General features: G+C 58.0%; 17 protein-coding genes across 32 annotated transcripts in view; 3 read left to right on the top strand and 14 right to left on the bottom strand.

Annotated features, from left to right (window-relative positions):
• The window catches only part of ABCA2 (ATP binding cassette subfamily A member 2), a 36,946-nt gene extending 12,922 nt beyond the window's left edge, over positions 1–24,024 (bottom strand). Inside the window, exons 1-27 of one of the 4 annotated variants that reach the window (XM_072882817.1) lie at positions 23,752–24,024; positions 14,864–14,957; positions 12,289–12,400; positions 11,678–11,844; positions 11,341–11,468; positions 10,921–11,025; positions 10,260–10,445; positions 9,928–10,146; positions 8,949–9,280; positions 8,487–8,646; positions 8,095–8,223; positions 7,643–7,810; positions 7,239–7,335; positions 6,655–6,828; positions 6,463–6,565; positions 5,671–5,785; positions 5,135–5,325; positions 4,746–4,896; positions 4,242–4,446; positions 3,495–3,659; positions 2,923–3,106; positions 2,418–2,630; positions 1,905–2,101; positions 1,637–1,819; positions 1,000–1,184; positions 774–894; positions 216–506 (exon numbers count right to left, since the gene is read on the bottom strand). In XM_072882817.1, the coding sequence (XP_072738918.1) occupies positions 216–506; positions 774–894; positions 1,000–1,184; positions 1,637–1,819; positions 1,905–2,101; positions 2,418–2,630; positions 2,923–3,106; positions 3,495–3,659; positions 4,242–4,446; positions 4,746–4,896; positions 5,135–5,325; positions 5,671–5,785; positions 6,463–6,565; positions 6,655–6,828; positions 7,239–7,335; positions 7,643–7,810; positions 8,095–8,223; positions 8,487–8,646; positions 8,949–9,280; positions 9,928–10,146; positions 10,260–10,445; positions 10,921–11,025; positions 11,341–11,468; positions 11,678–11,844; positions 12,289–12,400; positions 14,864–14,957; positions 23,752–23,817 (4,441 nt within the window). In that variant the 5' untranslated portion in view covers positions 23,818–24,024. Of the gene's footprint in view, positions 1–215; positions 507–773; positions 895–999; positions 1,185–1,636; positions 1,820–1,904; positions 2,102–2,417; positions 2,631–2,922; positions 3,107–3,494; positions 3,660–4,241; positions 4,447–4,745; positions 4,897–5,134; positions 5,326–5,670; positions 5,786–6,462; positions 6,566–6,654; positions 6,829–7,238; positions 7,336–7,642; positions 7,811–8,094; positions 8,224–8,486; positions 8,647–8,948; positions 9,281–9,927; positions 10,147–10,259; positions 10,446–10,920; positions 11,026–11,340; positions 11,469–11,677; positions 11,845–12,288; positions 13,589–14,863; positions 14,958–23,751 lie in introns of those variants that run through there. The other 3 variants (XM_072882819.1, XM_072882818.1, XM_072882820.1) reach the window with 3 other exon arrangements.
• A 4,871-nt stretch (positions 24,025–28,895) lies between these two features.
• FUT7 (fucosyltransferase 7) lies at positions 28,896–31,241 on the top strand. The gene is made up of 2 exons (XM_072883368.1): positions 28,896–29,034; positions 30,154–31,241. Exon 2 carries the CDS (start codon positions 30,198–30,200, stop codon positions 31,239–31,241), a length of 1,044 nt encoding a protein of 347 aa, XP_072739469.1. The 5' UTR covers positions 28,896–29,034; positions 30,154–30,197.
• Positions 31,242–34,797: 3,556 nt separating this feature from the next.
• LOC140661260 (POU domain, class 5, transcription factor 3-like) lies at positions 34,798–39,480 on the bottom strand. Its single transcript, XM_072883120.1, has 5 exons — positions 38,921–39,480; positions 36,888–36,999; positions 36,354–36,484; positions 35,691–35,855; positions 34,798–35,410 (listed from the first exon to the last, which is right to left on the bottom strand). Exons 1-5 carry the CDS (start codon positions 39,416–39,418, stop codon positions 35,159–35,161), a joined length of 1,158 nt encoding a protein of 385 aa, XP_072739221.1. The 5' UTR covers positions 39,419–39,480; the 3' UTR covers positions 34,798–35,158.
• A 5,624-nt stretch (positions 39,481–45,104) lies between these two features.
• NPDC1 (neural proliferation, differentiation and control 1) lies at positions 45,105–69,020 on the bottom strand. Its single transcript, XM_072883372.1, has 9 exons — positions 68,857–69,020; positions 54,248–54,391; positions 47,835–47,942; positions 47,513–47,692; positions 47,320–47,386; positions 46,787–46,871; positions 46,550–46,629; positions 46,340–46,436; positions 45,105–45,346 (listed from the first exon to the last, which is right to left on the bottom strand). The coding sequence occupies exons 1-9, from the start codon at positions 68,948–68,950 to the stop codon at positions 45,269–45,271; spliced, it is 933 nt and encodes a 310-aa protein (XP_072739473.1). The 5' UTR covers positions 68,951–69,020; the 3' UTR covers positions 45,105–45,268.
• Positions 69,021–79,322: 10,302 nt separating this feature from the next.
• Positions 79,323–80,357, bottom strand: LOC140661407 (olfactory receptor 1E16-like). Its single transcript, XM_072883477.1, has one exon. The coding sequence runs from the start codon at positions 80,337–80,339 to the stop codon at positions 79,323–79,325; it is 1,017 nt and encodes a 338-aa protein (XP_072739578.1). The 5' UTR covers positions 80,340–80,357.
• Positions 80,358–92,189: 11,832 nt separating this feature from the next.
• LCNL1 (lipocalin like 1) lies at positions 92,190–95,843 on the bottom strand. The gene is made up of 7 exons (XM_072883170.1): positions 95,706–95,843; positions 95,269–95,408; positions 94,627–94,697; positions 93,861–93,971; positions 93,194–93,295; positions 92,920–92,945; positions 92,190–92,337 (listed from the first exon to the last, which is right to left on the bottom strand). Exons 1-6 carry the CDS (start codon positions 95,799–95,801, stop codon positions 92,920–92,922), a joined length of 546 nt encoding a protein of 181 aa, XP_072739271.1. The 5' UTR covers positions 95,802–95,843; the 3' UTR covers positions 92,190–92,337.
• A 1,543-nt stretch (positions 95,844–97,386) lies between these two features.
• LOC140661406 (lipocalin-15-like) lies at positions 97,387–99,888 on the bottom strand. The gene is made up of 7 exons (XM_072883476.1): positions 99,609–99,888; positions 98,979–99,118; positions 98,685–98,749; positions 98,272–98,385; positions 97,664–97,780; positions 97,547–97,568; positions 97,387–97,390 (listed from the first exon to the last, which is right to left on the bottom strand). Exons 1-7 carry the CDS (start codon positions 99,702–99,704, stop codon positions 97,387–97,389), a joined length of 558 nt encoding a protein of 185 aa, XP_072739577.1. The 5' UTR covers positions 99,705–99,888.
• Positions 99,889–101,139: 1,251 nt separating this feature from the next.
• Positions 101,140–103,679, bottom strand: LOC140661355 (lipocalin-like). The gene is made up of 6 exons (XM_072883341.1): positions 103,567–103,679; positions 102,258–102,397; positions 102,035–102,111; positions 101,756–101,869; positions 101,406–101,507; positions 101,140–101,165 (listed from the first exon to the last, which is right to left on the bottom strand). The coding sequence occupies exons 1-6, from the start codon at positions 103,663–103,665 to the stop codon at positions 101,140–101,142; spliced, it is 558 nt and encodes a 185-aa protein (XP_072739442.1). The 5' UTR covers positions 103,666–103,679.
• Positions 103,680–106,615: 2,936 nt separating this feature from the next.
• C8G (complement C8 gamma chain) lies at positions 106,616–111,741 on the bottom strand. 2 transcript variants are annotated; one of them, XM_072883104.1, is made up of 7 exons: positions 111,644–111,741; positions 109,737–109,876; positions 108,596–108,666; positions 108,141–108,248; positions 107,737–107,838; positions 107,376–107,414; positions 106,616–106,873 (listed from the first exon to the last, which is right to left on the bottom strand). In XM_072883104.1, exons 2-7 carry the CDS (start codon positions 109,865–109,867, stop codon positions 106,860–106,862), a joined length of 465 nt encoding a protein of 154 aa, XP_072739205.1. In that variant the 5' UTR covers positions 109,868–109,876; positions 111,644–111,741; the 3' UTR covers positions 106,616–106,859. The 2 variants fall into 2 exon arrangements, with proteins under 2 accessions (XP_072739205.1, XP_072739204.1); XM_072883103.1 differs by lacking the exon at positions 111,644–111,741 and adding an exon at positions 110,695–111,128.
• On the top strand, positions 111,366–124,658 carry FBXW5 (F-box and WD repeat domain containing 5). Of its 3 annotated transcripts, none has more exons than XM_072883101.1 (9): positions 111,366–111,487; positions 111,660–111,873; positions 114,518–114,675; positions 115,336–115,510; positions 116,404–116,552; positions 117,905–118,385; positions 121,249–121,396; positions 121,958–122,170; positions 122,669–124,658. In XM_072883101.1, exons 2-9 carry the CDS (start codon positions 111,681–111,683, stop codon positions 122,913–122,915), a joined length of 1,764 nt encoding a protein of 587 aa, XP_072739202.1. In that variant the 5' UTR covers positions 111,366–111,487; positions 111,660–111,680; the 3' UTR covers positions 122,916–124,658. The 3 variants fall into 3 exon arrangements, with proteins under 3 accessions (XP_072739202.1, XP_072739201.1, XP_072739203.1); XM_072883100.1 differs by having other exon boundaries at positions 121,144–121,396; XM_072883102.1 differs by lacking the exons at positions 111,366–111,487; positions 111,660–111,873 and adding an exon at positions 112,623–113,294 and having other exon boundaries at positions 121,144–121,396.
• Positions 124,659–125,827: 1,169 nt separating this feature from the next.
• Positions 125,828–153,629, bottom strand: TRAF2 (TNF receptor associated factor 2). Of its 8 annotated transcripts, none has more exons than XM_072882725.1 (10): positions 153,369–153,624; positions 149,747–149,967; positions 149,062–149,140; positions 148,601–148,699; positions 138,085–138,156; positions 136,274–136,348; positions 135,196–135,555; positions 134,060–134,237; positions 130,349–130,497; positions 125,828–129,581 (listed from the first exon to the last, which is right to left on the bottom strand). In XM_072882725.1, the coding sequence occupies exons 1-10, from the start codon at positions 153,591–153,593 to the stop codon at positions 129,363–129,365; spliced, it is 1,677 nt and encodes a 558-aa protein (XP_072738826.1). In that variant the 5' UTR covers positions 153,594–153,624; the 3' UTR covers positions 125,828–129,362. The 8 variants fall into 8 exon arrangements, 7 of the variants coding, with proteins under 7 accessions (XP_072738826.1, XP_072738827.1, XP_072738831.1 ...); XM_072882726.1 differs by lacking the exon at positions 153,369–153,624 and adding an exon at positions 152,369–153,298; XM_072882730.1 differs by lacking the exon at positions 153,369–153,624 and adding an exon at positions 151,654–151,690.
• Positions 153,630–154,654: 1,025 nt separating this feature from the next.
• On the top strand, positions 154,655–158,568 carry EDF1 (endothelial differentiation related factor 1). Its single transcript, XM_072882732.1, has 5 exons — positions 154,655–154,824; positions 155,207–155,258; positions 156,526–156,686; positions 157,323–157,416; positions 158,000–158,568. Exons 1-5 carry the CDS (start codon positions 154,747–154,749, stop codon positions 158,059–158,061), a joined length of 447 nt encoding a protein of 148 aa, XP_072738833.1. The 5' UTR covers positions 154,655–154,746; the 3' UTR covers positions 158,062–158,568.
• Positions 158,569–159,812: 1,244 nt separating this feature from the next.
• MAMDC4 (MAM domain containing 4) lies at positions 159,813–170,462 on the bottom strand. The gene is made up of 28 exons (XM_072883474.1): positions 170,375–170,462; positions 169,710–169,883; positions 169,381–169,506; positions 168,945–169,090; positions 168,735–168,819; positions 168,356–168,484; positions 167,973–168,119; positions 167,626–167,720; positions 167,166–167,324; positions 166,454–166,538; positions 165,880–166,029; positions 165,623–165,733; positions 165,316–165,450; positions 164,931–165,061; positions 164,725–164,830; positions 164,345–164,461; positions 163,976–164,110; positions 163,731–163,861; positions 163,435–163,651; positions 162,881–163,018; positions 162,651–162,772; positions 162,443–162,533; positions 162,013–162,159; positions 161,577–161,711; positions 161,177–161,304; positions 160,969–161,083; positions 160,666–160,841; positions 159,813–160,081 (listed from the first exon to the last, which is right to left on the bottom strand). Exons 1-28 carry the CDS (start codon positions 170,460–170,462, stop codon positions 160,040–160,042), a joined length of 3,561 nt encoding a protein of 1,186 aa, XP_072739575.1. The 3' UTR covers positions 159,813–160,039.
• A 3,265-nt stretch (positions 170,463–173,727) lies between these two features.
• PHPT1 (phosphohistidine phosphatase 1) lies at positions 173,728–175,282 on the bottom strand. The gene is made up of 3 exons (XM_072883034.1): positions 175,109–175,282; positions 174,627–174,751; positions 173,728–174,136 (listed from the first exon to the last, which is right to left on the bottom strand). Exons 1-3 carry the CDS (start codon positions 175,257–175,259, stop codon positions 174,044–174,046), a joined length of 369 nt encoding a protein of 122 aa, XP_072739135.1. The 5' UTR covers positions 175,260–175,282; the 3' UTR covers positions 173,728–174,043.
• A 1,471-nt stretch (positions 175,283–176,753) lies between these two features.
• Positions 176,754–195,277, bottom strand: AJM1 (apical junction component 1 homolog). Of its 2 annotated transcripts, none has more exons than XM_072883134.1 (3): positions 195,080–195,277; positions 182,008–182,081; positions 176,754–180,059 (listed from the first exon to the last, which is right to left on the bottom strand). In XM_072883134.1, exon 3 carries the CDS (start codon positions 179,994–179,996, stop codon positions 176,754–176,756), a length of 3,243 nt encoding a protein of 1,080 aa, XP_072739235.1. In that variant the 5' UTR covers positions 179,997–180,059; positions 182,008–182,081; positions 195,080–195,277. The 2 variants fall into 2 exon arrangements, with proteins under 2 accessions (XP_072739235.1, XP_072739236.1); XM_072883135.1 differs by lacking the exon at positions 195,080–195,277 and adding an exon at positions 185,825–185,983.
• Positions 195,278–196,984: 1,707 nt separating this feature from the next.
• Positions 196,985–256,485, bottom strand: RABL6 (RAB, member RAS oncogene family like 6). 2 transcript variants are annotated; one of them, XM_072882683.1, is made up of 16 exons: positions 255,913–256,049; positions 251,251–251,387; positions 248,258–248,392; positions 242,591–242,638; positions 235,438–235,490; positions 233,769–233,860; positions 232,748–232,888; positions 231,502–231,607; positions 225,707–225,810; positions 215,966–216,324; positions 213,518–213,683; positions 204,601–204,819; positions 203,576–203,924; positions 201,559–201,730; positions 199,754–199,803; positions 196,985–199,130 (listed from the first exon to the last, which is right to left on the bottom strand). In XM_072882683.1, exons 6-16 carry the CDS (start codon positions 233,846–233,848, stop codon positions 198,933–198,935), a joined length of 1,944 nt encoding a protein of 647 aa, XP_072738784.1. In that variant the 5' UTR covers positions 233,849–233,860; positions 235,438–235,490; positions 242,591–242,638; positions 248,258–248,392; positions 251,251–251,387; positions 255,913–256,049; the 3' UTR covers positions 196,985–198,932. The 2 variants fall into 2 exon arrangements, with proteins under 2 accessions (XP_072738784.1, XP_072738783.1); XM_072882682.1 differs by lacking the exon at positions 251,251–251,387 and having other exon boundaries at positions 255,913–256,485.
• A 1,113-nt stretch (positions 256,486–257,598) lies between these two features.
• Positions 257,599–263,492, bottom strand: AMBP (alpha-1-microglobulin/bikunin precursor). The gene is made up of 10 exons (XM_072883243.1): positions 263,385–263,492; positions 262,571–262,713; positions 262,216–262,292; positions 261,585–261,698; positions 261,000–261,101; positions 260,390–260,427; positions 259,401–259,479; positions 259,143–259,310; positions 258,793–258,969; positions 257,599–257,630 (listed from the first exon to the last, which is right to left on the bottom strand). The coding sequence occupies exons 1-10, from the start codon at positions 263,490–263,492 to the stop codon at positions 257,599–257,601; spliced, it is 1,038 nt and encodes a 345-aa protein (XP_072739344.1).
• Positions 263,493–270,406: the final 6,914 nt, after the last annotated feature.

Raw genomic sequence — 270,406 nt, 5'->3', positions numbered from 1 at the left:
GCAGCGTCAGCAGATGCGTCACCAGACCCCCCCACAGGGTCTTGCCCCAGCAGGCACGGCCCCCCACCCCCGGCACATCCGCCTGCCCCGGCCAGGGCCAGCTCTGCCCTGCCCAGGTGCAGGGACAGGCACTGCCACTGCCCCCGCCACCCTCCATGTCCCAGCTGAGCACCTCCCCTGGCCCCTGCCGCTGGCCAGGCGCCGGCGGCACGAACCTTGCAGACTGATGTTATCGGGGTCCTGCCGGTTATCGAACAGGGGTGCGTAATCCCCAAAGAATTCGGAATAAGCCCCACCTTCGTCGCCCCGCACGGAGCCCACCGAGGAGGCTGAGCGCAGGGACGCCTGTGACTGCGCCAGCTTGGAGCAGGTCACCAGGTTGCTGAGCTCCACCTCGGGCTTCTCTGGCACGGCCGCTTCGGCCAGGGGCTCCCCGTTGGCCTCAGGCTTCGGGCCCAGCTCGGGGGCAGGTGGCCGCAGGGTGTCCTTCTTGGACTCCTTCATGTCTGAAAGCAGAAGGGGGATTGCCACCGGCCACGCCACTCTTCATCGTGGCGTAGCACGGAGCAGGGACGGATCTGCTCTGCAAACCCGGAGTGGAGCAGAGGCCGGCTGCCCTTGGCTGGGATGGGGTCTGCTGGAGACGGCTCCTCCTCTTGGGAAAGGAGACTCCTGCGGCCACGCGCAAGGGGAGAGGAGCCACCAAGCCCACACAAAGGCACACAGCCCCTCGCCAGCCCCAGCAGCACCGTGTGCCTCTCCGCCACCCGTACCCACGTCGCTGTTCTCCAGAGACTGGTCCTCCTCGGACACCTTCAGGAAGACCTCCTCCAGCGTGGTGTCCATCAGCCCGAAACTGGTGAGGTCCAGCTCTTCCAGGCTCTGCTCCAAGTGCTGTGGAGGCAAAGTCCTGTGTGAGGAGGGCAGGAGGTGCCCACAGTGCCGCGGTCCCCTGTGACCACGTGCCTCCCTACCCACGCTGCCAGCCCCCACGGTTACCTGGAAGAGCCTCTCAAAGCAGCCCTTCTTGACAGCCTCGCTGGGCAGGATGTAGGAGAGCTCCGTGTTGGTGTCAGAGATGAGGAGGCAGGAGACCACATATTTCTTGATGAACTGGGAGACGCGAGGCTCGGAACAGGGGCTGACGGAGGAGTGGGCCGGGGGGCTGTGCGGCTGGCCTGGCTCTGTGGCAGAGGGGCAGCACTGGTCGGTCACTTCTCACCCGGCCTCCCACCAGCACCCACCACGTCCACCCTACACCCCAACGCCACGGGGGCTCCTCCAACCTCCATCACAGGGTGCTGGAGGCTTCCCGGCCACCCCGCCTGGCCTGGGGACGATGCTCTGCACCATGGCCCACGCTGGACGTCTCAGTGGGCAGCCCACAGGCTGGACAGAACCAGCGCCTGGAGGCAAATGCCACCACGCAGGGTCTAACCCGGGACCCAGACCGGAGAAATCAAGGCTGAGCAATGCCACCTCCTACGCCCCTGCCCCGTCACCCTCCACGCTCCATGTGGCCTAAGGAGACTTGGGGTGTGAGCACTTGGGTGTTGAGCTCTCGTTCCTTTCCTGGGCTGAAGAAGGGCTGGTCCCACCTACTCCTCTAAACATGGGGTCCTGCTGCCCCCCAGACCTGTGCCATTCCTGGTGTCCGACTGCTTTTTCACCACTGTCAGCTTGTAGCCGTCGCCGTAGGTGCTCTTGAGGAAGAGTGGAGAACCACAGCACTTGAGCTTGCCGTGGGAGATGATGGCGATGCGGTCACCCAGTAGGTCGGCCTCATCCATGTGGTGCGTGGAGAGCAGGATGGTCCTCCCTGACGGTGGCACAGAGCCTCATCAGAGAGGCCAGGGCCACCACAGCCAGAGGAGCAATGCTGGGCTCTGCCCACCTCCACTCACCTGTCTTGTACTTGAGGATCAGATCCCAGATGGCCCTGCGTGCATACGGGTCCACACCAGCTGTAGGCTCATCCAAGATCACGGCCCGTGACCCGCCCACGAACGCAATGGCCACTGATAGCTTCCTCTTCATGCCCCCCGAGAGGGTCTGCACCAGGGAGTGGCGTTTGTTGGAGAGCTCCAGGTCCTCAATCATCCTGGGGACAGGGGAGAAGCACTAGGGATGCCGGGGCAGCCATACTGGTGCCTGATGCCTGCAGGGAGCACATGATGCCTTTTCCCTGCGTGGTACCTATGGCTCTCAGCTGCTGGGACAGCCCAGCTGCGCCAGCCTACAGAAGCATCTTCTGCTGGCTTCCACAGCCTGATACCCCAAGTTTTGGAAAACACTTGGTGGAGCTGCCCCGGGGGACATCTCTGCTCCCAGATCACCCACCACAGCACATCTGGCAGGAGGGGGACCCACTCACACAAAAGGCACAGATGGGGCAACAGGAGCTGGGGGGTGCCTACTTGTCCATCTCCTTGCGGATCTCCTCCTCCGCCATGCTCTTGAGCTGCGAGTAGAACCAAAGATGCTCCTCCACTGTCAGCCTGTCGAAGAGCACGTTGTGCTGGGGACACATGCCCAGGTTCTTCCGGATCTTGTCCATCTCTGTCCGGATATCATGGCCGTAGATGGTAGCGGAGCCCGAGGTCGGAGGGAACAAGCCAGTGAGGATGGACCTGGATGGATGGAGAAAGGCAACAATGTGAGGGACCTCCTATTCCTCCGTTTGGTCCCAATGCCAACCACCACCTCCAGGAGCACCTGCCAGGCCCCAAGCAGAGCAATGTCAGTGCAGAGCCATGTGCCTGCTGCTTGTCCCCCTTTCATGCCACCCCCCCATCCACACCACTGCCCTCTGGGCATGGCAACAGCTGCCACAGGCCCTGCAAGGACATCACACAGCACCTTCCCCACCCACCGCAGCTGGCCAGAAGGACACGGCCCATGTCCGCCCCGGCAGGCACTCACATGGTGGTGGTTTTGCCCGCACCGTTGTGCCCCAGGAAGGACACCACCTGGTTCTCATAGAGGTTGAGGCTCAGCTTGTTCAGCGCCAGCTTCTTGTCCGTCTTGTAGACCTTGGTGAGCTTGTCAATGCAGACGACCAAGGGGAGGTGGGTCGGCTCCTCCTCAATGCCCCGTGTCTCCTCTGCTGCAAGAGCAGGATGGTGAGGAGCCGGGGGGTGGCAGGGAGGCCGGGCTTGGAGCAGGGCTCCCCAGGGGATGAACCTCCCCGCCTCCATCCCGTAGTGGCTGTGCTGGCTCGTGGCCCCTTCCCCTCTGCTTCTTGCCAGCTTTCCCCCTCCTGCGCCACGGGCAGCAGCTCCCAGGCAGGCAGCAGCTCCCAGGCAGGTAGCAGCACCCAGGCAGGCAGCAGCACCCAGGCAGGCAGCAGCACCCAGGCAGGCAGCAGCACCGGCCCAGGATCCTGCCCCAACAAGGGCACAGGGGACACACTGGGGTCCCTGGCCACAGCAGGACCCTGCAGCAGAGCCAAGGCCATCCCCCGGCCACCCCCTGCCACTCCTGTCTGCCCTCACCCAGCCTCCGGCTCTCCATGGCACAGGCCTGATCCTCCTCCATGATGCTGAGGCGGGTGGTGCGGGACCAGGGCCAGGTCCACTCCCAGGTCTCCACTCGCCCATTGCCCAGCCAGTAAGACTTCTGGAAGGGGAAGTACCAGGGCCGTGGCAAGCCGAACATGCCTGCAAGCACAACCCCTGTGGAGTTAGGGACAACCCTGCACCCATGTCTGTGCAGAAGCCAGACGAGGGCCGGGGCAGAGCCTGGCACAGGTACAGGCACGGGCATGAGCCTGGAGGTTTCCCCAGCTTAGGGACATCACTGCGGGGTGGGGGCTGCAAGCGCCTTGGCCAACTGGGCTCAGGGCAATGCTGCTGGGCTGTGCAAGGAAGCAAAGTCCTTTGGGCTTTGGGGTGGGCCTGGCTCATGCTTTGGTTTTACCAAAGCAAAGGAAGCAGGTGAGACTCCTCCCCAAGCAGGCGATAAGGGGGAACAGTGCTCCAGCCATGGACACCTTGCTTTGCTACAGTTGTCCAGTGAACTGAGACACGCAACTGAAGATCTCCAAGGAAACTGCTGGTGTCACCAGTGGGTCCGGGCGTGTGGGCAGGTGTCCCCAACAGGACACACGCAGGGGACCCTGAAGGCATGTTGTGCCAAATCCCACCGTGTCAGGGCTGAGCACTGCCAGGAACCAGCAGTGTCCCCAGCGAGGAGGCTCCCGTAAGATCACAGGTGCCCTCGTGCCCCACCCCCACACGTACCCGGGTGCACAGCCTCAATGTACCACGTGAGCACCCCATACACCACGGCATCCACGATCAGCATCATCATGGACAGCAGGAGGTTGAAGTCGTCTCCTTCCACAGGTGACTGGCTGAAGGTGTGCCACTGGATGCCCACGCCGGCCACCTCATACAGCGCAAAGTACTTGGAGCCCAGCCCGAAGGCTGTGGTGGACATGAGGGACTGTGGAGAGGCAGAGGGAAGGGAAGGGGACATCAGCAGGAACTACAGGCCAGCTCCGCAGGAACAGGTTGGGGTGAATTCCTACCTGGTGCTGCCCCACCCAGCCCCGTGGAGATGCTCCGTGCCCTGCGAGGCACCAAACCCTCTGGAGATGCCTCCAAAGCCCCATGGGGAGTTGGTTCACACAGGCAGAGGTTTGCTCAGGGCTTGGTGACAGCTTGGTGGCCTGTGTACTGGACATGGGGTGCCTGGGGCAAACCTAGAGCCAAGGACCTCCCCAGCAGCCGCAGCCAACTCACCGCGATGCACTTCTCAAAGGCCGTGATCTTGTCATGCGCCACCTCCTCCCGGATGGCCACGTACATGTAGGGCACGTAGCTGAGGAAATAGATGATGCCACCGCAGGCGGAGGCCAGCTTGGCCTTGGAGTAGAGCACCGACACCAGGAAGCTGCAGGCAGGACAGCGTAACCTCAGATCCTACCGATCTGAGGATCGGCTTTCCCCAAACTGTCTGATTTTGGTGGTGTTGAGGTGATAAATTGGCCCCTCAAATCAGCTGGCTGGGGGGGACTTGTGCCCCTCCAGCAGCCCTTACCCACACAGTTCCCAGCACCCTCGCCCCATGGCACAAGGACCCCAGCGCTGCCCATGCCCCCTCACCCCACAGAGTGGACCAGACAGCTCACCAGAACATGATGGTGGCCACTGCATAGATGGCAAGAAAGAGCCAGATAATGAGGACATCGCTGTGCATCAGGACCTTGCCATACTTCAGGATGGCGGTGAGTGCCGTGACCGAGATGGAGAGCTGGACGAAGCCAGTGATGAACCAAGCCACCCAATGCACCGCATTGTTCAAGCCCATCATTTTCATCACCTGCAAGGCCAAAACCGCTCAGCAGGGCTGTCCCCTACCCTATGCATCCCTGCTGCCTCACTCACTGGGGCTGGGAGAGCAACCGAGAGGTCCCTGGGGGCTGCTGGGAGCAGGCAGGGCACAGCACCCTGTGCCAGGATGCCAACAGGCTCAGCTCCCTCCGGTGCTGGGCCGGGCTCATGCCGGGGACACTTGGAAGGACCAGCTCAGCCCAGGGATGTGGGATCTGTGCCTGCCCCAGCTCGTGCGCCCTGGAAACTTGGGGAAGGTGCCCAGGGACCCAATGCAGAACTTAGAGCTCAGAGATGCCAGCTCCTCCCCAGGGATCTCTCCCACCACCCCCACCTCTTTCAGGCGATGCTCCTTCTCCGTCACAATGTGCTGGATCATCATGGCCACTGAGTAGACCCAGGAGATCACCATGCACAGGGGCATCATGTGCTCAATGACGAAGAGGAAGCTGGTGGGGTAGAGGAAGAGAGGGAAGAGCTGGATGGTGGCACCACTGCAGAGACCTAGGGAGACCCTGGGGCACAGGGCAATGGAGTGGCTCTCCCACCACCCGGGGACAACCAGCCCTTCGGTCCAGCAGCTCCTTAGTGCCCTGAAAGAGCTTCTCCAATGAGCCCATAGGACTATCTAGTGCCCTGGCTGTCAGGTCCTGGCAAGCAGGTGGGCAGCAGCCGCAGGCTTGGGAAAGCAGCAGCCGCAGGCCCAGCCGCAGGATAGGGCCTGGTATGGGGCCCTATCCACCCTCCTTCCCCTGGAGGGCTGGTGGCTCTGCGACTTCTCCAGGTGCTTCCTCCAGACCACTGCGCTCAATAACCACCAACAGACCTATGTGCCATCCATTTACCACATTCCTCTTGTTCTCCCCAAATCTTTCAGCCTCCAAGACACCCCGCAGCCATGAATTCCTCACTTCAGCTGCGAACTGGGCACAAAATCCTTCCCCTGCTTGCCTAGCCTGGTGGTCCAAGGAACAGGGCTTAACTGGTTGCTCATCACTCCCAATGTCACCAACCTCTCTCAGGCTCCCAAACTTATCCCCTTTTCCCAGCTGAAGTGTCCTGGCCTGCAAAGGGGAAGAGGGATGGTCCTGCCCCTGCCCACGCTGCCCACACGGGTGTTACTCACTCGTCCCGGGTATAACACGGGTACGGGAACATCTGCACATAGTTGCCAGGCTCCACCACGTCATGGCCAACAAACGTGTTGATGAGAGCACGCTCCATCATGTCTGGGGAGGAGGAGGAGAGGCCAAGCTGAGCGGGCAGTGCAGACAGGGACCGGGGACATGGGCAGCTGGGGCAGGGAGCTGGCACTCACCCTGGATCCAGACGAAGCCGTAGAGGAAGTAGAAGCGGCCACCAGTGTTGGGGCCAGGCCGCCAGTACGCCCGCCGGATCTCATTGGTCTTCTCCGTGAAGCTGGAGTTCTGCCGGATCTTGTACATGACGTGGGGGGGCAGTGAGCCGTCCCTGTTGGTCTGGAAGATGACGCCTGTGTGCAGCGGGAGAGGCAGGGAGCCCGCTGGCACCACGGGAGACAGCCACACCGGCCAGCCCGCAGCAATGGGCAGGGACGTGGAGGGGTTCAGCATGTTGCAGCCAAGGACACCACGAGGGCTGCCACAGATGAGGAAGGTGGGCATGGCCCTGGCATGGGATGCGAGGGCACGTGGACAGCAGGCAGCGGCGGTGGGAGAGCCAGGACAGCGGCAGAGTGCTGCACCCGGCAGGGCTCAGCCGGGGGCAGAGGATGGGTATCACGAGATGCTCAGTCCGCCTACCCACCCAATGTATGCACCAAGGGAGCCACATCCCAAAGCCAGTGGCCCCAGCCCAGGGCACAGCTGGAGAAGGACATGGCTTCAGGGACCCCTGTGAAGGGGCTGGTTCCTGGGGACATACTGGCAAAGACTGTGACGTTGTCCTGGTAGGCCTGGTTCAGTGTGTAGTTAACGATGCTCTCCTCATCCGGGAAGCCTTTGAAGATGTCCACGCTGACCTAGTGGGAGGGAAAGGCCGGTGAGACCCCACTGCCCCTGATGGGTCTAGTACGTGGACCCTGCGCACAGTGCAGCATGTGCCACCCACAGCCACCCTGCGAGCCCCCAAACCCAACACTGGATGGGCGCCTCCACCATTGACATCTACCCTGACACTGCAGAAGCCACTATCTCCTCCAGGGCTCCCGTCCCATGGCTTTAAGGAGGTCTGAGCGGACCTGACCCCTCTTCAGCCCCACAGAGCCTGGCTGCAGGCAGTGGGTGCCGCTCCAGCACCCATATTCCCACAGGCGGGCACAACCTCACCTTGGCCATGAAGTGGACCCAGCCGCAGGCAGCATTGTCGATGGTGTCCAGCTGCTGGAGCAGGATGCTGGCGTTGGGCAGGGAGAAGTTGCTGTTGAGGAAGTTGTGGAGAACATCGCTGTCGGAGACATTCAGGATTTCTGGGTGCTTGTGGAGGTCGGCAGTGAACTGGGACAGAGAGGGAGACACAGAAGGGAGAAGTTGGGGTACGCCCCACCTCTCAGCCCCCTGTCCCCATGGACACAGACAGGACTCAACGCTCCTCCTGGGGACAGGGGGACAGTGTCCACCCTGCGCAAGGAACCAGCCCAGTCCTCGCAAGAGCAGGGTGGGCACCCAGGAGCACCTGAGAGCTTCACATGAAGCTGCAGGGTGCCTGGGGGCAGGACACTCCCTTCCATCCCCAGGGCAGTAAAGCCCAGGCAGGCTTGGTCCCCACCACACTATCCTACCTGCTGGAGCCAGCGGATGCGCCTCTGCAGCCTGCCCTCCTCCAGGTAGGCACGGATCTCGGGGGAGATGTTCAGCCACGACTTGGCGTAGTGGGTGACGTTGCCAACAAAGGCAAAAGTCTCGTTGGCCTGGGGGGGAGGAAGGTCACACAGCAGGAAGAGGCAGGGGCCCCCCTGCTCTCTGGGATGGCTAGCAGCCACGGAAATATCTGCCCGCCTCTCAGCAGGCATCGCTACCCCAACAAGGCCCAGGGCAGCTGCCTGCTTCTGGCAGCTGGCCCCTTCCTCCCTGCTCAGCCCTGGCCCCACTGAGCCCGTCTGGGCGAGGAGGTTCCTGCAGAGTGGGGCTGGTGGGAGAGGAAGGACAGGGGTCCCAGCCTCTGCACCCTCACCTTCAGGATGACCTTGTCCACTTCGGTGCCCACGGGCGCGTACAGGATTTTGGGGTTGCTGGTCATTAGATGCACGAGGAGGCCCAGGTTTCGCTGCTCCTTGCTGGTGAAGCCCAGCGAGCTCATGTTGCCCTGCTTCAGCGCCTCGGGCTCAATCGTCCTGCAAAGGGGGCTCAGGCTGCCAACTCCACTCCAGCCTCAGCACCCCTCACTGTGGGCAGCCCCCACCCCTGCCTACGAGGGGATTTCACACCGACTCCCATGCCAGTGCAGTGCTGCCCAGCACGGGAAGCTTCCCCCGGCCGCGGCACGAGGATGCAGTGCAGCATCCATCTCCCACATACTCATCAAGGGACGACCGGGGCCCTTGACTGCTGGCAGAGGCAGGGTGGGCTCTCCCGCACCCCTGTCCCAACCAGAGAGCACCTGGATCCGGCCCCCTCCGTCCCCTGGGGCTCCTACCGGTTGTTGCCGCAGAGGATGGGCTGCAGCCCGGCCCAGAGCTGCACGAATGCCGAGAACTGCCCCTGGGGGTTGTCGCCGCTGGCCGGGCCCCCCTCGGTGCCCTCCTCCTCTGCTGTGGCATTGCCAGCCGTGGAGTTGGCGCCGGCCCAGCCGGTGCTGTTGGCAGTGGGCGGCGGGCCCTTGCTGGTGCAGGCTCCCCTGGGCAGCAGCTTGGCCAGCGCTGAGAGGATGTCCACGTCACGGAGAACCTTCTCCATCTCCACCAGGTCCTCCAGGAGGGCGCGGAGGCGGTGCTGGGCGGCTGTGCTGTTCACCTCGTCCAGCTTCAGCTGCGAGGACGAGCAGGCAAGGGGTTACCCGTGGCTGGGGTGACAGGGCCCTGCTCACCAGCAGGAGGGGACCAAGGAGGACCCCAAGCAGTGGCATGTCCGCTTTCTTGGTTAAAAGGTTGGAGCTGTGCCCAGCTGGGGCCCTGGACTCATTGCCATGCATCCGTGGCAATCAGGCAGCGGGAATGCAGGCAAATGCTGGCAGGGTCTTGTTGGGGGACACGAGATGTCCCTCAGGCAGGAAGGGTGGTCCTCTGTGACCGCAAGGGACACGTCAGACTCGGGTGGGACAAGGAGGGGGACCTCAGAACCAGCCTTGAGGAGCTGTGCCACCAGGGAGATTGCCAGTCCCGGGGAGAGGAGCCTGCAGGGACATGCTTGGAGGATGCTGGGGACACCCAGCCCCATCCAGTGGGCAGCATCCGAGCGAGTGCCAGGAGGGGGAATCATCTTGGGTCCCACCATGGGGCTGGGCGGGGGGTGCCCATGTGGGATAAAGGGGTGATCAGGAGGGGCTGGGCCATGTAACAGAGCCCCCAATCCCCACACATCCCCCAGCGAGTAGGGAAACCCTGCCCAGGACTTGTCCCTGCCCCATAGCCCACCCCACAGCCAGTGGGAGGCACGTCCCGCAGCCCCGCTCTCACCCTGCTGACAATCTTGGGGGTGTCCAGCTGGTCCCGGAGCTCGGCAGCCAGCTGGGCAAAGCGCTCCCGGCGCGCAGCCCGGCTGCCATTGCAGGCCAGCGCCTGGTACGCCTGCAGCAGCGGCTGCTGCCCAGGGGCCACACGCAGGAGGCGGCGCAGCCCCCCCGGCCTCTGCTCGCACGTCAGCTGCTCCAGCACCGGCCCGGTGAAGAGGACACCCTACAGGGCAGGGAGCTGTGAGGGTGCAGCCCTGGGCACAGGGGCACTGCGACGGTGCCCGCCCTGGCAGAGCAGCTGCCCGCGTGCCCCAGTTCGCCCCACGAGGCGCTCACCTCCATCTCGGTGATGAAGGCCTGGGGGCTGTCGGAGGTGGTGGGTGCTGGGGCGGCGCTGGCGAGGCCCAGGGCCTGGGAGAGCAGGCGGAGCAGCGCCGGCCGGCGCAGGGCTGCCGCAGGGTCCCGCAGCGCCCTGTGGACCAGCCCTTCCCGCAGGCTCCTCCAGCCGCTGGGGAGGCTCTTCTGCAAGAGGACCAATGGGGGTGGCTGGTGGTGCGGGGCCTCCCTGGGGTCCCCCTCCGTGTCCCCCCCCCAGCACACATGAACGACCCCACAGCACCCACGTCCATGGTCTCCATGGGGAGGGGAAGAAAAGGGGACGTGCGGATGGGGGGATCATGGGTCCCCTGCACCCCAGCCACAGGAGGGAACAATCTCCCCTGCTCCCTCCACAGCCGCTATCCAGGTGGTGCCATCACCCATTGCAATGGGAAACCGAGGCACAGGCATTGGTGTGCCTCAAAGCATGGGGGAACCAGTGGCAGCACCGGGACAGGACCCGGCCATCCCTGCTGCTGCTTTGGCCGCCTGACAGCGTCCCGTCACATCCCCTCTGCCAGGATGGACACCCCCAGATTGCCATGTGGTGGGACATGGAGGGGACGTGGAGGACAAGCTCAGCCCCACCATGTCCCCCGCATGCAACACCACTCCTCACCTCCAGCTGCGTCATCTTCTCACCGGGGCCAAACCCATCCCACAGGTCTCGCTCATGGGTCTCATCAGGTATCAAAGGAAAGGAGCCGAAAAACAGGCGGTACACCTGCATCGGGGACGGGAGCGGGACTGCTGAGCACGCCGGGAGCGGAGGCACCCATTTGCCCAGCGATGCCCTGGCATGGGGTGGCAGGGCAGGACGAGTCCTGGCCGGGTGCCCACCGACTCCCACCCTGTGGGTCTGGTGGTCAGGGCTCAGTGTGGGTCAGGACATGCCCGTTCGCTGGGGCAGTGTGGACCCCTGCAAAGCCTGGCCCTGCAGCGCTCCCTGCGACCCCTCCCACAGGCCACCACCCACCTCCTGCAGGTTGTCACCCACCTCCTGTGGGTCGTCACCCACCTCCCGCAGGTCGTCACCCACCTCCCGCAGGTCAACACTGGAGCCCAGGAGCAGCTCGGCCGTGCTGTTGGGGAGGGACAGGTTCTGCGTCAGGAAGCGGTGCAGCTCGTCCCGGTCCTTGGCTGCCCACGCCAGTGTGAAGCCGGATCCTGGCAAGGAGCAAGGTGGGGGGGTCAGAGCAGCCCGCCAGCATGGCCCCACGCGGGGACATATCACAGCTGGCCCTGCCTGGCACACAGCGATGCGGGACAGTGGCAGGGCACTGCTACATGCCGTGACATCTCTGGGTACGTGGTGGGTGGGCATCTCCATCCCTGCCTGTGCAGGCAGTGGTGGGGACAGGCAGGGCACAGCCTACCTGCTCGGTTACTGAAGTGGGTCTCCATGGAGCTAGGCTCGCTGCTGCTGAGTGCCTCCAGGCGCCGGCGCAGCGACTCCAGCTCCTCCTCCAGCCCCGGGTGCTGTGGGTCGAAGAGGCTGCTCTGCTCCACCACTTCACTGAGGTGCTCCAGGAGCTGTGTCACCCTGCAAGAGCCCAGCACCGCCGTGGCTTCAGGGACAGGGACAGAGGGATGGGGACACCCTCCACAGAGCCCTGGAGGCGACAAGCCCCTCGGGTGCGTGGGGCGACAGCGATGCCTGCCATGGGGCACTGCTGCCCCAGGAGCTGCCCTTGCCTGTGCACCGAATCCACCGTGCCAGGGGTGCAAAGGAGAGCTCCAGTGCCTCGAGGTGTCCCTGGGAACCACCTCTGTCCTCCTCCCAGCACTGGGCACCCGGGAGCCCATGAGGGAACAGGCTGAGATGTCCCCTGCACCCCAGGGACATGGCGCTCTGCACCCAACCACTTTGGGGGACAGGGGCTCGTGCCTTGTCACTGGCAGGGCAGTGCCAGCGTGGGAAGGGGCAGGCTGTGTGCAGGTGCCTGCGGGGCAGGAGGAGGAAGCGCGTGGCAAGGGCACGACTCACGTGGAGTTGGAGTACTGCAGAAAGCCGAACTCGTCACGCTGGCCATCGGGGCACAGGGACTGCATGACGGGCAGGATCCCGGCTGAGGTGAGCGGGGCTGCCGTGTAGAAAGCTGGAGCCAGCGAGAGAGCGCAGAAGAGGCCGGGGAAGGTGCGGGCAGGGAGGGAGGAGAGGCGGGGGGAGGCAGGGGGCCACCGGAGAGACAGACACTCAGTTCAGAGAAGTGCACGCTGGGCCCTGTGAGCCCCGCAGGAGGTTGGCAGCCAAGGTCAGAAGTCTGCAGCTTTCCCACCAAGGCTATCCCTGGCTGGTGGCCCCCTGGGGCTGTGGGTGGCTGCTGCCACCCTGGCTCCTGCCCTCTTGCCCCTGCCTGCTCCCCCCTGGGTGACAGGTCCTTCCCACCCCAGTAGAATGCTGACTTCTGCCACTTGCCCCCAGGATGGCTGCCAACCTCCCCCGGCCTCTTGGCCACTCTTGTTAGTAATCTCAGAGGCACCACTGGATCTCCAGAGGAATAGGAGGAGGAGGAGGAGGAAGAATACGACAGGGAAAGTAGAGTTGTCACCCGCAGCTCCCCGAGCCCCCGGCCTCCCCCCTGCCCGGCTGCCCCGACTTGCGGCTGCTGGAGGTGGGTGGAAATGGAGACACGGTGGGGGGGAGATGGAAGAAACGAGGAGCAGCAAGGGGATGGCAAACCTTCCCCCCATCCACCGGTGCTGAGCTATCGTCCCTGCCGGGGTCTTTCCATGTCCTTCCCCAGGGCAGGGCGAGCCCAGAAGGGCCCTGCCCAAAGGGGACCAGAGGTTGTCACTGGGCAGTGCCGGGCAGGGACGCTGCTCTCGCTGCCCCGGCAGGTGGCCCTGTGGTTAGATGCAGATCAGTGCTGTTAGCACGGCCGCAATAGGCAGGGGCTGGTGAAGATGGGCTTCTGGCAGAGAAAAGGGACAGCCCAGGGCAGGGACAGGCACAGCACGGGACAGGCTAGCAGCCTGCTGGGGTGGCAGGACAGAGGGTGGTGGCCATGCCACGCTTTGGTGACAAAGCCAGCGCATGGGTGGCAACTTGCTGGCCTCCAGGCTCCTAGTAGTGCCACATCCTGGCTTGTCCCAGCCGCAATGGGCCAGGACAGGGACCCGGTGGTGGTGCAGGGGTGGGAGCCATCTCCAGCCCCTTGGGGACCAGCCTGGAGGGAGCAAGACTTTGTGACCACAGGCCACCACATGGGTGCCAGCAGCCAGCAGTGTCTGCCCCAGGAGGGAGGCAAGAAGAAAGGGTAGGACAAGCCTCCACCTGGCCTGGAGAGCCCTCTGCAGCCCAGGGGGCTGGGGACATTGCCGCCAGGAGCCCCAGCACCTGGGGAACCCGGCACCACCAACCTGGTGGGGACACCACCAGCTCAGTGAGGACACCACCACGGGCCAGTCCTGGCACGGGTCACGCTGCGCTGCCCAAGCTCATCTTCACCAGCCGTGGAGGAAGGCGACAGGGTTACAGAGGTGTGGATTAGGCCAGAGTGAGTTGATCCAAACCGGGCTCTTTCTCCCCAAAATTCGTAGCCAGCACAGGCAGGGGAAGGGGGGAAGGCGCCCACCCGGCCCACCAACTTACAGACTGGCGCATGCAGTAGAGGCATGGAGGGCAGGCAGGCAGGGGAGGTGGTGGGAAAGAAAAAAAAAAATGAGCAAAAAGAAAAACCAAACCAAAAAACCACACAACACAGAGCACACGCCAGCACCGGGGCAGGAACCAGGGCAGCGCCCGCCAATGCCCACAGCTGGACCCGCACTCGCAGCTGGGCTCTCCCTCGCCAGCACGCACTGAAACACAGGCTTGGGCCATCGTTACACCAGGTTGCCACCGCTGCCGGCTCCCAGCATCACCCCCTGGCCCCACCACGCCACCCGCGCAAGGGCACCCGCCAAGGTGGGCATCCCATGGGGTGTCCAGACTCCCCACAGAGCCCTGGCAAGCAGGCAGCTCTGCTCTGCCGCCTCCTCCCAGCAGCACAGCCCACAGGCACCGGCACCTGCAGCCCTGGCCAGAGCTCCAGCTGCACATCTCCAGGAGCCCCCAGCTCCGGTCCCACCAATTTGTCACCTTGCCAGGGCCCCAGAGTCCCCCCCATAGCCAGGCACGGCGCTCCACACAGTGCATTTCCCCCCCCAGCACAGAAGGGAGCTGGGGAGCCCTTCCCAGCACCGCCCCGGCTGCTCCTCAAGCACTCGGGGAGACAGTGGCTGTCCCAGCACCATCCAGCTCCATCTCCCCCTTCCCCCCACAAAACGTCCCTGCTGATGGCAGCCACAGGCTGGTTGGCGCTGCCACCCCCAGGGGAGCCCCCCCCAGCTGGGACTGACTCTGGCTCTCCAACCCCGCTGTGTCTGCCCCGCCAGCCCTCGGCTGCAGCCCCTGCCCAGCGCAATGTCCCCAAAAGGCCCCTCTGGGGCCCTGCCAGCTGTTGCCAGCCCCCCCCCTCCCCACCCCCAGGCTGTCCCCGGGGTGCTAGAGCAGCTCCTCAGAGTTTCGGGGTGGCCCCAAGGGTGGGTGTCCCAGGCACCACCCTGCTGGCACTCACCTTCCTTCACAGGGATGGTTGGCTTCTTCTGCCGCAGCCCCAGGAGGATGAAGAAGAGCACCAGGGGGATGAAGATCTCAAAGGCCAGCACCCACTGGGGATGACACAAAGCAGAGGGATCGTGACGCCTGGGGACAGGACCCGGCTACCAAGGAGAAGCATGGGCAGGACAGGGGTCCCCGGAGCACCGGTGCAATGTGGCACCGTGCCCATGTCTTGCAGGCAGCTGGTGGCACTGTCACAGCTCAGCCAGAGGCAAATGGGTCCCTGGGCACCCGAGGATGTCCTGTTTGCCCCTGCCTGCACCCTGCCTGCTCCATCCTGCCCGGGGCACCTCAGGACAGGAGAGGGTACCACAGAGGGGATGGACCCCTACTCCAGCAACCCAAACAGGGTGCTGAGGCTCAAGCCCAGCCTGGATGGGCCACTGCAACTGGGGGTGCCCAGGGGAGATGACCCCAAGTCCTTATGGCCGGCAAAGAGCCGCAGGCCCCCATCCTGGCAGTGCCCTCACAGCCAGCAGCTGCCAGCATGACGTCCCCCTGCCACCTGTGGCACTGCTAGGTCCCACCCGCAGGGCCATTCAGGGCGCAGACCCCAATGCTGTCAGGGCAAGGTTCGGTTCGGCCAGGCTCTGGCACCAGCTCCAGGTGCAACTGGGGGGCAACATGGGGGGTCCTGACACCCCCTCCGTGCCCCCCCAGAAGGCTATGGCTGCACGGGATTTCCACTGGCAGCATATGGTAAATCACAGCAAATCCCCAGGAATCCCTGACCCCAATTGCACAGGCGGCCCAGGCCGGGCTCTGTGCCCAGAGGCCCTGGGGATGGGCATCAGCACCTTCAGCCACCAGCAGGAGCGGGCACCCGGCACACTGCCAGCGCAGCTGCTGCCGTTTTGCACCGGGAGCGCCCAGGACACGTCACAGCCCCATTGCCCTCGCTGCCGAGTGGAGGGGAACTACTGTAGGTGGGGAAACTGAGGCACGGGGTGAGCCAGCCTCAGCTCACTTCAGGGCTGGATCAGACCCTAGGCTGGCACTGAGACCCCGCAACCTGCTGCCATCGCGGGCAGGGCAGGCCCTGGCTCTGCTGCTGGGAAGGCGTTCGGTACAGCACCAGCACCTCCCACCACACTCCCGCACCAGCCCAGTCACCTGCGGTGACCAGGTGCCAGAGGGGCAGGCCAGCAGGGTGGGAAGAGGGCTTTAACAGGACAGGGGCTGCCTGGAAGGACTTAGCTGGCAGCAGGTGACAGGGTCAGGCCATCCTGTCCCCAACAGCGTCACCTCCGCACTGGCCTCACCCAGGGGCTGCAAACGGTCTGCCAAAAAGTCACAGCAGACCAGCAAATGGTGGCAAGCAGAGGGACCCCCACCCCCCGACCCCCGCCAGCATATGGCTGCGGCACTCCTGTGGGCACCATGGTTGGCAGGGCTCTGGGACAGGCATGACTGTACCCATGGGTGCCCCCCAGTGCTGCCCTCCCCATTCCCAGAGCTGCTGATTTTTGGGGAGGCAGAGACTGGAGGAAGAAGGGCTGGAGGGGACGGGGCCAGTGGACACCCCAGGAGCGGTGCCAGGGCAAGGGGATCCCCATCGTTCTGGCACCACCAGTCCCAGCCACTGCCCCTGGTGTCACCAACCCTGTACCAGGGGGGTGGCAAGGGACACCCTGAGACACTCTGCCCACCCTGTAGCTCCTGCCCTGCCGCTCACTGCCTGCACCCGCCCCCCTGCCTGTTTACCAGGCACACAATCAGGCCTCTGTGCCCAGGCGCCTGTGGGACCGTCCGCCCACACCCATGCCGGGCCGTACCAGGCTCCCTTGGGGACTGTTGGGTCCTTGGTGGAGACAGGAGGGACCTACTTGTTGTTATTTATTTTTTTTTAAGTGGGTCATTGACCTTTTGCTCATCTCAGAGCAATCCCAGACATTCTCTGTCCTCGACCCCTCCTGCACTGCCACATACCCCGGTACCAGGGCAGGTTGTCCCCCATCACCAGCACCCGGGGTGACATGGCAATGGGCAGACATGGCGGCAGCCCATGCCTCTGGGACTGATCCTGCCCCTTTGGTCCCCAGGGCTGCCCCTGCCAGGGCTTCCCAGGCATGGGGGGCCAGGGCTGCCCCACACTCGTAGTGGGACAGAGGCACCCGCATGCAGCGGCAGGGGAAGGGATGCTGTCCTAAGGGAGCCTTGGCCCCCCTGGGGCGGCACCCAGCAGGGCCACCCAAAACTGGCACAGCCTGGGGACAGCAGGGTTGCTGCCTGTGGGTGCAGGATACTGGGGGACATTTTGGGAAAGGCCAGGATCCAGGCAGCTGGGAAGGAAACGCTGGGAGAAGGAGAGGGACAAGGAGAGGAGAAGGGCCGGTGCCTGCCAGCAGCTGGCTGGCTGGGATGGGGCCCAGCCATGCCCTGCACCAACCAGTGCAGTCTGTCCTGTCCTCTCACCCATTCCGTTCCTCGCTCCTCCCCCGGTGAGGGCTCTCGCATGTATGTCTGTGGGGGGCGCAGGTGCAGCACCCAGGGTGGGACCCGGGTCCCAGGGGCCCTTATGCCCAGGTGACAGTGGCTGAGGGGCCAGGGGCAGCTCCTGGACAGTGGCAGAGCTGGGCTGCCTCCCCATACACATGTGTGTACATCCCCCTGGCACATGCTCACCTCGACCTGCCAGAGGGGTGAGCAGGATGAGGCCATGGGTGCTGTTTGGGTTTGCATGACTGCTGGGTGCGTCTGCCTGCCACCACCACGGATGGTGGGGTACGTGTGTGCCTGCTGGGATCCCACGTTCAGCCCTGCTACCAGCTGGATGCAGGGGCAGGGGCATCCTGCCCGACTCCCCCAGCGAGGGGGAGGGTGCTGCCAGCAGGGTGCTGTCCCCAGGCAGGCAGCTCCCTGGCAGGGGGATGTTCAGCTCACCAGAGCACGGGGCCAGCAACTCCACGCCTGCTCCCACCCTCTGCCACACCAGCAGATGGGAGCTGGGGGCCACGAGGAGGACGAGCGGGGTCAGGCACAGCACAGTCCAAGCACGAGGCAGCAGCACCAGCCAGGGGCACGCAGCTCCCACGCTGCCAGGCCAAAAGAACCGACAAGCCCCGTGGGGCGCAGCGAGAGCAAACGGCCCAGCCTGGAGCAGCGGTCCCACTGTGCCCACCCTCTGGCCAGCACCAGGGGCAGCTGGGAGATGCACTGAAGCCAGGGTTAACACAGCCACAGGCGCTGGGCCATGGACTTTGGCAGGACAACTCCATCGGCATCCCCGGGTCACAGCAGTGTGTATGCCCCGACAGCCAAGCCAGGCACTCCCCATGGGGGCAGCCAGACCAGGCAGAGGCAGCTCTCTACATCCATCACCACCACCCAAAAGTCTGCTCCATTCCTCCTGCCCACTCCCAGAAATGCCCCAAAGCCCAACAGCCACCACCTTTGGCCAGCACGGCCCAGCAGAGAGGCAGCCAGGGGCTGGGGAGCCCCTGCCCAGAGACCCCCAAGCTGGCAACCCCAATGATGCCCCTGCAGCCCAAACCTGCCACATCAGCCCCCCTCTCCCCATGGCCTGGCACCTGTGAGGGGATTTACCAGTCCCAGTGCAGGTGAAGCAGCACCGTGCACAGCCTGGGGCAAGCCCAGCCTCCAAAACCCCCGTCCTGCACCCACCCACCGGAGGACAGGGCAGGGTCTGCCTGAGCTCCTCCCCGGGGAGGAAGGAGAGCTGCTGCCCGCTCCCTGAGGAGGTAGGGAGGTGGGTAGGTGCAGGCAGCAGGTGCTGGCCCGCAGGAGCCCCAAGGGATGGGGCTCAGCTCCTGGAGAATCAACACCCCAACTTTTCCAACAGCATTCTAAGGCTGGCAGAAATATCTTAAACTTTTTGATGGCTCCAGACTTTAATCTTCATTAAATACCCACGTATTTGCCCACAGCTGGGAAGTGCAGGCAGGTGAAGTCATGGTGACTGGGAAGGATGAGCAGCAGAGCCAGCACGTGAGCAAGGCCCCACGGCCGGGCAGACCCACAAGGCCAAGCCGAGCCCTCACCCCAGGCCAGTCCTGCCCCCCCCACCCTGGAGGGGACCCAAGCAGACACCCACTGGTCACCCCCCAGGTGGGCACCCGCCAGGGCTCCCTGAGGTCACCTGCCTGTGCCCTCACCCATGGGAACAGCCCAGGCCGGGCCCAGGGGCTGCCACCACCCCTGCCTCTGGTCACACTTTTGCTCAGTGCAAGTTGTGCCTGTCACCTCTTGTCCCACTGCCACCTGTCCCCAGCAAGGGCACGTTCCCACCCCTCAGACCCTGCCCTGCAGCCCTGGCATGGCAGCCTGGGGACATGCCTCAGGGAAGCTGGAGGAGGAGGAAATCCCCACTGGGGTTTGCCAACACCTCTCCTGAGCCCAGCCCCACTGTGCCAGAACTGAGAGCCCAGCGAGAGCAGAACACGTTTCTCCCCCGTGCCAGCCCCACGGTGCTGTGTCAGCTGGGTACCAGCGTGCCAGGCCGAGGGGGACACACCATCGGCAGCGCCATGTCCCAGGGCCATGCGGCAGCTCTCCTGCACCGGGACATGGCACTGGGACACGGCCGCCCTCCCACCAGCACAAGGTGCCCGGCCTGAGAGCAGGCGGGATTGTGCTGGTGGCTGCAGTGTGGAGGAAGGTGCTCGCTGCCCTGCAGCCTCTCCCCACAGGCAGGGAGCGAGGCAGAGCCCTGGACGCTCAGTGGCTCATGGCCACCTGCCCTCTGGACCACCAGTCGCTCTGCAACAGGTGCCCCCACGGCCACCCTGCGAGCAGAGATTCACAAGGACGCTGCCTGGCACCGCCACAGGGCCACCACCATGCCAAGCCTGCGCATGCCCCCCACTTCCCCCACGCCAGCTGCAAACAGCGAAGGGGCAAAGAGCACCCTGAGGCAGGGCAGCGCCAGGCCGATCGATTCCTGCTGCGGAATCCAGCACCAGCCCCCGCCCAGCACCAGGACCTGGCAGCACCTCCACAGGCATGGGGTGCCCTGTCCCCCAGGGACACGGCGTCCCAGCACAGGCACTGCTGCAGCAGGGCCCCGCTGGCCGGGTAAGCCCCCCCAATACCCCAGATTTCAGCCTTTCTTATTCTGGAGGCATCAAGATCCCCCTAGCTCTGCTCCCACCGGCCAGGAAGGAAGATCCCCCAGCTCTGCTCCCTCTGCCCCAGACCTGCCAGGACAACTCCTTTGCGTGGTAGGAGCTCCCCAGCTCTTGGCCGAGGAGCAGAAGGCACAAACCCTGCACAGCGTGAAGCAGCCACGCCGCTGCCCAGCTCTCCCCTGCCCCACATGCACCCTTCCCCCACCCTAGGGCCCATGCCACGGGAGCCCCACCAACATGCTGTGACACTGAAGCGGCACCCAGAGCCTCATCTCCTGCTCACCATTCCTCCAAAAGAGCCCCAAAATGCCAACGCTTCCCCAGGGCCAAACAAAACCCAGCAGCGCACTTCCATCACCGGCACTTCAGAGCCAGGACCTCCAGCTGCGGTCACCTTCCTGTCCCAAATGCGTGGGCACAGAGAGCCACAGGGAAGGCAGCCGAACACCCTGAACTGTGCCTGTGGCAACTTTTGAGAGATCACCTGTTAATTTTACATCCAACGTAGGTTTAACTACCTACCAAAAGTCATCAGGGAGCCCAGCGCTTAAGATACACACAGCTGAGCTCACCCCCCGTCCCAGCAGAGCCAAGGCAATGTAGATGACGGCACAGTCTGCACTGCCCAGGGGACTGTCCGTCCTCAGGCACCCACAGCCCTGGCTTCCCTCCACTGAGGGCCACTGATGCTGTTCTGCTCATATCCCCATCACCCCAGGGCTCCTGCCTGAATTTCTGCCCTGGGAGGAATAAAATCATGGCCAAACCCCAGAGCAGCCCCCAGAACAGCTCAGCCACGCTGGGCAAAGTCCAACACTCCCATGGGCTGGGCACAAGACCTTAAAGAGACGCCATGGGACAGTGCCTGGCCATCACCCTCACCAGGCTGCAGGCGAGCTCGTCTGGTGACAAAGGGAGTTACGGAAGCGGATGACATGTGGCACTGTGGGTCAGGAGCACACCTCTCAAACGCCACCCAATTGCACAGCCTCCCTGTACCCACCACCACTGCATCCTCAAGCAGGCCAGCCAAGCCCTCATCAAGTGCCTGTGGACAAAGTCTGTCCCAAAACCACTGCTGCACCTCGCTGTAACACTGCTCCCCGAACAGCCCCTGGTGCCAGGGACGATGGGGACCCCCCAGGGCCACCAGCGTTCAGGGGCAGCACAGGGGACCGGCCCCAGCTCTCTTGAGTCCCAGCCCAGCACCCTCAGCCAAACATGAGGTGTCTGCTCCCCATCCCATCCCACAGCACCGCGGCCATTGCCCTGCATATTGCTGGGAGGAAAGCGCACCATGGTGAGGCACCTACCCCAGGGCAGCACCCCGCGGCACGGGGCTGTGCCAATGGGCAGCTGCTGGCAGGGCAAGGGCAGGGCACATGCCACGCTTCCCCCATGAGACTGGGAGAAGCCCAGCAACCCCCTACTCCAACCCCACCAGGATGAACCCCCAGGAGGAGAGGGGTCTCGTGCTTACCCCCCTCCCTGCTCCAAATCCCCCAGCCTCTGCCTGCCACAGCAGGATCAGCCCCTGACGCAGCAGGATCAGCCCAGCGGAATACAGGGCTGGTTTCACTCAGTGAAACATCCAGCTCTGGATGGGGCCAGGACAGACCTGTGCTGGGGGACCCACCCACGGACAGCAAGGCACAGGCTGACGAGACTGGGCTCTGGCACAGGGCCTGACTCTGCCCTGGCTGGCCAGCGCTGACAGCTCTGCTCCCGGGCTGCTGGGAGAGGGCAGCGCTCCCCCAGGAGCGGGCAGGATGATGTCCCCTGTGCAGACGGGGAGCGTGAGGTGACCGTGGGACTTGCATGCAGCAGGAGCACGAGGAAGTAGGTGACACGCACAGGGCACACACATCCTCAGGGCATGACTGCCTCAGGGGCTGCACCAAATCCACCCATGGGCACCCTGCAGCACCAGGGGCAGCTCTCGCCCCAGCATACAGCTGGTCCTCCACACACCCCATCCACATGCGGCATCGCTGGGTGGGTGAGGAGATGCTGGTCCTTCCCCTGACACCCTGCCTGCAGCAAGCAGGGCACTCCAGTGACAGTCCCCGCACACGGGGGTGACCGGGCCTGGGCTCCTCATCCTCATCCTATGGCTGCAGCTTCCTGCACCGCACCCCCACACCACCCACGGAGCTGGGGAGGGTCAGGGAGAAACGGGTCCCCAAAAGATGTGTGCACCCCTAGTCTGTAACCTCCCCAGCCACGGCAGCCAGTTCCGGGTCAGTTGCCAAGGACTAGCAGATGCCAGGACACAGCTGTGCCAGCCGGCTCACCCTCGTGGGCAGGGGTCTCCATGGCACACCGGCACCGGGCAGCCCCTCACCACCGCCATGCAGCTCTGCTTGGGATAAGGAGCAGAGATGACTCAGCCGAAGAGCATCATCCCTCTCACCCGTCCTGGGGACACCGGGCCGCCCGTGCAGCGGGCACCTGCCTGCAACGCGGGCCTTAGCCCAGCCCAGCCCTGCCCACGCCCTCCCCTGCCTGCCCCTGTCCCCGGTGGTCTCTGGGGCGCCGGCCACCGGGATGGCAGCAGGGCCTGATGCCCGCGGGCTGCTGGCGAGGGAAAGCAGGCAGGATCAGGCCTGCAGGATATTTGGGAGGGGGAAGAGGCGAGCGCGTTGCCAGCTCGGGAGCAGCAGTTCGCTACCCTCCCCCACCCTCTAAAAATAACCGGCTCCCCCGGCGCCCAGCGCACCCATCCCCCTGCCCGCGCCGCTGCCCGGGTCCCTGCGGGCCGGGGGTCCCTCCCGCCCGCCCGGCAGGGTTTGGCAGGGAAGCCCTGCGCAGGAGCAGCCAGGCAGGAGAGGCCGGGGCAAGGTTACACCGGACCCGCGGCCCCAGCAGGGAAGGTGCCATCCTGCCTCCTCCGCCACCCCCGGGAGGGGACCGGCCCCCCGGGAACCCCGCGTTCCTCAGCCGCACGCCCAGAAAGCGGGAGCAGCTCCTCTCCAGCCCACGGAGGAGAGGCAGCTCTGACCCACATACGATTCTGAATCCTATTTATAGCCTGCGGATACCGAGGGCTTGGGGAAACCTCTCCCACCCCAGAGGGGCGGCCCTGGAGACCAGGGACAGGGCTGACAAGTGCCCGGGGCATTTGGGACACGAGAGCGGGCCGCGGCGGGGAGGGAGATGCTGCACAGGGCAGGAGGTCGGGTGGGAGACGGCATCCAGCCCACGGCCCTGGGCTCCTCCAGCGGCCACGGGGCCCGGACAGCTCCCACGGACACGGGGTGGGAGCCGGGCAGGAGACACCCAACTGTTGCTGCCCCACGAGGGGAGCCGCCGGTCTGGGCCCACGCCGGGGCAGGGGGGGCCGACGTGCCGGCAGCCGGGCACGGAGGGGCGTTCCTCGGCCGCTCCGTGGGTTCACACACAGACGACGCCCACGCTTCTTGCTTCCCGCAGCCCCACGCGAGCAGACATCGCCAGGCCTGCACCCCACGCATCGCCCGTCCCCAGGGCCCGGCCGGCGCGGGGGGGAGAGGGCAGCGGTGGGGAGGGTGGGGACCCAGGGGAGACCCTGGCCCCGCGGGGGGGCTGGCTCCGCACCCCTCCTGCACCCCCCGGCCGGCGGCTCCGCCGGCTCCCCTCCGGCCCACGCAGCCGCCCCGCGGAGCCTCCGCCGCTCGGGGGCCTCGCCCCGTCCCCCCCCGGCGGCTGCAGCTGCCCAGGGCTGCAGCGGAGCTCCAGGCCTCCCAGCCCCCGCCGGGCCCGCCGGCCCCGCGCTCACCGGGCTGCGCCGCTTCAGCGTCACGTTCTTCCAGAGCAGGAGATGGAGCTGGTGCAGGAACCCCATGGCCGGGCCGGGCCCAGCCCCGCCGCAGGGGCTCCCCCCGCTGAGCTCCGCGGATCACCCACCGCCCACCGCCATAGCCCACCGGGCCGCCACCGCCTTTGTCCGCAGCAGGCTGGGAGGGAGGGAGGGGAGCGGGCCGGCCTCCGGCCCCGGCCCCGGCCCCGGCTCCAGCTCCGGCTCCGGCTCCGCCGCGCCCGGCCCGGCCCGGCCTTGCGCAGCACCGCCCCCGGCCGGGGGCCGCCCGCCCGCCACCGCCCCTTAAAGGCACCGCCGGGCCGCGGCAGCTCCGCCCGGCCCAGCCCGGCCCGGCCCGGGGCAGGGCCTCGGGCGCCCCCGCCGCCCAGCCGGAGCCCCGCGGCCCGGCCCCGGGGCGGCTTTGACGGGCCCAGAGGGCACCGTCGTCCCGCGAGGGCCCCCGGGGATTTGCCGCCGGGAGGGCACTTGCTGGCGGATCCTGCTCCTCCCGGGGAAGCCGAGGCACGGAGCCCCCGGGGCACGGCGGGGGGGGCGGCCGCTGCGACACCCACATCTCCCCGGGTATGGCCTGTCCAGGAGCGGGGCTCCTGCCCTAGGGAGGTGCCGGGTCAGGGAAACCCTCGGTCCCCAGGAGCTGCCCCTGCTCCTCCCCAAGCCATAGACACGGAGAGGTCGCCCCCACTGAGCCTCTCCTCCGTCGTTGCCGCTGCAGGACAGACTTGCTTCAGGGGAGCTTGCTTGCTTCAGAGTCCCCACACACTGGCTGCTGCCTGCCCTGCTCAGGCCCAGCCGCCCGCAGCTCCTGCCCAGCCGGTCCCACGGACAAGTGGTGGGGTGCCCACATGTGTCCACGCAAGCAGTACCACTAGCCCAGCTGTGACTCCGAGGCTGGGAAGGATGCCCCCAACAGCAGTAAGCATTGAACCAGACCAGCTCTCTGTCTGTCCTTCCCTCCTTCCTTTCATCCTTCTATCCTTCCTTCCATCCATCCTTCCTTCCAGCCAGCCATCCTTCCTTCATTCACCCTTCCTTCCATCCTTCCTTCCATTCATCCTTCCTTCCTTGTATCCTTCTTTCCTTCCAGCCATCCTTCCTTCCATCCTTGTTTTCATCCTTCCATCCATCCATCCTTCCTTCTCTCCCTCCCTCTTTTCATTCCTCTTCTCCTCTTAATTTCACAACCTGTCCCTTCTTTGCCCCCCCAGCTCTCCATAGCCACCTCTCTCCTCTCCTCTCCTCTCCTCTCCTCTCCTCTCCTCTCCTCTCCTCTCCTCTCCTCTCCTCTCCTCTCCTCTCCTCTCCTCTCCTCTCCTCTCCTCTCCTCTCCTCTCCTCTCCTCTCCTCTCCTCTCCTCTCCTCTCCTCTCCTCTCCTCTCCTCTCCTCTCCTCTCCTTCTCCAGCTATCTTTAACCATCTCCATCTCCATGCTGCTTTCAGGGCCAAGTGCAGCCCAGAGCTGTGAATAACGCCTTTGGCTGCCCCAGCCCCAAGTGGTGTTGCTAAGGGTGACTGCATTTTGGGCAGGCTCTGTGACAGCTGCCCGGGCACTAACAAAAGCTCCCCTTGTCCTGCCACAAAGCACCATTATTCAAAAAACTTCTGGGCAAAACATTGTGCCGAGGTGAGGGAGGACAAGGGATGCCTGGGGGAACACGGTGGTGGAGAGGCACCGTGTTGCCCCGGCTCCGTGCCCTGGGGAGGGCGGCTGTTTTGGAAGGGCTGCAGCGTGTGCGGGCAGGCATGCGGGCAGCAGAGCTGCCTGGCATGGAGAAGAGCTGGGCAGGGGGTGGCCAGGGCTGGCTCAGCGCCTTTCCACCTGCGCCCCACTGGCACAAGTAACCTGGGTGCTGCTGCGCCAGGATGACCCCGAGGTTTGCTGGTGTTTCTCTGGCTTTGAAATACCGGAGAGATCCAGTGCCAAGGTAAGCTGGGCCATGGGGGTTCAGCCAATGGGCTGTCCAGCCCAGGACCTCGCTCCAGTGGTGGCTTTTACTTGGCCCCTGGGGAAGGAGGGATGCATGCACCCTTGGGTCCTCCCAAGGGTTTGCACACGCATTGTCCCCAGCCCACACTAGAAACACCTCAAAAAAACCTGCCCCGAAGCAGCGTGGGTCCCCAGCTCAGAGGGGTGCAGCGGAGAGAGTCATGAGTGGTGCCATAGGTGACGTGGGCTCAAAGGTCTTGCTGAGCTTCGCAGCTCCTCTTCTGCTTGGCATGACCATGAAACCCCATGAGGGGCCAGCAAGAGACAGACCCAGCAGCGTGCCATGGGGCAGCACAGCCCCAAGGACCCAGTGACCCATCTCCTCCATGGACCTGTGACCCTGAAGCCCCAGGGACCGGGACACAGTGGCTCATCTCTTCCGTGGACCTGGGGCCCTGAGCACCTCTCAGGGGACTTCCTTGAAGGGTGGCCAAGCTCCTCTATCTATGTGGGGTCATCTGCAGAGGGCAGCACCCACCCACACAAAGCTCCCTGCCCTGTGCTGGTGCTGTCTGGCATTACCGGATGGTCCCATGGCCTGGCCCCGGTCGCTGGGGGCTTCTGCCCAGCCCACCCAGGCAGAACTGGCCCTGGCTCCCAGCCTGGCTTTGAGCCTCCAGCACCGCGCTGCCACGTCCCTGGGCCGCAGGGGTCAGGGTGCCTGGACCCACCAGCTGCAAGGATCCCCCGGGGCATTATCCCTTCTGCTGGGGTGTCCTGGGGCAACACCTGGGGGTGACGGCTACAAGTCCCTGGGAAAAGCTCCCTCCTGCTCTGCCACCCATCCTGCATCCCCTGTGGAAACGTCGTGGCCACTGCTGTCCCTGCTGCTGTCCTCCATGGAGGGGAACGGCCCCATCCCACATGGCCCCGGTTCCCAGGGCTGGGGGAGGATGGCGGGGACAGCAGTGGGGACGATGCTGGCAGCTCTGACCGGCCAGGGAACGGTGCCTGCAGCCGGCGGGGTTGGGGCAGGCCGGGCTGGAAACGGCACCGCGCGGGCTGTGCAGCGCCTGGTATCTGGGCTCTCAATCATGCAGGGGAAGAAATGCAGAAAGGGGGTGAGAAAAGATAACAGGAAACAGGGGTCATGGCTAGGGAGGAAAAAACACCCAGCCCCAGAGCTGCAGTTGGCCTCCGAGGGCTCCCAGGGCGGCGCTGAAACCACAGAGCCCTGCTACACCCTGGCGCAGTGGCATGGCGCTGTGCCCAGCCACTGCCTGGCCCCTCACCTTGCTGCCAGTGCTGCGACCATCCTTGCTCCCAGGATCCGGGCAGCCGGCAGGAGCAAGGGTGCGGTGGGGCATGCAGACCCCAGAGGTGCTCGGGCAACCTGAAGACCCCCCGGGAGCTGTTTGGGGCCCTGCTCTGTGTGTGCCCCTGCCAGCTCCAGGGACAGCGCTGCACACCTTGGGGCTCCCATCCCTGCTGCTGCCTCAGTTTCCCCATCTCTCTTCCCCTGCCAGGGCTTTGGGGGAGACTTGGTGCCCGAACAGCAATGCCAGCAGAGAAAACAACTGGGCGCGTGGCCAGACCAGGACATGGACAGGTCCGCAGCCCGGGCATGGGAGGCAGCTCTCCATGTAGATGCCGCTGAGGCACACGTGCCCACTTCCCATTTTGGCAGAAAGCATCCCGGCCCGGGCAGGTTCCTGGGGCTTGGCAGCACCGAGGAGCTGCTGGTGCCATTTTAGCTGACGGTTTCAAGATGAGTCAGTGGGAGCCAAAGTCAGGCTGGCATCCTGTTTTGAACCAGGCTGCGGGTGGCAGATGGGAGGCACCTTGGTGAGGCTGAGGGCAGGGCCCTGCCTGCACCCATCCCAGCACAGGCGGGGTGTTCGAACCCCCGGCACATGCGCCTGGGCAAGGCGCTGGCTCCTTCTCAGCACTTGCCAGGAGAGAATCACCTGCGGCCCTGGCTGGCAGTGCCAGGCTGAGGCTCTGGGGCTGATGTCCCCCCCACCATCCCTGCCAGCTCTGCCATGGGCAGCAGCAAACACCGAGGAAGCACCTGGTTCCAGTCCAAGCCGAATGAGCTTCTCACTCTTCGGCTGCTCCTGGCTGATTTCAGAGGGAGCTGCGTGTGCCAGGGGTGTGCAGCCGGACCCAACAATCCTGCTTTCGATAATAATAACAATAACAACAACAATAATAATAATAATAATGATTATGATGATGATGTATGGTGCTCTCAGCAAAGGAGTATTTGTGAGGTGTGCTTTGGCACAAAGCTGCCAGCTAGCAGAGCTGCCCCATGGGCTCAGCACAGCCCTGCTGGGCAGCTTTACTTCCTGCATGGCCACGGCCCTGGCAGGCAAACCGGGGACAGGTACCTTGGAAAACGGCAGCCCAGCCAGGGCATCGAGGCTCTGGCTGGCAGCTGGGATGGGAGAGGCGCTTGGCAGAAAGGAGCCACGATCTGGGCTCGGTTTCAAATCTGGCACCTGGGAAACCCCTTTGGGGAACTGAAATCCCACGTGGGGCCACACGCACCTTCTCCAAGGAGCTGCAGCCTGGCTGGAGGGTGGTGGGGGAAGCACGGGGGGCTGGGGCAGGATGCGCAGGCACAGAGCTGTGAGCAGCACCTGCACCGGGAGCCTTTCCCGGGGGTGCCAGCGCACTGCCGTGGGACAGCACTTCCCATGGGGCATGCACTGGGCAACAATGTCCCACCCAGCCATGGGGCAGTCACAGGGCATGCATCAGCCACAGGCACCTACCCAGCCACGAGGCACCCACACATCTACGAGGTGCATGCTCAGCCATGTTGCAGCTGCCCAGCCATGGGACTCACACAGCCACGGGGCTCCCGCTCAGCCACAGGGCACCCACCTTGCTATGGGGCATGCATCCAGCCATGGGGCACCCTCTCAGATGTGGGACATGCACAAGCTATGAGGCACCTACCCAGCCATGAGGCACCCACCCAGCCATGGGAAGCCCACTCAGCCAGAGGGCACCCACTCAGCTGTGGGGCACCCATCCAGGCCACGGGGCATCCACCCAGCTATGGGGCACCAACCCAGCCGTGGGCACGTACCCAGCTGTGGGTCACATTGCTGCCCGCACAGCATGGGGGAAGTGCTGGGAGCGGGCTGTGCCAGCCACCGCGCATAGCAGGAAGGACCCGCTGTGGGGCCAGGACGAGGCAAAACCACAGAAAAGAGGAAGCCCTTGAGTGCTCCAGCCCAGCACTGGCGTCTGCCCGGGCAGACGCACGAAGGCACCTCGCACACCGCTGCGCCGGACCTTCCCTGGTAAGTCTGAGCTCAGCACCGCCACCCGCCGTGGGGAGAGGGGCTGAGAAATGGGTCAGCTCCTGGCACTACCGGAGCGGGGTGTCCCGCCCCAGAGCATCCTCAAAATGGGGGCGGCATCCCCGCTGCCAGAGACCGGTGGGCAGAAGGACTTGAAGCACCGGTGTGCAGTGCACAGAGCCAGCAAAGCTTTCCCAACCCTCCTCGCTTTGGATGCCAGGTTTTTCTGGAGCCTAAACTTAGCTTGTGTATTTTAGTAGGACAGACGGAGCAGGCCAAGGAAGGGAAGGGATTTTTTGCAGCAAAGCTGCAGCAGCTGAGGTGGGAAAGCAGGGCGCTGCTTTCCAGGAGGCTCCAAAATCGTGGAGGAACCGGCACAGCCCTGGCCAGCAGTAGGGCTTGGGCAGCCAACATGTTTTCAGAGGTTACCTTGAAAGGAAAACCACCTTTGGTGCTGAATGCTGTGGGCGGCCTGTGGGTGCTGAGCCCTGCCTCTGGGACCGGAACTCCCGGGTGGGCTCGAGTTGGTGGCTGGTCCCCAGCCCGGCCAAGCGTCCCCCTCGCCACCCCCGCTGCTGCTCTCCCTTTCCATCAGTGCCGTCGGTTAAAGTGCAGCACCGCTAGCGGAGGCCTGAGGCAGGCAGATGGGCACAGTGTCGGGGTGAGCATCTTGCAGCCGGGGTTCCCATGTGCCTGCAGGCTGAGCCCCACCAGCGGCAGCCCCCAATGGCCCCCTGCCCGCACTGCCCTCCCTGCCCTGCCTGCAGAGCACTGGCCATCTGTGACACCCCAAAAATAAAATACGAGTGTTTGGGGCACCAAGGCTGCGAGCTCCCAGCCTGCTGGGGCTCCCCGTGCCCTTGGTGGCTGGGGAGAGCGCCCCAATCCTGGGGAGAGCACCCTGAGCCTGGGGAGAGCCCTGCCATCACCACAGGAGGGTGCTGGAGTGAGGGGGCACTTCTCGGGCAGGACACTCCAGTCCCCCTCTGGGGGGCACTGGGGCCAGCGGCGAGACCAGGGGTGACGCTGGGGCCCAGGTTTCATGGAGAAGCCTCCCCACCACCCCTCACCCCCGGCAAGCTGAGCTGACGGCCCTTGGTGGCCTCTCTTCTCTTGCAGGTGTCAGCTCTGTCACCCAAGAAAGCGACAGCCAGCCTGGCAGCATGCCTCGGACATCACCGCTGCCACGGCCACCATGGGGCCGGCCCAGTGTGAAGGTGGTGGTCACCACTGGGGTGTTTGTAACCACCCTCTGGAATCTAAGGTGTTTCCTCAACCCCTCTGAGGTCTCTGGAGGAGCCCCCAAGCACACTGAGCCGCTGGTGGTGCTGGTGTGGGAATGGCCCTCAAAGCAGGTCCCCAATGTCAGCGGGGATGTTTGCCATGAGCTGTACAGCATTGCAGGCTGCTGGCTCACCATGGAGCGGCAGCTGCTGGGCCGGGCAGACGTTGTGGTGTTCCCCCACACCACGCTCCAGCCGGGCAGGGACAGGCTGCCCAGGGAGAGGCCGCCGGGGCAGAACTGGGTGTGGGTCTCCCTGGAGTCCCCCTCCAACACTAAAGCTCTAGCACGATGGAACCAGACCTTCAACTGGGTGATGACCTACAGACGGGACTCAGATATCTTCATGCCCTACGGCAAGCTTGTGCCCAACCGGTCGGCCACCGTGAACATCCCCACGAAGACCAACTTGGTGTCCTGGGTTATCAGCAACTACCACAGGACTCAGAAAAGAGCTGAAATCTACAAAAACCTCTCCAGGTACCTCCATGTGAACATATATGGGAAAGCAAACAAAAAGCCACTTTGCAAGGACTGCCTCTTGCCAACGACATCCAAGTCCAGGTTCTACCTGGCCTTTGAGAACTCCATCCATCAGGACTACATCACTGAAAAGCTCTGGAGGAACTCGCTGATGGCCGGCACCGTGCCCGTGGTGCTGGGGCCTCCCCGGGCCAACTACGAGCAGTTTGTTCCTGCAGACTCCTTCATTCACGTTGATGACTTCGGCTCCCTGGCAGAGCTGGCCACCTTCCTGAAGACCATGAACTCCAGCCGCTACCGCCAGTTCTTTGCCTGGCAGAAGAGGTACAGTGTGAAGCTCTTCACTGACTGGAGGGAGCGCATCTGCACCATCTGCACCGCCTACCCCAGCCTGCCCCGCGGCCGTGTCTATCCTGACCTGGAGAGCTGGTTCAACACCTAGTGTGGGGCTGGTGTGTGCTGGGACCATCAGGGATGCATCTGGGCAGAGGATACTGGGGTGGGGGGGAGCATGGGGCACCCTCCTACAGATCAGGACATGGGGCAGGGAGGGACACAGGAGTCCTGACCTCTCCTCCCAGCTTGGCTGTTGCCACACTGGAACCTTGAGTAACTCTGTGTGACTTAATTTCTTGCAAAATGGGACTAAAACCCCCCCCAGACCTGACACTGACCTACCTCACCAGGGTGCTGGCAGGATGAGAGGGTGCTTTGGAAATAAATGACACAGTGCTGCAGACTCTGCCTGTGGTGCAGGGGTTGGGCAGGGCAGGGGGCTGGCAAGGGGCTCAGGGCTCCCCAGCCTTCCCCTGCGATTGTTCTGTGCCCCCCCCAGCACCTTCTGCTGAGTGGCAAAGCCCGGGTGGCAGAGGCCCCATGGTGACATTTCTGGCTGGGGTGGAGGAGCCGAGCTCGGGGACAGCCCGGAAGGGCCCAGCACCCCACAGCAGGGATGGAGAGCACAGCCTCTGCTCCGCCACTTCCCGGCAGCACCCATTTCCCCCACCCACCCCCACTCTTGAGCTGTGGGTGTCACCATGCCGGCAAGGACCGGCAGGACACCAGATGCTCTCGAGAGCAATCTCAGCCTGCTCAGTGCCAGGCTGAGTCAGAGAGGGATGCTGTGGTTTCTCGCTCCCCTGCCAGCACGCCTGCCCTGCTGCGGCAGGAAGCCAGCAAGGTGGTGGTGCCCGGAGCCTCGCAGCGAGCCCAGAGCAAAGCCGGTCCTGTGGGCACGCTGCGGCACCGGCAGCCCGCTCCGTGTGCCCTTGGCACTGCCAAGCCCATGTGCACCCTGCACTGCGCATGCACCGCGCACCCCTGGCACTCACACTACCAGCACCCTGCAGTGCTGGACCTTGTGCCATGCACACGCCACAGTTGGCACCCTGCACCATGCACACACCCTGCACCGTGGGCACCCTGCAAGGAGAGCACCCTGCACCGTGAACACTGCACAGTGGGCACCCTGTACCACACAGTCACCCTGCACTGTGTGCACTCTGCTCCATGGGCACCCTGCAGCGCGCTCGCCCTGCACCCTGGGCTCAGGCAATGCCCAGACACCCCGAGGGGAAACACCCATCTGGGATCAGTGGCAGACGTCCGAGGTTGGGTGACAGGACCAGGGGGTGGGACATCACCGCTCAGCCCGTGCCTTCCTCCATGCCCCTCTGCTCAGTGCCATCAACCCCTGATATAAACGACTCATTTTGTCACAGGTTTCCCCCAGTTTCCTTCACTGCAGTCCCAAAGTCGCCCACCCAACCCCACCCTTGCCACCCCACAAAGCTGCCTGCTTCCCTCTGGGACCCGCTCCCCATGCCCTGTGTGCAGCGGGGCTCAGGTGTGTGGTGACACCCCCTCAGCAGAGGGGACATTCCTGCCCGGGGCTGGCGCTTTGCTGCGCCTCCGGCCCTGGCAGCTGCTCACCCAGCCTGGCCCAGCCCTTGCCGGGTTGCAGTTTGACAGGCACGCTGCGCTCTTCAGATTTCTGTGGCTTCCGATTTCCGTCTTGCTTTGTCTTCTGGGTCAACCGAAAACAGAGCAGGAGAGGCTGAGTGCCCATGGGCAGGGTGCTGGGGCAGCGGGATTTGGGGGTCCCATGGGGGGCCGGGGCTCCTGCCTGGCTGGCCTTTTGCTGGAGCAGAAAATCAGATGGTGGAAATGTGGAGAGAACCAAACCTTAGGGAGGTGACACCCTTCCCAGGCTTTCTGCTACCAACCCCACGGATTGCCAGCCTCCAGCACCCCCAGCCCACCCACCCCAAAGCGTCAGGCAGCAAAGGGCAAGCAGTGGCGGGTGGGCAGTTTCCAGCTGGTGCCATGCCTGGCTCTGCCCCCACCCTGCGGGCAGGAGGGGATGTGGGCCTGGGTACCCAGGCACTGGGGAGCAAGCAGGGACACAGGGTGAGCCAAGGGGATCCCGCCCCACAGGGCTGGCACCCAGGCTGGTGTGCACCCTGGCCCTTTGCAGGGTCCCGAGGTGCCCTGCAAGCAGCTGCCTGCAGTGACCCTGCTCCTGCCTGGCCTGCAGAGAGCAAACCCATCGTTTACTGGCAGCTGAGCTGAAAAAGGGGCTTTTCAGAAGTTTCCCTACAAGTTTGGTCATTTCATTGCTTCCGCTCAGGGGAAAAATCCCTCGGGGGTGCAGGCTGGTGGCAAGCCAGGCTGCAGAGGCCATGGCAGTGAAAAGCAAGGCGTCATCCCCCAGACACTTGCTTCTCCTGGCAGGGCTGGCACTCCTGATCCGCACCAGCTCAGCCCCTGATGCCCACCCGGACCTGCCTGGCTCGGCTGGCACCACCCGGCACAGTCACCGCGAGGCTGCCTCGGCTGGGCCACGCACATGGGAACATCCCTCGCCTACCGGTGCCACGCCAGCAGCCCTGCGGCGAGAACAGCCCAGGCTTCTGGTACCGCTCGCCTGCCCACCCCGGGGCTGGGAGCTCTGCAGCTCTGCTGCATCCTTCCCTGTCCGCAGTATCCGCTGGAGCAGCCTACAAGATGAGATCCCGCTGCGCTTCCACCGTTCCCAAAAGCAGCTATGGAAAAACGGCACCTCAAACCGGGTGGAAAGTGACCCCTGCCATGCTCCTGACCACCTCTGCTTTGGGGGGGGCACAGCCCTGACAAGCTGGTGTCCCCCAGGGCCAAGCTGCCACCACTCCTGGTCGTGGGCCAGGCTGCAGGCAGCCAAGAGCTGGGTGTTGCTGGCACAATGGGGACAGGTCAGCCCTGTTGGGTGCCCCTGCACGCAGCCAAACCCGTGCCGCTGGGCTGTCTGGCACCATGCACCTTTCCTCCCGGCAAGGAAAGGGTTAACTCGCTTTCATGCCCCAAAGAACTGAGATTTATTTCATCGCCAGAGGGAATATGATTAAGGAAAAAAAAAAAAATCATCATAAACTACAGCAGGCTCAAAGGCACAGACGGGGGTGCTAGCAGCATGGACAGGACGGTGTCGGCCCCCCTGGGCTGGGACCCCCTGGGGAAAGACGGTCCCTGGGCAGCCAGGCTGGGGCAGAGGGACAACGGCTGGAGAGTGGAGAGGGCACAGGGGACCCGGGGTGACGCTGGGCACAAGGGCCGGGGAGGACCCCCACCACTCCCCCAAAACAAGCCCTGCCAGCCTGCCCAGACGGGCAAAGCTCTCCCGTGCTGCAGGGCGAGGGGCGGCCGGGGCTGCGAGGGCTCACCTCCAGCCCCACGCTCCAGCCCTCGGCTCGCCCCGGCTGCCTGGGAGGGTGGGCAGAGCCACCAGGGACCCCGGCCCTGGGCCCAGCACCCCAGGGAGGGGTCCCACATCTACATGACAGGGAGACATGGCGGGCCCCATGTCTACATGACAGGGAGGGGGCACCTGGGAAACTAGTAATCACTACAAAGATTTTTGCTTTTTAAAAACTACAACCAAAAACCATTTAAAAAAATAATAAAACCACCCCCCTCCCCCCACCCATCCCTCAAAAAAAACCTAAAAAATACTTTTTTTCTGGGTCTTGCAGGAGATTGGCTTGGCTGGGCTGGGGCCAGGTGCAGGCAGCTCCGCTCAGCGCCCCGGGCATGCGTGGCTTCGGTGGGGTGCAGTGGGGCAGGAGCAGCCGCCCCCCCAGGAGAGGTCAGAGGGGGGGGCAGACACTGCTGGGACCAGTAAACTCACATAACTGGGAAAGGCTGGGAGCAACCACCTGCCCCTCGCGCCCCAAAAGCCCTAAGGCAGCCCAGCGAGTGCCCAGGCAGGCCCTGGGAGCAGGAGCGGGGCCGTGCCCGTGCCTTCTCAGGGCGAAGCGGAGGAAGCTGCCCCCAGAGAGCCAGCCCAGCCGCGGTGTCGGGGCGGCACTGTTGCCAGCCCCTGGTTCAGTGGCTGCTGTTGCTCATGGAGAGCCCAGGTTGCAGCGCTTGAGGGAACATCTCGGCTTTGTGGAAGGGTGGCATGTAGACAGGAGGGGAGGGTGCCAGGCTGTAGCCCTGAGATGTCACCGGGATGGGCAGGCTGGTGGGCACCAGGGACTGGTTCATGTCGTACATCACTCCCTCTGCCTCGTTGCCGAAGGGCAGCAGCAGCCGTTTGCCTTTCTGACGCCGGTTGCAGAACCAGACCCGGACCACCTGCGAGGGAGGGGAAGACAGGGAAGGGTGAGGGGGGCGAGCCCAGGCGCTGTGCGGGTGACAAGGAGACCCTTCTGCTGGTGGCATCTCCACAGCACCCCAACCCACCAGCACAGTACCCTCCCTGCCACAGCTCCTCCTGGGGCTGGGCTCGGACAGGCCAATAGTGGCTGCCAGCCCTGGCCACTCTCTCACAGCTTCCAATATCGAACTGGCCTGACGCGGGTACTCTAGAACTGCAGCCGTTTGGGCACCCACCCTGTGTACTGTCCCAACTTACATCTTTGTCCAGGTTGAGGTCCTCAGCGATCTGGGAGATCTCCTGGGGACTGGGCTTCACGCACTTGCGGAAGAAGCTCTCCAGCGTCCCCTTCACGTTGGTCTCAATGCTGGTCCTGCGCTTTCTCTTCCGGGCTTGGGCCAACACTTGCTCTGCATTGCACATCTGGAAATGAGAGACAGGCCACATGCTTGGTCACAGGGCTAGCAATGTCCCCACCAGGCTTTGGACACACGTGCAGCTGGCTGCAGAGGTCTGGGAGGGATGGGGACAGGCTTTGTCCCCGTGACTGTCCACTGAGCATAACCCCACTGCAACTGGGGCCATTCGCAGTGTCCCAGCACTGCCTGTAGCTGGTGCATCGGGGATGGATGGACACGTCTTCCTACGTCCCTCCAGGTTCCCCAAGGAGCAGCAAGCTGCACCTCCAGCTTATCCAAGATTCCAGCAGGACCTGGTTGCTCTGAGACAGGAGCTGCCACAGTTGTCACAAGGTGTCTGTGGCCCAGCTGGACCGAAGCCATGGCAGTGAGATGCTGCTATGGCATGGGACGGCTGCTGCTCCCCTCCTCTCTCCCAGAAAGCACGTGTAAAAGGGAGAAGAAGCTGCAGCTTGAGGGCTCGTTGGTGTGCAGGTACCCCCGGCCCTCCCCAGCCCCTAACCTCCTGCATGTTGTCCGTGTTCTCCGCCTCGTTGAGCCAACGCTGCAGCAGCGGCTTCAGCTTGCACATGTTCTTGAAGCTGAGCTGGAGCGCTTCAAAGCGGCAGATGGTCGTCTGGCTGAACATCTTCCCTGCACGGTCAGACAGGGTGTCACACACCGCTCCTGCCCCTGTGCCAGGGATCTTCTACCTCCAGCAGACCCCCAGGATCCCCCCTCCAGCATCCCTGGGGATGGGGGATCCGGAAAGACATTCTCCCTGCTGCTTCAGCAGGGATTTAAAGCACTGAGGCACTCTTCAATAAGCAGCTGTAGCTATTTTAAAACCAGTTCCTTGTTATCAAACCCTTCCAGCTTAAGCGAGTACTTAACCAGGGCTTGGGAGCCCCAGGAGCCCTGGGGCTGGTGCTCACCACCTCCTTCGCAGGTCGTTAAGGAGCAGAAATCTCCATTGCCCAGGTGCTCCATCCCCCTCCCAGGCCTCTCCCTTCCCCCGGGGTGTGGGGGGAGATGAGGACCCTTCCTGGACCCTTACCGTAGAGGGTGCCCAGAGCCAGCCCCACGTCAGCCTGGGTGAAGCCCAGCATGATGCGCTTGTGCTTGAGGTCCTTGGCGAACTGCTCCAGCTCTTCTGAGGTCGGCGCATCCTGGCAGGGGCAGAGATAAACTGAGAAGGGACAACTCGCGCCCAGGGGCTGCCAAGAGAGGGGTCTGTCCGTGTGTCGGGGTCAGCGTGGGACGGGGAGAGGGACAGGAGACTGCTCGGCTGAGCCCTTGGCAGCGCCGACACCCACCAGCCGCTGCCACCTGTGGGCGATGGGGTCCCTGGGGCGATGGCCTGGGTGGCAGAAGGGTTTTCCCCAAGCGCTGAACAAGGGGCTCTGCTCAGGCACCCCAAAGTGCCTCCACCCCACCCTGCCCCACGCAGCACCCCCCGACCACGGCACAGCGCCCGGCTCACACCACGCTGGCGCGGCAGAGGCCCAGGGTGGCACAAGGACTCGGGGACAGCAAGTCCCAGGAGCACCCAGAGCTCCCGCCCTGCCCCAGCACGCCCTGGGAACGTCCCCTCTGCCCCCAGGCTCTGACCCTCGTGGCCTGACCAGCGGGAGCACCGATGGGCACATTTGCTGATGGCCCCAGCATCACCCCACTCCCACGCATCCCACGACACATCCCCACGGGCTCACCTATCCCGGGGCGTGGGCACCCACTCGCCAGCCCCTCTCCCGCCTGCGCCCGGGGCAGGTGAAATGGCTCAGATGAACCTAACGCCGAAAGCGCCCATGACTCGAGTGGGATTCAAACACCCCTTTGCCACAACCAGGCTCTTCCCTTCTGGCTTCTGGAAAGCTGCTTACCCGGGCGCCTCCCTTCTTCCCGGCAGCGCAGCCCTCAACTGCTGCGGGGGCATTTTGCAATCTTTTACCCGATTTCCACATTTCCATCGCAATTTCGGGTTTTACAGACGTCCCTCCTGCCGCCAAGTCTTGGCTTTTAATTCCTGGCGTACATCGGGAGGAAGAAGCCCGGAGAAGCCGTGCCACGGGGCAATCCTCGCCCTCCCTCGGCCGGGAAAAACCAAGCCCCGTAACCCCCACCCAGCGCGACACGCTGCGACCCGCGGGACGCTCATCCCTCCGCGCTCCCATCGCGGCGGGCGTGGGAGCTCCCGGATCCCCGCGGCACGTACGCGACAGCAGCTCCGCACAAACCCAGCCAACGCACCCGCAACAGCTCGCAGGAACCTCGCAACAAACCCCGGCATCATCTGCCGCTGTACCCCCGAGGCGTGCTTGCCTGGGAGGGACAGGTTTGTATCAAGTCAAGAGTTAAAAATACGAAAAACGAACCTAAACTGCAGCTGCCGATCCTGCCGAGACCTAGCGCTACCCCCTCCCGTCCCCGGGCTGGCTCTGCCCGCGCCCCGGCAGCCGTCGGAGCCCCGGCGGGAGCGGCCGGGACAGCGGCCGCCGGCTCCGCACGGCCGAGGGCCGGAGGGGGCTGCCAGGAGCCGGGCTGCGGCGGGGCAGGGCCCGGGGGGACCGCGCTGCGGTGCCCCGAGCATCCCGCCCGAGCCGGGCCGCGGCGTCGTGTAGGAGGCACGGCCACGCAGCGCCACGCGTGAGGCGAGAGCTGCCCCCCGAGCCCCCAAAGCGCCCTTCTCACCCCGAAGCAGCCGCCCCGAGGCGCTCCGCCCGCGGAGAGGCGGACCCAGCCGGGACCAGCCCGGCGGTGGGACACGTCGGGCCGCTCTGGGGCTTCTCCCGGGGGGCAGCCGGCGGAGGGGACAGGCAGGACGGCAGCGGCGGCGTCCCCGCTTGCCCCCGCCCGGGCCGGGCCGGCGATGCCCGGGGGGGGCCAGGCAGGTCCCTGCCCCGACGGGGCGGCACGGCACCGAGCCCAGGCTCTGCTCCCTGGCTCCGCAGCGGCACCGGGGAGGGCAGGGGAGGGGAGGGGTACCCCCGGCACCACGGAGGGCAGCGCGGTACCTCCGAGGGGCGCCCAGGCTGGCCGGGCGGAGGGCAGCGCGGCAGGGCAGCCCGCCCCCGTCCCGTCGGGTCTCACCTCGTCGCCGCTGTCGCTGGAGTGCCCGCCCTCGCTGGCGGCGCCGCTGGAGCTGCCGCTACTGCCCAGCCCGGAGAGGCCGCCGGAGCCCGGCTGCAGGGCGGCGGGGCAGAGCTGGGGGCCGGGGAAGGCGGCGGCGGCGGCGGTGCCGGGGAAGGGCGGGCCGGGCAGGGCGGCGGTGGCGGCGCCGGGGGGCGCGGGCCCGGCCCAGGGCGGGGCGGGCCAGGCCGGGCCGCAGCAGGCCGCGGCGCGGGGCTCGGGCGAGGGCTGGCGGCAGGGCCGGCCCGGGCGCGCCTCCGCCTTGGCGGGCGGCCCGGCGGGCGGGGGCAGCCAGGCGCGGGCCGGCGGCGGGTCGCGGGCGGCCTCGGGCTCGGCGGCGAAGGGGAAGAAGAGCGGCTGGGCGGCCGCCCCGTCGAAGCCGCCGCGGGGGAAGGGCGGGCCGGCGTCGGGCAGGAGGCCGAAGGGGGCGGCCGGCAGCCCCCCGTCCGGGCTGAACATGCTGCCCGCCGCCCTAGGGCTCCATGCGGAGGCTGCGGGGCTCGGCCCGGCCGCCCGCCGGCCGCTGCCTCCCTGCTGCGGCGCCGCCGGGGCCTCTGAGGGCGGCGGGGCCGGGCCGGGCCGGGCCGGGCGGTATGGAAATGGGCCCCGGCCCCATTGGCCCCGCACCGGTGGGTCGGGCGTGAACTTGATCCCCCCCCCCGGGGGGGGCGAAGGGGGGGCACCCGGGGGGGAAGGTGCGACAGAAGGTGGGCTGTGGCCCGCCCGCGCCCTTCCCCTCGGGCCGCGGGGAAGAGAGGGCCGGGGCCGGCCCCGGCGGGCGAGGGACCCCAGGCCGCTGCGGGGTCTCGCCCCCCCTCTGGCCCAGCTCGCCCCCGTGGGCGGCGAAGGGCAGAGCCCCCCCCCCCCCCCCGCCCAGCTCGGGGGTGCGCGGTGGGGCCCACGTCTCCAAATGCTGGGGCAGCATCAGCCCCCGGGGCTCCCCACCCGGGAACTCCCCGGTGCCGCCGGGTCTGGGCACGGGCAGGCAACCGGGATCGCTTGGGGGAAAGGGGGCAGCCGCCACGGCGTCAGCCAAGGCTGGGGGTGCAGGCAGGGATGGCAGCCGGCCCGGGGCCGCAGCAGCCCCTTGTCCGCGGGACAAGCCCCGGGGTCGCGGCTGCCGTCGGCCGTGCTCTCTCGCCCCTCTGCGCCGCGTGGTCCCAGCGGCAGAGCCTCGCGGCTCCCTGCAGGGGATGAAGCTTCTCCCTTCGTGGGTGAAGCTGGGGCTCCCTCGCACCCCCACTGTCCCTCTCCTCTTCCTCGCCCCGCAGAGAAAGGCCGTGCGCCGGAGGGAGCGTGTCCTTCGCGCAGCCCCGGCAGGCAGAGAGGCCCCGGAGCTCTGGGTGTGCCGCCGGGGAGCTAATTGCAGCCCCGGCTATCGGGCCCATCTGCCCCACAATGGAGCGCGCTTGATATTTTCTCTATCTTAAGGGCTTTCCTCTCGCGCTGCCCTTCACAATGGAGGGCAGCTGTCGGGGCCGGCTCCAGGCATTTCCCCCTTCCCTCCCTCCTGCCCCGGCACCGGCAGCTTCCCCAGCCCTGGCGCTGCCGCCATGTCAGGCTCTGCCGGGGCCGGCCTGCCCGGGGCCGGCTCCTGGGAACAGGGCGGCACCGGCGGCACGGGCACCCCCGACCCCAGCCAGAGCGGGGCGAGGGGCGATCCTGCTGCCAGCACCGCTCCCTGTTTATTCACCCGGATTACCGGGAGCCTGCGGCCGTCTCGCACTGGAGATAGGCCGAAGAGATAGGCTGGAGGAGCCTCCCCCGCCGCGCTGGGACGGCGATGGGGCTGCTGGTGGGACTGGTGGAAAGCGCTTGATGCTGGTTATGAAGCACTTGCTTTGGCCCCCGAGAGGGCTGGCACCCAGCGGCTGGTACCCAGGGGCTGGTACCCGCAGTGCCAGCAGCAGCCCCTGGCCCAGCACATGGCACTGCCGCACGTCGGGGGGAGAGGAACAGCCCCCCCCCCCCCCTTGTAATGATATTCCTATAAGGAAAAAAAATGACCAAGAGGATGAGCTGGAATTAAAGCCCCTTCCTGACTTGGGAAGATGGCTGGGCATGTGCCAGGCTGCCCGTCCCGGCTGTGCCAGGCTGCTGTGGGGAGGGAGGGCAGCCCCAGGAAAATGACCTGAGGATACAAAAAGCCTGTCAGCGGGGACGTGGGCAACCCCGAATGAGCCCCACAGCTGAGGGACCTGCCTGGGGGGGAACCACTGCCCGGACCCGTCGAGGCACCTCTCCCTGCAGGCGCTGGATTTGGCCATGGCGAGCGGAGAGCCGGGCCCTGGGCCGTGCTGCCAGGGATGCCGGCGCCCAGGTGCCGTGCAGGCAGGCCTGCCCCGCTGCCTGCCCTCTGCCAGCGGGCAGAGGAAGTCTCGCTGCGGGACTCCAATCGCAGCCATCAGCCCTGCTCCTCCCGGGCTCCCGCTGCGGCCCAGGGTTTCAGAAGATCCGTGGCTGGGCAGTAACTCCCCTTCCCTTTGATTTATTGTTCCCGGGCTGGACCCCCTCCTCCTGCCAACCTGCTCTTTCTCTCCATCCCCCCAGGAAGCCCCCCAGCCCACCAAGGCCTCAAACGCATTCCTGCTCTCTTTCATATACAGGCAGAGGGGAAGGGAGACGTTGACTTTGAACCGGCCCCTTTGTAGGAGCTGGGCCTATTGTGGCAGTGATGGTTTTAGCTGGGGGATGTGGAGGGAGTCAGTGGGGTTTCTCGGTGCGTGCCCCCCCCCCCCATTTCAATGGGGCGATTTTGGGGGGGCTGTGTGAGGTGCCGGGTTGTTGTGCGGGGTCATTGTGCACCGATGGCCGGGGCTTGGCCATCCATCTGCTTTGGGGCAGAGCCTCCTGCCTGCTCCAGGAGGAGGAAGGATGTGTCCCTCCATCACCCCTGTGGCTGGAGCCTGCTCGTGCTTCAGGCTCGGGTCCAGCTCTGTGGTCTGTAACCCAGTCAGGTATGAATGGGATCCTGCTAGGAAAAAGGGAGAAGAAAGAAATGCATCTGTCCTCTCCAGCTCACTGAGATGGCAGCAGGTTGGCAGGGGACAGAGATGCACTTCTGCTTGTCCTCCATTTACTGGAGTGTGCTGGTTTGGCATTGGTTTGGCTTGGAGACAAGATTTTAAGAGAGTGTATGACCACAGAGTATGTTTTGTTCACTGTCAGCCCACCCTTTCTCCTGGGGCAGGTGATGGAGAAGCCGTCGGGGTTGTGCTGGATCCCCCTGAGTTTCATGCCTGAGGCAACCACACCTTGGTGGGCTGCATCCCTGCACGCGGTGGGTCAGGGCCCCATGGTCAGGAGCCAGCCACAGTCTTCACCCCAGGTCTGTCTGAGGAGGGCTGGCCAGTGGGTTCAGCTTCAGAAGCCCCGTCCCTGGGAGGAACACCAAAGCTCCTCCATGGCACCGCAGTTTGCTTGGCTGCTGGCCTGGGTGGATGGGTTGGAGGGTTGCTGCTTCCAAACCTGGCTGAGATGAAAGTCCTGGAGGATGGTTTGGTCCAGTTCTGTCTCCTCATTAAAAAGGCCTCTGTATTACAAAGCCCAAGGTGTAACTTGGGTATCACCCACATCACCACGGTGCCTGAACACACCAGCCGGTCCTCCCTGCTGTTTTACAGCTGGGGAAACTGAGGCACAGACAGGCTGGGGCTGAGCACAGACCCTGCTCCCAGCCCCAGGCTGTCCTTGGATGTCTGGGGCACAGACATGGTGTCCCAGGACAAATGACTCTTCTGTGCCCGGACATGCAGTGGGGACATGGCTTCCCAGGGGGGCCCTGAGCGAGGGGTCTTCCTGGGAGGAGCAGCCATGTTTTACTCAAAGCTAGAGCTTCCAAAAAAGCCTGGGCGTGCTCTGAGAGGCTGCTGGGCTCTGAGAGCAAAGGAAGGACGAATTTGGGGACCTCGGAGAGGGGGGTGCAAGGCTGGGTTTCCCCAGGGGTGAGTCTTGGGGTGGCCCCGGGTGATTTGGGGTGCGATGCTGCCTGCCTGGGGCTGCAGCTGGAGACCCCAGGGCCACCCATGAGCGGGGCTGAGCGAAGCATCCCCGATGGTGTCTGGGCGCTTTGGCGGTGAGTCAGCACCCACCCTCCAGGCTGCCGAAACCAGGAGATGAGATTGTATCAGCCTGATGGGGGGCTGGCGTGATCAAAGGGCCGGGAGAGGAGCTCAGGCTCCACACAATGGGGGGACAGGATAGCCCTTATCTGCCGGCCCCGCCGAGGTGCGAAGGGCCTGGCCCTGGGGGCGAGGGGTGATGGGGGCGGGTGGGCGCTGGGTGCTGCAGGGCTGGGTGCGGGCAGGCACAGCCAGGAGCTCCCACCCAACCCTTCGCTGGGGAAACCTCTCCTGGCAAACACTGAGAAGCAAGAAAATAAACTCTGATTCTTGCCGGGTCTGGGAAAACCCTTGGGAAGGGTTGGTGGCTGCTCCAGCTGCAGGAGTAGGATGGCTGCTCTCACTATTTCCCAGGGAGGGTTTTGGGATGGGGGACCCGCAGCATCCTCCACCCCTGTCCCCCCATCCCACCCTGCTCCCAAAAGGAGCACTCCGAGTCGAGGGCCCCACAGCGGGGAGCCTGGCCCCACACCACACACTCGCATGGGTCTCAAACATGGTCGTTTAATAAAATCTCCTTTTAAAAGAACTACAATCCATACAACGAGGGGTGCGGGGAGAAGGGCAGCAGCCCATGGGTAAGGGAGCAGGTTGCAGGGAAAGGATCTGTGCAGTGACGGCCTCTGCCAGCAACCCCGCCGGGGACGTTCCCACACCACCACCGCGCACCAGCACAGGGCCCTGCCGCTGCTGCCTGCCCTGCCCGTGCCTGCCTGCACGTGCAACTGCTCCTGAGCGTGCAATGGCTCCCGTGCGTGCAACAGCTCCCATGCATGCAAGAGGCCACCCGTGTGCAAGAGGTCACCCCCGTGCAAGACACCACCTGCATGCAACAGGTCACCCGTGGCCATGACAGTCCACGGCAGGGTCTGGATGTGAAGCCACATCTGTGAAAAGCAACCCAAAACTCATCCCGGGCCTTATGCTGGAGGGGTCATGGCCAATGCACCGGGGAGGTTTTGGGGAACGGCGCTGGGCTCTGAGCAAGGACTTGTTGGTGGGGGGCTGGTGAGCCCGGATGCAGGGGGTCTCTGGAGCCCGGGAGGTGCCCCGGATGGAGTGGTAGAGACTGTTCCCTGCCACGGAGGGATGCACTGAGGGAGCGCCGGGCCAGGCTCTGCAGGGATGCTGCAAAGGGCATGGGCTCCGTGGGGCAGAGAAGCAGCACGGCAAAGCCACCGTGCCTTGGCTACCCCTCCCAGTCTCCCGAGCCCCCACCAGTCTCGCTCCTTCCTCCCCCACGGCCACACAGGCTTAAAACCAAAACCCTGAGCCTCTTCTGAGCATTCACCCCATGGAGGCTTGGGGTGGGAGCCCGGCCAACACCCAGGGCTGCCGCGAGGAGATCCTCCACCTCTGCCGGCACAGCCCAGCACAGGGTGCCAGGCCACAGTGGCACCTGTGCCCCGGGGCCTCCAAGGACCAGCACCCCTAGAAGGGGATGGAGCCAGTGCAGGGGCCAGGGCAGAGCCTCTGCTCCCGGCTGGGCCCTGCGCAGGGCGGCATCTGAAGGGCCATCCCAGAGAGAGATGCCAGCGCCTGCCCGAGCCCGCTCCTGCTCCTGCCCTTGGCTCCTGGAGTAGGACCCTGCTGCCAGGGGCTGCCCAGGCTGGGGAGGAGGGGGCAAACCAGGCACCAGACCCTTTAGCGATGCCACCTGCTCCAGGGAGTGTCCGTCCCTGGCAGAGGGGCTCTGGGCAGGCTGTCAGCCCTGACGCCTTCCCCTGCAGACAGGAGTGTGCCCGGACCCACCTGGCCCCTCTCCCTCTCTCCAACCTCCTCTCCAGTCCTTTCCCAGCTGCTGTTGCATCAGCCCAGCCACAGCCGGGGCAGCAGCCCCCTCCTCAAAGCCAAATGCAAAGAGACAGTGCTGCGGGCCCCCAGTTTCTGAGCCAAGGCAGTGGCCGCCCCCCCCGCGGGGCTGGCGCGTCCCCGAGAGCAGTGAGCAAAGGGCAAGCCAGGGACGCAATCACAGCAGCAAAGAGGACAAGGACGCTGGAAACGGGGGCGATTCCCCCCTCCCATAGCTGTTAGTGGGTGTTTATTGGGCAGGCGTCGAACAGTCTGGCAGAGTGGGGTCCGCACCCCTTCACCCGGCTGCGGGTGCCCCTCTGGCGCGGCCGCCCCGCCGGGCTTCAGCGTTGGCCATACAGTCCGTAGTGAGCTCGGACGGAGGACTGGAGGGGTGTTACTGGTGCGACTTGGGGTTGGAGGGGTGTAAGGAGGAGTCGTCAAACAGCGGGTTCCTCACTTCCATTTCTCCGGTCTGCGGCGGCGGAGGGAGCAGGATGAGGGGAAGGAAAAGGCAGGAGGTCAGAAACCAGCTGGGGGTTGAGCCGCCCTGTCCCAAGGGGCTTGAATCTGAACCCCAGCCCAGCAGGGAGGAGGGAGGATGGGGGAACCTCGTGGGCTGGGATGGGGTGACACACACCAGGACCCTGCTGTCACCCCTGGAAAGGTGCTGCTTCCCCACCACGAGCGGCTGGGGATGCTGGGATGGGATGACGGTGTGTAAAACCCATGGTCCCAGATGGGATGGGACCCCATCGCCTGGCTGAGGACTCCAGCACAGGACCCCACAGCCTGGCTGGGGACCGCAGGATGGGACCCCCAGCCTGGCTGGCAGGAATGGGGTTCCTTGCCCAGACTGCCTGCCTGCCATCAAGTGCCCTTTAATGGGCCTGTAAAGACCTAATGATGACCCTTAATCTAGGCCCTGATGGCTGGGCTCCGCAGCCATTACCATGTGAAAGGCTCCTTTCGGGTCTCTTTGTGCTCTTTGTACCCAGGGCTGTTAGGAGCTGCCCTTCCCCGGGGTCCTCTGCCAGCCAGGAAAGTCCCCCCTGGCTTTGAGGGGTCACAGGTCCCCGGTCCAGGTGCTGGGGAGGCACCAGGATGAGCTCCCCGGTCCTGGTGCCCAAGAGCCTGAGGTGACCACGTCCCTGGCACCACAGGGACGGCGGGTTGGGTCTGCCAAGGGCTGCTCCGGCTCTCCACTCCTGGGCCACGGGGCAGCGCTGCCCAGGGAACAGCCCTGTGCTGGGGCACCCATACCAGGGCACCCGCTCCTGCCCACTGGAGAGCTCCAGTGGGACCTGGCGATGGCACATGGGGGAAGCAGAGGGGTCGGATCCTCTCAGGGTTTGACGAAGATATGTTTAAAAAAAGGCTCCTCACAAGGAACTGCACATCCCAGACGTGTTGGATCCCCGCCCTGCACGCACAGGGTCCCCCCCCGGCTGCCCTGCGCCCGCCGTACCGGAGCCAGCCCGGGGCACTCGTACACGGTGAAGTCTCCATCCTCATTCTCCTCATCGGATGACGCCGAGTCCGGCAGCTTGGGCTCCTCTTTATGCCTGGGGGGAGAGGATGCAGACAGGGGGTGAAGCCCAGGGGGATGATTAACGACACCCCAGTTAATGGACCCCATGGACCAGCGACCATGCTGTCTGCTCCCCAGGCTGCTTACTTCTCCATGGAGAGCATCTGCTGCTTTTGGTGCTGGTAGTGGTACATCTGGGCGCTCTGAGCCAGCGTCTTGTCCCCAGGCTGCAGAGAGAGCAAGGACGGGCATGGAGGCCGGGCTCCAGGGAGCCCCCCCAGCCCGGCTGGCGGGTGTCCCCTGCTGTGTCAGAAGCCCCTCGAGCAGAGCACGTGCCTGGCCCCAGAGCCAAACACCCTGCAAGGAGGGACACGGGTGCCTTACCGAGATCTTGTCGTAGGGCAAGGGACTGGCTGCTCGCTGTGCTGAGTAGTCTGCTTTCTGCGTCAGCCTGACCTCCTTCTGCAGCCTGCCAGGGGACAGGAGAGCGGTTGGCAGGAGCCACTGGACTGGATGACTCCATTCGGGAGTCAGCGACCCCCAGGGGGGCTCAGCCCTCCCACCCACATCCCTGTTCCCTGCAATGGCACCCATGACAGGTGGCACCCCCAGGCACAGCCACCTCCATCCCACGGGGCCTGAGCATGAGGCACCGACATGTTGGGGGTGTCAGCACCCAGTGCCACAGTGATGCCCAAATCAGCTGCCACCCGCTCCCAGGAGCCTGTGCCTGGCACGGGGGTGTCCCACCACTGTCCTCCAGCCCCGACCAGCAGATGCTGTACCTGCAGGGGGACTGGCAAGGACAGCTATTGCCTCTCCTCCAACCCCCCCCCACACCCGTGAAGGACAGGAACAAGCTCCTGTGGCCACAAGGACACCGAGGGACTGTCTGGCACCAGCAGCCCCCAGCTCACCTGCACCAGCAGACCGCAGCCACGATCAGCGCCGAGATCCCAGCCACCGTGCACACCACGATCAGCCCTGCAGAGGTGGAGCAGGACACAGAGGGACAGCGGGTGAGCCGGGCAGCACGGTGCCACCAGCCCACGCTTCCCCAGTGAGAACATGAAACCCCTTCCCACGAACTGCCCGTCCCCAGGGTCTCACCGAGCACCATGTCATCATTTGAAGGGATGGGGGATGCCTCCACTGGGTACTTCTTGACCGCGGCTGTGGTGGAGGTGGGGAGGGTGGCGGCTGCCTGTCTGCCAGCGGGACCCCGCTGCAGAAGCCCCTCTCTCAGCCCACTGGCCACGTGCTGTCTGCTGCTGGCGGGGACCGGGGTGGCTGCAGAGGAAGGCAGAGCTGTGAGCAGAGCGGCACCCAGGCAGCTCTGAAGGGCAAACCAGCCTGGGGTGCAGAGTCTGGCTGCCACGGGGTCCCTGGCACCACTGCAGAGAGCGGTGGGAGCTGGGGAGCAGGCACTTACTCCTGGGCTTGCCATCCCGCAGAAGATGGGGGCGAGGAGCCTCTTGCCTGGCCAGCACGTCCGCCAGAAGATCGATTTCTTCCTCCAAGCTGGGAATGGACGTCCGCCCTGCGTCGGGAGAGAGCGAGTGTGAGACGGGCACCCCGGGATGTGGTCACATGCCCAGCCCCAGAGCTGGACGCAGCATCCCCCCGAGACAGGGCTCGCATCCCAGCATGAGCAAATGCAGGTGGTTTGGAGTCCAAGCCCACTCGGATGCAGCCCTCCGGAACACCAGCGGTCCCAAAGCCAAGACCTGGGATCTGCACATGTCCTCGCCACTTTTGGGATGCTTTTCACCCCCGCAAACGTTGGAGGCTGCAGGAGCAACAGTAGCCACAGCCACCCCCGTGCCAGAGCCAGTGGGTCCTGCAGAGCCCCGTAAGAGCAGGCAGGCTGCCAGCACCCACTGCTCAGGACCTGCCCCGTGTCCCTGCACCTGGGGCCATACAATGGCCCTGAGCAAGGATGGACACGAGCTGGACCAGGAGAGACACCCCACAGCTGCCCTGCTGCTGCGGGGTGCGAGGAGCAGCTCTGGCAGGGCGAATCGCAGACCCGCTGCGGGCAGCAGGGCCGTTTCAAGAGCAGGCAGGGGACACCTGAACGCTGTTTTTCACCCCAAATTGTCCTGTACAGCCCAGGGGGCTGGAGCCACCCCAGAGCAGGGCTCATCCAGGGCTGTCCAGGAGCTGGTGGGATCCCTCGCTCCAGCTGAGGGGCTGGTTTCTGCCCAGCACCCGGCAGGATGCGGCCCCTTTGGGGAGGGGGTTGGGATGCCCCATGCAGCGATGACCATCATGTATCCCCAGGGGCTGGCTGGGCATTTCATGGGTGGCTGCCCCAGTCCATGCCCTAGCACGGTGCACGCCAGGGACCCACAAAGGGCTGGGTGGCCCTGTGGCATGGGGCACGGGCAGGACCCCCACCCCAGCCTGGGGGTGCCCACCCACGGGGTGACAGTGCAGAGCAGGAGTGGAGCTGCTGTCCTCAGGCTCGCCGAGCAGAGTCAAGCTCTGATGCTCACCACTCTGCTTTTAACAGGATTAAACTCAACTTCAAAGGTAGGAGAAGTCCCCGTCCCCATCCCTGCTCCCTCTGCCCCGGTGCTGCCGTATTCAGGCTGTCCCCAGCGGGAAGCCCTGGAGGGTAAATCAAGACATACAAAGGCGAGGTGGTACCAGCGGCTCGGTTCCCAGATAATTCAAGGTTATAACAATTACAGCTCCTCTGGAATCTGTCCTCGCTCTCAGTGTTTGGAAATAAACCCCAATTCCCTCCGGAGCCAGGCACAAAGGCCACTCAGCTGCCCTGTGACTCAGAGCCACACAAGCCAAAAACCCGTTTAAAAGGAGGACACTCTTGCTTTAAACAAGTGCATGAAGAGCCACTTATCCCCATGTCCCCTGTGTCCCCTGGTTCCCCCGAACTGCACCCCAGCTTCCCATCCTTGGCAGGAGCTGGAGCACCCCATGAGCCCTGGGTTTCCCCAGCTCTTTGCACCCTGTTTTTTCCACCCCCAAAGCGATTGCAAAGCAGTGCCATGTCCACATGGTGCCAGGTTTGGGGCTGTGCCACCAGCACCTTGCCCGACGGGTGAGTGCCATGGTGCCAAGTTACCAGCACGGGGCCAGGCTCTCCTGGTAGGCAGGGGAGCTGGCACGAGACTGAGTGTGACAGCCCTGTGCCTAGGAGGGGACAGCCTGGTGCCTCACGGGGACAGCCCTGCACCCGGGATGGGGACATCCTGGTGCCCAGGATGGGGACAGCCTGGCTCTAGCTCCCCACTACACTCAGGGAAAGGCCTGTCCCCATTCCCACGGGACCTAGGGGACAGCCCTGCCCATGCCCGTGTGTGTCACTGTCAGGCCTGGGGGAACCGGGCTGCGTTGGTGCTGCCACCAACGGGGCACTCAGCCCAGCCCTGCCCCACCACCCCTTGGCCTTGGGCAGACACAGCTGCAAGAGCCAACACTTCAGGAGGATGAATGTGACATGGCTGGAAAAGGAAGAAAAAAGCTGGAAAACCAGCAAGAGCAGCTCCCAGGTCACTCTGAGCCTCCCGCTGTGCGAAGCAGAACAAGGAAAACCAAGGCAGCTGTGCCGTTTGTGGTTTCTAGTGTTGCTGGCAGTGCCTGGGCCGTGCCGCTCACCTGCATTAACCAGCTTTATTGCCAAGTTCCCTTTCAGCGGCTAAAAATCCCCGCACCCCTGTTTTGTTCAGCAGCTGAGACTTCCCCCGGTGATGCCACAGCTGCCACCCCGCTACATTTTGCAGGGCAGAAGCAGCCTGGCACTGATGGCCAGTTCCTGCCGGGCACCGCAGGCGGGTGAAACGCCAGCCCAGGGCTGCTCCCCAGGGAACAGGGGGCCAGGGCTGACCCCCAATTCCTGCCTGGCTGCCCCAGAACCTGGCTCTTGCTGCAAGAGGAGCAGAGATGGGGGGACTCCCAGAGGCCCCCCAGCCCTGCTGCAGCGAGTTGGGCATGCTGGGCAGGCACAGGGAGCACGCAAGGTATGCACAGGGCACGGAGGGCGTGCACAAGGCACACGGTGCACACAGGGCATGCACAGGGCACACAGAGTGCATGCAGGGTAGGCACAAGGCATGCACAGGGCATGCAGGGTGCACACAGGGCTTGCAGAGGGCACGGGTGCCCTCTCATGGCAGGTCCCACCACCTGCCTGTGGCAGGGAGGGCACGGCCAGGCTGGCACACAGCATCCCAGCCCAGCCGCTCTCCCCTCCCCGGCCCCTCCTTGGGGCTCTCCCCTCCCCAGGGTTCCCAGGGCTCAACCCTGGGATGCACCCAGGAGTCTCGCCCCTTACCGTGACGGGTTTGGGGACAGCAGGGAGCAAGAAGGGACATGTGTCTGCCCGGGTGAAGGAAACCTGATGTTGACAGTCTCCACAGGAGGGCACAAAATTCCTACAAATCCACTTATTTCTATAGTCCTGCCCCAGGATGGCTGATGCCCTCCTGGCTGCTGGCAGCACAGCAAGCGGAGAGGGGGGAAACCCCAGGTCCACAAGCCAGGACCTCCTTTTCCCCCTCTTCCCAAAATGCTTCCCCCTGGTGGGGCTCAGCAGGGTCAAGCAGGAGCAGGGACAGGACCCTGTGCCAGCAGGGTCAAGCGGGAGCAGGGACAGGACCCACCAGCCCAAACCACATCATGCAAACCCATCGCGGCACATTCAAATGGCACACAGCACCCTGGTGCTGGCAGCGTTTTGGGGGCTCAGACCCCTGCGCAGGCAGTGCCAGCGAGGTGCAGGCAGCCGGCTGCCCGCGGGATGCACTGTGTCATGAGGTCCCACGCATTCCGTCTCACCTCTGTGCTGGTGCTGTACCGGGTATGCCAAGACACCCACGCACGCCGTCACCAATGGCAGGAATACGCCACTCACATGCATCGCCCTCCCGAGACCCCAAAGTGCTGCTTTTCACCCCAAAAAGCTGCTCTTGGCGCCTGCCTGCCTGCACGGGTACGCTGGAGGAGAGGAGCCCCGGCTGCTGCCCACGTTCCTGCCAGGAGCCGCAACCAATCGCGGGGACAGCACGGTGGCGAGCAGAGCGGCAGCTGGGATCCCGGGATCAGCTTCACCAGCAGTCGCAAGCAGCTCAAGGATGCCTAACCCTTTAAAGGGGCTGCCCACACAGCAGAGCTGTGTGGGCAGCCCCTTTAATGGGTTACGCATCCTTGAGCCACGGCAGCCCCCCTGTTTGCATTGCATCCCCCCCCAAATGCAGCTATCGCAGCCCCTCTGCATCCTCACAGGCTCCCGTGGTTGCATCAGGCAGCTCGGTGCTGCTGCCAGACCGAGGTACAGGCAGGATGCAAAAGCACCCGTGGAAAAAATTGGTGCCTCCCTGGCAAAAGGAGCTGGGTGTCCTTGGGATGCTACCACTCCCCTGCATGCTAAAATAGAGGATTTGGGAGGGGGTCCCCCTTTTTTTCCCCCCTGTACCCACACTTCTGCTGCCAGAAGGTGGTGGCATTGCTTGAGACAACAGGACAAGGCTGGGAGAGACCCTGGGATGGTCTCCATCCTCCTGGCATCCTCCCAGCATCCTCAGAGGATGCTACCACAGTCCCACATCTCCCTGACAAAGCCGGGGGAGGATGCTACCATGGTCCCAGAGAAGCTGGGCGAGGATGCTACCGCAGTCCCACATCTCTCTGCCGAAGCCGGGTGAGGATGCTACCACGGCCGCATCTCCCTGCTGAAGCTGGCACGGAGCAGGGTTGCTATGGAGATGCCAGCGCATGTACAGCCTTTCTGAGAGGGGAATTTACTCCCAAGACTTCACATTAAAAAATAAACCACAAACAACTGTTAAAGCCATTCGGTACCTGTGGATGTGGAGCCCATGGCAGGGAGCATCTGCCCACTGGACCCCTGCTCGCTGCCGAATGCCAAGCCTGGGCGCCATCCCTGTGCCATCCCCTCTCTCGTCCCCGCAAGCCATCACTCCCGTTTCAGTGCAGCCTGGCCCCTCTGCCTGAGAGCCAAATTGCTGCGCAGAGCCAGGGCCCCGCTTTGGGGTTCTCCCCTCTGATTTAAGGGGTGATCCTCCTGCCAGGAGGCTGATGGCACAAAGGGCACGATGGGCTCTGCCGTCCCCCATGTGCCTACCTGCTGCAAAGCACGGGCTGAGCCTCGGGCAAAGGGTAGCTCTGGCTGCACCCCGGCGGGACCCCAAACATGCTCAGGACATAGGAACCAGAACATGAAGCAACCCCCCCAAAAACCCAGAGGACCCCTCCATGCAGGCAGCAGCTCAGGTGCAGGGGGAGCTGCCTCTCTGGGTCCTGCCACAGCCCAGCGAGCCGGTGCTTGTCCACCCAGCCCACACCGCCCGGCATGGGACGAGCCATCCTGCGCGTTTTCGGGAGCTCCCCAGGCCTTGGGGTGGGGGCGAGGGGCTGCAGCGGGGGCCGCCGCTGCTGTGCCAGCGGGGATGCTGCCTGGTGAGCACCAGCTCAGCCCACGCTGGGGCCGGGCAACGCTGCGGGGTCCCCACCGTGGGCAGGAGCCGGGCTCCAGGAGGGACCATGGGCTCTGCCCCCTGGTGAAAAACCAACCCCCCCTTAGCAAGAGGGTTTTTGGGGCAGCGGGAGCGAAAAGCAGGCAGAGAAGGGTGGGCCGGAGGAAGAGACTGGTTGATGCCCTTTGCAGCGGGCATGGAGGCAGTTCAGAGGCACGTGAGAGCCCCCATCCCGCACCCAGGTGGTCCCCAGCAAAACCCCTGGCGTGTGAGGGCACAGCTGGGTCCCACCTCCTTTGCCACGCAGAGACTGCTCCACTTTAGTTAAAGCAAAAATAATTGGGTGGAGCTGTAATTACAGTCTTAATTCGCCTACTCGTTGAATCTGCAAGAAAAACCACGAGGCGGGGGCACAGAATCAGCTCTGCCTACAGCTTTCCAAGCTGCATGAAGAGTTGAGGGTCTTCCTAAAAAATGCCCGCGCCCAGCCACCAGCACTGCTGTGCACCCTCCATGCACCGCGGCAGCGGGTGGGAGAGCCCTGTGTGGGGTGGCACGGGTGACCACAGGCTGCTGTTACCCGGGGATGCGCTGCCCGTCTCTCCCACTGGCACAGCCCCACAGCTCCCTTGGGGAAGGAGCAGGGGAATAACACCCGGTGCAGCCCTTGGTGCCCTCGTGCGCAGCCAGGCAGGGCTCCTACCCAGCACTGCTGACTCCAGCCCTCCGGGCATGGATGCTGGGCATCACCAGAGGAGGAGATGGCAGCCCCAAACCACAGCCCAACATCTCAAACCAATGGGAACCAGGTATTGAAATCCCAAACACTGGCATGGCTCAGCCCCGGGACGGGTGAGGCCATGGGCACCCGCTTGCCTCGGCCACAGGGTCTGCACGAGTCACAGCTCTGTGCACCAAAAGCCTCTACCTTGCTCCCACAAAGCCTGGGGTCTGCGCAGCCATGTTCCCTACCCTGAACAGCCCCCACCCCAGAGCAGCCAGGCAGATCCCGGAGTGCCCTGGCAGCCACCTGGGTCCCCTCCCATCCCTGGGCTCCTGGGCACCCCTGGCTGCTGGCGGGGCCCACTGGTACACGCAGTCGAGGTCAAGTCTGTGCGCTCCCCACCAGCCCCAAAACCACCTCACAACTGCGGCAAGCCAGGGCTTGGAGTGAGAGGGAGCAGAGCTGCCGTTCCCACAGGGATACAACTGCCACGGAGAGGAGAAGCCAGAGGACAGGGAGCAGGGGTGCTGCTGGGTCGGGGGGCTGCCCCGAGGCATGGGAACCTCCTGGAACTGCAGAGGTGCAGGGCAGGTTTGCAGGCAGGTTTGCAGGCAGGACAAGGGGTTGCAGAAGGGGCCACTGCAGGGTGGGTGCACCTACCGCTGGGTGAGAGCTGCTTCTGGACGCATCGCCCGCGGTCATCCTCCTGGAAGGGGGGCAGGCAGGGGCCGCAGGCGCCCGACCCCGGCGGGCAGAACTCCCGGCGCTGCAGGGCACAGTCCAGGCTCCGGGGACACGACGCTGCTGCGGGGACAGGAGAAAACAGGTCAGGAGGAGGAGAGGGGTCAAATGCTCCCCCGGGTCTGTCTGTGGCCACTTGGCGTGGGACCCAGCCGCCCTGGGCAGCTCCTGCTGCAGTTAACGGGTGCGGATGTGCTTCACTGGAGCTGCCCCTCGGCCCCCATTTGCCTTTGCAAAGCCATTACTGACTGCAATTAAGTACGGGCTCTAATGACCTGGGAGTTGGACTCGATCTTTATGGGTCCCTTCCAACGTGACATATTCTATGATTTTATGACCTGTGCAAGGCTGTTTGCTGCATGCAGGGAAGAGCAGGCAGTGCCTGTCCTCCTGCATGGGACCCCGAGCCCCACGGTGCCGCTGTCCCCTGGGATGCCCCGAGCCCCAGGGTGCCACCATCCCACAGGACACCACAAACCCCAGGGTGTCACCATCCCATGGGACGCCCCAAGCCCCAGGGTGCTGCAGGACACCCTGAGTCCCACAGAGCTGGCAGCAACAAGGGTCTCGAGCACTCGCGTGCACCATGCAGGTAGCGGCCAAGCAGGCTGGCAGCTGAAATCCAACCAACACAAACCGACGCTCGTGCTGTCAAACAAAAAAAACCCCAAACCAACCCCCCCAAAGCCTCAGCACCGCTGTGACAGGTCATCACAGGCAGCAGCAGCTTCAGTTTCCATCCCTTTGACATCGCGATAAGGGAAAACAGAGGGACCCAGCCCTCCCCTGGTGACGCACCACGGCCCAAACCTCCCTCGTGGCTTTACGGGGCATCTTGTTTCTATGTCAGACCCGGGGACCTCTCCAGTACCTGGGGACATGAGGCCCCATGCTCCGACCTCATCCGGACCCAACATGCTCATGATGCTGTGGCAGCCTGCCATGGCCAGGAGCAGCCCTGGTCCTCACCCAGCCTGGCTCAAGCCAGTGGGACCTCCTGGGAGGACACAAAGTCCCCGGGTCCTACGCAAAGCAGAGTCCTGAGATCGGGTGATGGTGGCAAACTGTGTGCGGAGATGGAGAGAGGAACTGTGACCAGCTGGGACAGTGACACGCAGGGCCAGCTCACAGGTCTCACCTGCGGCGTGGGGCTGGGGGGACACTCTGGGGTCCCAGCTTTCAGCAACAGCAGCAGGAGCCACTGCCACGGCACAAGCACAGACGTCACTCCCTCATGAGCTGGTGGCAGTGCGGAGCTGGGTACCGCTCAGTGCGCCCGTGCCCTGGGCTGGGCACAGCTGGGTGGGGGGGCACAGCTGGACAGGGGGGTGCACACAGATGGATGGGGGTGCAGCACACAGCTGCCCTAGCCCTGCTCTTCACCTTGCCGTGCGCGGCCATGCCCACACCTTTCCCGCAGGCAGCAGCAGGCAGGAGAGCATCGCTGCGGGGCCCTCACCGGGCGCAGGGCCAGGCCTGGCCGCCCCCGACCCGGCGATGAGTCACGGCAGGAGCCGGCTCCCAGCACCATCCCACGCTCCCTGAGCCGTCCCCGTCCCCGTCAGCCCTCGCCAGCCCACGCCGACACCGCGGGCAAAGTGCCCACCGTCTGCCCGTCCCCTGTGCCCTGGGGGATGGCAGCACTGGGGACAGCCCTGGCGCAGCACGGCACCGAGCACCCCACGAGAAGGGGCACCCCAACTTTGGGGGCTTTCCTGAGCATCCCCATCCCTGCAGCACACCAGGGGTGAGGGGGGCAGCCGCTGCGAGGACAGAGCGGCCAGGACATGAAGCTCCAGGGCCACCGTGGCAGCTCTGCTCCCCAAGCAAGGGTGCAGGTGCCGAGTGGGATGCCACCCACAACAAATCCCCCTTTGCACAGCCCTATTTCACCATTAAACTGCTCACTGGAGGGTGCAACCGCTACCAATGGTCCCCAGACTGCGCCCAGACCCCTCTCCACTGCACCCCATGGGGCATCGCATTCATCACCCTCTGGCTGACAGTGCCAAAGAAGGGCAGAGCTGCCTTTGCTGCAGTGGTTTCTCTTGCGGGCAGGGTTTTCTCAGCAGCTGCAATTAGGGTGGCAATTAGGGTTGGCTGAACCCTGCGCCGGGTACAGCAGCCCAAAGGGGATTTGCTCGGGGCAGGGGGCAGAGAACCCTGTGCCCGCAGGAGCCAGGTTTGTTCCCTGGGGACAGTGTGGGGCTCAGCCAGGCAGCTGGGGGAGAATTAATGCTTAATGGGAAAACAGTCGGGCATTTAAGCACAGAAATGGGACTCGGCCGCCTGCTTCGCCTGCCCCAGGTTTGCTCTCAAGGCCGCTTTGTTTAAAAATCACAAAACAACCAAAACATGCGGCCGCTCAGGGGCAGGAGGAGGTTTTGGCACTGCATAGCCCCAGGAGTGGGGACATGCCACATGCCTGCGGGGCGCTGGGGGACACGCCAGAGACCCCCACCTGTGCCATGGACCTGTGGAAACACATCCCCCCAAAACAGGCGCTGCTGAAAGCGGTTCACTGGTGGGAGGAAGCCACCCTGGCATGGGTCACCCAGCACTTGCGGCCACCCGGCACCACGAGACCCCAGTGGGACCCTCGGAGCAGTGGGAGGGGCAAGGCAGGAGGCCGCTCTGAGCCAGTGCCCAGCAGCCGGTTAAATAAACCCCAGCCTGGAATATATAAAAGGTTGTTATCTCTGTTTGAGGAACGAGCTGTGCTTGTCCAGCTGTCATGGGCTGGGATTAGAAGCGAGACAGGCGGGCATTGATCTAATTAAGCTCCCCATGTGTAATCAATTGGTGGTTAGCAAGCAGCTATCACTGTGTAGGCACCCTGCAGGGTGAGGGGTCCTGCGGGGGCTTTGCCGCTCTCTGAGCCCACCCCAAAGCCCAGTGGCTGCTCCCCGGCTGGGCTGGTGAGAGTGGGCACCTCCATGCCAGGCTGGCACTCAGGAGCCATCGGGGCATCTCCGACTGCTGCCACCCTGGGGGGCTGCCCCCCACCCACCCCTCCCTCACTGGCCCTGCCTGCCCCAGTCCTGCACACCCACACGTGCTCAGGGTGGCCGGTGCCACCCTGCCCAGTGCTCCAGCAGGCAGGTGGTGGGGTCTAGCTCCTGTTTCAGGGTGTACCTGACCCTCCCCACCACCCCTCGCCTTCCCCAGTCCCAGCACAGCGCCCTGGCCGTGGGTCCCCCTCCTGCACACCCACCCCAATGTGGCTGCCGGGGCTGGCACAGCAGGTGGGTCCCGTTTTACCCCAGCAGTGACCGTGCCACAGCCATGCTGCCCACGTGCACTAGTGCCAGCTTGCAGGCTGCAGCCCCCCAGTCTTGCCTCTGCTCCCACGCGGCTGCTGTCGAATCTGGGAGAATTTGGGATCCACCCCACCCCAACCATGTCCCCTGCTTGGCATGAGTGCAGCCCAGCATGGCTGACCCACTGGCTGCTGGGGCAGGAGGGATGGCCTGGCCATGGGTGGGATGGGGAGGAGGGACCCAGGCTGATCCCCGGGGGACCGGGACACGATGGGACAGCACAAACCCGCCTGCAGGACACTGCAAACTAGCTGTAAGACAAAGCGAGAGGAGCATGCAATAACACGGAGTCCAAAGCCCGTGCCGGCCATGGCACAACCAGGATGCTGCTGCCCAGACGTGCTGGGGGGTGTGGAGTGGGGGGGTGCTCCATCCAACCACTGTCACCGCAGCTGCCACAATGCAAACCTCCTGTGCAGGTGGGCAGTGAGCCCAGCCCAGTGCAACCAGAGGCAACCTGTTAAACCGCGCTTTGGGCTGGGACAAGGTGCCGGTGCTGGAGAAGGAAGGGTGGCTCCCTGCAGGCAGAAATGCAGACAGGAGCTGAGCCCAAGGCCAGTGGGTGAGCGGGACACCGTGCAGCAAGCACGGAAAGACAAACAGCAGGTGAGCACAAGCCGGGGATGCGCGGGAGCGGGAACAACTGGTGTGCGAGCTCCGAGGTGTGCGCACACGCACACATGCCACCCCGGATGGGTTATCCAGGGGGGAGAGCTCAGCACAACCCCCCCAGACCCAAGGACCCATCCTGGGGAGAGCCGTGCCAGGCACCAGGGGTCCCGAGGAGAGCAGACTGCCCGCAACAGGGGTGCCCCTCTGAATGCCGTAGGGTCTGGCAGCGTCTCGCCGTGGCCGGGCAAGGCACAGAGCTGCTGGCAGTCACAGCATTGGGTGAAGCAGTTTTTCGACACTCTTGCCAAAACATACAGGTGAAAAAAAAAAAAATCCGTAACACCAGGGAGGACATCTGGGTGGCCAAGAAGGCAGGAACTGCCCCCGCTGTGTCACTGCTGCAGATAGAGAGATAAAAGTTAACGTAAGAGGATAATTAATTAGTGCTGAGCACTGGTCCGAGTGCTTACACTCCATGCACCGGCAACGCCAACGCCCAGCCTCCCGGCTAATGGGGCCCCAGTGCCAGCGGCATGAGCTGGCAGAGCCCATTGGGCATCAGCCACGGCAGACGAGCGGGCACTCGGAGCTCATGCCTGCCTGCCTGGAGCAGCCTGCCCCAGGGCCGGAGGGGTCTGGCCCCGCACGGCAGCCGGGGCACAGGGCCACACCAGGCATGGGGGGATATTGGGGTGCCTGGGGAACAGGGGTGCAGGTCTCCACTCCCATGTTGAGCCCCCACACGCTGGCGCATGGCTGCAGCCGCAGGCATGACTATGGCCAAGGGCACGACAGATCACCGGCAGCGGCGGCAGTCTGGGCCCCACAGCGGCGCGGTGTCTGCCAGCTCCACTCCAAGGTCACTCCTCCTCCTCCAGCCAGGTGACGTGGGACCTGCTGCGGGACTTGCCCGCAGCCTGCCTGCAGCCTGCCTGCCCTCCCAGCGCTTCCGCTGTGAGCTGGCACGGTCTGGGGCTCTCCTCCCAGCTCCGCAAATTGCTCCTGGCTCTGAAGGGCTGGAGCCAGCCCTGGGCCGGCAGGCAGGCAGGCGTGCTGCCCCACGACACACCCCAGCCCCCGAGGTCTCACTTCCCTCTGCCCTGCAGCCTCCCTGGGGGGGGGGGGGGGGGCAGATGCTCCTGAAAAGCCTCAGCCCCACTGCCCCTGCGCCCAGGGACACGGCCCTCGGGGTGAGCCGGGCGGTCACCACCTCGACTGCCAGCGGCCACGGTAATACAGCAAAAGCCAGGCTGGATGCTTGGGGCTGCCTGGGCGGGTGCCCCAGCCCTGGCGCCGCTCCCGCTGCACACACTGACCATGGGTGACACACACCGACGATGGAACCAACGCCACGCCGGCAGCCCTAAGCCCTGCCGGGCTCCCCGACCCCGCTGCATCCCCCCTGCCCTGCTGCTTCTTGCACCTGAAAGCAGGCAGAGGGAAGCTGGGCTTCAGGCACAGCCGTACCCCTGGAAGCGATCCCCCCTCCCTGGGCACAGCTGCTGGCACCACAGCCCTGGCCAGTGTGGCTCTGCCACCGCTCCAGCAGCCCCCATGGGAGCCCTGCCACTGCCTGCAGCCGCTCACGTCACCGCCGTGCTCCTGCCCCCAAAAATGCAGCAGACAGAGACCCCTCCTGCGTGCAGAGGTAGCAGAGCGGGGCTCTCCGCAAACGCCGACCCTGGCAAACTGGGAGCAGGGGGACGCTGGCCACGTCACGCCGCTCCTGGGGACGGAGGATGCAGCACAGCCAAGCAGCCTGCCCCCCCCCCCCCGCCCCCGCTCCTGCAGCAGCACCGGTGCGTGCCAGCGCGCCGGGGAGCACTTTGCAGCTGAAAGTGTTTGTTTGCTTTTTTGCTTCGGCAGGTTTGTCCAGGCAAAGGCCACGTGCCACAGGGCTTCCCGTCCCCGACGCCACCCCAGCCTCACGTCCCAGTTTCCAGCTTTTCTGGTTCAGACAGGTGGGTGCTGAGGTCTGGCCCAGCTGATAAAGCACACTGGCAGAGATGGTCCCAACGCGGCTTATGGCACAGCCAAGGGACAGTGCCAGCAGCCCTGCGCCACAGGCTGGGGGACAGGGGTGTCCCCGCAGGGACCCACCAGCAGCACCCCCCCTGCCTGCCCCACGTGCGCAGCAAACACCTCAGCTGCACCGTGCTCCCACCGAGGGGACAGTCTCGCAGCGTCTCCACTCAGGAACAACGGAAAATGCCACCACGGGCAGTCACCCAGCTGAAATGCCACTGCTGGCTGCTTTTGAGCCACCAGCCCCCACAGGTGCTGCGGGGAGGGCTGCCTGCACTGGAGCCCCGGTGTACAGGCAGTGCAGGCAGCGCAGTGTGCACCCAGCGCCGGGAAGAGACGGAGCAAGCGCGGGGCGGGCAGGGGCCTGCGGAGGCGGTGGGGCTGTGTGCCAGAGGAGACAGGAGCCATGCCGAGGGCAGCTGCCTGCTGCAGCCCTGAGGCCATCACGATGGGCTCCCAGAGCCTTGTCCCCCTCCAGGTTCAATGCCAAGGGGGAAACAGAGGGCCAGGAGGGGCTGAGCCAGGCTTCCCCAGAGGTGGGAGGATGCCAAACCCTCAGCAACCCCAAACACTTCACCTCCCCAACCGCCGGTGTTACCCCAGAGCCCATCCCCGCCCCTGACCTTGTCTACAAGCACCCCAAAATCTTAAGCTGCTCCTGCGATTCAGGGCTGGGGGAAGGGGGAGCACCAGGCTGCCTCCCTCTGCCAGGCCGAGGAAGTGGGATTTTGTGTCATTGCTTCTCAAACTCCTTAACCGGCCAGAAAAATCCCCGTTTCTCCACCCTGGCAACCCGCCTGGCGCACCAGGGGAAGAGAAGCTAGATTAATGGGTGCTGCGGGAAGGGGAGATGGCACCTGGACGGATGGAAATGGCTCCGGCAAACCGCAGCTCCAGACCCCAGCAGGGACTGGGCAGAGCCGGGAGGCGGCAGAGGATGCGGCCCCCTCACCAAGCTGAGCAAGGCCCCCCTGGTCCCCCGGCCCAGCCATCCCAGGGTGCTGCTGGCTCCGGCCTCGGCTCGCTGCCCCCTTCCAGCTGCTCAGGGCAGCTCCGGCCCCACAGAGGCTGTGCCACCGCCGGGAGGGTGACATGCTGCATCCCCCACCATGCCCAGGTGACCCCGCAGTGCCAGGGCTGTCTCCAGCCCCAAGTGCTTTACCTCAGATATTCAGAAAGAGAAGAAGTAATTTAAAAAAAAAAAAAAAAAAAAAAAAAGGAAAACCAGATGCCACATGCCATTTCCCCAGTGCTGCCTGCCCAAACCTGCCACTGGCTCTGCATTGCCGGCCCCAGCTTGGCTGGGTGTGCACCCACCTGTACCAGGGACCCCAGGCTGTCCCCAATGCCACCCCATGCCAAAAAGCACCTTGCTGTTCTTTGCAGCTCGAACCACCCGCTTTCAGTCTTGTTTATCAAGTTTTGCTCAAGCAAATACCAACGGGCTTCATACCTGCCCAGAGCTTGCCGGGGCTGGGGCAGGGGTTGGGTTTTTTTAAATTCTTTTTTTACTGGCTGGGCTCCGAGGTTTGGCACAGTGCGGTGGGTGAAACAGCCGGTGGTCAGGGCCAAGGTGCAGGGTGCTGCCGCAAGGGTTAGCGGGCTGCCCCGTACGAGCATGGTGCGCTAATGCCGGGTGCGCAGCACAGCAGCTCCACTGGCAACAGGGACCCCTCCTTGCATCCCCACGGTGCTCTGGGACACCCCAACGGGCAGCACGGCACAGTGCCAGACCCTCGCTGTGCCAGCATTGCAGGGGACAGGGCAGCCCTGGCACCACTGCCATGCCGGCACTGGGGCGGGCTGTGCCCTGTGGTGCAGGGGGTTTTACAGCTCTGCTCCGAGCATGGACCCACCTGAAGCCTTGAGCAGCCTCGAGGGAAGGGCTCGGGTCCAGCTCTCTCCTCCTGCGCTGGCCAGGCACTGACCGATCAGCAGGGCAGCACCCACAGAGCCCGGTCTGCCAAGGAGCCTGCCTGCCCGGTCAGCCGTGGCAGAGCAGAGCCATGGCCACCGGCAAGCTCCCCCTGCAGACCCATCACTGCCGGCGGGGAGAGAGACGCGAGCTCACCTCCCCCAGCTGAGCACCCAAGGAGCTGCCAGGCCAAGGGCCAGCATGGCCGCACCGGCACAGCTCAGCCATCTGCGAGCAGCTGCACGCTCCCACTGCCGGCTGGAAATAAAACCCCGCAGCGGCAACTCCCCGGTGAAGCACCACTCGCCCACCAGGGCCAGATGCTCTTTGGCAAAGCCAAAGCCCTCCCACACCTCACTGCCGTCCCACGCTACCAGGAGACATTTTGCAGCCTTTGGTAAAGATGCACTGGCACGATTTTGCTGATTAAACACCCTCGGGCAGCTCGGAGGTGGCGGCAGCAGCACAGGCGGCTTTGCTCGGCGTGGGGAGTCCGTCCGTTCTGCCCCACCGTCTGACCCGCACCTGGCACCGGGCTCGGCGCTCCCACCAGCTGGCCACCCTGAAATGGGGGTTTGGGGACACGGCCACTTATTGACAGGTCCCGGGGGCTATAGGGGCTGACCCTTATGGCTTTCCAATGGCCCGTGAGCAGGACCCCCTTGGGCGAGCAGCCAACATCCCGGCAGACATGCAAGGTGAGAGGTAGGCAGAAAAGTAGGGGCCACATCACCCCACCTGGGCTGTGCCCGTGCTGACTCAGCTGCCATCAGCGATAACGACCTGCAGGACATCATGTCCTGCTGGGGCAGAGAGGCCAGCAAATGGGGGACCCCCTGGGAGCCCAAAAAATGGGGGGCCCCTGGGACGCACAGCTGCATCCCAGGGGTGCTTGCGAATGCAGCATCCCAGGGCTCCTGGAAAAGGGCTACAGATGGTGCCAAAACAGCTGGACCCGGAGATTTCTTGTGGTTTTTATCCCCTGCCGCTCAGGGAAACCCTCTCCTTTCCAGCCAGGAAGCCAAGAATTACGGCCGCAGGATGGGTCACGTTACTGGCAGCTTACCGGGGCCGCCCTCTCTCCTGGCTTAGCGGGTGGCTGGGAAATAATCCCTGACAGATGCGAGACGATGAGCTCTCCGAGGCACAGCTGCTCCTCTGGCACGCAAGAGCTGCGGGCTCCCCAGGAGCGCTCCTCTACAGACCCCCAGCCAAGCCCAGGCAGCACCCATGGGTGCTATGGGTGCACAGTGAGAGCGGCGCCTTCCCCACCTTTTGCCCTCCACCTCTATCACCATCTCCTTTCTATAGGAAGGGAACAGGGGCCAGGAGCCTGGGGGACCCTTGTGCTGCGACGAGCCAGGGTCCCGCCAGCACAACAACATGTCACTTCTCACGTCACCCGCCTGAAGTGATGGGTCCCCCCCACCAAAGAGCAAACCTCCCTCCCGCAAAGGCTTTGCCCCCTTCCATCCGTGCAGGACAGACCCCAGCAACACGCCACTGGGTGTACTGGTTAGGGCAGGCAGCTGCCAGATCACGGTGCTCCAGGATGGGAAGAGGCAGGGACCGGGACCTGCTCCGGCTGCTCTTCCTTCCTCCAATTCAAAGTGCACTCCAGGCCCTTAACGGCCAGTTTCTTCCCGTTGCAATTACCATTAGCTCATGAAGCAGCTAATTACAGGCCTGCTGCCGCCATTCGGTGCTCTGGTCACCCCCACGGCAGTGGCGGTTGGTAAAGCCCAGACACGGGAGGGAGATGCCCCGGCACTGGCAGCAGTGCTGGGTCTGTGCCCTGGGGTTTTGGGGGGCAGCCACTGCACCCATCAGGGACCAGACCCAGAGCCCCCCGTGGGGATGAAGCATGAGGGCACCGCGTTTATGGGATTAATCCAGGGATGGGACCGATGGCAGCTCCTGTCTGCAGTGCCCGGGGACCCAGCGCCTTGCGCCTGGGGAGATGCCACCCTGTCACCCCCCTTGTCCCCAGCACCCCCCATCACCCCTCCTGTCCCCAGCACACTGGCCACCCCATGACCCCTCCTGTCCCTGTCACCCTTGCTACCCTGTGACCTCTCCTACCCCCAACATCCCCATCATCCCTCAAGTCCCCAGCACCATCAACCTCCCTGTCCCCTGTGCCCCTACCACGCTGTCACTCCTCCTGTCCCTAGCATCCGCACAACCCCTCCTGTCCCCAGCGCCCCCTCGTAAGCGCGCAGCAGAGCTAAGCCGATTACCTCCCTTAATACCCCCATGGCCCAGAAGAGCCGTTTCAGACAAACGTCCTGGACTCGTCTTCCCCTTCGTGCTGCAGGAAGGGCCCAGGCGCCCCTGGGGAGTGAGGGGTCCCTGGGGAGGGGAGCGGCTCTGCGGGGCCATGGCAGCCCCAGGGGAGCCCCCTCCGGGCTGCGCAGCCCTGGGATTAGGCCAGGGTCCCGCTCCAGACCCTTGAGACCTCCCACGGACCCCAAACCTGCGCCCGGAGCTGCCAGGGAAATTGCAGATCCGAAAGGCCTGACCCTGCACAGTGTAACTGCAGCATCTCCCAGGCTGCAGGACCACGGTCTCCCCACCCCAAGCTCCAGCTCTCCCTGCACCGGCACCCACAGGGTGGGCACACGTGGGTTTGTGGGTCCCCAGCAAGCTGCAGCAAAAGGAGAAGAGAGACTTTCACCACGTCTCTTCCATAAACCATAAACTCTTCCTTGATGCTGACCGCATCGGGAACTGGGATCATAGAGATCGGGGGCCTCTTTCCATCTGTTCCCCCCCGCCACGCTTGCAGACGGAGCCCTGCCCAGGTCCCTGGCGCAGGTACCAACCCGCGGAGCCCCGTGGGATGCCCATGCACTGCATCCCCAGCTCTCCCCACACCTCGCCTACCCACGAGGGCTCATTTCTCATGGTGGGAGCCAGCCAAGCAAATGTAACCCCAGAGAACATGGGGGGAACGTTATCTCCAAGAATAAAATCACACAGAAAATTAAACTCTGGAGCAACGTGCAGCTCCCAGGGGAGCAGCACCCCAGCTGCCATGTAGGAAACACTTAGTCTGCGCTGGCATGGCAGAGGACACCCCAACATGCAGCCGTGGGGGGGCTCAAAGGGATGGGGTGGCTGCATGCCACTGAGTGGAACCATTGCCCACCATTGCCCACCTCTACCGGGACTCAGATGACCTTCTCTGTCTCAAGAAAAAGCTGGGGCTGGAAATACCTGCTTTCTGCAGACCGAACCACGTGATGTTAGGGGGCTTGGGGACCACCCCCTGCTCACCCGCTGGGCAGAGCCCTGGGAAGCTCGGCAGGGCAGCCAGTCCCTTGCAAGTGCCACAGGCGCAGCACCAGGGACCGCTGCGATGCTTGGAGCTGCCCCAGCTTCAGCGTTCAGAATGATGGTTCCTGGGGACAGCCTGCCGCGCCCCGACCCCGCCGTGGCTCCCTCCCCAGCGCAGTGATTGCAAAGCAGGCAAATTAAAAGCCAAGAGGTGGACAATCCCACCGCAGGCTGAGCCATGAGGACTTCACAGGGGATGACTCCTGCCTTGCCGTGCCAGGTCTGGACCTTGAGAAGTCCCTGCACCACTGCAGAGCTGGGGCAGCCGGTATCAGCACCAGCATCCGTGCTCCCACCTGCATCCCTGAGGAGCAGCACGAGGAGGAAAGGCAGCGAGGAGCTGGCAGTTCACACGTGGCCAAATGGGTCACTTGGATTAGAAAGAACCACTCATTTTTTGCTGAACAGCTTCTCTGGGTGTTTATGATGCAAAGTGCTGGCTGCAGCAGCAGGACCAGGGTTTTCAGGGTTATTAAAAAAAGAGGTTCTCACCCGTTATCCCATTTGGAAAATCTTTCTTTGTTTATAATAATAATAGATTAAATTTGGCAAGCAAATTACTCGAGAAGGGGTGAGAAGTCCGACTCTCACTAATGCTCCAGGAAATGCAGCCAGAAAACAGGCGAGGAGGCATTTCTGCCTGACGCTGGGTGTGCTGGACAGAGACACGTGGGGAAAAAACACAACTAAGGAGCACCAACCAAAACTAAACCACCAGCTGCACCACCTCCAAAGCCAGCTGCTGCCCTTCCTCCAGCTCGGATCAGGCCCTCGGCAAGACGAGGATGTCACCGTGCCATGTGCCGCTGCGTCCTGGGAGATGGCATCTATTGCAGGCACCTCTGGGTTGCAGCACTGGCAGATGAAGGTGAGGAGGAGGAGATGCCAGCCCCTGTTTGAAGAAGCTTTGCTGAAGCACAGAGGCAGGAGGACACGGGTATGGTGGTCCGGGACCTTCTCCCCAGGCTCTCTTCTTGCCAGCAGCCAGCTTCACCGGCATGCCGCGGAGGAGGAGGTGCCCCTGGCCCTGCCACCTCCACATTGCAGCCATCCCCAGAGAAAGCCGAGCTCTGCCCCATCCACCCAGGAAGGGAAATTATAAAATGGGAAGAAACAGCCAACGTTTCCCCTGCCCCACCGTGCTCGGGGAGGAAGGCTGTGGGGACAGGACAGTGACTCCTTTTCCTGCCCAGCCATCCCAGGGATGCTCCTCCAAGTACCCCAGGCACCCCAGGGATGCTCCTTCAGGCACCCCAGGAGAAACCAGCGCAGAGCTCCCCACCACCACGTGCCGCACAAACCCGATCTCCCAGGGGTGGGATGCTGCCATTGGCATTTCGAGGCGGTACGATGACGTGACTGGAAACAGCGCAAAGAAACTGTCCCCAGCCTTTGCTTGGGGGATAGAGGCTAAGCTGTCCATTCCAACCCCGCTTGTGCCGAGAGCATGCGATAACCCAGCCGCCGGAGCAGGCTGCTGCCGGCAGAGTGAGGCCCCTCGCACTTGCCTGGTCTCCGGCATCCCCCTGGGGCTGGGAAGGGAGGGGAAGGGAAGGGGAAACTCTGCTACCTCCCCGCCGCGACAGCCCACAGGCACAGCTGCCCCAAGCAGCCCCTCGAAGGGTCCCTGCCAGCAGCACTGCCAGGCCAGCTTATCCCGCCCCAACCCCTTAAATTTGGAGGCAGCGGAGATTATGCCGGATCACCGGTGGCTGCATCAGAGCCACCTGGATCTCCTTCCTCCCATCGCAGCCTGAGGCCACCTGGCCTCGACACGCAGGAAGAGGGAGAGCGCAGGAGCATCCCCACCTCCGCCTTCAGCCCCCCAGCATGGAAAGACCCAGATGTTTTGAACTGCTGGGAGATTCAAAAACAACCCTGCACCTTCTTGTCCTCCCATAGAGCGGGCAAGACGACCGCAAGGCCGCACGGTCCTCGGCTGACAGCAGGCTGCCTGCCTGGCGTCCGGCCCTCCGGCGAGCTGGAGCAGGGAGAACAATATCGGATCCGCAAACAATGCTGGGAGCGCGGAGGCACTCCCCGGCTCCTGAGGCCAGCGAGGCGGAAAGCACCTGCCCGGAGACATGCCGTCCGCAGGCAGGGACGCCGCACCTCCCTGCTGGTGCGACCAGCCGGCGTGGGCAGAGGCGGGCAGCCCCCCCAGGTTTCCCCAGAGGCAGCAATGCTCGGGGCCGGTTGGGTTTTTGGAGGGGTGGTGTTTATGCCCATCAGGGCCCTGCGCACCCCAGCAGCGAGCACAGAGCGAGGAGACACGGCGCACGTCCAGGGCCAGACCTGCCAGGAGGGGAAATGCACTAACCTAGACCCCAAAACTAAAAAAAAACTGAAACAAAACCAAACCCTAAACCCCCAAAACAACCCTTAGGAAGACAGAAAGAAGGCCAAAGGCGGTGCTGCTGGGAGGGAAATGAAAGCCACACATTTTTTCTGCCCCGAGAGAAAGGAGAAATGCCTCCGTCACCGATTCAGCCCCGCGGCGCGACGATGCTGCTGCTGCTGCTCCCCTCGAGGGAGCGACTCCGGGCAGGTGAGCAAACAGGGCGCTCCGGGCCTGGCGCAGCCTTCGCTCTGCCCGGCCTGACGCAGCCTCCCGACGGCTCGGTCGCCTCAGCAGCTTTATTTGTTTGTTTTGGGGTTTGGTTGGTTTGTTGTTTCCCCCCCCCCCAATAAAGGTGCTTCACGAGGGCCACAGCGTAGGGCCGCTCCCGAGTCCACGCTCTCTCCCCGCTCCAGGATCGGGCCCCATATCCACGGGTACCTCCTGCCACCCCAAACCGCTGCCGGGGACCAGCCCTGCGCCGCTGCCAGGGCCCGGCCTGCAGCAGAGGCAGGAGGGCGATGGCGCTGCGCCGCCCGTCCCCGGGGAACGCTGCGGGGCCTGGCTGGGAGCCGGGTGGGCTGGGAGAAACCCCGCGGGGCTGCGTGGGGGGGAGCCCACACGGGCCGTTTCCCACCTTGCTCTCAGGCCGTGGGGATGCGTGGACCACGCTGCCGGGGGAAGGATGCTGAGCGGCCCCTAACACACGGCAGCTTCCCGGCCCCCCCGCGGACGCTGAGGCGCGGGGGGGGACACGACACACGGACACGGGAGCCGCGGTGCGGGGAGGGACCCGCTGCCCCCTCCCAGGGGACGGGGAGCCGGAGCACCCACGGCTGCTGAGCCTTCGTGGGGGTGGGGATGGGGGGGACAACCGCACCCGGTTCGCCGTGGGAGGGGCCACGCGGGTCCCTTGGGAAGGGGACACGAGCGCCCGCGGTCCTCCGCGGGGGAGGGGGGGACACGGAGACGCACTCACCGGCACGGGCGAGGCGCAGGCGGCAGGCCCCGAGGGCGGCGAGCAGCAGCAGCAGCGCTCCGCGGCGGGCGGCAGCGCCCCGGGCCGCCACCATCCTCCACCGACGCGGGCGGGCGTGGGGGCCGCGGCGGCTGCGGGCGGTGGCGGCGGGAGCGGCGGGGCGGGGCCCGGCGGCGGGGGCGGGGCCCACACGCGGGGGCCCCGCCCCGCGGGTGGGCCCCGCCCCCGCCGCCGGGCCCCGCCCCGGCGAGCCCCGCCCCTCCTGCAGCATCGCGGCTGGGCCGCTGGAGCCTTCGTCCCCGGCAGCATCCCCGCAGCGGTCCCCGTCGTCTCAGCCCGCCTTCCCCACGCACACCCCCGTGGGCCTGGGGGGGGAATCCCTCAGAGGAGGCCGGTGGGTGATGTCCACGTCCCCGCCGAGGGCCCAATTGCGGGGCGGGGGGCTGCACGCTGGGACACCAGGTCCCTTTGTAGGTGTCAAGGCCATCAGCGAGGCCGCCCAAACGGGGCTTATCCTGCCCCCCAAGCCACCCTTCTTTAAACACGAGCGCCTTCCAAAACGCTGGCATGGCACGGCCGCTCTGAGCGTTCACTAGCTTGGCGTCGTCGCTGTTTTGCGTGATGGTGTCTCTGCATGCCAGGCAGGACAGATAACATTAAATCTTGTAACCAGAAATGCAACCTGCATGCGCAGAGGTGAGGAGCACAGGGCAGCAGAGATGCTGTTTCTGCCCAGCTCCAGGAACAGAGGTCAGGGGAAGCTGGTGGATGTTGGGACCCGGTTATTGCTCAAGTCCCTCAGGAGTGGCATGAATGGGGGACGAGGGGCTAGGGAATCCCGCATGGGGGTCAGGCTGCTGCTGGGGCAATGCCCGGGCTGATGGCAGGAGGCCTCACGTCCCTGCCTGCCAGGCAGGTGTGGCACCTGACTGCAAGCGCTGAGTTTGTCAGACCTCACCTGCAGCCACCAGCCTTGGATAGAGCCGTGCAAGGCCAAAACAACCCCCTCCCGTCCCAGTCACAGCCCCATCCCCAGGTCCCTGTGGGGTGAGCTCCCTTCCGACCCCTCTTCACACACATTGGGTCAGGCTCATGTCTGTAGAGTTTGTTTTCCAACCCTGCGGTCCTACTCGAAGCACGAATGTCCCAGCCGGCTGCAGGACAGCGAGTGCTCGGTAGAGACGTGCCTTTGCAGCCACCAGCCCCGGGAATGCCCCACAGACACCCCAGTCATGCCAACCACCATGCCAGCAGTGGTCCCAGGTTATCGTCCCCAGCATCCCTGTGCGCTGCAGAGCTGCTCGGGGCTGCACAAGGTTTTCCCACACGGAAGCACAGGATACTGAGACAGGCAGCTTTGCAAAATCCATACATCCCATCTCCAGTCCCATGCTCGAGGCACAGACCCGAGACCTTGGCATGAGCAAGACGACGTGATGCTCGATGGGACCCGCTGTCCGAGATCCTGCTGGCCAACATGTGCTGCCATTTCAGTCCCTAATTCTCAGTGGAGGGATTCCCATGGCCGGCGCCCTGCCACGTGGCTGGGCTCAGCCCCAGCCAACAGCGCTCGCGGCAGGAGTCCCGTTAGAGTGTCAGCAGTGCCCTGGCAGGCTGTCAGCCTGCTCTGTGGCTTTCCAACGTTTGCCGAGAGCTAGTGGCCAGGGGTGCGGCATGCCAGGAACGCTGGGATGGGCTTTGGCAGGGGCTGCCGCCTGCCCACAGCTCTCGCTGCCACCAAGGCTGTGCAGAAAGGTGCAGGCAGAGATGGGTGACAGCACAGCATGGGGCTGGCTGTGGGACCAACACTCTTTGCAGCCTTGTCATCTGCCTCCAGCAGAATAGATATCTCTTAAAATTTTCTTTCTTCCTTAGTTTCCTTGGCCTTTTGCTCCTGCCAGCTGCCTGGGCAAGCCTGGGATTTTACTTCCAAAGGAAAGACCCCGCATTTCCTTTGCTTTCTGATTTGCTGGAGCTCTGTACTCATTAATTGGTTCTCAATTTTAACACGCACCTCTGGGACCAGCAAGCGCACCAGGCACTCGTGCTGGGAGAACTGAGGCAAATGCCCACGCCTGGGACAGTAATCACATCTGGGCCAGTAACCACATCTTTAACCTTCTGCTTTTTGTCCTACAGGAAGGTGGGGTTGGAGGGTTACTGGGGTGGATACTGGGCCAAACCAAAGGGTTACTGGAACAAACTGGTCCCATTTATGCTGATACAAATCCCTAATAAACTCAGTGATTTCAATATGCTCTGAAAGAGCTGAGCTCCTCTTCTGCCCTGTGTTGTCCCTGTCACCAAGTGACAGAGAGGCCAACCTCAGCTGGTGAGCAAAGTCCCTGCCAGGTCCTGTCTCCATGTGTCACCAGATCCAGCACCTCCATCTGCACCCAGGGGACTGGTGCTCCCGGCCATGGGTGCCCTTGTGCAGCGTGACGGTGCCATCGCATGGCCAAGGCTTGGCCAGGAGCCTTCGCCCATGGGGCTGGGGCAGGTCCCTGGGCACTGCAGCCGACCTGGCCCTGCCAGGGCTGTGCACCCTCGATGGGGTGGTTGGTGCTCCTGTCCCACTGCGGACTCTCCAGAGCCCCATAGCTGCTGGGGGTTCCCCCTCTTGGTGTCAGGGCCAGGGGCTGGCTCCTGGTGGGGGTGAGGACCACGGGGGCCAGATCTGCAGCAGTGAGGACTTATGAAGCTGACCTGGACCACAGGTCCACAGCATGGCTGTGCCCAGGAGCAACGATAAGCCACCCGTGGCAAGTGGCTGAGAACCAGCGATGGGTCTGTGCAGAGGCAAACCCAGCAAGCGCCCGGACAGCACAGGAGTGCTGGGGCCAGGGCAGCCCCCAGCAGGGGCACCTGGGTGAGGGGGTCTGCAGGGGAGGCAGGTGGGGATGGTGGTGCAACCACTTCCCCATGTGCATGTCGAGCCTGCAGCCACCTGGCCAGGTGAGAGCAGTGGGAGCAAATGGGAGGTAACTGGGGGGGCATTAGCGTGTGTCCAGGGGAGTCTGTGAGTCCTTGCAAGGTGGGGAGGAGATCCCTGCCCCATACTGCCTACCTGGACAGGGCATGTCTGAGAGCCCAAAGCACCTCTGCGAGGATCCCAGCACTCCCCAGCGCCACACCCAGCCATGGGGCAGGGTCACCATCTCTTCATTTGGGAGCAAGGGGCGGGTGGGGAGGCAGAAGGGGCCACAGGAGGCAGCCACAGGAGGCAGCCCCAAGCACGGTGGGCCTGGGGGCTGCGGAGCAGGAAGCTGAGCTGGATCCTCCAGAACTGACCCAGCGGGGCCAGCGGCGAGGTGGGACCTGCTCTCCTGGGGGAGGCAGAGAGGGACCCAGTGAAGCCACACCATCCTCACCCTCAGGGCTTGCAAGACCCCACTGGATGAAAGCTTGAGTAACCTGGGCCTTGCTGTGGCAAGGGGTTGGACTAGAGACCTCCAAAGGTCCCTTCCAGTCTGAGTTATCCCGGGATGCCCTGATCCCATTCCCCCTCTCTGGAGCAGTGCTCGCTGCTCGCCACAAGCCCAGCGCCAGCTCCAAGGGTCTGGCCTGTTGCAGATGGCTGCTGGTTCCCAGCCTCCCAAAACGCAGGCTGAGGCCACGACTCTTGCTAATGCCGAGTTTCAGATTTTACAATCTACTTTGCAGAAATAAAAAAAAAGAAAAAAGTGGCCTTTCTGGCCTTTATCTGTTGCTCAGCCTCTCCCCAGAATGGTGCTTCAGGCTGGGGATCACTTTTGGGCTGCTTTTGGGCAGCTGTACTGGCAGTCCCTGTGCCCAAGGCTCCAGCTGGGAGGGTGGGAAGATGCCGGGGCTTGTCCCAGCCACAGGATGGGAGAGCCGGAGCTCTGGGTCACCTACTCCGATGGCAGGGTGCACTCCTCTGCAAAGACAATCAGGGATGAGGCTCATCTCCTGCTCCAGAGAGGAGCCTGAGGAGTAACACAGCACTGGGGAAAGCTGCTCAGCACCCACCCAGAGGGATGTGCCAGCTAAAATCCCCCACAGACCCCAGCTGGTACCAATGGTTCTGCCTCACACCCTACGCACTGCCTGCAAGGGCTGAGCCTGTCCCAGCTCAGTGCATCCCAGGGAACCACCACCCTGGCTGTTGAGCTGTGCTCCCTGCGGTCCTCAGTGCTGCAGCCACAGGAAGGTGCCAAAATCACCCTCTACCTCTCACCACCTCTGTGCTCCATGCGAGAGACAAGTGCAGGGGACCCCTGGGCACTGAGGACCCGGGGACAGGGGGCACCGGTTGCTCTTACTGGCTTTGGGCAGCACGATCATCTGCTCCTTGGAAAGTCCCATCTGGCTCATGGTGTCTCTGAATTTCTCCAACATGCGGGGTTTCACTTCAGTGTCTGCCTTCAGGGACAGAGACATGGCTGCAGCCTGGCTGAATGTCCCCAGACCTCCTTCTCCTCCCATGGGGGTGGCACCGGGAGCACTCTGGGGGTCCCATGCAGCCCTGCCGGAGCACACGGCCCCCTGACACCCCCAGAGCAGCGGGACAAACTGTCCAGCAGCTCCCATCCTGCTGGCAGGAGCTTGTTGGAGGGTCTGCCCCCCACACCCCTCGCCTCCCTGCGCATCACTGTGGCTTCCTCTGACACTTGCTGTAGAGAAACAGCACTGAGATGGTCAGCCCCTGGTATGGCCAGTTGCTGAGGAGGATGGTGTGGCTGGCGTAGTCTGTATTGACCAGGCCACAGCTGGTGAGATCTTTCCCTGCAGGAGAAAGCGGTGGGATGATTTAGATGTGCTATGGGGAGGAGGTGAGCTCAGGACATCACCTCTCTCCGGGATGCAGGCTGAGCCTCCTCGTGCATGGGGCTCCTGGTGCTCCAGCAGCTCCCGGAGCCGCAGGCACCACTGGGCTGCCACACATTTTCTCACATCCTGCCTGCTTGGGCCTCACCCTGCACCCCTCCTCTGCACCCCCTACATCCAAACCCCTCCACCCTACACACCCTGCACCCCTCCTTAACACCTCCCACACCCTTCCCCTGCACCCAGCATCCCCTACACCCCTCCTCTACCCCCCACATATCCAGCATCCCTCCACTGCACCCCTTGCACATTTCTTACCCCTCTTCATCACCCCCTGTACACCCTGCACCTCCTGTGCCCCCCTGTGGACCCCTGACTGAGTCCTGCTGGCCTCCAGATCCCAGCTCCCCATCTGTCCCCACCGCCTCCACCTTGGCATGGTGTGGGACCTTGTCCCCAGGACCACCTGTGCCTCTCCCCTGGCTGTGGGACACGGTCACTTCCAGCCCCGCTGGCCAGGATGTCTCCCTCTCAGGGTGATCCCATGGACCTGGGACCAGCCGGGGCTGCAGCCCCCTAAAAGCCCTCAGTTCTTACTGTGCTTCTAGGAAGCACCACTTCTTTCCTCCAGACCATCATCAGGGCTCTTAAGCCCTGAAGAGCCTAAAGAAAGTAATTTATTTAATCTTGGAAACAAAGTATGCTTTTAACAGCCCAAATCTGCAAGCTTTAGGATCTTACCCCTCCATGGGAGGGGTGCCCTGCTGCAACTAAACTGCAACAAGAGAGAGGCTGGGGTCCCCCAGCACTGCATCTCACATGCTGAAGGTTGGGGCTCTCTGAGGATGCTCCTGGACAACCTCTCCTTCAATTAACCCAGCATGGACCTTCACTGATGGCTGGGCGCGCAGGTAGACCAGCACGTGCTCGCAGCCACCACACTGCCTCCCCTCTGACACCCTGTGACGTGGCCCTGTTGTGCCCCACAGGAAGGGGACCTTTCTGCCCCAGATGGCATCACCTGCAAATCCTGACCCCAGCACGCTCCACAGAGAGAGACGGAGAGCTGGGCGGGTGCGTGGGGCTGGGCTGGGCTCTGGGACAGGCATCCCTGTGCCTGGGCAGAGACGTTAACGGGGCAGCACGGTTATCTGAAGGGCCTGGTATGGGGAGCCCAGGGAGCATGGCATGGGAATCTCCAGCTCCCCATGATACACTTCATGGTAGTACATGACACTGGCACCTACACGGTGGGGAATAGCCCACATCGATGTTCATGCTATGAAGGGGTCCTGTTCTGGGGGTGGCTTAAGCCCTGCTGCTGGGTCAGGTCCCATCTTCTCCCTCATGCTCCCCTGGTACTTACGGCAGTTTGTGTATTGATCGGGTTGATCAGGTTTTTTTTAGGACCATCATCCTCTGCTCACATCCTGCAGGGCTGGAGGCCAAATAAAGACCATTGGACTCCAGCTGATGGCATACAAAGCCCTCAGCTTTCCCAATGGGCCTCCTCAAAAGCTTGAGAAGTCATTTGGGTGCTCCAGCCCAAGAAGCTTCTGGGAGAGGGATGAAGCTGCACCTGGGACTTGAGCTCAGGCAGTTCCAATTAGAGACAAGGCATAATTAACAATGTCAGGGGTGGCTGGAAGGAGCTGTCAAGGGAACTCTAAGGTTTCCATCTCTCGTCATCTTCTAACCAAGACTGGACACCTTTCTAGGAGGAACAGGGTCATCACCCAATTAATTGGGCTGAATGCAGAGGTAATGGGGTGCAGAGGTAATAGCCAGTGCTAGACAAAAGAAGAAACTAATTTTCTCATCAGGTCTTTAAAGCATGTGAAGCCACATCAGTCTTCTCCACTGAGAAGAAGCTCGGTTGATTTTTGCCTCTCTTCTCAGACACACTCCCAGAATGGGGATTGAAGACAATCCTGCACTGGTAAATGTAGATTAAATACAAAGGTGTTTCCGTCTAATTTCTGTGATTTAGTGATGCTTCTCCAGTCCCCAACGCTGCCCACTCGAAGGTTTTTTACAAACACCCAGGGATGAATTAATTCTCTGACTCCACCTGAAACCCTAAGGAGCAAACCTCCCCCAGGGGCTCCTGGCACAGTCCCTTGCTTCATTTTTGCCAAACTAGGCCGTTCCTCAAGTCTGAATTGGCAGCAGGAGCAGCTGTTGGACACCTTCTGCCTGGGCGCAGAGCTCTGGCACAGCAGCCCCTCTGGTCTCACCTCCTGAAGTCTCCAGCCACATGGCAGGTGCTCCCCTGTCCGCTGTATTTTTCTACAGCTGGTTGATCACCATTCCAGGTTGGAGGCAAGAGACCAGCTCCTGACAGCTCTGCTCTGTGCGCACAATCAGCACACATGTGTTACCAGGATGGGAAGCAACAACCCCCTGGGGACCCATGTAGCTCTTTCTGTTTTACAAAGAACTAACCGAGGTGAAGAGCAAGAAGGAGAGGAGCCCTGGGTGAAAGCCATAGCAAATGAGAAGATATGCACTGACACTTACCCAGGAATTAAACTTTTGATTATTATTTCACCATCACGGTGAAATACGGTGCTCACAGACATCTTCCCATTTTTCATGAGATCTTTGATCCAGTTGGAGGGGGAAGCTATGGCGATGGTATGCCACTTCCCAGCAAGCTAGAGAGAATGGCTCTGCACTGATTACTACAGACAGCAACGAGAGAGTCAGGGATGGAGCAGGAACCCTCCACTCCTTCCTCTGCCCAGGCTGCTGACAGAGTGGACAAGCATCTCTTCTGCGAGGCATGACAGCAGTCTGCTGTAAAGAGATAACCCAATGCAAGATCCACTTGGCCAAACCCAGGTACTCTGTGGCCCTCACTAGCCTGCTGACTGCCCCACTAAGGCATTCAAGCACCCAAACGTCATGCTGTTGAATGCCAGGAAGCCTGAGGAACTTTGAATTCCAGCAAGAACTGGGGTCCTTGCAAAAACAGGCAGGTGGGTTTTGTCTGACCTCTGCTTCTTCGGGGAGACCGTGTCCAAGCAAGGTACCTTCCCCATCCTCCACCATGGGAAAACTCCCTCCAGTGGCATTACCTTCTCTCCATCAAAATATTCTTTCAGGGGGATTTTGGCCCGGGCCCGAAGCATCAACAGAAGTACCAACTCCAGGAGCAAGAAAATGACCTTCATCTTCAGCACACGTGTGAGAAAGACAAGCTCCGCAGGCAGATCAGAGCTTTCATCCCTGCACACAGATCCTCAGGGGCAGCAGAGCAAACCCTCCCTCGTCCCCCATCTGTGCGATGGCCAGTGCTGAGATAACATCGTTAGCTGGGTTTCTCCCCCCCACAGCCAAACAGCGAGTTCCTACTGAGGTCTGAGACAGAGCGATCCCCTCAGGTCCTCTGCGAGAGGGTGGGGAGAAGGGGGCGAGAAATTTTCTACCAGCTTCAGCCCCACTGTCGGTTTCCGTAGGGTCAAAGCAAGAGGCTCCAGAGTGATGGAGAGCCCCAAACGAGCTCCTCGGCACCCTGGGGTCCATCCTGCCTGGTTGCAGGGGCGGGATATGTCCTGTCTGCATAAATGATCCTCATTTCATCCCTAAATCTTCCTTTGCTGGGGGTAAAGCTTCACTCCCCCAGACTCTTTTTTTGCTCAGATGTGATGGTGTAGAGCAGCGCTCTCCAAACTTTTTTGATTGCACACCCTTATCAGTGAAAAACTTTTGTGCATGCACCCCAATATATGTATATTTATTCATAAATTATATACATGTACATTATAAAACATACACAGTAATAGACATTTTAAAAGGACAAGATAAAGATTAAATAAACACTAGTTTTGAAATATTATTTTATTTTACTTTATTTATTAATGGTATCAAAAATACTTTCTTCCTGCACCCCAATGGATTGTCTTGGGTACCCCCTGGAGCACATGCACCCCGCTTTGGAGACCACTGCTCTAGAGAAAGCAGGGATCTTCCCTGACAGACAAGTCTGATAAAAGAGATATATGTTTCTTTTATCCCTAGTGATACTGCTGGTCTTTACGGCAAGCTCCGTTGGTCCATATCGTGGTGTGGTCTCGCCCATCAGTGTCACGAGTTGATGAAGGCTGAGCACGGAGCACACTCAAGACTTGTGGTGCCTGACCCTTCCCTGCCACAGGTGTTCTCCATCCTCTTTCCCTGCCTGTCATCTCCAGAGGTGCATACCCAGCCAAATACTAAAGTAGCTACAACTGGCAGGAGCAGTCATGAAATCACAGGTTTCCCTGTCAGTAGGGAGAGCAGAGGGGTGGCAGACAGCTCTGGCTCACCCTGTCCTGGGGACCGTGGGTGGGAAGGGATGTGAAATTCCTGTTTTATTTCCGAAGGAGCTGCTGATTTTGTAGATGTCCTAAAAACTGGGTTCCCCAACTGGCCCTGCCTTGTCCATGTGCTCTAGGCGGATGTGTTGCATCCTCACCTGAGCGGGATAAGGCACGTTGGGTTCCTACTGGCAAATCCTTGGCTCCATCAGGGAAGGGGGTGTTTCCAACCACAGGAAACCAGTTCCCATAACCAGTTCCCAAAACTCCTGCTAAGTAGGAGTCTTAGAGACTCTTACTTGTAAAGAAATCCCAACCCAGCATTCAGCCGAGGTCCAAGGAGGATGCATTTTGCTGTGCCTGTAGGCGTATCTTCTTGCACACACTGAGCAGTGGTCACAGCATCCTTTCACACACCTTTATTTACGACCACCAGGCAGCACCTTCCTGGCTCCGTGTGCCGCTGAGAGCCCCTGAACCCTTCCTGGAGGCATGTCATGAACAAGATTAATCTGCTCTCCTACCCATGCTCCTCCCTTATCGCCACCATTTTGCATGTGGAAGCAGCTCTCTGTTCCCAGGATTAACTTTGACTCCTGAAACTACAAAGATCAATCCCCTGACAATGGTTTTCCTACTTATACATATTTTATTGCATTAAGGGAAAGACATCCGGCTCTGCAGTGTCTGCAAGTCCAGCCCAGGCAAGATTATCCACCACTTAACAGGAGATGCAAACAGCTAAGCATTACTGCTGTGCTTTGCACAGTGTTTCACCTCAGAAAGGGCTCTGCTTAGGAATAAAAGCTCTTTCCAGAAAGCCTGACAAAGCCCTGGTGTAGATAAATGGTTAAAATAAGGCTTACCAAGGGCACCATCGCATCAAAGGCAGTGTGTGGACAGCCAGTACAGCTTCTCTACCTGGGCAGTACCTATTTCTTAGGAAAAAAGTTCCCAGAATTACTTATTGGGAGAACTCCCATGGCCAAGCAATTAGCAATTTTACAAAATCCCCTCCTACTCTATTCAGGTGTCCAGAGGACGTTGCGTGCCATCCTTCTGCTGCCGGTCCGAGGGGGTGAAGACCTCTGCAGTGCTCCACACTGGAAGGATGGTACTTGGCTCCTGGGATCGGATAAGACACAGCTCACCTCCCCGGGGCTGTACCTGCGTGAGTTGGGCTTTCTGAAGCTGGCACTGCAAACTCAAGCCAGCTGTGCGAGGATGCTGTGAATTAGGTACCCAGCCCCCACCAGGCAATAACGGGTCTGACCATTGGATGCGTTGGTGAGGGAGAGCGAGGAGCTGCCGGCTGTGCCCCTACTACTGCGCGGCGCCACCCGACCGGGAGCCCCAGGCCCCTTCATGTGTGTTGGGTCACCGAGAGCTGCATCCCTGCCGTGGGGAGGGGGGTTGCTCAGTGGCGATGCCTGCACCCTTGGTGGACACCTGTAACACCCCCCTGCGCAGGGCTTTCCTGATGGCCCCTTTGACCTCGCTGTTTCTCAAGCTGTAGATGATGGGGTTGAGCATGGGGGTCACGATGGCGTACAGCAGGGCGAGGACCTCGTCCATCACCTTGGAGCCGCTGGAGTGAGGCACCAGGTACGCAACGGCCCCGGCACCGAAGAACAGGGACACCACGGTCAGGTGGGAGGTGCAGGTGGCAAAGGCCCTCTGTGTCCCTGCTCCCTTCTGGAGGACGGCCCCGATGATGTGAACGTATGACACAAGAGTAAGGAGGAAAGAGCCCATTGCAATAGTCCCAGCCAAAGCATACAAGGCGACCTTGTTGAGGGGAGTGTTAGGGCTGCAGGATGCCTTCAGCAAGAAGGGCATCTCGCAGAACACATGGTCGATCGTGTTGGACCTGCAGAAGGGCAAGCGGGCTGTGAGGAAGGCCTGGATCAGAGATGAGAAGGAGCCGCTCAGCCACGAAACAGCCACTAGGCAGTGGCACATCTTCTTGCTCATGAGCGCCGGGTAGTGGAGGGGGTGGCAGATGGCCAGGTACCGATCGTAGGCCATGGCAGCCAGGAGCATGCACTCAGAACCCCCAAAGCAAAGGAAGAAGTAGATTTGCGTGATGCAGCCCACAAAGGAGATGGTCTTCTGTGGTGAGAAGGAGTCTCCAAGGATCTTAGGGAGGGTGACGGAAGAGTAGCAGATGTCCAGGAAGGAGAGGTGGCCCAGGAAGAAATACATGGGGGAGTGCAGGTGGGCGTCCAGACAGATGAGGGTCATGATGAGCAGGTTCCCCAGCACTGTCACCAGGTAAATGAGCGAGAAGCACAGGCAGAGGGTCACCTGTGCTCTGTAGGCGCTGGAAAATCCCAAGAGAAGGAACATGGTGGGGCTGCTGAGATTTCCCTGCTGCAGGGATTTGGGGCTCATCTGCAGGGAGAGCAGGAGGAGATAAGGACAGGTAGAAGGAGGGTGAGCACTCACCTCTGTGGGGGGCATCACCGGCCCTCCGCTCTGCTGTGCGGTGGGCTGAAGCCGTGCCACTGCCCTGGCACTCCTCACACCTCGCTCCAGGGGCTTGGCAGGGGGGGGGGTGGAATACGTCTGTGGGGGCATGTGGCGGGTCTCAGCCCATGGGATTTCGATCCTCAAGGCAACCCCCAACTCTGTGTCACCTGAAGGACACCAGAGAGAGCTGGGACCTCACCACTGCGGTCGATAAGGATCCCAGAGACTTAAATGAGAGCGGACGAGAGCAGCTCCTCTCCCTCCTCCAGGTTTCCTGGGCTGCAACTGGAGATTGGTCTAAAGATCCCACAAAACATGACAGGTTGGACCCTGCCTGAACAGTTGCTGCCCTTCATGGGAGCACACTGTGTTTACACCATTAGTGAAGACACAGAAAGATCTCCTGCTTCCCCTCTCCATCACAGACTGTGGGAGCAGATCTCAAAAAAAAAGAGAAATCTTTAAACGTTACAGACAAAGAAGGTGTCCGCTTGCAAATACTGCACTGCAGATGTTAGCCTCATGTTCACACCTAGAAAGCAATGCAAGGGAGGGACCTCTCAGAGTCTGAGAGATCATAGGACGACCAGAAAGGCATCTGAAGGTGACTGTGTAGTCCAAACAGTCTTGAGGGTGGCAAGGAAAAACAGACACTAGCCTGCAGGAAAAGGGAAGGACTCTGAATCTGAGGAGAAACTGAAGCTCAGGGATAAGTGGAGATGAGATACAGAAGATTTTGAGTGTGAACCTAAAACTACTGAATCCACAGGAAGAGCAGTCAGGAGATGACTGGAGATTCGCGCAAGCCCTCAAGAAGCTGTTGGTACTCACAGAGCTGTCACCAGGTCCTTCCAGAGAGAAGTGTGGGAGCATCTGCCAGGAGTGAAGAGGAGGTGGGTGCCAGGCTGAGAAGACATTGCAAGCTCCCTCCAAGAGGGAACAAGGACAACCCCACCATGCTGGGGATGTGCTCCACAACACAGAGATTCAGGAATGGGCTGTGGATTTGTCCTGGTGCCCAGCAGTCGGGGTGCATGTGTGAGCAGGGAGGGAGAGAGGAGCAGGCAGCTCAAAGCTGGCTGCCACGGGAAGGGCTGGGGTGCTTGAGCAGCTGGGAGCTTCCACGGACACACTCTTCTTAATGCAAGGAGGCATGCCAGCAGGATGGGAGAAGCCTTCAGGGATCTGATGCCAGGCTGTGAACATGAAGGGAACGGAGGTCGAAGGAGAGGCGTGTACTCTCCATGCTGGTTTGGGTTGTGCTGGAAGAGGAGGAGCTGGTAAACGAGGGCGTAACCACAGAGGGAAGGGAAGCACCTGTAGGGATAAGAGCAGCTGGGAGAGGTACGGGCAGCAAAAGGCTGGTGTCTCCTCTGGCTCGGGAAGAGCAGATGGTCCATAGGAAATAACACAAATGATTGTGGCCTCACGCAAAGCTGGTGTGGAGGAACTCAAATTACTACATGGAGCCGCCCATGGCAGCAGATGTTCCCGGGGTCAGAGAAATAGCTGGTGCGACCAGAACAAAGGCAATGGAGGACACAGGAGGAGAGAGTAAGAACAGGAGGCGAGGAGGAAGGGCAGCACAGCACAAGACGTTGAAAGACACAATCAAAAGATCTTCCTGGATCTAAATTGCCTTGGGAAGGAGGGAAAGGAAGGTCTGCCCAGATGGTGCTAGGAGCCTGTCAGAGATCCCCAAGCCAGACTGGGGCAAACAAAAAGCCCCCAGGAGAGAAATTCTTCCAGGAAGAGTAACTCTTTGTAGTGGTGGTGGTGTTATAAATCACAGCCTTGTCTGTAATAGTCATTCCAGGTACCCTTGGATATGACATCTCATATATCTCTTCACCAGGTCACAGCATGAAGTGAGCTGACAGGCTTTTTTTGTACCTGTTCCTGAAAAATAGGCTGTTTTTAGAAGAGCTATCTGAGAAAATAACTTCAGCTAGAGTAGGCATGAGTCAATGCCATTTTGCGTAAATGGGAAGATCAATAGGAGCAGATTGGTGGCTGTGGCTGTGAACAAGCACAAATCAGGACAAGTGAGGAGAGCTCGTTACTGCAGCTGGGCAGACTTGGGAAGTCGAGCATGCAAACGTAGAAAAGAGCTGGGATTTCATGAAAGCAAAGGTGCAAAACCCAGCTAAAAGCTCCCTCCTGAGCACAAGGGAGAGGCTGGTGGAGCAGGGCTGCTCCCCTAGCAAACAAGCAATGTAGGTACTCCGAGGAGAATATTTGGAAAGAGTGGAAAGTCTGCAAGGAAAGAAAAGATCCTGAAAAGAGGTATGCAAAGTCTGCACTGAAAGATGAAGGAGTGCAGGGAGACTGTGAAAATTGCTCGTAGTGCTATGAGATTAATATCTGTCCTTCAGCCATGTAGTTGAAGGACAGGCAGCCCCGCAGTGCTTCTCAGTTCAGTGCTCTGGAAGTCAGACATCGCCCACTCCCAGTTTTCCAGGAGCACAATGACGATTTATGGCAAAGGTAGGGTGGCCAGTGACCACGTGAGGGCACAGGGACAGCAGCATCAAGGAGGGAGGAGAGTCTTCAGAGGTTTGCTGCGTGTCAGCAGGGCTGTGGGAGGGGAGCACGGCTGCACCTGAATTCAGGAAGAATGAGTGCTGTTTCTCCTGCAGTGAGGGTGCAAAGCGTCTTTGTGATGGGGGCTATGTCCATTGGGAGAAGAGGAATCCAGCACCAGGTATTTGCAAGGCTTTAGGGGAAAGAAAAAGAAAGAAAACTAGGTGGGCACAGGAGCCCTGGGACTACAGAGCAGTCTGCCTGCCTACAGGGCCTTGGCTGGAGACTCAGTGGTCTGGTCAGCCCAGGGTAGTCATGAGTTGTGAGTGTGGCACAGGATGCCAAACTGGCCACGGGGACAGTGGAAAGGTTTCCAGTCCATGTGGGAAAATACTGATGCTACAGTACATTAGTGAGACCTTGCCGGGTGGTGCACAGGGAGCAGGGAGCCCACTTGAGGAGCAGGAAGCTGGGCCAGGCTGCCAGGATGCCTGGAGAGGGGAGAGTCCATCGGAGAGGACACAGTGCAACGTGGTCAGCTCGGAGAAGCAAAGCCAAGCAGGGAGATGGCTGCAGCATCGGAGAGTAGAGCCCTTCCCTCGAGCATGCTGCTGTGGGTAACCCTGGCACAGGCAAGCCTGCAAGAACTAGCAGCTTAAACCCAATTTCAAAAATTACTTTGACCCAGGAGTCATCTCTTTAGACCTAATGCACCAGGGTTTGGACAAGGAGCCGAGGTCTCACATGGTGCCTTCTCAGGAGGTTTGGCGCCCAAAGTGCTCGCATCATGGGGCAAAGGCAGGAGGAGGTTTGGTTCCTAAATCTCTTTGTCACCACTGAACACTTTTCCCTTTACCTAAAATAAACCTGTTCTAAGTATAAGTAGGTGTCCACAGAGTGTTTGCATTGGTTTAATGAAGCAGAGGTGGAAAAGTACGTGCCCGGTTCACCAGGAACATGGCACACAGACAAACGCGGCGTAAGACCCCTGGGGAGGGCGCCCACCCCCAGCTTCCTCCCTGTGCCCTGTGGCCTCCCCAGAACCGGGGCATACCAAGCATCTAGTGCCTCCAGAGCGCTGCCACAGTCTGGGCTACCAGAAAACCCGCTTGGCTTCTCTGGCACCAGTTGCCTCACGGAGAGGTGGAGGGGGTGGAAGGGATGAGGCACGGCAGACCGTGTGTGTCCCCCAGAGGTGCCCTCCAGCCCACGAGCCAGGGAAGGAGGAGGTGTCAAAGGCATTGTGCAACCGGGATGCAAGTGGCATTTTCATTTCATTTTCCAATAACTGTAGGGGTTTGCAATTACATCTGCTGATCTGATAGTCATTAGTTGGATGATCAGCCAATCATTGAAAGTGTCTGTTTGCCTTTCTACTAATTAAATTGCATTTGATTTGCAATCAAATCTAATATGAGACAAGTGAGCTCGAGGTAGACTTGGGAGCAGCTGATGGGTGCTGCTCTGTGTGAAGCACAGGCCAACACCACAGTCTCACTGGGTTTGTAGAGCCGCATGCTGGGCAGACTGGGAACACCGATGGGAAACAGGCTGTGGCACAGGTGAACGACGGACACATCTGCAGCCGGGCAGCGCCGTGTTTGCAGTAGGGGCAGGGCTCCTGCCGTGCTGCGAGCAGGTGACCTGCAGTGCTGCGAACTTTGAGATGTGTGCCAGGCACCCAGGTACTCATCTGGCTGCTGGGCCATGAGAGCGACAGCAAAGACACCCACGTCTGCTGGTTGGGGGAGAGGGGCACAGAGCAGGACAGAGCTGGCCTTGCAGGACCCTGGCATGGGGTTGACTCTCCCCTCCTCGATCCTACAGCTGTCCTGCCCTCAAGCACTCACACCGCACAGAAGTCGGGGACACCAGTGACCCAGTGCTTGCACGGCTTACCTTGAGAAGATGCTTTCTCTCTTCACACCAGGTGTGTCTAGCAGCACCAGCAGTTTGGGACACCGGAGCAATTTCAATATATCCTGGGAGGCACCTGGGAAAATATCCCCTGTTACAGCAGAGTCCATAATTGCTCCGCACAGCCCCTCAGGCACGGTGCTTTGGGATGCTGTGGGAGCAGGGGAGCACACTGCGAGGGAATACGGTGTGCTGAGTCCTGTGCTCAGTGCCCGACCACGGACATTCCCCTGCGGGGTGCTCCAGCAGCATCCCCACGAAGAGGGCCCCAAACCTCCAGGGGCCTGGACTGGGGGGCAGGTCTGAAGTTGTCTTTGAACTTCTTAGCAGCTAGAGACACACAGAGGGGTGGTCCTGCGGTGGAGCTGGAGTAGCATGGCAGGCTCTGCAGCCAAGGTGGCTCAGAGACACCCTTAAGCAAGAGCCTGAGTCCAGGAGTATGTCAGAGTTTGGCTCTTCAGCCTGTGCTTTCCTTTTCTAGCTTGTTTTCCACACTTTTGCAACTGAGAATGTACCTCCTTGGTTTCTTCTAGACAAGCTTATCTAGATTTCAGAGTGACTTAACGGGCTCTAGCAAGTGTGAGGTGTGTTGTTTCTTTGAACTGCTGCTCGGAGACCTTCCACCTCTGAGAAGTTTGGGAATCTGGAAGGGAAGTTTCCCCCTAGATGCACCAATCTGCAAAGGTCAGGGTGGGGCCTGAGAGCATCCACATCTTTGGGGAGGGGTGAGTGATGGAGATGCTAGCCAGAAATAGGAGCAGCTCTCCCTGATGCAGCACTTCTCCCTGCCCCTCCAACTCAACCCTTCTTCCCACTTTCAGCGCACACAAGCGTATTTTGGAGCCTAAAGTCTCCCTCCTTCTGTTTCACCATAGCAGCCTCGGCTTTTCCCTGCTCTGCCCGCAGGTGTCTGGCAGCAGCAGGCAGCTGGCGGCAGCCAGCAGTGCAGGGGAAGGCCACAGGGGCAGAGGAGGGAGGTCTGGGAGCACGCCGAGACCACGCGTGTTAGGAGTGGGCATCTTCCCTGGTATTGGCCACAATTATAATTAATATACGGGTGGTCAATAATGAATAAATTATTTCTATGATCGTTTGGTGCTCAAGTGGCTGCGTTCAGCTGGGTTCCTTGTTATCAGTCCCGTTTGCATATGTCCATGGCGTGGGGAGCCACAGGAGGATTTCAGTTGGAAGGCACCTCAGGGGTCTCTGGTCCTGCCCCTGCTCAGAGCAGGGCCAACTTTAAAGTTAGATCAGGTTTCTCAAGGACTTGCACTTCAGTTTGCATACCTCCAAGGATGGGGAGGTACTCAACCACGTTTCTGGATGTGCTTTAGTGCAGGACCACCTTAATGATAAAAAACTTTCTCCTTTTGTCCTGCTGGAATTTGCCATGTTGCAGCTCGTGCCCATTGCCCTTCATCCTACCACTGAGCACTCTGGGAAGAGCCTGGCTGTGTCTTCTCCAGATCCTCCCCTGAGGCAGCTGGAGACAGCAGCCTGATGTCTCCTTTGCCTTCTCTTCTGAAGGAAGGCTGGACCACCCTGCCTCTCTCAGTCTCTCCTCGTACATGCTCTGCTCCGGGCCCTGACCAGCTTCGTGTCCTCCACTGGGCTCTCTGAGGTTTGTCAGGACCTTTCTTGCACTGGGGAGCCCTAAACTGGACCCAGCTCTCCCAACGTGGTCTCACAAGTGCTCCCTCGAGCTGATGGCTGCCCTTCGCTAACCCAGACCAGGATGCATCTGTCTGCCTTTGCTGCAAAGGCACTCTGCTGACTGATGTTCAGCTTGTTGCCCGCTGGACATGCAGGGCTTTTCCTGCAATGCTGCCATCTCCCTGCAGGCCCAGCCTGCCCAGTTGCACGGGGTTAGCCCAGCCCAGAGGCAGGACTTTGCGTTTGCCTTGGCTGAACATCAGGAGGTTTGTGCCACCGCATGCTGGGGGCTTCTGTGGCCTCTCTGAATGGCAGCTCCAGCGTAACAACCTGTCCCCAAAGCTTGCACTTTGTCACTGACATGCAACCCGTTGGGGGTGCTGGTTGACAGCTGGCTGAACATGAGCCAGCAGTGTGCCCAGGTGGCCAAGAAAGCCAACAGCATCCTGGCTTGTATCAGGAATAGTGTGGCCAGCAGGAGTAGGGCAGTGATCGTGCCCCTGTACTCGGCACTGGTGAGGCCGCACCTCGAATGCTGTGTTCAGTTTTGGGCCCCTCACTCCAAGAGAGACATTGAGGGGCTGGAGCGTGTCCAGAGAAGGGCAACGAAGCTGGGGAAGGGTCTGGAGCACAAGGCTGATGGGGAGCAGCTGAGGGACCTGGGGTTGTTCAGCCTGGAGAAAAGGAGGCTGAGGGGAGACCTCATCGCTCTCTACAACTGCCTGAAAGGAGGGTGTAGAGAGGTGGGGTCGGTCTCTTCTCCCAGGTAACAAGTGGTAGGACGAGAGGAAATGGCCTCAAGTTGTGCCAGGGGAGGTTTAGACTGGATATTAGGAAAAATTTCTTTACTGAAAAGGTGGTCAAACATTGGAACAGGCTGCCCAGAGAGGTGGTGGAGTCACCATCCCTGGAGGAGTTCAAAAAACGTGTAGATGTGGCACTTCAGGACATGGTTTAGTAGGCATGAAGGTGTTGGGGTGACGGTTGGACTAGATGATCTTAGAGGTCTTTTCCAACCTAAATGATGCTATGATTCTGTGATATCAGGCATTGCTGGGACTGATGCATCTTCATGCATTTTAGGAGGTGCTGACCCTGGCAGCTTAGGAAGTCCCCAGCCACTTTGCTTCCCACCTTCAGGCCACCAGACATTTCCCATCAACTGAGTTGGGTGAGCCAGTCATGGAGCCAGGCTATAAAACCGTGTCCTGAGATGATCCAGGTTGAAAATAGCCACACGCTTTCAACAGCTTTCAACACCTGGAGGAAGCAGGAATGTCCGAAGCCAGTTGCGTTTTGGGTGCCAGTGCCTCGTGAAGCTGTGGCCTGAAAGGGCACGTTACTGCCCCAGCAGCACTAAGGTTTTTTCCTCACTTTTAATGGGTCTCAGTTGTGTCATTAAAAGTTTCTGAACTTCTGCAGTCTTAACTTCTGAAAAGGCTCCAGGGGGCTTGTTGTGCCACTGCAATGCCTGGGGACAGGAGCTATATTTGCCCCTTCCCAAACCAGGGAGTAAAACCAGTGTGTATTCCTCTCTGGGGCTCAGACCAGCACAGCGGTGTCCACAAGTGGTAATTGGCAATTTAGAGGTGACTCACTCCTGACCCGAGGGAGTTCAAATTTGTGCTGTCAAGAGCCGATGCCCATCGCCCAGATCCTGGCGGGGGCTGGCCCCAAGGCTGGAGGGTGGGGAAAGGCTCAGCTGGGCTGGCACCCGCCAGGTCCCATGTCCAGTGACACCTGGGGAACACCACGGTCTCACTCTGCACCGTCCGAGACAGACAGACAAGACCTGATGACTACATGTTGTTGGAGTGACTCCTGCTGTGGTGACCATACTGCCAGCTGGTGATGGTGGTGCTGGCGCCCATCACATGCCAAGGGACATCCAGGAGGCTCTAACACATGGTTGCTCCAGGCAGGTTGGATGGGCACCCATGAGCTCAGGTTTTTGGGATGGCCAAGAGCCCACAGGTCCTGAGCAGCAAGCAGGACCTGGCTTATGGACTGAAATCAAAACACTATTCTCGTGACAGCCAGTGCTATGCTTAGAACCAGAGACGATCTGGTACAGCTGCATTTTATTTTTAAAAGGGAAAAAAATGGAAAGTCAAGAGGATTAAATATCACATAAGGCACAGAGATTGTCTGGAAAGACCAGCTTAGCTTCACTCTGAGCTCTTAAGCTGATATTAGCAAATACAAACCCTAAACAATGTTATAAAGGGAAAGCCTAAATGGAAGTCAGCATGATTAAATCAATTTAAAGAAGCTGATCAGAAATAAGATAAATGTTCTTAAACTTGCTGAAGCTGCATCCACATGAAGACGGTAAAATGACCCCTGGTAAGTTAACTGGCAACAACATAAGACAGACAATGAAGACACCGAATTTATCCCCTTGCTCCTCTACTCTGAGAAATGACATCTGCACTTACATATATTCCTTTCTTCAAAGGCACTGGGAGAATTTAACACTAGAAAATGTTTGGCCAATAGCCAGTCAAATTCAGAGTGAGTATTCAAAGAAAATAAGCTGATAGAAAAGTGAAGGAACTCTGTATCTGCCTTGGCTGAGGAGGAGCTTTGGTGGATCCCCAGGCTAGACGATGTCCTTTGCTAACACATGAAAGGGTCTGTCCTACTAATATAGAAGTACAAGTGAGTAGTAAGACAGAGGAGGTGACATCTCCAGTCAAAGTAAATCAGGTATGAAAATCAAACTTTTCACTGCAGCATGTCATCTGCTGCTTGGACTCACCTTTGCTACCTCTAGTTTTCACCAGAAGACTAGAAGAAGCAAATACGCTGGCTTTTAAAGAGGTTGTCGGAGGTAAAGAGACTACAGACAAGTAGATCTACTATGCAATGTGGGCAGATACTCACAAAAGCTGTAATAAATGGCAGACCTGGTTAATGTATGGACAAATTATGTCACAGGGGAGACTGAATACAACTTTTGCCTAGGAAAAAATCACACTTCAGAAATACAGTTTCTGGAGGAGTCAACAAGATGTGGGTGTTGGACATCCCCTGGTCAGCTGAGAAGGGTCTTCATCAAAGCTTGCAGGGGACAAGCTGCCATAGGCTAGCGAGGAAGATCCTCACTTGGATAAATGAGTGGCTGAGAGAGGGAAAAAGGGAGGAAGATCACCCAGGGAGCTCACTGTGTTGACAGATATCTTGTAAAACATCTCATCAACATGCAGCAAGTGCCAAAGGTGGCAGCTGCAGCATGAGGAGAAGTTAGGAGAAGATCGGGGAACAGGACAAGGCACCAGCTAAATCTGAGCTGCACCCACACCTTGTCAGCTGGGTGGAGGTCCAGGTCTGGTCACCCAGCCCCAGCAGGGACATGGCCTAAGCAGGGAGGGAGAGAGGATGCGAGGCACAGCTGGGAGAGCAAGGAGACTTGTTAAAGATTTAAGATCTGGAACAGCATGAAGAGGATGAATAGAGAAGATGAGTCTTACATCACCAGCAAGCACCACAGTCATCAGCTGTGAATCTCCAAATTGCTCCTCACACATCAAAGGCTGGTCCAGCACCACCCTTGCCCCAACACCCCTCTGCTCTCTCCAGCAGCCGGTTGGGACCTGGGTGCCTGGGCTGATCTCCGCTGCACCAACCTGGTCCCTGCCAGCCCGTCTCACCAGTGTGCTCCCACAGTGCCCGGCCAAGGAGCCGCAAGTGAAACCACTGCAACAAGTGAAAGGGAGTGCAGAGACGGGTGGTGAAGCTCCTCGCTGCAGGTTGCCACCAGTGCCGAGAAGGTGCCTCACCCCAGGAAGCCCTTAGAAACATTCAAGGAAGTAAAGTCCCATGTCATTAAATATACAATGACATCTGGGCAGGTTTGCTGGGGGGATAAAAGGGGGGCGGGTACAACCCTCTTTTTGCGCTGTCCCTACGTGCTTCTCCTTGCCCCTGTACCTGCCTGTTGTTGAAGGCAGGGTGCTGGGAGAGGGGCTGCGTGGTCTGATGAGCGTTGGATGAGCAGCAGGGACAGGCTTGATGGGAGGGCTGAGGGATCGTGGGGGCCTGTGGTGGGGACCCCCCACCTGCTCTGCACGGAGGGGAGTCACACCCAGAAAAGAGCTGAAATTGCAGTCTGTGTGCATCCTGCTCTGTGGCACAGGGAGAAAACAGAGGGACAAAAGGAGGAGTGGAAAATGCCGGTGGCAAAGAGAAATGATCTCACCACTGTCTGGCAGGGTGATGCCTGCACACGGCAGGAAGGAAATATTTGGCTGGAACACAATGTGGAGACACAGGGACTCCCCGTCACACAAAGCCCTTGGCGAAGGGCGTTGCTGGCAGCAGGATGTTTTCATCTGCATCAATACATGTACCGAAAACAAGCCTCGAGGCAAAGCTGTGTGTGGGCCCGGTGCTCTTGCGAGTGAGGCAAACGCTGAACTGTTCCAGTCCAAACTGCCGGGGAGGAATCCTGCTGGAAATGCTGGGCTCCTTCCAAAGAGGGTGGAGATGATGCTGGGTTGGGAAGTCCCAGTGAGGTCCCTTGCCCTGCCGCTGCCGAGATGTGTCCAGCTCTCGTGATCCTCGAGATCAGGAGGGGCAGTTTCCCAAATATATTTTCCCGGTCCCTGGGAGGAAGAAGGAGCACCTGGGAACATCCCGAGGCACTCAGCTGCTGGAACGACACCTTCCTGGGGTACTTGCTATCATCACACAGCAGCAAGGCAGATCCCAGGCTGAAACGAATGCCTGGGTGACTGGCCAGGGATGGACAGGGTGGAAAGGCCAGCAGAGAGGATTTTGGAGGAACTTCCTTTTCCAGGAGAGGCACGAGCTGCCTCACACCCTGCCATATCTCAGTGCCTGCGAGCACTGGCTGAGCCCTGGAGATGAGCATGCATGAGGTGCTAGGGCTTCGCTGGAGACATGGGTTACCCTGGATAGGCTGTGGTTTCTCCTGGGTGTATCTGAGGAGCTGAACAGAGCAGGAAGGGAAGGAAGGAGTGGGATTTCAGAAATATAAACTCAAAGGAAGACAGTCTCTGGAGGCAGATGTCCACCACCACCAGATAATCTGACTCCAGTGGGGGCTTTCTCTGAGTGGTGCCTGGGGCAGAGACCACGTGCAGCCCTGTACCAGCTTTCTGGGTTTGGGTCTGGAGGATTCAGACACCCACCTTCTACCTTCCGCTTTCCACCTTCCACCAGCCCTGCAGCACCACAGGGCTGAGAGGTCCCAAAGCTGAGTCTTGCCCCTGCCTTGGCCCAGTCTGAGCTGGTGGATGAGCAGGGCTCCAGGGGAGCGGAGAACTGCAATCGCAGCAGGGCGAGTAGAGGGAAGGTGAGTTGGATGGTGGTGGTGGTCACAGCCCTCCAAACTCCAACCTCCCTTTCTGTGGCCAAATCCCGGCCTTTCTCCACCCAGTCCCTCATGCCCACGGGATTTCCAGCCTCACTGCACCCCTTGCTTCACCTCTGCCTGGCCGTCGTCCTGCCCTGTGGGAGTCACCCAGGAGGGAAAATCCTGGTGGGCTCCAAAAATGCCCTCACTTAGGCGAGCTCAGCCCAGCATCACCCCTGGCTGTTCACCATCCACAGATCCCTGGAGGACAACAGAAGGGACCACACACCCAAGCACCCCAGGTTCTCCCCAGACAGCTAAACCAAGCCTCATGGTGAGTTTCTGTTTATTTGGCAAAAAGGAGGGACTGGGCACTGGAGCAGCAGGAGGTGTGTCAGAGCCTTGACTTCTGAGCTCGGAAGAGGGATGGCGGAGCAGCAGCCTGGAGCTTTGGAGCGTGGGTCTTGCATCACTCAGCAGGAGCATCCACCAGCCAGCCCACACCTCCTAGAAAACAGCCGGGAGAGGTGGGCTAAGTATTTGAGGTGAGGAGGCCAACAGAGCTCTCCATCAGGATCAGTGTGTTCTCTTCCAGTTCTCCCCAGCTCTGTAGGGTGAGCCATCCCCAGAAATGGATTTCTAGCTAACGCCTACAACTGAACGTGTACCGGTGTGGCGGGAAATCACGTGCCAGGGTGGGCCAACAACAACCACCTTTTTGCATGGTGAGACACCAACCCAATTTCTGGCCAGTTTTGCCGGTCCACAACCCCAAGGTCCCTTTGGCAAGAGCCGGTGTCCCGGCCCTCATGACTGGATGAGCTCTGTAGCTGTTTCTCCACTGAACTGGTGGTTTTGGTTCAAGCATCCTTGCTCACTGCTGGGCAGCTGCACCCTGGGGGTCCCCACTGCAGAGCAGCTCCAAAGGGAATGGTCCTACCTGGGTGTGAGCTCCAGCACAGGTTCGAACAACTCGGCCCCCAGATTAAGTCAAGGAGTTCATGGTGGCCCTTGCTGGGGCACCAAGGTGGGGGGCACATTTTCCAGCTGAGGACATTGCAAACACCGTGTTGCACTGCAGCAACTCACCTACGCTTCATCGAGCCTGCATTCCTCTGTGAAAATAAAGAGAAAGGCTGAGTCCGGGGCTGTGGTCTGGCTAGTCCCATTTAGCACCCAAAATAGACAACCCAGGAATGAACTTGAGCAAGGCGAAAGCCACGATGTGCCAAGCCAGAGCGCTTTCTCCCGTCAGCTCAGACCACAAAGCGGTGGCAGTGATGGGCTGAGCTGGTCCCTGCCAGCGTGTCCTGGCTCCCCGTATCGACCGAGCCAGCCCGACACGGTGCTGGGCAGTGCTCACCCTGGCTGGGCAGCATCTTGATCATTTCAGCGGTGAAGCTCTTCTCCCTCGCAAGCTTCTTGAACAGCGCTCTGATTCTGGGGCTCGCCTCCCGGGTTCTGCCTAAAGGCAAAGACACAAGTTAGCTCCAGGCTGTGGCCTGTCCCTGCCTCTCCTGGGCAGCTGGTGAGCGCGCCCAGGCAAGGATGAGATGGATGATGGTCCCTGGGAGAAGGCTGGAGGCAGTGGTGGACATCCTGGAGGGCGGTGATGGCCAGGCACAGGAGACACCCCTCCCAGGGGACAAGACAAAGCGGATGTCCCGGCACCAGCACAGTGGCTCCTCTCTTGGTTCCCATCCCCACTGTTTCTGCCCCGCTTGCAGCAGGAGCCCCGCTTTTCACCCCATTTCACCAAGCGACTTACCCGAGGCCATGGACCCCCAGCACAGTGCAGAAGCCTGAGCCCCAGCCTCCCCTGCCAGCCCTAAACCTCTGCCCCGTCCCTGCCGTGCAGGGGACATGCAGCAGCCCCAGCCCCGCTCCTGCACCCCGCCCAGGGCAGGAGGGCAGCGGTGAGAAGCGGGTCTCTCCCGCAGGCCCCCTGGCTCCCGGCCTCTCGGGACACCACGCAGCACCCCAACACCTCCCAGCTGTTCCCCCCGCTCAGACCGCCACTGGCTACGCACTGTAGAGCCTCAGCATGTGCAAGGTCTTCCCATCCTTCACTCTGGAGGCAAAGATAATTGCGTATGTCTTGCCGTCGGTATCCACCACCTGCGCCGTTTTATTGCCTCTCTCTGCAAAAGGACGTGGAGGAAAGCAAAAAATTAATTACTTGCTCCTGAGAACTCCCACACTGCGTAAGGGCTGTAAGAATGTGAATCAGGATGCCAGGGGCCAGGCCCACCCAGCCCGTCTTTCTTCTGTGTCTCCCCCTCCTGGTTTTTCCTCTTGCTAAGGCTCCTCTGAAAGCCTGGGGGAGCCCACAGACCACAGCAGAGCAGAAGGGCTGGAACGTGAACACGGGAGGGTCTGGGGATGGTCACTGCAGACAGCAGAGCAGCCTGGCCAGTGTTAGACTAACACCTGGGCTTGGGAGGGTGGGAAACCACTCTTGCTTCATCCCTTGGGAACATCCATCCACAGCCCCTTTGCAGAACAAACCTGCTTTTCCCCAGGGTTTAAACTTGGTCTGAACGTGTCTTATCCCAGAGCAGCTTCCCAGAGGGAGGGAGCGGGGGGTCCACCACACTGGTGGGACACCAGCCCTGACATGGACCAACCCTGGGGTGCAGCTGGCAACCAGCCGCAGAGGGATGCCCCACCCAGGACCTCAGGGGAGGCAGGCAGGCACCCCTGAGGGCCAGGTACCCCGGGACAACCTGCTGCTTCAGACAGGGATGATGGGAAGCCCCTCCACCCCATCCCGGGGGCCAGGCTCCCCCCACTCACCAGAGCTGTAGTATTCACCAGGGATGCCTGTGTGCCTGTAGATCGCCTGCGATTTCTTACATCCCTCCGGGCTGCAAAATAGCGAAGAATGCTCTGGCTGGGGTGACGTGACCCTCCCTCCCCTCCCCTGCGGACGCTGGCTCCGGGGTCGTGACACCAAACGTGGGACTTGCTGTTCAGGGATGGGATGGTGTGGCCAGGGCAGGGGGGGACAGATGCCACCCTTGGAGCAATGGGTGCCTGGGTCAGCAGGGCAGGGCACTGGCACCACACAGCTGTTCCCTTGCTCATGCTCTGAGCTTCTGGGATGAGGCTGGTCCTGCTGGGAAAGCTTTAATCATAGGGTCCCTTATCACCCTGCTGCATCCCTGCTGGGAGCAGCAGAGTGTCTCAGCCTCTGTGGTGGGACTGCTCCTGGCTGGTGCTGCCCTGAGCCTGCCTGGCCTCCCTTGAAGAAGGGGTCCCCACGATGCAGCTCTCCCGAGCCCCTGTTTTAAACCACGGGGCTGGTGGTCCTGCCTCACACCCTGCCCAGGTCTTTGGTGGGTGCTGGGTGGAGGCACCCAGGTGGAGACCCACCAGTGAAGGTCCAGGGAGGGGGCTGGTCAGTGAAGCCCATGGAGAAAAGCACTCGGTACTTACGTGGGAATGGCAAAGGAGACCTTCAGGTTGCCCTCCCCCAGGACCGTGATGGTGGCCATCGCCATCTTCAGCTCGTCCTTCTTTTGGAGGTAGCTCTCGGAGTCAGAGGCCAGGGCAATGATGTGCCATTTCCCTGCAATCTGGCAGCAAGGGCAGGCTGTGAGTCCAGAGGAGCAGGGAGGGGTTGTCCCCTCCCTGGGGACCAAGCCAGGACACCCTCAGGCCATGGGACACCCGCATCCCCTCCGGGCACCGAAATCCCCGCTGGGGCACCTGCGCTGGAGCTGGGTGACTGCCCTCACCCAGGTGTGACAGCGGAGCCAGTGGTGGCTGTGGTGTCCCCAGCTGTCCCCAGTACCAAAACACCTCTCCAGTCCCCACCTTGGTGACTGGAGGCCACACTCCCACATTCCCTTCCCCGAGATGCTGCGGATCACCTTGCTCTTGTCCAGCCCCGCAGCCCCAAGGCCCTCAGCCTCCGCGCGCAGCAAGCAGAGCAGGGCCAGCCCCAGGCTCAGCCCCACAGTCCTCATCTCGCCGCAGCCTCCTCCGGCTTCGCCAGCAGGATGGAGAGCAGCGCCAGGGCTGCCGGCTTTATAGCCCCGTGCTCTCCCTCCCTCCGCCCACCCCGGCGCTGCTGCGTGCAGAGCTGCACAGATAACGCTGTTGGCTTGGGCAAGGTGGTGGTTTCGAAGGGCTGAAGTCACCCCAGAGTAAACAGCCTCCTGTCCTGAAGGGACAGGAAAGGAACTGCCTGCAAGCCCCAGGAAGGGGCTGAGAAGCAGGGTTGCAGGACCTGTTGCACCAGCGCTGAAATTTAGGATTTTCTCGGTTTCTTTAGTCACTTGTGAAAGAACAAAAAGGGCTTTTGTTCCCCAGCTGGCTGCCGGAGGGCTGCTGGGAGGAGCAGGGAGGTCCTTCCCGGCATGGGCCATGACGGCACCATCACGCAGTGACCCATCAGGAAGCGGCTCGGTGACTCGTCCCTCTGGCCAGGCTGGCATCTGCCCCAAGGCTGCTGCTGGGATGGAGCCCCAGCCCAGGTGCCCGCATGCTGCCAGCATGACCAGACCCCATGGTGCCCACACAGGCTCACCCACCCGCTCTGGGGCACTCAGGGTCTGCAAAGCGGGATGCACCCAGAGCAGGGCAAGCAGAGGGTGGAGTTCATGTCACTGTGGGAGTGTGTCCCCTCTTTCCCAGGATGTGTTGTCCCCTGTCCCCTGAGCCCTGGCTCTGGCTCTGGCAGGCTCCTGGGGTCACAGTCCCGAAAGGGTCTGTGCTGTTTCCTTGCAGCCCCATGCCTGGCTGGGCACGGAGGGGCCCTTGCTCTGGGGCCAGGGACAGTGGGGGGGACCAGGGGCTGCCTCTGCTCCACAGGAGGTGGAAGGGGATGGAGGAAGGGCGCTGGCTGCCCTTGGGGCTCATTGCAGCATGGTCCTACCTTGGTCAGTGGGCAGATGGAGGCACCAAGGGGGCCGGGAGACAGGCGTGGGGGTCGCAGTCCTGCCATGCATTTACCCTGGGCAGCCACGGCGCAGCCCCACTCCTGCCTGGGTGGCCCTGGGGGTGAGGGCTGACCAGGGAGCGGGGTGTCCTGGGGATGAGCTGCCTGCTGGGACCCAGAGCCTGTGCAGGCAGGGCTGGGAAGCTTGACTGCTTAACCCTGCCTGCCCAGACCTGCTGCCCACCCAGCCGAGCTGCGTGAACCCCTGTTCATGCCAGCTCGATTCTCCCCTGCCTGCATCCCCAGCGGCTGCCGCACTGCACCTTCCCCATCCTTTGCTCCCCATCCTCCCCATGCTGGGCGCAGCAAACAACGCAGCAAAGGAGCCCCCCAACACCCCTGGGGTGCTGACAGGAAGGGTTGGATCCAGGACCGCTGGGCTCAGGGTGCCTGGGGACCCTGGCAGCACCCCTGCTCCCACCAACAAAAGCACCAAGCTCTGGGGCAGCTTCTGCACCTATTTATTTAGGAGGGTGAGGTGTGATTCTGGCACGGGGCAGCAGGTCCGGCAGAGCCTGGCCAGGGAGGATGGGAAGGGGCACCACAGAGGAGGGAGCAGAGCCTGGTTTCCACCAGGTCTGGAGGACACACAGCCCTGGCGTTGGCCCCCTTCAGCTGCAGGGAGGCAGGACAGACGGACGAGCCATTAGAGCAGGGGAAAGCCGATGTGACACAGAGCCCCGAGGCGGGGGGCTCCCTGGGGGGCTGCGAGTCCCTGCTCAGCCCAGGCCATGCTGGGAGGGAGACCCGGCTTCCCCTGGCCACACTCACCTGATGGCCTTGGTGCACTGATCTGTTGAAAAGCAGAGGGGTGAGCATGCCACGGGCAGTGCCCTGAGCCCCCATACATCATCCCCATGCAGAGGGGCTGTGCGTGCCACTCCGCACCTTCCTGGCACTCACCCGACTTGGGCAGGACAGCCAGCATGTCCTTGGTCAGGCCCACGGTGGGGATGAGCTCTTTGAACTTCTGCAGGAGCTGGGGGCTCGCGTCCTGCTCCCTCGCTGCAGCCAGACACCCAAAGCGGGGGCTGGTGAGTGTGGGGGACCCGGCAGCGAGCCCCACGCTGGGGGTCTGGTGCCCGCAGGGCAGTGATGGGACCCCAGGGAAGGGCAAAGGCGAAGCCATGAAGGTGCAGGGTGGACACCGGGCATCCCACGGCTGCCCTGGGCTGGCAGCAAAGGGGCACAAGCCCCTTGGGATGGGCGACCCACCCACCTGGGGTGGTATGGGGCAGCTGGTGGGGCTGGGGGTCCACAGCTGGACTGGCACACTGCAGGGGTCTTTGATTCAAACTGCAATAAACCGGGAATATTTTTGGTGCAAGGTTTCATTCACCCCAAAATGAATTCCCTGGGTGTGCCTGGGTGCCACCATGTTGGGTGCCAAAGTGGTGGCCAGCGGCAGCAGTGGGGAGCTCAGCCACTGTCCCCCGCCAGTGCCTGTCTCCCGCCCCGGTGAGCCATGGGTGCCTGTCCCCACACTGAATACCCACTGAGGAGCTGCAGCGCAGTCCTGGACTCCTGCCCACTCTGCTGGAGCTCGTGCACGATGGCATAGTGGCCGTAGTCCGTCTCCATCACACGCAGGTCCCTCTTCTCTTGTGCTGCTAAAGGACCCCAGATGGTGCCTAGTTGGGCAACATGGCACAGTCCGGGCACCTCTGCGGCCCCTGCCAGGGCTCACAGCTCAGGGCCTGAGCCCCAAATTTGCCTGAGGGGGTATGAGAAGGGAACCCCTGTGTGATCCAGCAGAGCTGGGCACCCACCCACAGCATGACCTCTCGCCAAGCAATGGAGGCAGAGGGGCCAAACCCCCCTCCTGCTGCTCCCCGGGCACGGGGGACCGGTGATGCCCACCCTCCATTTCAGGGTGTCCACGGCTCTGGTCCCCCCTTCCCACACGTACCCATGTAGTGCCCTGCCTGCCCGCTTTGCTGGAAGAGCAGCTCAAACTTTTGGCATTTGTCCAGCCTGGAAAGGGAAAATGGAAACGGCAAATGTGGGTGGACAGCACGTGGGAGGGCAGCAGGGTGGCGGGGCAGGGGGGAGCCCAGCCTGCCCGGGGGACGTGCCAGGGCGCAGGCAGGACCGGGCACCGCAGGCAGCGGGTCTGTGGGAGGATGCTCCTCACCCAGCCGCCTTGGTGGGGAGGGGAGTCCCCTGGCCCAAGAGGGACACGGCGAGCGGGATGGGTACTCACAGGGGCCAGACAAGCTTCATAGCCAGGTCGCCCTCTGGTGTGAAGCTGATGGTGGCGATGGATGACTTCATCCCGTCCTTCATCTTCAGGAACTTGGGGCAGTTGGAAACGGCAGCTGCAACGTGCCACGTCCCTGCAAACTGCAGCAGGACATCACCAGTGAGGTTTGGCAAAGCCACGAGGACCTGCCACCTGCCAGAGGGACCTCGACAGCCCATTGCAGGAGCCTGCCAGCCTGCAGTGGGGAAACTGCCACCCTCTGTGGGGACCAGCCAGCCTAACACGGGGACCTGCCACCCGCCTGCGCGCAGAACACCCTGCCCTGCCCCGTGCCAGGAGGGTGGGTGCAGCATCTGGCCCGTGTTCCCTCGGGCAGTGCTGCACGCTCAGGGGCACCACGACCCTGGGTGTTCGTGTCCCTGGAGTGGGGCCACCGCTGGGTCTGGCCACAGCGGGCAGAAGCTGGCCAGGAGTAACCCGATTTTGCACAGGCATCCACACCTTCCTGGCAGCTGTCCTGGTGCTGGGACCAGGGGGTGCCTGGGGTGCCTGGGGGTGCCTGGCCATGCCTAGGGATGCAGCACGGGCACCCTGCCCCAGCCAGCCCCTCCAGCCCAGGCAGGCCATTACCTTCTCGGCATTGAAGCCCGGCTGCACGGGGACCTCGGCCCCTGCCCGCAGCAGGCAGAGCAGGGCCAGCGCCAGGCTGGGCAGCACCGCCGTCATCCTTGCTCCGGGGGCTGGATGCGGGCAGGAGAAGCTGCATGGACTTGCCTCTTCCCACACCCACCTTTATAGCCCCCGCCACTGGCAGCATCCCCTGCCCGCCCCCACTTTATGCAACAGGTTACACAAGAGCAGGGATAACTTGTACCCGTGTTAGGTGACAGCGTTGGCTCCTTCCCACTCTAATTGCCCAGTCCCAGATGAATGCAGCCTTGTGTGAGACCCAGGGCGGAGCATGTCGGGGACCAGGCGATGCCCCGTGCCTGGTGCTGTGTCTGGGGAGGGGGATGAGGGTGCCCCCAGTGCCCCACTCTTGGCTGTTGCCCACTGGCCCCAGGGTCTGGCAGTGCCGGGATGGATCCTGCCTCGAGGAGGAGGATGGTTGGGCTGGTGTTTTAGCCTGGGGTTGAGCTGCAGCCCAGTGCCCCCCAGAAGGGGTTGAGGCTTCCCAGGCTGCTGGCACAGACCGTGCTCCCGGAGAGGGTCTGGGCTCATGGCATGGAGAGCAGGCGGGTGGCCGGGGCTGAGCCACATCCAACACTCACAGCCGTTGCTCTGGTTCATGTCCATCCTGCCCCCACATGTTTGGAGACCCCCCCCCGTGATTGCCCATTGCCCCATCCCCACGCTGCCAGCCCACTCTCCAGCAGGGAAACTGAGGCAGGGAGGCTGGGGTAGCCCAGGGTGCCTGAGGGGGCGGATGGGAGTGGGTCACCCCAGTGGGTCCCAGCCCTGGGGGCTCCTTCTCCCTGGACGGGGCAGGTTTGGTGGCCAGGCAGCACTGTGGTGTGGGGTTGCAAGCGCCCACCGGGTCCCATCCCGGTGGCCCCACAGCCAGGAGCTGGGATCAGCCCTGACCCCCGGCGCCAGCCCCAACCCAGCCCACCGCCGCCAGCCATGCTTCCCCCTCCCCATCGCCCCACTGGGGCTCGCCCCACGACGACCCAGCAGACAAGGGCGGGGGGGACTGGTTTTATACGGGCTTTAATGGGGATGGGGGTACAGGTGCGGGGTGCGAAGCCAGGGAGCGACGGCTGCTGCGGTGGGGTGCGCTGGGGATGGGGCAGCCACCGGCTCACGGTGCTCTCGGGGCTCTGGCCGGCAGCAGCTGGCGGGTCTGCCTGGAAGAGATGGAGGGGGGGCGAGCGCAGCTTGGGTGAGCTAGGGGAGATAGTGGAGCACATGGGGGGACATCGGCCCTGCCGGCCCTGCGCTGAGTGGGTCGGCACCCGCCACCCAGGGCCCAGGGCAACAAAAGAGCCACCCCATGGGGACGGGGTGGGGGATCCCCGCCAGGGGTAAGGGGGACCCCAGCGACAGGAGCAGCCTGGGGGGGCCGGGAAGGGGGTGGGGGCTCTGCAGGGTGGAGCGGCTCTGAGTACTCCCCGTGCCCCCCGGCAGGGCTGGTCTGAGCCCAAGCGAAGGCAGGACTCACCTAGGCAGCATCTGCCATGCATTTGTCTGCAGGAGGAAGAAAAGTGGAGATCAGCTCCTCCAAGGGCTGGGGGACTGCTGACCCCCCCCGAGGGATCCTGCATGGGGCTCTGCCCAGCGGCACCCCATGGCTGTCCCCGTGCCAGCCCCACAGGGAGGCAGGGAGAAGGCAGGAGGGTGTCCTCCTTCTCAGCCCTCCGGGGTACCTCACCCCCTTCTCCCCAACACCCCCCTGCCCCTCCAGCCTCTCCCACCGGCTGCTCTCACCCGTCCGGGGCAGGATGAGGATCTCTTCGTCCGTCAGGCCCTGCTCCCTGGAGAACTGGGTGAACCTCTCCAGGCGCTCGGGACTGAGCTCCTTCGTCCGGCCTGCAGCCGAGAGCAGGGTGAGAGGCAGCCCCCCCTGCACCCCCCAGCGAGGGGTCACGCTGCCCCCGGGTGTGGGCAGCCCAGCAAGGGCCAGTGTCCCCACGAAGGAGGGCCCAACCCAACCGTCCTGTGGGTCACCCCAGCTTGGGAGAGGCTGCTGCCCTTCTCCCATGGGAGAGGTCCCCCACCAAGGACATCCCAGGGGGTCCTGGGGGGTGGGCGGCATGGGGGTCCCGGGGCAGACGTACTGTAGAGCAGCACCATGGTGGAGGAGCCGGTGCTCTTGGAGATCTGGGTGGCCACCAAGGCGTACTCCTCGTAGTTGGTCTCCACCACACGGATGTCGTGCTTGCTGCCCCAGCCTGCAGGGGATGAGGAGGGCACGGCTCAGCCCCGGGCACCGAGCCAGCCCCGAGGCACTCTGGCGAGGGCAGGAGCAAGGACAGGAGACAGCGGGGCCAGGCTGGGAGCTGCGGGCACGTCAGGGGCTGCCCCGCAGGAGGACAGGCTGGGAGCTGGGCACTCACGTGCGCTGGTGTAGCTGAACCGCCCTGGCTGCTCCGTCTTGGTGTAAAGGCTGTTCCTCTTCTCGCACTGGTCACCCCTAGGGAGCACAGCACAAGGACGTCAGAGGGGCCGGGGGGGATGCTCCAGCCCACGCACAGCCCCGGGCATGGCACCAGCGCCCACCACCCCAGCCAGAGACGGGGGAGCACCCCCTGCTCACCCACCCCCTCCCCATGCCCGTACTTGGGGTAGGTGGAGGTGACATCCAGGTTCCCGTCTGCGGTGGTGGAGATGACCGTGGTGCACATCTTCATCAGGTGCTTCTTCTCCTTGAACCAGTTGGAGTTGGAGGCCAGGCCAATGCTGTACCATCTCCCTGTGAGCTGCACACAACCTCCGCTCAGTCGCCAGCCTGGCACAGACCCCCGTCTCAGCCCTCGGCCACCCGACAGCCCCTGCCCAGGCCACCTCCCCCTCCCCTGCCAGCCTGCGCCCCGCAGCAGGACAGCGTCCCGGGGTCCTCGTCCCCCAGGGAGCTGCTACTGCTCTTGGCATCCACAAAACCCGGCGGCCAGGGGAGCCGTGGTTTACGACGTGCCCTTCACTGCCTGGTACTCGGGGTGTTTCCTTCCTCTTTGCCCCAAGCCCGGGGAGGGGAGGGGGTGACAGGACCCCCTGGCTCTGGGATGCCATTTGCGTCTGTCTGGGGACATGTCAGGACCCCGGAGCCAGCACAGCTCATCCCAGCTTGGTGCCCGGGGCCACCGGCTCAGTGGACCCGGAAGGGAGCTGTCAGCCTTGGAGATGGGCTGTGCTGGGACCACCCTGGCAGGACATGCCATCCCCCACCCTTGCAGGACGTGCCTCCATCCCCATCACCTCCCTGGGGTGGCTGTGTCCCCCAGGACCCCTCCGGGGCTCCCTGGAGGAGCAGGGAGCATGGCCCCTGCCCCTGCTCGGTGGGACCCCAGGGCTGTGGGGCCAGGACCCCAGCGTGCAGCTGGGCTGGGGCTGTCCTGCTCTGGGTCCTGCCCATCACGGGGGGAGGAAGGGGAGTGCAAGCGCTCTGAGCATGCCAGCACCTGGGGGCTGAGAGGGCAGAGGGGTGCATGGGATCCCCCAGCACAGCAGCCCTTGATTTTTTTGGGACCCCGTGTTGGGGCCAGATGGGGTCCATGTTAGGGGGGGGGTCCATGGCCCATCTCCGTGCTGCCTGTCAGACTGAGCTTGCTTTTCTCAGTCCCCCCTATAACATCCCTGTGCTTCTACACCCACCCCACGGCACAGGAGACAGCCCAGCCCCACACCTACTCAGTCCTGCCCTGCAGGCTGGAGCCTGGATCCTGCATCCCCTCTGGAGCCACTGAACCCAGGCTCTGGGGGCTCCCCAGGGACAGGGGGCTGCGGGTGCACCGGCCGCCCTGCCCCTCCCAGTGCCAGGGCCAGCTTGGCCCCAAATCCACCCGCAACACCATCTCCGCACATTTCCAGGGTGAGGATCCCCCAAAACACCCCGAACCCCATGCAGGTGATGCTGGCCAGGCTGGGTCACCTTGTCCTGCTGGAAGTCGGTTTGCACGGGAACGCTGTCCTGCGCGTGCAGTGCCCCGAGCAGGGCCAGCCCCAGGACGCCGAGCAGCGTGGTGTGCATGTCTCCCGCCGAGCCGAGCTGAGCCGAGCGAGAGGAGCAGGCAGAGCGCTGCAGTGTCGGAGCGTCAGGCAAGCCCCTATTTATGGGCAGGCTGGGCTGTGGCCCCGGGGGGGCCAGCCCTGCCTCCCCGCCATGCCGTTATGCAAGCAAGAGCAGGGGCGAGCGCCGAAGCCAAAGGGCAGGCGGGGGAACCTGCAAATGTTTCCCTCCTGTTGATATGACATGTTTGCTTTGGGGTGCCAAACTGCTCCGCAGCAAAAATACAGCTTGAAGCCAGCGCGGCGGCTGTCCCTGCCCCCAGCGCTTGCAGAGCCCCGGGGCCCGTGTGGGAAGCTGGGGCAGGGGGCCAGGACCGGGGCCAGGGCTTGCTGGCCGCCCCGTCCTTGCAGGATGGCCTCACTCAGGCTCCGAGAGGGGCCCAAGCAAGGTAGAGAGAATGTCAGGTGCCTGCCGGGTCCTGATCCAACCCATGGGACTCGTGGGCACCTTCAGGACCTCCCGCCGTGCCCTGACGCAAGTCCCTGCATCACCCAGAGAAGCACCTCGGCTGGCCCTGTCACCCGCCGGGCTGTGTCTCACCAAGGTGCAGCTCCAGTGCACCCCGACAGCGAGCTGAGGGGCTGGGCGTGTTGGAGGGGAGCCAGACCCCAGCCCTGGGCAGCCCCAGTGCCCAGCTGCCTGGGGACCAGCACGCAGCCAGACAGGCCCCCAGTGCTTCATCCCCTCCCCATGCCACCCTGCACCCTTTGCCAAGCGGGGCTGGGAGACGTCCTCCGCCTTGGTTTGGGGTCACCGGCATGCGCTGAGCTGCCCCCCCTGAGCTGCCCCTCCTTAATTTGGGGACACCCTGAGCCCCCGCAGGAGTGAACACTGGGTGTCAGCAGCAGCACCCATGGGTCTGGCACGGTTTGGGCAGGGCTGGCCACGCCGGGCAGAGCATCAACTCCGGCGGCTCTCCCCGCGGCACGGCCTTGCCAAGGCACTTTACGTAAGGAGCGTGTTTTCACAACAGCTGGTTTTTTCCTCTGGCAGCCCACCCTGCCCGCCCACCCCAGCACATTCCCTTCCCTGCACCCAGCTGCGAGCCCGGCACACCACGCGCCAGGGGCCAGGCCGGCCCCAGCTCTGCGGATTTATTAAAACAAAACAAAAGCTGAGCTGGGCAGGATCGAGCATCACGAGAGCCCGGCTGGAGCTCCCCTACACACTGGGCTGGGGGCTCAGCCCCTGTCTGAGCCCACCCTCGGGGTGTGCGGTGCCAGCAGGAGCTCTCTCCGTCGGGCGTCAGAGGCACGGAGCACCCGTGGGTGTCACTGTAGTCCTGCGCTGGGGCAGGGACACAAAGCACCCCCGCCCGCTGCCGGGGTGTCCCTGGCTCTCTGCCCTGCCCAGGCAGCAGGAGGGGGTGCCCAGGAGGTGCCCGCTCTCCCGGCTCTCCTGGGGGTGGCAAAGCTGGGGGCCAGCCCAAGGATCTGGGCGGCAAAGCTGGATGCAAGCTCCGGAGAATGGGGCACGTGGGGGCACCCGAGGGCACCAGCGGCAGCGTGGGGCACGCTGAGCCCACTGCCGGGGCTGGGGGGCGCGGGCAGGATGGAGGTGCCTGGGCTGTGGATCAGTGGTGCCTGGACACAGACCCTTAGGCACAACCCGGGCGTTTGCACCCCAGAAATGGGTTCACACCAGATAAACGCGGGCTGGGCTGAGCCGGGACCAGTCCAGCTGCCCAGGGCGGGAGGGCAGGGCTCTCCCCTCTCCTCCCATCGCCCTGCCACGGCTCCACCACAGTGCAGCCACTTCTGGGGCGCAGGTAGGTGCAGGGCAGAAAGTGAGCCAGATCCATAACACCCCAACTCTGCCAGGTTCAACCGGGCGGCCTGGGGGGTCTGCGAGCGGCGGCCGGACACAACTGCCCCGCACGTGGGCAGCGGGGACAGGGGCTGGCTTCGGGCGAGTCACGTGGCGGTCCCTTACATAAGTCCCTGATAAACAACATGTGTTACCAGTTTCCGCAAAGATTGCAAAACGCTGGCGCTGGGGGCAGAGGGCTGCTCCCACCCCGGGGGCTGCGCGGTGGCCGGGGCACCGCACCCGCCGGCTGCTGGAGGCTGCTCCCCGTCCCCTCCCACCGCCCAGCCCGCGCCAGGGAGTTGGCACCGCTCGCCCAAAACACCCTGGCCCAAGCGCGTGGCAGGACAGCCCCAGCCAGGCTGGACGCGCAGGGGAGAGGGGTCCTGCAGCATTAACCCTGGGGCCGCAGCCCCTCTACCCTGGTTGCACCCCCAGTCCAAGCCCCCACAGTCTCCATAGCCCCCACAGCGTGCTCAGAGCACGCAAAGGACGTCCCCCCTGCCTGGCTCTCCAGTGGGGTGCTGGCTGTGCAGGCAGGCTTTGGGAAGCCCTCACAGGCAGGGGTCCGGCCCAGGCACCAGCCCCTTGGGGAACGTGGTCCGCAGGGCTGGGACAGGGGACGGGGTGTTTCGCTGCCTCGGAGGCCCTGGGGACCAGCAGGACCACTGCAGGGCCGAGGTTTCCTCCTCTGGGGTCCCTGAGGGATCTCCTGGCTTGTCCCAGGGGAAGGGCTGATCCTGCACCGGTCCCCAGCGCCCCCCGAGCCCGCGCGGCACCACGGCACCGGGCACGGTGCTTTTCCCCACGCTGTGCTGGGCGCTCGGGGCTTCTCTCACTCACCAGCCAGACTCACGTGCACTACAGCACCCGAGAGTAAATTGGGAACTGCCACGATTCCTGGCTCAGTGTCTCATGGTTGGGGAGAGGACAACGGGGCTGCGTGGAGGGGGCTGCACGGCCCCCCAGCACCCCCCAGGCCAGGAGCACAGTGCCAGGGCAGCAGCAGTCCAGGGGTGGAGGCAGTGCTGGCCTTGCTGGGGCGGATCGAGGGGTGACTTGCCTGGACACAGACCCTTCTCTGAGGCATTTAATGGGGTGTCGCTGGCTGCTGCAGAGCACTGGGGTGGAGAGCAGAGAGGGGTGACACAAAGCTGGGGGGAGGACACAGGGCAAGGACAGGCACAGCTGCCAGTGCAGCTGGAGGAGCTGGGTGCCCCGGGGCTGCCTCCAGGGCTGTGGAGCTGCAGCGGGGTCTGACCAAACCCCAGCTCGGTCCTGCGTGGCCGTGGGTGGCTGGATGAAGCGAGGGCTGAGCTCTGGGGACCTCCTGGCAACACCATCTGCACCTATGCCTTCATTTCTGGAAGGGAAAGAGAAGTGCTGAGAGGCTGGGGAGACGTCAGAGCCCAGCGCCAGTGCTGGAGACCCACCTCTGCCTCCCCACGCACCAACAAGAAGTGATGGAGCTGTCCTGAGGGACCCCAGCCCTCACCCCGGGGGTGTCCTTGTCCCAGGACACCCCATCCCCCCCCATGAAAAAACAATATAGACCCCACTAAGCCCAGCCTGACCCATGTAGGGGGCAAATGGGGCTTTGCTTTGCCAGGGTGCATCTGATGCACATCCTGGGTGATGGTCTGCCACCTCCTCACCCCTCACAAGGGCTTGGAGGGACCCTGTCCTGGGGGATGCGCAGCCCCCCTGCGCTCCTGGGGCAGGACCACACGGCCGTGGTGCAGTGTGGGTCCAGCCCCAAGTGCTCAGCCCACAGCCAGGGAAGGGAGAACCCACGTGGTGCCCAGTGTGGGGACAAGCCTGGCACGTGGGGGGACCCAGCGCATCACCCGGGATCCGCAACTCACCGTCGAGAATGTGAAACTCATCTGCGGAGTCACAAAACCCTGCAAGAGAGAGAGAGCCCGGGGACGTCACCCTGCCTGGGCACCGGGGACCCCTGGCCCTGCACCCCAGGGGCACTGTGGGGCACAGCCCAGTCCTTGCACCTTGCATCCTTGTCCCTGGGGTGGCCGCAGCATTGGGACAGGCCCCACACGTGGCCCTACTGTGGGTGACATGGGGCCACAAGCTGCTCAAACCCATGTGGATTTGCCTCCCCCTCCCCATGCTGGAGGGGACAGACCCCAGCCCCCACTGCCAGGCCTCTCCTGGGCACAGCCCTTGCCGTGGGTGCCCCCTGCTCCCAAGGGACTGTGTGCCACCCACCATATACGGGGAAATAGTAGGTCACGTCTTCGCTTAGGCCCACAGCCCTGACGCGCTGCTCAAACTTGTCCACGACAGCATCGCTGAGCCGGCTGGTCCGTCCTGCGTGGGGAGGGAGATGCCGTCAGCAGCCTCGAGCTCTGCTCCAAAGCCCCCCGTGCCCCCTGCGGCAAAGCGCAGGGACAAGGGGTCTTTCAGCTCAGAGAAGCTGTTTACTGGCTTCCCCCTGCACAGTGTTTGGGGACAAAACTCTCCATCTGGAGACCAGGACGCTCAGAGAGACCTCATCTCTGCCTTTGTCTCCTCCAGGGCTCCGGCAGGCATCCCCCGAGCCCAGCATGGGTTTCCCACCCCTCTGCCACCCCTGTCCTTCATCCGCCACAAGCCTCCGAGCACCGACCCACCATAGAGCTTGACAGAGATGCTCCGTCCCTTCTGGTAATAGAGGATGGCGTAGCTGCTGTAGTCCGTCTCACCCACCACCACGTCCACCTTGCTGCCATGGCCACGGCCTGGGAAAGACAGAGGGCAGCCCCAGTGAGTCCCGGCTAACCCTGGTTACCCCCAGCACCATCCAGGGGCCTTGTTTTGCCATGACTGGGGTGTACAAGGGGTGAAAATCAGGGCCAGAGCGGGTGCAGCCCCACAAGGTGCCATTCCCCACCAGCGGGCACCAGTCCACGGCACTGCCCATAATGGTATCTGGCACTGGGGCACTTTGAGACCCCAGAGGTGGGATACGGGGAGGGCACTGGGAAAGAGGACACTGGTACCAAAGCCCTGCCAAAAGCAGGAGTGGGGGGCTCCAGCTCCGCAGTCCCTGCAGCCCCCCCCTCCACCACAGCCCGGCCTCCCTCACCCTTCAGGAGGAAGCGTCCGTGTGCCTGGGCAGGGAGGTAGCACTGCCTGATTTCCCAGCACATCCCGTCCCTGTGTGGGGAGAGGAGGAGGCTGTGAGCACAGGCTGGAGAGGATCCAGCCCAGGTCCCTGCCCGCCCCGCTTGCCAGGCCACGCACAGGACCTGTTTTCTTGGGACTTTGTTTTCTCCCCAGGGAGATGCTGCGAAGGGATGTCCCAGAGCCCCGTGGAGATGCAGGGAGAGACACAGAGCCTGAAAACCTGCTGAGCCCGAGGGGTCCCTGCCCCCTCCCTGCAGCTCCAAGCCTGGCTCAGCCCCTCAGACCCCCCAGAGCCCACGGATGCGCTGAAGACCACCCTCCTCAGCCATGCTGCCGCTGGGGTGGTCCCGAGTGCCTGTCCCTGGCTGGGCGGCTGTGGAGTGACCAGGTGCCTGACTGGTGCCTCAGTTTCCCCAGCCTGGCTGCCCCCCACCCTGCCCAGCCTGGGCAGCCCAAGCCCACCCCAGGCTGGTGGCATGCAGATGGCAGGGTACCAGCCCTGCCGCGGCCAGGGCTTCTACCACAAAACATCCCAGAGAAGATCCCACCCACACTTTGCTCCTGGGCAGCTCTCTCCTCCTTGAGCTCGTGGCCGGGGCACTGGTCCTGCTCTGACCTGCCTGCAGCATCCCCATTTCACCTAGCGTCCCTCATCCTCATCCCAGAGCACTGGCTCTGCTCTGACCTGCCTGCAGCGTCCCAGTCCCACCCAGCGTCCCCATCCCAGGACACTGGCTCTGCTCTGACCTGCCTGCAGCGTCCCAGTCCCACCCAGCGTCCCCATCCCAGGACACTGGCTCTGCTCTGACCTGCCTGCAGCGTCCCCGTGCCACCCAGCGTCCCCATCCCAGGACACTGGCTCTGCTCTGACCTGCCTGTAGCGTCCTCATCCCAGGACACTGGCTCTGCTCTGACCTGCCTGCAGCGTCCCTGTCCCACCCAGCGTCCCCATCCCAGGACACTTGCCCTGCTCCAACCTGCCTGCAGTATCCCCATCCCATCCAGCGTCCCCCGTCCCCATCCCAGGGCATCGGCCCTGCTCTGACCTGCCTGCAGTGTCCCTGTCCCTGCCTGTGGCCTCAGTGGCCGGTGTCACTCACAGCTTCCTGAAGGTGCTGATGGCGAGGCTCTGCCCATCCAGGACGCTCACCGTCATCGCCGTGGCCTCCAGCCGGTGGCTGTGCTCCGACAGGTAGCTGCAGCGGGAGGCCATGCTGACCAGGAACCACATCCCTGCAAGCTGCATGCCACAGGGGTGGCACCATCTGCCAGGTCACCACCACTCTGGGGTGCCACCACGCCGCTGCCCTGAGCACCCACCACCCTGAGCACCCTTCTTCCATGCTGTCTCCGCTCGCTTGGCACCTCTGCCTGCAGCCTGGCCCCTTGGCGTGCCCACGGGGCACGACTGCCCTTGTCTGGGAGCCGGCAGGTGGGACAGAGCAGGACAGACAGGAGCCTGGCATGGGGACAGGCTGGAGCAAGGGGGGCTGCGGGGAGGCATGAGGCACCCCCCCACGCCTCATACTGCCGGGGAGGCTGCAGCCCCGGTCTGGACCCCCCAGCAGAGCCCCAAGCTCAACCCGAGCCCCAGCTGGAGGCCGTGCCCAGCACCCCGGGGCGACGTGAGTGCCAAACCCAAAACCGAGACTGGCTGCACCAGCCGCAGGGCCGCGGACGGAGGTAGCTGTGGGAGCCGGGGGCCCGGCTGGATGGCAGCCAGCCAGGACGGGGGTCCCCGGCGAGGCTGCGGCCCCTGCGCCTGCCTCACGGGCAGCTCTGCGGGCAGCGCCTGGGGGCTGAGCTGGGCTTGTGCTCCTGCGACCCCTGACTGGGGGGTGCCGGGGGGCTCGGGCCGGGGGACAGGCCGCAAGGGCAGGTCTGGAGGGGGAACGCCGCGGGCCGGGGGAACGCGGCGGGGTCCGACTTGGAGGGACACACAGGGGGACGGGCTGCGGCCCCGCTGCCCGCCTGCGGCCCCGAGCACAGGGCTGGGCCCCAGCCCCGGTGGCGGGGACAGACGGGTGCCCACAGACCCGCCCGGCCCCGGCCCCTCACCTGGGGGAGGCTGAGCTCCTCCTGAGCCGCCACCTTCTCCAACGGGCTCTGGGGAGGGGGCGCCCGCCGCCGCCGCCCCTGCCCCAGGCCCGGCGGGGCCGTGAGGAGCAGGCCGAAGAGCAGGAGGGTGCCCAGGGCCACCATGGCGCCGCTCTGCCGGAAAGCGGCGGGGGCGGGAGGGCGGCGGGGTCAGGCGGGCAGCGCGGCTGCCTGGAGCCGGGCCCGGCGGGGGCCTCCGGGAGCTGCAGGCCGGGGCAGGCCGGGGTCAAGGCCGGGGCAGGCCGGGGGCCGGGGGTCCCCATGAGCTGGGCCGGGCACGGCCGCCGGGGGTGCAGCGGGGCCCGATGCCGGGCGGGGGTGAGGAGCCCCGCCACAGGCCCGGGGGGTCCCGGCGGTCCTCGACCCCGCGGGTCCTCGACCCCGCGGGTGGTGGGGCGGGGCCTGTTCAGATGGGGGCGGGGCCTGATCAGGAGGGCGGGGTCTGACCGGGCGGGGCGGGGCCTGATCGGAAGGGGCGGGGTCTGATCAGGCCGGGCGGGGCGAGGCGGGGCAGAGCCGCCGCGATCGTGAGCGAGCGTGCCGCGCTCGGCTAGCTGCGCCTAGCGCGCTGTGGGGAGCTCTGGGCTCGAGCTCTCCGGCCTGCGGCAGAAAGCGGCGCGGTGATTGGAAGGGGGGGGAAACCACCGAGAGGGGCGGCCAGAGCGGCCCGCGAGAGCCGGAGCGGAAGCGGGGCGGGGAGGCCGGAAGCGCCGCGCGAGGAGGCGGCGGCAGCGGAGCCGCCGGAGCCGCCGAGGTGCCGTGAGGGGGCGGGGGCGGCCCGGGGCGGCGGGCGGGCGCGGGGCCGGGGGTGCCGCGGGCCCCTGGGCGGGCCGGCGGGTGTGGGGCCCCCGGGGCGGGCGCGGGGCCCCCGGGGTGGGGCTGCGGGCGGCCGGGCCGGGCCGGGCCTCACCCCCGTTTGCTTCCAGGCGCGGCGGCAGAATGACACGATGGATGCGGGCGGCGGCCCCCTCCTCCCCGACAGCGTCCTCTACGAGATCTTCCTCTACCTGGACCACGTAGACGTGCTCTCGGTGGGGCTGGTGTGCCAGCAGTGGCACGCTGTGGCCCGCGACGAGTTCCTCTGGAAGGAGCTCTTCTACCGCTACTACCGCATCTCCCGGGAGGTGCCCCGGCACCCAGGTGCGCTGGCGCGGGGGGACGGGGCTGGCGTGGCTGCCCGCAGGGCTGGCTGCCTTCCTGAACCTGCTGGGCAGGCACAGCGGTCGTGTCGTGCCGGGCCGGGGGCCTGCTCAGCCCCGAGGCTTCCGGCGGCCCTGGGGGGCTCTTCCCCGGGTGATGGCACCCAAAACCTCCCTGCCGTGAGCCCAGCCGGGAAAATCCTCTCCCCCTCTGCTGCTCAACGCTCTGGCGCCGAGGGTGATGGTGCCACTGAACTGCATCACGTTAGCAGTCTACAGGCTTGGGTGGTGATGTGCGCGTGAAGGGCTCTGGAACTGCCCGAACGCTTCAGAAAGGGGCATCGGATAGTTGAAAATGCTTCGACTTTCCTTTTCTTTCACAGAAAGGGGGTTTCTGAGCTCTCTCTAGGCAGGTGCTCTCTGGTAGCTTGTCTGGGCGCTGCTGCTGCTGAGGGAGATCCTGAGGAGAGGCAGTGAGTCACTGTGCTCTGCTACGTGACAGCCCGGTTGGATTCCATGATAATCACTGCTGGCTTTTCCTGATCAGGACCTCACAGCAAGCCTCTGCTTCAGGCTTTGTCCCTTTCTCATCCGGACTAGGAAGAGCTGGAAGTACACATTAGCTGATCAAACTATTTCCATAAGATGTAGGCAGCAGCTGCAGCCTGGCTGTGGAGGACACATGTGCCTGCTGTCTGGAGAGGGAGGTGGGTGTGCGGCAATTTAATTGTACAGTGGGCAAATGCTAAGGCAGTAGTTGACCCACTTTGCAAGGGCAGGTCAGACTTGATCTTGGCCTCGGCTTGCAGTAGGAAAATGACCCATTAACAGTCGGCATCAACTGAGCCTGGCAGGGCCTTCCCTGGTTAGAGCTGTTGGCAGTCTCGGTGGCGGCAGTCATACGATCACAGGTCTGTTCCCTGCTGAGTATCAGGTGCTGAAAGCAGTTTGGTGTGGTCTGGAAGGGTAACCCAATGCTGTCACACCAGAGACAGGCCTTGGGGACCTGCTGACAGGAGTCCTTGCTGCCAAGGTGGGTGTCTCTTGGAGTCCAAAAAGCCTGTTCCCAGCGTGCTGCAGAGGTCCGGGAGGGCTGTGCAACATCCTCTGCTCCCAGGATGTGCACGGCGCTCCCAGCGGTGGCCACGGCAGAGGAAATTGGCTTCTTGATCTTGAGTTGCAGTTGCTACAGAAGGACGGGAAGAAACACCTAGGATGCAGCAGGAGCCCGTCTCCCTGCAGTGGGGAACACCAGTGCAAAAGGGCTCTGAGAAGAGATGAAGTGCGGATGGGACGACTCGGGCTGCGTGATTTCACTTGCACAGACCCTGGGAGCTCCACGGGGTTGAGGACGTTATATTTAGGTTTTATCTGAGGCTCTTTGACCAGGCTTCTTCGCTTCCAGGCTCCTGCAGTTAGTTAGTAAGCTGACAGCCCTGTTTTTTAGCACTAATAGGGATGGAGCAGTCGGTGTAACTCAGTAACGTATTCAGGCACCTCCCAGACTGCGCTTTTGGAGCTGTGAGGCAGCTCCACGAGGCAGCGGGGGCAGAGGGTGGCTGGCGGGCCCAGCAGGGGGCTGAAGCAGGAGTTTGGGGAATCCCCTGCCAGCCTGCCTGCCCTGGGCAGCTCTGGGGTTTGGGGAATAGTATCCAGTGGGTCTTGTAAGAGGAAATGTTGGGATTGCTTGGCCAGATGGGATCTGTCCAGACTTCTTCCCAGCCAGACGGGCCAGAACCTGGAGCTTCAGAGGGAGGTGAAGCCCCCTGCCTAGTGAGGAATGGTGGGATGTCCTGGCAGCAAGCTGCTCCCTGCCTGCAGGAGCAGGTGCCTCCTGGGCTGCAGCGAGTTCCAAAAAAACCTTCAGTCCTGTTCAGTGTAACTAGGGAAATTGGCCCTTATCCATATACATGTCTAATCCTCTTTGCTTCCTCGGGATTTGCTGCTGCAAGAAGTCTGTAGGCTGCCTTACCAGGCACTTTGTTAAAAGTCCTCTTTATTTGTCTCCTTATTGGCCATCAGTGTGACTTCTGTGAGTGTGCTCCAGACTCTTCTTCTGCAGGGCTCCTTCTGTCCTGGCACACTGCATCCAGCTCCTGTTCTTCTCTCTTGTTTTCTCTAGTCTCTTCTCTCATGGAGACTTTTTTTTCCCTGGTCTCATACCCTTTCTGAAACCTTCTTAATTCTGTGTTAGACAAGATAAAGATAATCAGAGCAGAGCCTGGTACCCTGAGGAGCAGGTTCTCTCTCATCACATGACAGATTTGTTTGTATTGTGCTGGAACTGCTGTTTTGTCCTGAGCAAGGCTTTTGTTAGATAGCTAACGGCTGTGCCCTGGATGTTTCTTGCAGTGGCTGTACTGCTTTAGAAAGTAGTGGTGTGGTGTGGAGTTGTGTGTTTACTGGAGGAAAAGATATTTTTGTGTGTGTGTGTGTGAGTGGGGAAGCTACTGAGAAAAATGTTAAGCCCTGCTAACTTGCTTGAAGCCATAGGGATAGTGGCCTCAGCAGAGCTCCTGGCATTGCTAGCAGCAGTCAAGACTGCGCTTTATTAAAGACTGATTCTGCGGCTGCCATGCTTAGCTCAGGTCTGTCACTTCCCTCCACTTACATTCCTGTCCCATGTCCCTGCTTGTGTGTTACAGCTGCCGTCTCCTGGTATGATGAGTTCCAGAGGCTCTACGACACCATACCTTGCGTGGAAGTGCAGGCCCTGAAGGAGCACAATGACCAGGTTTTGCACCTCAGCTTCTCCCACTCTGGCTGTTTGTTTGCATCGTGCTCCAAAGACTGTACTGTCAAGGTAAAGCGGCAGCCTCGCCTGCACAACCCTTCCAGCTTTGATTTAGTGGGGCTTAGCCACAAGAGCAGCCTTTAGGAAGTCTGTGGAGAGGAGAGGTTTGACCAGGTTGACCAGAGGTTTGACCCTGGACTTAGGCTGGTTCCTGCAGATGCTGAGTTGTTCTCAAAGCCGCAGAACTAGTGACTCTTGCAAACGTAGCCTTGAGGGCTGTGGATTCCAGGTCCAGCCTGCATGAAGGTGACCAAGGTGCCTTCCTGGCTCTGGCCGCTTTCTAGATGCAAATCAGTCCTGTTGTGCCATGGGTCTAACAAAGACTGTGGAGATAACGATCTACTGCAGAAGTTGTCTTCCGTGAGTGGTTGTCTTCCGAGGAATCTCTCTGAACATGTTGAAAAATCCAGCTGTGACAGTACCATTCATTGCCCGAACACCTTCTCCACTGGCAGGTGGAGAAGCAGTGCTGCATTTAGCCACTCTCCAAAGCTGTTGGTCATTTTCTGTTAGGGGAATTGACAGGGAAATCGTGACTAGGAGGCAGTTATATAGGGTCTTCGGTATTTTTTTTTTTTCTTGTCCTGGTGAGTGCTGGCAGAACAGATAAAGTGGAACCACTTTCAGGCTTCTCAACAGCTTCCTGACTGTTTGTTCATCTGTCTATAGATCTGGAGCAATGAGTTGGATATCTCCCTGCAGCACAGCTCCAACATGAGGCCGTACAACTGGAGCTACACACAGTTCTCCCAGTTCAACTCTGATGACTCCCTCCTTCTGGTGTCAGGTGTCTTTGTGGGGCCTCACAACTCCTCGTCAGGAGAGATTGCCGTAATCAGCATGGGTAAATACCACTCTCACCTTCACTGGGGCTTCCTGGGAGGTGTGAAATGGTGGGTGCTGGGGTTCCCTTCCTCTTCGGGTGTGCGGTGGCCTTGACCTCTGCTTGTCCTGCCTTCCACTATCTATGCAAAGGGGTCCCAATCACAGTTTCATAGGGTAAACCTTCCAGATAGCCTTAACTCTGCTCAGGTCACCATGTCATCACCTGAAGGCAGTGTGGCATGTATTTATTCTCACTTAACTTCTGTTCTAAGTGATGGCCTAGACAAGAGTTATCCATGTTACCTGTTGTCTTGAAGCCACCATTTGTGACTCAAGTGGTGCTAGTCCCACCCTATGGTCTCACGTGGCTTTCTGAGGTGCATTCATCCAGGCCTGCTTCACCTCTTCTGCTGCAGTTCTGTGAAACTCACTAATCCCAACTGCATTATCTCTCACCGTCTCTGTGCTACAGTCCCACTGTGCCAAAAGTCAAGGAGTGCTGCTAAATGCACAGCTGTCTTGCTCAGAAAGGCCCTGAGAGCCAGGGGTGGGAGTGAAGAAGTTCTGTACGTGTTTGACTTGTTCTTGTCCTTGGGATGTCTGCTTTGGGCCATGCTTGGAGAAAGGCTGTGAGGTTACGTTGCTCTTTGGTCTGGCTGCCCTTTTATTTTGGTTTCCCTTGTGCACGCTCTCCCCACACAACTCTGTACAAGAGAGAAATAATCTCTCTCCATAGTAGTGACTGGAAGCCAGACAGTGGTTGGGCAGTGTCCGCTCAGCTTGCAGTGGAGGTGCTGCATCAGTGCCTCTGTTGAGGAGACTTCAGTCCACTTCCCATGTCTTCTGCCACGGTTTCTCCAGAGCCCTTGCCGGGAGCCATCGCCTCACATCTGTGCTTCCCCTCTCTTCCAGAGAACTTCACGCTGCTTTCCAGGGTGAGGAATAAACCCTATGATGTGTTTGGCTGCTGGCTGAATGAAACCAACTTGATATCTGGCAATCTCCATCGGATTGGGCGTATAACCTCCTGTTCTGTGCTGTGGCTGAACAACGCTTTCCAGGTGAGGTGTCTTTGTTCCAGCTCCACAGGCAGTGCAGCTTCCTGCTGGCTCCTGGGGGAGGAAGAGCTGTGGAGGAGGTGTGAGCGGGGAAGAATGGCCCAGTCCTTCCTGTTTGTCTCCTCTGACTTGCCCTCAGGATCTTGAGCTTGAGGCAACGCTTGTGTGAGGTTTCTCCATGCTCAGTGTTGTGGTACCCATTGCAATACTCCAACTCAGCTTCCATTAACTCTTGCCCCATTAATTGGGATGAAGACTTGACTGCAGTTCCCTAGAGCATGCGTTGCTCAACAGGAGAGTGGTTGAACCGCAGCAGGGTTGCTGACGTCCTTGATAGTATGAAGCTGGGCTTGGGACAGCTGTAGTCTGGCATGTGTCCGAGCGATGGCCGTTCTCCCACTTGGCAGCTCAGTGCATCGTTCCCGGGAGCCAGAGGCAGCGGGGAAGCTGAGCTCAGACCTGCCTGTCCTTGCTGACATTTCTGTGGGCCAGGTGCTGTCTTTTATGCTGTGATGGGACCTGGAGATCAGCGTGTGCTGGCTTTAGACTGCTTGTTTTCTGCTTGTTCATTCTCTGGCAGTTGTGCTGCTCAGACGTGTTCTTTTCCATGTTTTGCCTCTGTCTCAATGTCACAGCTGCACATCCTGGTGTTTTGTGTTTTGTGTTTTTTAACATGAACAATTGATGCTGGCCCCAGGCGAAATCCTCTGTAGCAGAGACCCTTCCCATAACCACATCTCTGCACTGCACTGACACTACAGCATTAACTCTTCCACCTCCAAGAGGCGAGGAAGGACCTTGCCCACTTTGACAGGGGTGTTGAAGCACGGCTGGAGCAGTTAGGCAGGAAGAGACCTGCTGCTTGAGTCTGGGAGCAGATAACCAGGCTGGTCCTGCTGAGGGGTACAGGCGAACTTCAGGAGCACAGAGGTCCTCCGCCTCTGCTGCTTGTAGGCCAAAGGGATGGCACTTCACACTCCGCCTGTGTTTATCGCAGAGGCCTGTTCCTGAAATTCTTGTAAAGTGCCGAGCAGCACCAGCTAATGATCTCAGGCGGGGGGATGACAGCAAGGCTGCCTGGCCTCTGTGTTTCCCAGCTCCGCTGTCATCTGCCTGCAGGAGCTTTTTGTCTCGGTGTGCCCACCTCCAAGATTGGAAGGAGCGCACCAAAGCTGGCCAGCCTCTTGGGCCAGTTCTCATGGTCCGCGCCCCATATAGCAGTGCGAAGAGAGGTCGGTGTGTGGCTGGTGTCTGCTGTGGGGGCTCAAGGTGGCACCTGGGGGCAGGTGGCTCTAGGTTTGAGCTGTAGGAGTGACGTGAGGTGGTTCCCGCTTACTTCTCCCTTCTGCTTGCAGGGCATAGAGTCCGAGAATGTGAATGTAGTGAAGAGACTGTTCAAAATCCAGAACCTGAACGCCAGCACTATCCGGACTGTGATGGTGGCTGACTGCAGCCGGTATGATTCCCCGGACCTGCTCCTGGACTACGAGGAGCAGCTAGCTGCTTCCTCCACCTGCCCAGTCTTTGATCTTGGCAGTGACAGTGAGGAAGAGGAGGCCAAGCCCAAGCAGACTCCAGAGCCAGCAGTACAGGAAATGCCAGATGAAGGGGGTGTGACGGCAGAGGATGGGCTGCAGCAGTTCTTTGATGATATCATGGAGGGCCGCGTGAGGCCTGCCATGACTGATACAGAGTTGGAGACGAAGGTGGCTGAGCTGTTTGTACGCAACAGAACTAAACCGCCTGAGCTGAACCTGCTCTCCACAGACAGCAACAGCAAGACAAAATACTTAATCTTCACCACAGGATGCCTCACCTACTCCCCGCACCAGATAGGTAAGGTCTGAGCCCAGGGCATGCCAGCCTCCCTGGGGGTGTGGGCTGCAGCTACACTCTGAGTTTGAATCTGGAAAAGACTGGTTTTATTTGCTGCCTGTTTGTGGTGAGTGAGTTGCAGTGAGTTGCTCAAGCTGCTGGATTCTCAGTACGGGAGGCTTTTGAGATGCCCCGGATCACTGAAGGGGGTTCCACCCCACAAGCGCTTGCCTGAGGGTTGTTTTGTTGCTGCCAGGCTTGACACGTGGCCAAACAAGGAAGTCGTGGCGAGGGCTGAGCAGAAGATTAAGAAGGAACTCCTGACTAGGACATCAGCCATGAGTCACACGCAAGCGGGTGGATGTGAAGGGCAGCGATTGCCCTGATAGGAGCGTGTGGAAGGGCCTCGGTCCTGTTGTCTTGCAGAGGTGGAAAGGGCATCAGGGCAAGACTAGTTTGAGCAGCTTGGAGTTCAGGCGCGTCTTGCTTGCACAGTGCCCCTCAGCTCTCAGAGACAGAGCCCTGCCTGCCCCTGTGCCTCACCTGCCTCCCCACTGCCCAATGTGATCACCCTGCATCACGTGGCCTTTCAGCCTCAGCGAGACACTTAGGCACCTCTGTTTTGGTACTGAAGAGGCTTCACGGTGGGTTATTAGATGCCCCAGTGGGTGTTTTCATGGCAAGCTGATCCTAGGCAGCTTGCTGGCACTCAGCCTCCTTGCTCAATGGGGTACAAGGGGCTGTAGTTGCAGCACAAGCCAGGAAATGGTGCTGTTGGTGACCTTTTTCTGGGCTAGGACGTCCCTTGCTCATCTGGGGCTCTCTTCTTGAGACACTGGGACTAGCAGAGTCTAAACTTACAGGAAATCAGTGCAGTGATGAGCAGAAGCAGGTAGTCTGGCTGCTTCTCCAAAAGCCCCTAAAGCTAGCAGAGAAGTTCAGTGGAAAGGACCAGACAGATCAGTAGAAATGTGGGGAGGGAAGGAGAGCTGCTTCCAGGCAAGAAGACTCTTCTGTAAAGCCAAACAGTTTCAGTTCCTTTTGCTGCTTGCACAGTTACAGCCTCGCTTTCCTGCTGCAGGCTCTTCTAACCTTCCTGTTACTTGGTCCTGCACCAGTACGGCCCAGTAAGGCAGTTTCCAAAGCTGTAGGCAACTTGGAGAAGAGTCACTTGGTCTTTGCCCACCTAAGTTAGGAATGTGACCTGGACTGAGTGTAGCTCTGCTCTGTGCTCCTGTCCATGGCCAGGTCTGCAGGCGGACGTGGTGGCCCTTGGCCTGCCTCCAGACACGTGGCGGGTGGTCTGCCCTGACTCAGCCCTATAAGCAGTGCTGCATCTTGATCTGCCGGGCTGAGCAAACACTGCCTCGCAGGCTGGGGCCTGCAGCGAGCGAAGGCGAAGCGTGGTGCAGAGGCAGTGCCTGCCTTTGGACTCTGCTGACTTCCAGTGCAGCCTTCCAGGGCCGTGGGTTTTGGTGCCTTTGAACTCCAGTGACTCCCTGGCCAGCAGCCAGTGCCCGCAGCACAGACTGGCTGTTCGGAGGGATGAACCCTGACTCGGCTCCTCTCCCAGCCATGAGTCACTGCAAATTGTTACGTTTGCCCATCAGTTTGTGTGTTGAACTGGCCTTGGTGCATCTGCTGTCTGCCCCCAAGGAACTGGTGCTTGAAAGAGCTTGCTGTTGTGCTCATCTCTCGCTGGGCTGGTGGGAGCCACGCTCCTGGCTGCTGGGCATCGGCACTATCTTGCCTGATCTGTGGCACGCAAGCACTTCTGCAGGAGTTTCCTTTGAGCTCCTGTCTCCCTTGTGCTGCTGGCAGGCTTGAGTCGTGGGCAAAGCCGCCTGTTCCGCTGGCTTGTGCATGCGGGGGCCACATAGCTGAGTTTGGAACTGGGAGTGTAGTGCTGTGGAAACGAGGATGAAGATGCTGGTGAGCAATGCCAGTTGGGTGCAAGAGTGAAGGTCCTGTCCTGAAGGTCCTGAGCTGCCCAGGTTCAGATGCAGTGATGTTGTGAAGGGCCTCAGACTTGAGGTGCAGTGTGGTGCCACCCCTACCTTGTTGGTCTGCGGGGGAGGGCTAAAACCGAGGGTGTTTGGCAGCGATTCCCTCAGAGGGGCGATGGGATGGGCCGTCTTCCAGCTCCTCTTGGAGCCGCTGAGGATTAAGCCCATGTGTGCCCAAGAGCCGCTGAAGCTCATGGGAGTTGGAAATCCTCCAGGAAGTCGTTGTGGATGGTTTGTGTTTGGAACCTCTGTCTAGAGCTGGAAGGGGAGAGGGCTTGACCCATAGCATGTGTCTTCCTCAGTCAGGAAGTTCGAAAGCTGTAAAGCACTTGAGCCCAGTTTGGGTTTAAACCCCTGTTCTTGGAGCTTTCTGGGGCAGACCCCCACCTACGCTTGACAGTGGCAGGGGAAAGCCCTGCCACAGCCAGTGCGTCTGCTGGGCCTTCTCCAGGCTGGGTATTGCAGGAAATGGGCCCAACCCAAGGACTCATTTAGGAGAAAAACCTTTCTGCAACCAGAGTGTCTCCTGGGCCAGCGCAGCTTCCTTGTGCTTCAGAGCACGCTGCGGGGTGGGCTTGGAGTGAGGTGTGGCTGCACCAGCTGGGCTGGCAGCCAGGCGTTGGGCATCTCCCTGGCTGGGGTTGAACATGCCAGAGCGTCACTTACGGGCAGCGTCCTGGCCAAAACCACCACTTGCAAGAGCTTGAAGGAGCCTGGCAGGGACAGCAGCACTGTCCCAGTGCTCAGCCAGCGAGCCAGTTCTCCTTTCTTAGCAGCACGAAGGGAAGCCCCTTCTCGAAGCCTGGGGACTTCCACCAGCCCCGCTGTCTGCTGGCAGCAGTCTGCAGAACTGCCAGATTCTGCTTTCTGTCCCCAAGGGATTAAAAGGATCCTGCCCCATCAGATGACGACTGCTGGGCCAGTGCTTGGGGAGGAGAGGCGCTCGGATGAGTTCTTTGACTCACTGGATCACGTCATTGACATCCATGGGCACATCATTGGCATGGGCCTCTCCCCTGACCACAGGTGAGCGTGGCGGGGTGGCAGTGCTGGCTTCAGACACCGCAGGAGGTGGACGACAGCTGCCTAGGGCTTTTGCGGGGTGAGCAGGAGAAGAAATGACTGTAGTGGATGGAGCAGGGTGCCTGCATAGGCTGCTCTGCTCTTTCACATCCCATTTATGTCCTAGTGCTGATGGCATGTGTTACCACCCGAGCATCTCCCCAGATCTCGGCAGGAATGCTTTCCTCCCTCTGCACTGCTGAGCCTGGGTCAGGCAAGGAGCCTTGTAAGGGTGAAGGAGCTGCCCACACCTTAAAGTTGGTTTTAAAGGGATTAAAGAGGCTTGACGTAGCCCCTAACGCCCACTTTCTCAATTGTGGTGGCCCTTTCCTTTCCAAACATGTTAAGAAGTATTTCAGCAACAAGTTCCCATGTTTCAGCCTGGATTTTAGTGAGCTGAGCCACAGGCTTGTGAAGGACTAGAGAAACCGCTCGGTCCCTGCCCTGCGCGTTTACAGCTGGAGCTCCGTGAGCTTTGTCGCATGCAGTGATGCGCAGGGTAACCCCTCTGCTCCCCTTCCCGAGGTACCTGTACGTGAACAGCCGTGCCTGGCCTCGGGACTGCGTCATCTCTGACCCGATGCAGCCACCCCCCATCGCTGAGGAGATCGATCTGCACGTGTTCGACCTGAAGACAATGAAGGAGGTGAAAAGAGCCCTCCGTGCACATCGGGCCTACACACCCAACGAGGAGTGCTTCTTCATCTTCCTGGATGTCAGCAGAGACTTCGTAGCAAGGTGTGTGGCGATGGGGGTGGGCACGATCTGGGCCGCGTGTCCGGGAGGGCCTTGGGGCCATCACTGCGGGGATGGCTTGTACAAGCAGGGCTGGGCCCTGTGTTGGAAACTCCTGTGTGTTGTGAGCAGAGCAGGAAACAGGAGGTTTGTAAAGAGCAGAGGGACTGAATCAGCTGATGAAGGCTGTCCGCCCTGGTCCTGTTGTGAAATCAGTGAGGAAAGGGGACATTTTAGGCTGTGGCGTGTTTGGCAGTGGGTGGCAAATGCCCTTCCTGGGGGCTGCAGGCAGCAGGTCTATGGGGTGAGTTGAAGGGGCACTTCAGACAGTCTCTGGATCCCCGAGGGAGCTGGCCTGCTCAGGTTGAAGCTCATGGGTGACAGGGCTGCTGGCCAGGCTAGGGCACCCTCTGCTTCCGTCTGCGTGGAAGGAAGGGGATTGGGAGCAGCAGGTTATTGGGACTGCTGGGGTGATGTCCTTACTGGTCTCGTCCACTGCAGTGGAGCAGAGGATCGCCATGGCTACATCTGGGACCGGCACTATAACATCTGCCTGGCCAAACTGCAGCATGACAATGTGGTCAACTCGGTGGCGTTCAGCCCGGTGGAGCAGGAGCTGCTCCTGACAGCCAGTGACGATACCACCATCAAGGTGTGGCGCTCCCCTCGCGCTGTGCGCATCCAGCAGGCCAGGAAGCCCAGGCCCAGGAAACTGCTCTTCTCCTGGCTCATGAACCAGAAAAGCTGAACCCAGGTACACCTGCTCCTGCAGCTTCTTCACTGCAGCCACCTCCTCTGGAGCTTGCAGAGCTTTGAGCCCTGCACAACAGAGACGAGCTCTGGGCACATCTGTTGAGTCAGGAGGGACCCCGGCAGCGGGAATTGCTTCCTCCTTGGAGCATCTGCTGCAAAGACAGAACGTAAGCGCCAACGACCTGTTCCTGGGCCTGGTGGGCAGCAGCCTGAGCTGGTCACTGCAGGGTGGGCTCCCCACAGCTTCTCACGAACGCTGCTACTTGGTCACAGCTCTCTCTAGGTGAGCTTTGGTCTCCAAGAACAGACTGAGGCACGTCTCCAGCATTTGTACTGTGAGTGCCTGGGACGTGGCTGACCTCACCGAGAGCTACTGGCTGCAGAGCACTTGGCAGAAGCCGCGGTACAGCGCTGTGCTGCCTTACTGCAGGACTCTTTTAATATAGTACTTTTATTAATGTTTTTTTGTCCCAAACCTCCACAGGCAACTCGTCTGGCTGCTGGGTAATGCTGAGTGCCTCCTCCCACACGGTGTTGTGGCCCTGGAGGGCAGTGGGGGAGACAGGGCTGAGGGTGCCTGGCTGGTGTCTCGCGCGGCCCCCAGTGCGCTGCCGATGCCTTCTGTTAGCAACTACGTGTTGATATCACCAGTTTCCAAACTTGAGAGTGAAGAGGGCGGGTGGTAACATGGTGCTGGCTTTGCCTCTGTCTTCCTCTGCTAAGTAGCACTTAAATAAGCTATGGCATTGGTAATGTGTTTATTCTAGGGGATCTGCTGTCCCTTCCCAAGGGAGCAGCTGTGAGGATGGCTGGTGGGTCTCATGGTCACTTCCCTCCCATGCTACTCAAGTTGTGGCACTTTACGTTCTCTTGGTATGTTCTCCGTTAATAGGTGTAGGCACCCATGGGTGGCCACAGGTATTCACCCATGGGTGGCTGGGGGAACACAGCCCTCCTCTGCCTGAAGTGACAGTTGAATAAGCTTCCTTCCACCTGGCCTGATGTGCTGTGGGTTCGGTGATCAGCTCCTCCCAGGGACCCCTCTGATGGTGGAGCTGGCTCACTTGAAGCGATTACAAACTCGGTGGTGTTTACTCTCTACCTGTCCCTGAAGCTTTTCTCCCTCTAGCAGGTACCCAAATGTAAGAGTCTAAAACTAAGCTCCTAATCTTGACTTGGCCTACATGGCTGGGGCCAGCAGTGGCCCCAGGAGCTGCAGTCGCTCCTGGGAGCTGGGCTCTGGGCTGCATCTGGAAAGGAGCTGTGTCCCAGCCAGGGGCTGGGGAGGCATTTTGGGACTCCCCTGGGAGCACCGGGGGCAGTTGCCTGTGCCACTCACAGCCTTGGGTTGCAAATAGACTTAATGGAGGCAGCAGATACTGTCTTGATATGCACTGATGGCTTTAACAGCTCCTGTGGCCCTTGGCAGGAGGGTTTGTACCCTCATTCTGCTGTGCCCCAGCAGGTGCCCATGGCTTTATCCAAAACCCCTGTACTCAGGTTTTCTGTCATCATAGGACTTCCAGAAACAAGGGAGTCTTTGTGTGTGTGCACCCAGGATCCACATCCAGCTCTCTGTCCAGTCACACAGCAAAGGAACAGCCTCTGCCTTCCTCCCTCCTTCCCCAAGATTGTGAAATCTCTTCTCCCTTGGCTCAGTGTAGCAGTGAGCAAGGCACTGAGGGTTTATGTTTGTATTGAGTTTTGCTCTTCACTATGGCATTAAATAAATATTCTGCTAAAGCATCTCTGCAATCTGAGTTTGTTTTTCTGAGTGCTGTTCTTCTACTGAAGTAGAACTGAGCCCAGAAGCGTCATGCTGCTGTGCCTACATCTGCTGTGCCCCGGCAGAAGTAGCTGACCAAGAAGTACCTGCCCTGGGCTGTGGGGTGCAGCCAGAAAGCTGTGAAACAACAGGAGCAGAGGAGAGAGACAGAGAATTGCCCAAATCTTTGCCCTCAGGGAGGAGGATGGGACAGCCCTGGGCAGCCTCGGGAAAGCTCTTCTCTGCCAAGGCCAAGTGCTGCAGGCTCCAGGACAGGCCAGGGGCTGGAGCATCCTGGCTTCTCTGTGTCCCTCCTTGGTTTCTCATTTTTCCAAGCACTAACAGACACTGACCAGGTAAGTGGGGACCAAGCACTGGGGCTGGCCCTGTGCTACTAGTAGGAATTCCTGTGCTGCAGCAGCATCGTGAGCTGCAGTGCCAATGTCCCCTTACAGCCCTTTTGCCATCTTCCTTGATGCATCGTGCAGCAGCTGCACCTGTAAGAAGTGGGTCTGGCTGCTCCCTGGAGGGGACAGGCCCCCTTGGGTACCCCTCATATTTGTCTCTTCTACAGCCATGCATGTAGAGGCAGCCGTGCTGCTCCCCAGTACGGGTTTAGTCCCTCGGCTGGTGCTGCAGCTCTGGAGGGGCAGGACAGGGCCTCCTGCAGGGACGGCGGGAGCAGTACAGGCACTTGGCTCCTAACAGCAGCTCGGAAAAACCAGCCTGTCCTAGAGAAGCTCAGCAGCTGCTTTATTATCCAGCACGCAGGAACAGGAGCGTAACACGTTGGATTTGCCTTCCCAGTTGTTCTGCAGCTCCCCTCTGCTGCTGCAGGTAAAGGTGGCCCAGCACCGCTGCGCCTGCTCCCACCAGCCCTGTGGCGCCCTGTACATGTGAAGCTGCTGCAGCTGGGCTGGGGCCAGGTCACCCCCCCGAGGAGCTCCTTCTGCCTGCTCCCGCACCCCTTGTTTGGCAGCCGCCGTGCTGGGCAGACCCCCGGCTGCAGCGTCACTGCAGGGAGGCAGCAGCTGCGGAAAGGTCCCAGCACAGAAATAACTGCCCATCCCGAGGTGATCCTGCCCCTGCTCCTCTTCCACTCCGTGCAGTGCTGGAGCCCCACGGATTATACAACAACAATGCTCTTTCAACTGCTTTTATTAGTGGTTTTGACCATACTACATCCTCAAGGGGAAAAAAACTTACTCTGCAATGCCAGGCTGAGATAGGTGTTTTCCAACAGCTGTGGTCAAAAGGGAAAAAAAACCAAAAAACCACAAAAAATCCAGTGGTGGCTTGTGCCAAGTGTCCCTGTGCCAGCCAGGCTGGCAGAGCTGTGCCCAGGAAGGTACCATACCCCTACCTGTGGTACAGTCCCTCTGGGCTTGCGGCAAGGGACATGCACTACCACTAATGCTGCAAGCTCCAGAGCTGCTAAAAAAAAAATGAAGACAGACCAGACAGCCTTGTCGGCACCAGATCGGCCTCTCCTCAGCCACACCGTGAGGGAAGGGAAACACCACAGCAAGTAAAAGCTGCTGTCGCAAGAACTCGCCTGCCGTGCTGTACCCCTGCCATGCCCCACTCCAACAGCAGCACAGCCCCGGTGTCCCCTCCGCAGGCTGGAAGGGGCCAGCCTGATCTCTGCTCGCAGCACGGACTCTCCCACCTACCTTCCAGGCACCTGCTGGGGCAGGAGGACCAGCACCCACCCCCTGAACCAGCCCAGACCCCCCCAGCAGAGCCAGCATCTCCCCAGGCACCCCCCAGCACTACTTGGCCAGAGCCACCCAACCGCTCTGCAGTCAGCGGGTGTTCAGCACCCCAAGAGCAAAGACATTCACATCAACTCAGACCAAGCTTCTCCCCGCCCCGTAGCATACACTTAATTCCCAACCACCAAATGAGCAGAGCTGATTTTCCTTCCCTTTTCCAGGCCTTCCCCAGCCTCTGTGGGGCTGGGAGCCTCCCTTGGGCCTGGCCATGTAGAGCTGCTGCAGGTGGGAGCAGGGCTTGGGCTTTGCTCAGCTTTTTTTTCCTCCTAAGGCAACAGGGTGAGAGTGGCAACACAGGGCTTGATCCATCCCTTGGGAGAGGCTGGAAGGGGGCTTGCACAAAGGAAGGGTCCTGCCTCCCCCCGCCCCGAAGAGCTGAGGGGCCCCGGGGGGGGGGGGGGGGGGGGGGCGCAGCAAGGCAGGGTGCAGGCAGCTGCCCAGCCCTGCTCTGCTCTGCGAGGGGTGGCTCCAGGCAGACACACTCTGCTCTTGGGAAGAAACAGGCAGGCCCCTGCCTGTACCACAGCCCTCGCCTTTCCCGACTCACAGCAGCCATGCCAGGAGGCTTCCCAGCCCACCCTGCTGCAGCCACCCTGCCTGACCGCGTGCCTGGCACAGCTGCTCGTCCCCCTGCTCCTGCTGAAACAGCAGAGTCCGCCCCCGGCCGCGGCCTTTGCACACAACAGGTTTGGTGAGACCCACACGGAGACTTCAAAAAGGTCATCCCAGCACCCATCCACAGGCAGGGAGAGCACAGCACCCTTGGGCACAGGAGGTTCAGCTTGGGTCAGGGTCCAGCTCAGCTACCCGCCAGCCTGGAGAAGGACATCAGGCACCCCCCGAGCTCCCCAGGCGGGGACACCCCAAACCACCCCAGGAGCCAGCAGTCAGGGCAGTGCCACCACGCAGGGAATGGGGGGACATCCAGCCCTGGCTGGTCACAGCTCGTCTCCACTGATGGTGTCCCTGGCCCCACTGGGGTGGCCGTGCCAGTGCAGAGGTGGAAGCAGACCACAGGCAGGGTGGGCTCTGCATCCATCAGGCTGGGCGCCAGGCAGCGCGCTGCCGGCAGAAAGGGGCTTTGGGCCTTCCTCCACCGCAGCCTCGCAGCCCCTGGGCCCACCAACAGCAGCCACCACAGCCTGCCAAGGCCATCCATGGCAGCCATGAGCAAGAAGAGGGTGACCGCTCTCCAGCCTCGCTGCCCACACCCTCCTGGCCAGAGCAGCAGCACAGGAGCTGGACAGGGCCCTCATTATTGCAAGATGGGGTCAGCAGCCAGCTCCTGTGACCAACAAACCATCTCCTGATGCTGACACAGGTGAGGGAAGCACAGGCAAGAGAAGGCAGCAAAGCCTCAAGAGTCCAGCCTGGCTAACTGCCCATCCAAAATGACGGCCACAAGAAAACAACTCCAGAGGGACCAGCCAGCCACAACGGAGGGATGCGGCAGCAGTTTCTTCACAAATACAGAGAACTTCTCGCAGGTGCTGAACACTTGCTGCCCAGAAGGGAGCGGTGCCAGGAACAAGAAGGGGATAGCAAGCTTCACTCAGGGACTTCTCCAGCCACCCCAGGTCCTACTCAGGTGGCTACAGGCTCAATGAGAAGCCAAGCAGAGAGATTGCTCCAGTGTGCAATGACCAGGAACCAGCAGGCACGCTGTTCCCAGAGCCGAGGGAAGGACAGGGGAAAGCTGCTGCTGGTGGGCAAGGCAGGCACTCGGGGAGGGCAGGGGCTGGCCAGCAGCTGCCCACCACACAGGCAGACAAGAGACATGCCGCATCCGTCAGCACCACAGCCACGGAGGTGAGAGTGCCCGCGCGGATGGATGGCAGCAGTGCAGGTGCAGACGGCAGCAGAGCTGTAGCTGGGGAAGAGAGGGCCCTGGGAAGGCTGGTGCTGCTGCAGCCGCCCCGTGATGTGCCTGAAGACAGCTTCCAGCACTGCCACTGTCCTGCCCACTGCTGCTCAGGCGCAGGCAGGCAGAGAACGGCAGGGCCTGGCTAAGAACCCACCTAGCGCTCCCAGGGCTCAGGGGGCTGAAGTCCTGCACTGAGCCCTGCATCACTCCTCTCCCAGGACAGGATAGGCAGTATCCAGGGGAGATTCACTTCTCTTTCACTACAGGCATCCCCAGTGCTGCCCCACGCTCCCTCCCAGGTAGCGGGCACTGCCTGCCCCACCCCGTGCTCTCACCACACCGCTCAGAGCACAAACCACCCATCAAACACCCAGCGAGGGCCAGACGGGGTACGGCTCCCCCGCCTGCTGCACAGCTCGGTTCAGCAGCCCTCTCTGCAGACACCGATGGCACCAAAACAGTGGCAAAACAGTTTGCACCTCTTCTCTCGCCCTGCTTGCACCGAGTCTGCCACACACCCTTCCTGTCCACCGAGGCACAGACCAGCCAGCAGCGCAGAGCAACAGCAGCCCTGCAGCACACACAACTTCCAGGAACACGGAGATCTCTGAAGAAAATCCTAGACAGCTGAGCCAAACATCCACACGAGGTGGTGCTCGGGCAGGCCAAACCCTTGTTTTACTACAGAGCACTGAGGCTGTGCACTAAACTGATAGAGCAAGAGCTGCACTGGTTTCCACTGGGAGCCCAGACAGCGGCAGTTCAGACACCCAGGTCCCTGCAGAAGATCTTGTACCCCGCAGACTGTGAGCGTCCACCCAAACCTCTTCTCAGGGAAGGTCTCTCTGACACCAGGGAAGAGGGTTCCCATCAGACACCTCGTTTCGACTCAGAGCGAAGGTCCCTTTTTGAGAAGGGCTTTTCCCCTTCCACTTTTTAGCCCCTCCTCGCTCTGAGACCTGCCTGAAGTGCAGCACAAGAGGGGGATGCCCCACTCGGGGCTGGCTCTGTGTTCACTGCTCCCGGAGGCGAGGAGGGTTAGAGGCCCGTGAGATCAACGATGGCTTTAATAAAGATGGCGTCATCACGCACGTAGGAGTTCTTGGCTTCCATCACAGAGACGGGGCAGAACAGCGGGCAGCCGCTGGCAATGTTCATTTCCGTGATGGGTCGCTGGAAGGAGGAGGATGTCACATCGGGTCGGAAGGCATCGATGATGTGCTCCCGGTTGTTCTGATCCAGGAGCATCAGGGTTACCTGTGGGGAAATGTGAAAATATATGAGAGTGACTGAATAAAAAGCACAGGGAAACCCAGCCTGGTGACCTGCTCACTTGAAGCCTGTGAAACATGCAAGCACCAATGCAACCATAGCCACAGCACATGCCTACAAATCTGAGAAATGCCTGTAAGCAGGGCCAGCGGAGAATGTCATCTCAGTGACATTCTGCAGAAACCTTCCCACATCCTGCCCTGTCACTGGAAACTTCTGTGTGGCAGCACAGGGCTGTCAGACTGACTCTGAAAATTTACAACTGGCCAGCGTGGCAGTCGCTCCCGACACCAATACCCCACGCAGGTATTTCATTAAGTCACAGAGTTGCTGTCCCCCTGTGAAAGAAGGCAGCCCCTCTCTCTATATCAGTACTTCGCCCGCTCAGCCTTGAAGCGTTTCACGAGCCTGCAACATCTAGGAACCGCAATCTGAGCTTCTGACACCAAGTGAGCATCAGCTGCACCCTGAGTACTGAGGCCACGACAACCTTCCCTCCTCCCATGCAGAGGCTCCGCTCACTTTCCAAACACGTTGCTGCTCTCCTGCCGCAGCCTCTGCCGTTTCATGCCCCTGCCCTGTGGCACGCTCGGTGCTTTCAGCACAACTGGGGAATCCCCAGGGCGGCTGACATATCAAAGTCCTTCCTTCTTCTGCTTGCTACGTAGGCCAGACTGACAGCGTCTAGAAGCTCAAGTGGGTGCAGAACTAGAGGCATGTCGCTGGGCATAGCAGCTTTGTCCCAAACCTACCTTCTGGTTGAAGGGCCACCGCAGAAGCGCATCATTGGGTCCTTTCATCACCACAAAGAACAGGGACAGATGGGTCCCACGCCCGGTGCCGTCCCCGTTCAGGTAAACACGCAGACACATCTTGTAGCCGTACTTGCTTGTGTAGAAAGCTATCAAAGAGTTGTAAAACAGACACAGTGAGTGTCAAACCCAGCAAAGCCTGGCACCAATAGGTTCCTTTGAACTCTGAGGACTCTAAAGTTTGGATCCCGGAAGAAACCGGGCCTGGGTCTTAAAATCCATGTACCACAGAGGTGGTCCAGAAAGCCACCAGGTACAAACAACAGTCAGATCCCATCTTAGACTGGCGTGGAGACAACCCAAGGTCAGGCAGTCACAAGCCCCTGGTCTAGCCGAGACGCGGAGCGCTGTGGCACAGAGCGGGGCACCTGCCAGCCCCTCGGGCTCTCCCCACCCACCACCGCAGGCACGAGTGCCCCAGGCAGAGCCTGAAGCTGGAGTTCTGCCCACGAGCTGAGTGCTTCCCACTGCATCCCCACACAGACCCGCCTGTTGTGCCGCACGTGACTGCTAAAGGAGCTGCAGTTCATGGCAGTGATGCTGACGAGCAGGAACAAAACCACCCCCAAAAAAACCTGACTGGGGGTAGACCACCCTCAGTACTCACTGCACCCTTTGTAAGCTGGCTGCCTCTGATGGGGGCAGAGGCTCAAGCAAGTGAGCTTCCGTCTCCTGTTAGGATCCCAGCTGCTCTGCACGGCCTGGGCATGGCTGAGTATGGGCTCCGGGATCTCAGGCTCTCTCCTCTCAATTCTGGGAATGCTCATGTTGTGATACCAGACCCACGCAGGGCCACAGAAATACATCTCGGAAGGGGACCTGCCACAAACCGCCCTCTCACAGCAGCACAGAGCTACGTGCCTCAGGTCTGGCGAGGCTCAGCAGCCTCAGGGCACAGGGCAGGAGATCAGAGATGGTATTTTACTGCGGGACTCTGTGCACTTTTATGGACAGGCGGACTAGCACTAGCAGAGATACTGTGCACTTCCACAAGGCGAGGAGCAAGAGATCAGGGCTTTGTCACCTGCTTCCCTCCTGGCACTCCCCAACTTGTTTCCCCTAGCTCTTCCTCTCCACCTGCTTCACCCAAAGGCTCTCAGGGCAGATGCCACCCTTTGCTAGTCCAAGCAGCACATCCTCACTGCCCATGTGGGGCTTCTCAGCACCCCTGCAACCCTGTGAATGTAAAACCAGGCAGGGAACTGGAGGAAGCATGGCCCCAGAGCGGTGGGAGTACCCAAGAAAAGGCACCAGGTAGCCAGAGCGTTAAACACCTCGTGCACCATGCCACCAGCTCAGCACAGTGAACCGGGCATCCTGCTTCCCACTGGCCTGAGCAAAGGCGAAGCGCATCAGAAGCAAAGCAAGAGCCCAGCAAGCCGCCCCTGGCACCTGACGGCCAGCAGCGGGTGGCTTTCCAGCATGAGCTTCGCTTTGGACTGTCCTGGTTCGCACCCCCGATTAACCTTTCTTGTGCAGATTTGCCTTCTTGAACTCTTATGATTTTGCCCTTTGCAAAATCCTGTGGCAGTCGTCGAGTCCTCACAACACGCGTGAGTGGTAACTCTACTTCCTTCTCTTTGTTTTAACACTGATTTCATTTGGTATTTCCTCGCCTTTACATTTAAATACAAAACAAACAATTCTACTCATTTCCCTTTTTCACCCCATTCACAACCTAGACCTCTCTCCTCCCAGCTGTCTCCTTCCCAGACTGAAAAGCACTAGTCTATTTGCTTTGCTTTCTAAAATAAAAAACCCCACCTCCACAAGAAACATTAGTTTCTCAGCCTCATTTTCTCAGCTAAAGCAGTGCCAGGAATCAGGATCTCTCATCTAAGCGACAATCAACTACTGCAGGAAACAAGGCCTTGTACTTTGCACTTGCAAGATTAAAAAAAAAAGTAGTCCTGCCTTCTCCAGAAGCAGTCCTGGTATTAGGCAGAGGCAACCCTCACCTTCCGATCCCTCCAGCCACATACAAGATTTTTGTCAGCAGATTGCAGAGACCAACCAGCAACACAAAACACTGTCCAGTGGCCCGCAAAGTAGTTTCTGCTTTGATGAAACAGTTTATAAAAGCCCTGAGCCCTGCCTTTGCTGCCCCGCCCCTGCTGCCAGGCGTGGGATAGAGACCGGCCAGCACACGGCATGGAAGAGGAGGCACCAGCAACCATGAGCTGCAGTTCTGGGAGGAACTGGGCATTCAGAGCATGGCCAAACAAATGTCTGGATAGATGAAGCCTCTTGCATTCAGAGAGGTTTCACCCCTTGCCCTCCCTTGGGCTGACTTACACCCCTCCACCAGCTAACTTGATTCTCCAGCCTAGAAAAACAAATCCCACCCCCCTGCGAGGACCCCAGGTGGCATCAGCTCGTGGAGGGGCCTGAGGAGCCCCCAAGCTGGGGCACAGAGAGCCAGGATGCCCGTGGCCAGAGGACAAGAGTCAGCTCCATCTAGCATCTCCCTCCAAACCGCAGCCTCTGGAGACATTCAGGTCAAGCAGCTCTCAAGCATGGTGCAGGAGATGGACAGGATGCAAGAATTAAGGACCTCTCTCTAAGTCAAACAACATAGATTTGAAGCAGGTTTGTTCGCTTTGGGAAAAGGAAGGAAGTGCTGCCCTTCCTGAAGGGGACGGAGAGCAGGCGTTTTCCACGGCTGCTGCTGACTTTTAAAAGGAATGCTAATTGCATGCACACAGTTTCAGTAGCAGTTTAGTCCCCCTCAAGAACAGGAATCCTTTTTCCTTCCAGTTTTTCAAGAGAAAAAGGACTCCGAACAGCCTTCATCCAGAAAACAGATTTTAAAATAGTTTTTAAAATTCAATTGCTTTTATCTTGTGGCCCAGCCCAGGCTGCTTTTTCACAGCACCAGGAAGCAGGCGGAAGGTACATGCTCTAGGTTTGCATGCAGCTCTAGGCATTTTGAAAAAGCTCTCTGGCACACTTAGATCTAAGCAATTCCTGCTCAGGCAAACACAAACTCGTCTCCTCAACCATTACGTTGCGAGGTGAGCTCCCCATCGAGCAATGAAATTGTGCAAAGAGATGGTTTCATCTTACAGCTGCAAGCTTGGGAAGTGCTTTCATAAGCAAATAAGCCAGATCACAACCTACCGCTCGCTGTCCGAGATTTTCTGTTTTAAGAGCAGGAGGAACAGTGCTGGGCTGGGGCAGTTCTGCAAGGAGAGCCCCTTCCTCTAACAGATATTCAAGCACTTCCCTAGGTGTGGTTTGGGCTTTATTTAGCCATTGTCTCTTGCACTGTCATGCTTTAGACACTGAAATATATTTCTGGGGCTCTAATATAGACTTCCTCCCTTCCTTAACCATTTTATTGCTGGTTTTATGGTCTCTGAGTATTTTAATTGTAACTAAAGGGTTATGCAGGGCTATTCTGGAGCTAAAAGGGTTGCATTGTCTATTATGAGAAATTAAAAAGGTCTTCTGCAATCAAAAAAGCATCTCTTTCAGCAGAGCAGTTTCATTTAGCCCAATGCTAAAAAAAGATGTTCCAGGCTCTATGGGGAAAGGGAGACAGAACAGAAGTGCATCTGAATGGCGAGCATCTCCCCTGCTAAGGACACCGCTACAAATCCCACACCCAGCTGAAACACAAAAGGCTTTTGCAGATTTGCGGGCAATAACCTGGAGAGAAGATCGCAGGAGAGCGGCCTGTTATCGCCTCCTGACGCTTCCTGGCAAATTCTGTTATCTTCCAGATGAAAACACCATCGTAGGTGGAAGCTTCCATGTTGCGGATCTTCTCCTCCATCTCAGCCATGGCCAGATCTTTGAGCCCAATGCTCCTTTCCAGCTGCCGGACCTGCTCAGTGGGACACACGGTGCAGCCTGGTTAGAAACACGTACTGCTGTGAGACCCAAGAAAGCCAGCAGACACCAGCATCCCCTTCAGGACGACTCTTTAGTGAGAGACGTTCTCCAGAATTGCCAGGGGTCATGGGAAGGAGAAATTTAGCATCGTAAGCCAATTCACTGAAGCTTCCTTTTGAACTCTGTCATTATACATCGATACAACTCAGTGCTTGAGCTGGAAACTTTCCCACAACAAATGGAAAAATCCTCCCAACGAGCAGCTCCGTTACATTAGCAGCATAAGTGAGGATGGGGGGGGGGGGGGGGAACCCTCAGCATTGTGACAAAACTAGATTGAGAAAGAGAAGAACCTACACCCAGCCAACAAGGTCTCCACAGGGTTAATCACTGCTAGCTAACATAGGGTCACGCCAGTTTTGGCAGCTCCCTTGCCAAGAGAGCACAGGTACGCTGCAAACTGCCCAGCTCCCGGCTGCCAAGACACACTGGCAGCGCCCAGCAGGGACTGTGCTGGAGCAGACTGGCGGGGGCAGCTTCTCCACACCTCCAGACCGTGCCTGGCACAACGCTGTAGTGCAGCATCAATGATTACACTCCTTTTGAAAGCTCTGGAAGGTGAGCAGCCCCACGGATTCAGAGAGATCCAGTGAAACGCTTTGGTGCTCTGTCCCTCGTTGGAAAACTTCATGTAGGAACAACATCTCTGTGCCTACATAACTTGATTACTAACAGAGATCTGAATGCTTTATGCACGTCAGTTTAATTCCCATCTTTTCCAGGAAGCTTTTGCAGGTTGGGCACAGGCACAAACGATATTTTAGTTCTGCCTTCAGATTTGTGGTGATTCAGGGCTAGGTGGTGAAGCTGTGCTAGCTAGTAACATGGAAAGGAAACTGAAAAAAGTCTCTGCTCAGAGTGCTGGAAAGCCCAAGCCAGTGGTTACACACCTTGTTACTCAGTGTTTCGATTTTCTCCTGGTCTAGTCGATGTTGCCGACTGTAGGCTTCGGCTGTTAGAGACGCTCTTTCCACCTCCCGATTGAGCACACAGACAATGTTCTCAAAGGTCACCGTTTTCCTCTCAAGGGCCTCACATCTTCCCACGAGCTCCAGAGACCTGGAGAGCTCTGACTCTGAGCTCAGAGAGTTTGCTGCCAATAGCGGCGAGTTGTTTTGTGATGAGGAAAGGGCAGGAAGGGGCTTTAGGTCTCCAGACCCAGCCTTAAGGCTGAGCACAAAACTCAGTAGCATGTAGAGATGCTCCGCCAAACACTTGCTTTCGTGTTCTGGTAGCTTTTCATTTTCCACCTACATGAAGAGAAATACATCCCCCATTCAGCAAGCTCAATCTACGCTGTCACCATCCACAGAACAAATTCCTCCTCTTGAGATCACAATGTTAGCTTTAAATTATAAAGGGGAAAAACCAAAGAGAGAGTTAAAAAACCTGTTTTGGGGGTGGGGTTTTTTTGTTTTGTTTTAGAAATGCTGCGATTGCATGCAATGATGGATGCTTAACATTTCCCCAGCTGTACACACTGTTCTACTCTGTCTTCCTCCATTACTTCCCCAAAAGGGCTTGGTCAGATGTACTTAACAGCACCAAAGGACAAAGCCTCACCTAATCCCCTCAAGGAGGGATTTATAGGAACATCACCAGTAGGAGCTGGGAAAACTAAGTCACATGGAAAAATATGGCCTGGCCCAAGCTCTAGCAGAGAGCAAGACACCAGCTGCCCAGTTCTGTGCTTACAGCTGAAAGCAGCATAACCACCAGAGTCCCAAAGCACTTGGGGTGTTTCTCAAGAAAGAGGTTTCCTTCCACATTAAGTTCATTCTCTGGATACCCAAACTCTGGACAGCAGATGATGTTAAGCTCCATTTGCAAAGGGTTTGAAACACCACTTTATTCAAATATCTGAACGTAAACATCTGTAACAGTTCGGGCAGCAGCAGTTTGCAGGTTAACTCTAACACTGGAACTGAAAACAAGCCCCGAGATAAACATCAACAGACGAGCCCTTACCACCTCAGCACATCCAACAACCTCAAATCTGCAAGGCACTTTTGATCTGCCACAAGTCTTCACATGGTCCCGAAACTAGAAAGGAAGGCAGGCAATGTTAGATCTTATGTGTCCCCAGTAGCTCCCTTTCCATCTCGCTGACGTCTAGGAAACTGAAGACGATCTCAGGAACGCCCAAGCCATCGCTAATCACTAGCTGCCAAACTGTGTGGTTAAACCTGGACACTGCCTGACATTAGATATGACTTTCACTGTAATATAAATATAGCACTGACACCTGGAAGGAAGTTTTATTTCTCTTTCTCTTGACAGCTAGGAGGTCTCACTTCTCACCTGCATATGCAAGAAAGAAAAAGCAACCAGCACAGGTACATGTTATGGATGCTGAGCAACAAGCTTCACTGAGGGCAGAGGAAGGGGAGGCATGAGGAACGACCCTATGAAACAGCCACTTAATTTTGCGCACTTCATGTAACCCTGGTCGGGACATGTCACAGCTGGAATTTTCACTTCCAGCGAAGCATTATAAATCTGAGAACAGAAAGCTTCCCAGTGGTCCTGCCTGGGTATTTGTACCAATTAGTGCAGGTCTACCTGTGCAAGGGAAGATGCTCTGCTGGGTCCAGCATCCCCTCACTGGGGTGCCAAAGGAAGCCGCACCTCGGCCACCTCTCGTCTGGCAGCTGCTATGAAGAACCGAGGCCAATGGTGGATGTTTCTACAGAGAAGTGCCACTAAGCCCCCCGCCACCAAGATGACTCGCTTGGGTTCCCACACAGTGCATGATTAATGCTAACAAGCACTGGCACATTATCATCTTGGTTTTGATATACCTCTCATCATCAGATATCAGTGGTCTGTTCTGAACAACCACCATATTCCACATTTAACACCTACATCTGCTACAACAGATGTCGATTAAAACTGTTTTTAAAAGCTTCTAGATCCATCTGGCTTGCTTAATGAGTCCGGTTACTCAGAGTTACAATGGCTGCAGCTAATCAACAAAAGTTTGGAGAGAGATAAAAGAGGGAGTTAAATATTTAAACAAAGGATAGATCACCCATGGGAATCCTACAAGCCTAGTCTCTGCTGGGCTCCAGCTTCAGCCTGCAGACAAGCAGATCTGTATCCCAAGACCCCAGCACGAAGTCCTTCATTATGCTGTCCATTTAGAAGAACTCTTTGCTCATCTTTTTGATGCTTCTGCACCCCCACCCTGCTACAAGGGCCTTTTGCAACAGTGCTACCAAAAATATTTGCCCGTAGCAGGCAGGACAGTTTCAGATGAACGTGCCTTTTGAAGATGTATCCCCGAAACTTTGCTTTGCAGACTTTTGAGCCTTGCCCCAGGAGCCAGCAGCATGGAGACCCTATAGACATGGATTCCATTACAGGATTCATTAGAAATAAATTAATTTAGCTGGAGATGGGTTCGCTTTCCATAACTGCAGCAGTGGTTGATATATTTGCTTTACATCGGACATAAGTACCTTTTAAACCCACGAGCGTGCTTTTCCCATGGAGGCCCTGCACCCAAACATGGCAAACACATCACTCAAAGGCAGGTGGCATCGGCAACGCTAACACAAAACTACGAGTGCCGATGAGTCACATTCACTCACACCCGACCAGTATTTTGAGCCTTATGGAAAGGTCACATCTGTACTAACAGCTGCCACTTAATTGTTTTCCCCACTCCACTTTCTAATGGTCTCGGTTTTCCTCCCCGCTCCGAGAATGCCGGTGTCAGCCCATCAGGATGCCAACCACCACCGCGGCACAGGGTTCACCAACAGTCAGATGGATACCTTCTCCCTTGGAATCTTCTTCCCACAGCCTTCGCAAGTCAGCGGAAATTCAGGGCAGACTTCGTCATGAGCCTGTAAAAGAATCAACAGGAGAATATCTGGTCCTCTAAATAAAAGCTCCAGTGAGGTTATATGATGAGTACAATTCAGCAGGGGTAGTTTTATACTGTATTCTACCAACTTATACTCAAATCTTGGTCTGCTGCTGACTCAAATTCTGCGTGCTGACTCATTTGTGTGATCTCCAGGCTACCAGAATTTTGGGTGCCTATGTAGCCTCAGCCTCAATTTAAAAGCTGCTATAATTAAAAAAAAAATCAAATTACTGCTTTGATGGACAAAATAATCAACAGGAAGCTCCATTTATGGCTCTGCCAGGAAAATACACATTCAGGCAGGTTGAGTGAAGTAAGCCACTATCTCAGCAAGATAATTTGTATAATTTTTCCACTGTCGTGGTTATCAGTCAGCTGAAGTATGAACCCATAGCCTACTCATCACGCACTGGACTGAGCTTTCTGATACTATCTTCACATTCGAATCAGAAAAACATTTTTCAACCAGAAAGAAAAATATTTCAACTCTGTTTCATTTAATAGCCCCTGCACACAAGCACCCACCCCTGCAGCAAGAGCACACACAGCCTGGTGGCCAGCAGAGCTGAACAAATGATCAGGGCAATGTGATACTCTGTCCTCAGCGGATACCAGGGCCAGCAATACCGGCTAAATTGGGAACGCTAGATGCCTCTGCTTTCTGTGTCATTTCCACACTGCTTAAACCTTCTCTTTACACACCAACCAGCTGAAACAAGGTATTGTAAATGCCATGAATATGCAGTTCAAAATTCAAATTAAAAGATAAGTGCACTGAAGTATCCTGCCATGGTAGTAACAGGAAAAAAAACTAGAAGCATTTATAAAGTAGTCATCTGAAACGAGACACTTTGAGAACTTGGGTCACATTTATTCCTTATTAAAACAAGTTACTATCTTGGGGTGGGGGGGAAACATGCACAAACTTAAATACTGTTACCACATCAGAAACTGGAAAGTGAAACCCATTAGTGGCTCAGCTTTGGCTTTTTAGTTACTCTCTCCTTTTTATACTTTAAATGAGTAATCAGACTCAAAGCCCCACGGCACTGTCCCTGGAAAAGTGACCGGCCTGGTTCGGCTGGGCAGTGCTGCCTGCACCGACAGCGCTGCCTGCAGAGGCGGCGGCGGAGGCAGAATGCCTTCCTTCACCCCACTCACTCAGAGGGGCTGAAACCTTTCTTCTACCCACCTACTGCTCTCACGTTCTAGAAACACCAGATAGCATCTTCCCCACGACCCACAAAACGCTGGCATAAGAACAGACGGTCTGGCTGAAGGAAGGAAACTTCACTGTAGAGACAACTATTTAAAAAGGGAGTATTTAAAACTTACGTTCTCCCATGCCAAAGCGCTAGGCGTGAAACCACCACCCCCTCTGCAGTCCCCACATCCCAGCATTTATCTTCCATCCCGACTCCATGCTACGCTGTGGTATAACACCTAACACGCAGGCAGCCCTGCGAAGTGTGCCCAGCTCGCAGCACAAGAAGGGAAACCAGCCCTGCACAGCGAAGCTGAAAGTGCAACCGGTCCGTATGTAAATCGTTTAAGACACCCAGAAGCATTAGCTTTAACCAGCACAGATCCAAACCTCCAGACAAACATTTTTGTCTAGTTTCGGGCTCTTCTGGAATCCCCTGTTCCTTCCCCTTTATGCGGGTGTCTAAACAGAGATGGATGGTATCGCCGCTGGAAAAAACCCACCCCGCCCCAGAGCCGAAGAGCAGGGATTGGCATTCAAGCCTGATGTGCCGCACTCCACTCCCCCAGGAATGGGGCAATCCTCCTGTTTACACCTTTCCCAAACCCACATCATCTGTGAGCTTCTGCAGCAGGGACGAGCATCTCTGACACTCAGGCATTCGCTGTGAACATTTTCAGCAGCTTTGGAAAGCCGTCACCGTGAATGGGGCTAGGTGAGAGCAGAGTCACTCTTCCACAGTGAACCTGTCACGGAAATCAAGTCAGATAGGGGTTGGAGAGGGGGGACAGCAACAGAAGAATTAAAGGGAAGCTGGAAGACACCAGTCTGACTCAGACCTTCAGGGCTACTCTCCGGCTACCTCAGCGCTGACTTCTCACCCACCAGCTATAAAGCGAGGCACAGACTGGCCTTCAGCATCCCACAGCAGGGGCAGGAAAAATCAAACCGGGCAGAGCGAACAGCCTGCACAGCAACACCTCGCTCTCCCACTCAATTAAAACCAAAACTGCTGATTGATCTGCACATCGATTTCGCTCCCTAAAAATAAACAGCGAGACAACCCAGCGGCAGCCTGTACATCACATGCCGCCATCAGAACAGGCGATTCTCTGGGAGCCCACCTGGGAGACTAGAAAATCAGACACCACTGTCGCCTTCGGAAGGACCAGGGCAGCCTACGAGCACTCGTGGGTTACCACCACGGCCGCTCAGTCCTCCAGCAGCTACCCGTGCTCCGGGCTGCAATGGAGGTGTTGAGCCCTCCTCCCCTTGCCGGTAGGCCTGCCGGCGGACGGAGCTGCCCATCCGCACACTGTAACTCTCCTACCTCAATACCAGGAAAGTAGAAGAGCGATTTGCAGCATTTGCAGTTGAGGTTTCTCTCGGAGCACTCCTGCTCAGAGCGGGGCTCCTGCCCGTTCAGCGGGATCATCCCCCTACACCTCTAGCACTCAGCCAGCAGGAACAGGCAGTTCCCGTTCTGTCTGCAACAGCAAGGGCAGCACATTTCAATGCAGCCGTGCAGAAAAGCACAGGCACACGCATGGAAAAAGCGGGTTAAAACCCGCAGCTTATAACAGCAGCTGATCCCTGGAGGACGCAATGATCGTTTCCTAAGGAATGCCAGGATGAGCTGCTCTGCTGTGCCTGCGTAAGTAAGACAAAAGGGAAAACTGTGGTTTAATCTGATTGCCATTTCACCTCTCAATGCTTTGCTAAACTTGACTTGAACTGCGGAAGAGCCTACTGCTGAAAATTATTATCCCCGCACGGTGGTGGCAGAGCAGGAGGTGCACCTACTCCCCCGCTGCCCTGCTCGTAACCTGCCATATCGACGCAAGTCCGTTTTTATGGAGGTCTTGCAACCACGTTGAGAAATCCATCAGCGTGACATGACACTCCCCCTCCAGCTAAGAGGCAAGGCAGGCGGCTGAGAAGAGCAACCTTTGAAACAGCTGCTGCGAGATGCCTCTGCGAGAGCCCTGCAGAAAGGTTATCGCAAAGGGCAGGCGGGGCAGAGGGACAAGGCACAGCAGAACAGCCTTGGTGCGAGCTGCGCACCAGAGCTCTTCTGCAGTTTCCTGCAGGCTGATCTTTGAAAGTCAGTCCATTAGTCCCCTCCAAGCATGGCAACAGCAACCATAAGCACAGAGAAAGCTGAAGGGCTTGGCAGCAGGAAGGGAACACCAAAAAGGAAGGAAAATTAACAGGACAGCAGAGGAAAGCCAGCTGAAGTGGCACAGGGCATATCGGACTGCTGTCAGGGCTTTGGCAGTCTCCAGCCCTGGCATTGCCGTGTCCAGCATGCAGCTCCTTTGGCATCTTAGCCTGGCTACAAGAAAAAGGATGGGCCCACAGAACTGTAGGTAAAACACTGAAAATGGGTCTCCAGTGTAAAAGAGACGCCTGCCTAGGTTTCAAGGGAACCTGAATCCCTTGTGCCAAGAAGCATGAGCTGCTTCATGCACCTCTGCCCAGTCCCCAGGGGCTCCAGAGCCTCCAAGATGGGAATGTGCCACAAAACACAGGTACTTCGGGGCATCTTGCTCCTCTGAAGTCAACATACCCTTCCATGCTGTGTCTCCTCCTCATCAGGGGAGTGCTAAGGCTGGTTTTAAGCCAGGCCTGCTTGAAGTTTTCCCCACACAGGTGGGCTGGGCTGCCTCGCACATGGTCCTTGCGCTACTGGCATGGACCCCAGCAACACAGTGCTGAAAAGCAGGAACCCAGTCCGTAATTCACAGTGCCAAGCAGGAACAGGAGCTTTCCGAGACCATCACATCAGCTGGTGCCAGACACAAACTGCTCCCTTTGCTGGGACACACTGGTGACAGAGATCCAAGCAAGTCCACTTGGCATCAGAAATAATTAAACCTCAAAGAAAGTGTCAAAGACAAAGATTAAGTTCCCATCAGTAACTGCTTGTGGCTTTAGTGGGCATGCCTATGGCAGCGATGGCATGGGAAACCAGCACCACCTTTACTCTGCTGTCCAACGCCACGGCGTCCATCTGAGTTGAGGACAAAAACTGGCAGAAGAGATGTCAGGGGTTCCCAGGGGCCTTGCTCATGCCTCTTTTCGGAACCAGCAGAACAACTTTTGCTTGTAGCTTTCTACAGTTTTGTTCATCTGCTTTTAGGTAGAGAGACATCAAGGCAGCGTTTCTTGCATCGCATAAGGATGCGGAAGCTTTTGGTTTTGAAGCTTCAAGGTTTTGAAGAAGGCTGAAGGTACAAGAAACATTTGAAAGCAGCAGCAGGTTTTCTAACATTTCCTAAAACAGACTCTGCCTCTCCCTCTTTGCTTTGAACTATGCAAGCAGTGGGACACTCCAGGATGCTTTCTCCAAATCCCTCCATCATCCCAGAGGAACGATTTTCCTAGGCAGACCCTAGCCTGAAACGGAGCAGGGCTGGACCCCCAGAACATTTTAGATAAGCCCGAGTTTGAACCTGATGTGGCCCCATAGCCAGCTGGAGCCCACGCACCACTGTCCCTTGCTTCAGATGCAGCTAGCTGTACTGCAAAACAAAGAGACTAAATCCGCTTCCCAACAAAATTAAAAATTATGGTGTTGGACTACACCGAGTCTCCATAAACAGCTGGTTAACACATAAGGGAGGTTCAAAGCAATTGAGAGCGTCTGATCAGAGATAACTCCGCAGGTCTTCTGGGCTACAATTAACAGTTACAGTCACGTGAAAAATGCCCAAGATGTGCTGTTCACATCTAATGAGGTCACTGCTTGAGAACAACCTGTCACCGGGGAGCAAACACCAATCATACCATCACACTAACGATGCCAGGCGCTGGCACGTTCATAGCATTGATGTGAATTCACCTCCGATAGTTATTTCTGACAGCCGATCGCTGTCGTTAGAGCACAGCCGTCAGCACTGCAATATCTCCTGTGGCTAAGCACACTGAAAGCACTGCCCATGCCGACCAGGTCCCAGGACAACGTCCCTGGAGAGATCTCCCTCCCTTCCAGCAGTACCTTCACCAGCGTGCAAAACTTCACCGTAATCGCTCAGATCAAAAGGGACAGCCTCAGGATGAAGCCTCTCAGCGGTCTGCCTGGCCTGCACATTACAAAGGGTGGTGCTGACGCCGGTCAAGCTCTGCCAGCTGCAGATGGGGGCAGGGGCAAGGTCGACTCCTTTGCCTCACAGCCGGCGCAGAGGTGCAGGCTGTGAACAGAAGGGCTGTTAACAGCACAAGGCTGAGAACACCACTGGCACCCAAAAAAGGGGAGATGAGACAAATATTGCAACTGGGACGGGTGTCTTTCATGTGCTGGAGAAGTCGAGCCTGTGGTGAGTGGCTCGATTTCAACCCCAATTTCTCTAGGCTGTCCGAAGAGTTAGAAGTGCCCAAGAGTGTGCGTGTGATTGTGGCTTCGGCTCCTGACAGACACCTGGAGCCCCAGGAACATCTCCCTGGGCATGAAGTGCCGCCCTGCAACTCCCAAAGTTGCACTCGTGCTGAGGGGTTTCATCACGGCTTAGAACGGACAAACAGCACTCACCTCAGCTTCAAAGCTCACGACTTACAGCTTTTCGTTTTCCAAGGGGCAGATGCCAAAACTGTTAATTAGGTGGGCCACCACAAGAAGGCTGAGCTGTTTTTAGAAGCTAAGAACAGACCCTCTACAGCTGGGGCTTTCCAACCCCCTCCCACGCGCGCTCTCCAGCACTCCCCGTGGCTTACCTCCCACCACGGGCTTGGATGGGAAACTGCCTCGTGTCTGGGCAGCCAGCTACATAAACTCTGCTTTGGGGACTGTAAGGGTGGCCGGGTTTTATCTGGGGACCTCAGCTCCAGCTCTGGAAAGTAAAGGTGTGTCAGACCCTTTTTTCCAAAGCAGGAGGTCCTTTTGGTCACCTGCATGTGCAAGTCAGGGATCCTTCCACAAGAAAGTGATCTGGTCCTGGGGCAAACTGCTGATCAGGCTGGAGATGGCTGCAAACTGCACTTCAACACCATACTGTAACTTGGAGCCAAAGCCTTCAGGAAAAGACAATAAATGCTGTACCTGATTTTAAAAGGAAGGCTGGTCGCCCTGCTACAGCATCATCAATGTGCTTGCCACAGTGCTTAAAATGCTGTATCCCATGCAGACAACTCCACTATAGAACACTCAGAAGTACACTTCGGAGGCAACAGGAGCCAGGCAAAGTAGCTTCAAAGACCAGCAGCTCTGTTCTAAGCAATGAGCAAAAGCCTGAAGCTGGAGTTTTCAGCCTAAGCTGAAAATCACCACCAAAAACTATCAGGGCATTCCTGGGATGCAGCTAGAAAGGGAGGGCATGAAATGATGAAGCATCACAAAGCAGGACCACCCCCGGCTCAGGGCCCCCAGCAGCATTTTTGAGGTGCAGCAGAGCTTCTCCAGCACCTCCCAGCAGGAACACTGGGCAAGAAAGGACTGCCCAGTTACCTTGTCCTCCTGGTCCCAGGAAGCCACGTAGCCCAGAAGGGGCTGCAGACATACTCTCCAACACCACAGGCTTTGGAGTAACATCACTTAAATTTTGAGTTTTGCATCTTCCACAGCCTTTCAGGCTTCAATTAAAGTGAACTCTTCAAAACCATGGTGACAACTGACTACAAGAAAAACACATCCCCTCCACTTTGGATTAGGATAGGTTATCATCACAGATGACAGTCACCCAACCTCATTAGCTGAGCTCATCCGTTTTCCCAGCAATGCCCCTCCCCAACTTAGTTTAAATACTGCTGTCAGGATTAAGCTTAAAACCTAGTTCTCCTTCCAAAACTTAGACAATTCCATTTCCTTATGTCTCAAATAATTCTGTATCTCCAGAGATGAATGGGGCATAGTTAAAACCTATGTCTGGGGTAACAAATGGAAATGCCAAGGCTGACCACGTGAACACCCCTCTGCAGCCCCCTCCTCCCATCCCAATCCTGGTGGGGGGCAAAGAAAGGGAGGTGGTGATATGAAAAGCATAAATAAAAGGTATATGAGAACTGAAGATACGTTGATAAAACAGAATAGAGATGTAGGCAATTGGAGGTACTGCCAAGGCAAGCAAAGAAACGCTCCAGTGCTGAGAAACCACGAACTCCTTCTACCTGGATATCACAGGACATGTTTTCTTGGTCTTTCCTTTTGCTCTAATGGGCTAGTTTTAGTTTCTGCAACCCTCCTCAGAATTTCCACCTGAATCTAAAGGCTCCTGCCCATAGCCTGCTTTCCTGTATGTATGTTCAGGCAGACTCATCAGGAAACCTATACATGAAGAGAGGTTACTGATTAAAAGGAAGAACCCTGCAGCCACACCACAGACTGCTTTATCCAAATGCCACTAAATATTTACAATATTTACAAAGTCTGAAAAATGCATTTATAAACCCAGACATGTGCTAAGCACTTAAATATTTCATATGCTTCACACAGCTTGAAGCAGAAGTGCAAGTCATACCCAAGCAGATTGCACTCTTTCAGTTTTGTATGTCTCTGAGACCTGAACTTTGGTCTGCCTGAACAGAAAGCAAAACTGAAATCAGTTTTATTAATTTTTTTTGAAGTTGAAGACCTAGAGCTTTTCAGCTGCAGAACATTTTTTTCCTTGTTCATGCCCTGATAAGATTAGCAAACCAGAAGTGACAGTATCTCTTGATTTGTAAGTGGATAGCAGCCGAGTAAGTCTCTCTCAGCACGAACGCATGATTTTTAAATTAGCAAACAATGAATTTGCTCTTAGGGACTTTCCATGTCCTGTCGGAAATAGCTCAGCAAGGGACTTTCCATAGTGGGAGTGCTGAGCTGCTGCAGGACGTTACACACATTGCTGGCTACAGATGCAACCGTACTGCACGAGGCAAACTCTGCTTTGTGGCAGTAAACCAACAAGCCTACCCGTAAGGCAGGGTTTAACATTAGTCCACAGTACCAAGAGAGACTCTGGGCTAACACAGTCGTTTGACGCCTCCTTTCATCAGCCCTCCTCAGCCATACACACCATCCCCTAAGCTCTGACCACATGAGGACAGCCAGGCCTGATTAAGTCCCACAGCTCTTTGGCAGGCAGCTGGGAGGAGAGGTAACACAAGCCAGACCTTGCCTCCTCCCACCAGTTCCTAGGAAAGAATCAGCTTTTCCTTGAGAGGGCACAAATTAACCTTACCCCCATTAGACTGAATGCCACCCGTGGTAGACAGAAGACGCAAGCTCAATCCTGAGACAAACCAACTAGCACTGCCCAAAATCCCCGCTCCGCTTTCATCGCACAAGACTAAAGGACTGTGACAGTCAAGATCAGGGCTGCAGACCTGCAGCCCAAGCACTCCAGAGCTGCACCTCTACAAAACATACTCTGTTTTGGCAAAACACCTAACAGGACCTTTTGAAGATGAGGTGGAGAGTAAGAGAGGCACAGCCTTATCAGTTCAGATGCTCTTAAGCAGTTGTGCATAAGATCCTGGAGCATCACACACATGCAGCCTTGCAGGAAGACAGACTTATCCCAGGACAGCTCGTTGCCTTTTTAAACTTCTAGTGCAAGTTCTGGCTGGACTCAAGCCTGCATTCAAACACTTGTAAGACCACACAAGGAGGACCTTTGGCAGCTGATGATTTTTGCTGAGCCCTGCAGGAACTCTTTAAGATTTTTTTTAAGCCCAGGAGAAAAAGTTTAGAAGAGCTCATCAGTCACAGCACAATCGATAGCATTGGAAGCTGCTGACAAATATAATTCGTTTTAGTCTAATGGAGATGAGCTCACCTACTACAATCACCATTTTGAACACTGAAGTGGGCATCGGACTTCTAGTAACCGTTCACCAGCAGAAATTAAAGCATGGGTCAAACAATCTCCAGGCACCAACAGCACAGCTTGAACCTGGAACCCCAGTAAAACACACTGTACCCTGAAATGCAACTCCCAAACTCTCTCTGCTGCATCAGTGTTAAGCTTTTAACTTGACATTTATTCAGTCATACATCCACACCATGAGCCACTTGCAGATCTATAAAGGAGGGTTTCACAGCAGGAGAAAAATTTAGCACCCTACATCCCCTCATCTTTTGGACTGAACTTTTAGCATAAAGAAGCAGAAGGTTCTAGACAGCAGGACAAGGAAGCAGAGGCACAGAAGCATCTCTCTGTTAACAGGCTCAGCAAGCTAGGCAGAAAACTCAGGCATGAACCACAGCTGTTGTTTCCTCCTGCCACCTTGCAGTGGCATTGCAAAGAGAATACAAATGTTAGCCTAGACAGACCGAGGTTAAACCTTTTCCTGACACACATCTCGGTCACGACCAAAGCTCCATGAACCATAGGGCTACAATCTTTACCTAAGGCAATGTTAGAGGAAAATAAAATTTATTCCTCTTCTGTCAGGCCCCCCACGTGGTGGTTCTTCCATTCCAAGAGGGATGACAGAACTGTCATTCAGGAGCACCAGAGCTTCACAGGTGAATATACATTCGTTCCTAACTGCCAATGCATTTTAACAATGCAAACTGCCACAGCAGAGTTGACTTGCTGGAAAGCACAGGGAAGCGTGGGGTCCACTGCCGTCCTCAGCAAGAACACGCATCTCATGAGGCACGTTAGCCGTATACATGCTAAGGACCAAATGCCCAGGGCCACAAAAAGAAGGCCTGGATTAAAGAGGTGATGGGCTCCTTGAGAAGAGCAGGGGGGAAAAACCATCCTGTCCAGCAGATTCGTGGCCCAGAACAGCTCGGAGCGATGGGTGACCAGCCAGGGAATAACGCCCAGTCCCACTGCCCTGGTAGCTATGGGGGCAGCTGGCTGGAAACAGGATCATGGCCAGGCCGCTTTCCCCAAGCTCATGAGTCTAAAGTAGGTTTTAGGTTCACATAACGCAGAGAACTTCACAACAATTTCACGGCACAGCAGTTTCTTGACAGTTCACTTGTCTTTTATAGCAGAAAACAGTTCACTTGTCTTTTATAGCAAATCACCCACGGAAGGGATGTGCTTGGTGTCCGCGATCACAAGCAAATCTGAAATTCTTTCAGTTCAGCCTGTGCTCTCAGCGGGGCACACAAACCTACCTCAGTCAAGGAATTACTCCAGCTTATAGTGATGTCCGGGGAGCCGACAGCTCCCACCACCACTGCCAGTGGCAGCAGACAAGCAAAACCACCTGAGCCTTCCCCAAACACAGAGGAAAGAAAAAAAGACACAGACATCGAAAGCCTTGCTTTGATCTTTACCTCGTATTCTTTAATAGTCCCCTTCCAAGTGCAGCCACTGTTAATACAGACAGCAGGCAGACTTTCCACCTCCCGACGAGCTGCGTTGTCTGGGAAAGCCTAAAATGGAAAAAACAAGCAAACCACAAAAATTACTGAGGGGTTGCAGTTTTGGTCGGGTCTCTTAATTCTTTATTAAGACTTTACTGACTCCTCCCAGGCCAGTTGCCACATCACATCCTCAGAGATGTGCTAATGGCAAACAAATCGTTATTACAGCATTTAAGTAGGCCACCGCTATATTAACGTGACCTGGATTTTAGAAGCTGGGGAGCCTACCACATTAATCATAACTCTCACTACTGAAGAAAATGTTTCCTAGGAATAAGCGTTTCTCAGAACTTGCACTTTAAACAAAAACTGCAAGTGGTATTAAGGACATCAGTGAGCTGCTTTATTTTTTAAAACGCATTTTTCCTTACCGAGCTTTTTTCCAAAATAGAAATTCCTTCTTCATATATTCCTTCTTGAATACAGGTGGCACACTTTTGAGGTCCAGCACTAGCAGACAGAAAAATAATCATCAAACACGAGAAAAAGAGACTGGTTTATGATTTAACAATAAAATGATTTCTCGTACCTTTACAAAATTAAAGCATTTTCTTATTTTAAAACCACACATTGAGCCTTTGCTCACGTGTATTTTTGATGCCTATTTCCGATTCCAATATTTTTTTCTTCTCCTGATTAACCACTCTATTCAACTTCCCTCACTTAAAGGCAAGAGTGAGGCAGAACACTACAAAACTCTTCTGGAAGCCAGCACGTGCTTAAATTTCTCACATTTTGGCACAACAACCATACGATGACTTTGAGCAAGTTCCTTCCGTAGCTCTGAGGAAGACTGAAGGAGATGGGTGACCCACCTGGATCGCCACCTGAACAGCAAAAACAATCCAGGAGATTCTGGAAAAGGGAACTTTGAAGCAACCCCCGGGACAATAAAAGCAAGTCAGAGATAACCCATTCCCTTAAAGAAGACCTGATGCTGAACATCAACAATTAAAAACAGCTCCCGTGCTGAGAAGGCCCTGAAAATGAGACATTTGTCTCCTCGAAAATGCCTTTTCAAGCATTTTGTCTTCAGACTGAAGGCACAAAAGTTACCTTATAATTTTCTTCAGACAATAGGAACAGTAGCGATGTCCGCACTGAGCTTGAAACGGCCTCCTCAATATATTCTTGCAATCAGAGCAGAGGTATTTGACCTCCAGTTTAGTTCCCAGGATCTCCTTTGCAAATCCAGGCTGGTTTAGATCCAAAGAGCCAGGTGGCGTCGAGTTTGCTGCTGCCATGTGAACAAAAAATTCTGGCTGTATCTCCAGAGCCTGAAAATAAAAATATTTTCCCTGTTTGATTATAACTGGATGGTGGTAATTTTTAACATAAACTGCATTACTCACAGCATATTACACTGGCACCCAAAACCCAACAACACAGGTAAACGCACCAATGTAAACCACAAGTCTGCTTCCACCTAGTTAAAACTATGGAAAGAAACTTTACAGTTAATTTTAGAATTAAATCCAGAACAAAGAGGCAGGGTGGACAGATCTCACTAAAATCCCTATCCAAGCTTAATGAAATGCAGCCCATTCACAGAAATCAAGGCTTCTGGCCCAAAACAAGGTAAAAAACCATCCTAAAGCTGATCAGGAATATCGATAAATCACCTCAGTCCACCAAAAACCAATGAGTGAGGTAACCACAGCCTACCACCACTTGTTTTCACAACTGCCAGTTGCCAAAAAGGACCATAACTGTGCCCAGAGCCAGCCGTTCCCAGGGCCCCGGGGAGACGCCATGCACACAGCGGAGCCCAGATTTACTGGCAATGGCTCTCCAGAGGGCTGGAAAATGAAGATTTGAGAGGCAGAAGCAAATAGGAAAGGAGGAAGAGAAAAAAATGCATTTGTTTTGACCACTTATAGATGATCTAAAGACGCATCTCCCACCTTCATGCCCTGCAACTACATCCCACAGCCACCTAAAACGTGTCAGGCAGCGCACCCAGGTACTTCCTTCAAATCCGCGCAGCCGAGGAAGCAGCGAGGCTCGCTCAGCTCCCCACGCGTTTTAAGTTTTGGGTAACGGCCACCTTTTGCCTGTACCAGGGGCTGTTAAAGCTGACGAAGCAACCCCAGAACGTGCACAGCGAGGATGGCGTCAATGAAGGTCCCCTTTCCACAACCAAGTCCCCCACGGGAGCTCGCCGCAGCCCTGCCAGCCTGCCTGCTGCAGGGGCCTCGGCCACCCCCGCCACCCCGGCAGGAGCTGTGCCGGCTGGCTCCGGTGCGCGACCGACCGAGCGTCGTTATTTCCGTGCTGCATATATTCAACCGGGTCTTTAAGGCAAATTCAGTTTTTCAGTTGCATCAGGACTGTCTGTTCCTCGCCAAGGGTTTCTCACGGCCCCAGCTACGCGCACAGCCCAGGACAACCGGGGACCACAAGGGACAACGGGAGGCGGGCGGGCAGGAGGCCCGGGCATCGCCTGCCCCAGCCGCCCGCTCAGGACGGGGCGCGGAGCTGCCCGGCTCTCCCAGGGCTCTGGAAGCCCCCGCTAGCGGAGACCCCGCCGTCGCCGGCCCCGGCTACAGCCGCCGGCCCCACGGGGAGGAACGTCCCCCAGGCTGCGAAGCGGTGGCGGAGCCTCCCTGCACCACCGGGACGCGGGGGAGAGGCCGGGGCTGCCTGCGCTCCGCGGGGAGCCGAGCCCGCCACGCCGCCCGCCCGCCCGCGGCAGGCTGCCCCCCCGCGGTGCGCCCGGGCCTGCCCGCCGCGAGGAGGGGCCGCGGCCGGGCCGGGCTCAAGGCGGAGCGAGGCCCGGGGGCGCCGCCGCACGGGGCAGGGCCGGCCCGCCCGCCTCCTCCTCCTCCTCCTCATCCTCCTCCTCCTCCGCCGCCGCCACACTCCGCGGCCGCCCCGCCGGCCCGGCGCGGCCGCGCCCCCCTGCCCCGCCGCCGCCCCCCCTCCCCGGCCCGGCACTGCGGGGAGGGCAGCGCCGCACTCACCGGGCCCCGCCGTCCGCGCCCCGCACCGGAAGCGCCCCCAGCCCCCGCCCACCGGACACGTGTAGCACGCCCCGCCCCGCCGGGCCCGCTCGCGCCGGGCCACGCCCCCACGGCCGGGCCGGCGCCTAGCAACGGCCCCGCCTCGCGACGGGCCGGCCTGGGGCGGGGCCAGCCGCCTCCGGCGTCAGCGCCGCGCCCCGCCCCGCGAGACGCCCCCAGACCGTCACCTGCCCCGTCACACCCGGACACCCCCACGCTCTCACACCCCAGCTACGCCCACAGTCACCCCCGCAGCGCCACCTCCCCCGTGTCACCCCTCACACAGCCACCCCCATCGCCCCTGTCCTCTGCCGCTTCTCCCCGCTGTCCCCCGCCCGCTGTCCCCCGCCGCCCCCGCCATCTCCCTGCCTCGGGCTACCCGCGCCGGGACGGGGCCCAGACCCCCGGGACCCCCTTCACCCACCCCCCGCGCCTGCCGGTGGGGGACCCGGAGGGACAGCGGAGCCCGGCCCGGGGGCACCCCGACCCCCACCCCGGGGTCCCGCCCTGCGCGGACGGCCGCCCTCCCGCCACGACCCCTCCTCACCCACCAGAGCCGGGCCGGGCCGTGCGAGAAGCCCCCGACCCGGGGAAGGGCCCGCGGGGAGCGCCGGCCCCCAGAGGACATTTTTAAGACGCCTCGGGCCATTTCGGGTGGCGCCGGGCGCTCGCTTACCTGGGCGCAGAGCGCCATGGCCGTCCCGCGGCGCCCGCTCGGCGGGAAGGCGGATGCCAGAGGCCCGGGAAGGACGGGCGGCGGCAGGCGGGTTTCGGTTTAATAAAAAAAAAATGACGTGGGGGGGAACGGCAGCGGCTCGCCACGCGGCGGTGAGGTCAGCGCGAGGTGCTTTTCACAGGGGAACTCGCCCAGCGAAAGGTCACCGCGGCAGGCTCCTTCGGCCGGGGTCCCCGGGCCGCCTGTCCCCCCGGCTCGGCTCACGCACCGGGGCCTGCCGGTGCCCTCCCTGCGCTGGCGGCGAGGCGGCGTGGGGGCCTCGGGGCTTTACCGCCTTCCCGCGCCGGCGGGGCAGGGAAGGTCTCGTTCTTACCACGCAGGGAATTCACCCGGTGCCGGGGAAGTCCTCCCCGGTCAGAACCAGGCGCGACCGGTCTGGTGCTACCCGCGGCCGGGGCACCTCTCCCAGTAATCCCGCCTGCGAGGCCAGCGCGGGAGCGGAGCGGGTCGGAACAGGGAGGCAAGTCAGGGCAGCTCGCCGTGGCCCGACGCTGCACCACGGGCTGAGCTGGCTGCGGGCGAGCTCGGGAGGCACTGGGCCCCTCGCCCGGGCCCGCGTGCTGCTCAGGCGCCCGTTGAGGCAAGATGCTCCCCGCAGGGCCAGGGCGAGCGACCCCAGGACTCCCACGGGGGCTGGGGTGCTGGGGACCAGGGGCATCCCCGTGCACATGTTGGCACCGGGAACGGCATGATGCAGCTTCCCCGGGACGGGCACCGCTTCGCTCGCTCTGCTGCAACACCCCTTTTCCTGGCACAGCTGCGCTAGTCTGGGGAGGCGAGTATGAAAACCTCTACATTGCTAAAGTTCTTGGCCGGCTGATGTAATTCAGCGAAGAAAAACCCCTTCTCCGTTTCCTGAACGAGCCGTGACCCTGGCAGCCGTGCCCAGGGCAGGACGTGCTGTTCCCAAAGGCGCGGGAAACCGTCAGCAATGTCTTACCTGAAGCGCCAGCCACGGGGCTGCTCCGGATAAACCCGCTGTTGCAACACCCTGCTTGCCACCGCACGGCCAGAGAGTCTTGCAACACCGAGTAACGCGCCTCATCCCCGCTCCACCGCCACGGCCCAAACCCGCTCCCTCCCAGGTCCCCTGGGCAGTCGCGGTGACAGAAGCCAGGGACCGACTGCGCCGAGGGGAAACCCCCGCGCACTCAGGGCGCCCCATTTCTGAGCGACGCCCGGGTCACCCGCGACCTGGAACCCCGCCGCTCCCCCTGCGATTTGCTAAAACCTGCAAAAACACCGCCAAGGATTTTCAACTCCCCCTCCCCACCCCCCCGCATTCCAGAAACGGCAGAGCGAGAGGCCGGGGCTTTCCCGCCGTCGCGGCAGAGCTTTCCGGGTGACTCAGGGAGTTGAGGGACTTTATTGCCGCCAGCTCAAAGGGCAGGGACGCTGCCGCCGCGCCGAGGCAGAGCCTTCCTCTGGCCCGCGCCCTTACGCAGGTTTCCTGCGAAACGGGACGCGAACCGGCCCATTTTTCCGCCCGGCGGCCGAAGCGCCCTGCCCGCCGCGACCGGCACCGGAGCGGCCGCCCGCCGAGGGCCGGGGCCGGCCGGGGAGCGGGATTCCTTCTGCTCCGCCTTGCGAGAGGCCCGAAGGGATCCCCCGTCCCCGGGCGCCGGGGCTCCTCCGGGGCAGGAAGGAGCTTCCCGAAAACACCCGCGTTACCCACACGCGGGGAGCGGGAATCCCCCCGCGCTGAGGCACGGGGCAGGCCCCGCGCCGCCCTCCCCCGCCGGCCGCCGCCCGGGCGGGTCCTCAGCGGGGCTCAGGGAACCGACGGGGGCGGCCGAGGCCGCGGGGAGCGGGCGGAGCGCGCGGGGCAGCCACTGCGGCCCTGCCCCGCCGCGAACCGCCGCCAGGGCGCATGCGCGGGCGCGGCTATTGGTCAGCGGTTCTGACAGCGCCGCGGAGTAAGCCAATCCCTTCTGGGCACCGGGCTATTGGCGGCGACGGCAGCCTCTCAGAGGGCAGAGACGCGTGCCCGCCCGCCTCCAGCCTGGCGTGCACACTGGCTAATCGGATAGCGAGCAGGCTGATTGCTAGGTTTCTGTGCCTATTACGAGCAACTGCGTCACGCCTGGATACCTATTGTGCCGTAGTCCGTTGAGGCGTCCGAGGCCCCGCCCGCTGCCATTGCGCCTCTCCCCGCTAATGAGAGGCCGTCTTTCCTGAACGGCGCTCGCGCCGCCCTATCGGCGTGCGCGGCGGCCGGCCCCGCCTCCCAGGGGGCGGGCGTTGGGCTGTGCCCCCTAAGCGGCGGGCGCCGCCCCGGGCAGTGGTGTGCGGTGGCGGGCGGGGTCGGTGCTGGTGCCATGGCGGAGAGCGACTGGGACACGGTCACGGTGCTGCGCAAGAAGGGCCCCAGCGCGGCCCAGGCCAAGTCCAAGCAGGTCAGCGAGTGATTCATGGCGGCGAGCGGCGGAGAAGAGCGGCGGAACAGCCTGGGACTGGTGCGGCCGAGGCCCGGGCGAGCTTCTGCGGCCGAGGCCCGGGCGAGCTCTGCGGCCGAGGCCCAGACGAGTTTCTGCGGCCGACGCCCGGGCGAGCTCTGCGGCCGAGGCGCGGGCGAGCTTCTGCGGCCGAGGCCCAGGCGAGCTCTGCGGCCGAGGCCCGGGCGAGCTCTGCGGCCGAGGCCCGGGCGAGCTCTGCGGCCGAGGCCCGGGCGAGCTCTGCGGCCGAGGCCCAGGCGAGCCTGCAACCAGGGCCCGGCTGTTGCTGACGGGGCGCCTCCGGCTAGCGGAGCGCTCACGCCGGCACCTTTACTCTCCCCAGGCGATCCTGGCGGCCCAGCGGCGCGGAGAGGACGTGGAGACCTCCAAGAAGTGTGGGTATCCCGCGGCCTGGCTCCCCAGACAACCTGCGGCGGCGGGGGGGGGGGGGAGGCCTGGGGAGCCCGGGGAGCCCGGCCCGGCGGGCGCCGTTCCCCGGCAGCGGTGCGGTGCGTGGGCCCCCAGCCCAGCGTCGGGCCTGCCCCCCGGGGCGCCCCAGCCAGCCGCTCTTGAAGGCGGTCGCCTGGAAGAGGGGGGGCAGGAGGCAGCACCCCCAGCCGAGCCAAAGGCCGTCCTTACTGGGGCCACGTAGCGCTGAGAACCGCTGGGCGCCCCGGGGAGGGTGAGCAGCAGCCCGGGGAAGCGGGGAGCGCTGCCCTGTAGCCGGCTTCGAGTTTCTGGTTGCCAAGAGCTGCGCTCTGGCTGGAGTCTGGTGTCAGAGCGAATATAAATAAAAACGTCGACAAGAACATTAGTATTCTTGAGGCTGCAAAGCTCTTGGAAGAGCCTTCATGATCACAAAACTTAAACTACCAATTTTTGCAGCTTATTTCTGTTGTTGATAACATATGCTTAAGGATTTCCATGACTGCTTATCTTCCTGTGGTGTTGCTCTTTAAAAATGCCCCGTTTCCTGTCTGATGTGTATTCTCAGGTTCTCTCACCGTAGGGATGAGATTGTGATGGTTGGAAATAAATAGATGATCCTTGCACAAGGTTTAGTCAGCGTTATCAAGAAACCGAATGTCAGAGACTAACGTGAGAGAAAGGATTCAAACTATGACTTAAATCCTGTAACTAAAACGAAACAAAACAAATAGCATGTTTCTGAACCTCAGGCTTTCAGCAAAGCTAAGTAGAGTTAGAGTTTGCTTATAAAAGGCATCAGAAAATTGATTAAAAGCCACTTATTTGTGCTGCCTTATACCTGAGCAAGCAAGGTACAAGTTCTAATATTAACCCCCCCATGCTGTAGCACAAACGTGTGTCTGGAGTGAAGTTTGGTTATTAAATCCCCCAGCAATAGCAAGATCTTGCCTATCTGGAGTGAAGTTCAGATGTGAACTAAAGAAAGGGGAGGGCTCTGCATGGTTGTGTTTAGACATCAGCGTTAACAGGATTAAGATAACATGTTCTCTGACCTGCAGCGGGCAGGAGCTGGTTCAGATCAGTGCTGATGTTGGCATGTTGAAATCTTGAAAGCTCCCTGGGATCCTGGGCAGCTGAGTGCTTAGAAAAAGCACTTTGATACTTTTTGGCATGGCTCTGAGCCTTGTTTTGTTTGTCCTTGAGTTTTTTTTTTGTTCTTGCTTTGAATGATAGGGGCAGCAGGCCAAAACAAACAACACTTTATTACAAAGAACACAGCCAAGCTCGACCGAGAAACAGAAGAGCTGCACCATGACAGAGTTCCCCTGGAGGTGGGCAAAGTGATCCAGCAGGGCCGACAGAGCAAGGGCATGACACAGAAGGACTTGGCCACAGTGAGTATGGCCCGGGGCCCGCTGGCCTCTGCTCCCGCTCTCCTGAGGCAGGTTTAGGCACCTGGAGGCGAAGGTGGACGCTTTCCCTGTCCCCTCATGGGCAGCAGTGATGAGGTGGTATCATGAGCAGGAAGTTTGGTGGATGCAACGTCTCTGATCTCCAGGCAACATTAGTGATGTAGGAAATGTTTTAGGGGTTTCTGTGCAGCCCTTGAACACCTGCTTGGAGATGGAGCGTTGCTGCGGCTGGTGAGCTGGTAGGAGGCGCTTTTTTTTTTTCTCTCTCCTCCCATCAACTCAGCACCGATGTGAGGTTTTTTGGTACCATCTGGGCCTGACACAGTGCTCAGAAGCTCACTGCTGTCTTGAGGAACAGCAATATGTAGTGTTACTGCTCCTCCTGGGAGGCTGAAGGAAGTAGAAGTCTGTGACATCTCTATTGTGTCATAGTGTCATTGCTGTGACACTCAGATAGCGGAGGGAGGTGATAGTGGTGGTGGAGTAAGCCTGGAAGTAGCACTTTGTCTTCTGATGCTGGCATAATTGGAGGCTGTTACTTATCTGTGTGAGTACTGGGAGGTTGGTGCTGAGGTCTCTGTATGGAGCCAGTGTTTGAGATGCATCCTTTCTTTTTAGAAAATCAATGAAAAACCACAAGTTATTGCTGACTACGAATCAGGAAGAGCAATCCCTAATAACCAGGTTATGGGCAAGATCGAAAGAGCTATTGGTAAGTTAAGAAAGGTGACTTCAAAAAAAAGACAATGTTTTCAGTGCCTAGGAAGGATGTTTTTGTTTAAGTTATTACTTGCATTTTCCACGTCAGGAACAGTTGCTGGCTGTAGGTTATTGTGGGTGTGGTGTCAGTAAGCCATATTCTGATAAAACATGGATCTGCTGACTGAAACCAGAACTCAAAGCTCTTGTTCTCCTTTGTTCTTCATCTTCATGTGTGGGGCCATGCCCTGGGGACCACCCCTGTATGCTGTCCCCCTAAAATCAACAAGATACCGAGACCCGTGGAGGCCTGATTATACTTGGGAAAGGATCTTGCAGCCACTAGTGTTGGATGTTACTCTCCTAGGCCAGTTCAGATACCATTTTCTAGGAAGATAGTTGGTGCACAAGCAAGAATTGGAGCTTTGAAACTGGTCTGGTGCTCCTAGAAACGAAAGTAGGATTCTCCCTAACTCTGGTTCCCCTGCCCTCTTTTTTTTGGATGTTCTCTTCCTTACAGCAAAAATTTGAGGAAATAAAGTTGTCAAGTGAATGATTGAGTGCTGATGGTGGTCATCTCCTTTGTCTTGTTCCAGGCCTTAAACTGCGTGGGAAGGATATTGGCAAACCGCTGGAAACAGGCCCCAAAGGGAAATGACAACAAAGCCTCGAAATCAGTTTGTTCAGACTGATCTCGTCTGGCTGGTTCTCCTTAACCACCAGAATCTCTCTTCGTATTGCCAAGCTGAACAAGAGGGTTTCAGACTTGCTTTGGGGGGGAAATCTGCTGAATCTGTACCTGCTGTAAAAAGGCAACCTTAAAGAAGCGATTTTCCTGATTTTATTTTTCCTTCCTCTCCAGAAATTGAGGAACTAAACCTGAAAAAATACCGCATCTGATTTGCCAGAAAATGTGTGCATCTTGGTGTTTAGAAGCAGCTAATGTTAAGACACTTGGGGTGGTCTGAAATGTGATCATTTAATTGGAACAATTTGGGGGATGGGTGGGGTATATTATATATAAATAATTTGGGAGAGTTGGGGGATGATCAGTGTCTGCATTTGAAATGATGACTCAGTCACTGCATCACAATGACATTTTTGTTTGTTCCTTCCAGCCTGTTTTAAAGAGATCTATAATAAAGTTTGATACCCTTCAGTTGCACAGGGTAGTTGCTGCATGTTTACCAGCTGGTAGTAAATTTTTGTGGTTGGGCATGACTGGAGCTGCAGCGCCCTTTTTCCTTCTGGAAGTGTAATTAGTGGGAGCGTCTGGGGCAATGGCCGGTGCTCTCGCAGCCTTCCTGGCTGCTCTGCTCCTTTCCCTGTCGGTGAGGACTGCAGCCTTGGCTTGCAGCCCAGAGATGAAATCAATACCGTGGTTTTATCTTGTGCAGAGGTGAGCGGAGTCTCTGTGGAGTTCTACAGAGCAAGATGGATGGGGAGATGCTCGGGCATTTCTGTGAAGCCAGAGCCCTCCTTATCCCTTGCCTCCGCCCTTACCCAGCTCACACAAGCACAGCTTTGCAGGGGCTCGTTCGTGCAGGGCACTGCCAGGACAGCGCGGTGGTGGAGCTGTAGGGATGGTGCTCGATGTGACTGTGGCCTAACCAGAGTGGGACAGAGCTGAAGGGAGAGCTGTCCGCGGCAGGGCGAGAGGAAAAACTGGCTTTGGTCACAAACCAGGGAAGCAGGATGCCCCGATCCCCTCTGGATGAGCTCGGGGGGGTTGAGGAGAGCAGGATCCCTAACAGGCGGCTGACCTGCGCAGAGGCTGAACCAGTCTGTCTGCTGCTGTACTTGGGTGGCTGCTTTGGCCATGGGCTGCTTAGGGGTTGCACAGTATTAAATTAAGTTTTGAAAGCTGGGGGGGGGAAGAGAAGGGTCCTGGGCTTAGGGTGGCCTTGGGTGCAGGTGTGGGGACCCTCCCCCGAGCTGCCTTGGGAACATTTTTCTTTTCCCAATGACATTTAAATGCAAATTATCAAGAGCCCTTGAAAGGTCTGTGGGCAGTCCTGCAGTAGGTGGGCACCCATACAGCGGGGTCAGGGCTGCTCTCTGCCCTCGGGTGTGCTGCGTGGTGCCCCCCGCTCTGCTCCCTGCCCTCCCAGCCACCTCTCCACCTTCCCTAAGCCCCTCCTCCAAAACCAGCAGAAGCACTGGGCTGCTTCCCTCTGAGTGGCTCCGTGCCCTGGGAGCTCTTGTGCTTAATCCTGGGTGTGGGAAGGGGCTCGTGCCCCATGCAGCACCTGCTGATCTGCCCAGCCCTGGGGGGCCAGGACGGCGCGTTTTGCCCTCTTCCACGGCCAGGGCCCTGCTCGGACGAGGATGGCTGCTGCAAGAAACTCCTGCTGACGGCACCTGTCAAAGCATGGGCACATCACTACGTCTTGGTGCAGAAAGTTCATGTTACAAAATACAACAATGCTTTTCCCGAGCGCTTGGAGGTAGTGGAGACAGGGGCACGTCCCTCTGCGGGGCCAGCACCCTGGGGTGAGCGCCTGCGGCAGCTCCCCGCTGCCTGATGTCGGATGCCAAGAGCCGGAGGTGGCTGCTGGAGTGTGATGTCTTGCTGGAGGGATGCTCTGCCCTGCATATGCCTCGCAGGAGTGAATTACTGCTGCTGGCTTATTAGTTCAATCCTCATCCCCCTCTTTTGGCACTATAGTGACCTTGTCCTGTAAAGAAGGGTGAACAGGAACTGGTTACAATAAGCGTAGGCTGTGTCTCATTTGAAATACAAGGACTCCTTCCAGGCTGCCGAGGGGAGAACCCACATGCTGGCCCACCATGACCCCAGCAGAGGAACCAAACCCCCCAGCCACGCCGGGGGGGTCCACGTCCTCTTTTGGGTTCAGTCCTGGGGCTTGTGGCTCTGCTGGGGACTACGTGGCACCAAACACATCAAAGGAAACGGTAGCCGAAGCTGCCTCTCATGGTTTTAAGTTGCTGGCTTGAAGAGGATGAGCAATGTTTGCATGACCCACTCCCCGCAGGGCTCTGGGGAGGAGGATCGCAGCCTCAGCTCTTTCTGGAGCAACTGCCTGATGGCAGCAGCAGCAGCATTTCTAGGTCAGTCCTACAGCTCGGGGTCACTCATTTGCCAGCAACCAGATAAGAGGCAGAGCCCTTTGCACCTCCCTGATGTGTTGGCAGAAGTGCGGGCTCAGGGGGAGCCTGCCGGGATTTGCTGAGCTTTTAGGAAAATGCTGTTTTGGCGCGGTCGGGGGCAAGCAGGAGAGCCCTTCACCCCTGTCCTTACATCTCGAAAAGTGATGTTGTCGAAGCCCTGGGGAGCACTGCTCTCTGCCTGTGTCCCGCTCGCCAGCCCTCGCCGCTTCAGCCAGTACCAGCCTCCCGTGGCCACCAGTGCCAGGACAATGGCAGCCAGGAGAAGACCGAGCACCACCTCTGCCACAAAGCTGCCGGACGATTTCTCTGCAGGGAGAGGAGATGCTGCCAGGCTCAACCCACGGCCCAGGAGAGCTGGATCCAGCCCCAGCCTCAGCGCCAGCACCCCAAGCGGTGCCGGGTTGACCTTTCACAGCCAGAACCGGCCCCACACCTTCCACTGGCACCTCCGGGCTGGAATGGCAGCCTCCCCTGGTGCTGTACACGATGTCATCCAGCGCCACCGTCCCCTCTATCGGCCACCTCTGCGTGGTGATCTCAAAGACGATCTGTGGGGGAAGATGGGATGTGGGGGGGTGATGCATGGGGAGGGGACCCCCCACCCCCAGAGAGCACCCTGCACCCCGGGGCCGCCCGCTCACCTGGAACTCGCTGGGGCTCCGCACAGGCACCATGCCGCCCTGCCAGCCCCGGCTCCGGTGCCCCGCCATGCTCCACACCGTGCGCTGCCCTGCCGCGCTGCGCAGCATCACTCGCAGCTCCCCGCAGGCTGCAACGTGGAGGGGGACAGGCGCCCTGGCATCGGTGGCCGCTCAGAGCCCCCCAAGAGCCACTGGGCCCTCCCGGCTGTGCCATCCTCCCCTGGGATGGCAGCACCCAGCAGGAACGGGCCATCCCACAGCCCAGCTGCAGCTGAATCAGTGTCCGTGGTCCCGTGGGTGGGGAGGGGGTTTGCAGCCCCTGACCAAGCCCCCGCTCCCATCGTGGGCTCATGACGCCCTCCCCAGAACAGTGCCTCCTCCCTGCCCCTGCAGCGCTTACAGAGGTGCTCCGGGATGTCCATGTGGTACCAGAACTGCAGGCAGGAGTCGGCAGCAGCAGGCAGGTGCTGGCTCTCCAGCCGGGCACTGGTGCCCCCCGGGCCCAGCACGCTGATGTCGAAGTGCACGTAGTGACCTGGATGGGTGGGGACAGAGCACAGGGTGTCCCGCAGCTCTGCAGCCCACCCCACGCGTCCTGCCCCCCCGCAAAGTGCCCAGAGCGGTGCCCAGAGGATCGCACTCCCCCAGCCCCGCTCCTCACTGCCTTTGGGACTGAGCCGTCCCTCTCAGGCAAGGCGGGGATGGCAATGCTGTGGAGCTGGGCCCTCTGGGACGCACTGGGCGGGGGGGGCACTCATGGGTGATCCCATCCATTCCCAGCTCCCCTGCCTCCCTCCGGCCATGCCAGGGTGCCCTGGGACGGATGGGTCTCCTACCATTCCTTGTGCCCAGGGTGTGATCCTCACTGGGGCCAGGGTACTTGGCAAGGGGGACCCCGCTCTTCCAGCCCCAGGCGAAGCCGTGCAGGCGGGGGTCCAAGGGGCTGCTCCAGCCACACGTGTCCCGCTCGAAGTCACAGGACGCTGGGAGGAAAGGGGGCTGTGATGCACCCAGCACCGCAGGCACCCGCTGCCCTGCGCTGCCCGGTGGGAGACGGGGCACCTGGGGGGCGGGGAGCCCCAGCCCCCTCCCCACTGCCCTCAGCTTTGGGCCAGGCCAAGCTCCGGGCAGGAGCAGGGTGCCCAGCAGCCACAGCGGAGACGTAATGGATGGGATGGGCTGTCCCCATCCCCACGGCCACGTGCCCCCATGGGGTGCCCATCTCCCCTGGCCAGTCCACGGTGTCCCCGCAGCGCAGGCTCTCACCTGGCTCAGGGCAGGCTCCGTCCGACACGTGCAGGTCATCCAGTGCGATGTATCCGTGGTCACCCCCATCTCCCATCGCCTCGAATATCACCTGCTGGAGGGGTGGGCAGGGCAGCACTCTGAGGCTGGTAGCCACCACACACCCCTTGTCAGCCCCAGCCTGTCCCTCTCCCCACAGCGAGGTCCCCGGCACCCTGCCCCATCTCACCTGCCAGTCCCCATCCGGCCGGACGGTGATGTGGCCACGGTGCCAGGCGTCCCCCTCCATGGCGCTCACGCCCATCACCTTCCTCCGCACCCCGCTCTGCTCCACAAAGACGCCGAGGGAGCCTGCCCAGGACACCCGTCATGGAGGGGGGGGTCCGGGGCTGTGCCGTGCGGGACCCCCACACATCCGGAGATGCCCCCGGTGGCCTCGTGGGGGGTCACGGCACTCACCTGGGGTCCCGGTGCTCAGCTGGTACCAGAAGGCCAGGCACTGGGCGGGCGCGGAGGGCTGGTAGGGCTGGGAGGTGAGGGCAGCTGCACGCCCTGCAGGCAGGGAGCCCCTGCCCGTGCTCACCACCATGTAATGGCCTGGGGGGGAAAGAAGCCCCCGTGCCGTGACCCCCGCCCAGCCCTGCTGGGGGGGGCACCAGGGGACCGCTGGGGCTGGGGAGCCCCCCTAGGCTGGGGATCCCCCCCGGGCTGGGGAGCCCTGAGGCTGGGAAACTCCAGGTTTGGGGAGCCCCAGGGTTGGGGAGCCCTGTACAGTAGTGCCCTCTGCACATCCTGGGCAGGGCGGGCAGGGAGGGCAGGCAGGGACACTTAGGGCAGGCAGGACACAAGGCAGATGGGCAGGGCAGGCGTGGAGGACAGGAAGGGCACTCGGGGCAGGCAGGGAGGGCAGGCAGGGTGCTCAGTGCAGGCAGGGCGGGCAGGGAAGGCAGGCAGGACACTCAGGGCAGGCAGCAGAGCTCCACCAGAGCCCCAGGAAGCCATGGCCCCGGTACCTGCAGCAGTGCCGATGGTGTGGTCGGCCGGGGGGCCGGCGGTGGTGCCGGTGCCATTGCTCTGCCGCAGCCAGGTGCGTTGCCCACTGGCTACCAGCCCACAGGCATCCGCCTCGAAGGAGCAGGAGAGCTCGGCCCTGCAGGGCCCTGCCGTCAGCGCCAGGTCGTCCAGTGCCACGTCCCCTAGGAACCCGTCCCGCAGGGCCTCGAAGACCACCTGCCACCGACACAGAGGCCTCAGATGGCCCTGCGCCCCGCCAGCGCCTGGTGACACGGGGGGACGACCCGGCCCTCACCCGGTACTGCCGCCGGCCCGTGGCCGGCAGTGTCACCCATCCCCGGTGCCAGACGCTGCCTTGGGTCCCCCGCCGGGTCCACAGCACTGTCTCCTCCGCTCCCTCCAGCCGCAGCTTGAGGTTCAGGGTGCCTGGGCAGAAGGGAGCGTTGGGCAGTTGTCCTGCACCCTTCGGGGACCCCGCTGTCCCCAGGGGAGCGGAGCCCAGCTGGGGCATCCCCGGGAGGATGCCATGGGGCTGCGTACCGATCTGTGGGCCGGCCAGGCGGTACCAGAAGGAGAGGCAGCGCTGGGTGGCGGCAGGCTCCTGGCGGTAGGTGACGAGCTGTGCCCGCTGCCCGCGGCTCCATGGTGCAGAGGGGTCCGCGGCCAAGAAGTAGCCTGAGTGTCAGGGACAGCCAGGGTGGAGGGGACACGGACATGGTGCTCCGAGCCACATCCGCATCACTCACACCCCGGTCCTGGATCCAGGTGCCCCCGGGCTGCCCTGGCTGAGCTCACCCCTCAGGCGTGGGGCTGCTTGGAGTGTGCAGGGCACGTCCCAGCCCTGGGGACAGGAGGCTGTGGGGTCCCCTGGGCTGCCTGGGGTCCCTGGGAGAGGAGCCAGTCCCTTACCTGAGCCAGTGGTGTGGTCGGAGCCCTGCCCCTGCCCCGTGCCATGGACCCATTTGAAGTCGCTGGACTGATCCTGGTACCAGCCGCACATGCTCCTCTCGAAGTTGCAGGACAGCTCTGGCCATGGCGAGGGAGTGGGGATAAGGCACCCCAAAAGCAAACAGGTCCCCAGAATGTCCCTTTCCCTCTGCTCCCCCGCCCCACTCCCTGAGTTCACGCCATGCGGGTGCCCTGGGGCAGGATGCGTGTTCAGCCCCGGCACTGTGGTCCTGTCCCTCAGCTGGGGACAGGGTGATGGTCACCAGGCAGCCCCTGTGGGAGCAGCATGGGTTCCCTCCTGCCCGCAGCCGCCCTCCCTGCCCATCCACCCCTGGCTGTACCCGCAGCCCCCGGTGGCACCATGTTGGGGTGGCACTGCACAAACGTCACGTTGTCAACAGCGGCGCTTGCCGAGTCCTGCAGATCCACCAGCCCCAGCAGCTCAACCTGGGGACGGCGTGGTGGCAGTGAGCCCCGGCATGCCTGATGGCACCGGCATTGCCCCACCAGCAGCCCCTGGGGCCGGTCCCTGTGCTCCCGGGTGCACCTGGAAGCGCCGTGTCCTCTCCCCCAGCGGGATGCGGACGTGTCCCCCGGCTGTGCTGCCGTGCCCCGGCGTGTGCCAGGCCAGGTGGGTGGTGCCAGTGGTGTGATCCATGATGCTGACGGCGAGGAAGCCTGGGTGTGGGAGGCAGTGAGGAGGCCACGGGGACCAGCAGCCGCTGGCCACATCCTGGGAGCCCCCCGGGGTTCCAGCACCCACCCAGCCCACGGCCACAGGGGACAGGGACACCTCAGCTCCAGGACAGTGTGATGGGGCAGAGCGGGGCTGGGAGAGGCAGCAAAGGCAGGCAGGGGGTGGGGGGCTCTGCCCTGTGCCAGGGTGGGGCAAGGAGTGGGCAGGGCACCCCAGGGCTGGGCAGGGGGCTTACCTCGGGGGCCACTGTGGATGCGGTAGCTCATCTCCATGGCGCAGGCAGGGCCGGAGGGGCCCAGAAGAGGCGTGCGTGCCTTTGCAGCAGCCACCATTTGTCCTTCTCCTGCCTGGAGGGCCAGGAAAGCCCCTGGGCAAGGAAACACCCTGAGAAGTTCGGGCAGGGGCCCCACATCCCTGGCAGCACTCCCAGCCCGGCACCCTGCCCAGGCAGGCACCCACCCTGGCCAGGCGGGAGCAGGGGTTCCCTGCTCCCTGGGAGCCCCCGCGGTGCAAAGAGCATCGTCTTGGCGGGGGAACGGCCTCACCTGTGAGGACGGTGTCAGCAGGCTCGGTGGCCCTCTGCACGCCCCAGCGCAGCCGCCCCACGCTGACATCGTGCCAGCCCCCAGCCCCCGCCTCGAAGGTGGTCGCTCCTGCAAAAGCCCAGGCTCAGCCCCGCCGGGCCACCACACTTCCCGGGGGCTGCGCGGGCACTCAGGTCCCCCAGCCGTGCCAGCCAAGGGGTGCCCGGGTCACCCTGCCCTGGTCCCCTCTGCTGCTGCCCACCCATGGCTCTCACCGCAGCGCTTCTCATCGGAGCCGTCGGCACACGTCTCGGCAAAGTCGCAGGCCAGCTCTGCGCCGATGCAGCCCTTGCTGTCGCAGGCTACCTCCTCAGCTGCACAGGGTCCAGCACCCGCCTTGCTCGGCAGCGTGGTTGAAGGCTTCTCTGATGGCAAAACACCCAGAGACGGAGAGCGGTGGTGAGAGGGCCCAGCAGCATCATCGGCGTCACCCCTTCAAGCCGCGGTCCCCTGTCCTTGACCATCTCCCTGGCTCTCCATTTTCCCCAGCCCCATCCCTGCCCTGCCCTGCCCTGTCTGCTGCCACCAGACAAAGGGGACAAAGGGGGATGATAGCTGCCTGTGTGACATGGCTCGGGCAGGAGGTTTTGGCTCAGGGGAGGGAGTCACAGCTGCAGGACAAGGACACCAGGCAACCGGGGCTGTGGGCCCCAGGGCAAGTGCTTGCCACGCTGCACCCAGGATGGTCACCGTGATGAGCAGAGGGACAGGCAGACCCTGCAGTAGGTCCTTTGGGGATGGTGCCATGGGGACGAAGCAGGGGTGGGGGACAGCTGCCCCCCGGCTCACCCTGGTCCTGCATGCAGCCCGGAGACAGGATCAGGTCATCGATGGCCACGGTCCCTGCGCCACTGGCCACCCCCTCGATCAGCACCTGCAGGGAAGCACCGCACCGGCAACGTCAACACAGGGTCTCGCACAGCGTAGAGGGGATGGGCGGTGCTGCAGGGCCGGGGGGACGCTGAGGAGTCGCGGGATGGGGCTACCCAGCTCCTGTGATCGGACAACATGCACTTCGCCCAGGAAAGGGCTCAGTGGGAGCAGGGGTGATGCTGTGGCTGGAAGGGGTGTGCAGGGTGGGGCTGGCAGGGCTACGGTGGGCTTGCGGTGATGGTGCTGCCCAGGGGTGCTGTCTGGTTGCCCTCAGGATGCCGTTGGGGTGCCATTGGGATGCCCTCCAGGGCCAGCTGGGAGGGGGTCGGGTTGTGTGGGTGGCCATGGTCAGCAGACAGGACAGTGGGAAGGCATGGGGTGACATGAGATGGATGAAGACACGTCCACCCTCCCCTTTCCAGTAGGGTGGTCCCTGGGCTGGTGGGGGGATTTGGAGGTGTGGGCACAGGGACACGAGGGTGGCACATATCAGCACCAGGAGGCTCAGCTCTGGTGTCCGGTTCCCAGTTCAACCTCTACCCCTGGTCCCACGGGCGCGTCCTGGGGGTGGCCCTGTGCCCCTCGCCCCGCAGGCAGCCCAGCTTGCCCCAGCACAGCACCAGCCAACCTTGAAGCTCGCTGTCACGTTGAAGTCCACTCTCTCCCGGACCCAGCAGTTGCCCAGGTCCCCCGTCCTCTCCCTCACCAGGTGCTTGGTGGAGTTGATCACATAAGAGATCCTGAGGCTGCTGCTGGCGGAGCCGTGGAGGTGGCAGTACAGCACGAGCTGGGGACAGGGAGGGGGGTGAGCAAGTACCGAAGCCTCAGGGCAGGGGCACGCAGCCCCCCCCACCCCGGCATGGCTGCCATCCCACAGGATGCTTACAAACGTGGGGCTGGAAGAGCTCAGAGCTCCCAACGGGCACTGGAGATGCCACCAAACCACTCCCAAAAACCCGCTGCCCATCCCCAGCAAAGGGCCAATCGCAGCCCCAGCCCCATGTGGGGGTCCCCACAGCTGGGGACCCTGTCCCCTGCCACTGCCGTGCCCACACGGGCTGTGACGCGGGGTCCCAGCCATGACTCACGGAGCAGGAGTTGGTGGCCTGGAAAGTGGGACTGCTGAGCCGTGCCATGCTGCTGGCCCCCGTGGCTGAGGCGCTGCCCACATGGAGGAAAAAACCTGCGGGAAATGCCAGGAAGGGGCTGAGTGATGCCGAGTTGGGCATGCGGGGGCAAGACACTGTTTTCCCGGCACAGCCTGGGCACCAAGCACCAAGCTGGGCACCAAGGGCACCAAGGACACACCTGGGCGCCAAGCCCAGTGCACGTTACCCCAGGGGGGTCCACCCCACATCTGCCCCGGGGCCAGTGATGCCCCAGGGACCCATGGTGGGTCCCTGCACCCCTGGGGTGCAGGTGCCCAGCCACATACCTGCCCTGCTGTTATTGCTGTGGTCCCGGGTGGGGATGCTATACACGGTCCCCATGTTCAGACTCATGTTCCTCTCCCATGCTGGCTGCCCAACCTCCACCTTCCAGCTGCAGAGACCTTGCTCAAAGGAGCAGGGGTTGAAGGACTCTGCAGGGAGGGAGGGAGAGCAGAGTGACCCAGGGAGGTCCCTGTGATGGGCTGACCCCTCCACAAAACCCTCGGGGTGATTTTACCCCTCCAGCCACACAGCCATGGGCCACAGCTGGGGTGAATCCTGCCAGCCCCACGGCCCGGCTTTGCCCTGCTAGGGCAGACCCTCAGCCTGTCCGTGTGGTCGGGGGGCCGGTAGGCAGGACCCCCTCCCTGGGAGCAGGGATGCTCACTGCACCGCGTTGCGTCCTCGTCCGAGCCATCCCCGCAGTCGTCTGTGCCATCGCAGAAGCGGTGCTGTGCCAGGCAGGAGCCCCGGCTGCAGCGGTTCTCCTCCGCCCCGCAGACCTGTTGCCCAGGATCTGGGGTGGTGGCACATGCCGTCAGCACATGGCTGGCCCTGCAGGGACCCTGGCACGTGCTGGGCTTCCCCCACATCCTTCCCCAGGTTGCTTGAGGGACAGGCTTTCACTACCCGCCCCATGCCCTGGCCAGGGCAAGGTGCCCCCAAGACGCAGCGGGCAGCAGGAGAGCTCTCCCAGGGTGCAAAGCCCAAACCAATTTCCCTGGGGATCCCAGCTCATGTCTTATCCCAGCGGATGTGAGACTCACCCTGCAAGCCGCAGTTCCTGAAGATGATGTCGTCGAGTGCCAGCTCTGCCCCATGCATGGGCGGTTGTGTCAGGGAGAAGATGAGCTGCCGACGAGAGGACGGGGGTGGCATGAGCTGCCCGGGCATCCTTGGCTACCAGTGCATCACCCGGCTTCTCCGGCCTCTGCTCGCGGGGATGGTGCCCAGGTACTGACGTGGTCCAGTCTCACCTGGAACTGCTCCGTGATCCGGCCCGGGTAGGCAACCAGCTGGTGCCAGCCCTCGCCTCCGTGCTCGGGGCTCTGCCACAGACCCACCGTCTCGTCCCTGTATGCCATGGCCAGGCGCAGCACCGGCTGCTTCGTCTGGTTGAGCCCTGCAGAGAGCTCCAAAATGTGGCCCGTGGCGCTGGGCACCCCAGGATACCCACGGGGATGAACTGAGCCCCACCAGCTCTGGGGACCGGAGATGAGACCCTGGGTCCCAACAGCTCTGCTTGCAGAGCATGGAAGAGGCGAGCAGGATGGCAAGGACCCACCTCGAGGTGCCAGTGGCCTGTCCCTGCCATGGGGACAGATGGTCCCATCCCTCCCCACTGCCCCCCATCGTTGCTCCTCTGTGCCCAGTACCCTGAGGCCCGTCCGTGCCCGCCGTGGGTGCCCTCACCGCTTCCCGAGAGGTGGTACCAGGCCCTGATCTCGCACATGGCGGCTGCTTCCCGCATCAACGGTGACCTGAGCCAGGCCGTGGCTGTGGTCTTTGCCGGGGGGGACACGGTCACCATGAACCACCCTGGGGAGGGCAGAGAGCAGAGAGGGGACTGCAGCCCCATGGGATGGCACCGGAGCCGCGGCCGGCACCACTCCTGCCCCACCATGGCTCTGCTCTGTCCCCTGCACCCTACAAGGATGGGTGTCCTGGCACCCCGGCTTCAGGGCACCCGTGGTCCGGAGGTGCTGTGGGTGCCTGCAGCCTGCTCAGCAGCCCCCGCTTACCCAGGTCGGTGCCTACGGTGTGGTCTGAGTGGGGCCCCGTGCCCCACGCAGCCAGGCTGGCCTGGCCCCGCACCCATCTGTAAGCTGAGGTGCTCACGTCCTGCCAGCCACAGTCGCCTTCCTCGAAATCGCAGGTGAAGGGGGTGCCCAGCACGGCTGAGCCCCGCAGGTACCCTGAAGGCGGGCGAACCGGGTGTCAGGGCAAGGCTGGGTCCACCCTGGGGACGTGCACCCACCCTGGGGTCCTGTGCCCAGCTGGGGGACCTGCACTCATGCTGGGGTCCTGCACCCACCCCAGGGACCTGTACCTGCCCAGGTAGACCTGCACCCACCCTGGGGTCCTGTGCCCAGCCGGGGGACCTACACCCACCCACGCAACCTGCGCCCAGCCCAGGGACCTACGCCCACCTCAGGGACCTGCACCCACTCCAGGGACCTGCGCCTACCTGAGGGACCCTCACCTATGATGGAGTCCTGCACCCACTGTCGGCACCAGCACCCACCCCAGCACCTAGCCTGGGATCCTGCACCCACCCCAGGGACCAGCACCCACCCCAGCGACCTGGACCCACAGTGCCCCCAGCTCCACCGCCTGCTCTCGCCCCTGGAGCAGGGCCTGGGAGGGGGGCTGGGGGCTTGGGGGATCAGGGGGGCTGGGCACCCACCACACTGGTTCTCGTCGGAGCAGTCGCTGCAGTCGCAGATGAAGTTGCAGAGCTGCTTGGCTGCACTGCCGCAGCTGTTGACGACCATGGACCCGCTGGGGAGGGTGGTCCTGGCTATGGGAGAGACAGCGGGGCTGAAAACCCCGCGAGGATCCGGGCATGGTGCCCGCAGCAGGTGACAGAGGGCACACGTGGCCTGCAGGTGACATTTGTCTATGCTCCCTGGTTTGGGACCCTGCTGGGGGGAGCGCTGAGCTCTCAGCAGCATTGTCCCTTGGATGGGACCCCCCCGCCCCGGCGCCCCACACTTCCCACACCTCCTGCTTTGATCTCCCACCGCCAGCCCCGCTCCTGTGCGTCCTCAGGGTGCCAGAGCCTGCCGGGGCTGGGGCACGGACCCTCCAGCCTGGTATATCACACCCCTGCTCCGAGTCTCAGCCCCTGTTTTGGGGGAAACAGGAGAACTTGGGCGTTTCCCTCCCCACGCTGAGCAAAGCCATCAGCAATACCCAGCCTGGCGCTGGCAGCTCCGGCACTCACTTCCCAGGCTGGCCTTCACCAGTGGAGCCCAGAGGAGGGTTTTGCTGGGTCCTGTCTGCCCTGGCCCCCCCAGAGCAGTGCAGCCCCCCCAGAGCTAGGAGAAGCAGCGATCCTCCTGGGACCCCATGCTGGGAACAGACGGAGTGCAGCAGCCAGCACCGTGGCCCCTTCCCCCCCGTAGCATGATCCCCGTGTCGGCAGAGAGCTCACCCAGCAGCAGCAGGAAGGCGAGCACAACCTGCCTGGCCATCCCAGCCTCCGGGCCGCGGCAAGGGTAAAACGGAGCCAGGAGAGGCACGGGGCTGGCAGGGGAGGCCACGCTGCGAGCCCAGGGCTGGAATCTGCTCCCTGGGACCTGCCCCGCGTTGGACTTCAGCCCCGCCGTTATCGGCTTCCCAGCCCCGGCAGTGGAGTTTATGGCGAGGCGGTTTGCCGGGCTGGGACAGGTCGCCCACGGTCCCGCCGCATGGCGCTGCCAGCAGCATCACAGGTGGCGAGCTGGCAGCTCTGTGTCCCCAGGAGACCTTCGGCTGCTTTTCCCCACCGAACCTCCCTTCTTCAGCCCCCCTTTTCCAACCATGCTGAGATGCAGAGTGCAGCTCTGACCAGGATGGGGCCAGCTCACGCAGTCTGGTGGCACACATTGGCTCGATGAGGGAAAGGGCCACTTCTTCCTGCCGAGCCGGTGATGCTGCCAGCCCTGGAGAAGCTGGCACCTCTGCCAGGGGCATGGGGGCCATGCCGTGCCAGCTGCCTGGGCTGTATCATGTCTAACCACAGGGAGAAACAGTCCCTGAGCATAAGGAGCAGCGGGAGAGCCTTTGGGTGCAAGGCACAGGCTTGGGTGCAGAGCATGGGCTGGCGGCACCGTGCACCCTGGCCAGGGAGGGCAGCTGTGCTGGGGGGCAGTGGAAAGGGGGTGCAAGGAGCAACCCCCAAGGCAGGAAAGGTATAAACAGGTCACGATGCACCTGGGCAACAGTGACCCGCAGCAGGCAGGGATCCATAGGACTGGGGGGCGTTTAGCCATAAAAACGTTGGAGCTTTGAATTCAGAACAAAACTCCAGCTGTCTGGAGACGTGGGACAGGCTGGGAGAGGAGGCAGGGACAGGCAGGAGGACACGCGGGAGCAGCAGCCTGTCCCAGCACCCAGCTGAGCTGGCTTTGCCAAAAGCTGGGGCTCCAGCACAGCCCAGCCCCAGGGACCCGCCGGGGCAGTCCCCAGGGACATGCTGATGGCAGGCAGGAGCGGGGTCTCAGCCTGCCCGGCCCAGGCAAGGCAGGCAGGCAGCCCTGGGCTCCCGCTGCCACGCGCGGTCTGTGCGGCAGCCGCTTTGGGAGGGTGCCCAGGCCAGCGCAGAGCCTGGCAGGCTGCCTGCAGCACTCCTTCCCCCGGCTCACGGCTGCCTCTCCCCAGCCTGTACCCTCTTCCCCAGCCCCAGCAGGCAGCCCCTGGCCCTGGGGACCCAGAGGTGCCATCAGCGGGAGCCAGCCCTCACCCCTGCCTGCACTGCTCCGTCTGGCAGGAGCATCTCAGCACCCAGCTCGTGACTGCCACAGGGCAAAGAGGCAGGGCTCTAGAGCCACAACCAGGTCACTCCTGGAGGAGAACAACCTCGGCAGAGCCCCAGGAAGGGCTGTTCAGCCTGGAAGGAGCACGGCTCAGCACCCAGAGCCCTGCACGGCACCACCAGAGCTGCCTGGTGATGGCAACCACTGCCCCTGCCTCGGTTTCCCCACCTGGGCACCCCCACCCAGCTGCTGGCACTGCCCCAGAGGAGCCCTCCTGCCTCCGCTGCTGGCAGCCCCTGTGCCCGGAGAGGGGCCCCCGTTGCTGAAGGCTGAGTACGGAGGTTTCTCCCCTCCTAGCTGATGGCCTTGGACAGCAGATTACAGTGCAATTGCATCAGGCGCAGTAAAACGCAGGGTTCAGCTCCTTCCCCCAGCGTGAGCTGGAGCAGGCAGAGGCCAGCAACCCCGCACCCTCCCAGCCTGGGCACCCTGGGGCCGGCAGTGCCGGCGGGCAGGAGCCCTGCCCTTCCCCTGCTGCCTGGAAGGTTGGCAGGCACCAAGCCGACCGTGGCCTCTGGCAAAGCAGCCACTTTGTGCTCCAGGCACAGAGGAACCGTCTCCTGTCTAGGTAGCCCGCATCCCTGACAGCGAGAGGGGAAGGCAGGGAGGCAGCAGCAGGCAAAGCGGCCAGGCAGGAGCCGGGAGCACACAGGATCGCAGCCCAGGTGAAACGGGGCTGGGACCAGGTTCCTCCAGCCCCAACCTTGTACGGGACAGCGATCGAGCGATCCACCTGGCCAACCTGACCTGCACGTCTCCCTCAAGCTCTCCTGCCACCAAAGGCTCCAGCAGCTTTTCCCAGTCTCCCCACCCTGCTCCTCACTGGAAGTACAAGCGGAAAGTCTTCCTGGGAAATACTGAGGGGCAGGAGCCAGTCCTGGCCGTCCGGAGAGCTGAAGTCAAGGAGGATGCTCCACTTCAAGGTGTGACCACCTGCCAGGGTGGGAATGGGCACGTTCTTCCAAATCACGCTCCCGGGCACCTCGGCTTCCCCCCAGCAGGAGATGAGGATGGTCCTTTCCACAGGACCACCCTGCCCTTCCCTCCGTCAGGCATGGGGACCCATCGCTTTCTCCTCATCTGCCTCAGCCCTTCCCAAGGCAAATCCTGACGCACTTTCTGCTGTCCCCACCCCAGACCCTGCCAGCTGCGGGGTCAGGCCCCCCACGAGGGGCTGAAAACCTGGGGGGTCACTCCCACTGTAAGGGGGTACAACGCAGACCCAGGGGAGCCATGAACGTGTGACCATGCAAGCAGCTGCACTCCCCAAGGTGTTTAATTCTCACATACACACGTGGGGCAAACCCCCTCGCCGCCGGTGCAGAGCGCCCACCGGCTTCACCGAGGCTTTGCCGCGCTGTGCCGAGGAGGTGGGGAGCACCCACCGTGCGTGGGAAGTCCGGTGATGGTGGAGAACGGGCGACTTCAAAACAAAGAAAAACCAGGAGAGCCCAGAGCGCTGCTGAGCACGGGGAGCCTGCTGCCACGGCCCCGACGCCAGATCCGGCTGCACCAGCTCCAGGCTGGCGCCGCTGCCACTGCCCAGCCAGAGCGAGTCAGTAGCCTTCGTCCGCCCAGGTGACCTCGTAGTCCGGATACTCAGCTTTCAGCTTCTCCGTAGTCACGGAGTGGTCTGCTCGCCCAAAGCCCTGGCAGAGGAGAGACGGTCCCAAAGTAGAGCCAAGGCGGTTACCACCCACGGGAGAGCTTGGTGAACCCCTGGGGCGGCTCACCACAACCAGAGGCTCTGGCAGCAGCCCCCAGCAGCGGAAGATGCCGCCGAGCCCGTGTCTGTGAAAGACCGACCGGCTCCAGTCCCTCCGTGGCAGCAGCTCAGACCGTGGGCAGCTCGGCCTGGCTCCGGCTGCCGGACAGCAACGGCACCCAGGCCGGGGGACGGTGCCACCCCGGAGCTGGGAAGACCGGCACCGGCATCACCGGTACCCTGCCGGGGGCAGGCAGAGGGACACCAAGGGGACACGGGCCCCCCTGGCAGCGCCGCTGCCCTCGGGCTCGGCCCTTCTGCTCCCGAAGGGATGCGGTGCCGGTTTGGCCACGAGCAGCAGGACCGGCACGGGCACTTGTCCCGCCCCACGGGGGGGTCCCCGCACCCCGCCGCCCCCGCGGCGCCTCGCTTACCACCGAGTACCCGTAGACGTGGATCCTCCTCTCCTCGGGGCGGTGGGAGAGGCGGCCGCCGCCCAGGCACTCGCAGCCCAGGCCCTGCTGCGCCAGCTCCTGCGCCGTCCGCTCGAACAGGTCGGCTGCGGGGGGAGGGAGCCGTGGGGCGAGCGGAGGGGGCGCGGGCGGGCACGGGGACCCGCCGCCTGAGCCGCCGCCCGCGGTCGGCCCTCCCCGGGGCAGCCCCTCGGCAGCGCCCGGGCCCGGCCGCTGCCGGTGGAGGGCGCCGCGGCGGGGGGGGGGGCAGCCTCGGCCTCTCCCCTCCGTACCCCCGGGCCCACGGGTGGGCGGGACGGAGCCCCCCCCGCACAGCCCCCCCGGCAGCCCCATCCCGCCCCCCCCCCCCCCCCGAGACATCCCCGGGGACCCCGCTCCCCCCGCGTGTCCCGGCCCGTCTCGCCCGACCCCGGCCGGCGGTGCCGGTGCCCCGCGCCCCTCACCGTGGTACTCGGCCCAGCCGTGGCCGCGCACGACGTCCTTCCCGGGCCCGCCGGCCGCGCGCACGCGCACCAGCACGTACTTGAAGACGCCGCCGCCGTCGATCTCCACGTCCGGTACCCGCGACAGCGCCTCTGCCGCCGCCGCCGCCATCGCGCCCGCCCCGCCACCGCGCCCCGCCCCTTCCGCCCCAACGGCCAACCAGCGCCCGCGGGCGCCCGGCCCCGCCCCCTAGACCCCGCCCCCAGCCGAGGGGCGGATCCCTGCCCGCAGCCCGGGGCGGGGCCCGCAGGCAGCTGCGCGCCGTAACGGGCCGGGCCGGGCCGGGGAGCCCCGGGGCTGCCGGGGGTAGCGGGGGCGCCGGGCGTCTTATCCCGCGGCCTCGCACCGGGGCGCCGAGGCCCGCCCGTGGGGGAAGCGGCGGCGGGGAGAGGCGCCCGGCTGGGGAGCTGGGCCGCGGCACCCTGCCTGCAGGCAGGCGGGCAGGCAGGGCGCAGGCAGGGCGGCAGCGCTGCGTGAGTGCGGGGCTGGGCAGGGCCGTGAGGCAGCCCCGGGTGAGCAGCGGGGCGGCGGAGAGCCGGCGTGGTGCCAGCTCGGCCTTGCCCCGCCTCTGCCCCCCGCTTCCCTGCCGCCCCCTCGGGCAGCCCCGAAGCCACGGCCCCGCCGCGATCGCTGCCGGGCACGCAGCACCCCGCACCGCCGGCCGCGGGTCCCCCCGCCGCCCCTCTGCCCCGGTTAGACCCCCCCCCCCGCCGCGCCGTGCCAGCCCCATGCGGATCCTTCACCCCCAGCCCCCGGACGTGCGGCTGGGCTCCCCGGCAGCACCGTGGCCGCCTGGCACCCTGCCCCGGCACCCCCGGGCCAGGCCCGGCTCCACAGCCACTGTCACCATCCAGGGACCCCCCACAGCCCCCGCGCCGCGTGCAGGGACCGTACCCTGTACCCAGAGACCTCACGGGGTGCTGGGGGGGCACCCAAGGGAGCCCTACAGACACCCTTATAGGGTTCCCCCTGCACCCGAAGATCGTGCAGTAACGTGCTCGGGACACAGAGACGCGACGGGAACAGGCACCTTGTGCGACCCAGCTCCCACCCGCGCACCCTACAGGGCCACGGCTGCAGGCCCTGTGGGGCTGCCAGCAGCACCCACGGACTTGGGGTGGCCTCAGCGGTGCCGCGGTGCTCCACGGGACGCCGGGCGCTGCGGCACGGCCCAGGAGGGCTGGGCAGGGCCCCGGGCGCAGGCGGGGTGCGTGGGCAGGCATGGGGGGCTCTGGGTGTGCAGGCAGCCGGGCCGACGGTGGGCAGAGGCCGGGGGGGCCTGGGGTGCCCCCGCCCTGGCCAAGCACCGCTCACCCTGAGGGGGCTCTGCAGGGTCTTGCCAGGACGCTGGCTGGGACCTGTGTCCCACGGCACACCTCGGCCCGTGCTCCCCTTGCCCCACGGCCTCCCCCAGCCCGGTCGTGTCCCCCCCCGCCCCGCTCTGGCCGTGGTCCCCCCTCAGCCAACGCCAGCCGCCCGCAGCCCATCGCAGCCTCCTGGGTGCCACATCCGAGAGGGGGTCCCCGTCCCACCGCGCTGATGGGGCAACACCTATCTACAAAGGGGGGCGACCCCGGGATGCCGGGGGGGGTCCCCACCCTGTGTTCACATGATGTCATCCAGGAGGTTGGGGCTGGCCACCCAGTCGAGGGTGCGGGGCTCGGAGGCTGCCATGATCATGCACATGAACTGTTTGCCTGTCCTCTTGTCGATGGGGTAGATGGTGGTGGGGGTGAAGCGCTTGTTGCTCTCCACGAAGTCGCAGAGCTGCTCGTAGACGGCGGGGAACTCGTGCCGCAGGAAGACGCCGCGGATGCGCAGCTCCCGCTGGATGTTGATGAAGCAGACCTCCCGCGCCTTGCGGCCCTCCTCCCCCTCCTTGTCGATGTCTGCTGTGCCGGGCGGGGGCGTCAGGATCAACGTCTCCATGTCCCGCTCCTTCTTCAGGATCTTCTTCTCGGGGCTGGAGGAGGCTAAGGCCACCTTGGCGTATTTCCTGACCGTCGGCACCTGCGTCTTCGGCGACGGCCTCTCTGGCACTTTTTGGGTGACGGCCACGGTTACATTCAGGAGGAAACATTCGTCGGGGTCGTACTGGTTGCCCGTCTCCCGCAGCTCCCGGGCGTACTCCCCCAGGTTGTCCGAGTAGCTCTCCAGCTCCCGCAGGGACAGGTAGGTGGGGGACATCAGCAGGCTCTCCAGCCCAAACTGGAGGAAGTTCTCGGCCGAGCCAGCGTTGGGGAAGCCCAGGAAGAGGACGCCGCGGCCACGGGAGAGGTAGCCCACCTTGGCGATGCGCGAGAAGGCCTTGTGCACCTCGGCGTTCTCCCGGCAGAACTGCAGGACGTGGCGGCAGACGCTGCCCACGCGCCCGTAGACGCAGCTCTCCTTGTGCGTGTCCCAGTCCTCGCGGCGGCAGTGCCGGGAGCAGTAGTAGGTGTAGCAGCTGTGGCACGACTTGAAGTAGAGGCAGGCGTTGAACATGGTCTCCGTCCGCCGGCACTTGGCGTTGGAACACATCATCATGTCGTCCTCCTCCGCGCTCAGGTCAGGTGAGCAGTTCTCCGGCGACTTCTCAAAGGGGCCGACAGACAGCGGGGCAGGCGGGGGGCGGGGGGCACTGGCGCGGGAGCTGGGACCCGGCTGCTCCTTTGTGGGTCGGGGTCCCTCGGGCACGCCGGGGGGGACCCTCCTGCCCTCGCCCCGCCGGGGGGGCCCCGGGGCGCTGCTGCTCAGGAGCTGCTTGAGCTGCTCGGCAAGGCTGTCCCTGTCGCCGGCGCGGTGGCCTGGCGCCGGCTTGTAGTCGATGACGAGGTCGGTGATGAGCTCGTCCAGCTGCTCCAGGCTGCGCTGGCGCCCCGAGCCGCTCTCCCTGGGGACGGGCTGCGGGGCACAGGGCACGGCGTAGGGACCGTGCTCCCGCCCCGCGTCCAGCACGTCCCAGCTGGCCGAGCGCCTCTCGCTCCTGCCCAGCCCGTCGGCGCGGATGTCGTTGTCGGTGATGGTGATCTCTGGGGTAACGTACCAGGAGCGGCCCGGGGGGCCGCGGCCACCGTCGGCGTGCACCCTCTCGAGGATGGAGCTCTCCGAGAGGGACAGGGCGGCGTAGCGCTTGGGCGAGCTCGACAGGTTGATCACCACCGGCTGCCGGCGCTCCTCGGGGGATAAGGCACGGTGCTGCTCCTGGGCGAGCAGGTTCTCGTAGCTGCGCCCGCGCTGCAGGACCTCCTCCCTGCGCGCTGCTGGCGCCAGGATGTTATCCCAGGATTTGGAGTAGTGCTGGCTCTCCCGGCCCAGCCGCGGGGGGTTTACGCTGTAGCTGGCGTGCCAGGAGGAGAGCATGGCCTCGCGCCCGGCCGGCTGTGGGGCGAAGCGTGACACCTGCAAGGTCTGGTAGGGCAGCGTGCTCCGCTCGGGGCAGTACCAGTCGCTGAAGTGCAAGGGCTGGGCACTGCGGGGCGGGGGGCACGTCCGCGACAGCACCTCCCGCTCCCGGTACTTCCCGTAGTCCTCGGCGTAGAAGACCCGGGCAGAGGAGCCGAGGGCCGGGTGTGTCCGTGCATCCTCGGTGTAGAGGGTTTTAACAGGGGTGCCGCGGGGGGCGTAAAAGCGGGGCTCGTCCCCATAGAAGGCGCGGGCGGGTGCCTCCTGCACTGGGTAGCCCCGCGCCTCCTCCACGTACAACGTCCGGGGTGGCACCGTGTGGACAGCGGCTTTGGCCGGGTCCTCGGCGTAGAAGTGCTGGGGGATGCCGTGGCGGCCGGGGTAGGGGTAGCTGGCGTAGCCAGAGCTGCGGAGGGGCATAGCGGGGCTGGGGCACCGCGCTGGCTCCTCTGCGTAGAAGAATTTGGCGGGGATGCCAGGGGCCGAGAAGGTCATGCAGCCCCTCTCGGGGTACTCCCTGAAGTCCCGCGAGGCCGGCACCGGCACCGTCTGGTACGCCAGCGCCCGGGGGTCCGCCTCGTAGTACTCGCCAGGGTAGGGCAGGAGCGGGGGGTCCCCGCTGTACGAGTCGCTGGGGGTGGGTGTGCGGGACGCAGATGCCTGCCTGCTCCCCGGCACTGCCAGGCTGCGGGCAGCCCCAGGCGCCCGGGGCCAGCGCGGAGGTTCCTGCCGGTTCTGGGCTGCCCGCAGGCTGCGTGCCGTGTGCACCAGCACCGCCTCGTCCGGCTTGATGTCCACCCGGCACTTGACGTGGGGGCTGGCACCCACCTTGGCGCCTGGCCCCTCCTCGAAGCAGTTGCTGCCCAGGCAGAGCGGGGAGATGCGGCTGATGCTGCTGCGCTGCGGCTGCAGCTTGATGGGGTGCACCTCGTTAGCCAGCGCCCGCAGGGGAACCTGGGTCTCGCGGCGTGGCGAGAGCTCGGGGCGAGAGGGCTCCCGTGCCACCCGCAGTGCCTCCCGCCCGCGCCGGGCTGGCGGCGGCGACGCCGAGACGGCGATGGGCACCGGGGTGAAGGTGGACTTCACCCGCGGCGCGCTCTTTGAGCGGGCACGTCGCTTTGGCTCGCTCCTCGGTGGGGGGGCTCTGCCGGCGTAAGGGTCCGGCTTTGGCGGTGCCCGCCTGCCCAGCGGCCCCGGCGCGGGCTCGGTGGTGCCGGGGCGTGGGCAGGGGTGCTCCATGGCCGGGGGGGTGCCCAGCTGCTCGTCCAGCGACTCGAGGAAGTCAAAGCTCCTGCAATGGCGCTTGTTGAAGGGCTGCGGCTCGCGGGGCAGGGACGAGGACATGGAGGCGTCACATTGTGCCAGGGGCTGGCAGACGATCGAATCCCCGGGGGCTGTGGTGGCCACCTTTATGTCTTGGTACACCGTAGACACCAGGATGTCAGGTGGGTCCGTTCGTGTCATCTTAAAAGCAACTCTTCTCCCACCTGCTCCCCTTCAGACGGCCTCAGAGGAAGGCAGCCGGCCCTGCAAGAGAACAGACGAGGCGCCTAAATCCCGGTGGGGACCTCGGGGAGCCACGCTGGCACTGGATAAAGCCCCATAGCCCCCAGCTCGGGGCGGGCGTTTCAGCCACCTCTTCAGAAATGAGGGTTTGGGGGCGTCCCAGCCTCCGCTGCTGCTGTTAATAGTCAGGTCCCAGCTGGGGGAAGAAGCTGGAAAAAGGCTCCAAATCCAGGGTGCAAAGAAAGAAGCGGATGGCAGGGCACCTGTAGGTGCACCGGGCACCATGGGGCAGCCAGGGAGGGGTGCCAGCTCACCGCGGGGAGAGGAGGCCACCGACCGCCTTGCCCCTCTTCCTGGGGTGCAGGACATGGGGACCCTCTTGCAGCATCACGGGAAATGGCAGCTCTGAACAGGGCTGGGGAGACTCAACGCCAAGGTTTTCCGTAGAGGAAGAGAAACGCGTGCCCGGCCCCCGCTGTGAGCACCCGAGTGGCTGCGGGGTCTCCTGGGACTATGCGTGCCCACGTCCCAGGACATGCTGCACCCAGTCCCAGTGTCGTGGGCAGCGCAGGCAGGAGCATCACCCAGGGATGGATACCACGAGCACCCACCGTGGCAGCCGGGAAGCCCACGCAGCTCTGGGGCTCGAGGGGGGCAGGAGCCATACCCCCTCCCCATGGTGGCTGCACCCACCGTGGCCCACAAACACCTCTGTGGGGTGGCAACAGTCCCGGCTGCTTGCAGCCACATCGCTCCCTGGGGCTCCTCTGGACCGGCACGGGCGGCACCGGGGGCTGGCACAGGGGTGCCGTGGCCAGTGCCCCAACCCCACGTGACAGCAGCGGCTCCTCCATTGCTTCCCGCGGCTCTGAGCAGACCAGGCCCGGGGTCCCCCTGCAATAACCCCGCACCGGAGAGGCTGTGCTGGCTCAGCACCCGCCGCCTTTGTGCTCTCCTGCATCCTGTGGCCAGGACACGTCTCCTGCCTGGGCCGCGGGCTGGACAGCAAGCAGGGTGGTGGCTGCGGCTCCCATGGGGCATGGGGTCTGGCACCCACTGTGCACCAGTGCCGTGCATCCCACCTGCTCCTGGATGATGCCATGCAGGTGACCAGGGATGGCAGAGCCCCCGACCGCATGGCTCCCCAGCCACACGCATGACACAGCTGTGTGGCAAGGGGGGACGTTGGCACGAGCCCCCCAGAGCGACGGGGGGAGCAGACGAGGTGGTTTGCCCGCAGGACCTGGTGGGTTGTGGCACTGATCTTCACTGGCAGCCCATGGAGAGCCGGCTGCAGGCTGCCATTGGCACCAAGTGGACGTACAACCGGCTTTGCCCATGGCGGGGATAGCTGGCTGGCTTCAACGCTCATCACATCCTATGAGGGTTTGCTTTTCTGGCCACCTGGCCAAGGGGCCGGGAGTGCAGGTGGGTGCCGGCTGCTCCATGAAACACTAAAGGTACGCGGCAAAGGCCAGCAAAAGGCATTTGGCTTTGAACCGCAGCAGAGGACCACAGGGAATGTGTTGCTGGGAGAAAAGGAACAGACTTTATTTGGCAAGAAGCAGTATCGACTACGCAGAGATGGGGGGCGGGGCTTCGGTTCCCCCTCGTTACCCAGATAAAGCCCTGTCTTGCCCCGAAGCTGGGGGGGACGGATGCTGGAGCTGGGGTGAAGCTGGAAGGTTGGGGGCTTTCTGTCCCCGGGGGCTGTGGAGCCCAGTAGCCGGGGAGAGCTTGATGCCAGGAGGAGATGGGGATCTCGGTGCCTCCAGGGCTGGGGGGGGGCAGGTTTGCACCCATAGCGGTGGCTCAGCATTGGTCCTGCTGCGTTAGAACGCTTGGGAGCTGGGCCGGATCCAGGAGGGCAGCACCCCACACCGTGGCAATGCTGACAGTGGCGTTAGGAAGCCCATCCCTGTGGCGTCGGGGTGGCTGGCAGGCAGGGAACCACAGCCCAGGGTCCTACCTGGTCTGGCGGCAGCAGGGACGGGGTGGGTGGGCTGAGCTGTCCGAGGGCCCTGCCACTGCTCCATCCCAGTGCTGCAAAATAAAAGAGGCACATGAGGGTCCTGGGAAACCCCCGGTCATGGCGGGGGGGCGGCTGCTGGGACCATGGGCCACCTCGGGGGGACATCGAGCACCCTGAGAGACCCCCTGCAGCTGCAGCCCTGCTGAACCAAACTGAACTGTAGCCCGGCGAGGCCACTGTGTGCATCCCTGTGCCCTGGGGACGTGGGGCCTACACCCCACAGGCACTGGCACGTCCCCACACCTACCCCGGCAGCGCCCCACCACCCACAGAGCCACGCGAGGCCGTGGCGGCTGGGGGACCTGGGGACAGTGTGGTGCTGGCATCCCCAGCACTGCCCAGGGTTGCCATGGTTTCTCCAAATTATTCCTCCTCTGCGAGGACAGCGTGGGTGCGTGGGGAGGCTGCCGGGGCGGCGGCGCTGCAGGGAGCCAGGGGGAGCCGGGGCTTTGCAGCATGGCAGGGAGAGCAGAGCGCCCGCAAAGCCGTGGGCATCCTCTGCCCATCAGGGGGGCAGAGCCGGGACAGCCCCACCAACACTGCCAGTGCCGCCACGCTCCCACATGACCCTGACACTGAGTCCCCTCTGCAGGGAGAGGATTTCGCATCCCCTCTGCTCTCCTACCCCCTGGCTGGTGGGCACCGGGTGCCCCGCTTCACCCCCAGCCCTGCCCGCTCTCGGTGGGCACTGGTCTCCCTGCCCAGGGTCTCCACGCTCTGTCACCCTGGGGATTCTGACACCGGCTGGCAGTGCTTGCAGGGCTGCCGATGCCCACTGAGCTCCCTGCACGGGAGCCACACCCCGGGGGCAGACGGCCCCTGGGGACACGGCCAGGCCCGTGCCCACATCCCCACCCCAGGGAGGGCCCAGGCAGTTTGTCACAGAGCCCCTTGTGCCCCCGTTGCTGGGCAGGACACACAGACACCTCTGCCCAGCCTCTCCCCAGCACAGCAGCTCCCCTTGGCACACCCGCAGTGTTGCTGAGGGGCACCCGGTGGGACACCCTGTGCCAGCCCATAGGACCACCCCACAGCTCGACCTGGCACCACTGCGGAGCCCAGTGCCACCCACACCCCTCCAGCCCACTCAGCACCCATCCCTGCACCCACCGCTGCCCGTGGGGCTCTGCCTGCAGCCGGGGGCTGCCCTTGCTCCCAGCACGGCGCCCCACGCTGCCCAGCACACTGCTCCCGCTGTGCCGCACGTGAGCACCCAGCCTCCGGCAGCTCCGGCCTGTGGGAACAGCTCGAGGGTGCTGGGGGCCAGAGCGACCCCGGGCTGCTGGAGGGGCCCGCGGGAGGCTGCCAGGAACTGGGTCGCTGCCTGCATGCAGAACGTGCAGTCTGTGCAGTGGGGCTGTGCAGTGCCCTGCCAGCGCACGCTGCGCTGCCCAGGCACCGCAGCACCCTGCCTGTGCGCTGCCCACCCGCTGCCTGCCCCATGCCCACGGTGAGGGCCCTACCTGCCTGCTCTGCACTGCATGCTCTGCCAGGACACTGCCCGCAGCCTGCCCCCCCCGCTGCCTGCACACACTGCACCAAGCACGCTGCCAGGGCGCTGCCCACACACTGCACACACTGCACGGAGCACTGCCAGGGCGCTGCCCCTCAGCCTGCCCCCACCGCCCACACGCTGCCAGTGCGCCGTGCACTGCCCGCACGCTGCCCTCACGCTGCCCGCGCGCTGCCCTCACGCTGCCGGCACACTGCACGGAGCACACTGCCAGGACGCTGCCCCACGCACTGGCAGCCCGCTGTCCCCACCCTGCCTGTGCATTGCCCCAGGCTCCCTGCACACACCGCCCTGCCAGTGCGCGGCCCCACAGCCTGCCCGTGCTGCACCGAGCACTGCCAGGGGCTGCCTGCCCCACGCACACAGCAAGGCTGCTGCCTGCACACGCTGCGCTGAGCACACTGCCAGTGCACCGCCCGGTGCGTGCTGCCCGCACACTGCCTGGGCATTGCTGCACTCCCTGCCCGCACGCTGCCTGCACGCATCCCACTGAGCAGACAGGCAGTGCGCTGCCTGCCTGCATGCTGCCTGGGTGCACTGCATCGGGTACGCTGCCAGCACGCTGCCTACACATGCAGTGCACTGAGCACGCTGCCACTGCCCCACCCCGCGGGCAGCCCGAGCACGCTGCCAGCACGCGCTGCGCTGCACTGAGCTCACTGCCCGCGCGCGGCCCTGCCGGCACTGCCACCATGCTGGCAGCACCCACACTGCCCCCAGCACACCGGCAGCGCCCGCATCTGGAAACACGGCCAGGGCAGCATCTCGTGCGCACTGCGACCGCCGTGCTCGTGCAGACGACGCTGGGGGTACTGCCGGCGCTCTGCCGCGGGTGCAGGGCCTGCGCATGCTGCGCCGTGGGCACTGCCAGCCCACGGCCCCGCTGCGCGCGGGCCTGTGCGCTCCGTGTGTGTGCCAGGAGGGCGCTGATGGCCGACGCTGCCTGTGCGCACGCTGCCCGGGCACTGCCCGCACAGGGAGCTGGCACACGGCACTGCCCGCAGCGAGGGAACCCACTACCCCCCCGGCCCCTGCCCTGTGTATGTGGCAAATAGACACTTCCCCCTCTGTGCCACCCCCAGGGCACCCCCCAACACACACAGCGCCCTGTGCCCCTACGGCATTGCCCCTCCACACGCCCCTGTGCCCACCCTGCCCGGTGCCCCAGTCCATGCCTCCCAGCCTATGTGCCCCTGGCACCCCCCACGTCCCCTCCCAGCCCCTGCCCTGAGCCCCCCAGGCTTCCTGCACACACAGCTGCACGGCCACAGCCCCCCCTGGGTGCCCCAGCACCCTCTGCGCCGCCTGCACCCCTGGAGGGGCTCATCCTGCCGGGGAGAGAGGCACCCCAGCCCCAGCCCAGGAGGGTACCCCCGGTGCTGGCGTCCCGGTGGGGGGTGAGCAGCACCCCAGGGGCAGCAAGGGACGCCCCGGCCCCGGCCCCAGCCCGGCCCCCCTCTCTGCCGGCCGGGCCCCGGCCCCCCGCCCTGGAGGGGCACCCGCAAACGGGCAAGGCCGGGGGGCAGGGAGGCTGGGGACACCCCGGGGCCGGGGGACCCCGCGTGGGTTTGCGGTGCCCGGGCCGGGTGGGGGGTGCGTGGGGCGGCCCCCGGGAAGGCGGCCGGGGGGAGCGGGGCTGTCCCGGGCGCTGCCGCCGCCGCGTCCCGCAGACCCCAGGGCGGTGGCCCCGGGCACCCCCCACGCCGCGCACCGGCACCGGGCGGCACCGGGCCCGCTGGGCCGCGCAGGGCGCTGAGCCCGCCCCGGGGTCGGCATCGCCGGGAACCGGGACGAGATGGCCCGGCCCGGGCACTGCGGCGGGATGGGATGGGATGAGGATGAGGACGGGCATGGGGATGGGGGACACGGGGGGATGGGGTGCGATGGGTTGGGATGACTCGGCCCGCGGGCGCGGGATGGGGATGGCCCCGAGGGGCCTGGAGGGGTGGGATGGGGAGGGCACAGGGGGATGGGATGGGGACGGGGATACGGGCATGGGGGGATGGGATGGGATGGGATGGGATGGGATGGGATGGGATGGGATGGGATGGGATGGCCCGGGAGGGTGTCGGGGGGATGGGATGCGGATGTGGAACACGGGGGGGGGATGAGATGGGGGCTGGGGGGGGCAATGGGGGGGATGTGATATGATGCGATGGTCGGGGGGGTCGCGGGGGGATGGCCCGGTCGGGGTCCCCGGGAGTACGACAGGCCCCAGCCCCCTGCCCCGGCCCCCCTTACCTGCTCCGCGCCCGCCGCCCCGGCGGCCCCTCCGCCGCATCCCCGCCGCCGCCGCCGCCGCGCTAGGCTCGGGCTACCGCCGCCCCGGTGGCCATGGCCCGGCCTGGCTCCGCCCGATCCGGCACGGCACGGTCCGGTAGGGCTCGGCTCGGCTCGGCACGGCACGGCACGGCTCGGCCCGACGCTCCGCCGCGGCCGCCCGGCTCCGCCGCCGCTTGTTTTCCCATAAATACGGCAGGCGGAGTTACCGGCCGGGGCCGGGACCGGGAGCCACCCACCGGCGCCGCCCCCGGCCCCGGTCCCCATCCCCATCCCCATCCCCATCCCCATCCTCGGGCCCCGGTCCCCGGTCCAGCTCCGCTCCGCTCGGCCCCGGCCCCCATCCCCGCCCCCGGCAGCATCCCCCGCCCACTGCGGGACCCCCCGGGCAGGGTCTGGGGGACCCCCGGCGCCCCCGTGCCCCTCTCCCGGTGCCATCCCTCGGGGGGGTCCCCCCGCACCCGGGGTGTGGGTACCCGCCGGACCCCCGGTGCCCCCAGACGAGGCACCGGCGTCTCCCGGAGAGGTGCCGGGAGTTCGGCCCCACGTCGTGCGCCGTGAGCCCACGGCCCCTGCGGGGAGCCGAGCCCTTGGGGACCCCCCGGCGCCAGCAGTCCCCTGGGCCCGGCCCCGCGTCCCGCCTGACCTTGGCACAGCACGGCAGCCCTGCCCGGCCGCGGCCAACCGGGCAGCGAAATCCCCCGGTAAGCTCCTCCGTGGAGTGGCCTCATTTTCCCGGGGGCGCCGGGGCCGCCTCTGCCTGCGGCGGCCGGAGCCCCGTGGGGGGAAGCTCCACGACGTGACGGGCAACGCGCCGAGACTGGCGAAAGCGGCGTCCGACGGCTCTCGGCACGCAACGGCCCCAGCGCCGGAGCTCTGCCTCAGTTTCCCCATCTCCCACCTCCTTCAGCCAGGCTCCGCTGCCCACAGCCCCGAAGGCACCGGTGGTGCAGCCGAGGGTCCCAGCACCCGTGGGTGCCCCGGCAAGGGGCCTTGGCAAGGGGCCTTGGCACTGGGGGCCCACCGGGAGCTCAGGCGGCCCCGAGCCCAGAGCTGAGGTCTGCCGCCCTCCGTGTGTCTCTGCATGGCGGGTGCGTACCGGGATTTGCTTGATTCCAAAATCCTCCGAGGCCAAGACCCTTTCCTCCCTCTGCTGTGGCACCGGGAGCATCCTTCCACGGTCTCCCATGTCTGCACCAGGCAGAGGAGCGCCGGGATGAGCACAGGGTCTGCAGCACGCTGGTGTTGCTGTGACTCCTGCAGGAATGCAGCCTGGGCTGATGCATTTTGCCCCAAAATGCCCCCTGTGCTCCCAGGGACGCTGTGGGCATGGCCGAGCCCAACTGGGGCCAGCAGCACGCACCCTGCCTGGGACTGGGCTGAGCCCCAGGAACTCATTGCACAGATGAGCAGGGTGCAACAGCTGGGCGGGGGGAGCTGGGGAGCAGGGTCAGCTCGTCCCTGCCGCGCAGACGGGCCAAGCGGTCCCCCCTGGCACCTTGGGGCCACGCTCAGCCAGGCCCCACTGTCCCCCCCAGCGCTTCATTTTCCTCCCTGTAGGTTGCAGTGCTCAGGCTGGCAGTTTGGCCGCTCCCGCTGCCCCCGGCTTCCTGCCCCCGCAGCCCCCACCGTGCCGCTCCATCTGCTCCCCGCCTGCTGCCGGCCCCATGCCAGCCAGCCCCGCGCCGGAGCTGAGCACTGGCGAGGCTCGTGACGTGATCGCTGGTGCATGTGGGAGTGTGGGTCAGGCCAGCTCGCTGCCCAGCGTGGTGCCAGGGCACCCATCCCCCATGGGTGCAGTCACCCAAATGACGCAGGAGCCCAAATCCTATGGGAATGCAGGGAGTCCCAGCATGGAGGGTGCTGCTGCCAGGTGGGCACGGAGATGCTGCCCTGAGGGCTTTCCCCACGGTGCCACCCTCTGTGGCCCTGGGTGACACCTGCATAGATTGAGGTCACCCGTCCAGAGCTTTGCGCTTTGGGGCGGCCACGGGGCCTCGGCTGCCCAAGGGCAGGGGACAAGCAGGCTGGACTGTGTGTCCCAGGCTCCATGGTGAGGGGCAGTGGGACCATCTGCTTCCCCCTGGGCAGCTGCTATTTTAGGCTGGAAGGTGCTGAGGGATCTAACCGGACCGTGGGCACGTCTCCATGCCACTGGAGATGGCAGCGCCATGGCATGTGCTGAGTTCACTGGGGCAGTGGACACCACCTCCTCCTCCTCCTCCTCCTCCTCCTCCTCCTCCTCCTGGAGCCGGGGGCAGCCTGGGGGAGAAGAGAAGGGGAAGATCCCACAGGAGGAGGATGGAGCCGAAGGCTGCGGCCGTGCTGGCTGTTCAGGGCTTGCTGGGAGCTGGGCAGAGGGGCTCTGGCAGCAGCTGACACCTTCCCCCGAGCACTGGGGCATGCTGCTGCTTTGGGCTGTGACACCCCCAGGCACCCAGTCTGGGGCACCCGGGGCGGGGGGGGCAGCCCCAGCCCAGCCCCATGGGTGCTAAGAAGCCCTGGGCTGGCCCTCGGGCAGGGGTGGGGGGCTGCCGCCTGGCCTTGTGCCCGCTGCCCGCAGGGGGTGGCAGCCCCTCGGATGGAAGGGATCCCCTTGGCACAGCCCCCAGCAGCAGCCCCACGTGGGCAGCAGGGCTCTGCGGGGAGGGACAGGACTGTCCCCTACCCCTGTGCAGAGGACAGTGGTGTTGGGTCCTCGCCATGGCTGTGCACGTCCGGGCTTGTCCCTGGCCGAGCTGCCGGGGGCCCCTGTCCTGCCGGTGGGGGACACGCGAGGAGCCAGAGGGATGACACAAGCCAGGGCTCATTTCTGCAGCCCTGCAAGAAAAAGGCCGGTCCAGCGCCTGTCCCCAGGCAGGAGCAGCTTCTGTCCCCGTGTCTGGGGTCCGTGGCGCGACTGTCTTGCCATGAGTGGCCATCAGGGCCAGGAGCAGCCAGGCTGGGCCGGTGTGGGGGCAAATCCCCTCTTCTGTTGGGATTTCTGCCTGCTCGGTGCTGGGTCCTCCCCCAAGCCCAACGGGGAGCGGAGCTCTGCATGTGCGCTGCATCCCCACCACTCCCCGTTTCCCCACCAGCAGCATGCTCCTGCCCCGGTCTCTGCCGACAGCGGCTGGGGAGAGCCCCCCTGTGCCGCACAGGCGACGGTAGCTGTAGCTGTTCACGCTAATCATTCACCGACTGCTGGCACGCACGGTGCTGCCGCACGCCCTGGCTCTGCTGGGGAGGACCGGAGTGGGCAGCACAGGCTGGGACTGAGGGGTTGGTCTGTGCATCTCCCTGTCACCATACGCAGTGTGTCCCCGGTCACCGTGTCTGCGAGTGACAGACTCGGTTCTGCTGTGCCCCGGCCAAGGGGGAAACTGAGGCACGGAGGAACAACATGCCCACAGGTCACAGTGGGGGTCCGTGGTGATGCTGGGCACTTGGCCAGCCCCAAAGCAGGACAGGCCTCAGCTTGGGGGGGATGTGGGGGCTCACATCTGTCCGACACTGCCTGTGAGGCTGGGGGGGGCATCTCGCCAGGCCTCCCCGAGGACCAGTCCACCGGGGACACGCAGAGAGCTGGGGACGCAGGGCCAGAGGATGATGCAGACAAGCAGCGCTTGTGGGCCACCCACCGCCCCTGTCCTGGAAGGCCACCCATCCCGCCGTGGCTGCAGCAGAGCTGGGTGCCTCCTTGCTGCCATCCTGCCGGTCCTGGTGCCGGGGTCACCAAGAGCCCCGCTCTGTCCCCGGCTCTCCCGCACATCGCCACCGGTGCCTCCTTCTGACCAGCACATCCCCGCAGGTACCGGGCAGCGGCTGTGGGGTGAGCCGGCAGAACCAGCCGCAGTGCCGCGTGGCAGGAAAATGGAAAAAAACCCAAAGGTTTCGGGGCTGGCTGGTTTCATCAGCCGCCTGCCCGGCCCCGAGCCCTGCTCTCTCCCCGCTCACTCGTGAGATTCATTACCCACCTGGCTCAGGATATTGAATCTCCTGAGCACCAGCCCCCTGTGCCCCTTGGTGCAGCTCAGAGCAGGAAGGGGCTACCCAAAGCAGGGTCCCCCCACGCGTGCCCCAGGGACACTGACCCTGGTGGGGCCGGGCACAGCTGCAGAGGCCAGTCCCCAAACCTGCTGGGCCAAGGGCTCTCCTGGCCCCAGCCCTCGCGTCACGCCGGGACTGGGGACTCGCTGAGGCAGAGCAACATGGCAAGGGACCGGGGAGGCTGGTGAGGACCACACAGACACGGGTAGAGGGGGACAGCTCTGGCCGTGCCAGTACGGGGCAGTTCGGAAGCTAGAAAGACCTTTCTGGGCATTTGCAAAATGCTGTATCACTCTGCAGGAAGGCCAGAGCCTCACCGGGGAAGCAGGTTACAGGCAGGACGGGGCAGGCAGCGAGGGAAGGCCTCCAATAAAGGGGTTTTCCCAGGACTCCCCCAGCTCCAGTCCGGCAGCGGGACTGGGGCACTGGTGTGGTGGTGTCAGGGGAATCCAGCATGGCCGGATTCCGAGGGATTCTGAGGGAGCAAAAGGAGCTGATTCCTCAGAGAAGCTCAGAAAGCAACTGAGGAAAAATAATTTGAAGGACATTAAACACAAGAGACGATGTCTACCTCTGCCACGTGTGCTGGGCTAATTATTGAGAGATGGGGAGATGGTGCCTCCTCACCCACGTGGACCTGCCTTGTGCTGAAGCTGCAAACCCACTTGCTCATCCCGATGGATCGGGCAGCCAGGCTGGTGCAGGTCACGCTCTGGGACCTGCTCAGCAGGACCACAGCAGGCTGGAAGATGCCAAGCAGCCAGCGCGTCTCGAAAATGCCCAACCTGGGGAGACAGGGGCCAAGCTGCCCTCCCACAGGGTGCCCTTGCAAGTCCAGGGGACGGGGCAGGCTAATCCTGCCCTGTGGGTGCTCGGGGCTGTCCAGGGCAGTGACGTGGCACATCCCCGCCAGCAGCTCGGGACCTGCTGCTGCCTGGCACGGAGATTCCCACGTCCGTTTTGTTGGCGAAGGGCTGGGAGGCCCTGATGGCACAGCACTGAGTCGATAGGGAGGCTCGCAGCCCCTGCGTGGGCTGGGCAGCTCAGCGCGGGGGACAGCGATGGGAAGCGACAGAGCGGCACAGGCAGCCGCCGGCCTGTCCTCGGGGCCACCTGCGAGACGGAGCCCAGCGTCAGGGCGATTGCGCCCGTGGGGTGACGGCTCGGCGAGAAACGGGGCCGGGGCGTGACTCGAGTTGAGCGTGAGCAGCTCCGGTGAGGCAAGCGAGGAGACGGCTTCTGGGTCTCGCTTGGCTTCCCGAACGCAGCAGAAACATCCGCACGACCCCCGTGTGCAGGCTGTGGGAGCGGGTCTGGTTTCCGTACTGAGCATTGAGAGGCGACGCAGGATCCGTGCCGTGCCACCCGTGGCCTGCGCTGCTGTGGGAAGGGGAGGCGGGCAGGGGGTGGCTGCCAGCCCCAGGCTCAGCGTGTTGCCGGGTCGCTCCCCACGGGTGCTGCAGCCACCGAAGCAGTGTTTACCAGGGTGAGGGCTCCAGCACCGGGAGAATGGTGTGGGGCACCCCAAAACGGGATGGGGGTGCTGTGGCACCCACCTATGGCCACCTTATGGGGAATGGGGGTGATGGGTGCCCAGCCCCTCGCCGTGCCCCCAGGGGCCGTGGGGAGAGCCCGTCTGGGGACCTACGCGCGACATGGATGGCACAGGGAAGGTGTCGGGGATGCTGCGCAATGCCCCACCCCCTCCCACGCTGCTGCATTTACAGCAGGGATTAATATTTGATACCTTCCCTTCGCCCCGGGCTCATCGCTCCCCGGTTGCCGTCCTCGCTGTGTGGGCAGCCAAGGCGGGCGGCACAGCCCATTGGGGAACACGGCAACCGCTGCAGGGCCAGCGGAGCGGCTTTGGGGTGGCCAGAGCTGGGGGCTGGCAGCCTTCAGGCCCCCTCCCCTGCCCGTGGGAAAGGGATGAGGTGGGGACAGCGCAGGCAGGCCCGGGGGAACAGGGCAGGACAGGGCAGGACAGTATCTGGCGTGGGCAAGGGGAAGACCTCTCCCCCCACCCCACCCACCCCACCGCAGGCACCACCACCGCACGCAGCTGCGAAATCCCCCATTTCCAAGGCAACGTGGGGATCCCACAGCTGGGAGCGAGGCAGAGCTGGGATGGGATGGGATGGGATGGGACGGGATGGGATGGGATGGGACGGGATGGGACGGGACGGGATGCTCGCTGCTGCGCTGCCTGCCTGCTCGCTTGCCTCTCGCTGCTGCCTGCTGGGCACGCAGCTGGGCTCCTGTCTGGGGGTGATGCTCCCACTTTCCCTGAGCGAGGAGCAGCCGAGCTGGCTGGTGTCAGCCGGGTGCAGGGGGGCCCTCCCCTCCTTCCAGCTTCTCTCCTCCTCTTTCCCTCGCATCACCTCCCTTCCCCCAGCTCTGAAACAAGGGAGAAGCCAGGCCCTGCTGGCCCTGCTGCAGGGGCTCAGGCAGGAGCTGGAGCCTGCCCCGCAGCCCCCAACGCCTTTGGTGGCAGAAGAGGGTGAGCGTGAAGTCTGCAAAGCAGCTGCTGGCTTTAAGGGCCCTGCCTGTAAAGAGGGTCGTAAACCCCACATTCCTGCCTGCCTCCTTGGGAATGGCGGGTCAGTCCCCAAAGGCCAGCAGGCAACGAGTCTTGAGCTCGAGCGCAGGGCATCCATCTGCGGACCCACAGCAGTGCCAGGGGCAAGACGACGCCCTGCTTGGGGTGCCCTCGCCCCCCACGGTGCCCGGCGAGGAGGGAGCTCAGCGTTGCCCTGCCAGCGGATGCAGCAGCAGTGTGGGTGGGAGCTGTGCCTCCGCAGCCCCGGCAGAGCGGGCAGCACCAGTGCTGGGCCGGGCTGCCGGGCATCGCTCCAGCCTGCCCAAGCAATGCCACATGCCAGCATCCGTCGCTCACGATCCCCTGAAGCCGTCAGCCCCCTGCAGCGACGCACGAACCGGCCTCCTCGGTGTTGGGCTGATGACTCCAACACCGGGCAGTACTCGAGGCAGCGAGGCCAGGGTGGGAGCCCACCACCTCGTGCCCTTCCACAGAGCCGTTTCCTGCCAATGGCACAAGGAGGGGTGTTTCTCCTACCAGCTCTGGGGAAAAGCCTGCTCTTTTCCCAGCCTGCTGGCTCCTTCCCGCAGCCAGCCTGCAGACGCCAGCAGAGTCTCGTCTGCAGCTGCCACCCAGGCCAAACCTCAGGCACAGGCAGAGCTCCCCCATGCCGACACACGCTGTCCTGGAGCAGGGAGAGGCATGTGGAAGAGGGGACACCAGCACCTCTCGGGTGTCCCCTGCCACTGGGAGACACAGCACCCTCCTCCGCCTCCTCCCCTCATCTCACCTCTGCGGTGACGGAAAGCCACACCACTGCTTCCCCTCCCTGCTCCGGCCGTAAGGCAGAGCCTGCCAACAATTTGGAGATAACTAGGAGTTTTATGGGATCACAGGCCGGCTTGCTGCCCCACGGCAGTACCCCACGTACAGCTCCGAGCAGAGCACACGTGCATACAGATCATACCTCCTGCGTTAACCCGTAACGGTGCCCTGGTCTCCTGCAGGCTGCTCCACACCTGAACCCGCAGCTTTAGCCGACTACACCACATCTCACCTGGCCAAGGTCTGCCTGAGCCTACAGGACCCACAGGGTTCAGCCGCGACGGCTCTCTGGAGGCACTAAGGGATTATTTCCCTTTGCTCAGCAACTTCCCTGCGAAGTGGTTGAAAGACGAAGACTGGATACTCACCATGAGCTGCCCTAGGGCCAGGAACACGTGTGACATGCCTGAGATGCTGAAGGCTTGTTTTGGAGGCAAATCCACAAGTTAAAAAGGCTCAGCCACTTGCCCTGGTATCTTTAAGCAGCAGACTGAGCCAACACTGGATTAATTATATTATGCCATGATTGAGACTGTTGCTAGGTTACAGCAGCCAGTCCCTAAGCCCATCCTACTGCGGGACTTCCCCAGAATCACTCATCCGCGAGCTCAGGGGCTCCCCAGGACAGGCGAGCACCACGGGCTGCCCAGCACGCAGACCCTCGGCTGCAGGGCAGTCGCAGGCAGCACACCCCTGGACGTCCTGCCCCAGCCCAGCCGCCTGCCTGCTCGCTGCCCTCCCTTCAGCGCTGCCGGGCCCGTCCTGCGCTGGGGCCCGTCGCACCCGGGAGTTTGTCTGGCCCCGCAGCACCTCCAGGAGCCTCCTCCAAGAGCACCTGCAAGTTCACACATTCATTTTGTGTCCTGCTAAAACCTGAGTTTCAATAACCTTTTCATGTTCACTGCTGGAGGGAAGGAAGCAAATTCCCACCCCGGGCCTTGGCAAGCCGGGGAAAAGCTTGTTATGACCTTACGGGAGCAACAGCAATAGGGTGAAGCTGAATCCCTCAAAGGGCAGGATCGTTGCACTCCTTGCATGTGGCCCTTGTCATAAATCATGGGGAATGATGAAGACCTGGTGCACTGGTGAGCCAGCGGCTAGCTGCAAGCCCCCAGCAGGATACAGCTGTGAAAAAGGCCAGCCCCATCACAGGGTGCAGCAGGAGATGTATTGTACGGGAATCATTAAGTACCAGCCCTGGCATGACCTCATCTGGACTGGCATGGCCACAGAAAGATGAACTCAAAGGGGAGCCAGTGCCAAGGACGGCTGCTAGCACAGCCGGGGGACAGCCTGTCCAGCAGAACAAAAGCAGAGCAGGGATACAAGCCCTGTCCGCACAGGGCTAGGAGGGGGGAGCAGTATTTAAATAACAGTGCTGGCAAAGGAACAAATAAGCATAAATTGCCCAGGAATAAATCTGGATGGCAATTATCAGACAGCTCCTGAGCCTCAAGGCAGAAGACTGATGCACAGCTTCCCACAGGGATGCTGGAAACTGAGCTGGTTTGGGGGTGCTGGGAGCTGCAAGGACCCGCCAGTCTGTCCTTGTGCTATTTCTCTACCTGGTATTTTGACAAGGGGGTGGAGGAAGCCATAGGTTGGGTATCAAGAGACACGGTCCTTTTGACACAGGCTGTGCCACGCAGGGCTGGGGTACACAGCTCAGCAGCAGTGCTAAGCAGCTTGATTCTCATGCAGGGATGAGTTTTGTGACAGCCACTAACACAGATTAACATGAGCAAGAGCTTTAGCAAGCAGGGGTGGCCACCTGTGCTAAGGAAACTTGGGCCATCAGGAGAAAGATGCCGTGAACATGCTACCTTTGCACAGGAGGAATCCTCGGGGAGAAGATGTACAAGCACAGAGGAGTCAGACAGCTCCAGGCCACTCAGGTGCAGGTGAGCTGGAAGGTCTCGCTAAAATCAGCTCTCAGCTGAGGAGCCACAGGGATGCCAGCGCAGAAGGCACAGCGTGAAGCCTGCGGAGACCAAATCGTCAGTCTGCTCTCGGAGTATGACTTCACCCACGTCTTGTCGCAGCAGCTGCATCAAGTCACACGCCAGGAGTTGCCAAGAGTGACAGGAGCTGCTAACTGTCACGCTGGATCATCCCACTCCAGGGATGGGTACAGCAATGAACACTCCCAAAATAAACGCTGGGCGCACAGCTCCCATTCATGTCTTGGGTTAGCAGCACAACCCCGGCTGTCCCAGCCAGGATACTACACATGCTGTCCACAAAGCAGACACACAGATTCCTGCAGATGAGGGATAAATGCCTAGTCCCCTCTCCTCCTGGAGCACTGCCAGACCAGCCTGATGCTTGAGCAAACGGAGGCTGCTCGGCAGGCAGCTCTTGTACCGCACCCCGCAGAGCCTTGGTCAGCAGCTGAGCGATCCCGGCCAGGAAGACACAGCGGGTGGGAATAGGGGACCTCGGAGTTACCTCTCATGACTTATCAGGAATGCTCTGGCTTCAAGCTGGCACAGTGGAAGCCAAGATGCAATTGTATCGTGGCTGAGGGCCCTGCGGATCTCAACCAGCCAGCGGTGCGGAGGCAGGGGAGCGGGCAGTACGGCTTTCAGGCGTGTGCCTCCAGCAGCAGCCCCCGAGGACAGGGCTCCCCTTGCTGTGCTTGGGAACCAGGCCCAGCTGGCAGGCTACAAATGCAGCGATAAATTTGCACTTCTCCCTCCTGCTGCTCTAAACCAACTGAGACCTTGTACAGCATGCAGCTCTGGCCAGTGTTAACTGCAAGAAATTGCAGCTCCTCAGCCTCAAGCTCTCGATTTTCTTTTGGATGACTGATAAACCCCAAAGCAAATACACTGGTACCTCTAGAGATGCTCACGGGAACTATTTATATCGATGTCATCCTGCAGAAGCTTCCCCATAATGACAGGCACGTACGCATACTTTTTATATTTAGCTTATTCAAAAGACTGGGCATGGGAGAGCCCAGCTCAGACAAGGTCTATTTCTTTCTCCCCTCACTCACACTTGCTGGCACTGGATTACGCCTCGTGCTGTAGCCCTAACCAGTTCAGCATTCCCTGAAAAAGGGAGAAGTCCAAGTCTAAAAAGCACCTTTTTGCTGCTATTCCCTTCCATGCTCCCGCTTCACCCACAGGGTGGGATTTCTCTGGCCTTGCTGCCAAAGCCAAAACATGCCACATACCCTCCTGGGGCTCTAGCATAAGTAGAGAGAGCTCCCGCATCTGCTTTTCTCTTTTAAAGGAGTATTTTGGAACACAATGACTCATCTTTGCTTGTTTTTGTCTCAGCTCCTTGTGCTGACAAGAAACACAAGCCACAGGGAGTGTCAAGGTTCCTACGGTGGTCAAATCTGTCCCAGCTGAAAGACAAACCAATGCCAACATCAGTGTTTCCAGGGGACTCGGCGCCTGTACAGCCTTCTGCTAACCAAGAGCTGTGTTCGCAAGGAAGCAGAGCTGAACAAAAATGCCGTCTCCCTTACGCTGCGTGAAACAACAGCTCTCTCAGGACAGACTTCAGTTTTGGGGAAAGAACTCATGGTTTTTATGTTCAACTTTTTTTTTTTTTTGAACGATTTTTAATTTAGCGCCCCATTCCATGAAGTGTAAGAATGCAACAGCATGAGGAAGGGGCAGTGGGATGCCCTTCTGTGAAACAGTCCTGGAGGGACGCGCAGCTGCCGAGCCCAGGCAGACATGCTTGTGGTGGAGAAGAAGATGTGCAGAGGCAGTTGTACAACAGAGCTTTATAGTCAGAATGGATTGTACCAGGTTTTTTCGATGCAAAATGGAACATGACCCAAAATCTTCACAGAACAGAAGCGCTTTCAGGAACGCAACCAGCTGAAGCTCGAACGCCTGCCTGCCTTTTCGCAAGAGAGGCCGCAAACCGGTCACATCCCAATCCACTTTTTCCTCCCCAGACGTGCAAAGTTTGAACTGTCCCATGCAATTTCCCTACAGTGTCACGTGAAATGTAGTAATGCTCAGAGAAGTAGGCAAATGCTAATGGCAAACAGACCTGAACAATATACTGCTCATGCAGCAAAAAACCCAGTTTGTTTTATAGGGAAACAGTTACAAGTGCATTTTGGGAGCAGGGGAAAGAAAAAGAAAAATGGAGCAAGTAACTGCCTGCTGGTCAAGACAACTCTGGAGTGGATAATGGATCCAAAGAACACCTTGCTTTATAGAGATGTAGAAGGAAACCTGTTTGGATTTCATGGTTGACATTTTACAACAAAAAGGGGAGAGGGAGAACAAAACCAAATCTCAAATCAACCTGCAAGCAACAGGGTAATGTAATGCACAGAACCTGGAGGGAGCTTCGCCGTCTGAGCTGTGAAAGGGACAGCAGAACCAAAACAGAAGGGCGTACGGAGAACTAACAAGCTCCACCAAACACAGGGGCTGCTCACTGAGACACAGGCAAGTGCGAAGGGCTGGCCTGTAGTGCCCATCCAACGGCAACTGATGCTGCTGAGCAGGTACCAATCCACGGGTGTAAGTTCAAAGCAAAAATTAAAAGGCTTCCCAAACTCACGGGATAGGAGGAGGCTCTCCACTTGGGGCAGGGAAAGGCAGCATGTTGGCTGCTGCGAGGCTTGGCCCAGTAAACACGGCTGCAGTATCGACAGAAGCTGGACCAGGAAGGATGCTGTCTGAGCTACAGTGGTTGTCCCTCTCAGTGTAGAGAGGCAGCCAGTGTTTCACAGCACGACTAAAATGCCTGAGAAGCAAATGCCTTGCCATGCTAACACCTCCCTGTAGACAGTTCTGAAGCTCTGGATATCTTCATTTCCACATGAGAGTCATGTCCCTGAGAAGTACCGAAGGGAGGGGATTCTAGTATATGCAAATTCAAGGGTGGGAAATGCAGAAAAGCACTGATTTTCCTCTCTCTTTTTCAGGTTAGCTTTGCACTTTGCATTGTTTTCCCAAACTGCATAGCAGCTTACGTGTAGTGTCTGAGACACTGGGGCCACGGAAATCAATGGGGCTTGATGAATTCCAACAGCAGCACCAGTGAGTGCTAATTAAGCTGCTGTGCAGAAAGGTCCCATTCAAAGGACTCCAAAATCACACGCACTCTCTCTCACTCTGGCCCTGTGGCTGCTGTTTTAGAGAGCTGTACCATAGCATGATCTGCTTGATTTAAAGCTCATCAACTGCTGGGTGGAGCAATGGCCAATACCACTTTTCTCATTAAAAAAAATAGGAAGGATAAAAAGTTAAAGACTTGAGACAGGCGAGCACGATGCGTTCATGCGGCATGTTTTGTTGCACTCCTCTTAACAAGACAGGAATTTCAGGTGTGCAGGAGTGGAATATAGCAGGGGCGGAGCAGAAGGCAGGTCCCCTTCAGCTCCCACACCCTGCCAGCTACCCAGCGGGGCATCTCTGGAAGGAGAAAAAACGACAGCCTGGAAGCGGGCCTGGGAACTGTGCCCTGAACCTTCCCCTTACTCAAGTACATCTCAGCTGGATTTTCGTTGTGTAACAAATGCACCAGAACAGCACACACAGATGCAAAGCTTTTGTTTTGCCAGCTCTGTTTTGAGAGAATATATGGCAAAGGGCCAAAGCTTTACACATCTGCACCTGTCCTGGTGTGACTCGTAAGAAAAGATGGAGACAGCCACGATAGAAGAGTCCGCTGCGCGTACATGCGGCCAGCCTAAAGCTCCTCATAGTCTCCACCTCCTCGTGGCTTGTTCATGCTGGCTCCTCCTCCTCCAAGAAAAGCCTCAAGTTCATCTATTTCATTGTTTTTCTCCTTGCTCCTCTTCTTCTTTTTCTTTTTCTCCTCTTTGCTCTCCTCCTTCTCTTTGCTCTTCTTGTGTTTGCTCTTCTTCTTCACAGACTTCTCCTCTTCCTGCAAAATGAGAAAATTTTTATACGTAAATCCTCTGAGCATGCCAGTAACCCAGCACATATTGCCCTGAAACTTGGCTCTGACGGGAACCTCACTTAGGGTGAAGCATCTACTACCGAGGCTGGCTTGGAGTTAATTCCAGAAGACCCTTCTGTGTGTTTGGACAGAAGAGAGGAAAGACCATCTGGTTATATGTAGCAGTGGTCTGTCAGGCAGTTTGTGCCCAACAATACCACAGTATTGGACAGGCAGAAATGTCAAAGACAAAGCCTCCTGCAGACTTCCCTCGCTACCTCTGAGATTAGGCCTGCTGGGGACACCCCTCTGCTTGGAAAAAGTCATGGTGCTATCAACAGACTCAGCCCAGCAGAAACGCACTGCTCTATTTAGTCCTGTATTTTACGAAGTCACACACTGCCTTTTCAAAATTCAACTGTTCTAAAAGCTTGCTTTTAAGCTGTGAAGTGGTTACTGGTCTGCAGAGCCTGGGAAGCACAGAGCTGGCTGTAAGATGGGAGAATGGAAGGAAGTCCCCCAGGTACACAGAGTACACTGTAGAAGGCTACCCCTCTCCTTGGCTGGCAGATAATATGGCAGATGAGCTCTGAGGAATTAAGTAGTACCTCTTTGCTTTTCTTTTTCTTCTTCTTTTTCTCCTTAGAAGGTTGTTTATCTGCTCAAACAAAAAAAACCAACGTTGTTTTTAATCAGTTTAAACCATAAGAGGTGCAATTCTGCCCTACCCTGATTTCCAAGAACAAATGGAGCCACATGCAAAGCAATCCCAACTCCTCAGGACAAACTGTGCCCCTTTAGAAAACAATGTAGGCCCCAGCAGTCACACCCTAACTTAACCAAATACATCTAGTTTAATTATGAGCATTACATTATCTATATTATTCTGTGTTATAAACACTGACCTGGGCATTCACTGTATCACAGCTACTAAGAAACAAATACAGCTCTACAAACTGGTCCAAAGGCCAAATTTGGGACCAGATTATTATTTCCAGAACTGAAGAAGAGCTCCTGGGAACCATTTCCCTCTGACCACTAAATATGTGAAGGCAGACAGAAATCCCACCAGGCATGGTTTGTGCTTCTGTGAGTCAAGCTAGTACTGGAAGGACCATTCAGGACACAGCGTCAGCAGATGGGAGCACCCTAGCAGGCTAGCGCTCACTGTTGTTCAAACTGTGTATGAAAATTATATCACCACGAGGCCAAAGTGTCAGTGCTGCAGTCCTGCTCTACAGGTGTGGCTACTTTCATGGTATCGAATGAGTCCCAGAGCCCATCACTGTCAAAATCATTTGTCCCAGGTTATTGTAGTTGATGACTTGGCTGCTAATTAGACTGCTGAACTTTCACTGTCTTTGCACAAAAACTCCCTGAACAGGAGCTTATCTACTTGGCTGTTTCACAGGAGGGTTTGTAACTGCACCACGTTTCATGTGTGGTATTTGATTGCCAATCTTACCTACACATTCTTTTCCTTGGCTGATCTGTAAATACAAATCAGCCACGGAGAAGTCTAATTGCTGGTCAAGCTCCAACTGACTGACTACCGAGACATGTTTTTATATTTATCCCAGAAAGAGGAGATAGGAAGAACCCACGTTGAATTATTAAAGACACTAAACTGAAGTTAAATTATTGACCTGGGCCTCTGCAGATGCACTTCTAGCTATTTCAGGCTGTGCTGTTCAGCAACTCAAAGCGACAAGCCAATGAAGCCATCGCAGCCTGTGACACCTTGCTTACACTTTTGGAATAGCTATTCAAGGAGATCTCTCTCTGGTGCCACTTACAGCTTTTTCTCCCCTTAAGTCTTTAACTTCTCATCTTTCATGGTGACATCAGGGGCAGATCTACAGGAAGTTGCTTTGCAGTAACGCCAAGACAGCAGAAATTATTTGTGCGAGTAAGATTTGTTCCCTCAGGGGATGGGGGAAAAAAAAAGCCTGAGGAATGCTTAGATTGTGATCAGAACCTCACCCCACCTTTCCCAAAAATAGACGAGCAAATTGGCATGGTATGTCAGAGCATTTTGCTCAAATTGATCCAAATTCCTGAGGGGGTGGACACTGCAATGCTGAGCACCACCTCCCAGGCATGCAAGGCTAAGCAGGAAGCCGTATACAGAAGCAGCTTGTGAAAGATGTGCTCCTGCTTCCAGCTGAGAGAGAAATAATACATGACTGATGCCATGGACGAGCCCAGTCCCCCCCCCCCCATGGGGAAAAACTTAAAGAAAGTTATTTATGCTGTGTTAAACCACATTAAAGACTCACACAGGGTACTGCATGAAGTTACAGGGTATTTTATTTAGTGCAAATTGGTTTGCTTACACCCTGAAACCACTTTGGAAAAAACAGATGCCTGACAAACAAAATCAGCAAGAGTGGAAATAAGGTGTGACCTTTACCTTCCTCACTGCTCTCCTTGGGACCAGTTTCTTCCAAACCCAAACCGAAGAGATCGGAGTCATTTTTCAGTTTAAAGGAGTGGACTGTTGATTTCACAGGCTGGGGTGGCTTTGCCAACGAGGTATCGTCATCAGATATTTCAGAGAGATCTTCCCGGACCGGGAATTCATCCTAGAGACAAGAAAAGGCACACGACACAGACAAATCTTTCAACCAAAATCTCTAAGCATTTTGTATACAAAGACGTCAGATGTCAGCAGGTGGGGAGGAAGGAAGGCTGAACTGAGCAGTTATTGCCTGGAAATCAATGCCCTTGATCTTATAAGCTCTATCTATTTCTTGCCTTGGTAAAATGTCTCGGTAGCATTGGTACTGGAAAGTGTGCTCCGATAACTTAACATTTGTGCTACCAAAATCAATTTTCTGATGTAAAGGGATTAAACGAGACCTTCAACTGTGTTAGCTTAACAGCATCAGCCTCTAACTGCCCTAGAGAGGCACCTCTGTTTTGGGGAAAATCAAATCTAATAGGTTGAAAACTCACCTCCAGACCTGACAGACAAAACCTTTTTCCTGTGTAGCTCTGTGGGGTCTTGCGTACCAGAGGCAACATGCAGCAGGGCTAAAGAAGCCATTTGTGTTTGCAGAATAACTCCCTGCATTGAGTCAAAAGGGAACGTGCTCCCAGGGCAAATTTGCCCCTTCAGTGTGGGCTAAAAACCAGGATGCTGCAGAGACTGGATATCACCCAAAAATCCTCTGTCTCTGCACTACAGGAATGGAAATGAAGTTTAATGATCTTCTAATACCTGCTGGCTGATCCTCTTCAGAATTCATTAACCATCCTTTCTTTATGTCCTCCATACTGACCAAACACGGTCTCGCTCTGCTGCTGACCTAGGCAATGTTCCCCTCCTCCTTGCTAATGGTGGTGTTTTTATTGCTTTGCCTTACTGGTAAACCTTGAACTTGAAAAGCCTTCACAAATTGTGGGGCACGTCCCTGACACTGTTGCAATGGCAAGCTCCCTCACAAATCCTGTTTCTTGTCATCGCATGCTAAGAGAAGTCAACTTGTTGCAAATACTTTTGCTTTCATATTAAAGTGCCAGGAAAAGCAGGTACTGAAACTGCTAGACAAATGGAAAATTCCTTAATAAACAGCATGACGCATAGGCAAGGTCAAAGAAACTGGGACAACTGTCCTTTCTGGATTCTGGATGATGCAAACACATAGAACACTCCTGAATACCAGCTAACCCAGACACCAGGAGCACCCCTGAACAGCAATTGCCCATCCCAAATCATGGTTGGCAGTTTCTAGAGATTGCTGTGCTGGCTGCAAGTGCAGATCACTGAAATCAGGGACATCTAGAGCCACAGCAGCAAGTTCCTACTAGCCCAGAGAAGATGCTTGTGTTTTCTCCATCTTTAATACACGACACGTGCAGAGGGGACTCCTGCTGCAGCCTGTGTTTGAGCAGACACCTGCAGGCAGCACTGAGCAGCTGCCCACGTGTTCAGCGTCCCAGAGACATTACAGCTAACCTGGCTATACTGGAAAGTCCTTCTCTGGCAGATTTTCCTACTTCAGTAAGGAGCTTTGCCAAGCAAATTTTGTTATGGCCTTTTGATTGCTGGACTGACTGTAAGGAGCTCACCTGTTCTCTCTCTCTTTCTGGCATGCACACACTTCTACCTATTAAACTTTGGGTGAAAAACCATTAGATTTGTATTTCACACCTTCCACATTGCTGGACTGACCGTGCTCTGGACTTACTGAGAATAAAGAGCACATTAAAACCTGTAAGTACAAACCTTGTTGCCGTGTGGCTTCAACAATCAGAGCATTTGTGGGTTTATGCTTCTATCAATCTCTTCAGGTTGCTTAGCACCTGACTTGCTGCGACTGCCACTGAGAGATGGGAGAGCAGATGAAAGCTCTGCTCAGTGAGGTGCCTCAACACTTCAAGCTCAGCTTCACAGCAGCGCACAGCGATTCATGCATGTTATTTACCATTTTCTTCTTCTGGCTGTCAGAATCCTCACTTTCGAAGTCTGGGTCATCCATAACAAATGAGAGCATCTGAGTAGCTATTGGTCCCTCTTGATCACTGTCAGACTCCTCAGGCTTTTCCTCTTTGACCACTTTCTGCTTGAGAGCATGTCCTTTGCTTTGGGAAGTGGTCTTTGGGGCCTGGACTGCTGCTGGGGTGGCAGCAGCAGCAGCTGGCAGGCTAGCGTTGAGCTTGCCACTGCTGTTTCTTTCGGGCCCAGAACGTGGAGGTAAACTGTCTGGAGGCTTCAGGTCAGTTGCTTTGGTCAAAATTGCTTCACTCTGTGGTTTCAGAGAATTTCTGGAAGACCTGAGAAAAAAGAAACAAATTGTCAGAGTCTGTCCACATTCCCACTCTGTAAAGCAAAGCACAAACACCAATTAATAGCTGAGCCTGCCTCAAGGGCTGCAATGTGCACCTCAACAGGAGAGGCAGTTCATCCTAGGGGGGTGTGTGTGTTCAAACACATACCACTCAGAGGCTGAAGACGGTCCTCATCCCTGAGGATGCTCATGCACAGGTGCCTGCACCAGCGGGCCACGCCTGACTATCACCCACAAGATGTGGTATGTGGAGAACATGATCCAGTTCATTGTTCTCCAGCACAGGGTGTGGTGAACGACTTCCACTCCCCTCACCACAAGACTCCACTCCTCTGTCCTCCTTGCACTGCTATGAACAGACGTTCACACGCTCAGTTACAGTTTCTTGTTCAAACTTGAGAAAAAGGCTGGGCCATTCCCAAACAGAAACGTACCAGCGACCACAGGAGCACAGTGCTCAAAGGCATGCTGCCTAGGTGCGGTGCAGAAAACACCGCACAAAGCAGTCACACCTAAAGTAAATACAGCCCCAGCTTACAGCTGAAGGAACGGGCCGATAGAGACACCAGAATTTCACAGAGGCCGCACAGAAGTCAGTGGCAGGACCAAGAAGAGGCCCAAGTTTGCCAGCACAACCCCACATTTCAGGCTGTGCTTTGTACCTTTTTTTTTCCTGCTCCGTGTCAATATCTTCATCAGGTATGAGTACAACCTTAGAGTCCTTCACCTCTTCCTCTTCCTCCTCCTCACTGGAGAGGGTGACATTCTTGCTGGGCACCCGTTCTGCTGCCAGCGTGGGTCTACTGGGGATTTTGTCATCCAGATCCAGGTCGTCTTGGAAACCTGCCACCATGGGGTTCCCCCCAGGCGCCTCTCCATCGCTGCAAGACAATGATCAGACACAGCACCCCCAGGATGTGCTAAGACAGACATGCCTCCCCTTGAAAGCAGACTGCCACTTGCCTGGCTTTTCCGGCCAGCTTCGGGGTCAATGTCCCTCAGTCCGGGGCAGCTGCACTGCCAGCCTTCCCCCTGCACACTGCCCAGCCGCTGCCCCGTTCAGGCTGGACCTGCGCCCCGCAGGCTGCAGGGGTGGCACATGCCCTGTACAAAACGGGCCGCAGAAGGATGTGTCACACAGTGGCTGCTACTCCTCAAGCCGAAAATAAGTGGCTGGAAAAGGTGAGCGTCCGTGCTACAGAGCAGCCTGTTGGTTCAGCTCTATCAGAACATCTCTGGTCCAACATGCAAGGATCAGTCAATTAAACAGTGGGAATTGCCTGCCTTAATCCCCACGTCCTGTAATTAAACCTGTCCATATACTGCCACTACTATGGGAATTCACTTGCAGCTATTAGCTTCCTGGAATTATTTCTGTTTCTCTGGTGCTCCCTGAAGCAGGCAGCTACCATAACCACGCTTTAACATTTCCCAAATTAAATTAACCTAAAGTCACACTTTTAGAGCTAGGAGTCTGTCAGACTCCCTGGATGTAACACAGTTATGTGTTCAGAGGCATCTCGATAGAGAGCTTCGCAGCTGAAATTACCAGCTGAGGGTTCTTGTCTGAATGTCCCCAGGACTCAACAATTTTAACATTTTCTGAAGGATTTGCTCATGTCAGGAATATAGGTATTTTCCCCAGCCTCAGCTGATGAACCTTTGCATCACCTTTCCTCATTCTATTTGCTTTGCCCGCAACAGATTGCCAGCTCCTTCCTGATAACCTACCATACACAATAGTCACTGTCCTTTTAATGACTCGATATGGACTGTACAAACACAGCCTTCATTTTTACGCAGACACACACAAAAAAATAAGATTATAGCTTGGAACAGATTAGATTTTAGAGGCACAAAAGGAATCACAAAAACCTAAAATCCTTAATCTGGAAGAAGGTGGTGTTCGTGGTCACTAGCACATGGCCAGCACTGGAAGAGACAGCGGAGGATGGTGTGCTGATGGGATGGGAAATGCCGAGGACCTAACACAGTCCGGCTGATTGTACTACTCACTCTGGCTCTTCTTATGGCTAGTTACTGGTTTACGAGTTAGCTTTAATAAATTAATACATCTGCCAACAGATAATGGAGTTATTTGTGACATATGGGACACCACGCTTATGACAACCGGTGCAGCACATTGAGAGAGATTACAACCAATGCTTGTCTGGGTTAGAATGCTAAGATCAGGGCTAACATCCACTCCCTCCTTCTGCTTTTGGTGTGGATCCCTCTGCTTTCAGGACTCACAGCACAGCTCCCAGCTAAGCAGAGGCAGGCTGCTGAAGAGCCCCTTCATCATTAACACTGCTGCTCTCATACCGAGCCAGAAAGGAGGCACACAGCCCGTCCCACACAAAGGAGAAGAAAACTGGTGCCCAAAACAGCCTCCAAGGCTGGAGGAATTACAAGTGAGCGATTTCTGAGGTCTGTGAAGAACTGGCAGGGCTTCCTATTGAAATATGCTGAAAAGAAAATGGAGTTGCATCCTAAAAATGGCAGGATATTATTCTGAATTAGTGACACTGCATTTCTTTAACATGTCACTCCTCTATTAAGCCCAGGGACTCTTCAGAGATTGCTGCCACTGCCACTGTCCTTCTACTGCACACCATACGAGACTTGCAGCCTTTAAAGCATTCCTAGTCCGAACAGAACATCCACGTGTGTACACACACCTGCACAAAGTAGGTCGTCTCTCTTTGCAGTGAATACACTACCTCCATCTATAACTTCCACACAAACGGCTGAGTGACAGCTTAAGAGCAAAGCTATGGAGTGAACATACGTCAGGAAAATCACTGCTGCAGTATAAACAAGGTCTGACAATGCAAAATTAGTATCAGCTTGTGGTCCTGAGGTTCCAGCTGGAAGGAATTCAGAGCATGCAAAAACAAGCACATTGCACCACTCTCTCCAGCACTTGACACGCTGCCAAGCCTGCGTTAGTGTTGAGCCAACGTGTTTGCAGGCGCAGGTACCCACCAAAAATGACTATGCTCGCCAAGGTCTGTGTCTGAGCTACTGATCAAAGAGCACATTGGGGTTTCCTCAGTGAGCTCTCAGTCGCATACACAGAACGGCTGCTGGTGATGAAACAAATCCTGCTGCAACCCGAGCACATGGTCTCAAGCCTGGATTGACCATGTTCCACCAGCCCTGCTGTGCGGCCAGCGGAGCCAGCCCCACGGGCAGCCAGCAGAACCCTCTTGCCACATCACTTTTTGGGGCTAGAGAAAGACAAAAAACCCAAACTCTAATAAAGCAGGTAAGCTGAGGGAATCACACGCCGCAGGATGAGCCTGCATGACTACATTCTAGGAGATGGGGGTCTTCTGGTGTGAACCAAACAGTGTCCTCAGCTTCTCTCGCTTGGTCTAGCACAGCTAGGTACCACTATATAAATAACAGATGCCATAAAAGCAAAGAACCAGTTCAAAGCCCTTCCAATGTAAGGACAAGGAAATCTAATCAATGTTTAAGATAAATGTCTAGTGATGCTGAGAAGACAGAACAGGAATACTATTAGGCACAGCATAAACTCGCTTTCAGACACCTAGGGCCCACCCATGGGCCTAGGCCAGCCTAGCCCAGCAGGACGGAAGAGGGGAGTCTATTGGGAGCCAGATTAGCTCCTTCAATACAGTTGCATACACACTGGCTCAGGGCATGCGGCTAAAAAGCAGTGAATTAAGTTCCGAAACAGCAAATTGGGAGATTGAACTGCCTTCCTAATTAACCGGTAAAGAAACTGATTTGGGGAGTTCTCTTTATTGTGAGCTAGAGAACCATAACACGCCATTAAACAAAACCCAGGACTCCATTAATCTCTGTAGATCTGTGCTGGGATTTAGCTATAGCAACACCACGAGACGTCAGTTAGTGCTGAAAGTCTCGGCAGCTGTCTGATCTTTGGGCAAGAGCAGCCCTGTTGCACAGGCATGAGCTCATTCCTCACTGCTAGCACGCTTCAGGAAAAAAAAAAAAAGTGTTTTTTCTAACATTACTGCTCCATGTCAGCTCTTGCTCCATTGTTTAGAGACATTATGGACTAGGGAATGGGAGAAGTTCGCATGACATCACTGCAAAAGAAATCAAGAATTCCCTACATCACCAAAATGGACGAGAAATACTAGACTTTACAGTCTCTTTCTGAAGCTCAGAAAGGAAAAGCAAACAAGTTCTTATGAATGGAAGCAAACACACCCTTGAGTTCAGGAAGCAGTTCAGTTACACAGCATAACATCCTGCTTCCAACCAGAACAAGACCTTCCCCTCTTCCCCGAGGAGTTTCCTTCCATGCGAGAGAGCAGCTGGAGTGTATGGAGCTCTGCCTGGGGATGGGTGAGGAGCCAGCTGAGAGCTTGTGGGTGAGGATTCGAGAGAGGGACAGGTAAAGGTGACGCTATAATGGGTGCCTGCTACAGGCTGCCAACTAGGAAGAACAAGTGGATCAGGCCCTCTACAAAAAGATAGGAGCAGCCTCATGTTTGCAGGCCCTCGTCCTCATGGACTTCAACCACCCCCATATCTGCTGGAGGGACAAGACAGCAAGACGTAAGCAATGGAGGAGGTTCCTGGAGTGCTGCGCTGGTTTTGGCTGGGGTAGAGTTAATTTTCTTCACAGTAGCTAGTATGGGGCTGTGTTTTGGATTTGTGCTGTAAAGAGTGTTGATAACCCAGGGATGTTTTCATTCCTGCTGAGCAGTGCTGACAGAGTCAAGGCCTGTTCTGCCTCTCACCCCACCAGCGAGTGGGCTGGGGGGCACAAGGAGTTGGGAGGGGACACGGCTGGGACAGCTGACCCCAGCTGACCAAAGGACTATCCCACACCCTATGGCGTCATGCTCAGCATACACAGCTGGGGGAAGGAGAAGGAAGGGGCCGACGTTTGGAGTGATGGTGTTTGTCTTCCCAAGTCACCGTTAGGCGTGATGGAGCCCTGCTGTCCTGGAGATGGCTGAACACCTGCCTGCCCATGGGAAGGAGTGAATGAATTCCTTTGTTTTGCTTTGCTTGTGTGCGCGGCTTTTGCTTTCCCTATTAAACTGTTTTTATCTCAACCCACGAGTTTTCTCACTTTTACTCTTCCGATTCTCTTCCCCATCCCACCAGGGGGGAGTGAGCGAGCGGCTGGGGGGGCTGAGCTGCTGGCTGGGGCTAAACCCCAAGTGCATTGATGATAACTTCCTCCTCTGAGTGGTAGAGGAGCCAGCGAGGAGAGGTGCTCTGCTGGACCTCATACCCACAAAAAATGAGGGGCTTGTTGGGAAGGTGTCAGTCAAAGGCAGCCTTGGTGGAGTTGAGGATCCTGAGGGCAGGGAGGAGGGTAAAAAGCAAGACAGACTTCAGGAGAGCAGATTTTGGCCTCTTCAAAGATTTGCTTGGAAGAGTCCTGTGAGATAAGGCCCTGGATGGAAGAAGGGCCCAAGAAAGCTAGTTAATATTCAAGAATCACCTCCTCCAAGCTCAACAGCGGTCCATCCTAACGTATAAGAAGTCAGGAAAAAAATGCTATGAGGCCTGCGTGGATGAACAAGGAGCTCCTGGACAAACTCAAACACAAAAAGGAAGCATACAGAGGGTGGAAGGAAGGACAGGGAGCCTGGAATGAATACAGACACATCGTTCAAGCATTCAGGGATGAAATCAGGAAAGCTAAAGCCCCAGAGGAATTGAATCAATGTATTTAAATACCTGAAGGAGGGTGCAAAGAAGATGGAGCCAGGCTCTTTTGAGTGCCAATAACAGAACAAGAAGCAAGGGGCACAAACTGAAACACAGGAGGTTCCCTATGAACATCAGGAAACACTTTTTCCACTGTGAGGGTGACTGAGCACTGGCACAGGTTGCCAGAGAGGTTGTGGAGTCTCCATCCATGGAGATATTCAAAAGCCACCTGGACATGGTCCTGGGCAACTGGCTCTTGGAGGCCCTGCTTGAGCAGGGAGGTTGGACCAGATGACCTTCCAACCTCAGCCATTCTGTGAACGTAACTCTCTCTGCTTCACACGTGAAACGCGCTGTGCACTAAGGTGTTCTCACATGAGCTAACTGCAAGACTCTTGCTTATGGACAGCAAGGCAATTCCTCTCATTTGGGTAAGAGAAGTAACTACAAATTCTCAACACACAGCCCATTCGTCTGACACATCTTCAATGGCTCTTCAGTTTCGGAGCTTACATTTGGTTACAGCACACCTAGAAGAAATGCTGGCAAGCTGCATAAGCTTAACGTTCAGATACCTGCTTTAAAATGTTCAGGAGACATGAACGCATCTCTCTAGTATGTTCTCAGGCTTTGTTCCTCACTCAGATGCAAGGGCAAAACAGCTTCCAGTATTTCGTTTTTTAAAACCAATAAAATCTCCATTAGGTTTGAGTGGCTTCACAGGAGAACTTCTGTGTTATTTAGGCTAGAGATAAATTTCTGCAGCAGTAGATTTTGTTGCAACTACAACAGCCTACTCACTGCAGTAGAAACTGATTATTAGGGATGGTGCTTACAGAACTCTTATGTTGCTCCTGGGCATCATGGGGCTGTAACTGGCATCTTGAAGGAAATCAATTATTGCAGGTGATGGTCAGAACCACATCTACATCTCTGAATTTCAGCACATCTGGCTTATTGTGGTAGGCCCTTTTTGGCAAGAAACAGAAGGTGAAACTGCCAGATCACTGAGAAAACTGTGTGAACTACATAAGAAACCAGAGCAAGACATAGATGCCAAACTGCAGAGAAATAATGAGCATTTGAATTTGCGGGGATGCACTGCAAGGTCTTCTCCTAGGGAAACAGCTGTTGTAACTGCAGACGGTTACCACTGTCATCAAAGGACGAAGCTGTGAACAAGTGTCCTCTCTGTGCTCTGTGAAAGCCCAACGGTGTCTGTCTTTCTGCCCCCACCAGCTCATAAGCACTGGAAGGCTACCAAGACTGGGGACACAGCACAGAAGGTATCATAGCAGCCAAGAACATGACAACTCTGCAACCAAGGAGCAGGGCTCTTGCACCAACTGTTTGAGATGTTTGGCTTTTTGTTTAGTTTCACACCTATTTGCTTCCAACGACTGATGCTCTGGAGAACAGAAGACTTTGTTAATAATCCAGCCTCCTACCCACAGCAAGAACTGCAGCTAAAGAGCTCTAAGGGCACACTCCACAGGACCCAGTCCTTCGGCAAAGGAAGGTCAGGCTTGGCTCTCCTGACATTTCCTTGTCAAACACTGAAAAATATCCCAGCTCAGCCACAGCTGCAAGCAAGATGCTTTGTAGGCCAGCATGCTTCTAGCAACCACCATTTTTTTTTTTTTTTTTTTTTTAAATAAAACATCCACGTGTTTTACCATCACAAGGGATGATGATTCAGGCTGACCTGCATTAGACAGGCATCGAGCCTCACACACAGCATTGATTTCAAGTTGTGGTTGAACTAGAGAACACTGAATCATGACAAAGATGTCAAAAGATGCAGAATCCACTCACAGATGAGCTGTATCAGCGTTTAATTACCCTCCTGGTTAATCCAGTGTTGATGACAAGAGGCAGCAGGCAAGGCCTATTCTAAGCAGAGGGATGTAGAGCCTGTGAGTATGCTAAGGTCACCTCTTAAGTGACAGTCTGCTTTCAGACAGCTTGCTGCACATCCTCTTGTCTGAGCAGCTCAGTATACACAATCCCTTTTCCCTTTTTTTTTTTGGTTAAAAAACATCAAAGCCAGGAAAAGGAAAAAAAAAAGAAAAGAAAAAAAGAAAATCCAGCCTACAGCATAAGCACAGCTCTCTGCCATTTAGAGGACAGAATTATAGAATCATAGAATAGTTCGGGTTGGAAGGGACCTTCACAGGTCATCTAGTCCAACCCCCCTGCAATGAGCAGGGACATCTTCAACCAGAGCAGGTTGCTCAGAGCCCCGTCCAACCTGACCTTGACTGTTTCCAGGGATGGGGCATCTACCACCTCTCTGGGCAACCTGTTCCAGTGTTTCACCACCCTCATTGTAAAAAATTTCTTCCTTATAGCTAGTCTGAATCTACCCTCTTTTCGTTTAAAACCATTACCCCTTGTCCTATCGCTACAGGCTCTACTAAAAAGTCTGTTCCCATCTTTCTTATAAGCCCCCTTTAAGTACTGAAAAGCCACAGTAAGGTCTCCCCGGAGCCTTCTCTTCTCCAGGCTGAACAACCCCAACTCTCTCAGCCTTTCCTCATAGGAGAGGTGTTTCAGCCCTCGGATCATTTTTGTGGCTCTCCTCTGGACCCACTCCAACAGCTCCATGTCTTTCCTGTGCTGAGGACCCCAGAGCTGGATGCAGTACTCCAGGTGGGGTCTCAAGAACAGCATAGAGGGGCAGAATCCCCTCCCTCGACCTGCTGGCCACGCTTCTTTTGATGCAACCCAGGATACAGTTGGCTTTCTGGGCTGCGAGCACGCATTGTCGGCTCATGTCCAGCTTTTCATCCACCAGTACCCCCAAGTCCCTCCCCACAGGGCTGCTCTCAATCCCTTCATCTCCCATCCTGTATTGATACCAGGGGTTGCCCCAACCCAGGTGTAGGACCCTGCACTTGGTCTTGTTGAATCTCATGAGGTTCACACAGGCCCACTTCTCGAGCTTGTCCAGGTCCCTCTGGATGGCAACCCAAACCTCAGGCGTGTCAACTGCACCACTCAGCTTGGTGTCATCTGCAAATTTGCTGAGGATGAACTCAATCCCACTATGTCACTGATGAAGATATTAAACAGTACTGGTCCCAGTATGGACCCCTGAGGGACACCACTCATCACTGATCTCCATCCGGACATTGAGCCGGTGACCACTACTCTCTGGATGTGCCCATCCATCCAATTCCTCATCCACCGAACAGTCCGTCCATCAAATCCATATCTCTCCAATTTAGAGAGAAAATCCTTTAGAGAGAAGGAACATTAGAAATGGACAGAGAATAAGAAAGGCACCCCCTAAGACTTTTCTGGAATCTGCAGGCAAGCATGCACTGACACTCCCAAGGGAGCACGACCCTCTCCAGCCTTCCTTCCAGAATCCCACCGAGCCATGGAGTGCCCCCAAGTGTCCTCGAACAAACACAAAAGTGTCCTTTTGTAATGCCTCAGGAATGGCAGTACCAGGCCATGAAGGAGTCCGGCCATGCTTTGGGCCTCTGCAGCGGGAAAGTATTCATTAGGCAAAACATAATATCCCTGCAAAGTGCACTGTGTTCCAGAAGGAAAATATCTCAAATGTTTTAGCATGTTTGGCCAGAAGAGAAATCCCTTTCTGACCCAGAGCAACCCAGTGGTTTAACACTGAGCATGAAAGCAAGACAGCAAAACCAGGAAGGTGATAACTAGCTTTTACTGCCGTCCCTCATTCCCAGGGAGCAGTGTGTATCATTAAACGGGAGACAGTGAATGCTACGCCTGACTATACCGCAGCCAGAAAGGCTTAGGGGCAGCTAATTGCTCTGCAATCACTTTCTGAACAGTTGCAACAGGTTAGCCAGGCCCGAGCCATCATTCAGACTGCACATCCAGATATATCCCTGTCTCACCCTCCCTCCATCCTCCCTTCCTTACCTTTCACTATCGACACGGTGTTTAGTCTGCAGTTTCCCTTTGTCCTTCTGTGGGGCTGGGTCTTCTAGAAAGCTGTGGTCCAGGCTGTCATCGGGAACAAAGTCCTCCACGCTCTGTACTTTTGCAGGGGCCTCAGGGTGGGGAGGAGGAGTGGCAGCAGCAGGATCTGCATTAGCAACAGTAGTTGTAAAACACAGTTCACCACAAGCAAGACAGAAATTTACTTTTCACAGATCTATCCTGTCCAGGGCCTCTTCAGCACACAGACAGCAGCCATGAAGTAGGACCTCTGCTACACAGCAAGGGAAGAGGAAGGTTATGAACAGCATACTCAAACAAGTTCAGAATCTTGCATTAAGGCATTCACAGACGACACATGGCTGCTGCGGTTTAAGATGCACCAGGCTGACCCAGGCTCTTAAACAGTCTGAAAAACTCTCTAGCATGGTAGCCGACTCTGCTCTACAGTGAATGTTATGACTGACTACACCACAGCCAGATGTTATACCTATGCTGTGTGCACTGCTCCTGTGTGATGTCCCTTCATTATTCTCTTCCCTTTTCCAGACTGTTCAGTTCACCAACTCACCTCCTCTTGCTTTTTCAACGGTAACTGTCAAAGGCAGGATTTTTCACACTGTGCTTTTAGATGCCCTATGTAACCAAAAGCTCAAGAGCTATGGCAAATAGACACTCACTTTAATAAAGCTTATTTGTAGAGACACTGTTATCCATCTTCAAGGTATCAGGATGAAATCTCATGAAATTAGCATAACCGACAAGCCTAAGGCGATTAACCTTTCCAGATTTTGCAACATTCAACCTTTTTCTTCTACCTGAACTGCACTTCACATCTAGGCTCTTTTCTTTTGGGTGAACAATATTTGTATTTTTTTCTAGATTTTGCTCTACTAGTACAGCTTTCAGATCACTTTTGCATACAAATAACACTATTACTAATGCCATAGAGTAGCGTTGGTGTAAGAAAAAACACAGCCAAAAGAATTACTACTGCAAGACTTCAAGGGAAAGCTTAAATAGCAGCTCCCATAAAAAACAAGTATTACTTTGTGACAGTAATTTTTCAACTGCTTTCCAATTAGCTAGTCCCTAGGTATGTTCCAGTAGAGGTGCAGACCCTTGGCACACTACATAAACCTAGTAACACTGACAGATCAGCTTTTCCTAGCTGCCTTTTGCAACCCTCCTAAAAAGCACCCTTGAGATACCAGGATTGCAGGACACAGGCTAAAACAGTTCTCAAGCTAAGTGACAGATTTAAAAAAAAAAAAAAAAAGAAGAAAAAAACAAACCCCAAAGATCATAACACTGGTAGAAGACCACTTGTCTTTCTTCTACATATCAATATGACAGAGATTTTTTTATTGACAAGGGATTTCTAACATTTGCTCCAACATTCGCTCCTCCTTGTTTGTTTGTTTCTGGGTAGGAAGAGTTGTAAACAAGCTGAAATGGGTGTACTGTGTCACACCAGGTAACAGATCCAGGATGCAGAACATTGTGTGCAGATCTAAAACTGAAAGATTTCAACATCTGAAACTGCAAACCGTGTTCCCAGCACCTCCTCCTTTCTTTCTGTGGGTGTCTTGAGAGTACTGTGAGCCCTAGGGATTGACAGTTTGAGAGGGAAGGTATTTCCAAAGGGTGATTCAAACCATGTCATGCTAATGATTTTTAGGCAGTGCCAGCTCTGCAGCTCCAGTTAGCTTTGCAAACAAAGCAAATGTGACAGGCAAATTAAGGTTCAGATCAGTAAAAGTACATGCAACAAAACCCTCGATGCTTCTGCCCTGCAACTTCGTCCAGCAGGGGTTTGGACCGAACGCTGCACTACTCTGCTCCATTGTGTACTAGCGCTAAGGAAGAAGTCAAGGCGGGCTGCCCTCCTCCTCAGACCAGCTCTGAAGGAGTCTATTTCCCTTGAGGGGAATCCGCTGCAGAGCCTGGACTTACGTGATCATTTCTGGCTGAATAACCTTTAAAACCAGCACTCCGCTGTTCTCCATTAACACACAGGAGCTCCTTTGAGCTGCCAGACTTTTGTGAAGACAAAGCTTCCAATAGCTTCTCTAACATTTTTTCTTGCTATTCAAGAGGCATATGTGCTCCTAGTAAGAAGCTGACAGTTATTTTATTAGTGTCCCCTGCGTGTTCAGTACCTTCCTCCTGAAACACGCTACAGCCACCACCCAGGTTGCCGGACACAGTCCTTGTCCAAGCCCAGCACAGAGACAAATCAAAATGCCAATCAGGAGAAAAATAGAGAATGACAGTGCAGCTCTCCTTGGACACACGCTGCACACATTTGGAGTCTGTGGTCTTCAGACACCTGTCTGCTCACCCTCTCGCAGGAGAAAAACGAAAGGAAAACAGAGAAATGCCCACAGGTGACACCCTGCCTAGACACTGCACTCCAGCTCCACCTACCTGGCTGGGGAGGAGAGGGGTCTGACGCGGGAGACGTCCCAAACAGACGCGAAATAATGCTGCGCTTCGGTGGCGGGACTGCAGCCGGAGGTGCTGGGGAGGCTGTAGCCGGCGGAGGCGCGTGCGGCTGCCGGGCCTCAGGTGCAGGCACTGGTGAAAAAGATGGGGGGGGTTCAGGAGAGATGGTGGAGCTCGTGGAAAGCGGCTGCGGTGGCTGCGGGGTGCCAGGGCTGGAGCTGCCCGTCGATGTGGAGCTCGGAGGTACTATGGGTGACTGGGAGCCAGAGGAAGGGCTTTGCCCGTTAGTTGTTAGTGGCGACGTGTGTCCTCGACTTCGGGCTTCCATCATTTCAAGGAAGCTGCAGGGAAGATAAATTGCAAATATAAGGAATGGAGAAAACATGCTCATCAGAGCACCAAGCACGATGCTGGGCTGCTTTGGTACGTGCTGAGCTGGGAGGGTACGGGTCTGCTTTCAGTGATGCTGTGACTCCCTGGGCCACAATAAATCTGGTTGACCCACGTGAGCTAAACTCACCTGATCTGCACTGAGGTGTGGAGAATCCCAGCCTGCTTCGCACTGCAGGATGAAACCTACGTTTGCAGTGTTGCTGGGAACTCCCTGGATAGACAGACTACAACAACACGCCAGGGCTTGAAACACAACCTTAAGTCAGTTCTTGGACATATGTCTCTAAGGGAGTAAGTGCTACAGGAATGGCACTTTTTTAGATTCAGCAGAAGAGATCAGAGTGTTCAAGAAAACTCAAATGCTATAAAAACCTCTTCTTTCAGCCAAGAATGGATTTGAGAGGAGAATCCTTGAATGTCAGAAAAGCTATCCAGAAGGCTCACAGCGGACTGACTGCAACTATCCTTCTCGCAATGTGCAGATATACAGGCAGTCTCTCCCCCTGCACACACTACCCCCTGCGTGGGAGGCAGCGGAGCCAAGCAGCAGCAGCTCTGAAGCAAGCTGTGGTCCTGGCTGGATTCCTGACTAGAAGAGCAATAAAGCCTGTACCACTAAAGAGGGTGAAATGCTCCATCCTTTTCAAAAAGGAAACCAAGCCTGATCCTGCTGCAGCCTCCTTCAGCAGTCTGTTTGGTTAGCAGTCTTTTCACAAGCTGTATGCGAAGAAACACTAACAGAAAGCCAGGCTTTTACTACGAACTGGTCTCAAAATAAGATCTGCTACATGCCGCACATCTGAGAGAGATAAAGAGGACACCTGAAGTGAAGCATCATGTATAAAATCTAGCACGTCATGGTCTCACCTCTTCTTTCATTAAGCCTAATGAACTCGTGCACAGAGGCTCTGGGTTCAACTGCTTCTGCAAGACAGACTCACTCGGTTGTGCTCCAGGCAATGAGTATGTCAAAACAGAGACTCCCCTCCCATACAGAGCACGATCTCGTCCTTCTGGGCCTTGAGCCAGACAGACACCTTCACTGTAATGACTGCTAAGCAGAAAGCAAACAGCAGGGGCTAAAAGACTCTAAACCCCCTTGAGATATCATTTCCTATTTTAAGGAGCAACCTGATATACTTTCAAGGAACAAACTAATATACTTTGTGACCAGTAGTGTCTGGAGCCCTAGAGAACAACATCCCCAGGAAGCTGCTACTTGACTTGGAAAACCAGGAGTCCTTCCTAACTAAGGAACTGGCTAAAGTAGAGATAAAGGGTAGCACTAAAAAGCAGTATTAGCTAGGAGAGAAATCCTTGGTAGAGTTCCTCAAGGATTAGCCTTGAGATGTATTTCAGCATTTCAATGAAGCGGCATGGAGACCACAGAAATGCTCATGAGGTGCAAGCTGGGAGGCAGCATCAACAGAGAGGAGGGCAGGGACAAGATACAGAAAGAACTGGATGATCCTGAATAACAGAAATGGGAAGAAATTCAACAGTACATAGGAAATAGTCAACAGCTCAAGGGCTAGGAAACAAGTATTCTTGCTCCACGTTCACCACACGAGAATGGCTAGGAAAGACTCGCCTCTGTTGTTCCAGAAGACTGCACTAAAGGCTGCAAATGCAACGCTGCCTGGGAGGAGCAGAAAATGAGCCTGGCTGTTGCACGGCCGTCCACCTATCCCCCACGAGCGCTGTCAAGGCATCTAAATTAGTGCCACACTGTGGTAGCCTCACCGATGCTTCCACCAGGATCTGGGGCAAGGCTTATGTGCTTATTCCACCCAGCAGACTGGCTCCCGGCAGAGCTGAGATCAGAGCATGTGACAGAGCATTCATTCCAGCATCCTCCCTCCCAGGGGACTAGTAGCTGGGGTGAGCTGTGCAGCAACACATTCCACTGAAAATGATGCGTGATTTGTCATGCACCAAAGAGAAAATATAAAGGAGCTTAACTCTTGCACTGAGCTCTGTGGAGACTGCATCAGGTTTGTTGGGAAGGTGCACAATGCATCACACACCCCGCAAGAATTTAACAGTGTATTTTCAGTGCATCACTGTCACTGCGCTGCAGGGCCGAGCAATGGCACATCAGTCCTTTCTTGAGGAGGGGGTCACCATACATGCCATTCAGCACCCCTCAAGGCAGACTACGCAAGGCATCTGTGGCGAGGGAAAGATAAATCAAGGGTACCTGCAATTCAGCCTTTGTCCAACAAAGCAAATGCTCTGAATCCACAAAGCCATGTGAATTGCTATGGCCTGAAAAGCCATCCACGAGACTGGCCTGCACAGGACATTCAGCTCTGCAGATCCACGCCAGAAGCAGAGTGCTAAATTGTCATCCCTCCCCTCCGAGCTTTGAATCAGGGCTCCCAGCGAGCTGAAGGCAGGATGGCTGAATAGCTCTGCTTTGTGATACTCATTCCTCCTTCTCCCGACCCCTACTCAGAATTAGACTCCTACCTCCCAACCATGAAGAGAGATTAATCCCAGCTGATCTACATGCACCCCTGTTCCTGTTTATAGCAACAGCAATCCTAGCTGGAAGGCCGGCAAACTTGGTCACTGTCGTATCCAGCATCCAAGATACTGATGCCAGCGCTGCTCGCTCTCCTGGCTGAGCTGAGCTCTCTGACTGCCTACGTGAGCACCTAAATCACCAACACTACACGAAAACAGAACTGAACAACCTCTGAGTCTCTGATCAGGACGCTGGGTCCCACCATCGAGGCAACTGGGTGACTCAGGTAGGATAAGACAATTGTACACTGAAGACTAAGGAACAAGGATCTGCTATGAAGTATATACAAAGTACGTATATAGTCATCTTAGGATACAGAACATGAAGCTCAAAGAGCACTTAAAGCTGGACCCAACAAAACGTGGGACACTCTTCACAATATCAGGGTATATGAAGATTTACTGTACTTTGTACTAACAAAGATGCCCATTTTGGAAACAACCTGCTTTGTTCTGGGCAAGTAGCCAGCTCCAGAGGGAGGGAGGGCTGTGACTACCACCTGTTTCTCCTGCAGAAACACGTGAATTTTAAGAGCTGGAGGGAAAAAATGCTACATAACTGAAGTATAAAGAGTGTCATCCTTCCCTCCAGCTCAGCTAGTCTGGACAGTAACACACATGCAGGCTTCTTCTGCACCTGTGCTCCTATGCCTTGCTCACCTACATTATGTGAAGGGCATAAGAACAAGAGAGAGCAAGTTATTTTTAGTAGAAAGATACAATGGTTATTTGGGGACAGCACGACACAGGCTTTTACCACAGCACAGCACCAAGGAGAGCTGTGGCACGTGTGCTTCGCGTCACCTTCCTCATCTCCAACCAGACACGTGGGCCAAGCTCTGTGCTGCGTGCCATGACACCGGGGAAATGAGGATGGTCTGATACTGGTTTTACATGGGCTGCATAAACCAGCTCTGCTGAGCTTTCATATTCATATCTTCTTCCGTGAAAGAGGTGGGTGGAAAAACAGCATACATGAAAACACTGCCAGCAAGCTCTCAGTAATTTCCAGGGTGGAGGTGTCTAAGCATCCTCCACACTTCGAAAATACTACATAATGCATGAATGCTTTCTCTGGCTTTACACACACTCTACAGAGGCACAAGCGTGGCTGTTTTGGGAACACACCAGGCCAAACCTGCCACGTGTCTGTTTTTTCTCATATTCTATACAATCTGGCCACTGCGTTCCTTGTTCTATCCTTTCTGTCAGCCCTTCGCAAAAGGACTCACTCAAAATCTTACTGTGAAACAAGCAGCTTCGTGTCCACACTAGGTGTAGTAGACCAGGTCTTACTAAAACACAAGATGAACTCACACTGTGACCTGAGTACGCTTGTTCAGTTGGGATATAGAGACAGCAAACGTGCCACACAAGTCCAGAAGGGTTATCTGTCCTCACCCACGCGGGCTCCTTGTTAGCCTTTTAATCCTTCCATTTCAGACCGAGTAACAAGTCCAGATCCTCAAAAACCCTGAATAATTCACTGTCAGTTGGACCTGCTCACAAGAGGAGACTTATGCAATTTTAAAGATGAACATGCTCTGCGGGAACAAAAATTCATCAGGGCCTGAGGTTACTGTTGCTCTGCTCCCAGAGCAAACAAACAAAGCACAAAAGGACTTGTTAGCCTCACAGTTCCTAAAATTGTCAGTGCTCATGTTCATTTACTATTGAAGATAGGAGCAGCCTGAAGCTTTTTGGCTCCTGGTTCTAACGTGCTGTGATCAATTTTTCAAATGTATTTCATTTAGCAGGAAATGTTTTGGGTTATTTTATTAATTGTGAAAATGAAGATTAATAGGCCATGTGACATCAATTTAACTGGGGTTACCGAGGGTTAGATTTCCACATGTTTGTTTTAGGCTCATTAAAGGTACTGAACCTGATTCCCGCTGAAGCCCAGGTCCATGAATGTGAAATCAATTGCCAAGCGGGGTTGAATGCTGCTGCCTAGGCCTTGGAGAGTACAGCCCCTCCCCAGAAGCTCCTCAGGTTTTCCACTTGACACAAAATGGATGCAGCAGGATAACCCCCCCTCCACAACATATGGGACATGCTCCATGTTCTCCTCTTCTCTAGCAAGATCGATGATGATAGGGTTAGTTGCAAGTAATTCTTAATGCAGCCCCACGCAAAACACATGACCTGAAGTCCCATCTAGTACACTCTGGCTCCTGATCTGTCTGATGGCAACAGTGATTCACAGCAAGCAGAAACGACAAAGGTGAGGCAAGGGGAAGCGAAAGGAAAAGTGGTTTTATTTTCCTAACTGGTAATTCAGCGCTTAGCTAGTGTGATTCTGGACCACCATCAATATAGCTGAAGATATGGGAGAACAGCTCAAGCAGCAGGTCCTCCTGCCAGACACCGCTGGTGCTACTCAGCACCACAGTCTTCGTAAAATTACGAGCTGTGCTCAACACGGAAAAAACAAACAAGCAAATAAAACCCAAAAACCCAATCGATGACTTTGCAGTGAATAAAGCTGTCTAATGCAGGGAGCCTGTCTCCCAAAAGAAAAGTCCTCATCAGGAGAGCGCAAATGCCTTTCTGCAGTCACTGGTCCATCATCTTCCCTACCTGGACAGTAGCACTTGGCTATCCGGGATGACCTGACAGTGCAGATGGCAGCTGTATGGCACTGCTGGGAAAGGACCCAGAAGGACTTCCGTCATGTGGCAAACCTGGGACAGGTCCTGCTGCTGCAGAAGTTGTAGCTTGGATCATACAGTACTTCAGATAATCTGAAATTCAACTGCTTTGAAAGTATTTTTACCAAGGCTGACTAATAGTTTCCATAAGAGCTCTTAAATGCAAGGAGTAAATGATCTGGAAATTCATTTCTTACGATCAGTTCCTGTGAGGAAGTTGGACTTCAAGTGCTTACAAATCAAACAATCACACAGTGGTTTATAGATGACAATTTCCTGAAGCTTCTCAAAACTGAGTGTGAAAGAAGATGGGATATCTCACAAAGAATAACTTAAGTACTCCTTTTGACTAACTTCTATCAATCCCTAGGGACCAAAAAAAAAAAAAGTTAATTCAAAGAGTGTTGATTACTTAACCCTTGAAATTAAATTTTGTCTTTGATATTAAAAAAGAGTAATACTAGAAAAAAATGCAGCAAAACATAAAAGCTCACGAAAACCATACATTAAACCTGCTTCTTACTAACTTTTGCAAGTGTTTCCACCAGCAGCTTATTCCTGAAAAAAATGAATATGCAGAAAGAGCTTCCACAATTTCCCAAAAACTATTTCTCCATGTGCACCATTCAGTGAGGGAACAGGTCTTCCTTATGACAGAAGATAAGCTGGGTACAATTAAAGATGGAAAAATTGAGCAAATTAAGTACAAATTCAGAACAGAGTAAAAAAAGTCATTGCTGTTTGTTTAATAGGAATTCAGGAACTCAAAAAGGGCTGAAATGTGTTTTTAGCAGCATTGAAAACGTAAAATCTGAGAAACCACAGGGAAAGTACCAGAGCAAGAGGTGTGGCAGGCAGAGGAGACTAAGCACACGGAAAGAGCTGGAAGCATCTAAATGTGTCTTACACAGGCAAAGCCCAGCCAGTGGCTGCCAAGGGACGGCTTACATAAGGCGGATGAGGCAGCGTTGTGTGCCACCTCGTGTTTTCTCTGGGATCCACATTTTGGAGCAATGACGTCTTGTCCTCGGGTACCCAGCCGCAGCAGGAGGAAGAGTTCTTGTTCTCTTTCTGTTCTCCGATCCAAATTTAGCATCGGTCATTGTGACAGACCAGCTACTAGACGTGCACGGGGGTGAATGAAATAACCGAGATGTCCTAGCACTGTCACCTTGCCTTGCTCCATGGCCTGATTTTATGGCAGGAGAGCAGGAATGGCCTCGGAGGAGGTGCTGCAGCAGCCACACCATCGCCTGCAGCCCCAAGTGCCTATCGACACCTCCCCTTGCTGTGCAATTCGTGCTGATCGACAGCAGAACTCCAAGTACTGCCTAAATCAAAGCAACCAACACAAGGGCTTCACATCTGCCAAGGGTCAACAAGTCGCACTGCACCAATACACACGCTGTATGTAACAGGGCGAGTGTCAGAGGACAATGCACCAGGTGCTCATTTTGACATCCACTGCAGTAGCATGTTAAACATCATAATCCCAAAATGATAGGCACCTGACAAGCATGGATGCAAGGACCTTCCCAAGCCCTAATAACGAGCACTGCAGACCTGCCTCACAACTGCAAGCTGTAATTCCCACCACGTACTGTCATTGTGTCCACAAATACTCTGTTCACCAGCCTAAGCAGTTTACTAAGAATTGGAACTTTACCCAAACCTGAGTTCCCTGCCCTATGTGTGGTTATTTCTTTAAATCGGGACTTTGGCTAAAGGACTTGAGCCTGAAGAGCTCCTGCAGGGATAAAAAATGAATGTAGGAAGAGTATACTTTTCGACTCTGTGGTTGAAGTAACCCCTCAGCAGCTCATCTGTTTCAGAGAGGTGCTGCTGAAACAAACAGACTCTCCATTTCTACCTGGCATGCAGAGAAAACCTCAAAAATCCTAAAATAGCACTCTATTTTAGTCAGTGTGATCAAAGTACTCAGACAGGACATGGCCTGGTGCTTTTCTTTTGGGATCAGGGGCTCAAGGCAGGAAGCACCCAGGGATATTTTAAAGACCTTTCTATAAAGAAGTGTTATTTTCTGAAAGCAAAGAGCATTGGTCTCAGTACACAGACATAAAAGTGCAGTAGCTGAAGTGAAAGCAGAAGCTGTCCAGCTGCATAAAAATGTCAGTTGATTTGCTAAACCAGAATCCTAGGAAAAAGTCTTGCTTTTAACATTTTAGCAACTCCTCTTCTGTTAGGTACCATGGCTAAGGTATTTCTTATGCCATGTTAAGCCAATTATGCAGCCTAACAGTGCAATTAGCCTCCTGCAGTGCAAGCCCTCCCCAGCAGCTGAGCAGCAGTACTTTGCTACAGTGCACTGTCCTGCAGCGCAGAAGGGCAGCTACTCTGCCTGGCCGGGTGGTGGGCATCTTCAGGTGCACACACCCCATCTCCTGTTCTTCCTGTGCTCACGAGCTGCTTTGGAAAACGACAGGGCGCTGACACGCGGGTCAAATGTTTAACTGGCTTTGGAGTTTCTGCAGATGACTCAGGGGCTTCTATTGAGGTGATGCTAGCCACCACCGACTGCACCAAAAGCTCCTCTGAGCCTGCAAAAGGCAAGAACATGCCTTTTGACTTGTTAGTGCACAGTGCCTAGAGCAACGTGACCAGCCTGGCCCTAGGATTCTGGATGCTACCACATTGCCAATTACACTCTTTGGTAATCACAGTTATTTCTGCAGGAGCATGTACCCAGAAAGGTTACTCTCTGGCCATGGAAGCACACCAATATTATAAAATGGTATACGTTGGTGTGGTTACACCAGATGGGATGATCCAGTCTAACATCCATTGCTGGAACTAGGAGGTCTTGCCATCCTACCTCTGCCAGCCCCATACTGCTGCTGCTTCCTTTAAGTTCTGGTGTTAAGCAGATGCTTCTCAGAGCTAGCCCAATTCAAATTAACCCAGAAGTAAGTCTGGCAGAAGATGGTTTTCTGCTGGATTTGTGAGCTGAACTGGCACATGCAAGGGTCCAGCAAATGCTAAAGCTGGTGTAAGGGTGAGAGGTGACTAAGTAACAAGATCTGGTGTAAGTTCGGAACGGCTCTGCCAACTCTTGATTCTTTTAAGTATCTTCCCATTACTGATGCAGTATAAACAAAAATACTGGAAAACAATCTGACAGCACAGCCCACGCAACCCAGTCCTTTGAGTAGGGTCATCAAGAGAATTGCTGAAGGCACGAGGAGACTAACCAGTCCCTAAGGAAAGAAATGAGGTGAACACTCTGGAAACAGTACTGCTTTATGTGTATGCTGGGTATTTCAATGATCTCAAAGGAAAACACACTGACCAAGGTTATAGAACTTGAAACTTGGTCTGAAAAATGCTTGTCAAAATGGCTGTGCATGAATATTTCATAATCATCGAACCAACTTCCAAATAAAGCTGCCTGTAAAGAATCTTTTTCCAATTCATTGCAGGGTTGACTGTTCCGGCTTGCACATTTCTGCAATAAAGACCTTGCAATGGGAATTCACAGAACACATTTGTCAACAACATACCAATCTGAAGAGATTCCTGTTCACTGTGCTACAGATGTACTGGCTTTGCAGGGCTAAATCTGGCAAAAGCTCATTTCAAGCAGCAAGCAAACAGGCCACTGAACAAACACAAGGCAGCAGGAACTAGCCACTATTTCAAACCAGAAATGCACTGAGGAGTCTAGAAGTATTCAAAGGGAACAAAAGACAACAATGTTGTTGCTATTACTTTTTGCCTATCATAAGACACACAATATAGAGGAATGCAATGGCCAGAAGAGGAGGAATCAACTTGTGTTCTGAGCAGTAGAGAGATGGAAAATATCCCCTTTCAGCATCAGAAGCTGCGACATACTTATCTACAATCCCTTCAGCATGTGCTGCCTCCAGGTGTGCTGCTCAGCTCCACCTCCACTGCCCTCCCATAGATCACGTGCCTGTAGGAACCAGACCCTTTCACAGGGATCCCCAAGTGCATGCTTTATTTCAGGTGATGCCACCTAAAAGTAACATTTTACAAGATCCAAAGAAACCCTAAATGTCACTCACTGGACCCTTCAGTCTGGCCACATGCCATAGCTGGGGCTGCCCAACATTCATGTGACACCTAGACTGCAACAAAACAGTTAGAAAAGATGGCTCAGACATACAGTTCGTAGTTTTGATCTTCTGTCTCTTGCTGCACTGACAGCTCCTCCAAAGTTGCATCAATATCCAGCTGATTCGTCTCCAGCTGCCGTAGCAACGTCTCCCTCTGAAGAAAGGAAAACAAGCTGGGTCTGAGCAGGAAGGGTCATTGTAACAGATCTCTGTGTGCTCACAGGGTGCAGCAAGATCTTGCGTCACCACTCTACTCACAGCAATGAATTAAACAGGAGCTTTGGTCCCTCTCATGGTGCTCAGTTTAAATACAGAAGCACAAAGGGAAGCTGAAGCAGTAGCAAAAGTACGTTAATCCAGAAAGTCTGTGTGTAAGAAAGTCATTTGTTCTGTGAGCTATATGCAACCATAAATCAATAATGTGTGATTTTCAGACACAGCATCGCCAGTTGCATTTGGAGAACAGCATCAACTCCTGTGGAGAACAGTTGTGCACCCCATTCATTCTGCTCTTTTATTTTTTCCCTGCGCTAAAGAAGTCCCTCCGTAAGTAGGACCCAGCTGATGGAAAACCTCACAATAATTTTCATTTTACTGTCAGGGTAGATGATTGAGACACAACCTGTCAACAGTGAAATTTTAGAAGTCACTGTCCCTCTGCCTTCAGTTGCTGCCCCACACGTGGGGGACAGACACTCCAGTCCATTTCAAGTGTGCAATAAAGTGAATTGGCTTCACTAATGTAGCACAGGGTAGCTTAATTCAGTCCTTCCCTTTCCACATTTCCAACAGAATCCAAGCAAAAAGCTCAGCTGAGGGGAAGTGCTGGCTTAAAAGGCTCAAAATCAATTGGAAATGGTCGTGGGACCTCCTCCTGATAGCCCAGATGGCAATGAGAAGAGATCAATAACCACATGCATTACGCTGAGACTGCAAGGGCATGGCCAGCTCCAAAGGCTCACCCACAGTGGATCCAGCACCAGCCTCCTCACCCGTCTGCCCAGCAGACCGAGCTCTGCAACAGCCCCGAGCCACAGAGCTAACACAGCATCCGTTTCTGCACAAACACGATTCAGGATCCCCTGGCCAAGACTAGAGCTGTCTGTGGCCACTGCCCCGCTCCACAGTACAAATCCCTGCACCAGAGCCCCTTCACCTCTGCTCAGAGGCAGCCGGCTGTCACACTGCTGGGCACCGGCAATGGCCAAGCTCCCGCCACCGGCACCCTGCTTGCCTCCTGGGAAGGCTCTGAGCAAGAGGCACGCGAGTCAGTTTACACACCGAATTCTGGAGTCAAAAGTCACGATGTTCAGTGCCCGAAAGCATCAATCCTCCCTCTCCCACTGCCTACGTCCTAGATGGCACAGGAAGCAGCGACAGCTTGTGCCGAGGCACGTCCGATGACTCACGGCACTGCACAGTGCCCGTTAAAGCGGGGTCCACTGGTGCCACGGGCTGCCAAGCTGCACCACCACCCAGACAGGAGGAGACAGAAGAGAAAGCCCAGGTTTCCTCCAAACTGCAAAGGTTTTTGCTTTATCCTCAATGTACATTTAAGCTTTCTACTATGACAAATATTTTTGAAGTTTAGCATCAATAACTGTGGTGAATTTTTAATTCCATGTTTGACAGCACATTCCCATTAGAGTAAAAACCACAAAAGGACCTTTACTACATAATTTACAGAATAAAATCCCTATGGGAAGACAAACATTTGTATAAAGCAATGGTGTTCAGTCTCTACCTGCATATACTATTGACAATGTAGTTTCACAGACATGACAACTTTGGAGCTATCAAGAAAGTGTACAAATTTAAAGAGCAAGTAACTAATCTGCCTTATATAAAACACACCACACCACTCTGCTGGGCAGAGTGGTCAGGGCACAGCTTGAGCCCTCCACGGGGCAGGCTGATTTATATCAAATTCTGCCATGACTTAAATCAGCAAGCAAGGCTTAAGTAATTTTTATTTTGTATTATAAGACCAGGTGATTCATAGCGGTTGATAACATTTAAAGATGCTAATTTACTGGAAGATACAGTCTTTCTTGAAATTTAAGAGCTTCTATGATCATTTAACCTAATTTACTGCTTCCAAGGCATTTAGATTCTTCATTTTTACCTTTGTCATTGTGTTAAGAGCTTGGAGTGATCCATATTCCCTTTGCTAGGTAATTTTTATTCATCATATTCATAAGCTCTATGCAGATGGATACTTGACTTCAATTAACATGTATATAAAGAATTATGAAGTCATTAGTTAACTTGAATTCCCTTTATTGTGGTATACAGACAAGAACGTTTCAGCAAAACATGCTATACATATTTAAACTTGCTACACTAAACAGAAGAAGTACTAATCAAGATTTTATAAGTAATTCTAGATTTTAAAATTCAAGATTCAAGAAACTGAAGATTTTAGAAGTAATAGATTTCATCCTTTTATGTTATTCATACAGTGTAAGCAAAAATGAGACAAAAAAGAGCAAGTTTTCTGCTTCTTTGTCCTCAGTTTCCTAAGATGAGTGAAATAAATGCTGAGCAAATTAGCTGAATAAACAGACACATAAGGGACACTGCTCTCCAATGCTTACTTTAGGCACTAAGATAATGGCTTTTATTAAACAAGTGGTTTGCCTTTCCTCATACTTTGGCAGTTAAGACATATACCAGAGTCGTATTTATTTCAGTTTTCACAGACTACAATAAATTAAGAACTTAGATTTAGCTGAGAGTTGCATTTAATTTTGTAAAAATTCATCACTAATAATGGACTTAAAAATACTTAAAAAATAAATTCTGTTTTACCATGCTGGTCTTAAAATATAAAAGAAACAGCTTATTTTTAGCAATGACCCAAAAGAAGGGAAGAAATAATGTGCTACAGACCAATGCTTTGGCTGAATGCCACTTTCAAGTGCTTCCTGGGAAAAGGCAATTTCAGCTGTCTGCAGAATTTTGTCTCCTTCCAGCGCAGCATCTGAAGGCCCGGTTGACCTGATCACATTTGCACATTATGTGGGCCACCAGCAATACCTATGGCTAAACTGCATTCTCAGGTTTGACAATCCTTCCCCTGGAAAAGAACTGACAAATAACTGAAGAGCCTGGGCTGCTAGAGGGAATGTGCTCTATACTGGGGGTATGAATTTCAGCCACCGCTTTCTTCATGAAAGATGCATGAAAGTAAGCTGAACACAGAAATGTGCAACTTAAAACCAATGCACTGAACACCAGCTGCGCTAAAGGACAGCCTGGAATCTCGCATACAGCTGAACAACTCTCCCCTTGAGAGCTGCAGGAGGCTAGGCTGAGGAATACAGAGAAACCTCAGAGGTCGCCTGAGACTGATCAAACCGTATGTGCATTTAACACCTGGTAGCATTCCTCTCCTTTAACCCTGCTTTGCACCAAAGTACCAGGGAAATGACTCCTTTCTGGAGCCTGTTACTGGCAAGTCTCTCTGAAGGTATAAGCAGAACCTTTAGGAATTAAGTCTAGCTGTGATTTTCCTACAAATTTTAGCATCACGCTGCACTGGTTGTTAATCAGGCCCAGTGGGGCCAGCCCTGGCTCCCCGTGCACTCAAAGGCAAGACTCCCAGCGGGTCTCCAGGAGCAGCAAACCGCCCAGAGCCACCCAGCAGCAGCTACTGCGGAGCAGCACGAAGCTCTAATAAACCTGTGGTGCAAATGCAAGCGGCACTGGAAAAACTAAGTGCAGCACATCTTGACTGAAGTTTGACATCAAGTAAAGCCCCAAAGCCTGGGGGAAGCAACCAAAAGCCTCCAAATTTGCAGTGTCACCTGCCTTGGCACGGAATGGCAAGGCCAGGGATCTCCTGCACACCAGAGGGAAATGAAACAAGCCATCTCCACATTGGATCCTGTGCTGTGATTTTTTTTCCAGAGTGCACAGAAAAGCACCCGTCTGCAATCCCTGTATGAGCACAGAACTGCAGGAATTAGTTTTGGCATTGCTGTTTTAAAGGAAAAGCCAGGCAGCTATGGTCTGATCACTGTCTCCTTGAATGACAGGCATAGGACAACCTCCTCAACTGCCACCTTCTGTGTCGAGGTACAAAGAACAGAGCAAACATATTTACAAGCATAGTTTACATGTGCCCACCCAAATCTCCCCTTGCACATTTTGGGAACTAAACTGTAATGAGAAGTTTTTTCGGGTTTGTTTCTGCAGTGTTGAATTATTTAATTACATTACATGAAAACCAGAGGATCTGGGACTCTAATTATGTGGCACCTGCATCTTTTGGACTACCCCCAGTGCTACCCCAAGCCCACTAAACAGGAGAGTAAATGTGGGCTGGTCACCCCATCTCCCTCACCTCTCCTAGGCAACTGTCACTGGACTCTCCAAACAGCTAAAGGTTATAACAGATTTATTGTTTCTATTTCCCTGAAGACCAAGATTTGTCCAAGAAGTTCTCTGGCTTTGGGGACAATTACCTTATCTAAGTGTCCTAACTTCTTTCAGTCTGAATTAGTAGATCATGTTTACTTATACACAGCACATTTAAATGAAAGGTCCCCTAAGACTCACATCCTAAAGCTGCTTCCAAGCAAACCCAACACCAAAAATGTTTCGGTGTTTCCTGCTTATAACTGCGGCTAGGAAAAACATTGCATATACTCATTAACAACATTATCATTCTGAGCAGCTTTCAGAAACAAATCTGGCAGGAAGGCTGTGCTAACATCTTTGTCTCTTACCAACATCTATTTGATAAAAAAAAGGAGAGATCTACAAAACCGACAAAAGTAACCTGGGAACTAATTATTCTGCATGGTTTCCACAAGACATCACTTTACCATAGGAGCCGAGGTTATAAAACCAACCATTTAACCAACCATTTAACCATGCTGGTAGATTTCAATGTTCTCCACTGAGCAGCAAGTTGGGTTTATATCTCAGATTTCTACAACTTCCTCCTCAAAAATTTATTGTTTGAATTGTTTCACTGGGTTTTTATACACTCAATTTTCTTATCCTGGTTCTTTCTGCTCTGCAGCCTGAGGATGTGGTAACACCCGCTAATATATCTGTGATTCTTCTGAACTAGCATTTCAGTGAGAATTATTTGTATAAAAATAAAACCAGACATTTCAATTACTGGTGAAAGCCAATCAAGATCAACTGCCTGTTTTTTATTATCCAAAAGAGAATAATGGTACATCGTATGTACTCCCAAAACGCCTATGATGTTGATCCCAAAGGACTCCTGTATGATGACCCCAAAAGGTCCTATTCTAAAGGACCACAGCTGAGAATTCCACTGTTCTGTGCCCATTCAGCCTTTGCCTTTCCACTCAGTCCGCCCAAGAAGCCTCAATTATGAAGGAAATATGAGACGTGGATCTATGTGCATAGGATCCAAGCAGATCAGTTACCGTTAGGGCAAAGATCTTCAGCAAACACTTGTCCCTGAACTGTTCAGTTCATAACCAAATCTCTTCTCATCCGAGTTTTAATTGAACAGAATTTAAATACAAAGCTTAACCAAAGTGCGTATGTAACATTTTTGACTTGGTAACTACACCACTGGATGCAATTTTCTTGCCAGTGTTATTCATGACCTTGGAGCCTTTCTCCAGAGGTAAGCATCTGCGAACACAGCAGAGAAGAGTCCTCTTGCAAGCAGAGACATGTTTAAGTCACAGGCACCAACGTACTAACATAATTTTGTTAACAAATCTTATGAAAACAAAAATCTACTCAGGATCCTTTAACAACAAAAGAAACCCCAAATACCAAATTCCCACCCTAGAGACAATGAAATCTGTCCCACCCACCCAGCACACCAGGACAATACCCTCTGTCTTACCTGCAGCTGCAAGAAGGGGATGTTGAAGAACTTGTGCAGGTACTTGAGGCCAAAGCTGTTCTTCATGGAAGACTCAGCATAGCGAAAATATGAGGAGCCGGGAGGCCTGTCTCAACCAGATAGGCAGAGAGAAGAAAACTGTACAAATGACAGGGACTGCGTACACACAGAAGAGGCACTTGCTGAACTACATACCATGAACAATCCCCATTTACAAGCCAACCCCTTAATCCCCGGATGTAGGCTAGCAGGTCATTCTGCTAGGGACTTGTTATTTTGTTTACAGACAAAATTCATACTTTGTTCCTCCTCAAGGGTGGCAGAATGCAGCTGTTGCTGTGTTGCAGTGTCATGGGGCTGCCAGACTAAGAAATACTGTCAGGACACTGGGCCATTGGTTTACTAAACTAGGAGTTTCACAGCTGTACAAGCTGTTCATTTCTCAGTGAAGGTTTTGTTTTAAGACCACAAACAGACCTACATTAAGTCACAAGCGTCAGCACTGGGCATTAAACTCAGCTAAGTCACATACACAGATGAACTTGTAAAGAAATGATTACATTACGGAATCAACTGATACCATTTCTGTGTGCCTGACACAGGCACAAACAAATAACAGACTAGGAAAATGAAAAAATGCCTTAGAAACATAAAACCACACAAAAAAGTACAATCTAGTGAATCCTGAACAACAAATAATATTTTGTACTAAATAACACAGAGCCTCAGATCTCTGCATAAGGGAAAATCTTGCCTGGCTGGCAAGGGAAGTATATGACTTGGCTGTGCCCAGTAAATGCTGTGTGGGGATGCTCTTAGCGGAAGAGCATGGAAGACAGCTGCACTAGCTGGCTCTCTTTTAGCAGAATTGTTTGGAGTAGAGAACAGTTGTGCTGCAGGGAGAGGATTCTTTCCAAAGAGAAGGACTATCCAGAAAGAAGATGACTTCTCGGGAAAAGTACTTCTAAAAGGCACACGCTGGCAGGCACTCACTGTTTCCAGGAATATAGCTAATAATCTGCCCAGTACAGGCTTGACTCCTAGATCAAAGGAACAAGAGCCCATCGTGTAAACTGAAGCTGCTGTATGAGACACTCAGACCTATGAAAGCCCAAAAGCTAGGCACAGGGTCTGAGGATGAGCATGAGGTACCTCTGAAACATGGCAGCAATACAGTTATCTACAGCTGATGACAGAGAGTAGCCGAGGTCTGCTCCCCTGCCTGGTGACCCTGATGCCATCTTACCTGTTCAGATTGTCGATGAGGTCCCGCACATCGCCAGGCAGAATGACCCGGTGCTCCCCCATGTCTCGGTAATTCCCAAGCACACACACTGGAACGTGGGTCGGCACTTTAGGAAGCTCCCTCAGAATATAGTTAAATGTCCTTCACCATAGGAGAGAGAGATACAGGCAGATGAGTGGGAGACGTCATTCTGTGAGCAGTTTCATGCACAAATCACAGAAAAAATAACAAAGTAAGAAATTTTTTTCCAAAATCCTTCCAAGACTGTGGCTTCTTTGCCTCCCTCAGAGAAATACATTAACTATAAATATGTTTGTATCATTCTTTATTCAAAACCAACTTGACAAGTTCAATAATCCACTTCCACCAGCAACCTCACATGACCTACAGCAATATTTCCCTCAGTCCTACAAAACTGTGTGGGGTCAACAGAAGAAAAGGATTCCCTCCCTTCAGCTGTCAACGGGCTCACTGATCCATACCAAACCTGTAAAACACAAGCTTAAATATAAAGCAGGAACTCTTACCACCTCTTCTTTCCACTCTGGCTTCCATATGCCTCTCACCCTCCTCAGCAGATGTGCAAAACAAACAGTTCACTATTTCTGTACATTAATGCAGCCTAGGGCCTCTAAATAATCCTTACTAATACAAGTCTTCCTGGGAATTCTCACTAGCGTTCCCCTTTCCCTTGTGCTCTGTAGAGCATGGGTTTACAACATGCCCAGCATACTTTGCGCCTGTGACAGCACTAATTATCAAGCCTCAGACAGCAGTATATCAGAAACTGCAGTATGCAAGACCACAGGGAGACTGCTTGTTTGAGACCAGCCCAGGAGAGGAGTATATTAAAAGACATGTCAGAAGATAAAGCTATTATTTTAAGGGATACAAGCTTGCTTCAGCTCATTAGGCTGGTTATCAGCTCCAGAGTCCATCTGGGAATCAAGAGGTCTAAAAGTCAATTGTTTTCACTAAACAAGCGAGAATCACGTGGTGCATGCCGCTGAAGATGTCTTACCACTGTTTGGTGATGTCAAACATCATCACTACGCCATTACAGTTTTTATAGACATCCAGGAACTCTGCATCCAGAGCCATTTCTGACTCTGCCTGAGGAAATAAAGGCAAAAGAAGCAGTAAATAACGTGATTCAACTTCAGGCTTGTACAGAAAGCAACTGATACAGTGCTGAACAGGCAAACTTTCTAAAGTGACAGCCACTATAGGAAGTATCCATGGATTTCACATCATCATCATTTAAGCAAGACACCTGGTGGTTCACAGCTTCCATTGCCCACAGGAGCAGGATGTGAAGCACCTGACAGTCTCTGAAAAAGCCATGACTGACAGCAAATGCTAAACCCTACCCCCTCCTCTTGCCCCTGTGTGCCCAAATCCTGGGTTGACAAGATAACTCCATATAAGCTACAGGATGGAGGACAGAGGACACAGCTCCCATTCCATCTCTTCACCGACCCACATATTGACTGTATTTCTAATGCTTCTGGCGTATAAAGCCAGGATGTAGTTTCTACTGAGTTCCTCCCATGCAGGGCTGAAAGTATTTATTAGTACCTGATTTGTTTTTCATCATTTGGACTCTGCACACTGCAAAGTGCAGTACTGGTCACAACTCAACCTCCAAGGCTCCTGTTGCAATTTGGTGCCTATGGAACAATTCTCACTCATTTCCCAGGAGTGGAAAACGCACCCATGTTTGCAAAGGAAGAAGCAGCGGTGATATCTGTTCTCATAGAGGCTTTTTCCCATAGGAGAATATTTTTAAAGAAAATTCCCCCTAATCTGACCACACAGATTGAGCAGGACTGGCACCCTGGTGAAACAGGTAACTTTTCACTACCCTGACCCATCCCCAGAACCGAGTGCTCAGCGCTCTGCATGTCAGTGACGCTGTCTTTCCCATCAATTTCAACAAAGCGGTTATTGAGCGAGTACCAGAACACTGCCCATGCACTGAGCCCCGAAGGGCACTGACACATGAACAGGAGCAATAAAGCTCTTTAAGAGCTGCAGCGGAGATCATGGGTCCAAGGGCCTTTAAACTGAATTTCTCCTGAGGATTAAATCGTACATCTTTTAAAAGAGATGCCACGGAAGTTCACTGGCAGCCCAAATGTGGTTTGGGGAACGTGGTCCTATGGTCTCCCATAAAGCACTTTGTTCTACAGCAGAAGATCCAAAGGAGACACATTCGTGCAAGAGCCTTGAGGAAGCCACTGCTTACTTTGACGTGCTAGGTAGCACTTCTATTGCCCCTCCCTCCTCTATATTTCAAAGGGTGTTAAAAGGTAATTGTTAGCCCAGTTTTAAGGAGCAGCCAGAGAGCATGGCATCAAGTGACTTCTTCAGGTCTCACAAGAAGTCCATTACAAAAGGACCTCCTGCCACTGACCATGTGCAGAGAGGTACAAAGCTACTGAATAAACATTTAGGGCGCAGTCACTCCCAAAAGACTGAATGGAAAACAGCAGAGAAGTTGTGTGAGGGCATGAACAAGGATAAAATGTACAGGCAAAAGAGTGAATAGCATCAGGGATCACACTGCCCCTCATCTGCCTGCCAAGCCGGCCTTAAAGCAGAAACAAACATAGAACTTAATCTCCATTGACCAAAGGTGGACCTAGCCCCCTGCTAAGAGGCAGACATCTGCATTCAAGGTGACTCACCTCCTGAGGGTCATTTTCCAGTTTCAAACCATCTCCTCGTTTTTTGCATTTTCCTTAAAAAGAATTGTAAAAAAAAAAAAAAAAAGAAAAAAAAAAGCATTACACTGGGCAGAGAACTCCAGGATGGGTCTGGGCAGGACCACAGCATTTTGAAAACGACATTAAGGCAGATACAACTTCTACTATAAGCATGGGGAATGAGGAGGGGTGGGACAGGCATGCCTTGCTGAAGAATACCACCTACCCTGTTCAAGAATACCAGCTAGTCCAGTTGAAAGATGAATAGGAAGAAAGTCTGGGGTAACTTAAACCATGCTCTTCACAGCATAAAGTCACGATGACTGAATAATACAGGGTTTGGTGCACTGCACTCCCTGACCACAAAGGCAAGCTGCTTTGTTGCACTTTTTCTTGCATTAGTGTTGAAGAAGTAAAAGATCATGGGGCTGAACAGCACTACGACATATGCAACCTTCCCGAGAGATGCTATGACGTTGCTGTGCTATGTCACTGACCTGAAGCAAGCAGTCTTGTAAATAAACATGCCCTCAGAGTCCATTGGGTGCTTTGGGCTGACTTGTGACCAAAAAAAGGGGTGGCAGGAGACTATGAGAATTTAACAGCCACAAGACAGACAGAACTTATACAAGGGGAAATCCAAGCAAAATCAAATAAACTGTGGCGAGGGGGCTGTGGAGAAGTAGAGGAAAGACAGCCTACATGTGCATGAAAAGCCAGAGCCAGAGGGTCAGGTCTGGTCATCACCAGCAAAGGTGCAGAAAGGAAATCCTCCAGAGGCACCATGCAAAGCCGCACGCTCTGGACACATGCACACAAAAATAAGCTAAGGACAGGTAAAACTCTGATTAAGCTCACAGGAAAGTGCGAGAGGCAAGAGGCTAAACACTTGGAGAAGACACTAGAAAACCGCTATAGAGACCTGCCCTGCAGTCCCACAGCCACAATTCCATCTGGAAGAATCTACAGGTTTCTCTCCAACCCATCTGCTTCCTCTAAGGCACATGCTAAAATACAGCCCTTATACTTAAAGGTCAGACACCCTGAGACTTCTCCCTTTTCTTACAGCTTCAATAAGCACTGGATAAGTTCACAAACTGACATTTTAAAGTACCACTGGCATTTGACTCAGCATCCCCAGAAAAGGAGTCAGTGTTTTTAAACCTCAGGCTCCCTGAAAATTTTGCGTTACATCAGTTACACTGTAATCATGTTTCCAAATCTTAAAGCCTGCAACCACAGCAGACAGAGAAGACACCATGTATCTGTACCTACAATTAGCAGAGTGGCAATCAGCTAACATGATTTTCTGGTGTAGACACTCGGCACTAAGGATTGCCCGGAGTCTCAATATGCAACAGCAAGGACATCTTCTTTCACCTACTGCCAAAGTGTGGACATACCATGAAAAAATCTGTCCTCGCCCCCCAGGTATTGTTTAAACTCTACATACAGCAGTTTCCAGAGTTTTATCAAATGATGAGCACTGCACAATGATCTGGAGTTATGTTTTATAGATACCAAATATCTTCCAGATGTTACTGACAGCAATTAAGAACTGTACTTCCGAATTAACTTTGTTCTGTATTTTCCTAGTCTAAATAATGATGAGTTAATTAAATTATAATGGTGGAGACTTGGAATTCCTTCTCGTAATTTCTAGAAATTCCCTGCGTCACTGAGAACAGAACATGTTGGCAGCTCGGATGCACCCGCAGAAAAACCTCCCATTGACTCTTTAAAAGACTCTGCAGCAATACTGGGTACCAAAATAGCTTCCACCAACTATTCAACTCCGCTGATGAATGTGGAGTGACTACTTGTAAAATCCATGGTTCTGTCAGATGCTGCATGTGAAACAAAGTGTGTCATTCTTTTTGCACACAGGTCAAGGATAAATAGTTATGAAATACAGAGTTATTAATGGAAATTTTAATGCTGCAGGATACAGCAGGAGATTCCAGTCCCTACACACTGACAGTGTGTCTGGTGGGTGCTTCTGTGCATCACTGCAAAATGTTTGCCCCCGTCACATCATCTTACTGTTGACATCTGAAAGTAGCAGAAATATTAATCCTGATCCTTCCCCATTCATGCAATGTGTTTCCCTGGAGGATCCAAGCATGGGCTCTGATTTTTCCCAGCGTAACTGAAGGTGTGGGATGTCTAGGACGTGCATGCCTTTTCCCACTTCAATTAAATTAATTTCAAGTCAGTGGCATTCGTGTGGCTTCTCTGAATGTCAAAACATCACTATTTCTGCAGTTACTGCTAAATTATGCTTGGCATGACCTGAATTTCTAGGTATTGAAACAGAAGCCCAAGCAATCACAAATACTCTTCATAGGTCCTCTCGTCCTGAGCAATCAAGGTGTCTTTCTAACCTGGACACATTTACAACCAATGCTTTGAGACTGAATATAAGACTCACGCCTCTCCCTGCTTATGGCTTTGTGTGTGTATCAAGAGGAATGAGTAATATTCTTACATGATGCTCATCACTGCTGTAAAGGAGGTCATCTAGAAAGGAGTAACAGAGCTGAAAAGCGCATGTGTGTACATATTCATGCACAGTGTCTATTTTTGGAGCCAAAACTGCAGGATGAGCCAGATAAAGGCAAGATGTATGTAGTGAAAAGACACAATTCAGCCTGTAAAAGCAAGTGCACAATGAAGATTGTGTTGTTACATGAACAAGGTCCTGTGTTTAAGGTTGCACTGGTGTGTAATCTAGAGCCTCAATTAGAAAGCAAGGGTCTTCATGTTGCGATTGCTCAGCTTCTCTACCTAGAACGATGACTGCTCCTTATTTACAGGCATAATAGCAACACTGAAACCAAATAACCTTACAGCAGTGCCCCAAAGTCTACAGAACAGTTCTTACTGAACACCAGAAGACTGGGTTCATGGCCAGCACGTGAGAGCCTCTGCACCTCTACGTACCATCAGTTTTGTTGCAGGATAACAAGGACTCAGTACAGCTTGCCAACAAATGCTGTCCACAGTGCAAGGGAGATGCTTCTGTTCACCATTCAAAAGACGCATCTAGAATGTTTGCGTCCCCAGTGTTATCTAACTTATGACATCTGAAAATAACACAAATACCAATTCTCATCTTTCCTCTTTCTTGCAGCACACCTCTGGGAGAGAGAGGGGTGAAGGGGCAGGGAGAGGAAAGGAATGTCCAGTATGAGGGAAAGAGTTTATGCTATTTTGGGGGCAACAGAAAAAAAATATCATTTGATCCCTTCCGTTAGTTTATGGGAAAAGATGCAGGAACCAAACTAGCAGAAGTTACAAGACAGGAGATCAGAACTGTTCTTGAATCACCTGCATTCAAGCAGCTTCTTTGCATTCAGGATCTGTTACAGCTTTATGACCTGCAGTAGTTACACAACTTGCTGCAAAGCCAGAAAGATGAGTCAGGACTGTGACTTTTGCTGAGAGATATCTTTCCTATGTTCTATTAGTTCCAAGGGCAGCAAAGGAGACAGTATTTACTACACACACAGCACAAAGTTCAGTACAATCCATAGCTGGGGGCAAGCTCTACTTGTTAAGATTTTAACAAATGGCATCATTACACAAATGAGCCCTGCTCTCTGAGCAGGCCCAAGGAGAACACAGCAGGCTGCAGGGAAGTCCATACTCCAGTGAGTCTGCACATTAAAGAAAAGAAATCCCAAAGAGTCTAGAAAAAGGTAAGAGGAGCAGTACGGTATAGCGGTTGCCATTTCCCCCTGCTTCAGCGCACTAACCAACCTCACAGGTTTTAAGGTTTCACAAAAAATCTCCCCACACTTCCAAATTAACGTCTGCACGCTGAACAAATGACCCCAAGGCACCAGCCAGGCAGAACCAACAGAGCTGCTTCCTGCATTCCTAAAAAACAGTCTGGAGGGAAAAATCAAAGCACACTGCTGAACTAACAAGGACGGAGAGGCACACTGCTGGTAAGCATGAGGAGAAACACCACTTAGTAAAACCACACGTAACTTCAGTGCAAAAATGTACATGAAGTTTTTCAGGGTGCAACTTAAGTTTCCCCAAATCCTCCTGTGCAAGTTCACACTGAGACATGAAGAATGGCAGCACTGCATAGCAGAGAAGAGGCTGAAGCTGCTTTACAAGACTAAAGTTGAAAACTGCAGTTTATGGATATATCTTTTAGACAGGCTAGCTACATCCCCATATCAGGCTGTCAATACATTTTCAAACATCTTAATTTAAACAAAGGTTTCTTAATTTTCTCTAATAAGGAATAATTCTTCCAAAATGGGGAAACATTGGCAAAAAAATTTAGCCTGGAAAACAACATATGTTGAAATGCATATTCAGAACATGCATTTTTTGGCAGTTTCAAATCCAGCCTGATAAATGCAGCATTCTGCACAACTCTAAATATGCACATTAGTCAGGATCTGATAGGCAAGGAAAAAAAAAGGAGGATCAGGTCTTGTCAGCACTATGCTGCAGCAGCACTGGATACTTCACTACTAAAAGGCTACAGTCTAGATTAGTGTCACTCTCACCAAAAGCATCACGCAGAAGGATTTTTTGTCCTAAGCATACAGAAGGAAGAACAAAAACGTCATGACATAACATTAAGATGCAAGTTAGATATGAGCAAGCTCTTAATGGTTAATTTGCACATTTTCCTAAAGTTGTACTTATCAAGAATCCACAATGCTATGGCAATAGGAAAGGATTTGATTTTGTTACATCATGATGATCTGAATTTTTACACTGCATTGATTAAGTATATTTGATTACATAAAAATACACATCTGTGGTCCATAAGTAGGGATCTTAACAGAATGAGTTTTATTTCAAAAGAATATAAAGTGGAGAGAAGAGAGTCCCTTGAGATTTCTAACACATGCTCCACCGTCAGAAATGAAAGCAGTATCAGAAGAGCTGTTATCAACATCTGCACATATCAAATCCGATCTGTTTTGCCAAAAAAATGACAAGTCTCTAGTTGAGAAGATGACTCTGCTCAGAGAAGCTATTCACAGAAATAAATGCTGGAACCACATGATTCCCAAATTAACTGTCTATCTATTCATACCAAAGTTGCAAGGCAGCGAGAAAACAGATGTTTTGCTCAGATTCCAGCCCTGCACATGTTATCCCAGGATCTGAAAGCCAAACTGTAATCAGACTGACTTCAGCAGTAACTCTGACCTAAGTAAGATTTTGTCTACACTGTGAAAACTGGGGTTTAAAAGAATAAAAAGATAAAGCGCCTAGGATTTTCATTTAAAGTTACTGGCTCAAGTTTAACCTAAAGGCTCCATTATGCATCTGAACTAGAGCTGCTATCTTTAATTACCTTTTCTTTTTTACTATTTTAAATACAATTTAGCTAATGTGAAAAATTAAATTTCTCCCTTTCCCACTCCCTATTGTACTTATCTTATTTTTCAGTGTTAATGCACGTGTAAGTGGCACAGGTGGTACAGCAGAGGTAGTGCACCTTGGATGCAGTTCTGCTGAGGAACGTGTGCCAGCACAAATTCTAGCTAAGGCTGCAGGAAAGGTAGCAGCAGCCAAACCATAAAAGTTTAAGTTTCAATGACTGTGGTCAACAGATCTGACTGACAGAAACACACAAACAAGGAGCACAACCCACAGAGCAAGAGATGCTCACTTGTAGAGCTGCTTTCCTGACCATACTTGCACTTTAAACCAGGAACCTGGCTGGTACAAAATGCCTCTTAAAAGCCAAACATTATCTGCATTTGGGGCTACAGAATGGGCTGTTAAAATTTACATCTGAACCCCAACCCCTTCTAGCCACAGATTCCACTGCATCCAGATTTGTACTGCATCCAGACTGTGTCTTCACATACGTTTTGGGGGTTTGTTTTTATTTTTTATAAAATAGAACTTTATACTCTGACAAAAATTGAAAACTAATGGAAAATGTATTATACATCATAATACTTCCCTTGGCTAAGCATTTAGAAAAGATTTTGGATTAAATAGATGGCATTTTTTGTCCTAAGTGAATTTAAGTAATTGGCTTCTCTTTTATCCTTCCCTCCTGCGTCCATTATTCACTGTAGATAACATTTTATCAATTTAACAACAGCATTCCTTTACAAACACAGCTCAGCAAGAACTTTTATAAACAGAACAAAGAACTCAGTAGCTGTCTAAATATATATAAAACTATAAAGGGGAGAAGATTAAGTTTATAATAAAGTTCAGAGAATCTGAATACACTAAGCAGCAGGCTATTTCATCTGTCACGGAGCACATGAAACAACTGCTTCTGAATATCAGGTGTGATCTGAAGTTCAGATGCCAAATAATGGGCTCCAGCATAGGAGACTCCACTCTCCTTTCCACATTTTTTCAGGAAGCATCTCCTGGTTTTGGCTGGGAGAGAGTTAATTTTCTTCCTAGTAGCTGGTACAGTGCTGTGTTTTGGATTTAGCATGAGAATAATGTGATAACACACTGATGTTTTAGTTGTTGCTGACCAGTGCTTACACTAAGTCAAGGACTTTTCAGCTTCCCATACTTGCCCAGCGAGGAGGTGCACAAGAAGCTGGGAGGGGGCACAGCCAGGACAGCTGACCCAAACTGGCCAAAGGGCTATTCCACACCGTATGGCATCATGCTCAGCATATAAACTGGGGGGAGCTGGCTGGGGGCAGGGATCGCTGCTCGGGGATGGGCTGTGCGTTGGTGGGTGGGTGGGTGGTGAGCAATTGCATCACTTGCTTTCCTGAGTTTTATTTCTCTCTCTTTTTGTTATTTTCCTTTTCATTACAATTTATTATTATTGTTGTTGTTGCTGTTATTGTTGTTGCTATTATTAGTATTATCATTATTATTCCAATTATTAAACTGTTCTTATCTCAACCCATAAGTTTTCTCACTTTTACTCTTCCAATTCTCTCCCCCATCCCACTGCGGAGGGGTGAGCGAGCGGCTGGGTGGTGCTTAGTTGCTGGCTGGGGTTAAACCACAACAAAGTAACATCCATGCACTTGAAAAAAGTAAGTACAGACATTCTTCTAAAGTAGAAGCAAGCAGGTATTTCTGAATTCCATGTAAGTTTTTAATTAAAAATTGAGACAGAACAATGAATATCCATTAGAAAGGAAGTTATAAATCTTACCTTTGTCAACTACATCCCAGACTTCAACTTTAACAATATCGTCGGTGGCTAAAAGCACAATAAGAACACAAAGTGTTAGAAGAGGGTTTCAGTAAAATGACCGACACTCAATGCTCACCACAGAGAGCCTAACCCAAAGCCAACATCATCAAAGCAGGAGACGAATGTCAAAAGAAAAGTAATTCTTGAGTGAGTTAAAAGAAAACCCAAACATAACAAGAAGGCCTGCTGTTGAAGGTCCAAGTTGTACACCAAAACTGTGCTACCTAAAGAACTTCTTAAAGACTCTTAGTCACATAAGTGATAGCTAGATTTCCTTGATGTTTTATGTCAGATTTGAAGCATGTTATAAATATTTTGTGTAGACTCTTCTCATAACATAGAGGTTTCCATATTCTTTCAAAAAAGATATAAATTTAATCTGGAGAATAAAGTCTTGTCTATAAGCAAGGCATACAACTGAAAAAAAGGAATATATACATTTAAGGAAGATCAACTTCACTAATACCATCTTCATGTAAATGTGATGAACAGTGCAGACAGTCCTGCGGCTACAGAAATCCATTCTCTCTGCAAATTTCAAGTCGCATTTTGTGAAAAATAAGATATTACTAGCAATTTTGCCTCTTAACGAGCTGAAGCATCAGTAAATTATAAGCAGCAACATATATTTGAGTTGCTAAAATCTGAAGCAAGACAACCAAAATTCTAACTACAGAGACACTACTGCTGGTACTGACAGCTAGCAGCTTAACTTTCAGATGGCTCGAGGGATGGGCAGCTTTGGTTAGATGTTTCTATTGAATCCAAACAAGCAGTCCAATCTTCATGAAGCTGCTCCATGAAACAGCTCCTTTTTGGAAATGCTATAGGCTACAAAGCAAAAGCTTGTACTTGGAGCAGCTCTGAACATAAAGCAATGGAATAGGAGGATAATGTCTCAGAGTAGAAAATAATCTCATAGGATGGCATGAGAATTTAGCTAAGCATCATTGTCAAGCCAGGACACATTTCCTCTACAGAATTCATTGTTGGCTTAACTTGAAATGTTTCAAAATATTGTAAAGACAGATCATGAATAAAGAAAAACTTTGATTCTCTGCTTCTGGAGAAAGAGCCTTTTTTACATTTATGCATGAAGCAAAATCAGCCTGTTTTTCTCATAGCAACTCCCGCTTATCTTCCACTTAGGCAGCAGGGCAGTGGGGCACAGGACGAACAGGAGACTGGCCCAGGCTCAGCGCAGCCACTGCATCACAGGCTCATTGGGACTGAAAACACAACAGGCACACAGCAGCCTGCGGTCCTAAAACCTCTGCTCAAACCATTACACTCCCCAAATTAATTCTGTCCCTGAGTATTTCTACAGACCATCAAGCCAGGTATGGCTGAAGTCCAACCACTCCTCATTACTCACTCTCCTGGCACCCAGCTGTACGGCTGGCTACTCGCATCCAGGCACTGGCACAGCAGCGTGCTCTCCCTGTGACATGGGCTGCTCAAGTCCGTGGTCGGTTCAGGGTGTGCCATGACCCTGTAGGCGCTGGGACACAGATCAGCTAGTGGAGGTCTGCCCCCAAATTCATACCCTGCAGCTGAGACTGGCAGTGCTGCTGCTGTCCCTGAAGGACAAGGGGACGAACAGACCAGCAAAGTCAATCCTGGCACCTTTCAACAGTCAAGACTTCCTGCAAAAGGACAGGAGATGTTTTCCTTTCTCAGACGGCAAACTTTGCAGGGGCATACGCAGAGTCCAGAAGGCTGCTTGCTCTTTCCAGCAGCGCCATGTGAAGCAGCACACAAGCATTAACAAGGGGCTTCCGCAGAGAAGCTGGAACCCCATTTCAGAAACGTAAGCCCTTGGGGTGACGTGCAGTGCTCTCCTAGGAGGTGACCCAGTACCTAGCACCGGGACTTTGCTCCCGAGCTCCAGATATCTCCACCTCCTTACCCTAACACCAAATGCACCCTCAGTTAAGATTTGTTCTCCTGCTGAGTAATTTCTGCAGTACTGATATCCTGCCGAGCAGCAGCACTCCCAGATAGCTGAGGAGTTGAATCATTTGACCCAGAAAGACCTGCTCTACACCCTTTTATTCAGAATTTCACAAAGAAACTGACTGCACGAGATCCAAGAAAACAATTTTTCCATGTGGGTTTTTTTCCTGTTAGCACCAGTGCTCCTGCTAGCTTGTGGCCAGTAAGTTCTTCCTGTTCATCACCAGCTTCATTCTCGATTATCCTGAACTCACAAGAGGATAATTACTTTAGCACTGCTGTGTTGGCTTTGGTATGACTCATACACAGCAGCATTTCACCTTAACGGCTTTGGAAGGCATGTCGCAGCAAAAAGAGTGCCAATTCATCCTTTTAGCTCTGTAACTTGGATTAGCATAAACCATGGATCAGACCACTCAAAAGATCTGTACTCAGCTGCTATTTGGCTAAGTACTCTGTAGCCAGTGGCACACTAAGACATTGCTTTCCCAGAAAACGGTGGAGAGGTGTGAGAAGACTCCAACTGCAAGAAAGCTCACTTAAAAATAAGAATCACTGCTTTATGGGTGGGTTCATCACCAGGAATTCACAGGCCCTCAGACGTATTTGCTCTCATGCCATCACATCATTCACTTCATATGCTTTGGATCACAAATCCTGCAGAGCAGAGCAGCTCTGCCATTCCTCACACCCATCTATAAACCATTCAAAGTATCTGAACAAAAGTATTTGCCAATTTTTATTTCAGAGTCCCTTTCTGAGACTGCCAAACAGAGAATAAAACTGGTGACTAGCATAAGCTAAAAAAGTGTACATTAGGGTGTCCTTACTTGGATACAAAAATTACAAATATCCATTACAGAGACAATTGGTACAGAAAAGGAATTTTGTTCATTCTGAATAGGAAGAAACAACTCAAATTCCTCCACCTTTATTAATTCCTCCAGTATAAAATTTCTGAAGACATGACAAGGTGATATATTCCACATCTAAAATGTAAATCTTCTAATACCAGGCAATGTGAGAATCCTTCAATATTTGACAGCGATTTAATTAACATCTGTAAATATTTGCTGCCAGCTACCTCATAATGTTTATTCAAGGTAGCTTGACAGCATGATCACAGGAAAAACAAATTTTATTTTTCCTCTACAGACTAACTCAGTCAACAGGGCAGTAATTAGATCCAAGACAATTTCTCATAGTGCTCACATCACCCATCTTGGATGGGAAGTTCTCACAGCAGGAAACATACCTTACAAAGTTTTTAAGAAAGGGGGTTATTTTTTAAAACAAGTTTTAAGAAGCTCAACAGAGAATTTCCTATACTGCTGGAAATTATTACTAAGAAAATAATACAGTGTTTTACAATGTAAAAGGAACACAAATGAAAGGCACAACTTCATGTATAACCTTCCAGATATTTAGACTACCTTGGCAACACTTCACCTTGAGAAAAGTCCATCACCATATGTACATATTGCTGTCAACTCTAACCAGCAAGCTCTACAGCAACATATCACATAATGTTAGAACTAAGCACTAGAAATAACAAATACACCTGCAATTACCAACGTACAGCAAAAGCCAGCCTCATGTGTAGCTGTTTTCTACCCCAGGATTGCATCCATGTTGAAAAAGCCAGCACCTAAGCCTCAGCTCAGTAAAAGAACATCCCTAAAACATGCAGAAACATGCGAGGTGACTGGTTCTTTCTACACAGGGAACAGTCTCCAAACACCTTTTTGCGTGCATTTTGTATACCTGTTCATATAGACAAAAACAATTAGGTATGAATAAGCCTCTTAGAAATCAAATGCCAGACTCTCAGCTGTATTTACAAACACCACTTGTATTACCTACGCTAATTAGAGAGGAAACTGAAGTTTTTACCTATGATATTGCAGAAACCCACAATTAACATGCAGTGCACTCTTTAGATTTGCATATCTAAGAAAGAGGTATTTCATTTCTTACGCTGATCTAGGTCTGTTTAGGCTGAAGCATTCAAGTTTGATTTTGGAGAAAGTTTCCATCATCCAAACAACTTGTAAACTCTATGTTCACGCATCAATAACCAATGTGCTGATATTCTGAGACAGAGGAAGAGGAGTGTGGGGGAAGGATGCCACAGCCAAAATACAGTATGCCAGAGGTTTCGCTGCAGATGGGGAACACCACCGCATGAACACCGCAGATATGTCAACGCCTTGGGCCAGTTGATAGGCAGAACATCAGGAAGATGGTACCCAAAATAAAGATACTTTATGAAGAAATGCAGAAGCTAACAGGAGCACCTTTGCCTCACGGTCACCTGGAGAGTCCTGGTGAAAGAATCTGAAAACATATGACATCAGGCTTAGCTCAAAATCAGATCCTGAATGAGAGAAAACTGCCAGTGGCGCTGAGCAAGGATGGCCTGTTTCTCTCCCACATCCAAGGCAAATCACAACCATCCATCCTTATAAACCTTTTAAACCTTTGTCAAGAGAGAGCTGACTCATGTGGAAGCCTGTCTTCATAAGGGCACGAGAGTCTCCAGAACTCTGGTTACCAGCTCCCTGTGAACGTACAACAGCAGCATCTGCTCGCTCTCCTCGCGCTGAAGCCTATGTAGGCAACAGAGGTTGAGAGCGCACCATCCCAAGGCTGACTGCTGGTGAACACACCCTGTGGCTCTGTGATCATTATCACAAGATTTGGGCATCGTGATATCATCTAGCAATACAAATTTGATTGGTGAATTAGATGAAGCACCCAATTTGGTGTTTACCCAAACTGCATGGGGTTTTTCCCAGCTGGGAGGAGACAGAGTACCTGATTCAACAAAAGGTCAGAGTGGTGCAGATGGGCAATGTCTGGTAATGACAAACTAACTGCCGACCTTTTTTTTTTTTAAAGCAAAATCAGTCTTACAGAGCAAGTTCATATTGAATCAGTAGTTCACCCCACAAGGCGGTGGCATTTTTGATCAGGAACCTGAAAGCTGGACTCAGTGCACTGTTGAATCATAGCCTTATGCAATTTCAATGCCTGCACTGTGTTCTCCAGGCAAGATCCAGGACTTTCATAGCCACTTTATACTGTCAGAGCAGATGGGGAAAACACAAAAAATTCACACCTCATCTCTCAGACTCAAACAAGCACTTAAAAAAAGCTACTGATAAGATACTTCTGTGCTTCAGTAAGTCAGTCTTGAGTTATTAGTACTACAATCATTTTTAAAACATCACCTTCACCAGTTACAGGATGCTCTTTATATTTTAATCAGTAAAATACTAGTTTGCACCATGCTATTCACTTCTACGCAACAGAGTAACACCAAAAGCAGGGTTAGCCTCAGAGACAGATTTCCATAATAAACCTGTTTTCATTAACAAGTCAAGCATATCACAAATATTTTAACTCTTTTGGATCACCTATTAAACACTTTCCTTCAATTGTGGCTTCCAAAGACCTATCCTTTAGCACTTATATAGTTTCTGAGTAAAGTTATTAAAAACATGACTGAGAAACTGTGAATAATAAATTAAAATAACAAGAGTGATGAGAGACCATTTAATCTCCCAAGCAGACACAGAAGAAAGAAGCAAACGAGGCTGCAGTGGAATATTTACCCCTGAGGCACTGTCCCATGACTGTCACTCCCTCCACCCTCTTCCATCTTACTTTTATAATTCCAGTGGATGCTGGTGACTTGGATCTCCTGAGTTGGAATATATTCCTCAATAAATTTCTTTCCCTGCAGTCGGTGCCAGAGTGTGGTTTTCCCAGTGTTCCTGTCCCCTCGGATGACAATTTTCACTGGTGAAAAGAGCAAGCAGACAAATAAAGCTGATTAAAAACAAATCGAAGAATGCTGTGAAAAGCATGTTAACTTTTTGCAAGCATTATTCAGATGTAATTAGTTCTCCCATATTACACAGACATGATGGGGTTTGTTAAAAAACATGAGCCTCAGTCATTAAAATTAGTGTTTATTCAGCTACTCACACTAGCTCAGCAGAAAGAACCAACATCAAGATTGAATCTTCAGAATCTGCACAACTTCAGCCAGCTAAGTCTCTGCTCCTTCCATCCTCCTGCCTTCTCTACCCCTACCTAGCCCTTACTCCCACTCTGCCATACCCTATTCCTTTGATAGCCTTTTATGCCAGGCTTCTCCTTCAATTACCTCCTCTGTCATTCCCATTTTTCCTTAAACACTTATCATTCCTTGAGAAAATAAAATTATAGAATCATAGAATCATTTAGGTTGGAAAAGACCCTTAAGATCATCAGTCCAACCACTAACCCAGCACTGCCAAGTCCACCACTACATGCCTTTTAAATACCTCCAGGGATGGTGACTCAGCCACTTCCCTGGGCAGCCTGTTCTGATGCTTGACAACCTTTTCGGTGAAGAAATTTTTCCTAATACCGAATCTAAACCTCCCCTGGTGCAACTTGAGGCCATCTCCTCTTGTCCTGTCGCTTGTTACTTGGGAGAAGAGACCGACCCCCACCTCTCTACAACCTCCTTTCAGGTAGATGTAGAGAGCGATGAGGTCTCCCCTTAGCCTCCTACTCACTTCCTAGACCCAGCTGCCCACTGAAAGCTCAAGGAACGGTTCTCAGCTGAGCCGATCAGGCAGGGTTCTGCGTGGTCCAGGGTCAGGCAGGGTGCTGCTCCCTACATCCCACAGGGGTGTGACTCTGAGCCCCGGCACTGGTGAAACCGTTCTTCTGGGATGGTGCTGGGGGAGCTTAGAGGCAGCTCCTGGTGAACATCACCGCAGAGTTAAGCTGTCATCATTCTCAGCTATCCCCAACTTTCTTGCACTGGGGCAGCATCCGCTTTTCCAGGGGAAGCAGAACAAGACTGTGTATTGCTCCTCAGCTGCTCCAGCTCACAGCCCAGATGGTCTCAGGTGAGGAGGCAATCCTTGGCAGGGACAAGGGGCAAGGTAGTTTATGTTCACAGGGGTCTATCTTAAACCACCCCCGACAAATTCACCAAACTGCCTCTGTTGATGGCCACAGTTTGATTCAAATTAAATCAAAATCAGTCTATCTTACATGCATTAGAAACAAGCTAAACTGAAGCAAAACAATCATGCCCCTTTGGGACATTATGTCCCCCTTTGGGGACATAAACTCACTTAAACAGTGAAATAAAACCAAGAGAAACTGAATCTCTGTGGGTCCTCCGTGCGGCAGAGGGACAGTCTCTCTACCACAGGAGCCAGCCCTTAGCTGGTTTTAGGTGCAGCTGTACTGATGGCACTCAGCAAAGGCATTCTCAGAAACTGCAGTCTCGGGTAAAGGCACAACAGCTCCAGTTCCACCAACTGGCCTCACACCCGGCTGCTGAGGCCACTCAGCTGATCTACCACCACGTGCCTGGGCACATGTGCTTGGATCCGCAGCAAGGGAAGTCAATCAATGCAGAAACTCACTCAAACCCTCCAAGGAAGTGTCCAAAATATCATAAACTGTACACAACCTAGCAAAGTAACTTCTGTAGCAATTGATATCACAAACTTTCCAGAGTCTACCCTAATGTTACCTTGTTCTTTCTGAAAACAGTATGTGTTTGTTTTCTAAATTTTCTGTTACATTATGGGATTTTTTTTTTTAAATACCATCCTTGTTTTAAGTGGCAACCACAAGGCTGTTGAGAAATGTAAGCTGACTTGAACAGAATTTTTATGCTTGTGTTTTGAATAGGAGCTATTATCCCCCAGAAAATGGGCCACTCGGAGACATCTAATGGCAGATTCAGGTGATTAGCATTAGGTTGTGCATCATCATTTGGGCAAGGAAATCTCAGACTGAAGGCTGCCTTCTGTTGTAACTCAGGAGTTATTGCAGGCATTTCAGAGAAAAGTTTAAGAGGTAAACTTTAAGGTAAAACAGACAACATAGACAAAGTCTGTGGAAAAGTTTTGTCTGGTGAAATTTCATGCTACTGTTCCACTGCGCTTTTGTTGTTCTACACTGAGAGGTACTGCTGTTTATTCTTTTATAAAGTTACTTATTAAAATAGTAAAAGGATAATAAAGGCAAAAATGAACATAGTATTTATAGGCTGACTTCACTTACAGGTCCCAGAGCATCTCTGCAGAGACAACAAACTGTTCCCTGCATTTCCTATCGCCCTGTGTGTGATTCTGTTTCCTGCTTACAGATGGTGTAACAATCAATGGAGGATTCCTTCAATTTTTCGTAATTAACGCAGCAAGTCCATGGCATAACAAAATGCCCATTTGTCCCCTTTAGAACCCAAGTCTTTCTAAATGTTCTCACTGTCTACCTTAGAGAGCCATTTTAAAATTAATATTCCCCTGTGAAGTACAGCATGAGATGCCTTAACAGTGCGTTTTAAGGGACAAATAGACCCCTCCTTAAGTAGTCAGGCTGCTCTCAAGGTGCACTTTCAGGATCACTCCCAGGTGCCTTGACTGTGAGCTCTCCCCAGAAGGGGCAATCTTACCTCCCCCGGGACTTTCCTAGTGCCAACAGCATAATTTACGCAGCTACTTGAGTTGGATCAAGGAACTGAACTGGCTGAAAACTAACCCCGAAGTTATTCCTTTTCAGTTTTCCTCTCTAGCTCAAGTGCCCAGCTGCTTGGGCAGTAGGAGCAGCAAGGAGATCACCCCCACCCCTGAGCAGCTCACATTTAGATCAACATAGGGTGCTTGTGGCACCACATGCTCAGTTTGAACAGGTCCAACGGCCCTTTCCAGCTTCAGCACTCTCCATGTTAGGATCTCTTTCCTCCTACATAGTGCATGAGTTTTCACTGACTTTTTTCCTGAAGAAAGAAAAAGTCTTTAAAAACAGAACAGGAAGAAGGCAGGTGATGTAAATAATTTTTAGCAAAACAAAATCTGTATTTGGGACTTTGGCTGGGGCAGGTGTGCTCAATGACAGGCATCTGCAAGGCAGGAAGAGCTGAGTGAGCTTCAGGGCACAGCCAGGCAGGCGCATCACAGGCCTGGGCTGTGTCTGAATGTGGAAAGAGGACCAGTAATTACAGGTGAGGTTAGTACTGGTACCTACGAGACAGTAACAATTGCTGCCTTATTTTGATTTTAAGTTAAATCAGTACTTACTGCAAACAGCCATAGGTTTGAAGCAAAGACAGGAGAATTATCTGTGGGAAGAAGGGTAGGGATGGGGAATAGATCAAGATGTGAGGAAAAAGCTAAACAAATCACTTTATCCATATTGTCACTGCATCAGGAAAAATCCATTTCCCCCATCAGGGAATCTCCATTCTCCAGATGGGGAAATGGAAGTAGAGCAGTGAAGATACAGGCCCAGAGAGCAGGTCTCAGACCAACTCAGAACTAGAAATGAGGAACTCCCAGCTCTGCCCATATTCCTCCAGGACACTGCAGCACCTAAGGATCTCAGACCCTGCAGCAAAGATCCCCGAACTTCTCTGGCAGTAATCCCCATATGGAGGGTCATAACCTTGCCCTCATTAAGGTCTTTGGGACTGTGACTACAAGGCTGCAGTTCAAATGCTTTAAGCTGGGTTCCGCTGCCAAAAGAAGCACACCTGATCTGCAGACATCCCCAAGCACACCTCCGGGGGGAACAGGCCAGACAGCAGTCAAAGCAGGTTTGCCACACGTTGCACAAACACCTGCGTCGGCAGTAGCAGAAAACATGAGAAGGTGGGAAGCAGCAGGAAGAGGGGAAGCCTTTCTTTTGGGAGCAGCGCTGAATGAAAATACTTAAAACTATGATCAGAGTCTAGGAACTGCTACTCTAAAACAACACAAAAGAAGTAAGGACTATAATGATTACCAAAAGGATACACAGTATTAATTAAGCTTTGTCTTTTAAAGCATGTTTTAGGCAGAAAATTAATAAGAGGAGGGACTGGGAGGAATACTTGGTGCTACTGACTTTGGTATTTCAGCACCGGTGACTGTTGAGAGCAGGCCTGCAGCTCACCAGGAGGAGAGCTGCCCATGCCCCAGGCACACACAGCGGTGGGGTTTCTCGGGTGGTGGTGCACGCTGGATGCAGCGTTAAGAATAAAGCCCAGAGCAGAAGGCGTACAGTGTTCTGGGCAACAGGACGGATGGATCTGAACCTTTAGCACTTCCGCATCCTTTGCTCCTGTCACTGATCATCAGTGGATAACTCTTGCCAGTGCAACCCAGCCAAACCATTCATTTCACCCTTGTTTGCCCATCATTGCCTTACATAAACTTTCACATTTGAGCAACCTGGTGCTGGTACTTCCTTCTGTACTTTGTCACGTAATTTGTTTCAACAAGCACCACTGCCAAAGGAATGAGATCCACCTCGCACTCTCTCCACCGAGCCTACGTGCTCTGGCCTGTGCTACCCTCCCTGGGCCAGCACAGCTATGCGAATGGAGATGCAGCAGACCTGATCCAAGTTCAGGCTATCCCAAGCAGGGAAAAAAGAGCAAGTTTTTACAAAGATTGGTTCCCCGTACTTGGAACCGTGATCTCCAATAAACATCTGAGCCATTACATATATGGTACAGATCCACATCATTTTCATCCCTGTAATTCCCATAGGGGTCAGGGAACACTGGTGTTATTTGGGCCACGGTATGTAAAACACAGGAGCTTTGTGCAGATGATAAAGAGAGCAAATAAGGAGTGTGTGTGCTAGGAATGCAGTATGAAAATGCCTTTCTTTTGAAATAGGATGTCCCATACAGAGGAAGTGACTGCTGCTGAGGGCTAATACTGGCCTTTGCTCTCATTTCATTAGAAATCTAAACCTACCCACCCTGCAACACTCTTCCTTTTGATAAGTTAACTGAGTGGGAGAGAGACCATCAGAACAAATCATTTTGGTTCAACTTAGAGGTGCATACTATCCAGTGCTTGTTAATTCTCAGTGTCATTAACACACCGCACAATCTTCAGTATCACCTCAAACGGGGGGGCTGTCTGGTTACAAAATGTACTTGACAGCCGTGGAGGCTGGCACAGCATGGCCTGTTCTGAGCCCCACAGAGAGGCACCAAGAGCCAGGTGATAAGGCCCATGTCCCGGCCATTTGCTGCCCACTTTATCAGCAAGCAACTCAAAAGGCATTCTCAGCACACTAAACGTATTTCTGGGAAGGAAATAGGCTTCAGTTCACGATCAGTAATGGTCTATGAAAGCAAGGAAATGTTTCTGTAAAACCAGTCATCACAGCACCCTTTGGTTTAGGTCCAGGCAACTCCAGGGGAATGGAGGAGTTTTAAAGGTCTGCGTGTGTTAAAAACACATTTTGCACTCCTCTGCTGAATGTCATATATTTGCTAAGAAAGGAGCATTGGCAATGCATGGGATTTGCAGCTCTGCCCTTCCTGAGCAATGGCCCTTGTAATGACATTCCTTCACAGCCCACCTTCAACTGAGACCATAACCTCACTGTGCTGGAACCTAACCCTCATCTATCCAGTGCCATGGCTATGTAGGGTACTTGGAAGCCCTTTTGTAAGCCTGCCTGTATCTCCTATAAATAATATATAACAGAGACCCTGGGAAGAGTTACTATGGAGATTGGAAAGCTTCCCTTAAAGCAGTGACAGAAAGCTGCAGTTTTATTCCAGATATGAAAGCAGTAACTAGAACACAAATCCTGATAAAACAGGGCACAAACCAAAAAGCTTTCCCAAGGCTTTCGGTAAAGAGACAAAAAGCAGCAAAGCTACAGTTGGTAGCTCAGCTGTTGGCATTTTTGGCCTTGCTGTATTAATGGCAAGCAGGTACACATCCACACAGGTTCATTGACAATGCAGCTAGCGAACACGTAACAAAGAGTTGTCCCCGTCGACTGCTGTGCCAGCAGGATGCAGCTGATCCGTACTGTCCGCACCACAAACATTCCCTCTCTGAAAAGTCAACTCCTTTCTCTTACATAATTCACAAGCTGGTGTTAGCTACCTGGTCTCAGACATGTACCAGTGAAGCACGTGGATGTGTTCTGGTCTGTGGGCTGCACGAAGTCTCTGCACAGATCGATAGTTTTTAACTAGCAGATCTCCAGGTACGTGTTTAACGATGCAGCGCTGTATTCCAAGGCATAACAGTTTCATCCTCACCCCCTGTCTTTCACTGGAAACCAAATCTCTTAACAACAACACTGTGCTTCTGTTCACATTCGTGACTGCTTGCTAAGACACTAATTTTCTAAATTAAGCACTACTGGCATATCTAACAGATGTGCTATGGATAAAGGCACCAAATGCTCTCCCTAGTAAAGCAGGGAGCTTCAAAACATATCAGTTCAAAAGCACAGTCAATAGTGATAATACTAAACAAAGCAAAAAAAGCCCCAAATCCCACAGTGCTAACCTCTCCCTTCACGTTCTGTTTCAGATTAAGATCCAACATAAACTCTATTCCTCCAACACGTGTGGCTTTACGGAAATTATTCAGTGCCACGTTTACACATCAGTCTCTTTCCCAACTGCAAATCTCTCGGCCTTCTGCAATCTGACTTCACTGCCTGCCTGGATCCACACAGACGAGCTGATACTCGCAGTGCTCTCTGGTACCGTCTCTATTTTCAGCAAGGATGACATAACTACCGTCCCCATCTCACAATTGTTGCTTTGGGATGTATTTCACATACTTGCAGTGCCCTCCCGAAACATTATAATAGAAATAACCTTTACTCAGCTTCAAGGGAAAAACGCAACCCTAAACCTCAACAATAAAAGGAAAAAAATTCTGAAAATGTTCCCTGAGAAAAAAGCAACATATCAGTTGCAGAAAAGATAGTCAGAATGAAATTATGTACCAAGGGCACGTAAAGGCATACATCACTCACCTTTTATTAAAGCCTGGCAGGGCAGAGCTTTTTAATAGATCCTTGTCATATAACCACTAGAGCTTAATTATAAATACCATTATCCTGGGCTGCAGGGAAGGTCACCCGCACACTCAGGGGAGTTACTCTCTTGATGCTTTAACTGATAAAAATTGATTTAGAAGGAACTCTCTCTTGTGCCACAGTCAGTGGAAAGCAGGCAGCCGTTCAGGACATCTGCTAACTGGGGACACTGCTGCACTCCAGGTTCCCAAGTCCCGCACAGAAAGATAAAAGTTTCCCATCCCTTCCTCCTCCCACGCTTCCGCAAGCTCTAACATTTAATTGCAAACTTGGCTTTGGGCGAATGCCGGCAAAAGCACCACCACGCACAAGGGGAGCACATGCACTTCACAGGCCCACCGGGGGCCCTGCGCACGCCACGGGGTACCGGGTGGGACGGACCGATGCCCCTGCCTCCCGCCCGCGGCTGGCCGTGCCCCCGACAGACCCCCCGACGCTGGGCTCCGACTCACTGTTGTACTGGACTCCCTTGGCAAACCTCCTCTGCAGAGCCTGGTTCATGGACTGCAGCCCCGCAGGGATGTTCTTGTCTCTGACGGGCGTCTGGTCCGAGCCCACCAGCTTCTTCAGGGCCGAGAACATCTTTCTGGTCCCACACCTGCGCCGCCGCCTCCGGGAAAAGGGCTGCTGCTGCGGGGCTCAGGGGCAGGGCGGCCCCGGGGGGGGCATAGGGGGAGGCCTCGGCTCGGGGGGGGCGCGGGTAGATCAGGGCTGGGGCAGGGCCGGCCCGGCCATGAGGGGCCTCCCGGGCTCGGCAGGGCGGAGGTGTGCGGGCTCGGCTCGGCCCGGCCCGGCCCGGCCCGCCGCGGCGGGGAGGGGCCTCAGCCGGGGCCCCGCCGTGTGCCGGGGAGGGCGAGCTACCCGGGCATGGCCCGGGGCTGGGGCGGCGCGGGGGGAAGGGGGCTGTGGGGCCGGGGCGGCGGCTCAGCCCCGCCGGGCGCCGCCGCTCGGGGCCGGGCGCGGGGAGCGGAGGCGGCACGGGGCTCCCGCCGCCGCCGCCATCTTGCCTCTTCCGCCTCGCCGCCGGGGGACGGGGCGCGCGCGGCGCCGGTTACGGCGGCTGGCAGGGGCCAACAGGGCGCGGAGCGCGGCCGGCGGCGTGGCCCGCGCGTGTCCTGGGCCCGCGGGGCCGGGGCGCGACCCCCGGATTCCCTGTGACGCCCCCCAAGGCCAACTGTAGCCCAACCCTTCCAAGACCACCGCAGTCCCCTCGTGTGACCCCCGTAACCCCCCCCGGGACCCCCACAGCCCCCCAAGGCTCCCCCAAGACCTTTGCAATCCCCCCCGTGAGCTTCATAGCCCCCCACCCATGACCCCCATAAACCCTGCAACTCCCTCCTGGGACCTCCACAGCTGCCCCGTGGCCCCCATAACCCCTATAAACCCCTCCTGGGGCCACCCCAGCATCTCTGGGACCCGTCCCCAAAACACTTCTAATCTCCCCTGGGACCCCACAGCCCCTGTGATCCCTATAACCCCTGTAATCCCCTCCTGTGACAACACCATTTTCTCCCTGTGACCCTCATAACCCCATAATTCCCTCCTGTGACCCCTCAGGGTCCCCTCTGACACCCCGAAATCCCTTGCTGTAAACCCCATGTAACCCCCCCATGATCGTCATCCCTCCCCATCATCCCTATCCCAGCCCGTGACCAGGCCTCCCCAGTCCCACCATGACCTCGATGCAACAGCAACTACTCACCTTTAGGGAGGAGCAGGCACCCATTCTCCCCCTTCAAAACCCCCTCCCCCCTGCCCATCACCATCCCCTGAGAAAGGGGGGGCCGAACCCCACCCAGCAGGACGCCCCGAGCCCATCGGTGCCCCGGCTGGCCACCCCAGCACCGCGTGGGCAGAGGGCAGTGGGCCGAGGAAGGGGCACAGACTCAGTGGGGAGCACCCAGCAGCCCTGCAAAGGGGGGGACACCCCACCAGGGAGGCCAGCGAGGACCCCAGAGCATCCCCTGCCCCTCATGGACCCCCCACCCTGCTCCACACTAGCTCAAGGACGGACGCTGGGCTCGTTGGTCACATTAGAGACATTTACTTCTGGAGGCATCTCCTGTGCTGCCGGCAGCTGCTGGCACCCTCCTGCGGGGCCCCGGTGCTGGGTGCTGGCAGCTCGTCCTCCACCCGTGTCAGTTTGACAGATGCAGAAACTCCTCGTCCTCTGCAAGGGGAGAGACGCGCAGGGTGACGGACAGACCCACAGACCCCCTCCCCGCCACGCAGATAGACGGCAATGGTTGCTGCTTCCCACTTTGTCCCTGCCATCAGTGACGGGGGGAAGTGGTCTAGACCCTCTGTGCACCCCTGTGCTGTCCTGGGATGTCACTTTGAGTCCCACCATGGTGGCATTAATGCACTTTATATTGGTGACAGGGATAATAAAAGATGGGCTCTGCCCTAAGACACGTTACTCTGGCCCCATCTCCCATCTGTGGGTGCACGGTAAGCCCCTAGCTCCTGCCCTGCTGGGAGCAGGCTCGCCCAGGGCTGGCTGTGGTTGAAGACCCCTGAGCTCACCCCTCTCTGCGGGAAGATTTCCCCTGCCACGCTCCTGAAAACCTGCTTGTCCATTCACCCAAGGGCTGAGCGGTGCCCGTTGTGTCTCCCCAGGAGGTTCAATACGGAAACCCCTGCACTGACTAGCGCTGGAGGGTCTGGCAGGCGTCGCACGGAGGGTACCCCCCCATCGGGGACCCTGGTTTGGTCCTTATTTGGGGCCAGGGTCCCTACACCCCCCCTCCCAAATCTTTCAGCCACTCTTCCCTCACCGGCATCCCCTGCCCACAGGGGCTGTTGCCTCCACTGCTCCCCACTGCACCCCAGCCTGCTCGGGGCTGTTCCCCCTTTTATCAAGGAACCTTTATCAAGGTTATTCCCCCTTTTATCAAGGGGGAATAACCCCCTTATTTTGAAGTTCAGTCATGGCTTCAGTATGCAGCCTATACATACCCCGCTGTGCGATACTGTCTGTAGATTAATGACCATATTCCTCAGTCCGTCAGAGTCCCCAACTCGGAACAGACCCATCCCAGGCACAGCACAAAACCATCCCAGACCCATCTCAGACCCGTCCTGGACCCATGACAAACCCATCCCAGGCTTATCCCAGACCCAGGACAGACCCATCCTGAACCCATCCAGATCTGGGACAGACCCATCCCAAGACCCATCCCAGATCCAGGAGAGCCCTTTCCCCACCCCAGGCAGACCCAGCACACCCAGACCCAGCTCAGAGCAGGACAGGAGATGGTGCAGGCTGCTGTCCCACCTCCCTCGGCACGGCACAGTGTGGTGTGGGCAGGGTGCGGGCAGGGTGGGGGTACCTGCCAGCGGAGGAGCCCCGCAGTACTCCTTGCACTCCTTCTCCGAGTAGAACTGGTTCCCGTTGCCTTTGCAGCCTCCGTAGCTGAACGTGATGCACTTGCCCTGGGCCGCGTCGAAGGCCCAGCGCGTCACCGGCTTCTGGCAGGGACCCTGGACAATGGGCAGCCTGCAGGCAGCTGTGGGGACAGGGCGCTGCTCTGAGGGCAGGGGATTCAGGGCCACCCACACCTCCCACATGGATGCCGGACACGTGGGGTGCGAGGCCACTCTCAGATCCCCTCTGATGCCTCAGGAAAGGCACCTCCCGTGCCCTCGCCCTGCCGAGATGTCTCCTGGTTGCCCCGCTCACCCTCCGTCCGGCACGCCTGCAGGCACTCCTTCTCTGAGTAGAAGTTGTTCCCGTTGCCCAGACAGCCGCCGTAGAGGAAGGTTTCGCAGGCCATGGAGGAGGAGTTGTAGAAGAAGCGGGAGAGCATCCCGCTGCAGGGCCCGGGGTCCCGGCTCAGCCGGCACGAGTCTGCGGACGAGTGTGGCGTGGGCTGTCACAGGCAAACAGGGATGCAGGGCAGGGGGACACCTGACGCAGCCCCCCTCCCCGGGGACGTACCTTCCTTATTGCCGATGTACGGGGGCAGGGGTCCTGCGGCCGAGCCCTCCTCGGGGGGCAGGACTGCTCTCCGCGCCCTCTGCATGGGAAGGAAGCACAGAGCTGCTGTCAGCCCCTGCCTGTGGGTCCTGCTGCCCACCCCATCGCCCCTGGACCCCCGCTGCCCCCGGGATGGGCTATGTCAGGGGCAGCTCTGCTGGGTGCTGCAGCCCGTGCAGGCTCCAACCCTTCTCGGTGCTCCCAGCACATCTCCAGCCATTGATCTTGGGTCAACAGGCTGTGATCCCTCCACACCTCACGGTCTTCCCAACCCTGTGCACATCCTGCGTGGACGCCAGGATCGTGTATTTTAGATAAAGACACCCAAAGTGCCCCAGTCATGCCCTGTGCTGGGCTGGGGACATGACTCTCCTCTCGCTGACACAGGGTGGTGTGTCCTCCAGATGTGTTACCTGCTCTCAAGTCAACTGGGCTGTTTCTCCTATGAAAGTCCCATTCCCTCTTGAAAATCCTTCTAAACTCAACCCTGTGAGATGGGGAGGTGCTGGGTGACTGTAGCCAAAGGATCAGTGGGGCACTGAGCTGCCTCCCCATCCCTGGACGGGGAGTCCACTGCCTGGCTGGGGCACCCACAAGCAGGCAAGGGGCAAGGAGACACCAGGCTCCACGTGTGACAACTTTTACCTCGTGAAAAAAATCAGAGTAGGAAAGGGCTGTTGCCTTCCACTTGGAAATGAGGCCTGGTGCCCACCTGGCCCCTGGGACCCTCACCCTGCAGCCTGCGCCTGTCTGTGCCCCCGTCCTCGTAGGCAGAGCCCATCAGTGGAGATGGAAGAGCATCTCCCAGGGCACTCAGTGGAGCCGCTTCCCAAACCACATGTTCTGCCCACGGAGCCCGGTCCCCGGACACCAGGTCTCCAGTAGGTTTGGCTTGGAGGGGACGTCCCCAGCCTTGATCCATCTCAGGAGGTCCTGGCTGGACCACTCACCTGGGGGGCAGTCGCAGTCTCCTGGGGGACGCATTCACCTGGCCCAGATGACAGGAGAGAAGATCAGCAACGTGAGAGGGGTGGTGTCTTGACAAACTCATCTCACCGTGGTCCTGCACCATGCACACGCAGGGCCCCGGGGAAGGGGACGCCCACCCAGTTTCACCCCAGTGTTCTTCCCCTCTTGCTGCTTTCCACCTCCCACTCGCAGGAGCATCACCCTACAGTCCCCACACCCACCTCCATCATGCTAGCACTTTCTGGCCCGTGGGCTGAGCAAGGAGCTCCTCAGGTCCTGGGAGCACCCAGCCATGGGGAGCAGTTGTGAGTGTCCCTGGATGTCCTGCGCCTTCGTCCCAGCACAGTGTTGTGGGGTGCATTGACCTGACAGCCCCGCAAAGACCCCACCGACCGGAAGCTGGTGGAAGCCTGGCTGATACGTGGCCTTGTCTCCTTCCCAGTCCATCCTACCAAAGCCTTTGCCTCTCCTCCCTCCATCCTGACCGTCCCCCCTTCTCCCCAGCCTCGCACACCAAGAAGGAGCAGCCCCAGTGCACCGGCATGCCAGGGGGACAGGCAGTGGAGAGGTGCGTGCCTCGTGGTGGGTTACCTCTGTTGGCCAGGATGAAGATGGAGTCCGCGGGGATGCCCATCTCCAGAGCCAGCTGCTGGAAAGCCTCAATGAGGTCCTCCCGCAGCTCCGGGCTCCTTCCTGGGCAAGGGAGCAAGGCTGTGAGCGGGGCTGGCATGGGAGGGGGGCTGCATGCAGACCACCCACCGACCCGCAGAGCTCAGGCAGCTGCAGGCAGGCCCAGTACCAGCCTCCTGGTCCTACCCAACCTCTTTTCCATTATTCTTGACCAGCTTTGACCAAGGTCTTGGACAAAGTGGTTTTAACACCTCTCAATCATGGAAGACTGCATTTCCTGCCACTTCAGGGCCTGGGTTTCTTCCAAGCAGATATTGCTACCTTCATCTCAAACAACAGGCTGGTTTGGATGTTCATTGTGTGATGTGGCTTTAAGCTGAGCCATAAGACTCAACCTTTGTGGTGCCAAAGACGAGCTGGTCCAAGGCACCACTTCCAAAGCCATGATCAGGTCCCTCAAGGCCAAGGGACCCTTAGGTGGTGCTTCCGAGCTGCATTGGCCCACCCCAGAGCCTGCTTGCCCACAAGTGTTGTAGCCAGACGTACCGTACAGCTTCAGGGTGGTGCTTGGGCCAAAACTACTTTTCTTCTTCATCAGAATGACAGCATATTCTTCGTAGTTGGTGCGGAGCACGTAGGACTGGATAGACACGTCCCATTCTGGGTGAGACAGAGACACAGGGGACATCATTTCTGCCCCTCAGGGAGAAATGGGGCAGTGTAAGACAGCCCCAGAACTGGGGGCTGAAATCAGGCAGCTAATTCAAGAAATTAGCTGATTTTTGGGAAGCAGACCCTGATAAAACCCTGACTCCCTTTAGGCTCACCAGCCTCTTCTTATTCGAGTGGATTGGAAACTAAGGGTTGTGGACAACTGAGACACCACCACCGCTCCTGAAACATGGCTGACGGGAGCCTGCCCCAGCTGGGGACCTTGGGGAAAGGAGGGATCTGCTGGAACATCTCATAGTCCCGTGCCTATGCAGGGACAGTGCTGAAACAGCCTCGTTCCCCCACCTTCACTCCATACTTCGGCTGGAAACGACCCAAACTGTGGAGTGGCTTCTGAGCCCTGCTCTTCTGAACCCCTTCCCCAGCTGTGCCCAGCCCTGGTTCCCATCACCCAGCCACGCCGCAGCTCTCGGGGCCGAGCAGATGGGCAGCGAGCCCAACTTACTGGGGTTATAGTAGGTGTATTTGCCAGGGGTGCTGGTTTTCTGGTATTCTCCTGAGATGTGTGTGCAGTCACCTTGCCTGGAGGGAGGAGGAAACCAATCAGCTGCTTGAAGTGATCATTTTTCCTGGTTATTGCACAAAAACCTTGTCTGGGGCACCGAGGCCATGGCATGGGACCCCCAAAATCCCCCTGCCCAAGGCATTGGGAATTTGAGCCCAATCCAGCCCCTCCTCAGGGCTCTGATGCCAGCCAGAGCAAACAAACCCCGTGTCTTGTCTCAGCCCCTGGGAGATGCAGCACCCCTGGGTGGGGTGGCTTTGGGGGAGGCTCGAGCACCCATATCAGTGCCCCATACCGCAGCCTGGTGCTGGCAGTGCTGATCTGGTCGGCGCTGGGGCCAGGGCCCAGGATCAGCATGCCCATGCTGAACTTCTCCTTGTAGTTCTTCATCCATTTGCAGGTTGTGCCGATGGCGATGTCGTACCACTTTCCATACATCTGTGGGGAGAAGAAAGGGCCATCTCCGCCATGAGCCCTCTCCACCGAGGTGGGGCATCTCCTGGTTTTCTGCAGAGCTGAAATATTCGTGGCCAGGAAAGCAACTGCAGGGCAATGGTACAGGGTGCCAAGGCCAGAGCTGCCACAGGATTTGGGAAGTGGATCAACATCGAGCAGGATTTTCCAGGGTCCCCTGACCGCCAGGCAGGGCTGGAGGCATCAGGCTGGCATCCCCCTGTGTGTCCTGGGGGAGTCCAGACCCAGGCACACATGTGGGGCTGTGCAGAGCCTGGCAGGGGACGGGACTGGCTGCAGATCTCCCAGGCACTCTGCATCCCGCACAGACCCTGCGCGCTGGGGCTGTCTGCGGGCCCTGCCCACACCTCTTAGGCTGGACAGATCAACAGACGTCTCATGGGATTCATCTGCCCCGGCTGCTCGGGCTCCAGCCACCCTGCCGAGGTGTTTGCTGGGGTGAGGCCATCCCAAAAGGCCCGTGCTGGTGGGGTGGCACCTCCTGACCAGCACCCTGGGAGGGCCACGCTGCCAATGCCTGTCCCACACCTGGTGTGGGCGTGGGTAATATCTCCCTCCTTTCTAGAGGAAAATGAAATAAAGCTTTCCCCCATCCCTTCTGCCCCCAGAATTAAGGGACCGCAAGCCGCTGTTACCCGCTCAGCCTCAAAATTCTCCTGCACTTGGATATCCTCATCCTGGTCCCTGACGGGCGTCCCGCTGGCCACAGCAAAGAGGAGGAGGGAAAGAAGACCCCAAAACATCGTGGCTGGTGGCTTCGGAGTGCTGCTGAGCCCCAGCGCACCCACGGGATCCCGGACTCTGCGCTGTCCCCACTGCGCAGCAGCGTGACCTTCAGACCGCAGCCAGCAGGGCTGGCCAGCCTGGCTGGGGGGGCCTGCCGGGGCGGGCATGGGGCAGCTGGTGGCCCTGCACGGCCCCGGCCGTGCGGCCCTGGGGCTCACCGCTGCCCTTGGCGGCGGTGGGGATTTGCAGAGAGCTGGTGTGGGGCGCAGGAGGGGAGACGAGCATCCTCCTGCCACGCCAGGCTGAGCTCCTCACGCTCGCCTGTTCCTACTCCACCGCTCGGCCCAGACGAGGGGACAGGACCTGCCCGTCAACTTTATTCTGCCTTGGGATTCATGTTCCTGCCTTGGCGTCCTGCAAAGAGCCCTGCCTGATGGTGCCCCCAGCCCTGGCAGACCAGCCTGACCCTGCAGAGAGGAGAGGACTGAGGGGGTCCCCAGTGCTCACCCCACACCGCATAGCTCTGACCAGTGTCTGTAGGGAGCAGAGCCCGAGCTGCCTGCTCCCCTTCTGGACCCCCTTCCCGGGGGTCCCAAGCTGGTGGCCAATGCCTGGGAGCTGGCTGGGTGTCACCCACCCCATGGCCGAGGGTCCCTGGGCCCGGCAGGCGTGGGAGGCGCAGGGCATGCCGTCCCTCCCCACCACTGTTTGCCTTCACAGGATGATTAACTGAAACCAAACAGCCCGAGGGAAACGGCAAACAGAGCAAAGGGCAGGAGCCCCTCTCCAGGTCGGCCCCTGGCCCAATATTTGCAGAGAAGGGCCAGAGCCAGAGGCACGCTTGCAGGAGCCTGCCAGACTTTCAGCCCTCCTCTCCACCGTGGGCCAGCAACGGGCCCTTCGCGCAGGACTGATGGATGTGCTGCCTGGCCACCGTGGGCTGGGGCTGCCCGGGGAGGCAGCGGTCCGGGCAGGGACAGCCTGAGCAACTCGTCACACACACGTTCTTGTGTCACGTCTGGGGTGTCCTCGGAAGCAAGGGGAACCTTTGGACGTGGGGCAGAGACCCCTCTAACGAGCCCACCTCATTAAGCTGCCCTGTGCTGCTCTCTCTCTGGAGGAGCCCACCTCGGTCCAGAAGCAGCCCTGGGCTCCAGCCCCCCGAGCTGGGGCTGCGGGAAGCCGGAGCTGGCCCGGGGGACCCTCCCGCTGCAGGGGTCCCCGCTGCCCCGGCCCCTCCAGCGCTAGGTGGCAGCCGGCGGTAAGGAATGGCGGCCCGGCCCCGCGGCCGCTCCCCGCCGCGCTGCAGCCCCCGGCGGGCGGGGGGACCCCGCTGTGTCCCCGGGGCCGCCCGTCCTCGGGCGGCGGGGCCGGGGCAGGACCACGGGCAGCGCCGGGCGGCGGGGGCTGGCAGCGCCGGGCAGCGGGAACCGGCAGCGACGGGCAGCGGGAGCCGGCCCCGGGAGCTTTGCGGAGCAGGACCCGCTGTGGGCTGCTCGCAGCGGGGCCGGAGCCCCGCGCTGTCCCGGGGCGGCGGGCAGGCAACGGGGCCCGGGCAGTGAGGCAGGAGCGCGCGCTGCCCGTGCGGGGAGCGGGCCTTCCCCGGGCACCCGCGCACAGAAATGCCCCGTGGGGCCGAATGCGCCCAACAGCGACGGAGCCGGGTGTGAACGACGCAGGACACGCTCCTGAACGTCCTCCCTGGGGACCCGTCTGCTTTACTGGGGGCACGCGTGCCCCATGCCGGGACCTGGCAAGGGAGGGAGGAGGATGCGTGACCCTGGCATCGGCTGTCCCTCCTGCCGCTGCTGCCGGGCTCCTCTCCCGCTGCTGGCGCTGGGGGGAGCGGGGGCAGCTCTTCCCTTCCGCAGGACAACAGCTGGGGAAGCTGCAGGCCGGGGGCACGTCCAGCCCCGTCCTCTCCTCTTCTGCGTACATGAACACAGCGTGTGGCTGTGACCATGGGCCTGTGGGCACCATCCTTGCTGGGAAAGCTGGGGAGCAGCTGTACTGGCTGCAAAACTCAGCTCCTGCACGTTGCCTGTGCAGAGAAAGGCCAGGGAAACCACTTCAGCAGCTGCCCATCCCCTTGTTCACTTCCAAAAACATGCTCGCTGTCCCCTTCCCCATCCCTGAGGCTGCGGCTGCGTTCGTGCCAGGATCACTTAATGGCTGCTTTGGCAGGGACCGGGATGGAGAAACCCCCGACGCTGCCAGAGCGCAGGGCTGCGACGCAGCCTCTGCAGGGCATGGCTCTCCAGGGAGGGGGCTGCTGGGGTCCCATGCCTGGCAGCCCTGGGGAGCAGCAGCTGGGACAGGCGGCTGTGGGTGCCTGGGAGGGATGTTGCTGCGGATGGCTCTGGCAGGGAGACGGGGCAGCAGCCGTCCTGTGGGCGCTGCGAGGTGTGAGGAGCTGCCAATTTGCAGGAAGTTTAGAAAACGCTTTGGTTTCAGACCAGTTTGGACAGAAACCAAATGTAGGGAGAAACCACCAGAAAATTCCTGCAGACCGAATTCCCCTGGCCCCACCAGCGCTGAGAGACCCGCAGCCCCCAGCAGCCCCTGCGGGGCTGGGTAGCACTGCAGGGGCACGGCAGGGCTGGCACGGGGGCAGCAGGCACGGCGGAACCTGGGGGAATACGACGCACCGCAAGCAGCGCCCCAAGGCCCCATGCCCTGACCTGGTGGCTGGTGGCACATCAGGCAGACCCCTGCAGAGGTGAGGGCCACCAGGACTGAGTGCCCAACAGTGGAAAAACAAGATGCTATTTATTTACACAGGCCTGACCCCCCTCCTCTCCCACTCCCCACCAGCTGTATTACGGGTTAGAGGAGACATTCCTGCCTAGTCCTTTCAGTGTCCCTTTATGAACCTGTTGTCCACAAGCTCATCCAGTCCCTTTCTGAACCTGCCAGTGTTGTCTGGCTCCTTCCCCCACTGCAGCACCAAGCTCTAGAAGTTCAAACCCTGCTATGTAACGAAGTTTTATCTTTGTTTTAAACTCATCATCTGTTAGCGCTCCTTACTCCAAGGGCTCCTGCAGTTTCATGCTCAGCTTGTCCACCACCTTCATGATTTTGCAACCCTCAGTCATATCTGCCCTTGACCTTCCCCTTTCCAAACAGAGGAGCCTTTCCATCCCCTTGCGTACAATGGGTCCAGAGAAAGTCAACTCCTCTATCTCCTTCTTGAGCTGTGGAAACCGGAGCTCAAGCACACAGTACCCAAGATGAGGGCTCACCAAGGTTTTGTACAGTGTCAAAACACTTTCTGTCTTGTTCCTAACACCCTTCTTGATCATACAACATTTTGATTACTTTTTTGGCTGCTGCTGCCCATTAACAGTTCTCTGAAATCATCAGGTCAGTGATGGCTCCCAGCTCTTCCCCTGAGTGTAACCACCTGTCCCGAGCTCCATCTCAATGCCCCACTCTGATCGCTTCTCCCTTGAAGCATCACCTTCATTTCTCTACACCAAAGCTCTCCTCCTAGCTCGATGCCTCTTGGTTTTGTGAGGTCCTTCTGAAACTCCTTGCCATCAGCGCAGCCTTTGCCCATCCAGAATAGCTCAGTGTCATCTGTGAACTTGAAGATTTCCCTGTTCAATCCCTTTTTGAGACAGGGTCCAGTATTTGAGACAGGACCCCCCCTTGATGGAGCCCTCCAGCTTCTCCCCAGATCCGTGTTCAGCCACGTGCTCAGCAATCCCACCCTTCCATACAGGCTCTGCTGTCTCACCGATGCTTCAGCAACGAGAATCTCCATTTTTTATCTCCCAGCACCCCATTTCCATAGCTGAAAGTTTCACAGTCCACCAGCCCACTGCCCAGTTGTAAGGAGAGGTACCACACTGCAGCCAGCACCACTGTGGTTTCACATACAAGTTCTTCCCAGACATGAGCAAACACCATCTGTCCTGGGGACACGCTGATGGCCAGCTTGTCCCATCAGTCTGGGCCTCTCTAGATCTACTTCAAATTGGTCTGGCTCCTCTGAGCAACCTGCTGCAGCACATGTGCCAGGCTTGGGGACCTCCCCGCCACCGCTGGCCAACAGGGGAAAACACTGAGCTTCTTCATGGGGCCTCATCATCCTGAAGGTCCCATTACACCCTGGACATTCCCTCAACCCTTAGTTGGCTTTCTGCCTTTGATGGTTTAAGGGCATGATCTTCAATGAACTGTAGCATCTTTTTCAGGGTGCTCTGCATATCCATTTTTAGCTTTTTAGTCTCCTGTTTCCAGTGGACCTGCCACATCTTGTGGGTTTTCCCATTCTCTCCTAGACAAGCATTCTCTTTCTGAAACATCAGTATTTTCCATAGTACCTCCATTTGACTCTCCCCTCAAGTCAGGAAGGGGATTGTTGAACCACTTGATTTTCTTTTTGAATTGTGGCACACATTTTACCCAAGCTTCTCACGCCCCATTTAACACCCTCCAGGCTATGTTTAGGATCTTGGGGTTTGGGGTATTTTTTTTGGGACACTGTGCCCCATTTCTACATTGTTCCCTTTCCTGAACTTGTTACAGGATATACCTGGCCCTCTCTGTCCCACTGCACTGTTAAACCTAGTAGTGCTGTGATTTTTAGTACGGAGCAGTTCCCCCAGTACCTCTTCAACCCGGTCCCAAGCACTCAAGATCCAGCCCAGAACAGCATCTTTGCTTGTGGGTTATAGATCTCATCACTCCAAGAGGCTTCATTTGCTGCACCCACAAATCGTATCTCTACACCTTGTCTTGACGAAGCCGGTCTGTATGGGAGGAGTGACCTCCCACCTCCACCATCTGAGTTTGCACATTCTCTAGTCTCACTTCATATTTCCAGATGACTTACAGTTCTCATCATGTGCAATCTGAATGTTACATTTTTTATTATTAGAGCCTGGGATTTTCACCTGCAAAGATTTCTTCATGCACTTTTTCCTACACTGTTTCATTCTATACAATTCCCCTCCTAACCATACCCCTCTTCTGTCACTCCTACGAAGCTGGTAGCCAGGGCATCACTGTACCTCGGTGGTTACCCTCCTTCCCCCAGGTCTCCTTGTCCTGGTGCATGGTGCCATCGTGTGCTGCCAAGCTTTCCATTTCCCCTTGTGCTCCCAGCACTGGTGTGAAAGCATTTGCCGTTCTGCCCTGGCTCCCTGGCCAGCCGTCTGGCAGCATCACGGCTCAGCAGCCTTCACTTCTGCTTCGTGTCCTTCTGCAAATGCTCTGAACATCCAGGGCCCGGTTTGTCTCCCAAATGCCTTTTTGTCCCCCAGCTGCGGTTACGCTCCTGTGTGAGTCTGCCCAGGCCGTGGCCTGGGGAAGGTCTCTGTTTGCGTTTGATCAGGGCTGGTCAAGTTATGGTTTTGAAATAGCTGCAGTTATGGTTTTAAAATAACATCTGCCAGGAAGGGGGCTGAGGCTGCAGGCACATGGGCTGGGTTTCGGGCGGTGGTGTGTCCCACAGCCCCTCTGCCCAGGAACAGCATGGGATGCTCGTGCTCTGCAGCGGGTTTCCTTTCTGTGCTCCACAAACCTGCCTCTCCTCTTCTTCTTCACCTTCTCCTCCTCCTCCTCCCTGCCCGCTGGGTGCTCCTTAGCTTGGGGACTCTGCTCCTACCCTGAGGTTTTTGAGGTCCCTCATCCCATCCATGGCAGAGGGGAGTCTCTGGGCCTCGTATTGAGGGTGAACACACCACAGCACTTGTAGGAGTGCTGTGGAGACCTGCTGGAGACAGGAGACCTGCTGGAGACTTGGGCCATGCTCAGCAGGCATCTCCCCTGCTTCAGAGGCTGGCTGGTATGCCAGGCGCTGCCTGCATCTCCCCGCACTGGGCTTGCCAGCCCCACGCCAGCCAAGAGGGTAGGCAGGGATGGTGGTACAGGGTGGGTGAGGTGAGGACTTGCAAGGGAGCACAGGCCATGGCATCACAAAAACCTCAGAGGCTGCTGCGTTGCGTCTAATGGGTCACAGAGTGCTTGGGAGCACTCGTGGGCTGAGGATGAGCTGCAGGACGAGAGCAGGCAGGACCACCAGCATGGCCAGCACATCTCTGACGCACTTCAGGAGGAAAAGTTGAGTGTTCAGCAAAGGGCAGAGCAAAGAAGGGCAAAGGCTGGACTGGGGAGGGAAGTGCAACCCAAATCTGGGGGCTGTGACAGGCATAAATCGCCCCAGGCTCACAGAAGGCCTGGGGGAGGATGGGCAGAGATACCTCCTGGATTGCTCCTGATGGAGACAGGCTGCGACTGGCTCCATGTGTGGCCCAGGCACTCATGTCCTGCTCCCGGGGTGCCCCCTGGCACCCACCACCCATCAGGGCTGGATGGCAGCTGTGGACCTGCCAGTGCAGACCTGCTGGGCTGCTGATCGGTGGCACATAACGCATGGTGGCCTGTGTCTCAAGGCTGGCGCTCGCTCACATCTGGGCACGTGGGTCAGCAGGTGGGGTGGATGGCAGAGCAAGAGGGCTGCCGGGACAGAGCCCTGAGGCTGCACACGTGCCCTCCGGGACACCCCTGGGGCTGGCTGCATGGGTGCAGAGGGATGGGAGCTCCACCTTGGGTGGAACCGTCCACCTGACTGGGGTGGCACTTGGCGCAGGGTATCAGAGTGGAGGTGGCATGGCTGTGTGTCCGTCTGGGAGGAGTGCCAGCATCCTCGGGTCGGGGTGGCAATGTGCCGCTGGGTGCCCCTATATGGGTGCGTGTGCTTCGAGCTGCCTGGTCACTGTGTCTCCAGCCAGAAGCATCAGCCTAGGCATCTCCGCGCCCAGACGTGTGGAGACACCTGCCCATCCGCCCACACGTGTCTGTCTGCACAGGTCCTTCCTCTGCCTGGCTGCTGGCCCTGGGGCTGCCCTCTCCACCCCAAAACCCCAGGGGAACCTTCCCATGCGTGCCTGGGGGATGAAGCCACTGCGTCCCCATCTCAGCG

The sequence above is a fragment of the Ciconia boyciana genome, chromosome 18 (assembly GCF_034638445.1).
Source record: "Ciconia boyciana chromosome 18, ASM3463844v1, whole genome shotgun sequence".
NCBI lineage: Eukaryota > Metazoa > Chordata > Aves > Ciconiiformes > Ciconiidae > Ciconia > Ciconia boyciana.
This window is presented reverse-complemented; position numbering and strand designations above follow the sequence as displayed.

What these genes read in the sequence shown, in the direction of transcription:
- LOC140661406 (XM_072883476.1), bottom strand. Translation starts at nt 99,704, where the DNA reads ATGACGGCGGTGCTGCCCAGCCTGGCGCTGGCCCTGCTCTGCCTGCTG. An exon ending in ATGAAGCTTGTCTGGCCCCT is followed by an intron (nt 98,750 to 98,978) that starts GTGAGTACCCAT and finishes TTCCCTTTCCAG; the next exon opens with GCTGGACAAATGCCAAAAGT. An exon ending in GTCGGGTGAGTGCCAGGAAG is followed by an intron (nt 97,569 to 97,663) that starts GTGCGGAGTGGC and finishes GCTTTTCAACAG; the next exon opens with ATCAGTGCACCAAGGCCATC.
- FBXW5 (XM_072883100.1), top strand. Translation starts at nt 111,681, where the DNA reads ATGGATGCGGGCGGCGGCCCCCTCCTCCCCGACAGCGTCCTCTACGAG. An exon ending in GATTGCCGTAATCAGCATGG is followed by an intron (nt 115,511 to 116,403) that starts GTAAATACCACT and finishes CCTCTCTTCCAG; the next exon opens with AGAACTTCACGCTGCTTTCC. An exon ending in GGCCTCTCCCCTGACCACAG is followed by an intron (nt 121,397 to 121,957) that starts GTGAGCGTGGCG and finishes CCCCTTCCCGAG; the next exon opens with GTACCTGTACGTGAACAGCC.
- LOC140661260 (XM_072883120.1), bottom strand. Translation starts at nt 39,418, where the DNA reads ATGTTCAGCCCGGACGGGGGGCTGCCGGCCGCCCCCTTCGGCCTCCTG. An exon ending in ACACGGACAACATGCAGGAG is followed by an intron (nt 35,856 to 36,353) that starts GTTAGGGGCTGG and finishes TCTCATTTCCAG; the next exon opens with ATGTGCAATGCAGAGCAAGT. An exon ending in ACCTCAACCTGGACAAAGAT is followed by an intron (nt 35,411 to 35,690) that starts GTAAGTTGGGAC and finishes CCTCCCTCGCAG; the next exon opens with GTGGTCCGGGTCTGGTTCTG.
- PHPT1 (XM_072883034.1), bottom strand. Translation starts at nt 175,259, where the DNA reads ATGGCGGCGGCGGCGGCAGAGGCGCTGTCGCGGGTACCGGACGTGGAG. An exon ending in CGGCTGGGCCGAGTACCACG is followed by an intron (nt 174,752 to 175,108) that starts GTGAGGGGCGCG and finishes CTCCCCCCGCAG; the next exon opens with CCGACCTGTTCGAGCGGACG. An exon ending in ACGTCTACGGGTACTCGGTG is followed by an intron (nt 174,137 to 174,626) that starts GTAAGCGAGGCG and finishes CTCCTCTGCCAG; the next exon opens with GGCTTTGGGCGAGCAGACCA.
- FUT7 (XM_072883368.1), top strand. Translation starts at nt 30,198, where the DNA reads ATGCCTCGGACATCACCGCTGCCACGGCCACCATGGGGCCGGCCCAGT.
- AMBP (XM_072883243.1), bottom strand. Translation starts at nt 263,492, where the DNA reads ATGTTTTGGGGTCTTCTTTCCCTCCTCCTCTTTGCTGTGGCCAGCGGG. An exon ending in CACCACCCTGAAGCTGTACG is followed by an intron (nt 261,102 to 261,584) that starts GTACGTCTGGCT and finishes TCCCTTGCCCAG; the next exon opens with GAAGGAGCCCGGAGCTGCGG. An exon ending in CGGGGCTCCTCCGCTGGCAG is followed by an intron (nt 257,631 to 258,792) that starts GTACCCCCACCC and finishes CTCCCCTTGCAG; the next exon opens with AGGACGAGGAGTTTCTGCAT.
- LCNL1 (XM_072883170.1), bottom strand. Translation starts at nt 95,801, where the DNA reads ATGAGGACTGTGGGGCTGAGCCTGGGGCTGGCCCTGCTCTGCTTGCTG. An exon ending in TGGTGAATACTACAGCTCTG is followed by an intron (nt 93,972 to 94,626) that starts GTGAGTGGGGGG and finishes GTCCTTTTGCAG; the next exon opens with AGAGAGGCAATAAAACGGCG. An exon ending in CAAGATGCTGCCCAGCCAGG is followed by an intron (nt 92,946 to 93,193) that starts GTGAGCACTGCC and finishes TTATTTTCACAG; the next exon opens with AGGAATGCAGGCTCGATGAA.
- C8G (XM_072883103.1), bottom strand. Translation starts at nt 110,838, where the DNA reads ATGGTGGCCCTGGGCACCCTCCTGCTCTTCGGCCTGCTCCTCACGGCC. An exon ending in AGGAGCTCAGCCTCCCCCAG is followed by an intron (nt 109,877 to 110,694) that starts GTGAGGGGCCGG and finishes TGTGGCATGCAG; the next exon opens with CTTGCAGGGATGTGGTTCCT. An exon ending in CATCTCTGTCAAGCTCTATG is followed by an intron (nt 107,839 to 108,140) that starts GTGGGTCGGTGC and finishes CTCCCCACGCAG; the next exon opens with GACGGACCAGCCGGCTCAGC.
- NPDC1 (XM_072883372.1), bottom strand. Translation starts at nt 68,950, where the DNA reads ATGGTGGCGGCCCGGGGCGCTGCCGCCCGCCGCGGAGCGCTGCTGCTG. An exon ending in AAATGATGACATGGTGCTCG is followed by an intron (nt 47,387 to 47,512) that starts GTGAGACCCTGG and finishes CCACCTCTGCAG; the next exon opens with GGCTGATCGTGGTGTGCACG. An exon ending in GCTGCGGTCTGCTGGTGCAG is followed by an intron (nt 46,872 to 47,319) that starts GTGAGCTGGGGG and finishes GTCCCCTGGCAG; the next exon opens with GCTGCAGAAGGAGGTCAGGC.
- AJM1 (XM_072883134.1), bottom strand. Translation starts at nt 179,996, where the DNA reads ATGACACGAACGGACCCACCTGACATCCTGGTGTCTACGGTGTACCAA.
- LOC140661355 (XM_072883341.1), bottom strand. Translation starts at nt 103,665, where the DNA reads ATGCACACCACGCTGCTCGGCGTCCTGGGGCTGGCCCTGCTCGGGGCA. An exon ending in CCGACTTCCAGCAGGACAAG is followed by an intron (nt 102,398 to 103,566) that starts GTGACCCAGCCT and finishes GGTTGTGTGCAG; the next exon opens with CTCACAGGGAGATGGTACAG. An exon ending in CACCATGGTGCTGCTCTACA is followed by an intron (nt 101,508 to 101,755) that starts GTACGTCTGCCC and finishes TCTCGGCTGCAG; the next exon opens with GCCGGACGAAGGAGCTCAGT.
- MAMDC4 (XM_072883474.1), bottom strand. Translation starts at nt 170,462, where the DNA reads ATGGTCGTCAACAGCTGCGGCAGTGCAGCCAAGCAGCTCTGCAACTTC. An exon ending in CGACCACACCACTGGCTCAG is followed by an intron (nt 164,111 to 164,344) that starts GTAAGGGACTGG and finishes CCTGACACTCAG; the next exon opens with GCTACTTCTTGGCCGCGGAC. An exon ending in CACCCTGGGCACAAGGAATG is followed by an intron (nt 161,712 to 162,012) that starts GTAGGAGACCCA and finishes CCACCCATCCAG; the next exon opens with GTCACTACGTGCACTTCGAC.
- TRAF2 (XM_072882725.1), bottom strand. Translation starts at nt 153,593, where the DNA reads ATGGGGCGCCCTGAGTGCGCGGGGGTTTCCCCTCGGCGCAGTCGGTCC. An exon ending in AGAAGATTCCAAGGGAGAAG is followed by an intron (nt 136,349 to 138,084) that starts GTATCCATCTGA and finishes CTTCCTTTCTAG; the next exon opens with TTTCGGGACCATGTGAAGAC. An exon ending in TTGTTGGATGTGCTGAGGTG is followed by an intron (nt 135,556 to 136,273) that starts GTAAGGGCTCGT and finishes CTCTTCATGTAG; the next exon opens with GTGGAAAATGAAAAGCTACC.
- EDF1 (XM_072882732.1), top strand. Translation starts at nt 154,747, where the DNA reads ATGGCGGAGAGCGACTGGGACACGGTCACGGTGCTGCGCAAGAAGGGC. An exon ending in CCCAGGCCAAGTCCAAGCAG is followed by an intron (nt 154,825 to 155,206) that starts GTCAGCGAGTGA and finishes TACTCTCCCCAG; the next exon opens with GCGATCCTGGCGGCCCAGCG. An exon ending in CAAGATCGAAAGAGCTATTG is followed by an intron (nt 157,417 to 157,999) that starts GTAAGTTAAGAA and finishes GTCTTGTTCCAG; the next exon opens with GCCTTAAACTGCGTGGGAAG.
- RABL6 (XM_072882682.1), bottom strand. Translation starts at nt 256,042, where the DNA reads ATGTTCTCGGCCCTGAAGAAGCTGGTGGGCTCGGACCAGACGCCCGTC. An exon ending in TTTGACATCACCAAACAGTG is followed by an intron (nt 232,889 to 233,768) that starts GTAAGACATCTT and finishes CCTATGGTGAAG; the next exon opens with GACATTTAACTATATTCTGA. An exon ending in CACCGTGTCGATAGTGAAAG is followed by an intron (nt 204,820 to 213,517) that starts GTAAGGAAGGGA and finishes ATTGTCTTGCAG; the next exon opens with CGATGGAGAGGCGCCTGGGG.
- LOC140661407 (XM_072883477.1), bottom strand. Translation starts at nt 80,339, where the DNA reads ATGAGCCCCAAATCCCTGCAGCAGGGAAATCTCAGCAGCCCCACCATG.